The following is a 288358-nucleotide window of genomic DNA, read 5'->3' as shown; positions in this document are numbered from 1 at the left end:
GGCATCACCAAGTCGATGGACATGAGTTTGAGTGAACTCCGGGAATTGGTGATGGACAGGGAGGCCTGGCGTGCTGTGATTCATGGGGTCACAAAGAGTCGGACACGACTGAGCGACTGAACTGAACTGAACTGATGGCTATTCCAACCAGAGTATTTTGAGGGCATTTTAAAAGATTTTGAAAATACCACAGAGAATATAATGGAACACAAATATTATTGTCTATGGTTTACCACTCCCAAACTGATATCATATATTCAAGTATTATGTCCTCACCTCATTACCAGTTAATTGAATTAAAACTAAATTTGTATTTATGCTGTATAATTAGGAATTACAGGTAAGGGACAGGAACATCCTCATTATTGGCCATCTGTTTATAAGGAAATAGCAGGAGCAAAATTCTCAGGAATGCTTGTGGTAAGTGTATATACACACACATGGAATATGAGTGTTGAAAGGACACCCTTGCTGCTTAGGAAAATAAATGCTGGCTCAGAATTAAAAGGTCACACAACTGTTAATAGTTCATAATAGACCTGGGCTAGAACCCTGGTTTGTCAGCCACCCTACATGCAATTATTTTCTTTCTATAACTATTCATTCTGAAGTATCCAAAGATATCTCTGCTCTCCTGGACATGTGCAGTAAATGACTATCAGGTGAGTAAGCCTCCAGCCTCGTGCGTGGGTGAACCACAAGGAGAAGACTTGTCCACTGTTCTTTCTGGAGGAGAGCATCACTGTAATGAAAAATATTCCCTCTGTTCTGCTCTGAGAGCAAACAATGTTCCTTTTCAATGAAGGTCAAGGTCAATGCCCCTTATTTGTCTTATTTTTCCTTTTAAAAAATTAAAATATTATCTTATTTTTCCTCTCTTGATCTTACCTAGCTTTTTTTAAGGTCATTGGCATACCATTACGGTTGGCATCAATGTGTACCAATTGTTAGGTAAGCCAGTGAGTGATGTCCCTAGCTTCCTGACTGGCAAAAAGGAGTTAAGGGACTTGCCCAAAGCAATAACAAAGCCAGAGTCCAGACAAGGAGTATGGTCAACTAAGCCACTCACTCATCAGCACAAACAAGGCATGCAAACAGTGATAAAAAGATGAAAACACTGAGAGGCAAAAGAATCGATGGTTAGTTTTACTGCCCCAGAGGAGAGTGAGTAAAGTTACCACGTAAGTATTCATTCATGCTTGCACTGCGTTCTTATTTATTTCATAACTGTTTTTTTTTGATCACCCACTATGTGCTTGGCTTGGGGAGATCTGATATAATGGCAGCGCAGTCAGTCACACCTTTGGCTCAAGTCCTTGCGATGTGACCTTGAGGAAAACACTCCCCACGTACAGGCTTCATTTTCCTTATCTAGAAAGCAAAACCAAAACCAATGGCTCTTACCTCTTGGAATCCCAGTGATGACTGCAGTGTCACAGATGGTCCATCACCGATGGGGCAAATATTCCACACGGACTCCAGGACAGTACTGTGCTAGAAAGATGAACACAGAACTGCTGCTATCATTAGCACTACACAGAACAGAACACACACTTCTGGTTCTCAAGGTGTTTAGTCTTGTAGAGGGGTTGGATGCCCACGTACTCAAGGAGTAGCATGCTAAATGCCTTGGAGGTGATGGACTAAAGATCATGCAAACATGAGAGAGACTCGCTTCAGTTAGTATGATTTGAGAGGGTGTCAAGACGCTTGAGGTCTCAAGAAAGACCTTGAAGGAGAAGTAGAATGTTCATTGGCAGAGATAAAAAGGCCAGGCAGAGCAGGCAGAAGGAAGGAAATAAATCAAAGCTGAGGAGTGAGAAAAGGGAGCTGGCAAGCTATTGACAAATTGACAAGGCTGCTTCCAATAGAATATGCATCTCACAAGGTTGATGCTACGTCTGATGAGGGAGGTCGGGAGGAGAACATGGATTCTCCAAGTTAGGCAGAGCAAGAAGCCCTGGGCACCAGGCCTGCTCACATTCTTCATTTCTACCTCTCCTCCTCCCTCCCAGCGACGGCAGCTGTCTAGAGGTAAATTGTGTTCGGGGCCCTGTGTCTCGTTCTTGTGATTTATTGATTCAGTCTTCCGGCGGGGTGAGAATACAGAGTGTGCTGGTTGGCACATACGTGGAGAATTTATGTTGCATAGCTAAACATCATGTCTGTCTATCTCTTCCCAGTAATCTCTGATAATACCCAAATGGGCTTTTTATTTTAAACATCTGGACAGCCTTATGGTGGTTGAGAATTAAGGTGCTGAGTGAAGAAAACAGCACAGTCATAAAGTCTGTCGGATAAACAAAGCTTTCTTTGGAACATTAACTTCTTTACTGAGAAATCTTCTCTGTTCCTCAAAACACACTTAGTAACTTTACATCTTCATCTCCAGGTAGCACTTTTCTCCTGCAAATACTCTCATGGCATTTAATGGAGTCATTAAGGTAGAAAACTATGAGATATTAGCATAAAAAGAACATTGACAGAAAAGAGATGCAAAAGGCCCTCTCTCGTATGCGCTCTTTCTCCTCCCGTTTTGGCGTTTGCTTTTGTTTTATAACAGCAGAAATTCCCATCGTGAGTGGTGGTAATTTTCGCTAGATAATAACTCTGTCGACACATCATAAATTGGCAAGAGGTGTGTAACTCGGGGAAGGGGGGGAAGCTGGAATGGAGAATAATCAAGTAGTTCAGTTTGATTTTTAATACACACAGTTGTTCAATAAACAGAGGCTGTGTTTCCTCTTTCTCTGAGATCTCAAGGGTTTCTTCTCGCCTTAAAGTGATGAGAAGATCTGAAGGTATGTGTGATCTTTGACAACTCTGAGCTTTAGTGAATGCCCTGCCATCTGTTCAGTGCCCATAAGGCTGGTCTTGGCATTTCTGGCCAGTGACTGTCTTCTCACTCTCCAAGATTCAGCTCCCCTCTTTTCTAGAGCATGAACTTAGCTGATTCCCACAAGGTAGAGCTGGAAGCTTGCCTCTCTGAATGACCACAAAACCACAGGTACTTCTCAGAGGGTTTGTCATCATGTTTAGAGCATATGTCCCCCACTGGACTGTGACCCACAAGCACAGCTAGGCATGGTTGGTGGGGATTCTTGAATTCTTTATCACTGGTTCAGGTCCCAAGTGCAGGGCTGAGAACAGAGTCTGACATTTAACATATCAACATTTTTGTGGGTTTTGTTTTCTATTGCTCCATAACAGATAGCACAAACTTTACAGCTTAAAATAACATATTAGATCTCAGTGTCTGAGGGTCAAGGGTCTAGGCAGGGAGTTATGTCCTCTGCTTTGAGTCTCCCAAGCTATTATCTAGGGCTGGTGACACATCAGAGGCTCCACTGGAGGGGCACTTACTTCCAATCCCACCGCTCACCCTGGGGTTGTTGGCAGAATTTATTTCCTTATATCTGTAAAACTTATGGATCTTACAGAAGAAAAAATATCACTTTTTTTCCCTCAAAGCCAGCAAGGAAAAAAAGACTCCAGAGAGAATGGGGTAACAAGTCATGGTCTGATTTGGATAACTTTCGTTTCTTTTTCTTATCTGATTGCTATAGCTAAGACTTCCAATACTACGTTGAACAAAAGTGGTGAAGGGACAAACCACAGTCTTACGTAACACAGCATACTCATGAGAGTGGTGCCTTGTCATCTCTGTGCAATCTATTGGTTAGAATCAAGTCACAAGCCCCATTCTGGGATTACACCAAGGTATGACTGCCAGGAAGGGAGATCAGAGGGGTCCCTCCAATGTCTGTCTACCAGTCAATTTGTTTAAGAAATCCCTTACACAAACTACTTTGTTTTTCCCTAATCATAGCATCATTGAACTTGATGTTGCTATATGCCATAACTTTCAGGTATTTAAGGTGATTTGTTCAATACCACCTGGTGTTTCACAGGTCCTTACAGGGCAGAGTTAATGTCTTTCCTATTTAATTGTATATTCATAGTACCTAGCAAGGGCTTAACATATGCTAGGTGTTTGATGTTATGTCTCAAATGAATGAATTCTTTAATTGCAAAGAGAGCATCTGAGAGAGCTCAGTCCTTGCTGTGAGCCACAGGCTGTGAGCCTTATCTTTCTTTATGGAATAGTTCCTTCCCATGTTCTGTAAGTGTTGGCTTAGGAATGAATAAAACATCCACAGTTACATCCCATGCCTGTAACTAATTTCTTTATGTATTCAGACCTCTTCTTTACAGCAGCTCTGCATGGGCAAGTTCCAAAATAGAAGATTCTGGCCTCTGGTCAGAAAGCCTAGAGTTATTCAAACATGAAATAGGCAGAAATAAAAGATAGTTGAAGGCACACTCAACTTCCCTGCAGATTTTCTTTGGGTCCTTGTATCTGCATGCCCTCATGCTTCCATCCCCTCTTCACTTTCCATTTTGATTCCATTCTACCTGGAATGGCACACAGTTCTTGATTTTCCAGAAGCTCTGATTCATTCTTCTCTCTCTTGATTCCCTTCGACCACCGTTCCCCTGATCCTGACATCCAGTCTCTCTAATCTCAGTCAAGTTTGACTTGTTTTCACACCCAGAAATGCCCACAGGTCAGCAATGACCTGACCCAGATTTGGCTGCATTTTGTCTACTGCCATGCTCCCAGCAATGCCTGTGAAAAACAAGCAGTTCTGGTAGCTCCAAATTTGGGGGCTTCTCTGGACTAGCATCACCTCTTTCAAAGACTTTATATGTGAAGACACAATATGCTCCAGTAAACTGGACAGAAAATAAACACCAAGCACAGAGAACATGTGAGCCTGAAGTTGTATATTGATATCAGTGAAATATATTTTAAAATCAGAAGTATTAAGAAATGAAAAATAAAAGCTTTGTGAGTCAGGCAGGGGGTGACATTATCACTCTTCCTATGTGACAGAAGAGAAGACTCAGACTTCTGAGGCTGAGTCTTATTTAAGAATCTTGACTTCGTCATGACAGGAATGAAACTGTGCCATTTGCAGAGACGTGGATGGACTCAGAGACTGAAATACAGAACAAAGAAAGTCAGAGGAAAACAAGTATCATATATTCACACATATATGTGGAATCTAGAAAAACGGTACAGATAAACCTATCTGCAGGGCAGAAATAGAGACACAGATGCAGAGAACAAACCTGAACACCAAGGGGGACAGGTGGGATGGGATGAACTGGGAGACTGGGACTGACATACATACACTGCTAGCTATAAAAGAGACAACCAATAAGAACCTACACTAGAGAGTGTTTGGCTTAGAAGAGTCTCCTGACCAAGTCACAAGCTTCTTAAGGGTAGAGATTCTACTTGTGTGAACATCACTCTGTCGTGTCCGACTCTTTGTGACCCCATGGACTGCACAGTCCATGGAATTCTCCAGGCCAGAATACTGGAGTGGGTAGCTGCTCCCTTCTCCAGGGGACCTTCCCAACCCAGGGATCGAACCCAGTTCTCCTGCATTGCAGGCAGATTCTTCACCAGCTGAGCTACAGGAAAAGCCCAAGAGTCTACTTATAAGCCTTCATATAGTGAAAGAACTCCACAATGACTGTTGAATGGATTATTGGTTTCCAGTGATCAGGGCAGGCATCATAACCCACTGACACATTTTCCCAGTTGCCATTCACAGCATACAGTGTGCATATATCACTTCAGTGGACAGCTAATGTTTCATCTTTCAGAACCTAGACTAGCATCGCCTCTTTCAAAGATTTTATGTGTAAAGACACAATATGCTCCAAGCAATTGGACAGAAAATATACACCAAGCACAGAGAAAGTGTAAGCCTGAAGTCGTATGTTGATATCAGGTGAAATGTATGTTTGTTTTCTTGGAACTCCCTCCACCCACCAGCCACAAGTTTCCTCTAGACACTACTGTCTGTCCAGCATGACACAACGCTGGCCACTCTTGATTTACCAGGGGTGTATATATGACACAGTGAGGCCTCTACTTTTCTTTACCTCGTGATTTTGAAACTAAAGCTAAGCCCGGCTCATTCATCGGCTGCCTGAAGCTGTAATGTGTAAAACTCAGGTACTGCTGACAGCCATGATTACCCAAAATTGACATGGCCCTTGGAGGAAGCTGTTCAAGAGAGAGATACCGAAGAATTCGAAAAGAGAGGAGAAGAGAAGACGACAGAGGATTCGGATAAATTCCAGCCTCTGGTTTCAGTTGATTCCTGAAACTACCTGCATGCCCGTTCTTGGTTCATTAGCAAACCCTGAATACATTACAGATGAGTCTCTTCTGGGTTTAAGCTGGTTTCTGTTGGTTTTTCTACTTTACATGTATGTACATACAAAACAGGGACAGATTCTCAGACTTTGAGAACAAACTTATGGTTACCGGGGGGAAGGATGAGGGAAAGGGGTGGGCAGCTTGGGATGAACATGCACACACTGCTACATTTAAAATGGATAACCAGCAAGGACCTGCTGAATAGCATGAGCAGCTCTGCTCAATGTGATATGGCAGCCTGGATGGGAGGGGAGTTGGAAGGAGAGTGGATACATGTTTACCTATGGCTAAGTCCCTTGGCTGTCCACCTGAAACTATCACAATATTGTTAACTGGCTGTATAAAATAAATAAAACTCCAATATTAAATAAAACTCCAATATTAAATAAAATATTGCATATTTTAAATGAATGAAAACAATGAGTCCTAACAAACATAATCATTTACCCTTTTTAGTTACTTCAAGAAGTCCCCCCCATTTATAATCTTTATAATGCAAAGTAGAAAGATGGGAAGAAAACCTTTTCAAGTAAGAGACTACCGCAGGCATGTGGGGAGAAGGGAAGGTGTTTCCAGGACCCCTGAAACCCCATCCTGCGGCCTGCTCTCTATTCTCTCTACCCGGCGGTACCCTGCGGCAGGCAGGCTTGGCACGGTGCATCGTTGGGCTGCAGCAATAATCCCCAGCAACCAGGACAGTGCATCATCCAATTACACGGTCTGTCGTCTCATTGTTCACCCTACATTGCCTGCACCTGCCACAGCCCTGCTCGCCTCCTCTCTCCACTGGCACGCTTACCCTCCCTCCTAGCACGCTGCAATCACGGCCTGTTCTGAGCCACCTCAGTACCCCATTAGTCTCAGTAAAAAATATGCTTCACTTCAATTATACATTTAGAAACAGCATTCTCAATTCCTAGTGCCCATTTTGGCCAACATTGTACCATGAACCTGGGGGCAGCGAGAGCGAACTACAGAAGCAGAATTGTCGGGGCCCCAAATTAAGGCGGCCACTGCCCTCTGCTCTTTGAGGCACACCTCAATGCAGGTACAGTCATACACACACCACACAGCATGCCCATCACACATACTGTATATACACCACACATGCCCGCCACACACACACACACACACACACACGTGTACCTACACGCACATCAGGAGAGCATGGCACTTGTACAGAACAGTTATTTACGTAATACATCTCTGGAACCATGTCACTTTTGCTTTTTGTTAAATCAATCACACAATATTTGTATGATGCCATGAGACATGGAAGAGAAATGTAAATTCAGTGCCTTCAGGGAAATTGCATCATAGCAGGTGAAGAAAATATACACGTGGAGAACATTTCTGAGCAATCAGTGAGAAAGGACAAAACTAAGATTCAGGTCCTGCTCCAGTATTCTTGCCTGGGAAATTCCACGGACAGAGGAGCCTGATGGGCTATATAGTCCATGGGGTCGCAAAGAGTCAGACATGACTAAGAACTGAACAGGAGGGGACTCAAGGAGCTGAAACTCAGACATTCCAGGAGAGGGCGCTGCTGAGCTGATGCTGGCATCTCTAAACTCACACAAGGGTCTTGATGGAGCTGGGTCCTGGACTTCCAAATCACAGCGGCCAGCTGGTCCAGATGTCTCAGGAAACATGATAAAGTTGGCAGCTGGATACGTATGTGCGTTTGGAATAACAGGCTGCTATGGGGAGGAACTGCCACTGCCTGGATGAACAAGCATTGCTTGGGTTATGTTGCTAGAACAGTAAGCAAAGTCAGAGAGAAAGCAAACGGGGAAAGAAGGTGCCCCTTTTCCCTTTCGTAGGCTTCCTTTGGGCCCCTGTCAAGCTGGATGATGGCAGTGGACATTGGGGGTCTGCTGGAGGACCAGAGACGGACAAGCTCCTGAGTGGTGAGCAGGGTATCTGAGGGGCCATGTGCATAATGCAAAATCCACAAAGAATTAGGACTTATGAGCCAGATGGCTCTAGTGGTAAAAAACCTGCCTGCCAATGCAGGAGACATGAGATTCTGGTTCGATCTCTGGGTTGGGAAGATCCCCTGGAGGAGGGCATGGCAATCCACTCCAGTATTCTCTCCTGGAGAATGCCATGGACAGAGAAGCCTGGCGGGCTACAATCCATGGGGTCACCAAGAGTCAGACACAACTTCAGCACACATGCACCAGCCATAAGTTACTCTGTAAGGAATGAGGGAGGGTCCTGATGGGGCTTGAAAGGAAAAGACATCTATGCCTACAACACAGAAGCTTCTACAAAATTTATTGTGAAATGCACTTCTGTTTGCACCATGCGACTGTGTGTCTTGAGAGGTAAAACGGAGATTCAGACCAATGGTGGGAATATTTTTTTCCCTATGAAGCATCAGATGGCAAATATTTCAGGCACTGTGAGCTCTGAAATCTCTGTAACAACTACTCAAGTCCACCGTGGCAGCCTGGAAGCAGTCACAGACAATACTTAAATGACAGGATGTGGCCACATTCCTGGAGAAGTTTATCAACACTGAAATTTGAATTTTACATAATTTTTACATGTCCTAAAATGCATGATTCTTTTGACTTTATTTTTTTCCCAGTCATTAAAAAATGTGAAATTTCACCTGTGAAGCACACAACAAGCGGTAGGTAGGATTTTCCTGCGGGTGTAGTTTGTCAACTCTGGACTTCAGCTCTGGCTCTACCTGCAAAAAATATATAAAAACCTGCAGATAACAAGACATGCACTTAACGATGTCTAGGTAGAGATGTAAAATATGAACATGGTTTTCGAAAATTGTGCAAAAAGTTCTTGGCAAGTTTGGGGACCCAGGGAGCCTTTGGAAGGAGTAGAAGGTAAGAAAGTACAGTGACTTAGAAACTGCTGACCTAGGCATGGAGAGGAAACAGTGAAGATCCCACCAGCACCGGATCTTCCTGCAGGGACCTGCGGAGGAGGTGTTCCTGTTTGGGTGGAACTGTGTATCATTTCCCACAGCCCCTCCACAGCCTCCCTGTCTGGCTGTTTATCATAAATGGGCCCAAACAGCGGGTAGGAAACCATCATTTTTCTAGAGTTCACACTTTCAAATCTCACCCATCCTTACAGATCAAGGTAACGGTGGATGTGATGGAAATCTGAGACGACAGAAGGGAAATGCCCAGACCCTCATGGACAAAATACTATTTACCGTTGCACAAATGATTTTCCAAAAAACACCAGGAGAACTTAGAAGAAAGACAGGAAAGGAAAATGAACTGTCTGGAAGAAATTAGCTTTTGGTCATTTGCACCCCTCCTGGGCTGCCTGATTGATGTGCTTTGGAATCTGAGTGTACAAAGACTGCATTCTCCATCATTACAGTTCAAATCAACTTGGAGCCGCAGTGACTGCTGCCCATGCTCCTGCTCCCCAAATCAGGGAAAGCAAGAGGAACAATGACATCAGCAAGGAAGAAAGACACATCATTAAGGGCCTACGGGTTTGGAGCCAGACTCCTAGGGTCCAAATCCTGTTTCTGTCATTTAATACAGTGAAACTTTGAATGAGGTAGATTATTTATTATTCTGGGATTCCCTGGTGGCTTAGTGGTAAACAATCTGCCTGCCAGTGCAGGAGACGCAGATTCAATCCCTGGGTCAGAAAGATCCTCTGGAGAAGGAAATGACAACCCCCTCCAGCATTGTTTGCCTGGAGAATGCCATGGACAGAGGAGCCTGGTCGGCTACAGTCCATGGGGTCACAAAAGAGTCGGACACGTAGCAACTAAATGACAGCAAGACTTTAATATTCTGGACATCAGTTTCTTTCACTATAAAGAAGTAGAGATAATAAAAGCATCTCACACTGTGCTGATTAAATGGGTTAGTATATGAAAATTGCTTACAATAGTTCTTGTTGCAAAGTGAGCACTTAATAACTGTGATTGGTTCTAAAGCCTAGTAGAAAAGCCATTGTTAGGTTCTTGCAACTTAGAGGATAAACTTTGGCTCCTTGGTGTGGGGCACCATGAATAATAAGCTGCAACCACAGTGAATTTCTTAATATTCTGTGAAATCTCCACACCACTCTCATTTTATACTTCCGTATTCACTCTTTAACTCAAAAGTCTTTCTCTATCCCTGGCTTTAAGAAAATTAGAGATACCAAGGGAACATTTCAAGCAAAGATGGGCTCAATAAAGGACAGAAATGGTAGGGACCTAATGGAAGCAAAAGATATTAAGAAGAGGTGGCAAGAATACACAGAAGAACTGTCCAAAAAAGATCTTCACGACTCAGATAATCACGATGGTTTGATCACTCACCTGGAGCCACACATCCTGGAGTGAAGTCATGTGGGCCTTAGGAAGCATCACTACAAACAAAGCTAGTGGAGGGGATGAAATTCCAGGTGAGCCATTTCAAATCCTGACAGATGATGCTGTGAAAGTGCTGCACTCAATATGCCAGCAAATTTGGAAAACTCAGCAGTGGCCACAGGGCTGGAAAAGGTAAGTTTTTCTTCCAATCCCAAAGAAAGGCAATGCCAAAGGATGCTCAAACTACCACACAATTACACTCATCTCACACACTAGTAAAGTAACGCTCAAAATTCTCCAAGCCAGGCTTCAATGATACATGAACTGTGAACTTCCAGATGTTCAAGCTGCTTTGAGAAAAAGCAGAGGAACCAGAAATCAAATTGCTAACATCTGCCAGATCATCAAAAAAGCAAGAGAATTCCAGAAAAACATCTATTTTTCCTTTATTGACTATGCCAAAGCCTTCAACTGTCTGGATCGCAGTAAACTGTGGAAAATTCTGAAAGAGATGGGAATACCGGATCACCTGACCTGCCTCTTGAGAAACCTGTATGCAGGTCAGGAAGCAACAGTTACAACTGGACATGGAACAATAGACTGGTTCCAAATAGGAAAAGGAGTACATCAAGGCTGTATATTGACACCCTGCTTATTTAACTTATATGCAGAGTACATCATGAGGAACGAAGAAGCACAAGCTGGAATCAAGATTGCCAGGAGAAATAGCAATAATCTTAGATGTGCAGTAGACACCATCCTTATGGCAGAAAGTGAAGAAGAACTAAAGACCCTCTTGATGAAAGTGAAAGAGGAGAGTGAAAAAGTTGGCTTAAAGCTCAACATTCAGAAAACTAAGATCATATCATCTGGTCCCATCACTTCATGGCAAATAAATGGGGAAACAGTGGAAACAGAGACAGACTTTATTTTCTTAGGCTTCAAAATCACTGCTGATGGTGACTGCAGCCATGAAATTGAAAGATGTTTACTCCTTGGAAGGAAAGTTATGACCAACCTAGACAGCTTATTAAAAAGCAGAGACATTACTTTGCCAATGAAGGTCCGTCTAGTCAAGGCTATGTTTTTTTTCCCCAGTAGTCATGTATGGATGTGAGAGTTGGACTATACAGAAAGCTGAGCGCTAAAGAATTGATGCTTTTGAACTGTGGTGTTGGAGAAGACTCTTGAGAGTCCCTTGGACTGCAAGGAGATCCAACCAGTCCATCTTAAAGGAGATCAGTCCTGGGTGTTCATTGGAAGGACTGATGTTGAAGCTGAAACTCCAATACTTTGGCCACCTGATGCAAAGAATTAACTCATTCCAAAAGACCCTGATGCTGGGAAAGATGAAGGGCAGGAGGAGAAGGGGACGACAGAGAATGAGATGGCTGGATGGCATCACCGACTCGATGGACATGAGTCTGAGTGAACTCCGGGAGTCGGTGATGGACAGGGAGGCCTGGCTTGCTGCAGTTCATGGGTCACAAAGAATCGAACACGACTGAGTGACTAAACTGAATGGATCCGTCTTAAAATCCCCACTCATCCTTTAAGATCCAGTACAAAAGTTTCTTGATTTTGTACACTTTGCTCTACCACTCTCCCGAAAAAATATTTAATTCCTTCTACTATAAGGTTTTTACTCAGTAAACTTTTCTCAACCTGCACAACATCTGAGAGTCTAAATGGGTCTTAAAGAACTCTATCTCTCTGGCACTTCTATCATAAAAGATGTGGAAGGCCATTTGTATCTCTCTGACAGGGGACAAATTTTTCTGCACATATTTTAAAACATCAGTTAATCTTTGCTTCATATGCTAAATAAGAGTTACAAGGGGGTTGCATTTATTAATACTATAGACGATCCTCCACAGGTTGATTAAAAAGAAATTCTTATCTTTTGGTTCAACTTGGTACTGCTAAGAAAGTCTGGACTTAAAAGAAAGAAAGAAAGCAAAGAAAAAGTAATAATCACATGAAAACCAAAAGGGAATTAAGCAGAGGGAACACATATGCAGGAATTATAGAAGGAAATGGCAACCCACTCCAGTGTTCTTGCCTGGAGAATCCCAGGGACAGGGGAGCCTGGTGGGCTTCCGTCTATGGGGTCACACAGAGTCGTACACAACTGAAGTGACTTAGCAGCAGCAGCAACAGTTCTGGTATGGAATAGAGCTTCTAGACTCTTCCTGCTCAGAGACAGAAGGTATTAGGAGGTCATGCTTTCAACCTAGAAATGCTTGGGACTCGTGGCTGGTCTCCGCCTGCCAATGAAAGGGACATGGGTTTGGTCTTTGGTCCAGGAAGATCCCACATGTTGTGGAGCAACTCAGCCCATGTTCCACAACCACTGAGCCCACACTCTAGAGCTTGTGCTTGCAATAAGAGAAGCCACCACAATGAGAAACCCATGCACTTCAAGAGTAGTCTCTACTCAGCACAACTAGAGAAAGCCCGGCAGAGCAACAAAGACCCAGTGCATCCAAAAATAAATAAAATTTTTTAAAAAATTCCTTGGGTTCAAATCCCAACCCCAGGACTGTTGGTACACGAACCTGGGCAAGTGTATTCACAATTGAGACTCTTCAGTCATCAACTGAGCTAACGTCAGAAAACAAGAATACAAGCAATAATTAGGTAGACGTTACTGACAAGGTTTTGCACCAGGCCTGACTCAATATTGCTAAGTCACTTAAGTCGTGTCCGACTCTGTGTGACCCCACAGACGGAAGCCCACCAGGCTCCCCCGTCCCTGGGATTCTCCAGGCAAGAACACTGGAGTGGGTTGCCATTTCCTTCTCCAATGTGTGAAAGTGAAAAAGTGAAGTCGCTCAGTCGTGTCCGACCCTTAGCGACCCCATGGACTGCAGCCTACCAGGCGCCTCCATCCATGGGATTTTCTAGGCAAGAGTACTGGAGTGGCTTGCCATTGCCTTCTCCGTGACTCAATATAGATGTGCATTAACCAAAATTAACTACCTTGACCATTTTAGTGGAAAGGTGGGCATTTCAGTATTCCCTAACCTAAAGAATGGTTGGTTAGCATCACCAACTCAATGGATATGAGTTTGAGCAAACTCCAGGAGATAGTGAAGGACAGGGAAGCCTGGTGTGCTGCAGTTCATGGGGTCACAAAGAGTCAGACACAAGTTAGGGACTAAACAACAACAATGACCTGAGGAAACCACTTCCCAATTGTAAAGAAATGGTAAAGCTTCCTAGGGGGTTTCCTGTGATTCACTTTTAGGTCAAAGACCATTTCATACTCTCTATAATCCACTTTGCTCCTATTTTTTGATTCAGCTACACTTTGCTCAGTCTCCCCAGTCATTTCTGACTCTGTGTGACCGATTAGACTGTAGCCGACAAGGCTCCTCTGTCTATGGGATTCTCCAGGCAAGAATACTGGAGTGGGTTGCCAGGCCCTCCTCCAGGGGATCTTCTCAACCCAGGGATCGAATCGGCGATTCTGATTCCTGGGTCTCCTGCATTGCAGGCAAGTTCTTCACCATTAAGTCACCAAGGAATCCACAAGTAACCAAGTAGCTGATAATTCTAAAAATATCTAAAAGCCTTGACAGAATTTAAAGCACAGATCAAGAGTGCATGCAAATCCTGGAACCCACCCACCTCTGAGTTCTAAGTACCATCCTCCTCCTTGAAGCCTGGGATGGGTATTGACAATACCAATACTTTAGGTTGCAAAAATCCTCCACAAATAAATTAAAAGTTAGGTAGATTGGCAAATGAGAGAGATAACTGATGACAGAGAGAGAGATACACAGAGGGATCATAGATAGCTGGTCAGCTGGCTTCATCCTACAGTAACTACAGTATCCAGTTCACCAGGGATTATAAGTATAATCACAAACTAGGTGGTGGTTTAGTTGCTAAGCCATGTCCAACTCTTTGTGACCCCATGGACTGTAGCTTACCTAGGCTCCTCTATCCATGGGATTTCCCAGGCAAGAATGCTGGAGTGGGTTGCCATTTCCTTCTTCAGGGAACCTTCCAGAACCAGGGATTGAACTTGCATCTCCTGTATTGCAGGTGAATTCTTTACTGACAGAGCCACTAGAGACCCTCACAAAGCTTTCAGGCCTGTCTTCAAAGAAAACAGGGCCAGAACCACTCATGTCTCCCCTCAGTGTAGAACATGGTAATGAATGTGCACAAATAGGAAATTAAAGAAAAAAATAAAACAAAACAGCGACCATAACCCTGCAACGACTGGAGGATTGGGAATCTAAATCATTAGCAGACATGTGAACATCTATCAGTTTTCAAGCCTACTCTGTGGTATACAAGAATCACCCAAACAGTGGTGAAGGATCCTTGATAGTTCTCCATTTTGACCAAATTGTTATGTTAAAACATCTCCTTTCAGGCCCATTCACATTTGCCCAATCCAATTTCATGTGAGATTAAAAACCAGGAGGCAAGTTTGGTTTAATCCAGACCTGTCTTTATGCACCTTGAAATATTTGGGTGCTCTGCCTCAGTTGTTAAACTTCTATGGATATAGAGGGAAAAACCATGCATTGGTGATCTAATCGCAGTTCAGTCACTCAGTCATGTTCGACTCTTTACAACCCCAGGGACTACAGCAGTCAGGCTTCCCTGTCCATCACCAACTCCTGGAGCTTACTCAAACTCATGTCCATTAAGTCAGTAATGCTATCCAACCATCTCATACTCTGTCATCCTCTTCTCCTCCTGCCTTCAATCTTTCCCAGCATCAGACTCTTTTCCAGTGAGTCAGTTCTTCCCATCTGGTGGCCAAAGGATTGGAGTTTCAGCTTCAGCATCAGTCCTTCTAATGACTATTCAGGACTGATTTCCTTTAGGATGGACTGGTTAGATCTCCTTGCTATCTAAGGGACTCTCAAGAGTCTTCTTCAACACCACACTTCAAAAGCATCAATTCTGAGTGCTGAAGCACTCAGCTTTCTTTATAATCCAACTCTCACATCCATACATGATTACTGAAAAAAAGCAAAGCTTTGACTAGACAGTCAAATACATACACATAAATAACACATGTTTAAAGCTTACTACTTGTAGCCTAATTAAACATCTTATAAGAGTATTTTATAAACAGATAACTGTAGAGGGTGTCAAAATTTAGCATTTTCTAGTGAATTCTGATGTCTCTTTAAAAAATGAAATTGTGAAGAAGATCCTTCTTTAAGTAACAGAGACTATTGCAATATAAAACAGATAACATATCTTTTCCATAGAAAAGAATTTAATATGACAAAGCAAGTAACAGATATTCCAAGGAAGGTATTGGGGGAAATATTTAGCTATTTAGGAGATCAATCCTGGGTGTTCATTGGAAGGACTGATGCTAAAGCTGAAACTGCAATACTTTGGCCACCTCATGCAAAGAGTTGACTCACTGGAAAAGACTCTGATGCTGGGAAGGATTGGGGGTGGGAGGAGAAGGGGATGACAGAGAATGAGGTGGCTGGATGGCATCACCGACTCAATGGACATGAGTTTGAGTGAACTCCAGGAGTTGGTGATGGAGAGGGAGGCCTGGCGTGCTGTGATTCATGGGGTCGCGAAGAGTTGGACACAACTGAGCGACTTAACTGAACTGAACTGAGAGGAAGTACTCTGGGTGTCACCTCCCCACTTGCATGACAATAAATCCCTCAACAATCAGAGTTAAAAATTTAAATAGTCCTCATAGAAAAACAAATAAAATAGCATTGAAAATTTACTAAATCTCTGGGGAAAGGTTTGGCTTTTTAAATTCTAAAAGAAAGAAAAATCAAAAAGGAAAAATGGACAGACTTGAATACATAAAACTTTAAATGCATTTTAGAAAAAGGAGTAATTTAAATTAAAAAGGCAAATATGTCCTGGTATTTTCAGTAAATAATTTCCCAATGGTTGTGAGCTTTAATATACAGAAAGCTAAAGCTTTCACATCCAAAATAATACAGAGTCTCCAGGGGACAAGTGTACAAGGGCATGAATAGAAAATTTACAAAATAAAGCAATGCACATTTATCAAACGTTGAAATATTCAACTTTAATAATAGCACAAATTATTATACCTAGATGTGAGGAGAAATGGTTTCCATGCCTTAAAAACTAAACTTAAGCTTGCATGAAAGGTTTTCTACTGCATAAATGCTTCCCAGGTGGTGCTAGGGGTAAAAGAACTCACCTGCAAATGCAGGAGACATAAGAGGCATGGGTTCAATCCCTGGATTGGGAAGATCCCCTGGAGAAAGCAATGGCAACCCACTCCAATATTTCTACCTGGAAAATACCATGCACAGAGGAGTCTAGCAGGCTACAGTCCATAGGGTCACAAATAGTCAGACACAACTGAAGCCACTTAGCATGCACGCAGCATTTAAATATGGAGTGGGAAATGGCAGACCACTCCAGTATTCTTTCCTGGAAAATTCCATGGTCAGAGGGAACTGGAAGGCTACACTCTATGGGAATGCAAAGAGTCAGCACCACTGAGGGACTGAACATGTACCCATATAACGTGGAATGAAGAAGAAATTCAGACAACTCATAAACCATTAGATGTGAATGACCAGTGAGTAGTATGTAAAACAGAACCTGGGAGATGTGGCCAGGGCAATATTAAAGAAAACTTATCCTCAGACATGGTGGTGGGAAGAACAAAAGTTGAACATGTAATCCATTATTTTTCATTTTTACATAAAACTAAAAAGGGAAAGTTTCTTTGATTTTCCAGGTGATATCTGAAAGACATATAGAAGTCACCTAAATATAAAAAGAGAAGGACATTCCAAGCTAAGAATTTGGAGAGATAAAGGAGAATCAAACTAGATCCTGGCCAGACAGTCTCCAAGGTTGATAGACCCGAAGTCCACTGAGAAACTAGAGGAAGTTCAATAAAGAGGAAAATATATGACCTAATCTAAGGTGTGCTCAAACTACCGCACAATTGCACTCATCTCACACGCTAGTAAAGTCATGCTCAAAATTCTCCAAGCCAGGCTTCAGCAATATGTGAACCGTGAACTTCCAGATCTTCAAGCGGGCTTTAGAAAAGGCAGAGGCACCAGAGATCAAATTGCCAACATCCGCTGGATCAGGGAGAAAGCAAGAGAGTTCCAAAAAACTATCTATTTCTGCTTCATTGACTATGCCAAAGCCTTTGACTGTGTCGATCACAATAAACTGTGGAAAATTCTGAAAGAGATGGGAATACCAGACCACCTGACCTGCCTCTTGAGAAACCTGTATGCAGGTCAGGAAGCTCCAGTTAGAACTGGACATGGAACAACAGACTGGTTCCAAATAGGAAAAGGAGTACATCAAAGTTGTATATTGTCACCTTGCTTATTTAACTTCTATGCAGGGTACATCATGAGGAATGCTGGGCTGGAAGAAGCACAAGCTGGAATCAAGATTTCTGGGAGAAATATCAATAACCTCACATATGCAGATGACACCACCCTTATGGCAGAAAGTGAAGAGGAACTAAAAAGTGTCTTGATGAAAATGAAAGAGAAGAGTGAAAAGGTTGGCTTGAAGCTCAACATTCAGAAAACGAAGATCATGGCATCTGGTCCCATCATTTCATGGGAAATAGATGGGGAAACAGTGTCAGACTTTGTTTTTTGGGACTCCAAAATCACTGTAGATGCTGATTACAGCCATGAAATTAAAAGACGCTTACTCCTTGGAAGGAAAGTTATGAACAACCTTGATAGTATATTAGAAAGCAGAGACAATACTTTGCCAACAAAGGTCCGTCTAGTCAAGGCTATGCTTTTTCCAGTGGTCATGTATGGATGTGAGAGTTGGACTGTGAAGAAAGCTGATCACCGAAGAATTGATGCTTTTGAACTGTGGTGCTGGAGAAGACTCTTGAGAGTCACTTGGACTGCAAGGAGATCCAACCAGTCCATTCTAAAGGAGATCAATCCTGGGTGTTCATTGGAAGGACTGATGCTAAAACTGAAACTCCAATACTTTGGCCACCTCATGCGAAGAGTTGACTCACTGGAAAAGAGTCGGATGCTGGGAAGGATTTGGGGCAGGAGGAGAAGGGGACGACAGAGAATGAGATGGCTGGATGGTATCACCGACTTGATGGACATGAGTTTGAGTGAACTCCGGGAGTTGGTGATGGACAGGAGGCCTGGCTTGCTGTGACTCACGGGGTTGCAAAGAGTCAGTCATGACTGAGCGACTGAACTGAACTGAAGGTGTTTCACTTATTGTTCTCTTATGCCCACCCCCTACCTGTCCTGTAGGATCTATCCTGGCAATAAGACTGGAGAAAAAAATAAAGGACATCCAGCTAGAAAAAGGACATGAACATTGAATATAAAATCTGGTCAAATGTACAAACTTGAGAACTATGAATTAATTTATCAATTATTTTATAAATTATAATTTAATCAATAACTTATCAGTTATAATTATTATTGCCATTGCTGTTGTTCAGTCACTATCATGTCTCACTCTTTTCGGCCCCTGAACTGTAGCCCACTAGGTGTCTCTAAGAGATTTTCCAAGCAAGAATACTGGAGTGAGTTGCCATTTCCTTTTCCAGGGGATCTTCCTGACCCAGGGATTGAAGCCACATCTCCTGCACCGGCAGTCGGATTCTTTACCACTGAGCCACTGGGGAAGCCCCCCTGACCTAATATTTCAAAGCAAAGAAGAAAATGTATTGAAAGACAACAAAGGACACAAGTCTATTAGATTCATGGGAAGCAGAAGAAGGTGGTAACTAAGGCTGGGGCATTGGCAGGGTAAGAGAAATAAATGAATTTAAGAGATGTGTTCAGAAGGTAAAGCATACAGGACTTGGTGATGGATTTCATGGAGAGGGTACAGGAGAATGACACGCCAGTCACGACTTCAGTGTTGTCATTTACAAAAAGGAGAAAAACTAGAAGAGGAAATTAGTTCAGTTGACCAGATTTACTAATGTGCCAATTGCTCTGCTTGTTTGTTTTTAGTAATCGATTCTCAACATAATGGTTAATGATGGACTGGCTGTTTTCCTTCTAAGTTTAGAAAAAAGACAAGGATGTTTATTCTCACAGCTTCCATTCAGCACTGTACTGTAGGATCTAGCATGACAATAAGACAATGGAAAGAAATAAAGGACATCTAGCCAGAAAAATAAAATATAAAACTCTTTTATAGAGGACATGAACATTATGTATAAAATCTGATCGAATGTACAAACTTGAGAACCATAAATTAATTTATCAATTTTTCAGCATAGGAGAACCATATAGGAAAATTAATTGTATTTGTACATGCTGCCAATGAACAATTAGAAATTTATATTAAAATACTAGTGACTACATAAAAATATGAAATACATAAGGGTGAATCTGATCAATATGTGAAAAACTAGTATACTGAAAAGAACAAAGCGTTGTTGAGAAACCAAAGAAAATCTGAACAAGTGAGACCTACCATATAAATGAATCTGAGGTTTCAATATGATTAATACTAATTTTATTCTTCCTAAACTGATCTATAGATTAAATACTGTTGCAATCAAAACATGATTCTAGAATGCATTTGGAAAACCAAAAAAGTTACCGAATAACCAAAATAACACAGAAGTGACTCAAAGGTTATCCTAAGTGCCCAGAAACCACTTGATATCATCAGGTAGGTAGCATACAGCATCACAACTTGTGGCGTGTAGGCATAGTCCTACCTTGTGTTTAGAAGAGTGAACAATTTGAAGGAGACTTATCAAGCCTGGATTCATTTTCAAAGAGATAGACATCAAAATGCCTCCTTCGAACTGAAAAACATGGATACTACTTCTTTCACACTCTGTCTGAGCATTTTGCTGCGTTGTGAGCTACTCTTTCAACCCAGCATCCTTCAGTGATGGAAAGCACTGTCCTTCCCGAGCTGGGAGCACCTGGTCCTTTTGTAGCTTAACAGTCCATCAGTTCTGGGAGCGAAGGTGGAGCTGTCCCTGCTCACCATCTGGATGCATTGCGTTGGTTCCTCTCGACATGGTCCCGTCACGTTAACCTTGTCATCCTACACAGCTCTGTACCACTGGGCGCTCCCAGGTTTCTTCCAGGGCCGCCTTGGACCCTGCAAGACAGATGGATCTGGAGAGTGACCTTGAAGTAAAACGTCTCCAAATCACCAATATGCAGCATCCCACAGGGCCTCAGATAAAAGAAATTGTACTCTCTGTGCTGGAAGAGCCTTTCAGAATCCTACAAGCACCCTGTAATTAATTTGAAACAACTCACAAAAAGTGCTGATCCAAAGATGACTTGGATACATGGTATATCTTTAGGAGACCCATTGTAACAGTTCCATTTAGAGAGTTCCAATCTCCTTCCTGGAGAGAGTCAATATTTTTTGTGCCTTTCCAATCTGCTTCTGGACCTTCCTTCATTCTGAAGTCCACTTTCCCTGCCCTCATCCTTAAGTGCTTTCAATCTGCTCCAGATTCTCATCAAAACACCATGTATTTTGCACTTGCTCTTCTTGCACCATCTGCAATTTTTTCAATCGGGGCCTGATACAGGGGAAAATGCAATGGATGTTTTTCCATTCTAAAGAGAAGCGGTCTTCATGCTTTTAGATAGGAAATGAAACCACCATGTTTCTGCTCTGAATCTTCCCCTGATTTTCCTTTAACTGCAACTTCAGTCCCTTACAGCAATGAACCTCATCAAGCTGCTCTCCCAGTCTGACGTTTCCTAAAGGATCACGTATCCTGTATGTGGACGGTTTGTATATCATGCCCAGTTTTCGTGCCTATGAACCAGTTACCCAACGTAAACTGAGGTTCCCTTTAACACGCATCTTGTTCATTATGTAGTGATAACTTTGAGCCCTGATGCCCTGTGGTCCAACACCAGGTAGAGAAAGATCTTCCTTTTTGTTTTCAATAAGATTCTTCAGTTCAGTTCAGTTCAGTTCAGTTGCTCAGTCGTGTCCGACTCTCCGCGACCCCATGAATCACAGCACGCCAGGCCTCCCTGTCCATCACCAACTCCTGGAGTTCACTCAAACTCATGTCCACAGAGTCGGTGATGCCATCCAGCCATCTCATTCTCCGTCGTCCCCTTCTCCTCCCGCCCCCAACCTTTCCCAGCATCAGAGTCTTTTCCAGTGAGACAACTCGTCGCATGAGGTGGCCAAAGTATTGCAGTTTCAGCTTTAGCATCAGTCCCTCCAATGAACATCCAGGATTGATCTCCTCCAGAATGGACTGGTTGGATCTCCTTGCAGTATAAGGGACTCTCAAGAGTCTTCTCCAACACCACAGTTCAAAAGCATCGATTCTTCGGTGGTCAGCCTTCTTCACAGTCCAACTCTCACATCCATACATGACCACGGGAAAAACCATTGCCTTGACTAGACGGACCTTGGTTGGCAAAGTAATGTCTCTGCTTTTTAATATACTATCAAGGTTGGTCATAACTTTCCTTCCAAGGAGCAAGCGTCTTTTAATTTCATGGCTGCAATCAGCAACTTCCTCCTATTTAACTTTAACAACATTACCTATTTTAAGGAAAACAATTATAAACATCTCTAAGAATTAAAAGAAGTTTACATTTTGCATATGTCTTACTTCAATCCCAAAACTTTACAGCTTTCATCATTCCCATCTTACAGATTAAAGGCTAAGTTCCCAAAAGACATTATAAATTGTGAACTATATGTCATGAATTATATGACACAGAGATTAAAGATAAATATATAAATGTATATAAATACCACCATTATGAAGCAATGTCGGAACTAAACCTGAATATACTGACTGTAGTTATTTTTAATAGGCATCATACCAGCAACCTATGCATATTTATAAATAAATATACTTATTCATATATTAATAGCTAAGCATCAATAGGCCATTGTCCAAGATTTGATCCATGGAAGAATCTTCCTATGTGTTTGCTATTCTTACTCTAGCATAGAGTAAGGACTTCCCAGGTGGCTCAGCGGTAAAGAATCTGCCTGCCAATGAAGGAGACACAAGTTCAATCCCTGGGTCTGGAAGATCCCCCGAGAAGAAAATGGAATCCACTCCAGTATGCTTGCTTGGAAAATCCCATGGACAAAGGAGCCTGGTGGGTACAGTCCATGGGGTCACAAAAGACTCCAACATGACTTAGCAACTAAACAACAGCATAGAAAAATATTATCGTTAATAAAATTGTATCATGTATTATTGAACTTATGAGGAGAAAGTGTAAAAGAAATGATCAGAAGTTCAGTATTACAAATTTAATGTTGGGGGATCCCCTGGTGGTTTAGTGGGTAGGACTCCACACTTTCATCCATGGTTTGGGAACTAAGGTCTTGCATGCCACTCAGCATGACTGGAAAAAGAAAAAGAATTTAATGTTACCTGAAAAAATTTCTTGGAGCAGAATATTAATTTTTAGAGAACAAAAGTGGGACAGGGAGTGGTAGAAAAAAGATGAGTGGTGCCAACAGCAAATACGCGTAGCTGAACAAGAGATTAACAGCTGGTGGAATGGGAAGTCATCCGACCATTTAGGAAATTGATCCCCTCAGTCAAACTCATTTTGGGCCTGAAAGAAACATTGAGTGTGATCCCAGGTCTGGGGAGAAGTTGTGTACAGGAAGCCGTGAGCTGTAACGATGTCTGGACTTGGAGTCAGGGACCGCTGGGCAAGTAATTTAACTTCCATAAACCTCAGCTAGCAAACCTGCAAAATGGAGATAGCTTTTAGCTAATTATTATGGCTGTGTCAAGAATCAAATGACAAATGTACCAGGATAACGCCTTGCGGAGCTGTTCAGTGAATTCACTTTTTTCCCTTTTGGTCTGGACACAGAATGGAAGATTACTGAAAAAAAAGAAAATCATATTTATTTAGCTGAAGTGATAATACACCTATTGAATTAACAAGTAATATTAATAATTACATATCCCCTAGTCTTTAAAGGAGTAATTCAAGGAATCTTTTAGCAACTCTTGCTTTTTGATATTGGGGTTGGATTAGAGTCTTATATGTGGATTAGCTTGTTAGAGCCTCCATAGTAAAATACCCTAGATTGGGTGGCTTAAACAACAGACACTTGCTCACAGTGCCAGAGGCCAGAATTTTATGATCAAGGTGCCAATAGAGTTGGTTTCTGGTAAAGCCCCATTTCCTGACCTGTCTTTTTACTGTGTGCTCACGTGGACTTTTTCTCCGTTGTGTCAAGGGTACTAGTCCTGTTAGAATAAGGTTAAACATGACCTCATTTAACCTTAACTATCTCCTTGAAAGTTCTATCTCCAAATATAACCACACTGGAGGTTAGAGCTCCAATGAGCTCCTCTGAACTCAGGGGTAGACACAAGCCAGTCCAGAACTGAATGTATGAGATATATATAGCACAAGGAGAGTGGTTTGAGCATTCTTTGGCATTGCCTTTCTTTGGGATTGGAATGAAGACTGACCTTTTCCAGTCCTGTGGCCACTGCTGAGTTTTCCAAATTTGCTGGCATATTGAGTGCAGCACTTTCACAGCAAAATCTTTCAAGATTTGAAATAGCTCAACTGGAATTCCATCACCTCCACTAGCTTTGTTCGTAGTGATGATTTCTAAGGCCCACTTGACTTCACATTACAAGATGTCTGGCTCTAGGTCAGTGATCACATTATCGTGACTATCCTGGTCATGAAGATTTTTTGTACATTTCTTCTGTGTATTCTTGCCACCTCTTCTTAATAGCTTCTGCTTCTGTTAGGTCCATACCATTTCTGTCCTTTATCGAGGCCATCTTTGCATGAAATGTTCCCTTGGAATCTCTAATTTTCTTGAAGAGATCTCTTGTTTTTCCTATTCTGTTGTTTTCCTCCATTTCTTTGCATTGATCACTGAGGAAGGCTTTCCTATCTCTCATTGCTATTCTTTGGAACTCTGCATTCAGATGCTTATATCTTTCCTTTTCTCCTTTGCTTTTCGCTTCTCTTCTTTTCACAGCTATTTGTAAGGCCTCCTCAGACAGCCATTTTGCTTTTTTGAATTTCTTTTCCATGGGGATGGTCTTGGTCCCTACTCCTGTACAATGTCACGAACTTCCGTCCAGAGTTCATCAGGCACTCTATCTATCAGATCTACTCCCTTAAATCTATTTCTCACTTCCACTGTATAATCATAAAGGATTTGATTTAGGTCATATCTGAATGGTCTAGTGGAAAGAAAGGCAATGCCAAAGAATGCTCAAACTACCGCACAATTGCACTCATCTCACACGCTAGTAAAGTCATGCTCAAAATTCTCCAGGCCAGGCTTCACCAATATGTTAACCGTGAACTCCCAGATGTTCAAGCAGGTTTTAGAAAAGGCAGAGGCACCAGAGATCAAATTGCCAACATCCGCTGGATCATGGAGAAAGCAAGAGAGTTCCAGAAAAATATCTATTTCGGCTTCATTGACTATGCCAAAGCCTTTCACTGTGTGGATCACAATAAACTATGGAAAATTCTGAAAGAGATGGGAATACCAGACCACCTGACCTGCCTCTTGAGAAACCTGTATGCAGGTCAGGAAGCAACAGTCAGAACTGGACATGGAACAACAGACTGGTTCCAAATAGGAAAAGGAGTACGTCAAGGCTGTATATTGTCACCTTGCTTATTTAATTTATATGAAGAGTACATCATGAGAAACGCTGGGCTGGAAGAAGCATAAGCTGGAATCAAGATTGCTTGGAGAAATATCAATAACCTCAGATATGCAGATGACACTACCCTTATGGCAGAAAGTGAAGAGGAATTCAAAAGCCTCTTGATGAAAGTGAAAGAGGAGAGTGAAAAGGTTGGCTTGAAGCTCAACATTTAGAAAACAAAGATCATGGCATGTGGTCCCATCACTTCATGGGAAAAAGATGGAAAAACAGTGGAAACAGTGTCAGACTTTATTTTTGGGGGCTCCAAAATCACTGCGGATGCTGATTGCAGGCATGAAATTAAAAGACGCTTACTCCTTGGAAGGAAAGTTATGACCAACCTTGATAGTATATTAAAAAGCAGAGACATTACTTTGCCAACAAAGGTCTGTCTAGTCAAGGCTATGGTTTTTCCCCTGGTCATGTATGGATGTGAGAGTTGGACTGTGAAGAAAGCTGATCGCCGAAGAATCGATGCTTTTGAACTGTGGTGTTGGAGAAGACTCTTGAGAGTCCCTTGTACTGCAAGGAGATCCAACCAGTCCATTCTAAAGGAGATCAATCCTGGGTTTTCATTGGAAGGACTGATGCTAAAGCTGAAACTGCAATACTTTGGCCACCTCATGCAATGAGTTGACTCACTGGAAAAGACTCTGATGCTAGGAAAGGTTGGGGGCGGGAGGAGAAGGGGACGACCAAGAATGAGATGGCTGGATGGCATCACCGACTCTGTGGACATGAGTTTGAGTGAACTCCGGGAGTTGGTGATGGACAGGGAGGCCTGGCGTGCTGTGATTCATGGGGTCGCGGAGAGTCGGACACGACTGAGCGACTGAACTGAACTGAACTGAACTGAAGGAGAGTGGTAAGATGCCTTAGTAGGACTTCAGAGTCCTGGGATTTTCCCAGACCAAGCTCTCACTGCTATTATTTATTCTCAGTGAGACAGCGAAGACCAGTTTGCTCCTCTGAGTCTCCTCCTGCACAGTTGTAACACTGGCATTGTGAGGATTGTTTCATAATTTTGTCAAAATTAAATGATAAATGTAATGATAATTATTTTCCAAAGAGCTGGTATTCAGTCACTACTAATTCTCTTCTGAGACACACCTCTAAAGAACAGGGCCACCTTTGAAATTGCCTTTTCTCTGTCATCTTCATTAGATTTCACACATCACTTTCACATTACATCACTTGATTTTATTTTATTCAACTAGAATAAAGAAGAGTTGGATTTCCCTCGGAGCTCTGGATAAAGAATCTTCCTGCCCATGAAGGAGACACAAGTTCGATCCCTGGGTTGGAAAGATTCCCTTGGGAAGGAAATGGCAACCCATTCCAGTATTCTTGCCTGGGAAATCCCATGGACAGAGTAGCCTGTGGGCTACAGTCCGTGGGTCACAAAGAGTCAGACAGGACTGAGCAACTAAGCAACAACAGCAAAAGAAGAGTTGAGGTTCTTAGCCACAATCAAGAAGCCTGAGAACATACTCTGGGGGTGAAATATTTTTTAAAGAAATAAACTTTACAAGTAATTGGGGAAACTTTTAGTCTCTGGAAATATGCATGAACAACTAAGTTCATTACAACCTGAGATGAAAAAAAAAAAAAAAGTGGAAGTGTTAGCTGCTCAGTTGCATCTGACTCTTTGTGACCCCATGGACTGTGGCCCACCTGGCTCCTCTGTCTTTGGGATTCTCCAGGCAAGAACACTGGAGTGGGTTGCCATTTCCTTCTCCAATGTGTGAAAGTGAAAAGTGAAAGTGAAGTCACTCAGTCATGTCCGACTCTTAGCGACCCCACGGACTGCAGCCTACCAGGCTCCTCCATCCATGGGATTTTCTAGGCAAGAGTACTGGAGTGGCTTGCCATTGCCTTCTCCACATCAGAGGTTATTGGTGTGTTATTCATAGCACATCATCCCAATATTTTTGGCAAGTAATGTGTGTCAAAAAACAGACGAATTAATTTAGAAAGAGTGTGGACTTCTATCCTACGTTCTAGTTGTATAGTTCTTTGCTCATTTTGATGTCCATGAAATTGACTAAAGTTCCCATAGTCAGAACTGAGTTGTTGCTAATTTAAAAGAAAATAGAACTGTTGAATTAGTCATTGCATGTGCTCTTAAATTTGGATCAGTGATGTGAAAGAAAAATCTATAAATAGTACAGGGACGTATGTGAAGGGTGCGACAGGTGGGTAAAAAGAGGCCCTGACTTAGGTCAAGTTAAAAGTGAACAATAAATACATGAGATATAGAGAAGTCAGAAAGACCCAATGGGAACCACCTGTTTGTTAGACAATTGAGAACATGTATGGTTTTCTCTGCAGGTGAGTCCTGCCCTGGCTTGTGTCAGATTCATCATTGGCTGCTCTGAGTCTACTCTGACAATTTTATTATTGTGTTTATTCTGTTCAACCAAAATACCTCATAGTAAAATTGGCAGCTGTACCATTAACCCATCTACCAGTCAGTCTGAAGCTGGACAAAGACATCTTCTATCCACAAGAGGGGTCAAAACCTACCTGCATTCTAGACCAACACTACTATGTCTGCCTGGGTCACTAAAGTAATATACGCTAACTTCCTGACTTTACTTTTGAAAAGTACCCCCATCCTATTTTCTAAAAAAGTACAGAATATACTTTGAAAAATGTATTGTATTTTAAATTCCAGGAAACACATTTTTTTCATGTTGTGACATCTCTCACATGAGAGGTGTCTTAAATCAGTGGCATACAGAATTGAACCAGCAGAAATAATACATAAAATTATGGATGACTATAAAACCAATGTAACCATATAAGCAGATGAAATCCAGTCAATTAGATTGTGTTTTAATACTTGTCTGCTTAAAATTGTGTTTCAGCAAGAACCAAAGCCAAGTTTTGTACCAGAACCAGAAGGACTCCTGTATTGACTACATTTTCTTATTTTCTGTATTACTGATGCTCTGTCATTTGTCAACATGATCCTGGAGAGACTGCCCCTCCCAGGGTTAGCAAATCCCTAGAGATTGCAAAAGATATCTTGAGAGCATGCCATTGATATAAAAAACATCCAGTTCACAGAACCCACACACCTAACCACCTACTTGTCAAACTGTCACACAGATTCAATATTTCCCCTCCCCTAAATCACCCTAGGGCCAGCTACCGGACAACTGGACCATTCTTATTGCTCAAAGCCCAGCAAAATAATTCAACCACAACAATCGTAAACTTAATCACGGTACATACTCTACTTTGCCCAATTCTTTTCACTAAATCCTAATAAATGGCTTCATCCTCAGACGTTATAGAGCAAAGTTCTTTTTATAAGCAGTTTAATTTCCTGAGCCTTAGCACTAGGATTGCTGGCCAGCCTCTTTACGGAGACCAAATACTGTCTCATTGGCTGTGACAAGTACAGAACCACCCCGCCCCCCGCTACCGCCGCCCCGTGCCTTAGCCAAACAACAGAGTTTTTTTCTTATTTCTGTGGACGCGTGCAGATTCCAAGGATAGATCGCATCTCATGACGGTGTGTGAGCCAAACAAAGGAGGATATAATAGTTTTACTGAGACGCTGGGGAGAGGTGTAAGCCTGGTACAATGGGACTCGTAGAAATCAGCAGAGAGGTTCAAGGTGGGTTGGTAACCATAACCAATTTGGAGCTCACATGGTGAGGTATACAAGGATTTTTTTTTTTTCTCTTACAAATCAGATGGAAAGTGAAAACAAAACCCAATCTTTCTCCTGTACCAGATATAGAAAGAAAGAGCTGCAGCAGCAAATTTGTGCAGGAACACAAAAATTCCCATGTTCTCATGCTTGGTGAGAAAAACACAAATAAACCAATGGTTTGAACCCTCTGATAATATAAATGATTTTTCCAAGGTCTTCACTAGGGTTTGCAGATTCTGCAAAGGAGGAAAGGCGTGTATCTTGTTTATAACCTAAAGAAAACTGCCTGAAACTGACACCCTATGTCAGTCAATGATGCCTTCTTCTCCCAATGTTCTGAACTACAGTCCCCATCAACAATTCATCATTTGAGATGAATGGATCCCACCAGGGAGTCTCTAGATTGGCATCAGGACTTCAGAAATTCTAAAAAATTGTATTTAAAATTACGTGTTTGTGTTAAGATATACATTTTGCAGGTGACATAACTTCAAAGCTTACATGATTTTTTAAAGAAGGCTGTGATCCCAAACAGTGAAGAAACACTGCCATCCTTATAGTAATCAGGCACTAGTGATTTTTTTACTGTGGACAGTGACTGCAGCCATGAAATTAAAGACATTTTTTTTCCCTGGAAGGAAAACTATGACAAACTCAGAGACAATACTTTGCCTACAAATGTCCATCTAGTTAAAGCTATGGTTTCTCCATTAGTCATGTACAGATGTGAGAGTTGGTCCATAAAGAAGGCTGAGCACCAAAGAACTGATATTTTCGAACTGTGGTGTTGAAAAAGACTCTTGAGAGTCACTTGGACTGCAAGGAGAAAAAACCAGTCAATCCTAAAGGAAATCAATCTTGAATATTCATCAGAAGGACTGATGCTGAAGCTAAAACTCCAATCCTTTGGCCACCTGATGCGAAGAGCCAGCTCATTGGAAAAGACCCTGATGCTGGGAAAGTTTGAGGGCCAGAGGAGAAGGGGACGACAGAGGATGAGATGGTTGGATGGCATCACCGATTCAATGGACATGAGTTTGGGTAAACTCCAGGAGTTGATGATGGACAGGGAGGCCTGGTGTGCTGCAGTCCATGGTGTCACAAAGAGTTGGACACAACAAATGAACAGCAATGACAACAAAATGACTTTTAGAGTTTTCTCACCTGGCCCTGATTTGGGTTCTCATCATCTGTCTCAGGTACCTTTGAAACTGACATTCCCATTCTAGCAATCCATCAATTAGGTTAGCGTTCTTTGTACCAGCAGCACTGGAATAACTGGGTGTTTGCTGAGAGGATAGAGGTCCCTGCCCAGACCCATGGGATGTGCAGGGGGTGGCTTTGACTCCTGGTGCTTCGCTCCACTTCCCTTATCTCACTGCACCGTATCCTTTGCCTTGAAATGAAAGGTCTCACTTGAATATTCCCCCTGGAATCTGGTGTCCTTTCAAATTTCAGAGCTAGGCAGGTCTTTACAGAGTGTGATTCCTGACCCCTAGGTTTGATCACATGATTAACTTTGGCCAAAGGGATGTTCTTAGATGTGATACTAGCAAACTCAAGGAAGATGCTTGAATGGGCATGGCCATTTGAGGTCATTGTCATTGCCATGAGGGCATACTGGAGCAGTCTGATGGAGGATGAGCAAGAAGAAAGGCAGATTGAGTCAGAGTTGCTGCCTCAGAAAAGGGCAGCTGAGTTCAGAGGACAGAGGACAGCCAGTCAACCCTGCACAGGTAAGACCCAGGCAAACCCAGACACAAGAGCAAGAAGTGCCCCTCATCGTGTGCCCTGAGGATCTGAAGCTGCTTGTTAAACAGCATTACCCTGGCCATAGATAGCATACACACAGGAAGTCTACATCAGCCCATTAACGTGTCTGGGGAGCGTGACAACATGTGACAGGCCACCAGAAAATTACGTCAACGTGGCCAGAATCGTCTTCAGAATGTTGTATGAACAAAAACCCAGCAAGTGAGGCTCTTCCATGAATTCTAGACCTCCAGGTGTGTAAGCAGACCCTACCTGTGAAACTCCCGGGGCCACCTTAAAGAGGGGTTACTAACCAACTCTGAGTACTTATTGTGTGTCAAGAACTTTTGTAGCCACTTTCATGTGTATTTTCCAATTTCTCTCAAGACAACTTCCTTGAATTTAGTGTCCAAACTGACCACGAGTGGCATTTGACAGGTGATATTCTACCCTCCATCGGCACATGGACTCCTTTCATAATCGCCATCGCCAGTTTGGCCTTCTGACCCTGCCTACCTCCTGGCTGCACCAAATAATCCCAATTTCTATCTTAAAATGGAAACAAGAACTGAGGACTTTGTAAAAATAGCTTTTTAATATATAGGCGTCCTCAGGGGTTCCCGAGCATATTTCAAGATAGGAACTGATAAATGATGCTAACAATGGGCAGAGACTTGGCTCATTCAGTGGAGGAATTGAATTTCCCTTGGTCCTTGCACTGGTCCCCAGCCAGGTGTGGAACAGATGAGGCCAGTGACTGTCTTAGAAATAAGGATCGACCGAAATGTGCAGATAATTTGCCCATCTCTCAAAAGAGAGGTAAACAATTCAAGCCACTACATGGCAATATCCATTTTAAAAACAATCCCTTATTATTTTGAGCAGCCTTGAAAAGTCCCCCAATGCAACCTGGTTTAGCTGAAGAATGACATTTTTCATTTTTCATAGGAATAGATAGTACTTAATACTGGACCCATTACACCTCAGTTAGGTGAGCACAGCCTCCATGTCACTTGTGTAAAGACAGAATGCATATCATCTCTAAATGTTCTGCTAAAACTGTCAACCATGCACTATTTATTTTTTAATGATAAACTTCTACCTGTTTGCATTTGTAGACATATTTGTCCCACAGATAAGACTAGATAAGATAGATCTATCTTTATATCTGTTCTGAGCATGACACAGGAGAGCTCCAGGGGAAATCAGCACACGTCATGATTTCTGTCCCATGAAAGGATTTCAAGGTGCCAGAATCACCTTCTGCTTGCTGAAAGGTGCTCCTGCTGGAACTTGTGGCCTTTTGACCTCAAACTTGGGTACCACTCCCTCTCTTTCACCCTCAGTCTCTGAAGAAGCAGAGAGGGCCTGCAACTCAGGGATGTGTGTATGACAAAGCATCCAAGCTTTCGCACAAAGCTACCTGCCACCCAGGGTGGATGTTGGTGAGGTGAGAAAGAAGGGTAGGTTGGTATTCTCTCTAACATTTTGTTTTTCTGGAGAGCAAATCGCTTTGGCCAGGTTCCGTCCCTGGAATTTCTGAATTTTCCATCTCATCCTAATCAAAAGAATCAGAGTATGATTTATCCTCGAGAAGAGGAGATATTTTTTAATCGGAGGGAGCTTAAAGCAACCACCTTGCTTTCTTTATTTCTGGTGGATCGGTAAAGGAGGAATTAATTTGTCTTTTCCTCAGGGAAGTGCCAGCTGCAGAAAGGTATTTCCTAACTCCAGCTCAGAGGTTTTTTCCCTCTGCTCGCTGGTCTAAAAGAGAAATTCCATTTGTCACTTTTCTCCCTTGACACAGCCAAGCCAAGTCTGTTACGGTGGGCATGAAGCAACTTTCAACAACGGAATAAATAGCGAGCCTCAAAAATGAAGCCATGTGAGCAGTTAAAAACTAGGAGGGAAAGTTGCTGCCAGTGAGAGAATTTGAGACGCATCCTCTCTAGAGCAGGCTGTGTTTTAGCGTCTCCTTTTGAAGCTGAAGTCTGTCATATACATGAAAAAGCAAAGGGTTGGGGTGGGGGAGGAGGGAGTTCTGAATGTGTCACCCGTGGAAAGACCACCTTGCTTGTTCACTTCCGTGCCATTTGGGAAGAGCTATTACAGGCTCTTCTGGAGACGGTTAAAAACTTCTTCACTAATCTTTCTGAAATTTCCAAAATTTGCCCCAATTACACTGTCAGAGGGAAAGACATACCTGACAAATGTCTCTGAGCGGCTGATGCTCTGACAGCCCTGCATTTGGCACCTCCACGTGCCTGTGGCCTCGGGAAGCAGACATAAGGGAAGGCAGGAGAGGATCCTCAGCCTCGACAGCCGATTCTGGAGGCGCATTCTTGGCTAAATGCGGCATTCTTCATCTCATATCCGGCGATGCCTGTGAATATCTCTTTAGTTCTCAACAGACTCCTTATTGACGGTGTCGCAGTAAAGCAAGGGCTCCAGCCTCCCCAGGTTTAGCCACCAAATCCACGTGTGAACTGTAAACTGCAGAGCAGGACAATGGTCTCCACAGAGAGCCCTTGGGAGGGTTTAGTGGGACAGTTTGCACCAGGCACTAGGGGTGGGCCCTGCGCCACGGTTTCCGTGAATCAGAAAGAAAGTACAGCCTTCTATCCTACTTCTGTGGCTTTCTTTTCCTCCAGTGGCCATGCTGTACACAGGTGGCAGCCTGCCCTACTATAGCAAAGGTCCTGAAGATGAACCCAAGTCACTCCAGAAGTGTGATCCAAAGCCGAGGTTCACCTAAGGTCATGGGAGATTTCATTTCAGACTCCAATCCAGATTTAGCCCACTCGATTTCTATTGGGATCTGACTCCTTAGCCAATCCAGGACGAGCTAAGACTTACGGGATTAAGGGGGACTGAATCACTAACCATCACCAAACTCCAACTTATGTAGAAGGAGGAGATAGATAAGACATATAACCCGCCCAAGGGAACCCATTCAGATCCTCAGGGTCCCCTTAGCTTCCCTAATTCAGTAACTCAACCTTTCTTCATCCCTCCTTGTTAACCTCCTCTTTCATTCTGGCTACAGCAAAACATGATGTCTTTTCACCAGACATTTATTTTTGCCCTGACCATGAAGCTACTGTGGTAGATGCAAAGAGGATTAGAAATGCTCTCCGTCCCTAGGAGGCACACTGTAAATGAGAGAGACAGGCTATAAGCAATGAATAAGCTACAATCTATACTAGCAACTACAAGTGTGGTGTGAGCAACTTCCCGGGCAGTCCAGTGGTTAAGACACCGTGCTTCCACTGCAAGGAATAACAGGTTTGAACCCTGGTTGGGAAACTAAGATCCCACATGCTCTACTGCATAGCCAGTAAAGAAAAGAAAAAAACAAAAAACAAACCCAAGTATAACATGAAATGTCCTAGACCCAACTCTCACCAGCAATGTGGCCTTGGGTAATTAACTGCTTTGCGATTCCATGTCATCACCTGATAAATTAATAAGCTAGCCCCCTTTCCTGATAGGATTAGATACTATGGATATCATTCATGATGCTATCAATGCCGCTGTTTTGCAGGACTGAGAGCTTTCTAAAGAAAGGAGATGGGGCCACCGACCCACATGCAGTTCAATCAGCAAGTACTTACACAGAACCAGGCAGGACAGCATAGGTCTGGTATGGTTGATTTCATAAGAGACAAGGGGGCTGATCCTTAAAAGCCTTTAATAAAAGCTACTAAGTGGAGGTTCTTGGAGGAAATGAAATTTGGTTCAGTAAATACAGCAACAACAACAAAAATACCTGGCTTTGAATATTTTGAAAAAGTAGCTGCTATTTGTCAATGTGAGAATAAAGTCAATAGCCAAGAGGGGATGGATACTCACAATCTCCATTGTTGCATAAGATCTAAAATCAAGTCTCAGTGTTATGACTTAATGTTATATTGACATCTAGAGAAACCAAGGGAGCTTCAATGACCTAATTGCAACGGCCCCACCCCCTGCTCCCGTGGATAGTCTCACAGCCAAACAGCCCTCACCTTCAGAGGGACCAGGCACACCTCCTGCTTACTCCTAAGTAAAAGGTCTTGGTTCTCTGCCAGCCCATGGAATTATTCAAACAAGTCAATCACAACCTCCTACGGGAAAAAGAGGACACCTCATCCTCCTGATATTGCAAAGCCTGCCTCCCACACCCTGGGAATGTTTGTTCTGTTCTCAAACATAATCTTCCTGGCATGTGGTATGCCCTGAGCCACACGTGTTTTCTTCTCTTGCGCTGTGAGTACACGTGATTAATAACCTGCTCATGCCGACTCTCACTGACTACATCTCAAACTTCTGCAGCCCAGAGAGGATCACTGCACGTGGGGAAATCCATCAGAGGCAGGCAGGTTCTCCGGAGGAGGCATAGGGATGAACTGCTAGTGAAGACAGCTGCCTCCAGAAGGAGAGAGTAACCAACAACCCCTCCATTTCCATCTTCCCGAAGGTTTTTGGCTCATTCCAGCAAGAACCCTCTCCCCAAATGGCACATGTCTGTCATTTTATAATGGAAACCCCTAGTGAAATCTGACCCGTTTTATAGAAATGTTCTAAGGACCTTTCAAATCCATAAAATAAAGCATAGTATTCTTTTAAATATGTTTCATAAACAGACAATGCATCCTACTAAAAGATATTATTTTCTGTGCATTCTCTATATTTTGGCTCCAATTATATTGTAAACTATTAAAAGCCAGGAAGCTCAACCTTTCATTTTCAGTGCTGTTCTTTGTGGAATCCACTATATTAACTGCATTAACCTGGCCGACCTTTGGTAAATATTGATTGAATCAAATTAAATTGAAGGACAACCTCTCTCCGAGTGCTATTTCAGAATTACAAACTTGGTATCTACACAGTGAACTTGGGGGCAGACTTCCAGGAACTTGAGAGCATGTGAGACCAGTGAATTTTAGTCCCTGAGTAGCTGCTGAAGCTGAAGCTCCAATACTTTGGCTACCTGATGGGAAGAGCTGACTCACTGGAAAAGACCCTGATGCTGGGAAAGATTGAAGGCAGGAGGAAAAGGGGATGACAGAGGGTGAGATGGTTGGATGGCATCACTGACTCAATAGACATGGATTTGAACAAGCTCTGGGAGATAACGAAGGACAGGGAAGCCTGGTGTGCTGCAGTCCATGGGGTCATAAAGAGTCGGACAAAACTTAGCAACTGAACAACAAAACAGCTTTACTCATCCAGTGCAAGTAAGGGATGTGAAACAAAGAAGGCTGTGGTTCCAACATGGAGGTTGGAATCAGTCAGGGTCTGAATTTACTGTCGCTGGTACCTTTATTCCATCGAAGTTTGAATGGGACTTGAGACCTAGACATCTCCATGTGGATATGCTCTGGCCGTGTCCTCCAGGATGTTCAAGGCTAAGCCTGTTGTCTGTCTGCCGAGGGAATATCTTTTTCCCTTTACCCTACATTAGCTTACTCTTGGCTGATATCCACAACAGCCTGTCTCTCTTTCTAACCCATTCTGCTCCATTATTCCATACTCACATCCCAATGCTTAAAAACAAATCAGTAGCTTTTCATGGTCAATAAGAGGCTCAGTATGGTGATTTATGTATTTACACACAAAGATTTGACATTTCTACGAAGGCATAAGATTTCCTGTTTTGCGTATTAGAGTTGACAGACTTACCCAACCTCACAGAAGCCACTGAGAGTTGCAAATGAAACCCAGATCGGTTGGATGCTGGGCTCAGATTGTTCAAAGAAGTCCCTATCAATAATATTCTCATCTATCATCAATTCCTACATTTTCATCTAGCAATTAAATATTATTGGTCATCCATTGGTTTTATTTTGCCACGAGTGCCCTGTTTAAGCAATTAGTGTCATTTAAATCATGATGATCAAACTACTCAACTCAATTAAATATTTATTGAGCACTTAATATGACAAATAAAATCATAAATGAATGTACAAGGACTTCCCTCGTGGTCTAGTGGTTAAGACTTTGCCTTCCGGTGCAGGGGGTATGAGTTAGACCCCTGGTCAGGAAGCGAATTTCCCACATGCCTTGAGGCCAAAAAACCAAAACATTAACAACAGAAGCAATATTGTAACAAAATTCAATCAAGACTTTAAAAATGGTCCACATCAAGAGAATTTTAAAGAGATAAAAACAAATGGATGTAGAAATAAAATGGGAACAGACTGATTCTTCAGGGAAGCAGAAGGCTTGGAGAAGGTGTATGTGTATTAGTTGCTCAGTCGTGCCCGACTCTTTGCAACCCCATGGACCATAGCCTGCCAGGTTCCTCTGTCCATGGAGTTCTCTAGGCAAGAATACTGGAGTGGGTTGCCATTTTGAGATAATTTTCAAATAAATACATCATTTGAGCTGATCCTTGGACATTTCTTAGAATTTTGACTTGCAAAGTTGAAACAAACTGGTATTGAAGACAAAATATCACCCTGAATACAACTCTAATGTCCCCAAAAGGCAAGTTTGACCAGAGACTAGCCCATGCCTTCTGAGGTCCAAGCACAGACATTCTAAGTGTAAAGGCTGGGAATACAACCTGAGACTGAGTTTGAAGAGCCTCTGCTATGCTTGAAGCTTTGATTACAAGGGCCAGCTTCCAAGCGTTATATTTGCATTTTAGAAAGTTTGGTGTGCTGGCAGTGTGGCTGATGGATAGAAGGGAAGGGAGAATGGAGCAGCGAGACCTGTTAGGGGCTGAACCGCCAGTAGGGAACAGGAAAGGGATGAGTAAGGCCTGGTTATGGTGGTGGTAATAGGACTTCCCTGGTGGTTCAGATGGTAAAGAATTCTCCTGCAGTGCAGGAGACCCAAGTTCTATCCCTGGATTGGGAAGATCCCCTGGAGAAGGGAATGGCACCCTACTCCAGTGTTCTTGCCTGGAGAATCCAATGGACAAAGGAGCCCAGTCCATGGGGTTGCAGAGTCAGATACAACTGAGTGACTGACACTTAACAATAGGACTTCAGGGAATAAGATCCATTGAAGAGCTGGTTCAGAAATGGAAAGAGGAGTCTAGGAGGCAATCCCAAAGTCGAGTTTTGGATGATGAATGGATAGTAGTATTGTGGAAAATGTATCATACAAGAGGAGAATATTTAGCAGGGAGATAACTAGTATCTGGGGAACTGTTGGATTCAAAGACTGTGTGTGGGTGTGTGTGTGTCCAGGCATCTGGTCTAAAGAGACCAAAATTCTTCCCACATAGAAGAACGTATGAGAGTTTTTGCATCCCAGGGCTGTCTAAATTTCCCATGTTAAAACCTTATATTTATCTAGCACCTCTGACTCAGACGGTAAGGAATCTGCCTGCAATGCAGGAGACATGGGTTCGATCCCTGGGTTGGAAAGATCCCCTGGTGGTGGGAATGGCAACCCTCTCCAGTACACTTGCCTGGAGAATACCATGGACGGAGGAACCTGGTGGGCTACAGTCTATAGGCTCGTAAAATGTCAGACCCGACTGGGCGACTAATACTTTCACTTGTTTTCTATTATCACTTCCTATATACTATAAAGCTGGATATATAAACTATTTCCAGTGTTCTTGAGGATGTAGGAGCAGAGAGATATTACTTGAAAATCAGAAGCTACCCGAGAAAATAGCTAACCCTCTTGATAACTTTTTTCCAAGTGTGTGTCAAAGGCCTTGACTCCCATCATGTGATTTTTTTCATCTTATCTATGGGAAGAGAGGATATTAAGAAATGAAGATCACTATTCTTAAGCAAGGCAGACCAAATTCACAACCTGCCTCTGATCACCAGGCTTGGACTGAGATGCACTTCACTGAGTCCAGATGCTCCTCTTTAGGCAGAAGGCTGAATGTAGGGTGGGGCTCTCTGATTAAGGAGCACAGAGCAGGAACCCAACTCATCTCTCTCTCCACTCGGTTTATTGCCAAGAGGCACAGAGAAATTCATTTCTCATAAAATACTTGTCTTTCTGAACAAAGGAAATTTGAGTATTATTTTAATTTCTCAACTTGTTTGATGTACACATTTTTATACAGTTTAAGAAGAAATGTGTCCCTTTGATTCCAAATAAGACAGAAATAAGTAGAACATGGATTTTCCCATAAATTCACAATTCCCACCTTGAGATGGTATAGCAGGTAGACTTTTGGTGGCCCAGAGATATCTTGGCTCTAATCCCCAGAACCTATGAAGATGTTATTTTGCAGGACAAGAGGCACTTTGCAGGTGTGATTAAGGAACATTAAAATGGAAAGATTATCCTTGATTCTCCAGATGGGCTGATGTCCTCATGATCTTCCTTTAAGTGCTGAGAATCTTTTCTGGATGTGGTCAGAGAGAAATATGACTGCAATGTGACACTAGTGGTGAAGAGTCTGCCTGCAATGCAGGAGACACAAGTTCAATCCCTGGGTTGGGAAGATCCCCTGGAGGAGAAAATGGCAACCACTCCAGTATTCTTGCCTGGGAAATCTCATGGACAGTGGAGCTTGGTGGGCTACAGTTCCATGGGGTGCCAAAGAGTCAGATATGACTGAGCAACTGAACACACACACACACACACACACACACACACACACACACACACCCCAGTGAGAGATGAGGCATGCTGAAGATGGAGAAAGGCAACATGAATGATGGAATGCAGGTGGCCCCTAAAAGATCCAAAAGACAAAGAAATATGTCTTCCTCTAGAGCCTCTAGCAAGAAGCACGGTCCAGCTGATTCCGTGTCACAGTGAGACCCATGACAGAATCCTGAACAACTGTCAGATCGGTGCCATTTCAAACTACTGAGTTCACAGGAATTTGCTACAGCAGAATACTGAAAACAACGTAGAAGAGTAATAAAAAGAGACCAGGAAGTCCCTCTCTGTGCTGCAAGTAGCCGGGTTGGAGGTGTGGTTTCTGGGCTGTTTGGCTGAGGACAATCCCCGGTTGGTCAATTGCCTCTGATCACCAGGCTTGGGCTGAGATGCACTTCACTGAGTCCAGATGCTCCTCTTTAGGCAGAAGGCTGAATGTAGGGTGGGGCTCTCTGATTAAGGAGCACAGAGCAGGAACCCAACTCATCTCTCTCTCCACTCGGTTTATTGCCAAGAGGCACAGAGAAATGTTTTTCAAAGGATAAAAGCTATTTGGGCAGTTGACCTGTAATAAGAGGAGCATAAAACTCTTGGACTGATCTCTGTCATCTCATGTCCTGAAATTTGGTCTATTATTTTAAGAAAAAAAAAAATCAAAGCATGGTTACAGCCATGAGAAGAGAAGCTTTCTCACCAACCTAACTGATCTCAGAGGTCTACAAATTCAGATTCTGAGATAGTAACTGATTTCCCCGGGGTCATCTAGTAAATTAGGGAGATAAAAGACCAGGGACATAATCCCGTGCCCGTCTACTATCTGCATTTTCCCAGCCTGCAGTGAAAACTGGAAAATCTATTAAAGAGACAGACCCACTATGATACATAGCACAGGAGATCATTTAGAGCCTAAACTAATAATTTCAACACAGCAAGCTATGTAATAAAAGTTGTGTGTGATGACTTCTTGTGGAACTTTTAGACAAGGTCATGGGTGGCCAATTCATCCCCCAGTCCCCATAGGAGCAGGATCCATTTCTACAGAGAGGACAAATACACCCATGAATGGTACCCATCAAAGTTCATGCCATCACTCTCTGAAACTGTAGGGCACCGGAGCCGGAAAAAATGCAGGCTCGCAATCTGTAAGGAGTAAGAATCAGATCTTGACTTGGCAGCCGATGAGTGTTGTAAGGGAGCCTGGCCCAGGAACTCGACCTCTGGAATGCTCAGTGTGCTCATTGCAATAGCGCAGGCTCTGCGAAGTGATTGCAAGGATCTATTCCTTCAGTGACCATGAGATGAAATCACATCAATGCACAAATGTCATGCAGTCGTTCAGTAAAAAGAGTTTCTCACCCGGCTCTTTTTGAATTTTTCCCTAACATCTGAAAAGAAGGCTTGATAGAACACACACTATAGGCTTACATGCTGTGTGCCAAGTCACGTCAGTTGTGTTTGACTCTTTAAGAGCCTATGGACAGTAGAGCCCGCCAGGCTCCTTTGTCCATGGGATTCTGCAGGCAAGAATACTGGAGTGGGTTGCCATGCCCTCTTGCAGGGGATCGTCCCGACCCAAGGGTCGAACCCACATCTCTTACATCTCCTACATTGGCAGGCAGATTCTTTACCACTAGTATCACCTGGGAAACCCCCCAGCCCCCAGGAGACAGGCTTGGTGACCGTTTGTATGGGGTCTTCGTCTGGCTCTTCTTTTCTTGGAATCCCTGTTCATTGCGATTGTGGACTCACAGCTCCATCTCCTGGGCATCTGTGGACTTTCCCTTTCTTTCTCCAGACTAGAAAGTCTATAAGGTAAAGGTTTCCTCTCTGCAGACACGAAGGATACAGACCAAAAAACAGCCCCTGACCTCAAGAAGTAAAATCCTTCCTGGTGAGATGTCCAGGTCCGTGGCTTGCTAATAGAGACGGAGAAGCCCAGAAGCCAGGAAAGCTTCAAGAAAAGTATTTCCAACTCACTGGGGAAAAAGTGTTTAGAGCAGTGATTGAGGCTACCTGGAGGAGGTGGCAGATCACAATAACACAGATGACAAGTATTGCAGACTATTCAGGCCTGGCATTCTTCTAAATACTTTGCATGTACCAACCCATTTAATCTTCACAAAAATGCAGTGAGTACCTAGGGAAAGTTAGTCTTCAAATACAGGTGGTCTGACTCCCACATTCAACTTCTAAGCACTCAACAATAAATGCTAGTTCCTACCAACTGCATCAGTTCAGTTCAATTGCTCAGTTGTGTTCGATTCTTTGTGGCCCCGTGGACTACAGCACACCAGGCTTCCCTGTCCATCAACGACTCCTGGAACTTACTCAAATTCATGTCTGTCGAGTCGGTGATGCCATCCCACCCTCTCATCCTCTGTTGTCCCCTTCTGTTCTGCCTTCAATCGTTCCCAGCATCAGGGTCTCTTCAAATGAGTCACTTCTTCGCATCAGGTGGCCAAAGTATTGGAGTTTCAGCTTCAGCATCAGTCCTTCCAATGAATATTCAGGACTGATTTCCCCCAGGATCGACTGGTTTGATCTCCTTGCAGCCCAAGAGACTCTCAAGAGTCTTCTCCAACACCACAGTTCAAAAGCATCAATTCTTCGGCACTCAGCCTTCTTTATGGTCCAACTCTCACATCCATTCATGACTACTAGAAAAACCATGGCTTTGACTAGATGGACCTTTGTTGGCAAAGTAATGTCTTCATTGCATAGTAGTCTGCATTTCATATCAAAGATAGAAATTGAGATAAGCTAACATCCAAGTTCCTTGACTCCAAATTCCATGATTTCATATGAAAGAAACTACATTTGTTCAACCCAGCCATGGCCAATGGACCAGATCTAAAGATATAATTGTGAGCAGATGAGATGGTGAGATTGGTTTGGAAGTGAAGTTACATTCCATGGGGAGGAAGGAAGTGATCTGGGTAAAATATGGCTGTAGAAGTAAAGAGTGATTGCGGGAAAGGGTGGCTGCTGATGAAGGGTGACTGGGTCACTAGGTCCCATGAGGACTGATGCAGCAGGAAGGATGGGAGGCATATCTTTAGAGTCTTGATGGTCAGGCTCTGCGGGGAGGGGAGGGGTACTGGAGACTGAGGAGTGGATTCAAGGTTGCATATCGGCTTTTCACGAGCTAGGTTCTAGGATCTCAGATAAAATGGGCATCTATCAACTGGGCATCAGAACCCCAAACTCAGACAGTGGCTTCTGACATGGGAAACATCCTGGTGAATTCCAGGGACAGCAGCAAGGAGGAGGTACAAGATAAAGAAGCAGGGCCAGGTGGGAAAGGAATGGGAGATGGAACAAATGGACTTCTGTGCCTCAATGTAAGGTTTTCATTCTGAATGTGACAGAAAAGCATCCAAAGTTTTGGGGTAGGAGAGTGGTGTGGTATGATCTATGTTTTTAAAAGGTTTCACTTACAACACTGTGTCTGAATCTGGCAAATACATTGTACAGGGAAGAAAATCATGGTGGCAAAGGATAAATGCTGAATTTCTTCATTCAAAGTGGGCACAACTCTTCTCTGCTCTCAGAAGTCAGGATGCTGGTTGCTGTGGAGAATAACTGGTGTCTGGCGGGAGCAGGAGAAAGCTTGAGGACCGAGAAGCAGGTTCTCCCTCTTCATCTGGAAGCCAATTGTAAGAGGTGTTCAATTTGTAGAAATTCATCAAACTGGGGGGCTTGTTGTATGTGTATTCTTTTTGTATTATATGTTAATACCAAGTTCAAAAGGAGATATTCCTCTGGGTCTTATGTGGGTACGAGATGGCAGAGCAATCAGACAGGAGGTCCATTAAGAGGCTAACTTGGTCAACTTGGTGATAGATGGTGGGGGATGGGACTAGTTTTTCTGGCTGCAAGTGGTAAAAGAAAAGTGAAAGTGAAGTCATTCAGTCGTGTCCGACTCTTTGCTACCCCATGGACTGTAGATGACCAGGCTCCTCCATCCATGGAATTTTCTAGGCAAGAGTAACGGAGTGGGTTGCCGTTTCCTTCTCCAGGGGATCTTCCCAAACCAGGGATCGAACTCAGGTCTCCGGAATTGCAAGCAGATGCTTTACCATCTGAGCCACCAGGAAATCACTAGGATAAGAAGCTGTCAAAGTCATTCTCCCCACCTCCATCCCCTTCATCACCTATTCCAAGCCACCATCATCAGCCACATACCCTACACACAGCCTTATTGTCAGGAAATTGGAGAAAATCTGAAAATTGCTTCTCTAACCTATATATACCATTTCTGAGTATTTTTAACTGTGAAACCAAGACCACTGGAAAGGAGACATTACTTTTCACAAATGGGCTGGAACTTAAAGAGATGAGAATTTGTCCTAGATGTTAGTGTCCTTACAAACCATATCAATGACTCAGAGCTGCAGGCTATAACTATTAGTGTGAATGAATATATCATACTTTTGTACATGTGAAAGCTCCTAATTAGTTCCCAGAATATAGGGAGCAAAACTTCTGGTTCTGAGGATGGAAAGAAAGCCAGTGGACTGTAATGATTCAGCAAATTCTTGCATTGAGTACTTTTACTCACACTCTCTTATGAACAGAGAGCTCGAACATAGTAGGTACACAGAGCAGGTTCTCATTAATTAAAGCAAAAGGAAGCTTGTCCTAATGAGGATCTCACAAACAGCTCCTAATGAATGATCATCCGTTATACAAATCACAGCCTCTCTCCTCTTGGTAAATGAAACAGGCAAACATGAAATAGCCATCTAAGCACAGGCCCTTTTATTTCCACCTAATAAAGTAAGCTCTATGATACATCTTGTCTTATGATGCATAAAATTTAAGCAGTTGTAAGTCTGGGTCCCTACAATCAAGCTGAATAAATCTAATCTAAGTTTTCCCAAAGTAGCTTAAAAGGGTGTGTTTTGAAAATGGACTCATTTGGAAAAATGCTAGATGAGCATAAATTAAAGAGGATTATTATTCCCAGGGTGCTGTGGATTAAGGCACATTTGACTCTCCTGATAGCTCAGCTGGTAAAGAATCTGCCTGCAATGCAGGAGACCTGAGTTCGATCCCTGGGTTGGGAAGATCCTTTGGAGAAGGGAAAGGCTACCCACTCCAGTATTCTGGTCTGGAGAATTCCATGGACTGTATAGTCCATGGGGTCGCAAAGGGTCAGACACAACTGAGCGGCTTTCACTTTCACTGGCTCTCCAAAGGGGAATGTGTTTTCTTCCCATCACACTGACTACAGGACTTCCAATCCTGTGTGCATCATATTTTAGGGTTAATGTTTCCTGAAACCCACTAACACTTGGCCCTTTGGACTAGATTTTGTCAGTGACACAAATATCTCTATCTCATATTAAAACTAAAATAGTCATTACTAAATGTACTGATCAGCATTTAGTTCATAGGGCCTGAGATGCAAAGTATGGTAGAAATCACTGCATGTAAACCTTTGCTCTTGCAGATAAGGTATGAGCTCCAGGTTAATGCAAGGACTTGCCCACATTCAGTGCTGCTGTGACAGAGTCAGGCTGGATCCCAAGTCTCCTGTCTGTGGCCAGTAGAATTTCCAACTCCCCAGTTTTGGTGGTATCTTTCATAGTTTATATTGAAAAGGAAAATAATGCAGAATTAAGGTTCTATAATTTAAACCTGTAAGGCACCTGAATGACAAACTGACCCAATCATTCAACAGTGTTAACTTTAGATAAAATATATAGTCTCTAAATCAGTTTCTGCATTTGTAAAAATGTTGAAAATAATGCTAACAGTCATCCACAAAAGTGTGACCAACACTTTTATGAAATGTATATAAGAATATTTGAGTGAAGCATGTAGCACTATCTGACACATAATATGTACAAAAATATTCTTTAAATGTCATAGAGGAAATATTTAAGAGAATGATAACATCAAATCTAGTGGATAAAGCTGCTTAAGTGGTTGATAAAATCTACACACTGACCACATGCAGAAGAGTGGCCGAGAGAGGAGCCACATCCGAGGCCAGGGGTGGCATCTGAGAGGAGCCACCCCAAGTCCAAGTGGCAGTGGCTGCAATGGTGCAGGAGGGCCAAGAGGAGCTACTCTACGTTCAAGGTCAGGAGGGGCAGCCATGAGGAGATACCTCTTGTCCAAGGTAAGGTGCAGCAGCTGTACTTTGCTGGAGCAGCCGTGAAGAGATACCCCACGACCAAGGTAAGAGAAACCCAAATAAGATGGTAGGTATTGCGAGGGGGCATCAGAGGGCAGACACACTGAAATCATAATCACAGAAAACTAGTCGATCTGATCACACGGACCACAGCTTTGTCTAACTCAATGAAACTAAGACATGCCATGTGGGGCCACCCAAGATGGTAGGGTCATGGTGGAGAGGTCTGACAGAATGTGGTCCATTGGAGAAGGGAATGGCAAACCACTTCAGTGTACTTGCCTTGAGAACCCCATGAACAGTATGAAAAAGCAAAATGACAGGATACTGAATGAGGAATTCCCCAGGTCGGTAGTTGCCCAGTATGCTACTGGAGATCAGTGGAGAAATAACTCCAGAAAGAATGAAGGGATGGAGCCAAAGCAAAACCAATACCCAGTTGTGGATGTGACCGGTGATAGAAGCAAGGTACATTGCTGTAAAGAGCAATATTGCATAGGAACCTGGAATGTTAGGTCCATGAATCAAGGTAATTGGAATTGGTCAAACAGGAGATGGCAAGAGTGAACGCAGACGTTCTAGGAATCAGTGAACTAAAAGGGACTGGAATGGGTGAATTTAACCCAGATGACCAGTATATCTACTCCTGTGGGCAGGAATCCCTTAGAAGAAATGGAGTAGCCATCATGGTCAACAAAAGAGTCCAAAATGCAGTACTTGGATGCAATCTCAAAAATGACAGAATGATCTCTGTTCATTTCCAAGGCAAACCATTCAATATTACAGTCATCCAAGCCTATGCCCTAACCAGTAACACTGAAGAAGCTGAAGTTGAATGGTTCTATGAAGAACTATAAGACCTTTTAGAACTAACACCCCAAAAAGATGTCCTTTTCATTATAGGGGACTGGAATACAAAGTAGGAAGTCAAGAAACACCTGGAGTAACAGGCAAATTTGGCCTTGGAGCACGGAATGAAGCAGGGCAAAGGCTCATAGAGTTTTGCCAAGAGAACGTACTGGTCATAGCAAACACCCTCTTTCAACAAAACAAGAGAAGACTCTACACATGGACATCACCAGATGGTCAACACCGAAATCAGACTGATTATATTCTTTGCAGCTAAAGATGGAGAAGCTGTATACAGTTAGCAAAAACAAGACCAGGAGCTGACTGTGGCTCAGATCATGAACTCCTTATGGCAAAATTCAGACTGAAATTGAAGAAAGTACGGAAAACCACTAGACCATTCAGATATGACCTAAATCAAATCCCTTATGATTATACAGTGGAAGTAAGAAATAGATTTAAGGGACTAGATCTGATAGATAGAGTGCCTGATGAACTATGGACGGAGGTTCGTGACATTGTACAGGAAACAGGGATCAAGACCATCCTCAAGGAAAAGAAATGCAAAAAGCAAAATGGCTGTCTGAGGAGGCCTTCCAAATAGCTGTGAAACAAAGAGAAGTGAAAAGCAAAGGAGAAAAGGAAAGATATAAGCATCTGAATGCAGAGTTCCAAAGAATAGCAAGGAGAGATAAGAAAGACTTCCTCAGCGATCAATTCAAAGAAATAGAGGAAAACAACCAAAAGGAAAGACAAGAGATCTCTTCAAGAAAATTAGAGATTCCAAGGGAACATTTCATGCAAAGATGGACTCGATAAAGGACAGAAATGGTATGGACCTAATAGAAGCAGAAGCTATTAAGAAGAGGTGGCAAGAATACACAGAAGAAATGTACATAAAAGATCTTCACGACCAAGATAATCACGATGGCGAGATCACTGACCTAGAGCCAGACATCTTGGAATGTGAAGTCAAGTGGGCCTTAGAAATCATCACTACAAACAAAGCTAGTGGAGGTGATCGAATTCCAGTTGAGCTATTTCAAATCCTGAAAGATGATGATGTGAAAGTGCTGCACTCAATATGCCAGCAAATTTGGAAAACTCAGCAGTGGCACAGGACTGGAAAAGGTCAGTTTTCATTCCAGTCCCAAAGAAAGACAATGCCAAAGAATGCTCAAACTACCGCACAATTGCACTCATCTCACACGCTAGTAAAGTCATGCTCAAAATTCTCCAAGCCAGGCTTCAGCAATACGTGAACCATGAACCTCCAGATGTTCAAGCTAGTTTTAGAAAAGGCAGAGGAACCATAGATCAAATTGCCAACATCCGCTAGATCATAGAAAAAGCAAGAGAGTTCCAGAAAAACATCTATTTCTGATTCATTGACTATGCCAAAGCCTTTGATTGTGTGGATCACAATAAACTGTGGAAAATTCTGAAAGAGATGGGAATACCAGACCACCTGACCTGCCTCTTGAGAAACCTGTATGCAGGTCAGGAAGCAACAGTTAGAACTGGACATGGAACAACAGACTGGTTCCAAATAGGGAAAGGAGTACGTCAAGGCTGTATATTGTCACCTTGCTTATTTAACTTATATGCAGAGTACATCATGAGGAATGCTGGTCTGGAAGAAGCACAAGCTGGAATCAAGATTGCGGGGAGAAATATCAATAACCTCAGATATGCAGATGACACCACCCTTATGGCAGAAAGTGAAGAGGAACTAAAAAGCCTCTTGATGAAAGTGAAAGAGGAGAGTGAAAAGGTTGGCTTGAAGCTCAACATTCAGAAAACGAAGATCATGGTATCTGGTCCCATCTATTCATGGGAAATAGATGGGGAAGCAGTGGAAACAGTGTCTGACTTTAATTTTGGGGGGCTCCAAAATCACTGCAGATGCTGATTGCAGCCATGAAATTAAAAGACGCTTACTCCTTGGAAGGAAAGTTATGACCAAACTTGATAGTATATTAAAAAGCAGAGACATACTTTGCCAACCAAGGTCCATCTAGTCATGGCTATGGTTTTTCCAGTAGTCATGTATGGATGTGAGAGTTGGACTGTGAAGAAAGCTGAGCACTGAAGAATTGATGATTTTGAACTGTGGTGCTGTAAAAGACTCTTGAGAGTTCCTTGGACTGCAAGGGGATCCAACCAGTCTATTCTAAAGGAGATCAGTCCTGGGTGTTCATTGGAAGGACTGATGCTAAAGCTGAAATTCCAATACTTTGGCCACCTCATGCGATGAGTAGACTCACTGGAAAAGGCTCTGATGCTGGGAAGGATTGGGGGCGGGAGGAGAAGGGGACGACAGAGAATGAGATGGCTGGATGGCATCACTGAGTCAATGGACATGAGTTTGAGTGAACTCCGGGAGTTGGTGACGGACAGGGAGGCCTGGCGTGCTGTGATTCATGGGGTCGCAAAGAGTCAGACACTACTGAGCCAATGAACTGAACTGAACTGATACATACCATTTGGAATGAATTTAAGGACAGATCAGTATAAATCAATTTGAAATATAGAGAGAAAATACACTGGAAAAATAAATGAACAAAATTTCATGGACCTTTGAAATAATAACAAAGGGGCCTAACATTCATATTACTGGAGTGTTGTCAGGATAGAGGAGAAAGAGAGAGAGAATGATTAAAATGTATATAAATAATATCTGCACCCTTTCCAAATTTGGCAAAAGATACCTGCAGATTCAAGAATCTAAGAAAATCCTAAATCAGACAAACACAAAGAAACCCATGCCAACATATATCATAATTAAACTTCTGGAAATTAAAGACAAAAAGAAAATTTGAAAGCAGTCAGGGAGAAGTGATAAATTATATCCAGCAGATCCCTCATATGAACCTATGGAGACAAGAAAGGAAGAATAAAAAAATATATATGAACATTTTTAATGAAGGCAAACTACGAGAATTATTTGTTAACAAGCATGAGATTGAACCAGTCCATTCTAAAGGAGATCAGTCCTGGGTGTTCATTGGAAGGACTGATGCTAAAGCTGAAACTGCAATACTTTGGCCACCTCATGTGACGAGTTGACTCACTGGAAAAGACTCTGATGTTGGGAAAGGTTGGGGGACGGAGGAGAAGGGGACGATAGAGAATGAGATGGCTGGATGGCATCACCGACTCTGTGGACATGAGTTTGAGTGAGCTCCGGGAGTTGGTGATGGACAGGGAGGCCTGGCGTGCTGTGATTCATGGGGTCGCAAAGAGTTGGACACGACTGAGTGACTGAACTGAACTGAACTGATACCTTAAAGAATATTCTCTGAACAGGAAGGAATGTTAAGAGAAGTTTGGAACTAAAGAAAGGGAAAAATATTCAGAGCGAGTAAATGTAATTGGCCATCTTCCTGTGAGCTTCTAAAATCTTATTCGATAGTTGAAGCAAAAGATACAACACCATTGGACATGGTGTTCAACGTATCTCTAGGAAATACTTAACGTGACTGTATTTTAAGGTTCAGAGAGCAAAAGATCCTAAGTGAGAGTGAGTTTTTCAAGTGGTAAAATATAAACACATCAGCAGACCTGGGCATGTGATTACAATAACCAGAACACACTAATAAAAACATACCAATTAATATGTTAAAACACTATAAATAGATGTGATTCTTAAAAAAAATATGACCCCTAGAAAGGCAAAAAAGGAGAAAGAAATGAGAAACAAAGACTACAAACAGATAATAAAGTGGCAAGCTCACACCCTGCCTCTCAATAATCACCTTGAAATTAAAAGATCTCAATATAAAAGTTGAAAGACAGGGACTGACAGAATTAAATGGAAGAGAAATTTTAGAGTCAAAGAAAATCATAGAACAGTTGATGACATGTAAGATGCACATAAGGTTGAAAGAGCAGGGAGATAGTGGAAATAAATGAACCCAAATCGGAGGCAGAAGCCAGGGATTTTGTGTTAGCTTATGTATTTTGAACTTTATTCTAAAGGTGATGAGTAGCTCATCAAGATGTGTCTGCTTGTGTTATGTGTCTATGTGTGTGAGAGAGAGAGACTGGGGAGAGAAGAGATGTTACCATATTTATATTTTTAAAGTTAATTGGAGAAGAATTGAAAGATGCAAGAACAGAAGAAGAAAGATCAGTTAGGTAGTTAGCACGATATTTCATTCTAAACAATTACAATGCTTACAATAGGAGATGGCTAAGACTAGGGGAGGAATGGCAGAAACTGCTTAGTAATTGGATCTGAGATCCTGCAGCAAACACTGACAGGCTCTTGAATTTGGATTTCTTTAATCTTTTTATCTCTTCCATCTTCTAAGTCATGGTTGAAAGCATCTGTCTATATTCCTATTTTTCAAAGGTATTAGTCATGGCTCTTTGTAAGAATATTGTAAATCAGTACGATACAGTCCAAAACTCTCTGAGTTTATGCATGTGTGCACACACAGAGAGAGAGAAAGGGAGAGAGAGGTATGGCATGCCCACACAGATTTGAACAAAGGCAGGAAACAATGTTTAACCTTCTTAACTGGGATGTACATGCAGATTGTTTATTCTCACTTCAATCCATTTCATTCCATTTCTATCTCATAGCATTCCAGTATGTCAAATTCACAGTAGTGTTTCAAACCTAAGCACGCTTCACTGTATCCTAAACACTAGTGACTCTCTACTCATTGTTTGAAAAAATCCTGCCAAAGGTCATGCCCTTATATTTTATGCACCTCCATCAGCATGAGAGAAAGTCCAATACTTTGGCCACCTCATGCGACGAGTTGACTCACTGGAAAAGGTTCTGATGCTGGGAAGGATTGGGGGCAGGAGGAGAAGGGGACGACAGAGAATGAGATGGCTGGATGGCATCACCGAGTCGATGGACATGAGTTTGAGTGAACTCAGGGAGTTGGTGATGGACAGGGAGGCCTGGCGTGCTGTGATTCATGGGGTCACAGAGAGTCGGACACGACTGAGCGACTGAACTGAAAACTGAACTGATCAGCATGAGAGATTGAACACAACGGCCAAGGGCTCCGTTCTAACTCCAACCCCATGTTCAGCCCTTAAGAGTTGTCAATTGCCTCAGCCCTTAAGAGTTGTGACATATTTATTAGGTAGCGGACAAAAACCGACCATGGAGCCTAAGTCGGAGTTAAACGTAGTTACCTCCAAAATGAGGATCACTACTTTCAGCGTGATGAGCACAGTGAGGACACAAATGGGTCCAGCGCCGATTCTGCAGCGTCACGGCTCTGGGGGAACGAGGACAGTTTTCGTCTTCTTTCTTAATTCAGCAGTGAATTTTCAAGACATATAATTATTCGGTCTCTGCCCTGTGCTTTCTGCCAGCAACTCTCAAAACGTGTTTTGTGGGACACTAGTTCCCTGGTGCATATATATGTGTCATAAGGCAGAAAGGTTTCTCAGCCAAACTGCCTTGAGAAAGTCTGGATCAAATAATGATAAAGCAGCTTGCTACTGCAGAACTCCTTAGAGCTTTTAATAAACTAAATAGTGTATATGTAGAACTTTTAATAAGCTATATATATAGTTTATTATATATAGATTATATAATAAATTATATTATAAATAATATATTATAAATATATAATATTATATATACCATAAATTATATATAGTTTTCAATTTATTATATATGTAGAGATTTTAATAAACTACATATGTAATTTACTCTAGCATTTTATCATATATATAATATATATATATCTTGCTATAAATTCTTGATTCTGTATCTAACTTGAAATATCTATCTGAATACATAAGAAGCATCTTCAACTTTTACATGGACAAAACATACATTTTGAATCTTCCTTCCGCAATACTCAATATTCTTCTTGAATTCTTCCTTACTGGCAATACCATTTTCCAGGTGCTTATGTTAAAATCTTTAGTACTATCTTTGATGAACCTCTTTATGAGATATAAACTCAAACAGTTAAATTTCTGCCATTTCATACATTCAAAATAAACCCCAAATCCACCCCATCTGAACTAGACTATATTACCATCATTTCTAGCCTGTGTTAGTAAAATAACTTCTAAATGGTCCCCCTACTTCTAGAATTGATCTTCTTTTTTCAATTAATTTTTACTGGAATATGGCTGGTTTTTTATTGGAGTATAGAGAAGGGGACAACAGAAGACAAGATGGTTGGATGGCTTCACCAACCCTATGGACATGAGTTTGAGCAACCTCCAGGAGATAGTGGAGGACAGGGAAGCCTGGCACACTGCCACCCATAGGGTCTCAGAGTCGGACACTACCGAGTGATTGAACAGCAGCAACAAGTTGCTTTGCAATGTTCTGTCAATTTCTGCTGTACGATGAAGTGAATCGGCTGTATGTTTACATATATCCCCTCTGTTTTGGGGCTTTCCTTCCCATTTAGGTCACCGCAGAGCATTGAGTAGGGATTGATACATATGCATTGCTTATACTGTGTATAACATGGAACTGATTCACTTCCCTGAGTGCTCTCTATGGGCCTCGGAGGGGAGTCCTTTCACAACGTAAGTCAGCCCATGTCTACTCTTGTAATCATAAGCTTCCATGTTTTTTTTTTTTTTCATATTTGAGATAAAATTCAAAACTGTGGCTGTAGATTTCAGGGACCAATATCATGTGGCCGCTAGCTGCCTCTCTCACCTGATTTTTTTCCTTCAGTTGTTCCTCTCTTTTTCACATGTGCCAAGGGCTCTCCTATACCAAGGATTTTGTACCTGCTGTATTCTGGGCCTGTGATGTACTTTTCCTTTCTATTTTTGTGTTTCACTCCCCTTCTTTATTCAAGCTTGCTTATTTACCAGTTTTCCCACCAAGCCTGTCTAGAATCACATCTTTCCTTACTCTTTACCCCCTTCTACTATTTTAATTTTTCTTTCCTTGGGATTAACTCCTACCACCATTGTTTTTTTATTTATTTTTTTTAATTTATTTTATTGGAGGCAAATTACCTTACATTAATATATTGGTTGGTTTTGCCATACATTGACAAGAATCCACCCCGGGTGTACATGGGTTCCCTTTCTTGAACCCCCCTCCCACCTCCCTCTTCCCCATATCCTCCCTCCAGGTCATCCCCGTGCACCAGCCCCAAGCATCCTGTATCATGAGTCAAACCTGGACTGGTGATTCACTTCACATATGATAATATACATGCTACAATGCTGTTCTCCGCAGTCATCCCACCTTCACCCTCTCCCACAGAGTCCCAAAGACTGTTCTATATACCTATGTCTCTTTTGCAGTCTCGTATACAGGGTTACCGGAGAAGGCAATGGCAAGCCACTCCAGTACTCTTGCCTAGAAAATCCCATAGATGAAGGAGCCTGGTAGGTTGCAGTCCATGGGGTCGCTAAGGGTCAGACATGACTGAGCAACTTCACTTTCACACATTGGAGAAGGAAATGGCAACCCACTCCAGTGTTCTTGCCTGGAGAATCCCAGGGACGGGGGAGCCTGGTGGGCTGCCGTCTATGGGGTCACACAGAGTCGGACACGACTGAAGTGACTTAGCAGCAGCAGCAGTGTACAGGGTTACGGAGAAGGCAATAGCAAGCCACTCCAGTGCTCTTGCCTAGAAAATCCCATGGATGGAGGAGCCTGGTAGGCTGCAGTCCGTGGGGTCTCTAACGGTCGGACACGACTGAGCAACTTCACTTTCACTTTTCACTTTCACACATTGGAGAAGGAAATGGCAACACACTCCAGTGTTCTTGCCTGGAGAATCCCAGGGACGGGGGAGCCTGGTGGGCTTCCGTCTATGGGGTCACACAGAGTCAGACACGACTGAAGTGACTTAGCAGCAGCAGCAGCATATAGGGTTAAGGTTACCATCTTTCTAAATTCCATATATATGCATTAGTATACTGTATTGATGTTCTTCTTTCTGGCTTACTTCACTCTGTATAATTGGCTCCAATTTCATCCACCTCATTAAAACTGATTCAAATGCATTCTTTTTGATGGCTGAAAAACACTCCATTGTGTATATGTACCAAAGCTTTCTTATCCATTCATCTGCAGATGGACATCTAGGTTGATTCCATGTCTTGGCTATTATAAACAGTGCTGCAATGAACAGTGGAGTACATGTGTCTCTTTCAATTCTGGTTTCCTCGGTGTGTATGCCCAGGAGTGCGATTGCTGGATCATATGGCAGTTCTATTTCCAGCTTTTTGAGGAATCTCCACACTGTTCTCCATGGTGGCTGTACTAGTTTGCATTCCCACCAACAGTGTAAGAGGGTTCCCTTTTCTCCACACCCTCTCCAGCATTTATTGCATGTAGACTTTTGGATAGCAGCCATTCTGACTGGTGTGAAATGGTATCTCGTTGTGGTTTTGATTTGCATTTCTCTGATGATGAGGGATGTTGAGCATTTTTTCATGTGTTTGTTAGCCATCTGTATCTCTTCTTTGGAGAAATGTCTGTTTAGTTCTTTGGCCCATTTTTTGATTGGGTCACTTATTTTTCTGGAATTGAGCTGTAGGAGCTGCTTGTATATTTTGGAGATTAATCCTTTATCAGTTGCTTCATTTGCTATTATTTTCTCCCATTCTAAAGGCTGTCTTTTCACCTTGCTTATAGTTTATTTCTTATACTTATGCCCAATTTTTGTTTGCTGTATCTTCCCAACTAGAATGTAAGCTCCATGAGAACAAGGACTTTGTATTAACAGCCACATTCCAAGCTCCTAGAAGTACACCAGAGACATAGTAGGCATTTAATAAATAAGTGCTGAAAAATAAACAAGCCCCATGTGATAATTTGAATTCTTTAACACAACATTTTCTCAGCAAGTTTGAAAGTAATGCCTGCCCTACCCCAGAAGATCTCTCCCGCCTCCCACAGAGATCCTTCTTTTTAATTATTCTCTAAGTCATCAGCCTCTGCTTCAAATAAAATTATAGGACGCGTGCTTTGCAGGGAAGCCAACTTTATTACTTTTTCTAGAGTGACTGCCTCGGTCCAGCTTTATCTGTCCTACACTGACTTATACCACACGTTTTAGGCCTATGTCATCGCCAAATGAAGCATAGAATCTTGCTAAGAACAGTCACAGTCCATTTGTTTTTGATGGTCCTTCGTAAGAATGTGATGAAAATAAACCTTGAAGAAGGCTGTTGGATGTACCTTCTTTCTTCTCAGGGAACACTTTAGGTTTTTTTTTTTTTTTTTTTATCCCTTTTGGAATAAAGCATCTGGAAATAAATCGATACCGATAGTTCTGCTCTCTCTCAGATGATGGCGACGATCACAGGAAGCAGTAATGTGTTAGAGGCTGAGGCTTGGGAGGAGTGGAAAAGCAAGAGGCGGGGAAGGAAAAGGAGCAGAAGCAGGAAGGAAGAAGCAAAGGAGAGGGAGAGAGAAGGAAGGGGAAGGACGAGAGTAAGCGAGCAGAAGAGGAGAACAGGAGGAAACCTTGAAGGAAATGTGAAGAGTGCTGATGAAAGAATAATTCTCTAACAATGACAAAAGGAGGAAGAAAGGAGTAAACTACCTTGAGAGAGGAGATGATAAGACAGAAAACGGAGATGTAGAGTCTCTTCTTATTCTACAAGATCCAGCTTCCTACAAAATCATTACCACGGTCGTAACAGACTCTCAGCAGTCTCTGAGGAGGAAAACGAAGAGCAGGAGAAGGACAGTTTCATGGAGGAGAAAGCTAGACTCAGAGATGCTCCTCCCACAGCCTGTTGCAGCAGAAAGTGGTCCGAGACAGAGTTTGAAGGCAGGTGTCCCCATTTACAAAGCTCCTGCTTTCAGTGCTCTATCTTCCAGCTTCCTCTCATTTCATGCACAACGTATTCACTTGAGTCTCCAGAAGCTGAATCTGTTATATAATTAATAGGAAAACAAACAAAAAACAGCCACCTTCCAGGGAAAAACAGAAAGCATTCATGGCTGATTTGTCAGAAGGAGGAGACAAAGGAGCCAACAAATCCAGAACCACCAGAGGAAGAAAACAGACAAAAGAGAGGAACCCCAGAGACCACACTGGCAGATGGGTTCATTAAGCAGCCCTGCACTGTATGAAAAGATGCTAATCATTGCAGTATTTCCACTCCAAACGAGGAGAGTGAGCTGCATACTGAGTCCTCTCCACGTGAGCTTTGAGAAAAGGCCGATTCTTTTTAAACATCATCAGAGCTTCCAGCGCTCACCCTTGGGAAGGCACGGTCTTCTGCGAGGCGGCCCAAGTCCCGGCTCTGGTGCCAGCTGTCACACCAGCGAGTCTGCTTCCTTTCTGGGAAGCTCAGAAAATGCTGGCTGTGCATCCTGGAGGTGGAGGTGAGAAGAGGAATTTTTCTGCGTGGTCACAGCGGGAAATTGGAAGAGGAAGAAGACAAGGGTGGGAGGGAACCTTGTATCAAGTACCACACATCGTACTGTTTCCAAGTTGACATTTGTCTATTGCGTAGGTAATAGACAATGCAAATTTTGCTTGTTGAAAAATTTGTTCAAACTGAATGTACACTCAGAAACTGTGCAAGAGCTGCCTTTACACATCTTCCCTTTGCTTCTGTTTTTCAAATGGCTCTAAGACTCATCACAGATTACAATGGACGAGAGTTCAGTTGTGTTCCGAATTAAGATCGCATCTGTGGGCAAGCTTGGGAGCTGGCCTACTCTTACTTTATTTTGATTGGATGTTTACTTGAAGTATCAGTTTAAAAATCCATGAAAGACAAGTTAGTCTTCAACAAACACTGCATATCTCTGGGTCCATTTTTTTTTTTTAATATTCTTAGGCATTTACGGGGTTTTTTTGTTTGTTTTATTTTTTACTATTCTTAAGTGTATACTTTTTTTTTTTTCTCCTGTTCTTAAGCATATACTTCAGCAATACTTTGGCCACCTGATGCAACAAGCCGAGTCATTGGAAAAGACCCTCATGCTGGAAAAGATTAAGGGCAGAAGGAGAAGGGGGCTACAGATGAGACTGGCATCATTGACATAATGGACATGAGTTTGAGCAAACTATGGGAGACAGCGAAGGACAGAGAAGCCTGGCCTGCTGCAGTTCATGGGGTGGCAAAAAGTTGGACACAACTGAGTGACTGAACAGCAAGCGTATATATTGAATGCTATACTGATCAGGGGTCATTGACAGAGAACAGAATCTCCTCTGGCTAGTTTCAGGGGATTTATTACAGAGTATTAAGGAGGTAATAGAACTGCTGGGAGAGCCAAAGAAACAATCTACTAGACTGGACTTTAGGAACTCACTGTGGAGTTGCACTCTTTGGTGCTGCTGTGACTTGCAGGACCTGAAGGTTTGGGGATGAGAGCCTTGCCTGCCGATCAGGGAAACTCCTGATTTATCCCTACCTTCCACATTTCCCCTTTGGTAGCCATAGTTAGTTTTCTATAGCCATAAGACTCTTTCTGGTTTTGCAAATAAATCATTTGTATCATTTTAAAAAATTAGATTCCATATATGAGTGATAAAGGTAATTTTAAATGTAGCCACATTAAACAAAAAAAGGAAACAAATAACATTAATTTCAACAATACATTTTATTTAACTCAGCATGTCCAAACTTTAACATGTACTCAATATCAAAACCATTAAGTTGATGTTCTTCAACTTTTTTGTGCTACAATTTTGAAATCCATTTACAGAGCGGCTCAGTGAGAACAAGCTACATTTCAATTGCTTGACCATCACATGTTGCTACTGTGTTTGATTGTGCAGGTTTAGAGCAAAGAAATAGTGATCACACTCTCTTTTTATACCAATTTCCACATTGGATTTCCCCAACTTAATATAACAAATTAGCATGGAGTACTTTACATGTTGACTGACTTGCTTAAAAATAGAGGGATCAGGAGTCTAAATTAGGTCTTTTGAATCCAAATATAAATTTAAGTCAAATGAGAAATACATGTTCCAGAAAAACACGGTCAAGTGAACCATTCACCTGCCTGCTTTTTATTTTATTGACTCAGCAGAAGCATCTTGTGTCAGACTGAATACCTGGCTCACAGCTTCCACCAAACTGGGATCTGTCCAACTTATACTAAGAGAATTCTCATCAGATTTGCTTTGCTTTTTGTTCCCAAAATTTTGGCCTCCTGTACCCTTGGCTGTTCCTCTAGTCTGGAGCTTGTGCTTTGGTCCCAATCTTTGGTATGTTTACAGACTTTAGTAAGCCTTTCAGGCATCATGCTGAACACACTGCCTTCTTGATTTCATTCAGTTCTCACAAACAAAAACACCTGAAATTGGAATTATGACGGTTGTTTTCAAGATAAGGAAATTGGGGCTCCAAAAGTCTAATAAAATTGACAGAAGTCTCAAACTCCTAGCTGGGGGACAGTAGATCAAAACTCAGATCGGTGTAAAGAGAGCCACTTGTCACTTGATCACACAGTTCCTCTAAGCAACCATTTTTTTTTTCCGCCCCATGGAACTATTTTGCTTATTTGTGATTTTTTATTTATTTATTTTTATTTTACAATATTATATTGGTTGGTTTTGCCATACATTGACATGAATTCGCCCCAGGTGAAAAATTCAAGGCAACTTGTATTGGACCAATTCCATCTTTTTTTTTTTTTTTAAAGTTTTAGGTTTTGATAGGTCTTAATAGAACTTTTTTTTAATTTTATTTATTTTAATTGGAGGCTAATTACTTTACAATATTGTATTGGTTTTGCCATACATCCATCTTTCAACAGTCTTATTTACATTCTGAGAGGGAGAATGAATAGATTCAGGTAAAGAATTATGTTCCTTTTAAAAATTTTAATTGCTGAACTTTGAGTCTCCTCTCACTAATTCATTTGGGTGTTTATATTGAGAACTATGCTGCTGCTGCTAAGTCGCTTCAGTCGTGTCCGACTCTGTGTGACCCCGTAGACGGCAGCCCACCAGGCTCCCCCGTCCCCAGGATTCTCCAGGCAAGAACACTGGAGTGGGTTGCCATGTCCTTCTCAAATGCATGAAAGTGAAAAGTGAAAGTGAGGTCGCTCAGTCGTGTCTGACTCTTCACAACCCCATGGACTGCAGCCTACCAGGCTCCTCCATCCATGGGATTTTCCAGGCAAGAGTACTGGAGTGGGTTGCCATTGCCTTCTCCGAGAACTATGCTATCTCTACCTATTTAATCATTCATTACCACAATGCTATAATACTTGATGGCCCAAAGCAGAGTTTCTCTCCTTGGCCCTATAATTCATACAAAATCCAGACACATTCCTTTTTATATATCAAAATAACAGAGAGCATCTGAACAGAAATCCTTTAGAAACCAAGAACTAGATTTTTTTTTCTGCATCTTGAAGTCCATTGTTTGGTATTTTTTTCCAAGAATTTGGAGTCTTTTTAATAGATAGAATACTCAATTATTTAGGGGAGCAGTAACGTCTGCTGTATGACAGCCCCTTCCTACTACAGCATTCAACAAAACAAAATAATCTTGATAGTGAAGATTACTGTTTCTAATCTCCAGGACCATTATGATCTGCAACTATAAAGGATGCAATGAGTTACCTGTAAAAGTTCCCAGCTCTTGTTAGGTACCAGATGGAGGCTAAGCTGCTTCCCTGCTATTAACACTTACAAGATAGGATTCAGGCTTCTATTTTGCCAGAAAATGACTTTCATGTTTTGGTCACATTATCTCAAGTATCTCCATACATTATAGAATCTTGCAGAGTGTTTGTTGCTGTTTGCCAAATGCATTAATGTCCAGCATCAAGCCAGCTGCTCATTTTTGGGGGCTTTATCCATTGTCTTAGTCCATTTGAGCTGTTACAACAAAAAAATTACAAAGTGGGCAGCTATAAAAACAGCAGGAATTTCCCTCTCCCAATTCCGGGACCTGGAAGTCTGAGATCAGGGTGCCAGCACAGTCAGGTGAGGGCCCTCTTCCAGGAGGTATACCTCTCATTGTGTCCTCACATGGTGGAAAGGGATGAGGGAACCCACAGAGCCTCTTTAATAAAGGCATCGATCCCATTTGTGAAGGCTCCACCTTCATGCCCTAAACATCATTCAAAGTCCCAACTCCTAACACTATCACTTGAATCATTTGGCTTTCACCATAGGAATTTTGGGGAGACACAAACATTGAGGCCATGGCATCATTTTTCAGGGGGACAGGTTGTGACTCTTACAGGCGGATGCTCTAAAGAGTAGCAGGAGCCAGGTCAGGCACGACTGCAGAAATGAAGTGCAGAGAGGACTTGGTACTCTCTTGTAGGTTTCCACGGCGCTTATGGCGCTTCTAGTAAAGATAATAAAACACACTAGGAGAAATTTATTTTGGACATTTTTCTCCATGAGATCAAATCAGAACATTCTTTCACATGAGAGCTGTTCAAAAAATTGAAAATGAGCTATTTTGCTATTAAGAATTGTCTTTTTTCTTCTGAAGGTTGTACAACTCCTTTAGGAGTCTCCTAAGTGGCAGCGTTATCCAGAAACCCATAATTTCTTACTCGCTGAATGTTTTCCATTTATAATTTTCTCTAAAAATGGATTATGTGACTTTTTCTAAGCCAAATTATCACATGCCTCTTTATCATCCTCCAGTAGGAAGAATTTCAACCTTGTTTTAAACAATATGACTTCAATGTAAGCATACCCTGTTCTGTTCCTCACACTCTCCAGCACTGCCTGGTTCCTGAAATTTTTCTTAGTCTCCAGTTCCAAGGATATATTTATTCTTAAAGACAGGCAACCATTTGGTTTATCTGGGCGCTGAAATTTTACCTTAATCTACATAGTGCCATTTCTTGCAGGGCTGGTGGAAAAGGCAGGATAACATATCGGGAACATTTAACATATCCTTTGACAAAGAAACTACTAGCTCTTCATCTAAGACCCTGTCCTTTTCTTTCTGGACACCCAGTTGTATTTCATTCCTCAGGCTCCCTCATAGGTAGGTATCACCAAGAATCTGAGTTCTAGCCAAGGGAGGATTGGAAGAAGTAGCACTGTGTGCTACTTTCAGGCCTTGCTTGTTAAAAAAAAAAAAAAACAGAAGAAGAAAAAGAGGATGATTTAACTGGCATTACTGTAAGGCCAGCGGGCTTCCCTGGTGGCTCAGATGGTAAAGAATCTGCCTGCAATGCAAGAGACCTGAGTTCAATCTCTGAGTCGAGATGAACCCCTGGAGGAGTGCATGGCAACCCAGTCCAGTATTCTTGCCTGGAGAATCCCCATAGACAAAGGAACCTGGTGACTACAGTTCATGGGGTGGCAAAGAATTGGGCACAGCTGAGCAACTAAACAGCAACCATAATTGTGAGGCTATGAAATTATAAAACTTTACAAGTGCATATTGTTATTTAAACATGGGCAGTGATGAAGTAAAGGTGTATGTTGAACCCAAAGAAGGCATACGAAGCCTAGAAAGAGGTATGGAATATACAAACAGTGGGCACAAAATAAAACATAAAGATATCCAATTAATCCAAAACAGTCAAAAAAGGAAAGAAAGAAAAAAAAAAACACAGGACAGATGAAGCAAATGGGAAACAACTAACAAGTTGGCGTGTTCAAACCCCAGAGTATAAATAATTATATTAAAAACGAGTACTCCCAACACAATTAAAAGGCGATGTCTCAGTTTGGAAAGCAAAAAGAAAGGACAAACTACATATTGTCTACAAAAAGAACACATTTTGTATATACATACACACACACACACACATAGATTACAAGTAAGGCATGCGTGTGCACGTGCTAAGTTACATCAGTCCTGTTCAACTCTTTGTGACCCTAAGTACTATAGCCCGCCAGGCTCCTTAATCCATAAGACTCTCCAGCGTGGAAGAGGACAAACATTTCAAGACTCATTAAAAGAAGCAATCTAGTGCAGCAGCATTAATATCATACATAAAAGACTCGAGAACAGGGCATTTTACTGAAAATACAGAGGAGCAATACAAAATGATAAAGGAGATATTTTCCAAGAGGACATAACAAATCTAATTTTATAACCATCTACCAATACAACTTCAAATAATTGAAGCAAAATCAGTAGCTCTAAAATTAAAAATAAGCAAATGCAATATTAACATTAGAGATTTCAATATTCCTCTCTTAGTAATCAGAACAAGCAAAGGAAATTAGTAAGGATGTAGAAGAACTTAACACATTGTTGAACCATTTATCTATTTGAGATTTATAGAACATCTCATGCCAACAGAATCTTTTTTCCTCATGCTCAGGGGATCATTCTCCAACATAGACCATATTCTCAGGGGAATAGGAACCTAGGGTAGGATAAACTGTATATTCTTTGGTCACATGACTTTTAATAAGAAACTGATAACAGAAAAGTATCTGGGAGAAAAACCATCAAATACTTGGAAATTGAAGAATATACATAAATAATTGAAGAGTCAAATGGAGAATCAGAAGAAAGATTATAAGATATTTTAAGTTGAGTGGAAACAAAAATATGACATAGTAAAACATGTGCAAATAGCTACAGCAGGACTTGAGGCATTTGTAACATTAAATGTTTATGTTAGAATGAAAGTCTCATACCAATGATCTGAGCTTCTACCTTAAGAAACTGAGGGCTGGAAGCAAATGAACCAAATCAAGTGAAAGAAAGAAAAAATAAAGAGCAAAAAAAAAAAAATGTAATTGCAAAGAGGAAAAAAATAGAAAATCAATGAAAGAAAGAAAAGGTTCTTTGAAACGATCAATAAAAATGATAAACCACTAGTCAGATTGAATAATGAATGACATAGAAGAGACACAAATTGCTAAAGTCAGAACTGAAACAGGGACTTATCCATAGATCAGACACTGTCAGGATAAGAAAAAATATACGTAAGGTTGTTGTTGTTGTTCAATCTCTAAATCATGTCTGACTTTTTGTGATCCCACGGATTGTAATCAGCCAGATTCCTCTGTCCTTGAAATTGTCCACAAAGAAAACTGGAGTGGGTTTCCATTTCCTTCTCCAGGGGGTCTTCCCAACCCAGGGATTGAACCTGTGTTTCCTGCATTCCCTGTGTTTCTTACATTGCAGGTGAATTCTTTACCACTGAGCCACCAGGGAAGCCTATGTAAGGTTATATACATGTGCATGAGTGAATCAACAAAATACACAGCTGGTTCTTTGAAGAGACCAATAGAATTGAAAAGCCCTAGCAAAAATTTTGTGAGACAGAGACAATATAAGGAAATATCCTGAACGATCAAAGGGCACAGTATTCTAAATCTTAAAGACATTAAAATATATAGCAAATAAATTTACTAACATCTGCATTTGAAAAAGATAAAGACAAATTCCTATGGGAAAAAAAAAATGTTTCCACAAACTGAAACAAAGTGTAACATCAACAAAATCTGAATAATCATATTAAATACTTCAAAGATGTACATAAAAATATCCTCAGGAGAAGGTGGTTAGACCAACAAACTTTTCCAGGCATTTGAAAAATAAATATATATATATATACTAATAGCTTGCTTCTTTTTCCCCCTCAGAAAGTGGGAAAATAGAGAAATTCTCTAATTTGCTTTATGAAGCCTAGACATAACTTTAGTATGGAAACTAGAAAGGGGGATAACAAAACTGAAGAATACCAACCAATCTCTCTCACAGATAGAAAGGGAAAAAAAAATCAGTAAAATATTAATAGATATGTAATACACATCAAATACCTTTCAACAAAGTTGGGTTTCTTTCAGAAATTCAAAGGTGGCTTAATAATTGCAAATTAATCAATGTAAGTTTTAATAAACAGAATAAAGGAGAGCCATCATATTGTCATCACAGTAGATGGAAGAAAATCATTTTATCAAAGTCATCATTGCTTCATAATAGAAAAGAAACACTCTAAGCAAAGAATAGAGGCAAACTTTCTTAATAGATAGTATTAAGAAATAATTCTGTAGCCAGTACAAAGAAATGAAATAAGATATATGGCTCAGAAAGGAAGAAAAGAACAATATTATTTACAATTAGCATAATTGCAGAAGTAAAATAAGTAACAAAGTTGACTAATCACCATTTAGAATCAAAGAATGAATTTAGATAATTGTTGGATGCAGATCAATATACAAAACTCAGTTACATGCCTATATTCCATCAAAAAAATTAAACATGCATTTTTAAATGCCACTTAAATTTCATTAAAATGTCAGATGATTAACAGTAAATCTAGTAAGTGACATGCTTTGCATGTGACCCTAGGGGTAAAGAACCCGCCTGCCAAGAGACACAGGAGATGCAGGTAAAACCCCTGGGTCAGGAAGATCCCCTGATGGAGGGCACAGCAACCCACTCCTGTATTCTTGCCTGGAGAATCCCATGGACAGAGGAACCTGGCGGGCTACAGTCCATGGGGTCACAAAGAGTTGGACACGACGGAAGCAAATTAGCACAGCACAGAGCATAATAAATGATATGTAAGACCTGTATTCACAGTACTGCAAAATACAAAAGAGAACAATTAAATGAAACCTAAATATAAGGAGAGATACATCCTGATAATCTGTTGAAAGAACCACTATTAGAAATATTTCAGTTTTCCTCAAACTGAACCATAAAGTGATTGTAACAAAATACCACATATTTTTAAAGTGTGTATTGATAGCTCAGTTCAGTTCAGTCATATTGATAAGGTGATTCTAAATGTATGTGGAGTTTCAAAGTGATAGTCACTGCAAGGACAAACCTAGGAAAAGGTTGTATCATTTATTAGTAGACAATAAGAGTTTCCTGGTGGCTCAGCTGGTGAAGAATCCACCTGCAATGTGGGAGACCCAGGTTTGATCCTGGGTTGGGAAGATCCCCTGGAGAAGGGAAAGGCTAGGCCTGGAGAATTCCATGGACTGTATACTCCATGGGGTCACAAAGAGTCAGATATGACTGAGCAACTTTCACTTTCACTTTCAAGACTTATTATAAAGCTACAGTAGTAGCCTTCATGACACTGTGGTGTTGGTACAAACATAAACTAGACACAGAGTCTCCCTCAAGCAGCTTTCCAGGATTGGCTAGGCAGAGTTTGGAGTCAAATGACTTGGACCTAGAATTTCTAATTCTTCCAGTGGTTGTCACTTTCAGTTCAGTTCAGTTTCTCAGTCGTGTCCGACCCCTTGCAACCCCATGGACCACAGCACACCAGGCCTCCCTGTCCATCACCAACTCCTGGAGCTTACTCAAACTCATGTCCATTGAGTCGGTGATGCCATCCAACCGTCTCACCCTCTGTCATCCCCTTCAATCTGTCCCCTCCTCCTGCCTTCAATCTTTCCCAGCATCAGGGTCTTTTCCAATGAGTCAGTTCTTTGAATCAGGTGGCCAAAGTACTGGAGTTTCAATTGTTGTGGCTTTGGGGCAATCATTTAATATCTCCAATCTTGTATTTCATTTGTATACAGGGTTTGACAATGATTCAAATATCATTATAAAAATTAAGTAATATATTTAAGGTGCATAGCATTTAACACAATGTCTGACACCCAACAAACCCCAGAAATTTTAATGTAAACTGTCAATGCATGTTAAACAGTTAGGAGAATATCTAGCCTGCGGTAACAATCAATATTAACAGCAATTGTTATATTAATATTAACAAGGCCAACATGGAAATAATGTTTCCCCAATGCTAAGCACTTATTATTCACTCTCTAAATATTCAGAATATTCAGGAGTGACACTAAAATTCTAGAGACAGGCAGATTTGTTTGTCCTCGTTCCTGAAGTGAGTAATTGCTCCAAATCCAGATTTTCTAAAAGACCTGGAGAGTGTAGAGGGGAAAAAAAAAAAAAACATACCTCTTTGGTAGTTATTCCTGAAGTATGGGGACCATGTTGATAATAACTAAAAATTGCAATTAGAGGAATCTCTTCACAGCACCTCTGGGTCCCATCACCCCCGTTTCACTACAAGAGTGTTTAGCCATTTTCAATCTGTGCCTCGTTAGACAGTCAGCAGCAGGTGCTTCCTACAGAGACGTTTGGCAAGCAAGCTTTGTGAGGAGGCAGGGGTGGGGTCCTCTCTCACCCTCCCGACCTCGTCCACTCTGTTCTGCAGAGGCTGGGAGACGCCGGAGAGTGCTTTGGGAGAGGGGCATCTCGCCACTGAGCCACCCCATACACCTTCCCTCTCTCAGTTTACACGTGGGCACAAAGCACGGGCAGGGGCGGTTTAGTCAGTCGTGTCCAACTCTTTGCAACTCCAAGAACGGCACCCCGCCAGGTTCCTCTGTCCTTGGGATTTCCCAGGCAAGAACACTGGAGTGGGGTGCCATTTCCTTCTCCAGGGGATCTTCCCAACCCTGGAATCAAACCCGGGACTCCTGCACTGCAGGTGTATTCTTTACCAACTGAGCCACCAGGGAAGCCCCAAAGCATGGGAGACATTGCCATTTGGTCTCATCATGGAATCCTTAGCTCTTGTGGAGTCCTTCCCTTTCCTGTAACCTGACTGGACATCCACGTGGTCTAAGAGGTCAAATGCTCCAGCCAAATGCAGCCACTTTATTCCCAGACAGAAAAGACCTAGGAGGGACCCACAACTACCCACATGGCCCTGGCACAACCCCTTCACCTCTGCATACCTGGTGTGCCTTCCTGGGAAATGCGAGGGAGGGAGGCTCAACAGGGAGGGGATATCTATACCTGTGGCTGATTCAAGTTGGTATACGGCAGAAACCAACACAGTATTGTAAAGCAATTATCCTTCCATTAAAAATAAATAAATCTAATTAAAATATCATTATCAGGCTAGAGCTGAGGATTGAATACAATCTAGAGTGACCAGCTTTGCTTGTCTATCTCTTCCTACTTAACTTTGAAGAATTCCCTCAGCTAAAGGTCTACCCTCATCCATGCACTCCAGACTCTGGGATATTTCCCAATAGAAACCTTCCAGCCTCTCCTCAGGGTCTTTGCTCAGCAAATGAAAATCCCTCCAAGACGCGCCCTTCCCTTCCAGATGTGCCTGTGGAAATAAAACACTGCTTTCTAGGGAGAATATAGCTCTGTCTTTTGACCTGTTTAGAATGATCCTCATCGGATTCTAGGGTCTCTCAGTACGCAGTGGTTCCCCCCTGCTGCTCCTGTCCCGCAACATCAGTGGACAATTTTGATTGTCAGATTGATTTCACAGTGGTGAAATGCTACCATCCTGCAGTTCGCAAATGAGCCCTCACAATGAAGAACTCCCCGGCCAAACATGCCACCAGCCCTGAAGTTGGAAACCCCACCACTTACACAGCGCGCTGGCCAAATCCGCAGCTGTCCGTCAGACCCTCTGTGACCCGGCTCTGGATACACCCCCCGTTTTATACCTTGGCCCTTTCATACGTCATTTTTCCATCTTCTGAGTCTAAAGCCTGAAACATTAGGAATGTGTGAATTCCATGAAGACAGGGGTGTTTTTTCCCCCACTTTATTCACAGCTGTATCCCCAGGTGCTCGACAAGCAATTGCTGAATGAGTCGGTGAACAAAAAGGCAGCACCTGCCCCCAGGGTTTGCACAGACTCGCTTCTCTTCACGCAATGTCTTCTCTTCTTGTTGAGCTAACAAATCCCTAGTCATCATTCAGCATCTAGCAGGCCCTCTTCGAGATGTCCCTCCTTGCCCCAGACCCAGTGTCCCACCTCCTCCTCCGCTGGGCTGTTTGTACCTTTGACATCTGTCTGGCTTGTCTCGTCACATTGTTCTGTAATTTATCTTCCTCCTCATCCCTCTTCTCTGCATTATTACAAGAGCTTTCAAGGCAAGGCTCCTGTCTTAATTATTTGAATATTTCCATCAGTGTTCGCAGCACCTGATACTGAAGAGGTCCTTAGTAAAGATATTTTGAATGAATGAGTGAGCAGGCAATGGCTAGAGGTGTGACAGGCATGGTGCTAAGTGTGAAGCTGCAATGTGGGCGTCAGTTCCTCTAGGAGCAGCAGAGGGTGCCACGAAACATCCCTTCTCCACGTGACTTAATGATTCTGCTCATCACCGCGAAGGATGCAGGGCCCTTGTGCAGGGTACCAACTGTTTCCTAGAAGCTATCGTGGACATAAGCTGGGATTTGGGAGAATAGAGACCGCATGTTGCATAGATTCACAAGAATAGGAGAAATTGAGAGCATGTATTAAGACGGATGCAAAGTGTAACTTGCACCACTCTGGGTAATTTCTTCACTTTTTATGGAGGAAATACCAGACTTGCATGGAGGCAATGGGGGAGAATTGATGTTTTTAGGGTTAAGGCAGACACTCAGAGGGCTGATGGAGTAGACAAGGGGTCAGGCAGTCACACCGCCTCCCTGCAATTGGTTACTATAAAGGTGAAACTCCACACAGGGCCAGATGAGCTGAATGTCAAGGTGGCAGGGAAGGTGGAAGAGGAGAAAGACGCCAGGGCAGGGAATCAGCCCAGGGGGAGGGTACACATTTACCCCTGGAAAATTCTCCCAGGGTTGAGTCTGGTGGGCATAGCAACTGTGCTAATCCCTCAAAATTTAAGGTGACTTTGCAGGAAAATGGAGTAAAATGTGTTTTCCCGAACAGTTGATTTTGGCCTGTTCACTGATGCTCAGAGTAAGGAAGAACTAATCTAGCACTGGTACAGGTCTAGAGAAAAAGGGAAAAAAAGGGACCCAAGAAAGTTATTACAGAAAACTTCTGACTAAATTGCTAAACAAAGTTGGCCGTCTAAGTCATCTTATTGAATAATTCCATAAAGACAGCTTGTGAAACTGTTCAAGAAAATATGGCAGGCAGAGAAAAAAATTCACCCCGTAATAGAGAACGATTGTCTAAAATAAAATGCAGAGAGTGCTGAACTTATGATGTGGAGCCACCATATGTAAAGAGACTTCTGTCCATGGGATTGTCCAGGCAAGAATTTTGGAGTGGGTTGCCATTTCCTTCTCCAGGGGATCTTCCCAATCGAAGGATCGAAGCTGGGTCTCCTGCATTGCAGGCAGATTCTTTATGGTCTGAGACACGAGTGAAGCCCCCTTAATTCTCTAAGGGAAGAGGTTTTGGGGGCAGTCAGACAGCTGCTCAAACAATTCCATGAACCAATGAGGAGAAAGACGCTTCTCTTAGAATTCTATGCAACTGTCATATTGTTCTCAGAGCACTCTCCTTTGAGCTTAAGAAGCTCAACAAGGACAGTATTTTAAGACAAACCAAACACTTTTGGAAATTTTTATAGAGATAAATGTTGGGATTTTGGCTCATTTAGCGGCAATGTTTATTCGAACTTTTCAATTAGCAAAGTCCTTGATAGAATTACCTTCCCATTTTACATCCACTGGTCTTAATTGCCCAAAGCATTTTTGCCATGGTATATTTAAGTTTGGGACTACTTTGGTGGCTCAGACAGTAAAGAATCTGTCTATAATGCAGGAGACCCAAGTTCTATCCCTGGGTCGCAAAGATCCCCTGGAGAAGGGAATGGCTACCCACTCCAATATTCTTGCCTGGAGAATTCCATGGACAGAGGAGACCAGCAGGCTTAAAACCTGTATCAACATTTGAGAAATGAAAGATTTCACATAAAAATCCGTATTTATCCTTTAAATAAAAAAATTCCTGACGATCTGGTCACTCTGAACCTTCTTTTCCTCATAGTGTCTTTGGATAGATCTGCCCCCTGCCAGTCCCCTTGTTGGCTTCCGTCATGATTTAAGAACATTTATAAATGTTTCTATTGAAACATAGTGGAGCTACAATATTGTGCTTATTTCAGGTATTTAGAATCTTCTCCATTATGAATTCTTGGAAGGTCTTGAGGATTCTGGCTCACTCCCCACCCCCCGTGGCCTTTTCCCTATCTTTGCCCAGTTGTCTGATGGATATTTTGTTTCCCCAAGTCACACTGTTCCAATAGTCTCTTGGTCCAGTGAAGCCCAAATATGGTCCCCACTCACAGACCCTGCACATCAGCTCCTGCCCTTCCAGAAGGAATCTCCAGACACCAATTGGTTTGATCGTTACCTTGGTCCTTAGTTAATAGGACCATCAGAGAGTTTGAATAGAGCGCTCTTTATCAGCTGTACCTTTCAATATTTCGTGGGGTACTTCGATGCTTACAATTGCAGGATGCCAGAAAGGGCACAGATACCATCCCTGTGTGTGTCAGGGTGGCCATAACCACAGAGGCTAGCACAGTGCTGACAACATGTTTTGTAAAATGATTGAATGACTTAATAGCTGTTTATGGAATCCATACTATTTACCAGCTACTCTTCATGTATTTTCTCAACCAACTGTCACAGAAGTCTAGTGATGTGGGTGGGCGTCTCGGTCTCCACAGTCGACCTGGGACCAATGAAGCTTAGAGAAGTGAATCGTTTATTTGAGATCTCACAGTGGAATTTCAAAAACTGGCTCCCGAGCACTTTAGATGAGTGGCTAATCGAACGAATGAAGGTATCAGTGATGGAAGGAATAAGTCCATGAAAACCCTAGTTGTCAGGCTTGAGTCTCGTATCAGAATCTGACAGAGTGATTCTCAATCCTGCTTGCCCACTGGATCACCGCGGAGATTTAAAACCACTGATGACCTGGGCTCCACCCCCGGAGACTCTGGTTGAACTGGGAACAAGGCTGGGCATTAGGATTTTTTTTTTAAAGCTCTGAGATGATATTTACATATACTCAGATCTGAGAACCACTTGGTTAGGGAAAAGGACATTATTTACCGACCGGGCCTGGTTACATGATGAAGGAGATAAAGCTCATATTGGATATTTCTGGAGGTCAAGTATGTGTATTTTAAAGATTCACACAGAATGATTCTTATCATCCAGCAAGTTTGAGCACCGCTGTAGTAACGCTGAGGCAGCCTATTACGCATCTCCTGTCCAAGGATAAGATCATGCCTGGATGCAGCAATTGGCCTGATTTTGCAAGAGGATCAAGGCAATAAAAGCCCATTGGCCCCACCTAGTGATGGACAAGAGAGACCCACCGGACAGAGTGAAGTAGATGGCCAATAATTTGGGGCTCTTCAAACTGACCATCTTTAAGTGTTCTTTCACATTTATTTCATAGGGGCTTGGAGAGATTGATTTGCTACTAATGCAGATGTAGGTACATGAATGTGTTTCCTTTGTTTTTATTTTATTATTTTAAATAACATTTTATTGCTGTGACAGCATTTTGTAAGAAGAAAATCATTTAATAGAGAAATGTTAAGTTTTTGTTTTGAAATTAATTTGTATTACTTTCTAACTTTGGCAGAACAATAAAGTCAAATTATATTAGGCAATTTTATTTTGTGGGTACTGAGAACTACTTACGTGATATCCCTTAACAGAAACCAAAAAGCTGACCATATACTGTTAGAGGCATTGTGCTAGGCCGTTTGAAGGACCAAAAAAAAAAAAAAATGAAAAAGCAGTGAACTCTGCCCTCTAGTGGGGAAAATTGTACATGCAGGGACTCAGAAACCGCATTGTAAAATCTCAGGACTAAGATGGTTTAGGCAATGGCCCCCCACTCCAGTACTCTTGCCTGGAAAATCCCATGGGCGGAGGAGCCTGGTAGGCTGCAGTCCGTGGGGCTGCTAAGAGTTGGCATGACTGAGCAGCTTCACTTTCACTTTTCACTTTCCTACACTGGAGAAGGAAAAGGCAACCCACTCCAGTGTTCTTGTCTGGAGAATCCCAGGGACGGGGGAGCCTGGTGGGCTTCCGTCTATGGGGTCGCACAGAGTCAGACAGGACTGAAGCGACTTAGCGGCAGCAGCAGCAGGGCCACCATGGGGCTTCCCTGGTAGCTCAGCTGGTAAAGAATCCACCTGCAATGCAGGAGACCTAGGTTCAATCCCTGGGTCAGGAAGATCTCCTGGAGGAGGGCATGGCATCCCACTCCAGTATTCTTGCCTGGAGAATCCCGAAAACAGAGAAGCCTGGTGGGCTACCGTCCTTAGAGTCGCAGAATCAGACATGGCTAAAGCAACTTAGCACGCCACAGCACAGGGCCACCACATTCAGCACGAAAGCAAGGAGAGGGCCTAGCCTCACCTCAGGCGTCGCAGAGGGACTAGAGTGGGTCGGCGCTGTGCTGCGTATGGACCTAAATGTCTTGGATAGGGATGAGCAAAATAGACAAGAAAGATCCTGGCTTTCATAAAAGGTATATTCTAGCTGAGTTTTAAACTATCCATATTAAAAAATCGGTGAAGAGCTGAATAGACATCCTTCCATAGAAGGCATAGGCCCACAGAGGCATGAAAAGGTGTTCAAATCACTACACATCAGGGGAATGCACGTCGAAACCCCATTCAGCCCCATGGTGGCCCTGTTGCTGCTGCTGCAAAGTCGCTTCAGTCGTGTCCGACTCTGTACGACCCCATAGATGGAAGCCCACCAGGCTCCTCCGTCCCTGGGATTCTCCAGACAAGAACACTGGAGTGGGTTGCCGTTTCCTTCTCCGATGTAGTGAGGGATCCCCTCACATTGTTAGAATTTTTGTTGTCATTCAGTCGCTCAGTCGTATCGGACTCTACAACCCACGGACTGCGGCACGCTGGGCTTCCCTGTCCTTCACCATCTCCCAGAGTTTGCTCAAACTCATGTCTGGCTACTATCAAAATGACAAGAGATAAGTGTTGGTGAGGATGTGGAGAAAAGGGAACCCCTGGGCACTGTTAGGGACATAAACAGGCGGAACCACCCTGTAGAACAGTGTAGAGCTTCCTCAAACATTAAAACTAGAACTGCCATGTGATTCAGCAATTCAAACTTCCGGGTATATATCAAAAAAAAAAAAAAAAAGCTCAAGGAGATATCTGAAGTCCCACATTCATTGCAGCATTGATCACCATAGTCAAGACCTGGAGACAAACTAAGTGCTCCTTAAATGAATGAATGCATAATATATATGCAAAATGGAACATTTTTCACCCTTTAAGAAAAGGGAAATCCTGTCAGCTGAAGCAACATGGATGAAAGTGGAAGGCATTATGCTGAGTGAAATAAACCAGACAGAGAAAAAAGTTTCTTCATGCTGGCACTTACATGTGGAATCTAGAAAAAATGTTGAACCCATAGAAACAGAGAATTCAAAAGTGATCGTAGGGTGTTGGGAGGTGAGGGAACTAGGAAGAGTCTGATAAAAGGATACAAACTTGCAGTTACAGGAATGGCAAGGGTTGAGGATCTAATGTGAAACATGGTTACTACAGTTGATAACACTGTATTGCCTACTTGCAGTTTGCTAAGAGAGTAGAACTTGACAGTTCTCACCCTAAAAAGAAATGACTGTGTGAGGTGATGGATGTGGTCATTAACTAGATGGAGAGGGATCCTTTCAGAGTGCATTTGCACATCACATCGTCATGGTGTCCTCTGTAAATACCACCCTCCCCAACGAGGTACTCCCCGACGAGAGCAGCCACCACAGTGAGAAGCCAGGGCCCCACAACTAGAGAGTAGACTCTACTCACGGCAACTAGAGAAAAGTCTTCAGCAACAAAGACCCAGTGAAGTCAAATAAATAAGATTATTTAAAAATTTGCAGTATCTGATAATTGCATTTGCCAACTGAGTGAATGGATAATGGTGAACAGTTCAAAGCCCCAAGATCAGTGCTCTGCACTAGGTTCTAGGGCTTTAACAATAAGCAAGAGACAGAGCTTATAGACGGCTGCAATGGGTCAGGTTTTATAAGACACTTAGCCTTTGTCCCAAGAACAATGGGACTCACTGTAATGTCACAAACTGAAGGCAACATATCATATTTACATTTTTAAAGATGAATTTGTGAAGTGAGAGTTTTGCAAATGTAAGGGGTGAATTTTTCCCCTTTGAGGTCCCAAGCCCAAAGTCCATGAATTCCACTGCCTCACTTCTGATTATCATCCTTAAGACCAGTGGATCAGCCACCATAAGCCCTGTCTTTGAGGGTGACTGTGGAAAGAACATGAAAAAAAAAAGGAAAAAAAGAAAAAAAAAAAAAACACATGGCCAAAAGCCTTTTCCATTTAATATATTGGAAAATTCAATTTAATTTATTGAAAAATATATTATGGACAGGAGTAATAATGATATGAATTCAAAGGCAAATATTAACACTCAACCTACAAGCCCAGGACTTAATGAGAACTCATCCAACATCTAGTCTCCCATTAAAAGGGCTCAGAGGGCCCCTGTGATTTATATCTGAGTAAAAGTCACTCTCCGTCTCTCGAAAGTTCATTTTTTAAGGGACAGAAAGGAAACTTGGGCAGAAAGTATTACAAAAGCAGCCCCAGACCCGACTGTGGGGTGACCCACTGGTGGAGAAACAGCTGTAAGAGGCCAAACTCCCGGCTCAGAAGGTGTCAGTAAACCCCCACACAGACAGAGGAACACAGTCTGCAGTGGAGCCAGCATGGGGCCAGGTCGCGGCCTAGAGGCCAGCAGGCAAAGACCTGGGCCCTAGAGCAGCTTCGCTGCCTCCTGAGTCTCAGTTTCCTCATTTGTAAAATAGGTGCTTGAACCCATGATTTTTAAGGGACGTCCCCATTCTAAAAATGCTAATGCCTCTCAGTCATAAGGAAAGAAGGGACTGGTTCTAGGGTGGCCAAGAATACTAGGTCCTGGGAAAAGCTTGGCCAGTTCTTTGCATTTTTTGAAAACTCTGGGCAATAGATATTTCGGTCTGTGGCCACTCCATTCTCCTCCCTACACATTGTCTGACAAATGTCAGAGCCTTTCATAAACTCTTAGAATAAACAAATTCACTTAACATACAAACAGGAGGGGCAAGAAAAAGTGCAAAGAGGGAAAATGATGCTAGAAGTATCCTACTGTACGTTTTGAAGAGCAGGAATTCTGGACCCCAACTCCCCAAGTGAATCCCTTGGGCTCTAGTTTCCTTTATGACAGCTGGGGGTTATGGGTACTGTTTGCAAATGAGGAGTGGGAACTCTAGAAAGGTCGATCCATGTTTTATTCTTATTCACATATTCCTCCGAGAAGAACACAATCTGACAGGGAAAAAAATCAAACCCTCAACAATAGGAGAAGGCATCCATAATACTATTAACTATTAGCCATTAGACTCATCAGCGGGGCAGCTCAGCAGGAGCTACACTGACGGGCAGTTTCTACTAGAAGTGGGCAGTGGGCATGAACTCATTGCAAAGGGCCTTTCCATGTAGCAAGAAACAGCGGGTTCTCTTTCCATGGTGTGCTCCTGCTTTTCTTTAAGAAATGGAAAAAAAAAATCTGTTATTTGTCCTTGTGATTCCTAGCAAAAAAAAGAAAATAAACGGCAACAACAAAAAACACCTCTTTTTGGAGAGAAGGACATTATCCACTTAAAATACTTAGAACACTTAATCCCAGTGGTTGACTGGAATATCTTAGTTCTGTTTCTCAGAGCATTGATCATCCAGACACTGTCAGCCAGGCCACCACGCAGGGTCTGCGAACCTCTTCCTCCAGAAGCATCCTGAGTGAGCAGCTCTGATGGCTAAACGGTCCAAGTAATCAGGGCGCACTGAGCACCCGGAGGAAGGCTTGGGTGCCCTCTGCCCATGGAAGGACAGGACCCTCATCCTGACCTGGCCCTCCTCAAGTCTTCAACCACCTTCAACCACCCCAAGACACCCTGGACCCTTTCTGCCATGTGAGCAACAGAAATAACTTCCACATGCCAGACAGCCTCTGACCAAACGTAGAAATAACCCCTTCAGCCCTAAGTGCATTCCTAGAAAGAGGCTAATGTACGTTTCAGAAACACAAAGTCCTGGCCAAAGAAAGTCAAAGGATTGTTTTTATTATGATTGTTGTTATCATTGACACACATCACAAGCTGCACAAAATGCCGACCAAAAAGCAAATGTAGAAAAATAGCAGAATTATATTGGTTCTGATGACTTTGTTATTCCCATCACCGTAATTTTACAATTTCCAAGGATGTTTGGGAGATTATGATTATTGTATACATTGTCACCAGAATAAATATGCATTAGGAATTCACAGTGGCATCAAGCTATACATTCAGGTTCTTTTTTCAGAGAAAGGGACCGTGCTGAAGACCCTGCCTCTATTTACCTTCTACAAGGTAGGAGGTCACATTTGAAAACTAAATTAAAACAGAATAGAACAAAATGAATTCCAGAGCCCTGCGTTGTATGATGGATAAACAAAAAGCCACAGGCTGGTTCTCCTGGTTAAGCTGGAGTGTGATAACGTTTATGGACACAATCAGTGGGCCATCTATTTATTTGATAATCTGTTTCACCTATTAAGGGGCTTCCTTGGTGGCTCAGACATTAAAGAATCTGCCTGTAAGGCAGGACACCTGGGTTTGATCTCTGGATTGGGACGAACCCCTGGCAAAGGGAATGGCAACCCACTCCAGTATTCCTGCCTGGAGAATCCCATGGCAGAGGAGTCCAGCAGGCTGCACTCCATGGGGTCACAAAGAGTCAGACAAAACAGAGTAACTAACACTTTCACTTCTCACACTTTCGCCTATTAACTTGAAAAAAAGTAGAATAAACGTTTAGCCACAGAGTATCCAGAGACTTTGTACTACAGACAGATAACATGCCATTCAGGAGGCAGTGCTTCTAGGCAGGCTGAGCTATAGCCGGCACCACTGAACATCTCCTTTGACAAATTTCCTGACTTGACACTGACCTGGGGATGGTGTCAGTGTCACCAAGGAAGCTTGGAGGTCCTGCGTGAGAGGCACAGCTTATACCACTACGGCATCTCCTCTGAGCTGGTCTCCTCCTTCCAGACCCTGGCAGGATGCTGGCATCCTGATAGCAGCAGTTTGGCTTGTTCTTAGAGATGCTGAGATGGTAATGCTGTGGGTGTTTCTCATCTGCTCTTTTTCCTTGTTACTCTAAGTGAACATTCTTCTGGGTATGGGGTCTCCTCTCCTCCCCCCAGACTGTAAACTTTTGTATGGCAAGGTATTGTCGGATGAACTTCTGTAGCCACCCATAGCTAGCACGGAACTCGGCAGAGACTAAATAAACACTGTTTAAAAAGAAATGCAGTCAAGTGTAAGCTCTGGGAATATTAGGAATGAAGGGAAAATCAGACTTTGATTTTGTTACATACGAGCAAGACAGTGTGTGGGTCAGAATGGGATGTTTCCTTCAAAAAAAAGTTTAAAACAAGCAAAAGGTAGTAATATATGCAAAGGTTATCAAGATTATTATTAAATTCAGTACCTGGATTACTATTAAACTTCCTTGGAGCAAGAAGGATGGAGCAGGATATTTTGCCGTATGTAGTAAGCTTAACCTTGGACTAAAGGACATTCAGCCCAAGTGCTAAAAGTCTTTTATGTTTGATGCAATAAAAAGATTCTGAGTGACATTTACAGAATTAACACTTCTGAACACCTTAAATTTGATGTAATATTGTTCTTAGTTGGGTGTCAGGTTTCAGCCCTTCCTCTCAACTTAATCATGGCTTACATTATACCCTGAGCAGGAAAATAGTTTTACTACATAGATCATCCAGTTATTCACAGAACTGAGCTGGAAAACTCTAGTTTGGAGGCTCTTGGAATCATAACGGAATGTTCTAACTTCTGGAAGTTTGAGTCTTCAAGTTTCAAACAGGGTGATCTCCCTCACACCATCAAGTATGAATGTAAAAAGGTATGGAGTTATTATAAAGAAAATTCCTCAGAGCTAACTTTTCCTATAAAATATTTCTGAGTCATCCCCTCAGCGCTTACTCTGCATGGGCACTGTTCCTCTCTGCTTACCCCCTTCTCATCCAGATGTCCCTCCAACCCCCACAATGACCTTTCAAAGTAGACATGTGGAAGCCCATTTTACAGATGAGGACACTAGCCCCCTGGCTTGAAAGCACGCCCCAGAGATACAGCGGTTCTTCCCATTATGGGAAACTGCCACAGTGAGATCGTCTCTGACAAAACTACTTTCCTCTGGCAAATCCGGAAGCCTAGAGAGTAAACAGGAACCAAGGTCAAACTGATTCTTTATGGGAATCTGTTGCTGTGTGTTGGATGAGGTGCTAGAGAAGAAAACGCAAGCTTTCAAAGAACTGGGCCTGTCCAGAGCTTCCTCACTGAACCCTGACTCTGTAATGGGAAACACTGGCAAATGAGTCATGCCTCCTGCTCTAAGGGGCACGTATGGAGGACCACCAGAACACGGGGAGGAGACAGGAGTGGGCTCATGGAAACATGAGGAAGCTGAGCTCAGATGGAAGGCAGCATGCTGAAGCAGGAGTCTACAAGCCATGAACCACCGGGTGCAGGTTCACAGCCAACGGACAAGGAATTGATTCCCATATGAAAATGAGCAGCCCTTCCAATGTGGGGAAAGCAGAAAGGGACAGGAGGTATAGATGGAAGGGTACGGTCTGGGCAGTTATGGAATGCATTGTGGCCTAGGGGAAAGTGGTTTCAGGCCAGTAGGAGAAAGAAGAACTTGAGACACAGTGATTGGGAAAGACAGATGATTAATCAAGAGCCAACAGGCCAGCCAATCACCCCATTATGCTTATGGACAGTGCTTTATAAAACCACCCTTATCATTGAATTATGTTTTCCTTTTCCATCTCATTTATCAGTTATGTAGGTGCCTTGATCAGCAATATGTTATGAGAGAAAGCTCATAAGATTACAGTTTAGGATTTGAAGAATCATGGCACTGATTTTTAACAGATATATGACTTTTGCAATCTGGTAACGCCTCTGGGTTGGATGCGTTGAATAGCATGAAGGATAACAGGGAAGCTCAGGGCTCGAATCTTGACTCCACCATGGCTAAGTTGTGTGACCTTAGTCAAGTTACCTGACTTCTCCCAATACCATCTGCATGCTGTATGAATTTTCAAGATTAAATGAACTCATAGAAGCACATGGCCTAGCAAACCAGAGTTGAGTGCTGCATGTTATTCCCATTCCTTTGCTCCTTCTCATGTTAAAAATAAGATAAATGAGAGCCCAGATTTGTTTTACCTCTAGAGGTCTCTGAATCCATGTTAAGTCATGAAGTTTCAGGCTAGAGGATCGTGCCTTGCAGTCATACGATCATAACCACATCTATGAAATGAAGACACACACAAGTGGAGACACTCGATAATTTAGTTGTGAAAAGATCAACTGTCGGGATATGACCTGGTTCAGATATAAACAGAGCATGACCCACACGGCCATATGTTTACATCTGTTCTAAGCGTACTAATATACAGTAAGGCCATTTCTTTGTGTCATAGAAGGCACTGGAGCCTTTTTCCCTAAAATTAAAACTGGTTTTTAGAATTCAAGCCACTGAATAGTAAGGTGTGTTATTACCATTCAACATAAAACAAGCACTGGGAGAAGTTCAACTTTTTTCCGAGACCTTCCATAGTGTTTTCTATTGCAATGTCTCTAGCATCATGTGTAATGGTAAAGAGGTGTTTTGGGGATAAAAAGTTTTGGGAAAAAGTCAAAAGAGAAAGGGACATAGAAAGACTTGGGAAGGCACCTTGAAGGTTTAGAAAAGTCTTCGGGCAGTCCTTATCTGAAAGGCGCATGCAGGCAGGCATGCATGTACTGCTGCCTGTGACTTCAAGAGTGCACTTCGACATACATGGATGAAGACTCACACGGTTAGTGAAGGCTAGGAGAACAAAGCTCAGATGCTAAACATCAGGTAGAGTCTGAATGAAACAACCCTTTGGTCCTCTTCCAGTTCTGAGATTTCAAGGTTTTAATTTAAAAACTACCAGCTAAAAATAAAACATGAATTCTGATGGTTGATCCAGATCCTTTTAGTGTTTAGAATTACACGATGTATCTTAATATCTCTACAGCCTAGGATGAGAGCCAATATAGTAAAACATGGAAAGAATAAGTGAATGAAAAAAAATAAAGAAAAAAATGGATCCAGATTTCAGCACATGGTGTTTGGCTCTATAAATTAAAGAATGACATGCATCCTTCCTAAGGATATTGAGACGGACTTCTTGGAAGAATGGCATAAGACAACACCATTCCTCGGTGCCATGACCTCACTTTATTCAACCTGTGCAACTGCACATGGGAGCCTGGTTACTGCCAATGCTTAGCAGTAAATTCTGTGAAATCAAAGCAAGAAAAGTGTTAGTTGCTCAGTTGTGTCCAGCTCCTTGCGAACCCATGGTCTATAGCCCACCAGGTTCCTCTGTCCATGGAATTCTCCAGGCAAGAATACTGGAGTGGGTAGTCATTCTGTTCTCCAGGAGATCTCATCAAAGCAAAGAGCATGGCCAAAAAAAAACAACAAAAATCTGTCAGTTACATTTGAAACTGAAAGTCGCTCGGTTATGTCCGGCTCTTTTCGAACCCATGGACTATACAGTCCCTGGAATTCTCCAGGCCAGAACACTGGAGTAGGTAGCCGTTCCCTTCTCCAGGGGATCTTCCCAACCTGGGGATCAAACCCAGGTCTCCCTCATTCCAGGTGGATTCTTAACCAGCTGAGCCACCAGGGAAGCCCTCAATTGGGGGCTTGTAAATACCTAAGACTGAAATACCTAAGAATAGCCTCCCTGGTGGCTCAATGGTAAAGAATTCACCTACCAATGCAGGAGACACAGGTTCATTACCTGGGAAGGAAAGACCCCTTGGAGAAGGAAATGGTAACCTACTCCAGTTTTCTTGCCTGGGAAATCCCATGGATAGAGGAGCCTGGTGAGCCACAGTTCATGGGGTCACAAAAGAGTTGGACATGACTTAGCAAGTAAACAGCAGCATACAGCAAAATACCTAAGATAATGCTTTAGGTTTAGTAACCCTGGAGAGAGACATGATGACAGGTGTGAACCCTGGTTTCTCATGGGACCCTCCTTACTGAGCAGAAATTTCCCTGCTAGTGTTAATGATGGAAATTTCCTCCTGATATAAGAAGGCAATCCCTCATGGTGGCTAACCTCCTACACGTCCTTTCTTGTACCAAACTGACTCTGTCTGCCTGTGAAGTTTAACAGAGGCTCTCAGTTCTCTCTCATCTGGAGCCTCTTACTTACCCTGTTGCCTCCCTGAGGGTCCCCACAGCCCACCCTCCACCCAGCCAACTCTTCTGCAGCCTAGTGTCTGGGTGTGGACACAGAATCTTCCACGAGGCCCTTCCTGATCACACGCCACCCTACACCCGCAGGGTCCCTCCTCTAAGCCACCATCAGATCCCTGCCACCACCATGGGGCCCGCCTGCTCTAACTTCCCATCTGATTGGCCGTATTCCTCGCTGAACTACGAACTACTGAATCTTACCAATACATTCCCGGCACACAGTAAGCCCTCGAGATGCGTTTGCTGAATGAATGATGGAGTGAGTTACTAAATGAATTGATGAATGCGTGCACTTGGTGGTAGCAGGCTGTGCAAGGTCAGTATCGCCCTTTCCAGGTCTCACTTTGAAAGCTCCGTTCTTATTCTCCAGGCAATGAAGACCAGACTTCTAGAATCCCCTTGATCCTGCCTGTGTCTCATCAAAGCCCTCATCATACCATGCTTTACTAACAAGGCCGGATCTTCCGTGCATTCTCTGAGGACACAGACTCTGCATTTTAGCCCTGTGCTCCCCCCGGCACAGGTGGAAGTGGCTCAGTGAATACCTGTGGACTCCAGAAACCAAGAGGAATCCATTCTCTCCCCACCTGCTCCCCAGGAACACAGCACTCCAGCTGATTTCACCCTGCCATGGAAGGATCACTTCTGCCCCAAGGTGACTTTAGCTTCATGTTTGCTTCTCTGGGTGTATCTGGCTGATGAACAACAAATTCCCATTCATCTCAATATTAGTCATTTTTACTTCTAAACTAGTTCTGAGAAATTTAACAAATCATAAAGACAAAAACAAAAATTCTGCTGAGAATGAAGACATACTATTATTATCTTGGCAGGCATTTTGTTATACTTTTATAGTCAATAATAGAATGTCCCTGTTTTACATTATATGTATATTTATGTGTATATATATATATATATATTATATGTCTATACTTTGATAGAAAGAGACATAAAAACGCCTTTCAAATGAGGCATGACACACAACACTGGACACTCTTATTTACAATATAGAGATGTATACTTTCTACACAATCATAATAGATGCTCAGAGGCCAGAGAGGGTTTACAAAGACAGCAGAGCACCCCTATAAAAAAGAGGTGCACCACACAGCTGGATGTTTATTGCCATTAGTTCTATGTCCAGACAGCATATTGAAGTTAAAAATGGCATCTGGTTATTGGAAAAGACGACGGTCATTGATTCACCCTGGCTTTATAGCCGCTGGCTGCACGGTCTTTCAAATGATCAGGGAATGACAAACTTTGCTGATGGGCACAGAAAAAACAAATGTGAAACGCTCCTCGTTTGGCCAAAAAGGAGAAGGTGCTATAAACCATGGTCCCGCCCTGTACTTGGGCACTTGTAAGGAACTGCAAGTTCATAGGCTGCACTGTGGGAACCACACCCGCTCTGGGTCGTACAGCAGACTGGTCATGTTCATAAGCAACCAGAGTCTACGCCCATCAAGAGCTTGGAAAAATACCCAGTGGGAGAGTGATCCAAGGCATTACTTATCCCACACATGTTAAGACTAAGATACAATGAGATTTCGAAGAAGACCCACAGAGACCCTGAGTCTCTTGCGTGGGAGGTTTTTCCAACTCTCTCTCCAGCTCTCCCGTTTTAGAAATGCCTCAGTCTGCTCTCCTGCAAAGTTGTCTACCTGCACTTGATTGCCATGGTCTACTGTGTTTTCAAAGTCACACTGAGGAACTGAAAGTCTCAGCTGAGTCTAGAATTCCTTGGCTTACTACCATGGCATTGGTGGGCATCGCTAAGGTTATGATCCAGGTGCTGGGACCAGGAGTCTGGTTCCAGAGGCGTTTCCACAGTTTCAGAAGCAACTTTTGCAGAAGTGGGAGGAGCTTCTGTCTGCAGAAGACGTGTCTCCTGTGTCAATGATCCCTACGGTCCTCGTTCATGTGTTTCTTCATTACAACTAAGTGATCCTGCAGGCTTCTGTTAGCCCACAGCCGTGCTCAGTCTTTGGGACCATATTAAACACCCCAGGAATTTTTCAAACGTCCCCTTAAGTCACTTACCGATAACAACTTGAGTCCCCAACCTGGCTGTTGTTCTGTCTGATCTCACATTTGTCCTGTTGTCTCCTGTGTGTGTATGTGTTTTAATCAATGGTAACCTTCCCTAGCCCTTTATTTTCCTAAGGCAAGAAGACATTTCTAGTGAAAGATAACCAGCACCCTTCTCAGAGCCCCCCTGAGGTTTTAAATCCAGCACTCCTCCATTGAGATGTCTTTCCCCTTTCATGGAGAGGAGAAGCAGCTGGCCATGTGGATGGTTTTAAATTTTTTGCGAGGGCATCAAATGCTAACATAGCATTTCTTTGGACGTGTATCAGCAGGAGCTTCACCCAGGTGTGTGTTCATTTAAGGGCCACCTTCTGCTAGGTTTAGTATCAGTCTGTTTTCCCTACTATAGACAGAGATGTCAGCCATCACAGAAAATAATGTGTGAACCAGGGTTATGCATAGAAAAAGTCTGGAGGAGTAGGTGGAGCAGACAGTTCACCAGTTAATTTTTTCTCTGCAACAAACTTGCATTTACCGATAGCATCACTCTATACCTCAAGTCACCCCACCGGCTGCTGTTAATAAAACCAGAGTTTATGAAGCATTCCTTTGTCCCTTGTTGAGAAAATATGAGGAGAGCATAAGAATATGGGTTCACATGGTCTTGAACAAGTGGCACATTTGAATCAATTAAGGATTATATTTACACAAATATGTTCCACTTCTGCACAGAGGTTAACCTGAGTTCTGAAATGCTTGAGTGCATCAAAAATGATAAAGCTATGAACTAGTCACATACCCAACAAACCTAGTTAACTTGGAGCCATCTCTCTGTGAGCCAGTGAGAGTTAAGAAGGTGGGCTCACCAACTCCAAGGATTCTGTTTATTTTCTCAAAATTTTGCTAGAAAGCATCTTGAACGAGACTCCAGGTGGCTAGACAGGTTCGGGCAAAGTCTGTTGTCTTTGACACTATCGATTCAGCTTTCTTAAACTCTCCAAAAATGGAAGCACCTCAAATGTCCGGTCCCACCCCACCCTCCACCCCTCAGCGCCTTCCTCTCTGAGCTCAACCCTGGAATGGCAGAGGTCTGTAAAAGGATGTCTCAGCCAGAGCTCTCACGGATCTTAAACGTTTCTGGTGAGCTCCCCAAGGCCCGCACGCTCAAAGCCACTACTTGAAGTAGTTGAGTCCCGCCACCAAGAAGAACTTCTCCAGGAAGAGCTCGGAGTCCAGCACGGCGATGTGAGCTGCTCGGCCAATCAGGGTGTTGGCAGTGTTGGGCAAGGCGTGGAACACATTGTGTCGGATCAAAGTGCAGTCCTTGGCATCCACCAGAGGGCGGAGAAGGTTGTTGATCATTTCCGCGTAAACAGGGCCTGGGAGGAGGGAAGACGGATGAGAGGTGGGGGCAAAAGTTCAGCAGTGGAATCTATAGAAAAACACCCACCCGGTATGTGTTGGGCTCCTAGTCCTTGACAGAATATCTGATGCGCCCTACTAGGCAGAGTTACCTTCATCATGATTTCCTTTTACTTTTCAAATCAGAAAGTCACGAAATCGAAGAAGAAGGAAGAGGAAAGAAGAAGAAGGAGAAGGGGCGGGGAGAAGAAAAAGAAGAGGGAGATGGAGGAGAAATGGGAAGGGAAGGAGAAAAAGGAGAAGAAAGGGACTGCGGCTTACCTGTGTGTCTGTCTCTGAGGGCGGTTTTACACATCTCGATCCTGGCTGAGTGAAAGGGCACGTAGCGGTCTTGGGGAGAAGCAACCAGCACGACGTTTTTAAAATACTGCAGACCTGCAATAAGCCGGGTGGGTGCTGTTTTGCTCAGGCAGTTTCAACCCGCAGCCTCCGCTTTGCACACATTTCAGAAACGTGCCCAGGAGAAAGGGAAAGCGGGAAGACACCAGACACATTGGTGGAGTCACTGAATGAGGGTCTTCGGGTCTGGGAGGGGGAAAGAGGCTCTGCAAGTTAGAGGGGAGGGGGCCGCCTTGACTTCATCAGCTGCAGAAACTAAGCAGCTCACGGCCCTGAGCAGTGGAAGATACATAACAGGTAAGTGATAAAAACGCCTTTCTGGGCTGCGAACAGTAAGGAGTCCGTAAGGAACTAAATCTAGTATTTTGCCTCTCCTCTTCCCCAATCCCATGGCTCTCTGCGTTCCAGCCCCAGTAGTGTCACCTGCTGGAGGAAAACAGCCTCTGACCTCATCGCTCCACAGGTCACCTCACCTCCCTGAATCAGCCTGCTCTGAGGCAGAGGGATCTCCCAGTTGAAGCATCACAGCCTATTCTTTCAGTCCCCGAGCTCACCAGGGATATCCCAGCATTGTGGTGCTCCATCCAGGTCCCCCATCGGACTGCTTTCAGCCCAGGGACCCTGTGGGGGATGCCTCCAATGAAATGAGCCTTTTCATCCCAGAGAACAGCCCAAGACCACAAGCTGGGGCTGGCCGACTCTCAGTGATCCGCAGGGTGCAGAGACCAGACCTCCTCCCCCTGCAGGATAACTCTGGAGGGGCCATGTTGTGATCCAACTGCTCCTCTGCCCAAGCCTGCTTCCCTCCCTTCCCCATGGGGGTGTAGCTCTCATGGGAGCACACAGAGACAGACATGGGTAAGGAACTTGTCCAAGGTTATCATCAGTCCAGGGCTACGCCAGACTCACATCCAGGGAGGCAGAGATAGCATCGGAGTCAGTGTTCTGACACTGATGGAAGATTGTGGCCCATGAGACAGAACCTGGGCCAGGCCAGCTTGCTGGGCAGGACTCAGTGGGATAACTGGTCAACCTCTCTGCTCCCTTAGTGGATATGAGGTCACTGCTGTGCTCTGCTCACTCCCTTGGCAGGTAGACCTGCACATTCAAAACCTGTATGTGCTTCCTCATTGCAAGTGTGGGTGAAGGTGTGATCTTAGGCACCCCCATGTCCCCCTGCCCTGTCAAAAGAAAGGGACAGTGTCCACCTGCCCTTTGGGTAGGGGAATCTGCACCTGGGTAAAGGAGCTGTTGGTTGGCAAACAGACCTGGGGACATTAAAAGCTTGCTACTCTAGGGTAGAGGACACTGCGCACACCTGCCTCTGGTCCCCAGGCTGCGGGGGAGCTGGTCCAGGGGCAGCTAGTTCTTGGGCACCTGCTGGGCTCTCTGTGAACTGAGGAAGCTAACACTGCAGCTCTTGATGACATCCTTCTGTGAGTGAATTAATGCAACTCTGAATCTAATTTGGGTCTCAAGGTTCGGCTCTCCAGCTCCCACCTTGGGGTGCACCTGGGGGATCCACTCACCTGTCTTTTGGCTTAGTTGGTAGAGGAAACATTTGCGCAGATCAGCGTTATCCCTGAAGGTCAGCTGCAAAAGCGACCCAGATTTCTTCAGTTTTTGCATGAGCCACAAGCCTAGAAAGACGAAAACCAAACCAGACCCACATCAAACACATCCAACCAAAAAAAAAAGCAAAAAAGAATAGGGGAAAGATTAACATTCAACTGTGACTTTTAGTTAACTTAAAAAGGAGAGTGTGCAATTTAGCAAATCCTTGGGAATTTTGAGGTACATTTGTATTGTTATATTCTGGAGGCAGAGATAAAATCTTTTGAGACAGGCTTCAGGAGTCATGAAGTTAACCAAACCCTTTGATTTTATAATCCCCTTCCATAAATCTAGCCTAAGGAAAGAGTCTGAAATACCAAAAAAAAAAAAAATAGTATTTAAAGATGCTCCTTACAGAGTTTTGCCAAGAGAACACACTGGTCATAACAAACACCCTCTTCCAACAACACAAGAGACGACTCTACACATGGGCATCACCACATGGTCAATACCAAAATCAGATTGATTATATTCTTTGCAGCCGAAGATGGAGAAGCCCTATACAGTCAGCAAAAACAAGACCAGGAGCTGACCTGGCTCAGATCATGAACTCCTTATTGCCAAATTCAGACTTAAACTGAAGAAAGGGGAGAAAACCACGAGACCATTCAGGTATGACCTAAATCAAATTCCTTATGATTATACAGTGGAAGTGACAAATATATTCAAAGGATTAGATCTGATAGAGTGCCTGAAGAACTGTGGACAGCGGTCCGTGACACTGTAAGGGAGGCAGGGACCAAGACCATCCCCAAGAACAAGAAAAGAAAAAGAGCAGAGTGGCTGTCTGAGCAGCCCTTACAGATAGTTGAGAAAAGAAGAGAAGTGAAAGTCAAAGAAGAAAAGGAAACATATACCCATCTGAATGCAGAGTTCCAAGGAATAGCAAGGAGAGATAAGAAAGCCTTCCTCAGTGATCAGTGCAAAGAAATAGAGGAAAACAACAGAATGCGAAAGACTAGAGATTTCTTCAAGAAATTTAGAGATACCAAGGGAACATTTCATGCAAAGATGGGCTCGATAAAGGACAGAAATGGTATGGACCTAACAGAAGCAGAAGATGTTAAGAAAAGGTGGCAAGAATACACAGAATAACTATACGAAAAAGATCTTAATGAGAGCCAAACATCCTGGAGTGCAGAGTCAAGTGGGCCTTCAGAAGCAACACTAGGAATAAAGATAGTGGAGGCGATGGAATTCCAGCTGAGCTATTTCAGATCCTAAAAGATGATGCTGTGAAAGTGCTACACTCAGTATGCCAGCAAATTTGGAAAACTCAGCACTGGCCACAGGATTGGAAAAGGTCAGTTTTCATTCCAATCCCAAGGAAGGGCAATGCCAAAGAATGTTCAAACTGCCGCACAACTGTACTCATCTCACACGCTAGCAAAGTAATGCTCAAAATTCTCCAAGCCAGACTTCAACAGCACATGAACTGAGAACTTCTAGATGTTCTAGCTGGATTTAGAAAAGGCAGAGAAACAAGAGATCAAATTGCCAAGATCTGTTGGATCCTAGAAAAAGAAAGAAAGTTCCAGAAAAACATTTACTTCTGTTTTATTGACTATGCCAAAGCCTTTGACTGTGTGCATCACAGCAAACTGTGGAAAATTCTTAAAGAGACGGGAATACCAGACCACCTGACCTGCCTCCTGAGAAACCTGTTTGCGGGACAAGAAGCAACAGTTAGAACTGAACATGGAACAACGGACTGGTTCCAAATTGAGAAAGGAGTATGTCAAGGCTGTATATTGTCACCCTGTTTATTTAACTATATGCAGAGTATATCATGTGAAATGCTGGGCGGGATGAAGCACAAGCTGGAATCAATATTTCTGGGAGAAATATCAATAACCTTAGATACGCAGATGACGCCACCATTATGGCAGAAAGTAAAGAGAAACTAAAGAATCTTTTGATGAAAGAGGAGAGTGAAAAAGCTGGCTTAAAACTCAACATCCAAAACACTAAGATCATGGCATCCAGACCATCACTTCACGGCAAACAGAAGGAGGAACAACGGAAACAGTGTCAGACTTTTTTTCCTTGGGTTCAAAAATCACTGCAGATGGTGATTGCACCCACGAAATTAAAAGACGTTTGCTCCTTGGAAGAAAAGCTATGAGCAACCCAGACAGCATATTAAAAAGCAGAGACATTACTTTGCCAACAAAGGGCCATCTAGTCAAAGCTATGGTTTTTCCAGTAGTCATGTGTGGATGTGAGAGTTGGACTCCAAAGAAAGCTGAGCGCTGAAGAATTGATGCTTTTGAACTGCAATGTTGGAGAAGACTCTTGAGAGCCCCTTGGACTGCAAGGAGATCCAACCAGTCCATTCTAGAAGAAATCAGTTCTGAATATTCATTGGAAGAACTGATGCTGAAGCTCCAATACTTTGGTCATCTGATGCTAAGAACTGACTCACTGGAAAAGACCCTGATGCTGGGAAAGATTGAAGGCAGGGGGAGAAGGGAATGACAAAGGATAGGATGGTTGGATGGCATCACCGACTTGATGCACATGAGTTTGAGCAAGCTCTGAAGTTGGTGATGGACAGGGAAGCCTGGTGTGCTGCAGTCCATGGGGTTGCAAAGAGTCAGACACGAGTGAGTAACTGAACTGAACTGAACTGAACAGATCCATTTAGGATACAGAAAAGTGAAAATCGACCTTTCATTTCGAAGTCCAGCTATTTACTCTGGTTATGCTGACATTATCATGGATGAGTATGTCACACGCACAAATAAATGAATTTGATAAAAATGCAAGGAAATCAGTAAGACACAGGGCGTATATATATATTATGATTGACGTGATGATGTGCATGCTCAGTTGTGTCTGACTCTTTGTGACTCCGTGGACTGTAGCCTGTCAGACTCCTGTCTCTGTGGGATTTTCCAGGCAAGAATACTGAAGTGGTTTGCCATTTCCTACTCCAGGGATCTTTTCAACCCAGGGATCAAACCCATGTCTCCTGCATTGGCAGGCAGTTTCTTTACCACTGAGCCACCTGGGAAGCCTTCAGTTCAGTTCAATTCAGTTCAGTTCAGTCGCTCAGTCATGTCCGACTCTCCCCGACTCCATGAATGACAGCACACCAGGCCTCCCTGTCCATCACCAACTCCTGGAGTTCACTCAAACTCATGTCCACAGAGCCGGTGAGGCCATCCAGCCATCTCATTCTCTGTCGTCCCCTTCTCCTCCTGCCTCCAACCTTTCCCAGCATGAGACTCTTTTCCAGTGAGTCAACTCATCGCATGAAGTGGCCAAAGTATTGCAGTTTCAGCTTTAGCATTAGTCCTTCCAATGAACACCAAGGACTGATCTCCTTTAGAATGGACTGGTTGGATCTCCTTGCAGTACAAGGGACTCTCAAGAGTCTTCTCCAACACCACAGCTCAAAAGCATCGATTCTTCAGCAATCAGCTTTCTTCACAGTCCAACTCTCACATCCATACATGACCACGGGAAAAACCATAGTCTTGACTAGACGGACCATTTTTGGCAAAGTAATGTCTCTGCTTTTTAATATACTATCAAGGTTGGTCATAACTTTCCTTCCAAGGAGCAAGCGTCTTTTAATTTCATGCCTGCAATCAGCATCTGCAGTGATTTTGGAGCCTAAAAAAATAAAGTCTGACACTGTTTCCACTGTTTTTCCATCTATTTCCCATGAAGTGATGGGACCAGATGCCATGATCTATGTTTTCTGAAAGTTGAGCTTCAAGCCAACCTTTTCACTCTCCTCTTTCACTTTCATCAAGAGGCTTTTGAGTTCCTCTTCACTTTCTGCCATAAGGGTAGTGTCATCTGCATATCTGAGATTATTGATATTTCTCCCAGCAATCTTGATTCCAGCGTGTGCTTCTTCCAGCCCAGCGTTCCTCATGATGTACTCTGCATAGAAGTTAAATAAGCAAGGTGACAATATACAGCCTTGACGTACTCCTTTTCTTATTGAAGCCTTCTTCTTCTTCTTCAGTCGCTCAGTCGTGTCCGACTCTCCGCGACCCCATGAATCACAGCACGCCAGGCCTCCCTGTCCATCACCAACTCCCGGAGTTCACTCAAACTCATGTCCACAGAGTCGGTGATGCCATCCAGCCATCTCATTCTCCGTCGTCCCCTTCTCCTCCCTCCCCCAACCTTTCCCAACATCAGAGTCTTTTCCAGTGAGTCAACCCGTCGCATGAGGTGGCCAAAGTATTGTAGTTTCAGCTTCAGCATCAGTCCCTCCAATGAACATCCAGGATTGATACTGCCAGGCAAATGTGTGTGAATGCAAATATAAGGAGAGTGAGCCACACAGACTCACTCTAAATACGCTAGATGGGAAGGACTATTGGTAATGTCTCAATTTTCAGTGAGACATTTCACTAGTGTTGCAAGATTACTATTGGGGAAAATGTGGTCTAAATCATTTGTTTCTGTTCAAAACTGGCTTCCTTGGTTTGTGAGGGAAGACGGTTTGACAAAGGAAAGAACTTCCATTTGTTATATATTGATGTCTCAAGTAACCCATGTTCCCAGTTTATGTTCTGTAATAATGTGAAAGCAAATGGATCTGAGCCACCTCCTGTGAGGACATCAAGTAGCCCAGTCCGCCCCGAGGACAGGCGGGTATGGGTACGGGGACAGTGGCAGACAGCCAGCGCCACCACTTGGAAGAGGCTGGCTCCAAAGCCAGGAGGCTCCATCAGGAAAAGGCTCCGTCTCTGCTTTGCCCTCCCCTGGGCCCTGCATGATGCTGAGGAGTGCCGATGCTGGTGGCATCTTACCTGTGCTGACCAGGGCACTGTTGTTGTACAGGGTCCCCAGGTGGGGCCCAGACAGTGACAGGAAGGTGTGGAGTTTGTTGAGGTAATAGCGGAACCGGGGCCGCGTGAGGACCGATCGGATGATGATGTTGCCGAGAGAATGACCGATGAAGCTGCGGAGAGACGGGAAGGGTCCACGTGAGGGACCGCAGGATGGCAGCAGCCCCGAAGACGCTGCGCCACGAGCACCGAGGGTGAGCCAGCCTCCAGCTTCCTCAGGATTTAGGGGGAAATGCGGGGTGAAGTGGGGGGGGCAATAATTCACCCCATTGGGTTTCCAAATGCTGGATATGTAGAGCCCGGGATGGAGCCGTCGTGATGGAGACCCTGGGCCCAGTGTGATCACAAGTACGGACACCTTCCCACTTTGTGTTATTAGAGCAGCCTCTCCACCCATTTCTGGTCTCTACACCTCCCTTTCCAGAATACACATGGAGCATGAACCCTCCTGGTCATTCATAGGCTCAAGTCCCGGCTTCTCAGCCTGGCCCACTTCCACCTGCCTCTCCAGGGCTACTCCGCCCTCCGTCACCCCGCTCAGACCCCCGCTCATGTCTGCTCCGGCCGCTCCACTGCTCTGAGATCTGTGGATCCCACACATCAGCACTTTCAGCTTAAATAATTATTTATAGAAACCCAACTAGATGAGAGGCAGAGCTCCCTAGCTCTTCTCATGGGTATCCTCTTGAAAAGTGAAAGTAAAAGTGTTAGTTGCTCAGTCCTGTCCAACTCTTTGCAACCCCATGGACTATAGACTGCCGGGCTCCTCTGTCCATGGGATTCTCCAGGCAAGATTACTGAAGTGGGTTGCCATTCCCTTCCACGGGGATCTTCCCAACTGAGGGATCAAACCTGGGACTCCTGCATTGCAGGCAGATTCTTTACCATCTGAACTACCAGGGAAGCCCTAGTATCCTCTTACTTTTTAGTATTATCACTATTAATTTTGTCCTCACTGTGGGGATTGCAGGATCTTAGTAACCCAACCAGGGATTGAACCCAGGTCTTTGGCAGTGAAAGCACCGAGTGCTAACAACTGGACCACCAGGGAATTGCCATGAATTTTTCAGTTTGTTGGTAGTCTGTTTGTTTGTCTGACTATGCTGTGCAGCATGTGAGATTTTAGTTCCCTGACTAGAGATTGAATCCAGGCCCTGGCAGTGAGTATGGAGCCCTAACCACTGGACCACCAGGGAATTCCCACATCCTTCTATTTTTACCTAACTCTGTAGGCCTCTGAATCCTCATTTGTGAAATAAAGAAGTGATAGTTCTTCCCCAAGGCCTAAATGGGATCGTGAATTTCGAGGACTCATTTCCAGATGTGTCCACGTCAGCAAATGCCTGAATAACACGCTATGGACTATCCTCTTAATCCTTTCAACACTGACAGCCAGTTGCCCGTTACAGTGTAAGGTCACAGTTAGTGCTGAATGAAGCCCTTTTATGCAGCAGCTAATGAATCCCCTCAGGCTGGTCCCACTTAATAGATGGGGAAACAGAGGATGTAGAAAGCTTGTTCAAGGTTATATGGTAGAATGCGGACACAAACTTGTACCCGTCAAAAGAACAAGGATTTAAAACCTAGAGTATTTATTTAAGGCCTTCCCCGATGGCTCAGCAGGTAAAGAATCTTCCTGCAATGCAGGAAATGCAGGGACGCAGGTTTGATGTCTGGGTTGGGAAGATCCCCTGGAGAAGAGAATGGCTACCCACTCCAGTATTCTTGCCTGAAAAAATCCTGTGGACAGAAGAGTCTGGCAAGCTACAGTCCAAAGGGTCACAAAGAGTTAGACACGACTGAGCACACAGAACACACGTATTTAAGTCCAGTTCTGTTTTTACTGAGCTGCACAAACTGTAGGCTCCTACATAACGGCTATGCCAGACATGGGCGTGTCAAGCAGCCCTGGGACCCACGGCTGCTCTGATAGTAATCTAGTCCCTTGAAAGCTCCAAGTTAACTAATCCCAGCCTGGTATTCAGATGGCATCGTGCTGCACTCATACACAGCAAACACTTAAAAATGGCACTGCTCCCCCCAGCATTAACTACCTGTGGTTTCCTTTTACCTAATTCTCGATATGGAGAGGTTGTACAACTGGATGTGCTGAATGATTTCATCCAGTAACCGATCGGTCATGGTATCAAAATCCGCAAACGTGTCCATCTGGAAGGAGAGAGAGGAAACAGGTATTGAGGGGGCAGTTGCACAAGGCCAGGCTCTGTGCACAAGCCCATTTTCCTCCATCAAGCCTCAAGGTACATCCTGGGGGTGTGCCCATGCCTGACCTTAGGGCTACAAATTAGGATTCAACATCAAGAAAAGGAGCCCCCAACTGGGGCTTTCCAGGTTGGACTGACTATGGGTTCCCTCTTCCCTGGGGAGACAACAGGGTCCACACTTCAAAGAAAGGTTGTGAAGATTAAAAGAGCAAACAGGTGAAAGTGCTCAGCACGTTGAAGATGTTCAAAATGATTCCCTTTCCTCTTCCTCATATGTCTGTCCCCTCACCCTACAGAGTACATGGCCTTGTACAGAGCAGGTGTCAGAGAAAAGGCAAAAGGACTGACCACTTAGAGGGGAGCGATGAGACTAATATCCAGTGTTCACTTGTTGACTGTTCTCTGTGCAGCTCCCTTGTTCCGTGGCCATGAGACCCTTTAGTTACAAGCAGTACTCTGCCTCCAGAGGATACTTAGCCTCATCCATGTTAGATTCCCTGGGCTGGGAATCAAGGACAACACCCAACCCCACCTCTTGGTCATGGACTCTTGCAAGTCTTGTCTACATTGACACCCCATTAAAGCTCCAGCCCTGAAATGGCAAAGGCTCCATAGTTTCCCTCTGGTGATGAAAAGATCATGATCCAGCTCCACCGATACCAAACCTCTTCCCCAGACAGACCCATGGATGCCCCATCATTTATGCTCCAAGCTGTCATCCAACCTACGACCTGTGAGGTCGAGAGGGCCAGTCACCTGACTCAATGTTCCCCCTTCTTACTATTTCCTCCTCCCTAAGGAAAAGGAGCTCTCCAGACCTGAGCACCTGGCCAGGGTCCCCTGGCAAAGCTCGCTCCCACCTGTGTGGCTATAACCATCACGGTGACTTTAGGAGCCTCATCTAAGGTGTGAGTCAGGGATTGTTTCGGTTCAGATGTTTCTGTTGTCATACCTGATTCTTCTCAGACATGAGGAAATCCAGTTTTCCTCCAGGGAGCCCCAGTTCTATGAAAGTCTTTACCAGCCGGAGGTCTGCACTGTTCCCTAAAGAGGACAGATAAGCCCACACAGACCCACATTGAATCATGTGGTATCTGACACACTAAGGATTTATTTCTTACTTCTCTCCTATCCCTCCTATTTCTCATTTTTCATTAAGTCCATAATAAAAGCAACTAACACATGTCCAGACCACCAGTCCCCTGCTGCCCCTCCTCCTGTCCCCACAGGCTCAGGGCTACCCTGACAGCCCTCTCTCACTGGGATTCTTCCCCAATCTATCAGATTCTGGCTTGTGAACATAATGGTCCAGGAACAGTTGAAGATATGCTGCCTCCCCCTTCTTCGACAGTTCTGTTTATTCAGGACATTCTGCAAGTCGATAAGCAGCAAAACCCAGCCTGAGAGCTGCTTTTTTAATTTATGTTTAATTGGATAATTGCTTTACAATGTTGTATTGGTCTCTGCTGTAACAGCACAGATCAGCTGCAAGTAATATTCCCTCCCGCATTCATAGCTATTTTTTTTTTTTGATGTGGACCATTTTTAAAGTCTTTATTGAATTTGCTACAGTTTGTTAAATGTGTTTCTGTTTTCAGTTTTGGATTTTTGGCCATGAGGCAGGTGGGATTTAGTTCCCTGACCAGGGATTGAATGTCCAGCTCCTGCACTGGGAGGCGGAGTCTCAACCACTGGATCACCACGGAGAGCCAACTGCAGTAGCTGTGGGACCTTACACAGGTTACTTAGCTGTCCCCTTACTCAGGCCGCCCCTTTATAAATGGGGCGGATAACAGTAGCTACCCTGCTGGGATCCTGTCAGGATGAACCACATTAATATATATTAAGCATCTAGGAAGGCTCTGGGGCTATGGTAAGTGATGTGTACAACCTGGTCTTCATCACCACCACCACCACCACCACCATCATCATCATCTGGAATGGGTGATCTGCCACTGGATTCTTGGGCACTTCACCAGATAGACCTCTTGACTCAGTGTCTGCTAAGTGATGCATATAGGCAGGACTGGATATAGACAATTAAATGCATTAGCCCCAAGAGTGAGAAAAATTAAGGCTATTAACAAGAGTGTGTCACGGAAGTGAAGTCATCACCATTTCCTATTTGATTATCATAAGAAGTATGCGACCACAGGTTTTGCTGCTCAGCAACAGTGAAGCCCTAGAGAGGCCTTTTCATTTCTCTGACCCTTAGTTATTTGTTAGATCCAATATAAAGTGGATATGACTTATTTATCCCTCCATTGCATTAATTCATTCGTTTGGGTATTTCATTAACTCAAACATATTTTCGGCCAAACCGATCTTTCCTTTGGGAGCAAGGCCATGCCATTTTCCTAGATCACTATACTTACTATCATTCCACAGTTGGCTACTGAACATTTGTTGAATAGGTCCCTGATCTAGAATCAGTCATAAATGTGAAAATGTGTCTATACCACATTTCGAGGAGGAAACCTTTTAGAACTCACCATCCAGGCCATGGACACAGACGACCAGGTGAATCCCCTCTTCCAAATTTTCTTCCTCTTCCTCTGGTGGGAAATATGGTATGTCAGAAGCTAGTACAGATAAGTCACTGTACAGAAATCCATCAATCTTCAGCTCTTTTTTAAATTTCTCTTTGGCCTGATAAAAACTGGAGAATACACTAATTAATCACAAGCCGAGCTGTGTGCTCCACATTGAACAGGAGATGAGTTGAGCTGAGATGCAGGAATGATGAACATTTATAAGGAAATCTCTACCAAGCGGCAAAGGCTGAATATGGTACCTCATGGGAGAGGCTAGTGAGGGAGGCTCGGTTCTGAAGGAGGCAAGAAAGCGATCCAGGAAAAACAAAGGCTAGATTGAGTTGGTTTCTGCAGATGTGGTTCCTGCAATGAACAGAACCTCAGAGATTCTATCCAGCTTCAAGGACTCACACAATCTTTAAGCAGTGTCCCAGGAATGAAAGTTTATTACCCTGGCCTCCACCCACTTCTCCAGCATCATTCCCTAGCCCCCGGAAAGACCAGTTGGAGAAGATATTTTATTCCCTGCATGAATTATGTCTCTTATCTTTACTTCCATGTGTTTGTGCATTCAGGTCTATCTGTCTGAAATGCCTTTTCCACCTGGTTATCATCTTCTTTACCTGGCTACCTGACCAGGTGGTGATTAAAAGCATGAACACAGGAGTCAGAAGCCCAAGGTCACAATCTCAGCTTTGAGACTTACTACCTGGGGGTTTCCCTAGTGGCTCAGTAGTAAAGAATCTGCCTGTCAATGCTGGAGACGTGGGTTCCATCCCTGGGTTGGGAAGAGCCCCTGGAGAAGGAAACAGCAACCCACTCCAGTATTCTTGCCTGGGAAATCTCATGGATGGAAGATCCTGGTGGCCTACCGTCCATGGGGTGGCAAAGAATTAGACACAACTTAGTGACTAAACATCTATTTCTGCTTCATTGACTATGCCAAAGCCTTTGACTGTGTGGATCACAATAAACTGTGGAACATTCTGAAAGAGATGGGAATCCCAGACCACCTGACCTGCCTCTTGAGAAACCTGTATGCAGGTCAGGAAGCAACAGTTAGAACCGGTCATGGAACAACAGACTGGTTCCAAATAGGAAAAGGTGTACGTCAAGGTTGTATATTGTCACCTTGCTTATTTAACTTATATGCAGAGTACATCATGAGGAACGCTGGGCTGGAAGAAGCACAAGCTGGAATCAAGATTGCTGGGAGAAATATCAATAACCTTAGATATGCAGATGACACTACCCTTATGGCAGAAAGTGAAGAGGAACTCAAAAGCCTCTTGATGAAAGTGAAAGAGGAGAGTGAAAAGGTTGGCTTGAAGCTCAACATTCAGAAAACAAAGATCATGGCATCTGGTCCCATCACTTCATGGGAAATAGATGGAAAAACAATGGAAACAGTGTCAGACTTTGTTTTTTTGGGCTCCAAAATCACTGCAGATGCTGATTGCAGCCATGAAATTAAAAGACGCTTGCTCCTTGGCAGGAAAGTTATGACCAACCTTGATAGTATATTAAAAAGCAGAGACATTACTTTGCCGACCAAGGTCCGTCTAGTCAAGGCAATGGTTTTTCCCGTGGTCATGTATGGATGTGAGAGTTGGACTGTGAAGAAAGCTGATCGCCGAAGAATCGATGCTTTTGAACTGTGGTGTTGGAGAAGACTCTTGAGAGTCCCTTATACTGCAAGGAGATCCAACCAGTCCATTCTAAAGGAGATCAATCCTGGATGTTCATTGGAGGGACTGATGCTAAAGCTGAAACTCCAATACTTTGGCCACCTCATGAGACGAGTTGACTCACTGGAAAAGACTCTGATGCTGGGAAAGGTTGGGGGCGGGAGGAGAAGGGGACGACGGAGAATGAGATGGCTGGATGGCATCACCGACTCTGTGGACATGAGTTTGAGTGTACTCCGGGAGTTGGTGATGGACAGGGAGGCCTGGCGTGCTGTGATTCATGGGGTCGCGGAGAGTCGGACACGACTGAGCGACTGAACTGAACTGAACTAGTGACTAAACAGCAACAACAACAACCTGTGGGCCAACTATTAACCTCCCTGCATTGTTTCCTCATTTGTAAAAAATGAGGGGAATCACACCCTCATTGAACTCATAAAGTTGTCTTTGTTTTGTGTATGAAGCCATATAATCAATGCAAAATGCTTAAAATAGTACTTGAAACAGATTAAATAGTGAAATAAAAAGATGAAATCTATTACCAGCCTTATCATCATCACCATCATTGTCATCAACGTGATGTCTCATAGTTTCTCCTCCACTTGGGTGTCATCTCTAAAAAGCTTCTCCTGCCCACCATCCATTTCCATGCACACTGATTGCTCCACAGAAAAATTAGGTCCTTCTTTTTCTGGCTCAGTTGTGCACACATGAACCAAGCCATGTACTCAACTGCCTTCATCTGCTTCTGTCATCTCCCCACCTCCTTCTTAGACTGAGAGCCCAGAACACTAGTCAGTACTGCACAGTGCCTGCCATGTGTTAAACTGATGACATGGACATACAATAGGTATTCAATAATCTTCATAAAACATGGGGTCCAAAGTTCACCTGTCTGTGCAATTTCTTTTGGAGATATTATTAACGTGTAACTGTTCAACACTTTTTTGAACAAGTGAGTGAAATGGGATATTTTGGTTAAATGATTCAATACTATATTTTATCAAATGCACAGTTTATAGGGGAAGGACTACTATGAGTACAAACCCAAGACAAGGATAAAGGGATGGATTCTGGTATTTCAAAAGGAATGATAAACTTAATAATCACACAAGAGGTATTTAGGAAGAAAATCTGACAAATTAGTCCTATTCTCAAATGGCTCTTAAAGGAATTGTGCAAAGACAGAGGTCGTTCATCATAAGAAAAACTGAAAAAACATTTAGAGTTTATCTCTAAAGGATTTTGTTAATAATTCATGGTATATTTATACAATGGAATGTTATTTAAACACTAAAATGGTAATGCAAAATAGATTTATAAACACAGAAAGATGCTTCCAATATATGAAGCTGGACAAAACTTGGAGTGTATAAAATTATCTTACTTTTGCAAATTAATAATATATACATTGAAGAAGGAAATGGCAACCCACTCCAATGTTCTTGCCTGGAAAGTCCCATGGACAGAGGAGCCTGGACGGCTTCAGTCCACGGAGTCGCAAAGAGTCAGACACGACTTAGAGAGTAAAGGACAACACAATATATACATAAAAATGCACATAGGAAAAAATATAGAAGAACTTACACATGGGCTATATTTGAGAGATGAGGGTACTGATCAGTTTTGTTTCCTTTTACTATTCTTCATTCCTGACTTGTACAACAGGAGTATATTACTTTAATTAAATCAGAAAATACCTGATACGCAGTCCTGAAACAGTATGCATGAAACTGAGAAATACGTGCGAAAGTCTGAAAGATGAGGCTGGGATAGGGTAGCCATCAGCAAACCTACCTGAACATCCTCTCGCTGACTTCCTCCTCCAGTTTTCTGGAATGTTTAGGAACGACTCCAAAGGAACCCAGCGGTTGATGAGTGATGGGGAATGGGGTCTGCTTGGAAGAGAATCCAGCCCTGGCAGGGGTCTCCTTGGGCACAGATGAGAAAGGGAGACAGGTGGCAGTGCAAGACACAGACAGGTTGACGACCTCGACAGCTCTCAGGCTGTCCAGAGAGAAGGTCTCTGCAGAGGTCACATGGGACAGCGTGAGGGAGGCGCCTGCCCTGGGCTCTTGGCTTCCCGCAGCCTGGGAGGGAAGGGAGTGAGTCACAGTGGAGCCCACAGTGCCTGCTTCACGGTCATCCTCTGGGAAGGTGTCAGCTCCCCTGCTCGGTGACGTATCCTCCACGACGCCAGGGGAGCTGCTTTGCTCACCTGCAGAATCCACATCAATAGTTTTGGCGGCTGGTGTATAGCTCACTTCAGGTACCTTGGGGTGGGTGAAACTCTCAATGTCCAACATGCTGCTGTCGAGAGGAGCTCCTGTCCCTGCATCAGAGTCTCCAGGAACGCCTTTCGGGGTCTCCACAAGTTCTCTGGGCAAAGCTCTGTGCCCAGGTGATTCAAGTCTGAGGAGGCGTGGTATTTTGAAACCCAGACCTTTGGTTTCAACACCTGGAGGGTTGTCAGTCCTGCCATCCAGACAACAGGGGCTTTGGGGGTCAAACCGATCCTCTTGACCTTTGGGGATATCTATGTAACCAGGGCCCTGCAGGTTGTCAGCATCTGAGACTTCCCCCGCAAGGGAATGGTCGACCCTGGCTTCCTGGATTGCGGGGCCATCGCTGGGTTGAAGGTGGCGTCCTGAGGGGTTGGTGTTCTCGGTGGGCATGGCTGAAGTTTCAGAGGGACCTCCCCCATGCCGTGCGGAGTCCGCATCTTCAGCAGACTCCTCTGGGCTACTGATCTGGGGTGCAGACACTGACTTGGTCAGTTTTGTAAGTGCCAGCTCCCGCTCCTCCTCCTCGAAAGGCAAAGAGCTAATGGACGTGAGAGAGGCCTGGATCCCGCTCGGCAAGCTCGTGTTGCTCTCAGTGTGTCCCCCCTCCAGGGAGTTTCTGTGCAGGGCGTGTCTTCGGACCAGCTGGTGCAAGAAGTCCCTGTCACTGGGAAGCTCCAGGGTTCTGCTGCGAGCCTCGGACCAGGCCACGGAGCTTGGCTCGCTTTCAATGCCTGAGTCGGAGATGATGGAAGCCGATCTCTTGATGACCCCAGAGAGGACAGACACTTCCTCCTTCTCTGCATGAGGGTCCTTTGGCGAACCCTTGACATCCAAGGGGTCCCTCAAAGAAGAGTTCAGGGGCTCGCAGGGCTCCGAGGGGGTGACCTTCAGACTCAGCAGCACCATCTTGCTCCCTTGGTCTACTCCCTTTCCTAGACTACTTAACTCATGCAGGGTGGTTTTCTCTGAAGAGACGGCACTGTGATGACTCCCACCTGCTACCCCTTTGCTTTGCTCAGTTCTGGCTAATTCGTGCTTGTCTCTGGAGCACCCACTCTCGTGCTGGGCACCAGTGAGCACTGGGGGTTCTGCTCTGAAGGGGTTCTTATTGCTAGATTTCACATCAATGTAGGTCAGCGCTGAGGCCTGGCCATCCTCTGGACCAGGGCTCCTCCTGGGCAGGTCCTCATCTGCCAGCGGATGCCCCCCAACATCAGACCTTGGGCCAGTCTGATGGTCAACTTCAGGCACACCTGCCTTGCTCTGGAATTCACCAACTGTCAGATACACCTGAGATTCAGAGCACACATCCGTATGACTGGGTGTGGCAACATTCTTACTGGGCCCTGAACACCTAATAACCTCAGAGTCCGTCGGGGGTGGTTTCACGGAGGTCAAGACTAGGTTTTCCCTCAGAGGTGATTTTCTATTTACAAGGTTCTCCTCTCTGTTGTTTAGGTTCATTATTGCTGGACTTGTTGCTGGAACATCAAAATTAGGGTAAATACTCAAATTACATCCTACAGAAAGAAAAAAAAGAAAGAAAAATGTGTTATACTCTGAACTGAACTCTTCAGAATCTGCATTCACAAATGATCCACCTGATTGTATAATAAAGAGGTTGTCTGCACTCTATTCCTTGATCCTGAGAGGCAACCTCTAAATTCTTGAAATTTCACAGGTAAGAAGGGCTTCCCTGGTGGCTCAGTGGTAAAGAATCCACCTGCCAATGCAGGAGATTCAGGTTCATTTCATGGGTTGGGAAGATCCCCTGGAGGAGGAAATGGCAACCCACTCCAGTATTCTTGCCTGAGAAATCCCATGGACAGAGGAGCCTGACAGGATACAGTCCGTGGGGCTGCAAAGAGTCGGACATGACTTAACGACCAAACAATAAGAATGGATGTCAGTTATGTTGGATTCTGATAGACAGTGGTACTTATTTTAAATAGCTTTTCCAACTGTTCAAATTTTCTGTAGTTCAACCATATAAACATAATGAAGATTAACATACATCTAACATATATTAGCATATATATACACGTACATATGCAAGTGTGCATGCACGCGTGCTCACACACGTGCGTGCACACACACACAGACACAAGCCAATGTTTTGCGCTTGTTTTGAGCAGCTGGGTTGGCTGCTATCTCTGGAGCTTATACACATTCAAGCTGTCACGCACAGTGTAGACACTAGATGTCAGGGTACAACTAACTGAAAACCGAATAACAAGCTTTGTTTGAAACACTGCACGGTCTTCAGAAGTCACCCAGACGTTTATGTTTTAATTGATGGATAATTGCCTTACAATAGTGTGTTGGTTTCTGCCATACATCAACATGAATCAACCATAGCTATACACAACGTCCCCTCCCTCTTGAATCTTCCTCCCACATCCCACCCCAGGAGTCCAGAAGTGGGTCTTTCCTGTAACTGTCCTTGAGTTCCATGAGTTTGTCCATTCACCGTGATGAAGTCACTTCCAATAACAAGCTTAATCTGAGTTCCTGCTTCTCTATGAACTGACAAAACACCTCACTGATCTGTTCCCATGGTTGTTGGGATGTGAGCAGAGTAGCCGATGGGAACCCAATGGTAATTCCAACTCTTGGGTTTTTCCAGAACTAAAAAGACATACCTGTGGCTGGGCAGTCCACATATCTGTCCTCGAAGATAACGGGCAGGGTGTTCCAGTCTCCATCAATGTCCAAGCACTCTGCAGGCAGCGGGGGCATGGTGGTGAGGTACTCCGAATTCCGGATGTCCAGGGACAGCTGGCTGTGGGTCTGGATCCTGGGGAACATGGACCCGGTGAGCATCCAGGGGAGATTGAAAGGTTTTATTCTTGCTGCCCCTTCCCTTTCCTCCCAAGACAGAATTTAGAAGATGTCCAGTAGACTCTAACAATTGCCATCTGTCTATCCACCCTTCCTTTCTTCCCAGCTACCTATCCAGCCCCCAAAGCCCTGGCTACAGGTCTTCATACTATCAACATTTGCACATTCATTCATTCAACAAACTGTCATTGAACACTTACTTCCTGTGTGAAAAGAACTGGCTGGCAGTGGTCAAACAGGAAGAGGGGCAATAAAACATAACCCTTGCTACTAACCAGTTCTATGTCACTTTTAAACACTTTTTAAACAGTGCAACCCATGGCTAGAAAGGCCCTTCATTTTTCATGGCCACCCAGTAAAATCACACACACTCCCAGAAACACACACGCTGAAACAAAAGCTTCAGAAATACTTCTTCTTATTACTACCTATCCTATTTCATTTAAAAAGCGTTGTTCCAAAGCCATGAAGACAATTTCTCAGTCCACTAAATGGCTGTAACCTATTACTTGAGAAATACACTCTAGTCTGTGCTTGAACAAGACAGGTCTTGACAGCTGTTTCACTTGTCCACCCTGATTTGGGAGGATGGTTCTGTCTCTGATGCACGCACTATGCCTCCCTCCCCTCCGTCTCTGACTCGAGATGAGAATGCCTGTGTGCATGCTTAGTCGCCAGCATCACAGAGCACATGTTCAGTATCTCAATCTAAGGTTTAATTCTGTTCACAGCACCTAGGACCCGTCCTCTGGTAATTTTCTCAATCTGAAATAAAATTTCCCTCTCAGTTTTATAGTTCTTACCCTTTTATTTTTTAAAATTTGCTTTTAGTTGGAGGATAACAGCATTATAATGTTGTGTTGGTCTCTGCTGTACAACAGTGTACAGTGTAAGTATACATATATCCCCTACCTCGTGAACCTCCCTCCCACCCCTCAATCCCACCCCTTTAGGATATAGTTCTTATTCTTAATGACCCAATTAAAAGTTCTGTTGCTGTTGTTCAGTCCCTAAGTCATGTCTGACTCTTTGTGACCCCATGGACTGCAGCACGCCAGGCTCCCCTGTCCTTCACTATCTCTCAGAGTTTGCTCAAATTCATGTCCATTGAGTCAATGATGCCATCCAATCATCTCATCCTCTGTTGGCCCCTTCTCCTCCTGTCCTCAAACCTTCCCAGCATCAGGGTCTTTTCCAGTGAGTAAGCTCTTTGCACCAGGTGGCCAAAATATTGGAGCTTCAGCTTCAACATCTGTCCTTCTGATGAATATTCAGGGTTGATTTCCCTTAGGATTAACTGGTTTGATGTCCCTGCTGTCCACGGGACTCTCAAGAGTCTTCTAAGTTTACCTCTTCCTACACAGCACCATTGCTACCCTAGTGTAAGCTCTTTATTACAGGTTAATATCTCCTACTAACTGAATGGTGATCAATTTCTCTAATACCTGAAGTTACACTATGGGACAAACGATATAATCACTTAGGCATCTGCAGGGCTCAGACCCTCACCTGCTTTAGGGCTCTGCTCAAATGTCTCCTCAGGGAGCCCATCTGTGATCTATCTACGAAATAACACCTGCTATAGCCTGTCACATTGATATATTTCTCCATAGCATTTACTGCATTTAGCATATCGTATTTATATATTTATGCTTAAATATGTTTCCATTACTAAAATATGAGCTCCACGAGAATGTGTCTGTTTGGTTCACTGCTGGATATCCAATGCCCCAAATAGTGTCTGGCACACAGTCATCACTAAATAGGCACTTGTTGAATGAAGGAATCTCCCTTTTACACCTAAGCACAAGCGAAGAGAGGTTCATTAACTAGTCAGAAGTCACAAGTAGTATAAGTTCCAGGATCAACATTGCAAAACATGTATATGGGATTTGAAATCCAAGGTCTTTCCACCATAGTCACTTGCCAGGTTTTAAGATGTTAGTTATAATTATCATAGCACGAAGTCTGAATTCTTTATCCTGGCCCAGAAGATCCCACATAGGCTGGGTCCCACCCCACCCCCTTCTCCTACTTGCTCACTCCAGTGTAGCTACACTTGCTTCTTGATGCTTTCAAACACCTTATGTTCCCATATAAGAAATCTTTACACCAGCTATCCCCTCTGACTCAACAGTCGTCTCTCATATCAGTATATGACTTATTATAACCCCAGTTCAGTTCAGTTGCTCAGTCATGTCCGACTCTTTGTGACCCCATGAACTGCAGCACACCAGGCTTCCCTGTCCATCACCAACTCCTAGTCCTAGAGTTCTAGTATAACCCCAGTCTTTGCTCAAATGCTACACCCTCAGAAAAGCGGCATTTTATCACTTTGGCCAAAACATTCCTAACCTCTAAGTAATGCTTTAGCCAAATTATATTGACATGCAGGTTGTTCTTCAGTTGCTAAGTTGTGTCTGAATCTTTGTGACCCCGTGACTGCAGCACACCAGGCCTTCCTGTCCATCACTGTCTCCCAGAGCTTGCTCAAACTCATGCCCATCGAGTCGGTGATGCCATCCAACCATCTCATCCTCTGTCGTCTCCTTCTCCTCCTGCCTTCAATATTTCCCAGCATCAGGGTCTTTTCCAATGAGTTGGTTCTTCGCATCAGGTGACCAAAGTATTGGAGCTTCAGCTTCAGCATCAGTCCTTCCAATGAACATGCAGGGTTGATTTCCTTTAGGATGGACTGGTTTGATCTCACTGCAGTCCAAGAGACTCACAAGAATATTCTCCAACACCATAGTTTGAAAGCATCAATTCTTTGGCACTCAGACTTCTTTATGGTCCAATTCTCACATCCACACATGACTACATACAGGTTTTACAGGTGCAAAAAAGATGAACGTGAAAAGATCTTCAGGTCTGTTCTAAGTGATAGATGAATTTCAGTGTTTCTCCTGCTGGATTTACTGGGGCATCTCAAACATTATTCCATCCAAATTTATTTTGGAGGCAAACATACTATTCAGAAACAGAAAGAAACCTATAAACTTGCTTAGCCAAGACCAAACATCTTGGAGGAAGCAGGAAGCACTGACTCTGCCCACCAAGGAAATCTACAATGAGAGACAATGACCTCCTCTTCTTTTTTGACTTTTCTGAGTATTTTTACATTTTCACCATCTATCCTCCTAATTAGGTAGTTCAGTATTAATTCTTATGCTCAATGCATTTCAAAGCTGCTGCAAAGTCTCAGGTGAATTCTGTGTTGTTGTTTTATCCCTGACATAGCTTGTGGCCATACCACCTGCTCCTAACTCATTTTGCAAAGAAGATTCAGCACAGATGTCTTCCGGGACCTAGAAAGTCTCGAATCTGTCTACAGAACCATCACGATACTCAACAACAGCAAAACCTCTGGCTGTTGACCTTTTCTGCCACCTGCCAGCTCTGGCCTCTGCAATCTGTCTGGCTCTTGCCTTCAGAGAAAATGCACCTGAATGTAAAGAGATGGGCAGACCCTCTCCTTCACGATCAGGGATGAAGGGAAGAGCTAACTTTGAACAAGAATGCCCTTGGCGCTCAGGGTGTGATGTGGACATGCCATCGGTTACTTACAGGTTTTCCTGAAAAGTCAGGACTGCAAGTTTTTGGTGCTCCATATAAAAGAAGGCCTCGGAAAACCTTCGGACCTGGAGAATAAAACAGTACAAACAACGTGACTCACTGGGTGGGTTTGGCCTTCACTTTTTAAAAGGAAATTAAGGCTCAGTGAGGGAAGTAACATCTAATAATAAGAGAGCTGAGCCCACAACCCAGAGGTTCTGAAATACCTTTCTATCTTCCACAGCTGCCCTCTCTCATTTCAAGTTCTTAACACAAACCTGATTTATGGACACAATTGAACACATGTTTATTGATCTGCTCTTGTTTTGCATTCTGTAGTTTTTTTTTTTTTTTTAATTTAGGTCTTATTTCTTCTACTAGAATAAGACACTTGAAAACAGAGGCCATAAATAAATACAGATGAATTAGAATGTGCAAAATCAGTCATGTAAGTGTGTCCACTATGCATTTTGTAGACTCAGCTATTTGGCCTCTTGCTGGAAATGAGAAGACCAACATCTTCTATTATGCATAAGTCCCCACCCAATGTGCACTTCCACCTGGTGGCAAAAAAAGAAAAAGGCCTTAAGAACAATGGAAGACACTTCTTCAAAATACTTTCAAAGAACTTCATCATATCCTTTAAGATTGGCTTGCCATCACTTGGTAGCCAAGGCTGGTACTTTATGAACAGCAGAGCAAAGAACTTCCCTAGAGCAAATGGGCTTCCCTTGTGGCTCAGTTGGTAAAGAATCTGCTGCAATGCAAAAGACTTGAGTTGGGAAGATCCCCTGGAGTAGGGAAAGACTACTCACACTCCAGTGTTCTGGCCTGGGAGAATTCCAGGGACTGAAGAGTCCATGGGGTCGCAAAGAGTCGGACACGACTGAGCAACTTTCAGAGCAAAGCACTGAGAACCAAAGGAAGTTCACAAACCTCTGCAAGTTCACGGTGGGTCAGGACTAGCACTTGGGTTGACAGAGGCCAATCCTGAGTCTTATTCTGCCCAATGAACCAACTGTTGCAAAGCTTCCTTGCGATATCTCTGCCATGTGACTACAGAACTTACACTGTTTGACCCCTTACCCGCAAGGTGTGATGCTCCTGCGTGAGATAAGTGGTCACTTGGGAGTGCAGCGTCACTGTGTCCAGGAACTGGGTCCACAGGGCCATCAGGTGGGAGGCCAGCCAGGCGAGATCCTTACTTATCTGCTCAGCTATCTTCTCTGGATTATTCAACATCTGGGGAGGCAGAAGGGTTTCAGGGAAGGACCTTTGCTCCAAGCAGCTACCGCCATCGTCCTCTGAAGCCTTTACTGGCTTCTCTGCTTGTAATGAATCCCTCTCTTTCTCCAGAATCTCCTCTATAGCCCATTATGCTCTGAACTCAGCATCTGGCCATCATGATAGCTTCCACTTATTAATAGCGACTACTTTGAGAGTCCCTTGGACTGCAAGGAGATCCAACCAGTCCATTCTAAAGGAGATCAATCCTGGGTGTTCATTGGAAGGACTGACACTAAAGCTGAAACTGCAGTACTTTGGCCATCTCATGCGACAAGTTGACTCACTGGGAAAAACTCTGATTCTGGGAAAGGTTGGGGGCAGGAGGAGAAGGGGACGAAAGAGAATGAGATGGCTGGATGGCATCACTGACTCTGTGGACATTAGTTTGAGTGAATTCTGGGAGTTGGGGATGGACAGGGAGGCCTGGCGTGCTGTGATTCATGGGGTTGCAGAGAGTCGGACATGACTGAGCGACTGAACTGAACTGAACTTGGTAAGTAAAACACGAAACATTTTTTTAAATATATATATGAACCACTTAATCTTCATAAGGAATCTGTGTTAGAATTATTGCAACCATCATTTTACACAAAAATAAAATGAGAGAATTAAATAGAGCATACCCAAAGTCACACAAAGCTGGGATTAAGCTGTAAGATCATCCCCCCACAAAGCCAGGGCACCATGCTGCCTTTCCAAAGTAGGTGCTGGAAAACATCTCCTGAGAAACGATAAAGTCTCTATAACCTCACAGACAGCATTGAACTCGCTAGGTGATTTCAACGTGGCTGGGCTCCACAGACCCAGCACCTTCTTGCTGCCATGACTTCACATTTCCTAAGGAGAATCCCAGGCTGCCTTAACGAAAGCTTGAAGGACAGCCTAGAAAGGGCCTGGAGCTCTTGGAGGAACCTGGGACTAGCTTCAGTTTAAAGCTAGGAGAGCCACCTGCTTGGGGGTGACTTTTATTCTGGAGAGGTGAGAAGAGAGATTGCATTTCTGAGGACAGCCAGAGAACCAGTGGTCCAAGCCTAACACTGAATCCTAGGCTTCATCATTTATCTACCAATAATTTAAAGTGCATCTCCATGACCCAGGCACATGCTTAGAATACATGGGGACACAAAGATGAATAAGAGAGTGTCTCTGCCTACAGAGAGCCTCATCCAGTGCAGAAGATAGGAAGGTGAGTTTACCATGAAGAGTATAGCCAATATTTTAGAATAACTTTAAATTTAGTATAATCTATAAAATATCAAAAATTATGTTGTACACCCGAAACCAATGTAATATTATAATTCAATAATATTTCAGTACAAATGTGTATAGTATCCTCATCCTTAAGATATGCTTAAACATGAACTCAAGAACATTGGAAAAATAAAAAAGAGTGTAGGGATCTATCTGCCCTGGAAGATGATGCAAAGATACATAACCATGGCCATTTCAAACTCCTCTCTGAGCCCCTCCTTTGCTGAGTGCCTCAGTTTCTCATCTGCAAAATGAAGGTGCAAAGCAAATAACTGTTTATTGGATGTAATGATGTCCAAAGCCTAGCTTGAAACACTGAAAGTTCTCTTCACTCTTCTTGGACTAACAGCTGACACTAGCACAATGCACATAGGGTGGAGTGAGGCACCTGAGAGAAAGAAAACAGAGAAGAAGAAATCTGACACCCAGGGAGGCTCTTTAATTGTTGGGTGTTGCAGCTTTGTAATTAATGACTAGCTTCCAGATGAAAGGCATCAAACTGTAGTGTCTCTAAGCTACTTCTTCCAAGGGGAAAGATATGTCTTTGATGAAGAAACAAGGTACGAAACTCCAAAATGAAAGAATGACCCTTTCTTTCTTCTCATGGAAGCACTGCTTTCATCACTGGTTCTGTTGGGAGTCAGGGAGAAAACAGGATGTTCAGTCTTGATTCAGGCCCATCATCCATGGCCCAAAGTGTAAAGGGTCATTAAAGGAAGGACTGGAGGGTGGGGGACACGGTCAGCCACTGGAAAACCTCCAGGCTGGAGAATAAGGCTTTTAGATGGACTGCTGCTGCTGCTGCTAAGTCACTTCAGTCATGTCCGACTCTGTGTGACCCCATAGACGGAAGCCCACCAGGCTCTCCCGCCCCTGGGATTCTCCAGGCAAGAACACTGGAGTGCGTTGCCATTTCCTTCTCCAATGTGTGAAAGTGAAAAGTGAAAGTGAAGTCGCTCAGTTGTCTCCGACCCTTAGCGACCCCACGGACTGCAGCCTACCAGGCTCCTCCATCCATGGGATTTTCCAGGCAAGAGTACTGGAGTGGCTTGCACTTGCCTTCTCTGTTAGATGGACTACTAGTGGCTTATCTTTAAATTCTCCAACCAGTTACCCTCACTAATGGACACCAAGCTCCTGTATCAGCACAGGACTCCTTTTTGCCCTGATCATGTTCCCAGCTGTACCTCTGGCCTGGGGCTTCCCATGAATCCAGCCACATCACCCTGAACACACAGCTCTTTGAAAGCACCAGACCCTTGATCGGCTTGCACTTTTCCTTGGAAGGTCTCCTCCCATCTTCCAATCTCCTCTCCTCTTCTCTCCACGACTCTGGACTTGTCTGCTCTCCACCAGGGAACTGTTTCCAGAGCCAATGCAGTTCAAATTAACTTTTGTTAGACTGCTTTATAATGTTGTGTTAGTTTCAACTGTATGGCAAAATGCATCAGCCATACACACACGTCAGTCTGCCTTGTATCTGATGGCTCTTTTGAAACTTCTACTGTGTGTCAAGTATAAGACTAGCCCTCCTCTCCTTGAAGTCTACTTGACCTTGCACAGACCACTCTCAGGGCACCACTTGCCAGATATGGCTCAGGGCCCTTCTGGGCCTGAGCGCTGAGGTTTATCCTTTTCAATATTCCCAGTACCTTCTCCACGGCTGAAGAATGATGAAAACTCAGCAGTTCTTTTCTGAATAAACTGGTGATTCTGCATCTGTTGAGAGGCACCTGGGCCTCAGCAACTGGACTTCCCTCACTGGGCTTCTTATCCCAGCACCCCAGCCCTCCCCACTCTCCACTTCAGCAATACTGGCAAACGCAGCATGAATTGTGAGCTCAGCCACCAGAGAGGTAAGGCAAAGCCATTCATTAAATGTGTCTTTGGGAGAATTATTTTTTCCCCTAGTTGATGACAGAAATGGCTCCAGATAAGATTAAGAAAGCTTCTAATTAAGCCACAAGAGGACTTTCCTACCCTCACGGAGGCCTGTGCCTGTTCAATTACAGATGATGGGCATGGAAGGGTCTCTCTGGCGAGAAAAAGAGAAGCCCTTCCTGCTAACAAGGAGGCATCTTGGACCCAGTGACATTTCAGGGGGAAGGTGCCTGCAAAACACACAGCTGCTCCACCTTGGGACTGCCCTCACACTTTTCACTTGGGCCCAGCCAAGCTCCTTTGCTCAATCGCCCCCCCACCCCCACCCCCTTATGTGGTTTACTGATGTGTGTCGTGAGCTTGGAGGATGTTGAGCTCTGAGAAGCCAAAGATACATACTTCTAGTCCTGGAAGAGGCATGTGATAGCTATCTCCATAGTTAAACCTACAAAGCGCTGTGAAAGAAATGGATCCTGAGTACTGTAAAAAAGTCATGGAAGGCTTCCTGGAGGAGATGATGGTAGTAGCATTGTGTCTTCAAGGTAAGCCGGGGTCAGGTGGAGAAAGCCTGCTTTATCTCCCCTGAGTTAGCCGTGTTCTCTCATCATGGGCCTCAGTCCTGGCTCCTAACTGAATCATCTGCTAAGTCACTTCAGTCGTGTCTGATTCTTTGCGACCCTATGGACCATAGCCTACCAGGCTCCTCTGTCCATGGGATTCACCAGGCAAGAATACTGGAGTCAGTTGCCATGCCCTCCTCCAAGGGATCTTCCCAACCCAAGTATCGAACCCACATCTCCTAAGTCTCTTGCACTGGCAGGCAGGTTCTTTACCACTAGCGCCACCTGAAGCCCCAAACTGAATCACAGGGTTTGGCTTATCTCTGAAGGTAGGACCCAAACATCAGGAATTTTCAGCTGCTGTCTGGTGGACACTGCGTGATCTGACCCTGTCTGCTGTACTGAAGCACGTGGTTGAGTTTCACTAGAACCTTTCCATCGGTTACAGAGAGCACAACCCGTCCTTTCTTAAAGCACACTGCACAGCAGGGACCCTGACCAGCTTCTCCAATTCACCTTTCCAGCCCAGCCTCCCACAGCCGGCTTCAAATGTGCCCCCTGCAGCCGTGCCAGGTCCCAAGCACCTGTGGCACCCCATCAGATTCAGTCTCGCTCTGGTTTTGCACGGTGGGCCCTCCCTGCATCTCTCCTGACCTCACTGAGAGCTGCCTGTGCTCCTACAGCCCTGGCCCCATCTTATGCTCCTGGTCCAGCGACCAACAGCTCCTGCCTCACGTGGGCTGTTAGTCCTGGGACGCTCTCTGCCATCTTCGTGCTTGTTGTATTCCCAACAGAGTAGCTGGCACATAGTAGGTGCTTAAGAAATGTGAGAAAGATTCACATAGAGTAAACGTGCAGGGACGCCCCTGGCAGTCCGGTGGTTAAGAACCCCTGGATCCACTGCAGGGGCAACAGGTTCGATCCGTGGTTGGGGAACTAAGATCCTACATGCTGCATGGCACAGTCAAAATATAAAAATAAATTTTAAAAAAAGTGCAGGTGAATTACTCCTTGACTGTAGAGTTCTATGTTTTCAAATTGTCTTCAGTTCAGTTCAGTTCAGTCGCTCAGTCGTGTCCGACTCTCCGCGACCCCATGAACCACAGCACGCCAGGCCTCCCTGTCCATCACCAACTCCCGGAGTACACCCAAACCCATGTCCACAGAGTCGGTGATGCCATCCAGCCATCTCATTCTCCGTCGTCCCCTTCTCCTCCCGCCCCCAATCCTTCCCAGCATCAGAGTCTTTTCCAGTGAGTCAACTCGTCGCATGAGGTGGCCAAAGTATTGCAGTTTCAGCTTCAGCATCAGTCCTTCCAATGAACATCCAGGATTGATCTCCTTTAGAATGGACTGGTTGGATCTCCTTGCAGTATAAGGGACTCTCAAGAGTCTTCTCCAGCACCACAGTTCAAAAGCATCGATTCTTCGGCGATCAGCTTTCTTCACAGTCCAACTCTCACATCCATACATGACCACGGGAAAAACCATTGCCTTGACTAGACGGACCTTGGTTGGCAAAGTAATGTCTCTGCTTTTTAATATACTATCACGGTTGGTCATAACTTTCCTTCCAAGGAGCAAGCGTCTTTTAATTTCATGCCTGCAATCAGCATCTGCAGTGATTTTGGAGCCCCCAAAAAGAAAGTCTGACACTGTTTCCACTGTTTTTCCATCTATTTCCCATGAAGTGATGGGACCAGATGCCATGATCTTTGTTTTCTGAATGTTGAGCTTCAAGCCAACCTTTTCACTCTCCTCTTTCACTTTCATCAAGAGGCTTTTGAGTTCCTCTTCACTTTCTGCCATAAGGGTAGTGTCATCTGCATATCTGAGGTTATTGATATTTCTCCCAGCAATCTTGATTCCAGCTTGTGCTTCTTCCAGCCCAGCGTTCCTCATGATGTACTCTGTATATAAGTTAAATAAGCAAGGTGACAATATACAACCTTGACGTACACCTTTTCCTATTTGGAACCAGTCTGTTGTTCCATGTCCAGTTCTAACTGTTGCTTCCTGACCTGCATACAGGTTTCTCAAGAGGCAGGTCAGGTGGTCTGGGATTCCCATCTCTTTCAGAATGTTCCAGAATGTTTATTGTGATCGACACAGTCAAAGGCTTTGGCATAGTCAATGAAGCAGAAATAGATGTTTTTCTGAAACTCTCTTGCTTTCCCCATGATCCAGCGGATGTTGGCAATTTGATCTCTGGTGCCTCTGCCTTTTCTACAACCAGCTTTGAACATCTGTAAGTTCACGGTTTACATACTGCTGAAGCCTGGCTTGGAGAATCTTGAGCATGACTTTACTAGCGTGTGAGATGAGTGCAATTGTGTGGTAGTTTGAGCATTCTTTGGCATTGCCTTTCTTTGGGACTGGAATGAAGACTGACCTCTTGCAGTCCTGTGGCCACTGCTGAGTTTTCCAAATCTGCTGGCATATTGAGTGCAGCACTTTCACAGCATCATCTTTCAAGACCTGAAATAGCTCAACTGGAATTCCATCACCTCCACTAGCTTTGTTCGTAGTGATGCTTTCTAAGGCCCACTTGACTTCACATTCCAAGATGTCTGGCTCTAGGTCAGTGATCACGTTATCGTGACTATCTTGGTAGTGAAGATTTTTTTGTACAGTTCTTCTGTGTATTCCTGCCACATCTTCTTAATATCTTCTGCTTCTGTTAGGTCCATACCATTTCTGTCCTTTATCGAGCCCATCTTTGCATCAAATTGTCTTAAATCACCCGAAACAGTTTCCACTTCGGAGTCCACCCTTGAGCTGATGCTTTTGTGACCATGTGCTTGGTTGACCACTTGGTGGCGCTGCCCTGCCTCTAAACACCCTGTGGGCAGTGATGTGCCTTTTAGGAAGGTTCTAGGGAGGCAGCTCTGTTTCTTTCACTCCTAGTGGTGGACCAGCCCTTTAGCAAACCACAGAGCAGGCCGGTGCACACCTCAACTCCTCCTTTCCCTCCCTGACACCCAGCTGCCTCCCTCCCTGCAGCTAATCTGGTTACTCTGAACCAGGTTAAAGTCTGCGGCAACACCGTCACTCAAAACCAGGGGCCATTTCCCTGCAGTTTGTGGGCTCCATGCCAAAGCAGGCAGGCAACCCACTGGCTTTTCATGAAATATGTCTAGCAGCCTGACTTGTCACCTGAACCACTGCAAGGACCAGATGCATCAATACTGCAGTGGCTCCCAGATGGCCTTGGGTTCAGGCCCCAGGTCCACCCCTTAGTGGTTCAAGGACCAGCATGCTCCTCTGTGCAAAATGAATGGGGACACACCTGTGTCCACCCGACCCTAGGCACTCGCGGGGCTGCCATGGGGGCAGCACCTGGGGCACGTGTGCATTTCAGGCACACAGCATGATGACGCATGCATAGCCTGTGACCCCGACACAGGCTGGGACCTGGGACCCTCTGCAGCAGTGCTGTAGTGCCTGCATCTGGACTCCCCTCTCCTCCAGCGATAAACACAAAGAAACTGTGTGAGACGACAAACAACTGGGTGCATGGGCACTTGAAACAAATTCTGGGCAGAAGATACAAACAGACCAAAACCCAACTGCCAGTTTTGAAGAGCCCGGAGAGAAAGCATGCACCCTGCACAAGACATCTCCTAAGGGGTGGACACAACACCTAAGCCCTGCCCCTGGCCCTGGACACAGTCTACCCTCACCCCATATAAAGAACCAGCTCTCCCCCACCTTGGGGAGTGAGCAAGCAAGGGAACCTGTTATTTGTTCTCACTCCCTCCTACTGCAGCAGGGACCCCAATGAAGCCTTGCCTGAATTCCCTGTCTGGCCTCTGATCAATTTCTATTGATTAAGAAGGCCAAGAACCCTGGTTGGTAAAAACATGACTGCCACAATAAAGTTATTTAATACACCTATCACCTCATAGAGCTAAAATATTTTTTCTTGTGATGAGCACTTCTAAGATCTACTCTCCTGGTAAATTTGAATATATAATACAGAAGTGTTAGCTATAATCACATACTGTATATTACATCCCCAGAACTTACGTATAATGGAAGGTTTATACCTTTTGACCACCTTCACTTGCTTCCCTCACCTCCACGCACCCCTGACCCTGGCAACCACCAATGTGGTCTCTTTTCCTATGAGGTATTTTTTAATGATTCCACATATAAATGAGATAATACAGCATTTGTCTTTTACTAGATGACTTATTTCACCCAGCATCATGCCATCAAGTTTCATCCATGTTGTCACAAATATAACGATTTCCTTCTTTTTATGGCTGTATAATATTCCACTGCACATAGACACAGAGCATCTTCTCTATGCATTCAGGTAAACACTCAGGGTATTCCCATGCCTTGGGAATATAACGTTATGATGAACATGGGGGTGCAGATACCTCTTTGTGATTTCATTTCCTTTGAATAAATATCCAGAAGTTGGAATTGCTAGATTATATGGTAGTTGGGACGCAAAGAGTCGGGCACAGCTGAGCGACCTCACTTTCACTTTTCACTTCCATGCATTGGAGAAGGAAATGGCAACCCACTCCAATGTTCTTGACTGGAGAATCCCAGGGATGCTGGAGCCTGGTGAGCTGCCGTCTATGGGGTCTCAGAGTAGGACACGACTGCAGCGACTTAGCAGCAGCAGCATGGTAGTTCTATTCTTAATTTTTTTGAGGAACCTCCATACTGTCTTCCATAGTGCCTGCACCAGTTGACATTCCCACCAACAGGGCACAAGAGTCCTCTTTCCTCCATATTCTTGCTGGCACATATTTCTTGTCTTTTTGATGAGAGCTACTCTAACAGGTGGGCTTCCTTGGTGGCTCGGACGATAAAGAATGTGGGAGATCTGGGTTCAATCCCTGGGATGGGAAAATCTTCTGGAGGAGTGCATGGCAACTTACTCCAATATTCTTGCCTGGAGAATTCCCACAGACAGAGGTGTCTGGAGGGCTACAGTCTATAGGGTCACAAAGAATCAGACATGACTGAGTGACACAGCACATTCTAACAGGTATGAGATGATACCTCATTGCAGTTTATCTGGGGAGCTTTTAATGAAAACTGCAAACCCATGAGCTCCACTCCCATCTCCTCTGTTTCAACCAGTTTAGCTGGTACCCACGTCAAGATGTTTCTTTAAAGTCCAAGTGTATTTCTACTGAAAAGCCAGGGATAAGAAACACTGGTTTAAGAGACAGAAATGCTAGTTTGCAATGAGACCATCTCAAGACCTGCCCAGACATGGATTAGCCATGTCACCAACCCTGAAGTACATGCTCCCTTCCACCTTGTGTGCCTCTCATTACATGAGGATAACTGTGCTCACCCAGACCTTCCAACACCATGGGATGTGACAGTGCTCCAGAGACCGTAAACAACTGCTTGCATCAGCCGAGTACTTATTAAGCACAAACTCTTGGTACATGCTTGATGAACTTTTGGTGAACACACATCACTGTTTCAACATCATCATTATCATTGAAGCTAGTCTCAAGCCATGTGTGAGCCATCCGAGCCGAGGTGCAAGATTTCTGTCACGCTCCAGCACATAACCCAAAGTCAAAAAACATTTGTTAGGTGGATGGGAAATGGACAATAAAAAGTATGAGTGCTAGGTTGCTTCAGTCATGTCCGACTTTGAGACCCTCTGGACCATAGCCCACCAGGCTCCTCTGTCCATGGGATTCTCCAGGCAAGGATACTGGAGTGGGTTGCCATGCCCTCCTCCAGGGGATCTTCCCAACCCAGGGATGGAACTCACGTCTCCTGTGGCTCCTGCACTGCAGGCAGATTCTTTACTGCTGAGCCACTGGGGAAGCCCAATAAATAGTGCAAATATCAGGGAAACCAAGACCTATTAAACTGTTCGGTGTTTTTCAAAATATCTAGCATGTGGCCAGGCAAACAATAGATGTCTAAGAGATCCAGAGATTTAGGGCAGTGGGTTGGGAGAGTGTTTCTTCAGCTGAATGTAACATGAGGTTACCAGTCGTGTATTTTCAACTATGATCTCTACACCAAGCAAGCAATTCTGCCCCATATAACTACTGCTGTTCAGAACCAAAGAGTTGGCTCCCTGATTACCTGTAGCTCTGAGCACAGCTGAGAGAGTGTTTCTTCAACAGCAAGTGACTCTAGAAAGAAAAAAAAAAAAACACACAATGAAACAGACACATAATGAACTGTGGAATTGCTAATGGAAGGAAAGAAGCACAGATTTCAAGTCGGCATTGACGTCACAGAAAAAAATACAGGCTCTGTGAACTCCTGTCATCTTTTGTGTCTAAAAGATCCTGTTTATAAAAAGCATGATTTGAAGCCATGTGATGTCACCTGAGTTAAAGTCAACATGTTCCATGGATGCATTTCTGAGAAACATAAGATCTCCAGGTTCACTTTGTGTGGTCCAAAGCAATCCCACATTCTGCTGTGCTTTTGTGGGTATGCACATGCGTGCACACACACACACACACACACACACACACATCTGGGTCCTGACATCTGGGACCTAGATCTAGATCTCCTTCATACAGGTGGATGTTCAGAAGTCCAGGAACATGGGATGGCAGAGCCTACCCTGCTTCTCAGCACCACCACCTCATCACGACCTTCCACGCAGGCAGTAGAGGAGCCTGCAACCGTACCATCTTCTCAGTTGGAACTGGGTGGACTCTGGTCATTTGTGGCTTCACAATTTTGCCTGTGTTCGAACTCTCCCTAGTTCCATGTGGCTGTGACCAGACCTTGTAGGTGGCTGCTGCATGAGTTTTACTTAAAGCATCGTTGAAAAGGTGAGTGTGAGGAAACCTTCAACTCCAACGGCCCTCATGGGTGGGCACACACCTCCCCACCTGGCAGCTGCCCTCAGTCCCCCATGAAGTGGAACAGACTTTGGTCAGTGTCCATGGCTGTGCACTCGGGGTCTGGCACAATGCCTGGTACACAGTAAACATTCAATAAGAATATGGTGAGTGAGTGAATGAACAAATAAATTCAGTTCTTTTGGGTAAAAAAAAAAAAAAAAAGTGGAAGCAAGAAGGCAACTACAAGGACACTGGCTTCACTTTCTGTCTACGCTAAACGGGCTCCGAGCTCTGCGGGTCTCCTTTGAGTGCATCTGACCTGAGAAATTTCAACTCCAAGATCATGTGCTTCAGAGAGGGCATCAGAGGGACTTCCTTGGCAGTCCAGTGGTTAAGAAGACTCTGCTCCCAGTGCAGGGAAGACAGGTTCAATCCCTGGTCAAGGAACAAAGATCCCTCATCCTACGTGGTGTCGCCAAATACATTTTTTTTTTCAAAAGAGGGCCTTAAAGCTGACAAAACCCAGATGGTAAGAGGGCGCCAGAGTTCAAGGCAACAACAGCAGTGCCGCATCTGCCCCTGCCTTCTGCACGCCAAGCACTGGGTGTGAGGGATCTGGGCTCAGACCTGGCTTCCGCCCGTAAAGACCCCCAGGCTGGTTGGGAAGAGAAATACACAAATACAGGATTGTTGCATGGCGTGTTCAGTGTAATAACAGACACACACAAGGCCACCGATCCCACCAAATCTACGACTCGCTCCACACGTGAGATCTCAGGGCTCAGGGAGCGACGCTGAAGTTCCCCACAGCAGGACTGTCACTAACCACGAATACCAGGCTGAGCTGGAGAAGGAAATGGCAACCCACTCCAGTGTTCTTGCCTGGAGAATCCCATGGGCAGAGAAGCCTGGCAGGCCATGGTCCATGGGGTCGTAGAGAGTCAGACACGACTGAAGTGACTAAGCACGCACCAGGTTGAGGGCCTGGCTTCCGTTCTAAGGACAAAGGGCCTCTTTAGGGGACTCTGAGCAGAACTATAACCCAGTACCTGCTGTGAATGAGTGTGACCTGATATAAAAGGCTGCCCCAAGCACAGAAACTCTGTGCTCCTGCCTTGTCCTGCCATACATGGCTGTGTGACCCTGAGTGGTCTTTCACCTCTCTGAACTGCAATCCCACCATCTGTCATTCAAGAGGGAGGGGGCCCAATGATCATGCTGTCTGGTGATGTACAGGAGGCAATTCATCCCTGGAAAACCAAAGATGATGACTACTGAGAGCTTTCTCTAATCACCCATTAAACACATACATGTAGGTATTTCTTGGACTGTTTTACACTCTTGTAAGTTGCAATCCCATAGCTATAGCCTCATTAAGAAAAAGGCTGTAGACAGGCATTTTCCCTTAGAAAGCAACTTCACATTATGTACCCAGAGGAGATGTTTAATACATGCTTAATAAATTTAATAACTTGGTGGATGAATGAATGAATGAGTAAGTGAACATGATGACTAGAGGCACGTGTGCCTTTTCTTCCTGCATTGGCATGCCCAAGATGTCCGCCTGCTAGAATGATGTAAAATCCAAAACATCAAAACAAAACCCAAACCAAGCCTACCTGAAACAGTGCTTGCTATTGTGACACTTACAAGAGCAAGCTGACTCCCGAGAGTGGAGGGTCGGCTGCTGGGGTGAGTCTCCCCCGTTCCTAGTCCCCAGCCCCTTACCCAGCTCCATGCGTGGCAGCTCGGGGATGTCCCTCAGGATGGTCAGGAAGTAGGCACGCAGTCCCCGGTAGGCGTGCAAGAGCAGGAAGCACAGCTCCCGGTGCCACTTGTAAGCGTGCTGCATACAGTTCTCGGAGGGCACGTAGAAGCTCCCCTGTCGGGGAAAACAGAAGCAGAAGCTGAGGACCATCCCTATGGCCTGGTCCTGAGAAAGCTGGGGAAGACGGTCAAGACTCCAGCAGGAGAGCTGGAATCTCCTCCCTACCCTTCTGCATGCAAAACCCACTGAAATTGGCCAAGCCTCTGTCTTATAATTTTCAAATTAAAACAATAATAATAGTAATAACATTAGATGATGATGATGACCATGATGAGGGCATGGGCCTCACAGGTTTGGGGCAAGTGAATGTGGCCCCCTCTTGTAAGACTCTTTCTTTTGCTGCTGTAAGAAGCCATGTGACCATTCAGAAAACAAAGATGATGGCATTTGGTCCCATCACTTCATGGGAAATAGATGGGGAAACAGTGTCAGACTTTATTTTTGGGGGCTCCAAAATCACTGCAGATGTTGATTGCAGCCATGAAATTAAAAGACACTTACTCCTTGGAAAGAAAGTTATGACCAACCTAGATAGTATATTAAAAAGCAGAGACATTACTTTGCCAACAAAGGTCCGTCTAGTCAAGGCTATGGTTTTTCCTGTGTTCATGTATGGATATGAGAGTTGGACTGTGAAGAAAGCTGAGCACCAAAGAATTGATGCTTTTGAACTGTGGTCCTGGAGAAGACTCTTGAGAGTCCCTTGGACTGCAAGGAGATCCAACCAGTCCATTTTAAAGGAGATCAATCCTGGGTGTTCATTGGAAGGACTGATGCTAAAGCTGAAACTCCAATACTTTGGCCACCTCATGCGACGAGTTGACTCACTGGAAAAGACTCTGATGCTGGGAAGGATTGGGGGCGGGAGGAGAAGGGGACGACGGAGAATGAGATGGCTGGATGGCATCACCGACTCGATGAACATGAGTTTGAGTGAACTCCAGGAGTTGGGAATGGACAGGGAGGCCTGGCGTGCTGTGATTAATGGGGTCGCAAAGAATCGGTCACGACTGAGCGACTGAACTGAACTGAATGCATTTAGAAAGACCTCTGTGTTGATGGATGAGGAGCTGAGAAGGAGAAAACGCTTTGCTGTAAAATAGGATGAAGTCGGTGAGTTTCAGCTCTCATTGTTGAAAGTGTCAGAGGCTGTGGGTGTGACCATGGAGTTTGAGAATGCTCCATACTGTGTTTGTAGGTGTAAGACACATTGCACCCATAATTACACATTACAAGCCATTTAGCTGAAGAGGAAAAGATGCCGGAGTCCACAAGTTACTTGTAGGCCGAAACATGATGAGGAAGACCAGGACAGTTCTGAATTTCTTGCAACCTCGCCAGAGAAGGATGACTTCAGGTGAATTTCAGAAAGGACTTAAAAATGAGAGAAAGGATTCTCAGAGATGGGTTTGGACAGAAAAAGAGAGGTACTGAATACTGTGGGCTTCCCAGGTGGCACCAGTGGTAAAGAATCCATGTGACAATGCAAGAGACATAAGAGACATGGGTTTGATCCCGAGGTCAGGAAGATCTCCTGGAGGAAGAAATGGCAACCTACTCCAGCATTCTTGCCTGGAGAGTCCCATGGACAGAGGAGCCTGGCAGGCTACAGTCCACGGGGTCACGAAGAGTTGGACGTGACTTAGCACACACCCACACACACCAAGTACTGAGTTGGAGAATTCCACAGGTGTAGGAATCTATGGCCTGTGTGGCTGTGAGCGGAGCAAGTAAATGTCTCTTCACCGTCTCATGCTTCCTGGCCTGTCCTGCTGGGTGAAACTCCAGTTAAAATATTGTCAGACTACATCCTCTTGGCTCCTGTGAGTTGACTTGCGTGCTGTCCACGAGGCAGCCTCCTGCCCTCTTTGTCTCCTTCTCCTTTGCCTCCTTCTAAGAGGGCTGAGTTGGTGCAGTGGAGGCAGGACAGGTCTGATAGGGGTCAACAGCCATGTGAACTTCCTCTACGCCCAATGGTGTCACGAAAGTGGGCGCAATTGTATGAACTCTCATCCCTACATCATGATGGCTGGGCCATGGAATGCAAAGTGGCACAGTTTGGAAACCTGGGTGGAAGTTTCAGCCAGGTCTGCCATCACCTCTCTCTGAGACAGTTTTAGGTTAATTCCTTGTTGTTTTTCAGACACTAAGTCGTGTCTGACTCTTTTTGATCCCGTGGACTGCAGCACGCCAGGCTTCCCGGTCCTTCACCATCTCCCGGAGTTTGCTCATATTCATGTCCACTGAGTTGGTGATGCCATCCAAACATCTCATCCTCTGCCACCCCCGTTTCTTGCCCTCAATCTTGTCCAGCGTCAGGGTCTTTTCCAATAAGTCAGCTCTTTGCGTCAGGTGGCCAAGGTATTAGAGCTTCAGTTTCAGCATCAGTCCTTCGAGTGAAAATTCAGGATTGGTTTTCTTTATAATTGACTGGTTTGCTCTCCTTGCAGTCCAAGGGATTCTCAAGAGTCTTCTCCAGCGCCATAATTCAAAAACTTTCAAATTGCTTTTTGAATTCCCTGGTAAAAGACTGCATGACAGACATTAGCCTGCAGGGAGATCGTGGTGTGTGCTCTGGAGAGCAACGTCCATGGGAAGGAGGTGGGGCAGAGGGAGGAGCCCACTGCACAGAGACCTCAGTCAATCCCAGGGGAAGCTGTGGACCTGCAGAGCTCTCTGGCCAGGCTTTTGTACTCATGCATTGACTGTTACTGGTCTCCCAGGGAGAATGTGTGACCTCGGTCAGCAGTTCTCTCAGACAGAGCAGCCTTCAGAGAGGGACTTGGCCACCCACTGTTGGCCACCATTGTCCTTGGCAGAGCAGGAAGGAGCAATTCAGGTCTAAAGGTGGAAACTGGGCATCGCAGAATTCCCTTTGGAAAGTTCCAGCAGCATCCTTCACTCCCCAGCACCTCAAATTAACCCTGGCTTTGCCTAACGAGGTCCCTACTGATTTGAACTGAAGAGAGACATTCAACAAGATTTGGCATTGAAAGACTTCTCCATTTCATCAAGCAGAAAATCCAGGCAGGATACCTGTAGTCACCAGGGGCCCAGGGTAATCTGTATATTCCTAATTCTCATCTCTGCTATTATACTACAATCAGAGCAGTACAGCTGTGGGAAGACAAGCAAAGCTTGTGCATAGCAGGGAGTGTGCGTCCTGGACTCCCCAGGTCTATGGAGCAAGAAATAATTCACTATTCATGAACCATCTAGACGTTCCCATCACACTGTATCCTTAACAAGCACCTTATAAGGCAAATATTCTCACTTTGATTTTCAAAATATAATACAGATATGGTAAAAAAAAAAAATATCAGTATTACCAAGTGAAACCCAATATAAAGTTCCCTTTTCCCCAGAGTCCAATAATTTTCCTGTACATCCTTCTATGAAGCTTCCATATGCATACATACCGATGTATATTTATGTGCGCTTACATGCATGTACGTTCTAAAACAGACTCATGTTGGAAGATGTTCTGGGACATTTCTCTGTTACTTATTTTAATCACTTATGCCTTGAAGTTCTTTCTTCTCAGACCAAATAAGTGATAGAAATCCAATTCCCATTTCTCAGGTTGAAGGCTGTGGCTCAAAGAATACAGTGAGCTACACAAGGTCACTCTGCACCTCGGCCTGCAGCAGGAAGGATTCTCAGGTTCAGGGGCTCAGCGAAGGCAGCCTTGCTCACCTGCCACGTGTGTCTCTGGGAACCACGCTGGCAGAGAAGAGCTGCTCTGCTTAACTGTGACAGAGGCCTGAATACAAGCCCTGCAGTGCCTCCCTCAGCCATGACTAAGCAGAAATAAAAGCCACAGAGGATTAACAAAGGCATCGAATCTCGTGGCTCTGAGTTCCCAGCTTGTTTGCTTCTGACACCCCCAAAACCATCCATTTTCCAGTCCTGCTCACAACTGCATTTTCTTATCACCAAGGCCTCCTTTTGACAGTGCTCCAGGACCCAAGGATGAGGCAAAGGATCTATAAAGTCCATTATTAAGTTCCACTTTTCAGACTAGACACGAATCTTATGCAGATGTTCTTATACAGAGAGACATACAGAGAATGTTGGAGAATCTTCAGAAGGCTGATTCAATGTGATTACTGAGATAATATGAAGTCAGAATGCTAATCCAAAGAGAAATCCTAATAAAATATGCCTGGATATTATATGCCTAATATTATAAACAAAATAAATGGTATTTCCATAAGTACTCAACCGCACATTTGGAAAGTTAGCCACAAAAAATCCCATTCGCTGCCCCTCCAGGCCTGCAGAGCCAGCATGGATGAACCTATGCCCCTAATAGAACTGCAAGAAGTGGAATGAAAAACCTTTCCCAATCTCCCCAACACAAAGGAAGAACTTTTTAGCCACCTTCTGATCAACAATCTGGAATGGAAACCCTAAATAATACAGGATTCATGCAGGGTGAGCCAAATATAAGACTGTCTGCAGACTCACAATGGAAGGTGCTCCTGGCCAGGGGCCACCCCCATGGGATCATCTGTACAACATGTACATAAAGGGGGTGATCAGGGTCTATATGGAGAAGTCAATGGCAAGCCACTCCAGTACTCTTGCCTAGAAAATCCCATGGATGGAGGAGCCTGGTAGGCTGCAGTCCATGGGGTTGCTAAGGGTCAGACACGACTGAGCGACTTCACTTTCACACATTGGAAAAGGAAATGGCAACTCACTCCAGTGTTCTTTCCTGGAGAATCCCAGGGACAGGGGAGTATGGTGGGCTGCCGTCAGTGGGGTCACACAGAATCGGACACGACTGAAGTGACTTAGCAGCAGCAGCAGGGTCTATTAGGGTATGGTCTATTAGGGTTAAGGATTAAACAAAACCATTTGGGTAAAACACAGACTTATATGATGGCTCATTGCAATGTCAGGGTACACAAAGAGGAAATTTTAAAATTAGGACACACCCATTGATGGCCTCTGAAAACACGTCTATCAAATATTCAGCTCACACCTCCATGGTCAACCAGGAGGTTGAAGCTGACAAGTGGACTTTAACTTAATGGAAGTCTTCGGGGAGCTGTGCAGGGATAGAGTTTGGTTGGAACACAGAATCCAAAGTCAAATAGGGTCTATTCCTTGCTTGCATACTATCCATGTGACTAAGTTAGTCCTTCAACGTCTGAAATGTCAGCTTCCAAACATGGAAAGTGGGAATAACAAAGTTCAATTGTTTAGAACAGTGTCTGGTTTATATTAGGTGTCTGTTTAATGTTAGTTAGGAAGTTTCTTCTTTCTCCTTCATTTATTACCTAATGAAGATAGCTAAGATTTCCATCAAATCAGACCTTTATATGCATGCCTCTCAAACCTACATTTCTGCATCTAATCCCTGCCCTGTTGTCACTAAGGCATCTTAAAATACCTGTTATACAGAGTGAAGTAAGTCATAAAGAGAAAAACAAATATCATGTATTAATGTACATAGATTGAAGGGACTGATGCTGAAGCTGAAGCTCCAGGACTTTAGACACCTGATGCAAAGAACTGACTCATTAGAAAAGACTCTGATGCTGGGAAAGATTGAAGGCAGGAGGAGGGGACGACAGAGGATGAGATGGTTGGATGGCATCATTGATTCAATGGACATGAGTTTAAACAAGCTCCGGGAGATGGTGAAGGACAGGAAAGCCTGGCGTGCTGCAGTCCATGGAATTGCAAAAAGATGCGGCTGAGCAACTGAATAGCAACAACAAATGGAGTCTAGAAAAATGGTGCTGATGAGCCTATTTGCAGGGCAGGAATAGGGACGTAGATGTAGAGAGCAGATTGGTGGACACAGTGGGGCAAGGAGAGGGCGGGATGAACAGAGACAGTAGCACTGACGTATATACACTGCCACGTGCACAGCAGAGAGCTAGTGGGAGCTGCTGCGCAGCACAGGAGCTCAGCCTTGCGCTCTGCGATGACCTAGAGGGCTAGGGCGGGGGGAGGTGAGAGGGTGCCTCAAGCCAGAGAGGATATAGGTATCCTTAAAGCTGATTCACATCATTCTACAGCAGAAACCAACACACTGTAAAGCAATTGTCCTCCAATTAAAAAAATTTTTAAAGGAGCTTATTACTGTCCCTCTTAACCTGATCCTTCTCTTCCCTCTGGTCTTTGTAAATGGGCCCACCTTGCCCAACATTCAAGGAAGCCAAGGAGTTCCGCTAGCCTCCAGACCTCTCTCATCTCAAGAATCTAAGTCTTGAAAGTTTGAAAACACTCTTGCCTCTGCCCTGCCTTGAGTCTTCCCTATAGCTTACTTTAACTGCTACCACATCCTTCTAATCATTCTCACTGCTCAGGCACTACCTTTCATCTGTGGCACTACTGTGTGCAAGTTGGTTTAGAGCATCCCCACTGACTTCCCCGGTGGCGCTAGTGGTAAAGAACCCACCTGCCAATGCAGGAGACAAAAGAGACACAGGTTCCATCCCTGGATTAAGAAGATCCCCTGGAGAAGTAAATGGCAACCCACTCCAGTATTCTTGCCTGAAAAAATTCCATGGGCAGAGAAGCCTGGCAGGCTACACTCCATGGGGTTGCAAAGAATCAGACATGACTGAGCGAGTGAGCATGCAGACACTGTCTACAAGATTGAGTTCAAATTCCTTCGAATGGCATCCAAGGCCTCGAGCCCCAGTCACAACACCAGGGTTAGCGGCTGCCTCTTGTTTCACTCCAGAACCTGCTAGTTGCCATTCTTTCTTTTAAGAACCTGTCCCCTTGCAGCTTGAAACTCACCACAGAGTCAGATCAATGTCCTGTCCCTTGTGAAGCTTCTCCAACTACTCCCTCCTCTCAGGTCCCTTACACATACCTCATTAGACCACAGTTACTTCTGTAAAGTTCTCTCTCCAAAACTCCATGCACACTTTGAGGTTAGATGGTGTGCTACATCTTTGAACATGAAACACTTATCTAAAGAACTGATGCTTTCAAACTGTGGTGCTAGAGAAGACTCTTGAGAGTTCCTTGGATTGCAAGGAGATCAAACCAGTCAATCCTAAAGGAAATTAGCCCTGAATGTTCACTGGAAGGACTGATGCTGAAGCTGAAGCTCCAATACTCTGGCCACCTGATGAGAAAAGCTGACCCACTGGAAAAGACTCTGATGCTAGATAAGATTGAGGGCAGGAGGAGAAGAGGGTGACAGAAGATGAGATGGTTAGATAATGTCACCAACTCAATAGACATGAGTTTGAGCATGCTCCAGGAGATAGTGAAGGACAGGGAAGCCTGGTGTGCTACAGTCCATGGTGTCTCAAAGAGTCAGACATGACTTAGCTACTGAACAACAACAACTGTTCATTGTATGCCTGCTGTGTGCCTGGTACTATTTTCTGGTCCCTGAATTCTTCTTCTTGGTGATTTAGCCAGTTTTTCACCACTATCTTTGTTTTAACCAATAATATAATAAACTGTGGAAAATTGTGAAAGAGGTGGGAATACCAGACCACCTGACCTGTCTACTGAGAAACCTGTATGCGGGTCAGGAAGCAACAGTTAGAACTGGACATGGAACAACAGACTGGTTCCAAATAGGAAAAGGATTGTGTCAAGGTTGTATATTGTCACCCTGCTTATTTAACTTATACGCAGAGTACATCATGAGGCATGCTAAGCTGGAAGAAGCACAAACTAGAATCAAGATTGCCGGGACAAATATCAATAACATCAGATATGCAGATGACACCACCCATATGGCAGAAAGTGAAGAGGAACTAAAAAGCCTCTTGATGAAAGTGAAAGAGGAGAGTGAAAAAGTTGGCTTGAAGCTCAACATTCAGAAAACAAAGATCATGGCATCTGGTCCCATCACTTCATGGGAAATAGATGGGGAAACAGTGGAAACAGTGTCAGACTTTATTTTTTTAGGCTCCAAAATCACTGTGGATGGTGATTGCAGCCATGAAATTAAAAGACGCTTACTCCTTGGAAGGAAAGTTATGACCAACCTAGATAGCATATTAAAAAGCAGAGACATTACTTTGCCAACCAAGGTACGTCTAGTCAAGGCTATGGTTTTTCCTGTAGTCATGTATGGATGTGAGAGTTGGACTGTGAAGAAAGCTGATCGCCGAAGAATTGATGCTTTTGAACTGTGGTGCTGGAGAAGACTCATGAGAGTCCCTTGGACTGCAAGGGGATCCAGCCAGTCCATTCTAAAGGAGATCAGTCCTGAGTGTTCATTGGAAGGACTGATGCTAAAACTGAAACTCCAATACTTTGGACACCTCATGCAATGAGTTGACTCACTGGAAAAGACTCTGATGCTTGGAGGGATTGGGGGCAGGAGGAGACAGGGACGACAGAGAATGAGAAGGATGGATGGCATCACTAACTCAATGGACATGAGTTTGAGTGAACTCCGGGAGCTGGTGATGGACAGGGAGGCCTGGCGTGCTGTGATTCATGGGGCCGCAAAGAGTCGGACACGACTGAGTGACTGAACTGAACTGAAATGAATATCTATTATTTAACTCTGTTAAATGTCAGGCAATAAGTGTTCTATATGTATCAATTATTTAATTCATATGCCAACCCAATGAAATAAGCACAATTATTTATCCCCATTTTATAGATTGGGAAAATGAACTCCAGTATGGTAAACACCGAATAACTTGTTTGCACGTCTCATGGCATACAAAAGGTACACCAGCAATGCAGACACAGTCTGACAATGGAAACCACACATTCCTAATCTTAACGCTGAATTTAATCTTCGATTTGAGCTTCAGGGAGTTGAAAGAGTCTGTGTTCACACATCCAGGAGGCAGAAGAGTTAAGCTTCTAATTCCAGTTAAAGCCTCAATTTTCAAAGGAAACTAGCTCTACAGATTTCAAGAGGAATTAAAACCACCTTGTGCTAGCCTTCACTTTGTAACTAACTAGCAGTAATTCCAGGAAAACAGTTTTAACTTTCTACCCTTTTAATTTTCAGCAGCACATTGATGCTGGGCTTCCCAAGTGGTAAAGAATCTGCCTGCCAATGCAGGAGACACAGAAGACCCGGGTTTGATCCCTGGGTCAGAAAGATCCTCTAGAGGAGGAAATGGCAAGTCACTCCAGCATTCTTGCCTGGGAAACCCCATGGACAGAGAAGCCTGGTGGACTATGGTCCATGGGGCCGCAGAGAGTCGGACATGACTGAGTGGCAGAGCACACACACAACACATTGCTGCTTCCTCAGTTAACAGTTCCCAAGTTTTGTGTCCCAGCACACTGGATCATGGTGACTAGCTGTGACTTGAGTTACAAGTATTTCTTACCAAAAATGGTTAACATATAGAAATCACAAATTCAAAGTCGTTCCTATCACCCTCTTACTGGTAATCCACAGAATTTCCTTTAGCAGGAGCAAAGGGGAAGGAGAGTTGCCAGGCTTGGACAGATGAGCAGACATGATGTGGGGAAAGCAATTCACGGTCTCAAGCCTAGGCCATATTCCCACCTAGGCATCTGCTCCAGTTTGCATGTATGTACTTGCTGCCCTCCAGCATCACACGGCTCCAGGGCTGTTGAACAATCCCAGGGAGATCTATGTGGCTCCAACCATAAAATGAATAAATTTGGTTTTGTGTTTCTCTCCTTCTTCAAGTTGGTTGTACCCCTGCCTCCCCTCCTGGAAATCAGGAACAGAATATTATTCATCTTCTAATCCCAGCTACGTTTGCATACTTTCCATCCATGTGGCTGACTGAAGGGAAATTTAGAGAAAATGAAAGGCAGTAGGGAAAACGAAGAGATGTGCTATAAAGGAGTATCACAGCGGTGGAAGGGGCAGTTATGGCACAACATCCCACTGAGGGTAGCTAGAGTCAATGGATCAAAGTCCTAAAGGCACGCACTGTGGATGAGAACACTCTTCATCTACTCTTGATGTGTTTTCAATGTGGAGGGACATCCACTAGCTTCACACTTCCAGATCTTCTCCACCCACTTATTAAAGGTGAGTTCTGGATAAGAAACGAGGTTCTTCCTTGGATTCTCCCTCTCTCGGTAGCAAGTCCACTCTCAGCCCTGGGGGAAGCCTGGTAGATGAGAGGGTCTTCAAGGGGGGCCTGCATTTATCTAGCATGGCTGTATCTGATTAAGTAAGCAGTTGATTCTGGAGTTCAAGATCTGGGAACCTCCTTGATCAGATATATAAACCAAGTAATCTCACATCTTCATTTTAATTCTAATCTGTCTTATTATTTTGACTTATTTTCCAATTGGCACAGCACTCAGTTGGGGGGAATAAGATACTGTGTAGCAGTTTCCCTTCACACCTAGCAGATCTGATCTCCTTTGATGACACTAATTCTTCCCTGTGTCATACTACCTGGGGTGCTCAGGAACAGAGGGAGCAAACAGAAGAGCTGGTCAGTGTTGGCTGGAGGGATTGATCAGTGGATTTCAATCGTTATTTTGAGAAGTCATGGGGCTACCACAGCAGCAGCAAAGGGGCAGGGTGGGTGAGGCCCCGACTTCATCAGAGCTTTTCTGTTCACAGCAGTTTTATGTTGGACTCTGCCTAGGCATTCATTTGAAAAAGAAGTCCTTAGTTAAAAAATAAATAAATAAAATTTGAAAATCACTGCACAAAGCTAATGCCCCTGAGTGCTCAACTGTTCTATTGTGGTCCAGAGGACAAGCCTAAATTGTGTGGCTGAAAATCAGACCTCAACTGTCTTTGTTGTTTATTGTTTTCCTTCCTGATTCTCAATTACTGTTTTCTTTCTTCTTTACTCACACTGCCTGTCTTAAACAGCAGTTTTTAAAAGACTTTAAAAAGTTTTTTTAAAGGAAAGAAATGACCCTAGGTCATTTCTGTAATAACAAGTTCAAAGAATTTTTATAGAACTCTGTTGCTTTACCCCACAAAAATTAAGGAAACACTGAAGGGTTACAATTTTTTGCTGCTCACCAACTTCAGCACCTCGGACAGTAGTTGATTGGCCTCATTGGACAAGAGTGGGGATGAAGGAAAAATGCTCTTTGTCTTCTTTCGTAAAGCACAAACACCAGCCCATTAGTCTTCTAATCATTATTAGTAAGAATTCCATATGAATTCTCCCACTGATGCACTGAAGGGATGGTATTTTCTTTAATAATTTTTTTCAATCTCTACATCACCAAGAGATTGTGACTTATTTAAAAGTTTAAAAAGTAATAACTCATTGGTTATTAGATAAGATGACATCTTGACTCTGAATAATTCATAACTATCTTCAAAGTTTTCTTAATGCCTATTAAGTAATTTGGGAAAATGCATATACTGTTGTTTTGGATCCACTTGACTTCAGAGAACTGTATCCTTATATTAGAAGTACTGTGATTGGAAGCCCCATTGGGTGTCTTCAGCACATCAATAGGGTCAGTTCAATCTGGGTTATCATCATGATCCTAATTACTCTATGTTCAGTGCTTCCTGTGTGCCTGTCATTGTGCTAAACACTTGAGCTCCAGACATTAGCATACACTGCCCTCCTCCCCCTGGAAGAAAATAGTCTCAAGTTGGAGGAACCAGGGACATGAATGCAAAATTGTTGTGCAATATGGCAAGCATACTAGACAAAACCTTAGGATGCTATGAGTGTGTGGAAAGGAGCAGCTAGGGAAAGCTTCTTGGAAGAAGCAGTGCTACAGTTGAATCTCCAAATGCTAGGTGGGTAGACCACGGATGAGGGAGGCCACCAGAACAGTCATAAACAAAGGCAGTGAGGGAACAAATTAATAAAGTACAGGGAAATATAATCAGTACTTCACTGCTAAGGTAAATGAACCAGGAGAAACAAACAGATGATTTGGGACAAACAGTCTGGAGTTTGATCATGGAGGGTCAGACATATCATGTGTGTGCGTGCTAAGTTGCTTCAGTCATGTCCAACTCTTTGTGACCCTATGGACTGTAGCCCCACAGGGCTCCTCTGTCCACAGGATTCTCCAGGCAAGAATTGGAGTGGGTTGCCTTGCCCTCCTGTAAGGGATCAAAAAACAATTCCCTGGCACAAAGAAACATGTAAGAAACAGACAATACATGGCCGGTATGCCCATCAGTGGAGGATGGGAAGACACATGTTTAGCCCTCTTCTATGACTGGCTTCTCATTAGTCATTGTATCTGGCCCTCCAAACATTCAGGGAAGTTGAAATCATGATGTAAATATGCAAAAATGGAACAGTCCCAGAGATGTTAAGTAGATAGCCTGAGGTTCCATAATTACTAATAGACAAGTCCAGGATTCCAAAGCAGCACAGCCTTGCTCTGTTCTTCCACTGGGTCCTATTCTAAAATCACCAGAAATAATAACTTCTCAACTGAGGATAAGACAACAAGAATAGGGACAATAAAAATGGCAGAAGTAAGGTGAAATGGCCATCAGATACACTGGGTTAATTATGTAGCATGTTAAGGGTCAAGCAATTAATACTTCCATCCCAAGGGACTAGTTTCAAGATCATAAACCCAGACATATCTGCAGAATAAGTGAGCGGTCAGTCTCAGCGCCTTGGGATATGGTGACCATGGTAAGTGTTTCTACTTGGAATGCTAGAGGGGTTCACTACAGTCTCTTAAAGATGTAAAATTCTATGCCTTTGTGACTGTAATTATCAAAGGTATTAAATTCCTTTAGCTGGCACTGGAATTAAGTCAGCATATAGTCAGAATCAATAATTACTCTCCTATTTTAGAGTTCTGAAGTCTCCTATGTGAACTGGATCCTTATCTTTCTCCCTAGTACTTCGGGTGGACTTTCTATAATACACAGCTCATTCTATGGGGAACCAGAAAAGAAGACCAGAAAAGGGCAACACTGAAAGAAAGATTCTATGTTCTGATAGCAAACATATAAACACCACCCATGTGGCTCCTCATAAACCTTATCTGAAACACACAGCACTCAGAGTCATTTCTAAGTGAGGTGGGGGATGACTGGCTCAATGTCACATGGAGGGTACAGGTCATGGCTATGGCTGGAATGACGTGTGACTAATCCCAGAGCCCACTTTCCTAACCACCACCAATTCCAGCCTCTCTGGAGCAAACACTGGTTCTCTCTTGGCCTCTGCAGAAAACAGATCATGCTGTTCTGAAAGATTATTAAGGCAAATGGGAGGCCACTGCACCAATACTGTCATTTTAGAATGTTTACTTCTATAAGAAACCAGCTCAGAATACTTCTGGCTTTTATTGGAATGATCATAGCTATTGCAGAAACTAAAATAAGAGTGTTTGCATAAGAAGTCATAGTATAGCTAGAGCCTTTAACTCAATCCTATAAAGGATGTGTTATTATTATCCTCACTTTATAGATAAAGAGACAAAGTTTCATGAATTGAAGAAGAGTTTTCTATAAAATACTATCAACATTTATAGACCAATAATAATCTTAACACATGTTAAGTAAAATCTGGATTGTGTCCACGGCCACGTTGCATTCAAATATTGCTGTGCAGTTTACGTAGGTGCATTTTCCTTAGCGTTCAAGACCAAACTGTTAGCTGTAAGGCCACTAAAGTGACAACATTAATATTGCAACACTTCTTAACTGAGGCTAGGGCAGTTGACTTATTTTTATGCTGGTCTATACTCATCATTGTTTAGTTGCTAAGTCATGTCCAACCCTTTGCGACCCCACAGACTGCAGCACACCAGGCCTCCCTGTCTCTTACTATCTCCCGGAATTTGCCCAATTTCATGTCCACTGAGTTGGTAATGCTATCCAACCATCTGTACTTATTGACTACTTATTATGTGCTATTACTCTGTTGAATACGGTGAGCACCTTCTGTACGACATATAGCCCAGTCTGAATGTGTGATTAATACCTCACCTACAAAACAAGAATAGTAAGAACAATTACCACCAAGAAATATAGTGAGGAACAGCCGAGATAGGAAATGGAAGCTGAGTACTTAGAAGAATATCTGGCAAAGAATGAATATCTCACAAATAACAAGGGCTTGTATTACGGCAATACAGAAAAGCAAGGGCAGAAGACAGAGTTCCAACTCGCACAGAGAGGACAGGTCAGACAGCCCAGAAGCTAGCACGATGCTGGTGGCCATCGTACTGGTAGCCACACTGTACAGACACTGTCACCCTTTTCTCTGTGCTAAAGAGATCAAGGCATAGAAATGGGAGGTGAACCAGAATCCCATGTCCCTGCTCTCTTCCAAATACAGGTGATTTTTTTTTAATTTTAAAGTTTATTACAGATTTCGTTTGAGGGGATGAGTAATACTGGTTTTGTTCTTAATTGGTTTTTGTTTTTTTGGCTACATTGTGTGGCATGTAGGATCCTAGTCTCCTGACCAGGGATTGAACCCATGCTCCTAGCACTGAAATCGTGGAGTCTTAACCACTGCACCACCAAGGAAGTCCCTAAATATGGGTGATTTTGATTTTCAGTATTATAGACAGAGCCTTCAAATGATATGAATAGGCCACCTGAAAACTGTGTGACAGTAGATTCTTTAATTAAGGTAACTGGAGTTAATACACATCATTACAATGCAGAATATCCTGAAATATCCAACATTTAAAAATGCTGAATCTCTCCATTAAAACATTTATAGCTTTGACACTTTCATTTTCTAGTATTTTACTTCCATTTGTTCTTCATTAAAAACAGTTCCCCAAACTGTGTGTAACGTTCAGCAATTTTGCCAGCAGTTGGCAAACTGGATGCTTAATATTTAATCTAATTGAGAGCAACATTACACAACTCAAACTGAACAAGCAATTTAGTTGTCAGATCATCATAAAAACCCCAAACACCTTTCTGATGAATGTCTTTATTTTTAAAGTCTAGTTTGAAGGAAGGCTCTGACTTAACTAAATAACTATCCATCAATGCAATTGGATTCATATTAAAGCTCTTTAAAAATTCCCAAACAGTTGCTATGTGTGATATTTTAAAAACATGAGAGACCACGCGTTGAGTGAAATGAGCATGCCCTCCATTGTCAGGGTCAATCTGAATCGACATGTTGGCGCAGCAGATTTTAACCTCATCAGGGTTCCACTCCGCATATGAAATCGCTGAATCTATCTGTTAAAAAATTTTGCAATGAGATGCCATCCATAATACAAGATTGATGACAGATTTTTGTTATGTAATAAATCAAGAGCCTGGTAGATATTAAGTACAACAGATGGCCACTCCATAAATAGTAGGTACAATGAATAAATAATAATAATGACTGTTATCAGTATCACAACTAATTCTATTATTTTTATTAATAATGTTTTAGTGTTAATATAATGTCATCTCGTTTCTCTTCATAATCAGATCACACTCAAGAGTTATAGGCGGCAGGCAGTGGAAGCAATGGGAGAGGTTATTTCCACTCTGGGCATTATTTCTGATTTCATGTAATTCCTTTTTGTTTCACTTGATGCCTTTGATTCTTAAAGACTTGACTCCCTGCTCTGGCACGAACATCTTTGGGGAATCGGATTTTAGTTTGTTCAGGATCAAATACTGAGGAGGTTTACCTCCCTGATAATTGCTATTTGTGGATTTCAGCAAAAGAAGGGTAGAGCAAAAGGTGAGAGGAAACGGAGTGCAAAGGAGGGAAGGTTTGCTGAGCTCGATGAGCAGCAGAGAGAAAGCCACCAGCTCCACTGGGCTGGAACCCATGCACAGGTTGGCACCAAGTAAGCACCATACAGAACAGAAGGGGTGATGTGTGTGAATCCCTCATCAGCCCTGGAGGCCAGTGGCTGTATGCCAGGCTCTCAAGCTCACTCACTGTAACTTGACAAGTGGGCCCCCTGGGTTTGTTACGAAAGCCACTCTACTCCAGAGACCAAAGCCTGGGCCCTCTGCCCATGGTTTCCCCTTGCTCTGAGCTCAATTGTCCAGACACCAGCCTGTTGTGACCCTGAATCCAGTCTCCCATCCCCACCTGCCAGCATCTATATATTTTCACCTTACCAACCCAAGTCACAGATGCCCTAGGGCTGGCCACTTGCTGCTTCTCAACAGAAAGAAAGAAAGTGAAGTCGCTCAGTCATGTCCAACTCTGCGGCCCACAGGACTGTAGCTTACCAGGCTCCTCCACTCATGGGATTTTCCAGGCAAGAGTACTGGAGTGGGTTGCCATTTGATCCTAGTAAATGAGAGCTGTTCTCTTTTTACAAACTACTCCACCATTTCCCTTATGCAAATATTACTTTTAGTAATACATCTACACCCAGCCAAGAGAAACTTTCGAGAAGAGTTTTGGGTGGTCTTAACCCTGCAGATGCTGATTGCAGCCATGAAACTAAAAGACGCTTGCTCCTTGGAAGGAAAGTTATGACCAACCTTGATAGTATATTAAAAAGCAGAGACATTACTTTGCCAACCAAGGTCCGTCTAGTCAAGGCAATGGTTTTTCCCGTGGTCATGTATGGATGTGAGAGTTGGACTGTGAAGAAGGCTGATCGCCGAAGAATCGATGCTTTTGAACTGTGGTGTTGGAGAAGACTCATGAGAGTCCCTTATACTGCAAGGAGATCCAACCAGTCCATTCTAAAGGAGATCAATCCTGGATGTTCATTGGAGGGACTGATGCTAAAGCTGAAACTGCAATACTTTGGCCACCTCATGCGACGAGTTGACTCACTGGAAAAGACTGTGATGCTGGGAAAGGTTGGGGGTGGGAAGAGAAGGGGACGACGGAGAATGAGATGGCTGGATGGCATCACCGACTCTGTGGACATGAATTTGAGTGTACTCCGGGGGATGGTGATGGACAGGGAGGCCTGGCGTGCTGTGATTCATGGGGTCGCGGAGAGTCGGACACGACTGAGCGACTGAACTGAACTGAACTGAACTGAACCCTAATTGTGGTTGATATTATTTAAAAAAGCCATTATCTTAGAATGAAGAAGAATACATCTGGTCTTTGTTGCCAAATCATGTCCAACTCATTGTGACCTCAGGGACTGTAGCCTCTGTCCACAGAGTTTTCCAGGTGAGAACACTGGAGTGGGTTGCCATTTCCTTCTCCAGGGAATCTTCCTGACCCAGGGATCAAACCCAGGTCTCCTGCATTTCAGGCAGTCTATTTACCAACTAGGCCACCAGGGAAACCCGAAGTAGAATATACATACATAAAATATTCAGCGTGGTGCCCAAATCAATCATGTATTTAGTTTCTTCAAGAATCATTTATTGGGTGTTGTTTCTGGGCTAAGCACTAAGCAGAATGTTATTAGAAAATTTAAAAAGATTATTGGTACATAATATCTGGATGCAGGTCCCTTGTAGTTGAGTGTGTGAGGCAGCACACAGATGAATGGCTTGGGCGCAGCTTGGTAAACGCTGTGATAAAGTTATACATAATTGCCACAGCAACACGCGCACACACGCACACACACAGGGTATCTGTCCCGTTCTTGGGCAAGTCAAGAAAAAATGCCATGTAAGAAGTGGCCTTATAATTTAAAAGACATACTCATATATTTTTCTTTAAAGGAGGATGAAAATTCCAGGCATGCATGTGAAAGCTCAAGTAAAGGAAAACCTTTGGCAGAAGTGAGAAAAGAAAACACGACTTTAGCACAGTGCACGTGTGGGAAGAAAGCTGAAGACGAGCGTAGATTTAAAGACGTAAAATGAGCAACTGTGACGTCCTCTCTTGATTGTCATGATGACACAGTTACGGTTCATCATCACAAATCAGCCTGGGTGAGATGAGTAGAGGCAAGAGGAGCAGAAGATGAGTGGCCAGTGGGGAGGCTGTGTATTTTCCAGTGAAAAGGGCATCTGCTCAGGTGGTAGAAGAGGGATAAGGGAGTGAGCAGTACAAACCAAGACTCCTGGAGTTTGAAGCAATCAGTCACCGATGAGGACGGAAGGGAGAAGGAATCAGAGGTGATTTTGAGGTTGCCAGTGACTCACTCAGATAAGCAACACAGAAAATGTGTTTGGGTCCCCGGAAGATGACCCCAGCTGAACAGATGTAATGGCCAAGAGCAAATCTCTAGAGTGCACCAGCGTGGGCTGAAAATTCCAGCACTGTCATTCACAGTCTACCTGGACTTGGGCTGGTTGCTTATCTCTGTATGCTTCAGTTGCCCTGTCTGTAAAACGAGGGAAATAACAGGCAGCTTCTTCATAGGGTGCAAGCAAAGAGCACATCAGAGAGTGTATGCAAAAGCTTAAGATGGTGCCTGGAAAAGATATTTTAGTTAATATTAGTATATTTAAGCTGTATGCAGGTCAGGAAGCAAGTTAGAACTGGACATGGAACAACAGACTGGTTCCAAATAGGAAAAGGATTGCGTCAAGGTTGTATATTGTCACCCTGCTTATTTAACGTATATGCAGAGTACATCATGAGGAACGCTGGGCTGGAAGAAGCACAAGCTGGAATCAAGATTGCTGGGAGAAATATCAATAACCTCAGATATGCAGATGACACCACCCTTATGGCAGAAAGTGGAGAGGAACTAAAAAGCCTCTTGATGAAAGTGAAAGAGGAGAGTGAAAAGGGTGGCTTGAAGCTCAACATTCAGAAGACAAAGATCATGGCATCTGGTCCCATCACTTCATGGGAAATAGATGGGGAAACAGTGGAAGCAGTGTCAGACTTTATATTTTTGGACTCCAAAATCACTGCGGATGCTGACTGCAGCCATGAAATTAAAAGACGCTTACTCCTTGGAAGGAAAGTTATGACCAACCTAGATAGTATATTAAAAAGCAGAGACATTACTTTGCCTACCAAGGTCTGTCTAGTCAAGGCTATAGTTTTTCCCGTGGTCATGTATGGATGTGAGAGTTGGACTGCGAAGAAAGCTGATCGTCGAAGAATTGATGCTTTTGAACTGTGGTGCTGGAGAAGACTCTTGAGAGTCCCTTGGACTGCAAGGAGACCCAATCAGTCCATTCTAAAGGAGATAAGCCCTGGGTGTTCATTGGAAGGACTGATGCTAAAACTGAAACTCCAATACTTTGGCCACCTCGTGCGACAAGTTGACTCTCTGGAAAAGACTCTGATGCTGGGAGGGATTGGGGGCGGGAAGAGACGGGGACATCAGAGAATGAGATGGTTGGATGGCATCACCGACTCGATGGACATGAGTTTGAGTGAACTCCAGGAGTTGGTGTTGGACAGGTAGGTCTGGCGTGCTGTGATTCATGGGGTCGCAAAGAGTCGGACACGACTGAGCAACTGAACTGAACTGAACTGAAGCTAATATTATTCTATTAATTCACAGAAAGTACAGAGTCTGATCTGAATCTTAGTCACGGAACAAAACTCCTTACATCTCTATGAATTCCCTGCCATGATCACCAAGACAACTTACGTAGCAGACAGAACACTGAATGCAGTCTTAAATTCAACATCTAAAGTTTACCAGATGGACAATCCTAGGCAAGTCACTTCCCCTCTCAGGACTTCAGGGTCCCTGTCTATGAAAGGGGTTCAGGAATCTAAGGGGTGTGATTGACCGTTAAGTAAAACAGGATGAAAGGGCTTTGGGACAGAGGGCTCACTATGGTACTCAGGGATCACGGTGCCAAGAATCAAAGCATTAATGATAAGTCTCAGGAAGTGTAGCTAAGGCACCGTGGGAAGTTCTCAGGGGCTCTCCACCCTCCAGCCCTCCCTCCCTCCCTCCCATGAATGGATCAGAGCCTACAGGCAGGGCTGAGCCAAGGTTGGAGTGCTCCCTGAAGCCTCCAACTGACATCCCAGCAGCCACAAGCAGGCATCATTTTCACTGAAAGTTCTCTTGGGAAAGACAATGAGATCAATACAGAGCAGGACTCTGTGCTACCCAGAGGCAGCAGCCAATGAGGCAGAGAGGATAGCAGAAGTCAGTGAGGAATGCGATTCAGTTCCAGCAGTTATTAGTGGAGCAGACTCTGTTAAAGCGAGAGGTACGGTCTCGCTCCCCAGGCTTGGCCAACCCAATACCATCCCCTCAACAGTGGCCATGTGCCCATCACTTTAAATACATTAACCATGAGAACAACCCACAGGGGCCAGCATTATGCTCAGAAACACAATTTAGTTTAGTGCAAAACACAAAGAAGAGCAGTCACTTCAGAATTGCATACAGGTGGTTTAGAATTATGTTTCAAATAAGTGCCCTTAAGAAAAAGGCTTGGCCTCTCAGATCCTAGGTGTCTTCATCTATAGAATGGGATTCATAATGTGAAATGTTCATGGATCTTACAAGGCTCAGAAGAGATCCTGTTTGCAAAAATTGAACATTCTGTACACCATATAGTACTTGCTCAATAAAAATCCCTCTCCAGTTTTATTGGATTTCCTGCTTCCGAGTTGACTCACTGGAAAAGACTCTGATGCTGGGAAAGGTTGGGGGCGGGAGGAGAAGGGACGACGGAGAATGAGATGGCTGGATGGCATCACCGACTCTGTGGACATGAGTTTGAGTGTACTCCGGGAGTTGGTGATGGACAGGGAGGCCTGGCGTGCTGTGATTCATGGGGTCGTGGAGAGTCGGACACAACTGAGCGACTGAACTGAACTGAACTGAACTGATACTGTGCTATAGCTGTTGAGTCTATACTCCAGAAATCCTGTTCAATGACGTGCCTCCCCCAAACAAACACATACACACACACACACACAAATAAAATGTTTCTCATAAGACTAAGCAACATCGCCAAGAAATATCTCACCAAATAATGACAACATGCCCTTCAAAAAATTAAACGGAACCCAAACTAGAAAATAAAACCATTTATAAGATCCCAATGACAAACATAAGTTGAAATGAGTTGAACACATTGCAGGCGATGATAAATATCATTTGCTTACTTACCAAGCTCACTCAGTGTGCCTTATATGAGCAGATGCCATTAATAATCACACAGCTGAACACTGGTGATTTGGTCTCCATGGGAACAGAAGGTAATATCACACTACTGTTCTTTGATGGATCTTTTATTATTTCAATATTTGAAAAGTGATTTTTCAAGATGATAGAAACTATTAAATATATTCAATTATGCATAACACTGGAGATAGAAAGTATGGAGTTTTGGAATATTCCATTGGTCCTGCTCATTTTTCAGGGAGAAAAAAGGGACACTGATTAGAACAGGCTGATATGTGGGGGGAAACCATCACAATATCCAGTTTTCCTGTAATTTCTAGAACTCAACAGCTATAGCACACTATAGGAAGCAAGAAATCCAATAAAACTGGAGAGGGATTTTTATTGAGCCTGGAACCTGACCTAGGCAGCTTTCATCATGGGCTTGAACTCCTGCCTTCAGTCATGTTGCAAAAAGCCACCAGGTACCAATGAACGTTCAGAGCCCTGTAAACTCAGGGAAAGCACTCAGCAATCATATGGTAAAAAGCATCAGATCTGGTTAAACACTGGAGATGAAGATTGAGAAAATACCAAAGAAGACTGAGAAAATACCAAGATAGAGTTTAAGGGAATAAATGGGAAAAGCTATATATACCATTCCCAATTAGCCAAAAACAAAACCAGAATTGTCTTTGAATTTTTTTCTCCCTCCAAAATTCCTCTCACCCTTTACACTCCTCCTCCCATTTCCTGGGGCAAGTTCTTTCCTGGATTATTGCAGGAAATAATAATTTATTATTTATTATAATAATAATCTCTGCTTGTTCACCTGTTTCACTCTTTCCCTCTAAGAGCCACCAGGTGACAGGCACACAGGTATGCATGTGCTCGTGATAAGTTGTTAGTAGGAACTAGCACATGTATTGGAGAAGGAAACGGCAACCCACTCCAGTTTTCTTGCCTGGACAATCCCAGGGACGGGGGAGCCTGGTGGGCTACCGTCTATGGGGTTGCACAGAGTCTGACACGACTGAAGCGACTTAGCAGCAGCAACAGCAGCAGCACATGTACAGAGACTTATGGAAGATTGATCTTGTACCTTGTGCTATGTCATAGGCTTTAATATATTAACACATTGATTTCTCATCCCAAACCTATAAATTTTCCATATTAATATTATTTATATTTTACAGATGAGTTTAACTCAGGTATAGAGAGAATAGGTGACCTGTCTAAAATTGCACAAACACACACACACACATTCACGCAGAGAGTCAAGAATGCAACATTAGCAACCTGGATCCAGAGTCCAGAATTCATGGCAGATACTGTAGACACTTAAACAGGTATATATTTTGAAATGCTAGGGTTTCCCAAAAATGATCATATATAACAAGAGTTCTCTGGCACATAGTTGAATCATCCTAAACAGGACATAAACATGCCACAGAGAGAGCAGAAGAGCAATCACTCGCTCTACTCATTTTTAACTCTCATCACAATTATAATGTATGATTTGATAATATAATGGACTCTTCCCTGGCAGCTCAAGTGATAAAGAAACTGCCTGTAATGCAGGAGACCTGGGTTAAATCCCTGGGTCAGGAAGATCCCCTGGAGAAGGAAATGACAACCCACTCCAGTATTCTTGCCTGGAGAATTCCATGGACAGAGGAGCCTGGTGAGCTGCAGTCCATGTGGTCGCAAAGAGTCGGACGTGACTGAGCAACTAACACACTTAACAGTTAATGATATAATTATTTATTTAAAATATATACCCTCCACTGGTATCCTGCTTGTCCATGACAGAAGGAGAACACATGGTTAACTACAGTCTCACTAAAAATGACCAGATACAGGAATATGCTGAGATGGCCAAGTTACTGATTATGTTAAAGAAAAAAGGAACAAGTATTACTGTTACTTTCCTGACCAGGGCTCTGAATCTCAGAAGGTTCACTGACTTACTCAAGAACAAAAGCTAATAAAGGTCAGAGTCCAATTTAATTATGGATTTCTTAACTCCCAAGACCAGGGCATGCCTAAGAGTCAGAACATAAAATGATTCTTTTTAGTAACTCTTGCCAAGTCTTTAACTCCTCAATGAGTAGTTATGCTCAAATTATGGTTTTTATTTTCTCAGATGGAGCAATTATGAATACAGAGAGGTTTGGGGAGCACTACTGCTATATTTAGGAGGAAGAAACATTCTATAAAGCTGCAGGTGAGGGTGAAGCAATGGGATGGGCAAGGTGTGGCAGGGTGGTCGGCTGTTGCCATGAACATGAGGTTCTTACGCACTGTGGACCAGGTCCCTACATGGGCAGTTTCCAAGGCCAGGCACACAGGTGTTAGACACTCTCTGCCACACTGGGTTCTCCTCTGAAGCTCTGCACTTGTGTGACCTGAGTCTCAGATTCCTCGTGTCCAAAGTAAAAGTGATGATTTAGCTCAGAGGGTTATCATGGGCATTCAATAGGATAAAGCATAGAAAGCATCAAAAGCCATGTGACCGGGACTTCCTGGTGGTTCAGCGGTAAAGAATCTGCCTGCCAATGCAGGAGACACAGGTTCAATCCCTGGTCTGGGAAGATTCCATGTGCCCCGGAGCAACTAAACCTGTTTGCCACAGCTACCAGCCTGTGCTCTAGAGCCGGGAGTTGCCACTGTTGAATGTGCATGCTGCAGCCACTGAAGACTGTGAGCCCCAGACCCTTTGCTCTGCAACCAGAGGAGCCGCCACAGCGAGGAGCCTGCATACCACAGCTGACACCACAGCTGGAGGGCAGCCCCTGCTTGCAGCAACTACAGAAAAGCCCGCACAGCAACAAAGACCAGGCACAGCCAAAAATCAACTGATTAATTAAAAGAGTCATGTGACACTGGCTGTTCACACAGGGTCCTTTCTGGGGGCGGGGCACCTGTTAGTTTGAAATGACACAGTGAATAGTAACTGCCCCCCAATACTTGCAATCTAGAAAGTTGAAGTCTCATGACAGACTGGATAGACAATGAGCAATGACAATCAACTACAAAGTCTGTGATGATAAGAATGAGCAAGAAGATATTGGGGTCCAGGAAGGGCCTCCTAATGCAATCTGGGGTCAGAGGAAAGAGCGGGAATTGGAGGGAAAAAATGCTACAATCAACAAAGCCTAATTAGAATATGCAGAATCACAGATGTTAAAGCATGGACTGCCTTCTTCATGGACTGGACCAAATCTCCATTGAACAGGGAGGTCATCGAGCTTTGCCTCCAAATTGAGCACTTGTGTGTGTACATTATCCCAAGCTCAGAGAGGTGATGAACTCAAAGACTAGAGTGACCCACCCTGGGTTTGTACCCAAGTGAGCCCAACTCCAAAGTCTGTACCTTTTGGTTCATTCCAGGAGACCTCCACTCAAGCATACACCAGAATCAGGGGAGATTTTTTAAATACTGCTCTCTAAGCCTCACTCTGGTTGAGCTGAATCACAATCTCAGGAAATATGACTCAGAAAACATCATCTTAAAAAGAAGTGCTCCCCAGGAGGTTCTGATGTGCATTCTTGGTTAATATAATAACTATCCCCAACAATAGGCCCCAGGGAGAGGCACACTCTGCCTGTGACCTGGTACCACATTCAAGGTTGTTCACTGCCAATAAGCTACTAAGAAGTGTGGATAGGACTTCCCTGGTGGTACAGAGGTTAAGAATACACCTTCTAACACAGGGGACATGGGTTCGCTCTCTGGTCTGGAAAGATTCCATATGCCAAGGAGCAATGAAGCCCTTGCCCCACAACTACTGAGCCCACACTCTGCAATAAGAGAGGCTGGAGCATTGCACCTGGAGAGTGGACCACACTTGCCACAACTAGAAAAAGTTGCACGCACGGCAACAAAGACCCAGCACAACCAAAAATACAAGTAAATAAATGCATTTTTTAAAGGGCAAATATCCTGAACCTCCGATGTCTATCCTACGGCAACAAGTATAACTGAGAGCTGAGAAGCCATGGAGCTTGACGGGCACGAGTCAGCAGTGGACAGACCTGCATTCGACAAGCTGGGTTTGACAGGCTGAGCTGAACTGGACACTCTTGTCATTTTATTGGGGGCAAGTGCCACGTATGTCAGCTCTCGGGTTGCCCATCCCAATTTCACTAGCTTCCTTTTCAATGCAAGAGCACCTTCAGTCCAGGGCGAGCCTTGGGGAAAGGAGGAAGGAGCAAAGAGGCTAGCTGGGCTTGCAAGTTCTGCCTGCATTGCAGAAGAGGCCCTTGATCACTCTCCAGTTACCAGGACTCTCTCCAGCCATCTGCCTGCAGCACCTGCTCCTCCTCGGCCAGCACGAATCTCAGACCAAATACAGAAGCCAGGGCCTCGGGAAAATAAGTGTGCATTGCCCTGATTGTTGGCTGATTGTGTTCAAACCAGAACACAGTGACTTTGGGGGGACTGCTTCATCTTTCCTGCAAATATAACCACACGTGGCTGTGCAAGCACGTGTGTGTGTGTGTGTGCGCGCGCACGCGCACGTGCATGCACACACCACACTCACCTGGGCAACAGTGTCACCAGTCAATCAGCCATCTGCTGTGTATTTTCATTACTGGATAAAATCGCTTAAAGGAGGGTCACTGGGTTCACGCCGCCGCGCGCTCTCGGCATCACAGCTTAGGGTTAGGGCATCTGCTTCTAGTCTCTTCCATGTGCTCTTAAATCCGCTTCATTTCTTTGATTTTCTGCCTCTGGGATTCTCTTAGGAACTAAATGGAAGTTGACTTGAAGGTTTCTGGGTCGATATGTAGGAGATTTGGAGCATTAATCTGATTTCTGCCCCAGTCACTGTCACTTTACTTATATATTTATTTATTTGGCTGTGCTGGGTCTTCGTGGTTTGGCAGGCTTTTCTCTAGCTGCAGAGAGTGTGGGCTGCTCTTCACTGCGGTGCGCGGGTTTCTCATTGCGGTGGCTTGCCTTACCGTGGCACACGTGGGCTTCAGTCATGTGCCACGTGGGCTCATGAATTGAAGTTCCTGGGCTCCAGAGCACGGGCTTAGTTGCTCCGAGGCATGCAGGATCTTCCAGGACCCGGAATCAAACCCTTGTCTCTTGCACTGGCAGGCGAAGTCTTTACCACTGAGCCAACAGGAAAGCCCACTGTCATTTTATTTAAATGAGAAGTTTTCCTGTCACACACAGTTTTTGTTTGCTTTTTAAAATAATCATCTTAATGTTTGTGTTCAAAGAGAAAGATTTTCCAGCTTTGCCATTCCCCAGACTTCTGCACAGACTCTCTCTTCCTTTCCATGTATGTTTGGAAGACAGTTACTTCCCTCCTGAGCTCACCAATTTCCTGTAACATCTCCCCAAGCAGAGCCACACGCAGTACAGACACGCTGTTGCTAACTTTCTGTTTTCCAACCTCTTTCCCCAGAGCAGAGGTTCTCAACCAGGGAAAAGTTGGCCTCCTGGGGGACATCTGTCAATGCCTGGGGATATATTTGGTTGTCACAACTGAGTAGGAGGTGCTGGGGCATCTAATGGGCAGAGACGAGGGGTATTATAAAAAACCCTGCGACACACAGGACGGCGAAGAATTACCCACCTTCCAGTGTTCCCAAAGGTCCCAAAATATCAAACGTGCTGAGTCTGAGAAACCTCCCTTCAGAGAGACATTTCAGCAAGTTTGTGGTCTGCCTTCCAGTTCTCAGAGGTGACAGCTTACCAGATGTCCTGCCACCTGGATCATGGGTCCTCACGGGTCTATCTTCTGATATCAAAGTCTCCATTTCTATATTATGGATTGCTAAGGTCAGTGCCATGCATTTTCGGTTTTCACTGTGTCTGACACATAGAAAGGAAGAAATTTTTCTTAATACTAACTATATAATAAGCAACCGCTACATCTCAGTTTCTTAACACTCTATTTTTTTTTTCTTTCTGTTTTCCCAAAGTCTGATAGAGGTCAGAGAATCTCCCGTGTGGCTCTCCTCCTAAGGGTGTCTCTAGATCCAAATTCTTCTGTTTGGTGCCACTGCCCTCTTGAACACATGACCACTGAGGTCATCATGGAGAGGAAGGAAAGACCAGACCATCAAGCAAGATATTTTAAGAGTGGGGAAAGAGGCCTGTATCACTTCTGTTCCCATTTAACCAGAATCTAGTCTTAAGGCTTAAACCTAACTCCAAGTGTGCCTGGGAAATGCAGTCCTTAGAGATGCCTAAAAGAATGCAGTAAAAAGGAATGAAATTGTGCCATCTGCAAAACATGGATGGACCTAGAGACTGTCACACAGAATGACGTAAGTCAGAAAGAGAAAAACAAATATTGCGTATTAACACATACATGTGGAATCTAGAAAAGTGGTATAAATGATCTTACTTGGAGAGCAGAAATAGAGACCCAGACGCAGAGAACAGATGTAAGGAAAGGGAGGGGTGAGCTGAATTGGGAGACTGAGGTCAACAAATACACACTATCAGTACTATGTATCAAATAGGTAACTAATGAGCGTCTACTCTACTCAGGGGTCTGTAATGACGTGGATGTTCAGAAAAGAAGAAAGCTGATCGCCGAAGAATTGATCCTTTTGAACTGTGGTGCTGGAGAAGACTCTTGAGAGTCCCTTGGACTGCAAGGAGATCCAACCAGTCCATTCTACAGGAGATCAATCCTGGGTGTTCATTGGAAGGACTGATGCTAAAGCTGAAACTCCAATACTTTGGCCACCTTATGCGACGAGTTGACTCACTGGAAAAGAGTCTGATGCTGGGAGGGTTTGGGGGTGGGAGGAGACGGGGACGACAGAGAATGAGATGGCTGGATGGCATCACCGACTCGATGGACATGAGTTTGAGTGAACTCCGGGAGTTGGTGATGGACAGGGAGGCCTGGCGTGCTGCGGTTCATGGGGTTGCAAAGAGTCGGACACGACTGAGCGACTGAACTGAACTGAACTTCTGTAGAACATAAGGCTGATGCATTTTGCTACACAGTAGAAATAAACCCAACATTTTGCTACGATATTCCAATTAAAAATTAATCTACAAAAGGAATGAAGGGCGTGTGGGAGCAGTCTCTTCCATACACCCACCCCACCCATTTCCTGATTTAGCTCATCTGCATGGGTGGGCTCTGCTGGGGTCTCACAGCATAGACACTGGGGAAATCAGTTCTAGAATTTCCAGTTTCTGGCTCCTGTATCAGTGTCCCTTCCACTAAGACCACAGTAAATAGAGAGGGCCTTCTCTCTGACACCAAGGCTTCCACTGGAAGATGTCTGCCCAGCTAGACATCATGAGAGGACCAAATGAGTAAGCACTGCGCTCAGCAACGCCAGTCACCGGCCCTTGCCCTCCATCAAGAGCCAGCTGAGAGAGGTGGGTCCCACAAAGCCACTAGCGGCGAAATGCTTCATGTCCAGACCTTGTTTTCACATTCACACAATGATAAATATATCCTGGAAGAATGAGAGCCAATACCCAGCCAGTTGCCTCCGTGGCCGGAACTGTGCCCTCCTCTCTAATTCGGTCATTAGTATTTGCAGTGGTCAAGCGTTTGGGCTCCATTTCTTTTGGCCCCCAGTTTCCTTGATTAGACACCCCCCACCATGACCTGTCATTATATCCACAAAGAGGACAAAGGCAAGGAACTATGGACACTGTCAGCTCACTCCTAGGGTCCTTAATTCCTTTTCTGCTTAAAATTCTGGTTATTGACCAAGTGTGTCATCTGTTTCCTCAAACGGCGACCTGGTTTCACCCTGAGAAAGGAGGGTAAAATGTCCTTGGAGTGATTTAATTTTGAGTATTGAGATGAATGACTATGCCCTCACAAATGCTTTCAAATGATGGAACAAAAGAGACTCATTAAACAATTATTACTTTTAGACAAAATGAGAGAAGTATGCTTAAAGTGCAAATGTAGGACAGACAAATCAGCAGCTTAGGGTTATCTGGGGTAGTCAAAGCTTCACATAAAAGGGTTTTGAAGGCTGACTAGGAGTTCTCTGGATGGAGGGAGTTATGGGAGGGGTCAGAGGAGGATATGGGCACAGAGAATAGCATATATCCTCTTTTGTGAGATAAACATTCATCTTTTTAAATGTAATTCCTAAATTCAGGTGATTAAACCTTCCCCTTTCTCCTTTGCCTTTTGCTTCTCTTCTTTTCCCAGCTATTTGTATGGTCTCCTCAGACAACCACTTTGCCTTCTTGCATTTCTTTTTCTTTGGGATGGTTTTGGTCACCGCCTCTTCTACAATGTTATGAACCTCCATCCACAGCTCTTCAGGCACTCTATCAGATCTAATCTCTTGAATCTATTCATCACCTCTACTGTATAATCATAAGAGATTTGATTTAGGTCATACCTGAATGGGCTAGTGGTTTTCCCTACTTTCTTCAACTGAAGCCTGAACTTTGCAATGAGGAGCTCATGATCTGAATTACAGTCAATTCCCAGTCTTGTTTTTTGCTGACTGTATAGAACTTCTCCACCTTCAGCTGCAAAGAATATAACCAATCTGATTTCAGTATTGACCATCTAGGTATGCCCATGTGTAGAGTCAACTCTTGCATTGTCAGAAGAGGGTGTTGCTATGACCAGTGTGTTGTCTTGGCAAAATTCTGGTGGCCATTGCCCTGTTTCATTTATCCAAGGCCAAACTTGCCTGTTACTCTAGGTATCTTTTGGCTTCCTACTTTTGCACTCCAATCCCCTATGTTGAGGCTTTCCTGTTAGTTTAAATAATAAAGAATCCACCTGCAATACGGGAGACCTGGGTTCGGTCCCTGGATTGGGAAGATTCTCTGGAGGAGGGCATGGCAACCCACTCCAGTATTCTTGCCTGGAGAATCCCCATGGACAGAGGAGCCTGGCGAGCTACAGTCCATGGGGTCGCAAAGAGTCAGACATGACTGAGCAACTAGACTTGGATTACTGTGATATTGAATAGTTTGCCTTGGAAACAATCCTAAGATCATTCTGTCATTTTTGAGACTGCACCCAATAACTACATTTCAGAATCTTTTGCTGATTATTAGTATTCTGCTGACTACCATTTCTTCTAAAGGATTATTGCCCACAGTAGTATATATAATGGTCATCTAAATTAAATTTGCCCATTACCATCCATTTTAGTTCACTGATTCCTAAAATGTCAATTAGGGTCACCTAAAATGGATTATTCCAGCCATTCACACTTGAGTGTGAATCAAGTTTACTAACTCTATTAGGAACCGAGCTAACAACAAAGTTGTAGTGATCCCTGACCAACAATTATTTTGTTGATTATTTGTAGTGATCCCTGACAATCAACTTATTTTGCAAGCCTCCCCATTCTACTATAATTGCAATTCTGACATCCGTTTATCTTTCTTCTCTGCTCAACTCACCTCTTCATTGCCCAGGTAATTGTTCTGTTCTTTCCTGGACCACTGCGCTAGCCTCCAGCCTGGCCTCTCTGGCCTCAGCTCTAAACTCTCCTTCAATCAGTCCTCTACATAACAGCAAGGATGACAACCCATCCTGTCATTCCAATCCCCTACTTGCCATATTTTTGTGGCTAATCTAGCTTCCAGGGTTCCTAATGATCAGACCGCTGTGACCTTCCCAGCCCCAGGTCTGTCCACACTGGCCTCCCTGGAGCCCCAGACGGACCTGCCCTCTCACTCCCTGCCATGGCCCTGCTGTCACTACTCCCCAACCCTCCTCTCCCGGCTACAATTGTCAATCCACTCATTTTGGCTCAGATTAGAGACGCTTCACTCTGAGAAGTGTTTTGTGACTGTTTCTGAGTTCAGGAAGCCTGACCCTCCTTTGTGCCTCCCTATCAGACCCTCAGCCAAAGACTGACCCCTTGTGATGTGGGGTCCTCATCTTTCCTTTGGCTGTGCTTGTCTAATCCATCAGGAGGGCAATGAAAACAGGTATTCTATAGAAACATGCTAAATAAAGTAATACATAAAAACCCCAAGCAAAGGATATTCTCTCAAAAAAAGAAAGATGGACCACATGCTTTTGGAGGCCCCTAGTAATGCCTAGCTTTGGAAGATGGAGGACTTGGGGAGCCACTAGTCATGGCAAAAGATGGATCTAAATTCAGTCTTGCATCCTGAGTACCTTCTAGCTGAACAAGCAGATTCAATTTCCTCCTGCAAAGAAGCCTGCCCTCAATCACTCTGATATGTTTTTTAATAGGGTATGACTATTCTGAATATTTACTTGTTCTTAGTTTTGGCATGTAGGATCTAACTGCCTGACCAGGGATTGAAATCAGTCCTCCTGCATTGGAAGCATGGAGTCTTAGCCAGTGGGCCACAGGGGAAGTCCCACCCCAGTATCCTTGGGACCTCCCATTACATGTTTCAGCAGAGCTACAGCACTGCAGATGACCCTTTCTATTTTTTGTTGTTGTTGTTCTTAATTTAGTTTACTGGTTTCAGTCATATAAACTACATTGCTAGATATTTTTGGTTGCTTTTTGTTTAAAAAGGTATTATTAGAAAAGATGGGAAGTTTCAATTGAAACGTACTGGAAGAAAATAACCACAAACCGGGGAAGGGAGGCATATAGCAAACATGTAGCTACACTACTTAAGTGACAATTACAAACTAAACTATGTCATATGTAAAATTTTAAATTCTTTTTTCTTCATTTTCTTAGTTTTCCGCTTTCAGTACCCAGGTATTTCTAAACTTTAATGTTCTTTGAAAGGGAAGAATAGTGTATAGCTTATTGATTGAATCTTCATATGAGTCACTGGCACATACTTCATGTTGACTTAGAATTTAAAATAGGTTAATAAAACTAAGCATTTTTTGGCTACTGGTTGGCCATAGTATTATTTTGAGAAGGTATATTTTTATTTAGTTCTTTTTCAATAGTTTTTACCCAAAATTAATATTGAAGTTTTAACAAATGCTTTTTTGGCATCTGTGAAGGTGATCATACTTTTTCCCCTGAAATATTTATGGAATTAATTGATGTATTAATAGTCTTCCTAGTAATAAACCATAATGTATTTCTAGAATGTACCTTCCTTGGTCATGATGCATTGTTCTTTTATTTTTTTATTTTTATTTTTTATTTTATTGGAGGCAAATTACCTTACATTAATATATTGGTTGGTTTTGCCATACATTGACACAAATCCGCCCCGGGTATACATGTGTTCCCTTTATTGAAGAATCCTTGCATTCCTGGGATAAAGTCCACCTGGTCATGATGTATGATCTTCTTAATGTGTTGTTGGATTCTGATTGCTAGAATTTTGTTAAGGATTTTTGTATCTATTTTCATCAGTGATATTGGCCTGTAGTTTTCTTTTTTTGTGGGATCGTTACCAGGTTTTGGGATTAGGGTGATGGTGGCCTCACAGAATGAGTTTGGAAGTTTCCCTTCCTCAGCAATTTTCTGGAAGAGTTTGAGTAGAATAGGTGTTAGCTCTTCTCTAAATTTTTGGTAGAATTCAGCTGTGAAGCCATCTGGACCTGGGCTTTTGCTTGCTGTAAGATTTCTGATTACATCCTCTAGTTCTGTGCTTGTGATTGGTCTGTTCAGGTTTTCTATTTCTTCTTGGTTCAGTTTTGGCAAGGTGTACTTCTCTAGGAATTTGTCCATTTCTTCCAGGTTATTCATTTTATTGCCATATAATTGCTGATAGTATTCTCTAATAATCCTTTGTATTTCTGTGTTGTCGGTTGTGATCTCTCCATTTTCATTTCTAATTTTATTGATTTGGTTCTTCTCCCTTTGTTTCTTGATGAGTCTGGTTAGTGGCTTGTCAATTTTATTTACCTTCTCAAAGAACCAGCTTTTGGCTTTGTTGATTTTTGCTATGGTATTTTTTGTTTCTTTTGCATTGATCTCTGCCTTAATTTTTACGATTTCTTTCCTTCTGCTAACCCTGGGGTTCTTCATTTCTTCCTTTTCTAGTTGCTTTAGATGAAGAGTTAGGTTATTTAGTTGACTTTTTTCTTGTTTCCTGAGGTGTGCCTGTATTGCTATGAACTTCCCCCTTAGCACTGCTTTTACAGTGTCCCAGAGGTTTGGGGTTGTTGTGTTTTCATTTTCATTCATTTCTATGCATATTTTGTTTTCTCTTTTGATTTCTTCTATGATTTGTTCATTATTCAGCAGCGTGTTGTTCAGCCTCCATATGTTGGCATTTTTAATAGTTTTTCTCCTGTAATTGAGATCTAATCTTACTGCATTGTGGTCAGAAAAGATGCTTGGAATGATTTCAATTTTTTTGAATTTACCAAGGCTAGATTTATGGCCCAGGATGTGATCTATCCTGGAAAACATTCCGTGTGCACTTGAGAAAAAGGTGAAATTCATTGTTTTGGGGTGAAATGTCCTATAGAGATCTTAGGTCTAACTGGTCTATTGTATCATTTATTTATTGTTTGTTTGTTTGTTTTATTTTTTTTTATTTTTTTAAAGTAATTAATTTATTTTTTATTGGAGGCAAATTATTTTACAATATTATATTGGTTGGTTTTGCCATATATTGACATGAATTTGCCCCGGGTTTACATAAGTTCCCCCTCCTGATCCCCTCACCCACCTCCCTCCTCCCTTTATCCTCCCTCTGGGTCATCCCCGCACGCCAGCCCCGAGCATCCTATAACATGCATCGACCCTGAACTAGTGATTCATTTCACATATGACAACATACGTGTTTCAATGCCATTCTCCCAAATCATCCCACCCTCACCCTCTCCCACAGAGTCCTAAAGACTGTTCTATACATCTGTGTCTCTTTTGCTGTCTTGTATACAGGGTTATTGTATCATTTAAAGTTTATGTTTCCTTGTTAATTTTCTGTTTAGTTGATCTATCCATAGGTGTGAGTGGGGTATTAAAGTCTCCCACTATTATTGTGTTATTGTTAATTTCCCCTTTCATACTTGTTAGTAATTGTCTTACATATTGTGGTGCTCCTATGTTGGGTGCATAAATATTTATAATTGTTATATCTTCTTCTTGGATTGATCCTTTGATCATTATGTAGTTTCCTTCTTTGTCTCTTTTCACAGCCTTTGTTTTAAAATCTATTTTATCTGATATGAGTATTGCTACTCCTGCTTTCTTTTGGTCTCTATTTGCGTGGAATGTCTTTTTCCAGCCCTTCACTTTCAGTCTGTATGTGTCCCTCGTTTTGAGGTGGGTCTCTTGTAGACAACATATATGGGGGTCTTGTTTTTGTATCCATTCATCCAGCCTTTGTCTTTTGGTTGGGGCATTCAACCCATTTACGTTTAAGGTGATTATTGATAAGTATGATCCCGTTGCTATTTTCTTTATTGTTTTGGGTTCAAGTTTATATACCCTTACAAGCTTAGGGAAGCTTGTGTCGATGTTCTGGTCAGCGGAGCTAGATTTCTTCTCTCTGGAGTGCAATGAAGTGTCCAGTAATGAGTTTGAGATGTCAGTGGGTTTGGAGTGGCTTTGGGCAGTCTGTATATTGAAGCTCAGTGCTATTCTCCTGTGTTGCTGGATAGTTTGTGTAGTATGTCTTTCACTGAAACTTGTTGACCCTTGTGTGGTGCCTGGTTTCAGTGTATGTATGGAGGCATTTGATGAGTACCTATCAATTAATGTTCTCTGAAACAGGAGATCTCTGGTGTTCTCAGGATTTGGCCTTAAGCCTCTGCCTCTGGTTTTCAGTCTTATTCTTGCATTAGGCTCAAGGCTTCTCCCTCTGTTACTTCCAAGGCAGTTCCTTCTGTTGAAAAAACTCTTCTGTTTTCTGGTCTCCTCAGTGTCTAGCTCCCGTCCTGACACCAGGATGCGGTGGTGGACACTTTTTTTTTTTTTCTGGCTCACCTGTTCAGTCCTGCTGTAGGCAGGGAGGAACACAGCTAACAAATATCCCTGGCGTCTGTGGGGAGTGCTCGCAGTGTCTCGGCTACACTGGGAATGCTCCCGCTCGAGGCGTGTGTGCTTTCCCTGTTTATGCTGCTTAGGCTCTAGGTTGCTCTGCCAGGAACTGTCCACGGCCAGCGCTGGGTTGCATGCACTTCCCAGGTCTGAATGGCTCAGGTTCAGGTCCTCGGGTACTCCACAAAGGCGCAGACTTGGCTGAGCCTGAGTTTTGTGCCTTCCCCGGTCCGAGCAGCTCAGGTGACCAGGCGTTTGGCGAGCGAGGTCGCTGCAACTTATCACCTTCCCGGTCCCTGCCGCTCAGTTTTCTGGGAGTACAACCAGCACAGTTTCTCAGGAGGATATCAACCGGCCCGAACCCAAGAAGTCTTGGTTAGCAAGGAAGCCTGCCTGCAGCTTGGTATGGGAAGCCTCTCTGGGGCCGCAGCTGCCCCTTCTGGCAGTGGCCGCCCTCCCTGCCTGTGTCGGCGGGGGCTGGGGGATGGGCCGCCCGCAGCCAGTTCGCTCTGCTCAGTGCTTTGTTCTGTGAGCGGGGCTGGCGGAGTCTTGGGTTGGGCCTTTTTGCAGACTTTTCACAGCCTTTTCGCCTTTTAGCTGTAGCGTCTGCTTCGCTATCTTGAGTTGGCGCCCTCAGTTTACCCTGGGGCGTTCAAGCCCTGTTCTCCCTCTAAGCGCCGCCACCCGCACCTCCCTGCCCGGACCCCACCTGCTAGTGAGGGGCGCGGCATCTGCGCCGCTTCTCCACTGAGAGTTTCCTCTGGGCACTTAGTCTGTGAGTTTTAATTATTTATGTCTTTTGTCTCCCAGTTATGTGGCCCTCTGAGGTTCCACTCGCCAGTGTTTCCAGGTGTTTGGAAACTTCTTTTTTTTTAAGCCTCCCTTCCCGGGATGGAGCTCCGTTCCTCCCTCTTTTGTCTCTCTTTTTATCTTTTATACTATTTCCTACCTCCTTTCGAAGACTATGGGCTGCTTTTCTGGGTGCCTGATGTCCTCTGCTGGTATTCAGAAGTTGTTTTGTGGATTTACTCAGCGTTCAAATGTTCTTTTGCTGATTTTGTGGGGGAGAAAGTGGTCACCCCGTCCTATTCCTCCACCATCTTCCCGTGCTCTGCCAACCCTTTCTTAATGTTTACCTTGCATGAAATTACTTTTTCAGTATTTTTTTTCTGGTCAGATTATAAATCCCATGAGACTAGAGATGGGGCTAATTTGTTCATGGTGACATCACTCAACCTCACACTTGAGCATTAACTAAAAACATTGTCTGAAAACGTACACATGGAATGGCTTCAACTTGGGTTCTTCAAAAAATATTATTTGCATAGAAGGAGCAAACATTAATATAACTATTGATTCAAGAGATAACTGTGTTGAATGCTTGATGCCAAGAGTGGCAGATGTGGTCCCTGCACTTACTGGAAGATTAAAGGAGACAAGCAGGTGACTAATGATTCCAAGTGGACAGAAGGCAAGGATCAGATGCAGTTATTCCTGGGCTCACATACCAGGCCTATCAGGACCTTCAGCCTGATGCTGAGCTATTTGCTGAAGTTGTTAGAGCTTTAGTTTCCTCAACTATAGCATGTGAACCTATGTAGGGAGCTGAGAGACAGCATATTAAAAGTATCCAACAAGAGCCTAACACGGGGAAGTGTTTGATATATTTAGCTGGTACAATTACGTGAGAAGGCAAATATGCTTCGTGGGGTCATCATTTCATCATCCCTGGAGAACAGGCCGGGAGAGAAGATGGTAGAGAGAGAGGGGTATGCCGAGGGGGGCCCCTCTCCCATCTGAACCCCAGGCAGAATTTACCAAGTGAGCAGGTTTCTTCTCTTGAGAGTCCCTTGGACTGCCAAGAGGTCAAACCAGTCAATCCTAAAGGAAATCAACCCTGAATATTCATTGAAAGGGCTGATGCTGAAGCCGAAGCTCCAATATTTTGGCCTCCCAACGCAAAGAACCAACACATTAGAAAAGACCCTGATGCTGGGAAAGATTGAAGGCAGGAGGAGGAGGGGATGACAGAGGGTGAGATGGTTGGATGGCATCACCGACTCGATGGACATGAGTTTGAGCAAAGCTCAGGAGCCAGTGAAAGCCCGGGAAGCCTGGTGTGCTGCAGTTCACAGGGTCACAAAGAGTCGAACATGACTTAGCGACCGAACAACAGCAAAAGACAAGAGGAAACAGGCTCAGAGAGGTGACCTGACTCGCCCAAGCTCTCCCAGCTCACCCATGGAAGAGCCTGGCCTTAGCCCTACCAGGCTTTCTTCCTCCAAATCTGCTGATGTTGCCTGTGTGTCCTGCTGTGTCCGCATCCTGTATTCACTCGGTACATGTTTATTTTCTTAATATTTATTTATTTGGCTTCATTGCCTCTCAGTCGTGGCACTTGGACTCCAGCTGTGGCTGGTGGGCTCAGAAGTCACAGCACGTGGGCTCAGGTGCTCTGTGGGTTGTGGGATCCTAGGTCACCGACCCGAGACCAAACCCACATCTCCAGAACTGCAAGGCAGACTCTTAACCACTGGACCGCCAGGGAGGTCCCTCTGTATGTGTCTATTGAGTGTCTGCTGCACTGGAGCCTGATGACACAGTGAGGAAACGCAGGGCGGTCTGGGAAGGAGGGTACCATCCTCTCCTTTCCTAGCTGACAGCCCTCATCATGCCTTGACTCTCTGGAGAGAAGCAAGGCATCTAAAAGCAGGCAGTGTGGAATAAAGCAGCTCTTCACTAATGAAAAGGGTGGTGCATAAATAATCAATACTGTAGACTTTTGCACGAAAAGCCCATTTCCACTTATTTATATCCTCTTTTAGAAATAACCTGTACAATTATATTGCATCCATAAGCAGACTGATGTAACGGAAAGCCCATCATAGCCCGGGCACCATTTAGCAACCTACTATTTATTCCACAGGATTTTAAGAAAATTAGATAATCATTTAAATGAGAATGCTGAAACTGTTTGGCAGAGAGGGAGAGGGAGAACATAACAGCATTTGCCAACTTAATTCTCAAAATAGTAGAAGGTGGACTTCCCTGATGGAGCGGTGGATAAGAAACTGCCCACCAATGAAGGGGACACGGGTTTGATCCCCGGCCCAGGAAGATCCCACATGCCTGCGGGGTAGCTTGGTTCATGCACCACAACTGCTAAGCCCTCCAGAGCCCGCAGGTGGGCAATAAGCACGGAGCCCATTCTCCACAATTACTGAGGCCTGCACACTCTAGGGCCCATGAGCCACAGCTAATGAGCCCCTGTGCTGCAACTACTGAAGCCCACACATCCTAGCCTGTGCCCCACAGCAAGAGAAGCCACTGCAGTGCGAAGCCTGCATGCCACAACTGGAAGAGTGGCCCCCACTGGCAACAGCTAGAGAGAACCAAGGATCCAGTGAGGGGGACTTCCCTGGTGGTCCAGTGGTTAAGACTCTGCTTCAGTCCCTGGTCGGGGAACTAAATCCACCTGCCATGGAACAACTAACTCCACACATGACAACTAGAAAGCGTGAGCGCCTCAATGAAAGATCCTGCATGAGACAACAGAGATACCGGCCAAGACCCAATGCAGCCAAATGAACACGGAAATAAACATTAACAAAATAATCCAGTGAGGTCTCATCTCACCTTGACTGTGCCTCCAACATTAACGGACCACCGATGATGTGCCAGCAGCTCAGATGGACACCGAGGGCAACAGAAAGGACAGCATCCCACATGGTGGGAGTTGAGGCTGCCATTTTTGTTCACCCTCCATCACCATCCTTGTGCAGAGCCTGAGACATGGGAGGTGCCTGATGATGATCTGATTAGTGAGCAAACCAACAGCAGATGCCTTATGGCATCCTAATGAGGTGTTAACAGTAATAGCAAACATCCATGTCATACCCCCATAATTCTGGATCTCCACGAGAGGGACCTGAAGATGCTGACAACAAGGAGCAAGGGTGTATTTAGAGCAAAGAGTACAGAGCAAAGAACCCAACAGAAATGGAGCAAAAAGGAAGAAAATAGAAGCGCACAGTGCGCCTGGGAGACGGGAGATTTCCACCTGGAAGTCAAGCCTGGGCCTCCCGTTTCCCTCCGTGCCCACCCCAGACAGGCACACGCCTCCATCAGTGAGGGGGGGCTGCCAGGCCACAAAGCTCAGCGCAGAAGGACTTGCAAAGCCACGCCTGTGTGTGCACGGGCCGGGTGAGCACCACACCCTTCGAGGAAGATGCTGCTCTTCACTTGTCAGTGATCCAAACAAAAGGGAGCCGGCATTTCCTCTCAAGGACACACGTTCCTCCCTCTGGGGAAGCACCTTCTAAGGGAAGCGGAGGAAGGCTTTCACAATGGCGGCTGGCGTGTTCCTCTCAGGCACAGTCGTCCACTCGGGCAGCACCTCTTCTGTGATCTCCGCCAGTAAGTACAGGACCGGCAAGCCTCAGAGCACTGGCATGAAACAGACCTGCGGGAAAGTTAGAGGCCTGACCACCTCCCGGCTCAGGCTTTTGATCTCTTTCATCCTGATGTTCTCAGATTCCAGGATCTCAGCCACTCATCCACACAACAAAGCCTTCCTGAGCATGCGCCCTGTGCAAGGCGCACCCATGGGAACCAATCAAACATTCACCTGCCTGCGCAGAGCAGAGGAGACCAAGCCCTTTCTCTGGCTAACATCACCCAAGTGGCTGATTAACCAAGGGGCTTCCCTGGAGGCTCAGTCGGTAAAGAATCTGCCTGCAATGCAGGAGGCCCAGGTTCAATCCCTGGGTCAGGAAGATCCCCTGGAGAAGGGCATGGCAATCTACTGCAGTATTTTTGCCTGGAGAATTCCATGGACAGAGGGGCCTGGTGGGCTATAGTCCATGGGTTCACAAAGAGACACAACTGAGCAAATAATACTTTTTTTTCAGCAGCTGAAAACAGGTGGGGAGTTGGCATCAGGCTGAGTTAAAATGCCAGCTTGGCCCCTGCCCAGCTGTGTGACTTTACAGATATGGCTTCACCTCTTCTCTACGTTTCTTCAGCTGTCAAAGGAAATAGGAAACTGTTTTGTGGAAACGGATGGAATCCACATGCATCAGTGGCTTAATACAGTATCTTGGTGTAAAGCAGGCATTCAGAAATGTGACTTCAGGGACTTTCCTGGTGGTCCAGTGGTTAAGACTGTGCTTCCACTGCAGGGGCTGTGGGTTTGACCCCTGGTCTGGGAAGTAAGATCCCACGTGCTGCACAGTGAGGACAACAAATAACAACAAAATCTTAAAAAGCATGATTTCAGATGATGAGTAACGCACTGTTCACTTGGAAAAATGAAAAAAAAAGTGCTCCTTGGAAGAAAGATTATGACCAACATAGACAGCATACTAAAAAGCAGAGACATTACTTTGCCAACAAAGGTCTATCTAGTCAAGGCTATGGTTTTTCCAGTGGTCATGTATGGATGTGAGAGTTGGACCATCAAGAAAGCTGAGCACCGAAGAATTGATGCTTTTAAACTGTGGTGTTGGAGAAGACTCTTGAGAGTCCCTTGGACTGCAAGGAGATCCAACCAGTCAATCCTAAAGGAAATCAGTCCTGAATATTCATTGGAAGGACTGATGCTGAAGCTGAAACTCCAATACTTTGGCCACCTGATGGGAAGGACTGATTCATTGGCAAAGACCCTGATGCTGGGAAAGATTGAAGGTGGGAGGAGAAGGGGACAACAGAGGATGAGATGGTTGGATGGCATCACTGACACGATGGACATGAGTTTGAGTCAACTCTGGAAGTTGGCGATGGACAGGGAGGCCTGTCGTGCTGCAATCCATGGGATCTCAGAGTCAGACATGACTGAGCAACTGAACTGACTGACACTTTTCACACAATCATGGAATTTAAACATTTTAATTACTCCTTTGCCTCACACACTAGATCCCCTGACCTACTGAGGGTAAGGACTGAGTTTTGTTCATTTTTGTCCCTGCGGCACACAGAGGTCAGCAGAGTGGAGGGCTGAATAAGGGACTAGCAGATAAGTGAACAGACACCCAGATTCCACTGCCCAAGGAGGCGGAGCTCTGAGAACGAGGGGAGTCCTAACGTCTGCGTCTCTCCACCACGGGACTCTTCCTCCCCTGGGCAGTGGAGTGACCCCACTTCTTTAAGCGAGAAGAAAGGGAGTGTACCCCAGCTCCTGAGGAAGAAAGGCTTTCTGACTTTGAGTCACTGGATCACCTTCCGGGAGAGTCTGTCAGACCCTGAGCACTGATGTTCAATTTTACGTGTTCATAGGGCCCATCCGTGGTACCCAGACAGGCAGGCAAGCATTATTCTAGACGTTTCTGTGAAAGTATGCTTCAGAGGAAATTCACATTTAAATCATGATTTGAATCACAAGTAAAGGTTATTCACCACAGCATGGGTGGGCCTCACCCAATCAGTTGAAGATGTTAAAAGAAAAAGACTGACACATATATTAGTCATCCTCCCCACTCTAAAGAATAAAGAATTTGATCATTTGGTCAGCAGATGACCTCTGGACTCAAATTGTAACTCTCCCCTGGGTCTCCAGCCTACTAGCCTGATCTGCAGATTTTGGACTTGCTGGCCTCCATATTCAGAGAAGGCAATGGCAACCCACTCCGGTACTCTTGCCTGGCAAATCCCATGGATGGAGGAGCCTGGTAGGCTGCAGTCCATGGGATTGCTAAGAGTTGGACACAACTGAACGACTTCACTTTCACTTGTCACTTTCATGCATTGGAGAAGGAAATGGCAACCCACTCCAATGTTCTTGCCTGGAGAATCCCAGGGACAGGGGAGCCTGGTGGGCTTCCGTCTATGGGGTCACACAGAGTCAGATACGACTGGAGCGACTTAGCAGCAGCAGCAGCAGGCCTCCATATTCACATGAGACAATTCCTTAAAATAAGTCTGTCTATCTCTCTGTCTCTTTACACACGTGTGTGTGTGTGCGTGTATGTACAAACATGATCTTATCATCCTATTGATTCTGCTTCTGTGGAGAATCTGAACTAATACACCAAGAACACATCAAGTGTCCCCAGTTGTACCAGGAAATGTCAGCATATTACAGTATAAGACAGCATAGCAAGGACTGAAGGAGGCCTCCAGTGTGATCTCATCCAATCTTCTTTCTAGACATTGAGAAACTGAGGCCCAGAGAGGGCAATTATCTGGCTTAGGGTCACACAGCAGGGTGGAGCAGAAGTCAAGAACAGGGAACATCTAAGACCCTCCACATCCCTCCCACACGACAACACAAGGCTCTTGGAGTAACGTTCAATTTAATTATGTGGATAAACTCAAAGAAAAATAAGACCAGCAGAGGATTTTATTGAGCACTTTTGTGCCAAGCTCTCGCTGCAGGATTTTATATGCTTATTTCATTTAATCTTCTCAGCAACCCTTCAAGGCAGGCATTAGCATCCTATTTGACAGATAAGCCATGAGTGGGAGAGGGAAAACAGTTCCCCTGGGGCAAAGCTGCTGGCGTTTCTGGAGGTAGGAGGGGAAGGGGATGCAAGCTCCAGCTTCAGCCCTAAATTTGAAGCCCTCCCTGCTTAAGATGCTGCAGGAAAGAGCAAGGCTGCAGGACCAGAGACACCTGGGCTCCTGGGGAAGGGGGCGTGTCACACCAGGCAACCCTAACCCCCCAAGGATTTTTCATGCCAATGACCTTACTTTGCTGTGAATCTCTAGTTCCTGCACATGTCTCTGCACACGAAGACTTGTTTTGAAGAGAACACCTGTTCCCTAATCGCTCCAGCTGATGCTGCAATCTGCACGGATTGTGATCTTATTTGCTAATGCGCTGGGCTTCTAGGGGACTTGAAGGCTCAGCCTGCGAGGGAGGCGGGGGAGTGGATTTTATTCCTTGCTTGGCAGCCCTTGCCTTGCGGGGAGTGGGGGGAAGGCACAGAATGGGCATGGGGCTCTGAGCCCACATAATCAGACGGGACCCAAATGGAAAATGCACAGGAAAAGAACATGGTCCTGAAAATAGCCCATTGAGCTGTGAGCAAGTTCACTGCTGAGCACCCACCAATAAGCTATTTTATCTGACTCTTGTGAAAGACAGAGATGTCTTCTTTGACACACATCCCCAAAAATAGCCAAGAAAAGAATGGAGGGGGAAAAAAAGATACTGTAACTTGCGCCCGCTGTGAGCCTATTTCTGTACTAAATTCCTTTCTAAGATATAGGTATTGTCCCATTTTAGACTGGAGGAGCCTGAATTTTTACAGGGTGAATAGAGTCCGCCACATCACAAAGTATTGAGCAGAGCAGATATTTGAAAGCATAGCCTTCTCTCTGCCTCATCACTGCAGTGATGCTCAGCCTCTCCAGGTGCAGCAGAATCAGACAGGCTGAGATGATCTACACTGTTCCTCACCCCACCCCACACCAGGCCCAGGGTTTCTGAAAAGTCCCCGCTTGGCATCCAGGTGTCCATGGAGATGCCTCGCTCTCCCCCTGCTCTCTGTCTGCCGTCATATAAGGCAAGGAACCCCTCTGTGACTCAGCTCTCTCACTGCTCAGAGCTCTACATGAACACGACCAGGTACTTGGATCAGTCATCCATCCAACACACATTTCCTGAGCGTTAACCACATGTGCCAGACACGGTGCCAGGCCCTAAGGATGTGGAGTTGAAGGCACTGGGCTCTGTCCCCAGCTATCTGGAGCCCAGTGGGGGAAAGACAGAGATGCCTAGAGTTGACTGTATAGGAAGCATTGGGAGGGAGAATTTCTTGCTAGAAGATCAGAGAGCGCTTCTCAGAGTGGGGTGGCATCTTAATGAGGCATTCGAAGATGTGCAGACAGGCACCCGGGAGTTCCTTCAGGGCAGACACCCGATCACCATCATACCCTGTGCTCCTGTGGTCCCAGCAAAGGCCCCTGACTGGGGATGGAAGTGTCATCAAAGATGCATTGAATTGATCTACAACTCCTGATATGCCCTGATGTTCCAAACCATGTTCCCGGAAAACAGAGTCTAAGCTGGAGATTTTCAGGTGGGCCTCCTGGGGAGGACTCAGAGGCAGAGCATATGCAGGAGTGAGAAGCAGCATGGGACAGAGGGAGAGGCTGGGCTGTGCTGTGGTCATGATAAAGCCTCTGGTCAAGCCTTGGGGGGTCTGGAGCAGGGATGGAACATTTTACCTATTACAGCAATGAACACACATACTCACCTGTGAGGTTATTAAGTATCAGCAACCCCACTCTACAGGTGGGAAAACTGAGGCTCAGAGAAGTGAGCAAATGAAGGATGGAGCCAGGTTTTGAAATTAGCTTATGGCCAAAGGGCTTTTGAGGTTCCACATGGTCCAGGGGAAGCCCCTTACAACATGTTCATGACCTCCAAGGAACCATATTTTTCAAGGGGCCATATGACAGGAGTACCATGTGAAGACCCTCCTCTCTGCAATGACCCCAGGGCCTGGCATTAGGAATATGTTTGATGAACGTAGCAGCCAGCCAAAGAAGGAATGGATGGGTTGATAGGAGACAAGTATGCGGGGAGCAAAGAAACTCTGTAAGCATCTGAAATGAACAGAAGCCTCACGGAACAGACGCAGCCTGCCAGGTGAGGTCTGCAGTCTCGGGGCCGCTGCCCCCATGCAGATGTTACCTCTGAGGAGGTCGGCTTGCAGTATCCAGCTCCGAAGACCAGGTTTTCCAGGGAAAGGCTAGACTGCTCTGGTCCTGCGTCTGGGCCGCCTTTCCCAAGCCAGGAGCCTCTTCCTGGGCGAGCAAAACTGTAAAGAAGGGAATTGAAAGAATTGAAAATGTGTCTAATTTTTGTCAAAGGATGTAAAGGATAAGATGGTGCCATTAATTCAGCCTCTTTGACACTGCTGGGGAGCCTATGAGATAAGCCATTTAGAAGAGCTAGCAGGTGGTCCTAGAGGTAAAGCACCGGCCTGTCAATGCAGGAGACACAAGAGATGTGGGTTCAATCCCTGGGTCAGGAAAATCCCCTGGAGGAAGGCATGGCAATCCAACTCCAATATTCTTGCCCAGAGAACCCCATGGACAGAGGAGCCTGGAGGGCTACACGGAGTAGCACAAAGTCGGACACAACTGCAGCGACTGAGCACACACAGCTCACCCCGAGGGATGCTTGGGTGGGACATCTATGGGAGCTGCCAGGACAAGTGGGTGTAACTGGCACACTGGCTTTGGGGTCAAGCATGACACACATCCCACTATGTCTGTAAATGCCCACAACCTGCCTGATGAGACGCACGGAGGCAGAGGTGACTTAACCGCAGGGGAAGGCAGCATGGGATCTTGATCAGAAAGACAAGGGGAGGCTCCATCCGATGTGGTCTGAGTCCTACAACTACTCCTGTCACTGGTATAAACTGGAGCGAAGTCCTCCAACCCCCAGGCCCCTCCTGAACCTCTGTTCTTCTGTGGGAGAAGGGAAAACAATATCCACCTCCACGACATGACCACACAGAAGTTTCAGAGGATCTTGGATGTCAAAGATTTTCACTGTGTCGACACTAGTTAGAAACTCTGTACCTATTCCACAGACAAAAATACAGACCCTGTTCAGCTCTGCAAGTCATCACAAGATCAACGAGCAGAGTGATGGCAACCATCCACTTTAGGATCAAGGGAGATCAGAAAAGCCCATATGAGTTGGTGGTGGTTTAGTTGCTAAGTCATGTCCGACTCTTGTGATCCCATGGACTGCAGCCCGCCAGGTTCTTCTGTTCATGGGATTCTCTAGGCAAGAATACTGGAGTGGGTTGCCATGCCCTCCTCCAGGGGATCTTCCTGACCCAAGGACTGAACCCCTGTCTCTTGCATCTTCTGCAACTGCAGGTGGATTCTTTACCCACTGAGGACTACCAGGGTTTAAATTCCAGCAGCAGCATTTTCCAGCTCTATGGGGAAAGTTTTAAACCTCCCTGTACCCTCATAAGTCAAAAAGGTTGATACCAGCACCTTAACAGTGGGGTTGTCTGAGGATTCCAAGAGTTTAGCCAAGTGCAAATACAATGTCTGGCAAAGAGCAATGATTCAATAAATGCTAGAAGTTCTTGTCAATAATACCACAAAATCATAAAATCTAACATAACCATTATTCTATTTATATAGCCATTGTTGATAATACCACAAATACAATCCACTCTAATAGAATCATGTCTTGGAATTGTTTAGAACTGAGATTTGTAGCAACTCTACAGTTTAGCTAGAATGTGGATAAATGGAACACTGCAGTAGAAATGGGGGATTTGTGTATGAGCCATGATGCTCATGGCACATTCAGAGGACTGACTGCAAATTAGTCACTAGAAAAACTCATCGTTGACTTCAGTGTGACCTTGAGCTGCCGAGTCCCTCAGGTGAACTCCAGTTGTACCCAGTTGAGGGTTAAACACTGAGGGTTAAACAGACCTGAGTCTGTTTCAGGGAAAGATCTTTTAAGGTTAAATTTTCATTCCATACCTGCTTCTTCCTGGCTGGATTTAACAACTGATGCTAAAACTGCTTTTCTGGAAAAACTGGAGCTTGCCCTACTTGACAGGTATTTCCCATAACCTTAAAGGGTTCCCAACCACTGTGAGTGAACTCATAGGAGTCCTTCCTGCAGAACCCAGAGAACAGAAGGCAGCTCTATTTTTATCCCCATCCCTGGAGGAGCCTCAACTCTGCTGGTGAATTTTTATCTGCGCCGCTCTCTGGCAAGGCGGCTGCAGACAAACTTGCAAAGAATTATTTCTGTTAGGAGGTTAAACTTTCTACGCAGAGGAGCTGAAATAGCCCCATTAGCAAGAAGAGCCCAGGATGGAGCTCAGCAAGCAGATGGGCACGGTGACTGGGGAAGCACAGTGTGGTCATATCACCCCGCCAAGATCTCATTTCCTAAGTGCTGACCCCAGCAGGGGATCAGGACACTGACCCCTACCCAGTCATGAGTGGGGACTGGAGTCTCCCTCAACTGCATGTCAACCCCCAGCACTGAGAAGTCTCCTGAAAAGGGACATCAGGAAAGTTCCCTTCCAGAAACTGCATAATACAAGATTCCATCCCCAAATCTCTCTCTGCTCACGTGTGTAATCCACACCCTCAGGCATGGGGGAGGTCTGAAGCGAGCTGATGTCACCTCTGGTCCTGCCAGGCATTTGGATGAAGATGCCCAGGTACCATAGGACATGTTCGTTGTTGTCAGTTCGGTCCCTCCATCATGGCATTCATAAAACCTCAGTGCACCTTGAGGCCATGGAGATGCTGGGACAATTCCCTGAGAGAAAGCATGGGGCCACTCAGGTGGTCCCACCCTTGAACAAACAGCCACCGGAGGAGGGGGCAGAAAACTGCATGCCGGGCACTGTCCTCATGTGAGACCCACTAAAACCTTATGTGGACAAGCCCCATGAGTGTCCCTGGCTCAGAGATGGAGACCAGAGTGTGTCTCAGAGATGTCAGGGGACTTTTCAAATGAGACATGGTTAGAAAGAAGCCAGGTCAGCTGAAGGCAGCAGATCGAAACCATTCAGCTCCGAGACTCCCCACCCATGTCCTCCCCAGGCCCCTGCCCACCTCTCCCCTGACCTTCAGGGAGGCTCAGAGCTGAAATTTGCAGGCTGGGGGTGCTTCTCTGGTCTGGGCTGATGTCCCCTGGGCAGCTCTCAGCATCCCGGCTACATGGGAGACTCAAGCGTAACAAGGAACCCGAAGAAGCCACCCTCCCCCTGGTACCACAGGACATCATACCTGATCAGCGGCTGCTGCAGGGCAACCAGGGTGGCGTGGATAGTCACCGAGATCACCGACAGGTGGAAATAGTCGAACATGACGGGCACCTGGTGATGCAGGCCTCTCCGGGGGTGGAAATGCAGGCCCAGCACACGGCTGCTGATCACAGGGACCCCGGCCATGTCCCTCAGCCTGGAAGGCAGGCGAGTGATTTACGTGAGTGGTGGGGGCATGTCCCTGCTGCCCTCCAGGGGAGTCCACGAGGCAACCTTGCCCACACACAAACACTCTGCGCCCATCAGCTTATCCAATCCCTCCCTGCAAATAACTCTGCTAGGTAAAAACTTTTCTGCCATGGTGGGAAAATGAAGCAAGCGAGGCTCAGAGATGGAAAGCAATGCCCGGGACCTCACACCGCTGCTGCGCAGCAGAGCTGGGCTCACACTCTGCTGTCACAGATGCTGAGCTCGCCTTGCAGTGATGGAAAGACGCCCAGATGCTTTTCCAGGCTCAGCAATGAAGCCCTCCTGGGCTCCCACATCCCAGCTTGCTCCTCGATTTCCCCCATGGGCCACCAGCACAGCACTTCCTCGAACCACGGTGTTTTCTACAAGAGTCCTACCTCTTAAAGGCAAGACCTCTGACTAATTCTGCTGAGTCCCTAACACCAAGCACAGAATTGGGCACACAGCAGAAATCAGTCAGATATTTGTTTATCAAAAGGGATATGTGACTGAATGAATAAATGACCCCCAAAGAGCAACGGAGTCTGATCAGTTTCATCCAGGATCCCCCTACCTTCTCTCTAGCGTTTTGTAACTGATGGAGACAGAATTCAGTTATTTGCGGGGGAGGGGGGGTCTCCATATAGGAAAGGACTGAACTGCCTTCAAACTTTCCTACCCTGAGGCTGGGAAAGATTGAGGGCAAGAGGCGAAGGGGGGTGACAGAGGGTAAGACGGTCGGATGGCATCACTGATTCAACGGACAGGAGTCTGAGCAAACTTCAGGAGACAGTGAAGGACAGGGAAGCCTGGTGTGCTGCAGCCCACGGGGCTGCAAAGAGTCAGACACGAACGAGCGAATGAACAGCAGCAAAACAAGGTGGGAGAAAACAGAGAGGCACTGGATCGCACTGAGAAGCAAACGCTTAGGTTCTTATAAGGGAACTCAAAGCCAACCCAAAAAGTCAAGCAAACACAGAACACAGAGAAACAGCCCTGGTGTTTAACTGGAGGGAAGAGAAGGCGTGAAGAGTCTGTGTGTCCAGCTGAGAACTGTCATGTGTAGCTTCAAGGACTGAACCTGAGCGCATCTAAGGGAAGGCACACAGGGTGACCTGCCCCTTGGAGCAGAGAGGAGTGCCCTGATAGGCAGGACTGTCCAGGACAGGGTGGGGTCTGCCGGGGAGAAGTGAGCCCCGATCCCTGGGCAAATACGTGCTCGTGGCTCTTTGTAGAGCAGCAGCTTCAAATGCGAGGTCAGGCTAGAGCAGGTTTCCCAGCCTCAGTGATACAGACCCTTGGGAACTGAACAATGCTCTGCTGGGGAGAGAGGTGCAGTCTTGTGCATCATGGGATGTTTAGGACTATCCCTGGACCCCACCCACTAGAAGCCAGGAGCACCCAGTCCCTGCCCAGAGTGACAATAAAAAATGTCCCCAGAGGGACCTCCTGACCATCCAGTGGTTAAGACTCTTCACTCCCAATTCAGAGGACATAGGTTTGGGTTCAATCCTTGCTCAGGGAACTAAGGTCCTGCATGCACGCTGTATGGCACAGCCAAAAAATTAAAATATGAAAAAAAAAGTTTTTAATCATGAGAAAATGTCTCCAGATTTGGCCAAATTCCCCTGGGGGACACAATCATCCCACCCACACTGAGAACCACTAACAGGGTGGGCATTCAGAGCCCTTGCACCCCTGACATCACCTGGAGTGCTCTTCTGTTTTGATCTTGCTCAGGCCTAAATGGCTCCAAAAGAAGCTGACTTCCTGGGTCATGTTTCAAAGCCTGAAGTCTACCCTCAGGATGTAATAGAGATGCTTTGTCATCCCTAAACCCAATTTATGAAAATTAAAAAATATGGCATTTTCAATTCCTGCCCGGCCTCTGGCTTCCTGTTCCTCTTAGCTAATCTTATACTCCAAGAAAACACTCTGCTCGGATGGTTATTAAGTGTTTTGTGCTATAGGGAGGAAGTGACACACGGAAACTTGCCCCACACGCATCTAGGAAGCCACAGAGGGGAAGACGACGCTGATCCCTGGGCCACGCGCTTGGCCTGGCTTAGATACTCCCTCTCCTAATCCTCGTAACAGACCTATGAAGTACAGAACCTGTAATGAAGCCTGTTTTATAAATGAGACTACCGAGATTTAGAAAACTGCAAGAATGCCCTCAGTGTCTCATAGTCAACGAGTTCAGAGCCTATCGCTGAATTACATATGCTTTGGGCCAATCCCTGGCACACAGCCTCTCTGTTAACTACTATTTTGATGTCAACAAGGTCACATTTATTGTATCTCCCATCCACCCTGGAGGGCTGGGTAGGGGATGACTTCTAGGCTGAGTTTAGGATCAATGACAAGGTTCTGTGATCCAATGGAAATGTGTGCCAGTGAGCTATGGATGAACACCTCGGAAGGAAGAGGCGTAAGAATATAGATCGGGGGTCTTAATAAAATTAATAAAATGAGTGAATGATAGAAATCCTAGATAGCTGAGAGGGAACATGAGACAACGGAGACAAGGACTTCACTTCTGAGTTTACAGCTTAGAAAGAAGGCCAGCTTCATATGGGGCTTCTGAGTTCCACATGGTGCCAGAACAATAAGTCCTGGGGATGGGGTGAGAAAGATAAGATTTCTCAAGCATCCACGATCCCTCCAAAAGGTCAGCAGAAATGATGAGAGAAGCAGGTGGCCAGTAGGACTTGGGGTGCAGATAAAGACAAGCATGAGGAATCTGTGATGCTGAGCACAGATCCAGCGGCAGGCCCATGGACTGGTCCTCCTGCCAGTCAAGCCGTGAGGCATTACCATCTACATACACATCATCGAGTGTCTATTCTCAAAGCAGAGACACAGTCAGGTTTCTAACATTTTAGTCACGGTCCCTCTGATTCAATGCCCCACATTATGAAAACTCCCTTAACAATCAGACACATCTCGGGGATGGGACAGTCCTTAAGAAGGGAAGCAAAGCTCTAACAGGTATTCTGAAATTTGAAGGGTTTGGGAATCATTCTACCAGCATCAGCCCCTTGGCCACCTGATCTCTTATTCCCCACTGGAGAAGGTGAAGCATTTGCTGAAGAGCTTGTGGAGTTCAGAAGTGAGGATTAATTTGCAGAAAGTGGAGAGATTGTGCTGAGATTGTGCTAATAAAACCGATGGAAAAGAAGCACCTCCATCTTCCCCTTAAGCCTAATCAGGGGAGAATTCAAGGGGGCATGCCCTGTGTCCCCTAGAATCGAGGGAACACAGGTCCTGGTGCCTGACATATCCTGCCAAGGTACTCAGGAAAGAAGCTGAGGGTATCTGGGATGGCCAAAGAAGAGTGAACCGCAATGGGGTGGGAGCCCCCACCAGCGTGAGATGAGGATGAAAGTGTTGTGATCATTATCCAAGAGCCAGATGTGCAGTCCCCAGAGAAGAATCTGCCAAAAGAGCTTCCAGCAAGGAGTGAATGACCCAAGCATAAGAGGCATCATTATTTCAAAGAACTGCAGGGGTTGGAGGAGAGGGGAACCATCTAAAGGGCATAGCTCCAAGGAGTCACAAGCATATCCCAAGAGTAGATAAACTAGTGATCCAGCATCCACCCTGTGAAGTGTCCTGCCTGCAACTGAACCCATGAAGCATGACTCCAGCACCATCTACGATCTCCTCCCTCCTCTTTGTGCCCGACCCTGAGAGGCCCACACAACCCGGGGGAAGGAAACAGGAAGCTGTAAAAGACGCTACACAGACCCTTTTGCTACAGTGGGAGTTTCCCACCCTGAGATATCTCGGAGCTGGGGTGCAGTGGAGCCAAGAGGCAGTGCCGATGAAAAGAAATTACATGTTGAATGATCAAGTTTGGGGAATACATTCTGCTGGACTTTTTCATACCTGAAAAAAGAACTATTTATGACATGAAAGAACAGGCTGTGACATGACTGTTTCATCTCTAGGGTAGAAGGAAGAGGCCACAGAACAAGCTTAAAGGAAGCAGTTATTAGAAAAAGGAGAGTTGCTTCCTTACTGAATCAGTAGGTTATACATCAGTGGATATTCAGAGAGTTGAAACATAATAGCAAAAATTCAGTGTAAAGATGAGGATCCTGGCAGAATCTCCTCTGATTCAGAAGGGACCTTGAGGTTTGTAGGCTTAAAGGGTCATTAATCTAAAGACCTAATTAATATTGCATTGGAAGTATATGGGAGTGAGTACTGGAGATAAGAAGGTGCTAGTGAATGTGAATAAAGCTGGGAAGTCAGGAGTTGTCTGAGCCTGCAGCCGCTGAGCAAGCTGCCTAAAAGGCACACAGCTTGAAATGACCACATAGATATTCCCTGTCCACGTTTCTTCAGCTGATTAGGAACCAGGTTACTAAGCGAGGTTCTGAGGTTCTTGGCTATCAAGGTACCCTAGAGATGGAGAAGGCTGAGCAGAGGAAATTGTACCATCATGCTTGAAGGATTCCAAGGACACTCACTGTTGTTCACTGTCCGTAAAGTGCAAATCCACCTTGAGCTGGAAATCAACTTCACTTACTGCTTCTTCTACCTGGAAGAGAAACATCATTTAAGGATTGCAGGAGTCAGATCTGGTCGAGAGGAAACACTGAGCAGGTCAATTTCCCAAAGTTAAAAAAAAAGTAAATAAATAAGCTCATTGCAAAATAAATATCATTAATGTGTAAAGCGGAATTTCCATGTTCTATGGAATTCTGGTGGCACAGGGCGTCTGTATTCCATGGAAAACAGAAGGGATTTATGTAATCAGATTTTGGGAAAAGTCAATTTACAGGAAAATAAATGTTAAGTCAGTTTTCTAGCTTGCAGGACAGTTGAGAAACTTATTTCCCAAAGAGATTTGATCTGGAATCTTCAGAAGAAGAGGTGAAGGGTTCTCTGGCACCTGCTCTGGAAAGGTGAAAGCAGGGAATTTCCACAGAGGAAACCCCACTTGGCTAGAGATGGAAAAATGATGGAGGTGGCATTACTTGTGGCCCCTTCAAGGGGCTGGCGCTATCCTTCAGGTTCAGAGGAGGAAATAAAGTTACTTCCCAAGGCAACTCAGCTTCACAAGAAAGCGGACCCTGCATTTTTGTCTTGCAATCCATTACATTTAACCTTTTATGCTTTCAGACACTTTAGCATTTCACATCCTACCCATGAGTGTTTCCATTCTCAGCTTTTAAAAAACCGTATTCATTAACTAGCACGGGAACCTATTTGTTCTACTTGCCAACTTCTCACATACATCTAAAAGATGGTGACCCCAGGAGTCCCTTGCTAGATCTCATTGATGCCCCCACTCAGGAAACCCAGGTAAGTACCACACACCTGAGACAAGCGTCGTCTCCTCGTCACCCTCAGGCTGGACGGGACCATTCTCCTCTGTGAACCCCGTTGTTGATTTTTTCTATCTTAGCAGTCAATGCTTCCGATAAAATCGTCTCAGCTTTATAACTTTGGGGTACAAGCCCATGAGACAAATACTAGGTTGGCCAAGAAGTTCATAACATGGTACATAAAAACCCAAACGAACTCTTTAGCCAACCCAATATTAACTTCTCAATGGACATGAATTTGAGCAAACTCCAGGAATAGGGGAGGACGGAGGAGCCTGGCTTGCTGCAGTCTGTGGGTCTGCCAAGAGTCAGACGTGACTTAGCAACTGAACAACAACAACAATATTAGCTGCGGACACATTCTGTTTAGTCCTCGTCAGATTTCTTACTGTGTTTGGAACAAGCCGAAAACACTTAGAAATCAGGCAGTTTTCACATTTCCATCGCAGGTTTCCAGCTTCTGAAAAAACAATCCCCGGATCTGGCCACGCTGAGCTGGCATTCAGAAGCTCCACTTGGCTCAGGGCACTCACTGAGAAACTCCATCTGCCTGTGGCTAACCCCCTCTGGCCATTTTCTTGCCTAGTGTCTCCTATAATCTGGTATCATTAAGGGACAGGCTAGGCTTAATCCCTTCTGGATCCACAGTCCAGGAACAATGCCCCCCACATAGAGAGCATTCATGAGTAAAGGCAGCTCCTCTCCACCCCCACCTCTGGGTTCTGTTTCTTTACAAGAATGCCCTCATTCTGCAGGGATGGAAGTCCCCTACCCCAAAGCCTCTTTGGAAGCATGTTCCTGGTTAAGCATAACTCAGGCAGAGACATATGGATGGAATTTATCTTTAGCTTCCCAGGGTTTTAAAATTTGTGAAAAAAAAAATTTAAGCATTTCAAAGTTCACATTTTGCTGAATCCGAGTGCTATGAATAACTTGCTCTCCTAGCTTTGTTTTGCATAATCATGCACCTCGCTTTATACACACAACCCAAGCAACTCAGCCTCTTGTCACCAGCTCCTGGGGAGTGAGACTGGCAAAACCAGCCCTCTTAACCACCTCCGAGCATGTATTTGCCTACTGAACAAAAATTCACTGTAGGCTCCAGTTTTAAACTTGCAGCAAGGCTCTTTGCAGCAAAGAGAGAAATTCAGGAGCAGAATGAGCTGTCGCTAGATGGAGCCTGGCTATGACTTCCCTGAGGTCCCAATACATCTCGAATTGCAAGATGCTCCAGAAGGCAGTCACTGGTTTCTTGACCCATTCACTTCTCTCATTTCTTCATTGCCTGCCTCTCTCTTTAAACACACACACTCACGTGCGCATGTGCGCGCGCGCGCACACACACACACACACACACACACACACACACACACACAAACTTGCCCTTCCATTGCCCTGCTTTATTCTGGTTAAAGAGATCACTTCCTTTCAAGGGTGTTTTTTTGTTTAATTGAAGAAGAGCTGACTTACAATGTTGTGTTAATTTCTGCTACTAAGCAAAGTGATTCAGTTATGTGTGTGTGTGTGTATATATATATATATAGTATGTGTGTGTATATACACATAAATATATAAAGAACATAAAAACATTTTTAAAAGAATGTAAGAGTACATACATATATGTGTAAAGAATATATAAGTACAATATAAGTAAAAAATATAAAAAGAATGTGTATACGTATGCATTCATTTTTTACATTTTTTTCATTACAGTTTATCATAGCTTAGTGAAATATTTCTCTGTGCTATACAGCAGGACCTTGTTGTTTATCCATCCTATATATAGTAGCTTACATCTGTTAACCCCAGCCTCCCAGGTGGGTGACTTAGGACACATGGCACTGCCATACACCATCTTATTTAATATGGAAATAACTGAAATAAGACATATTGTCCCCACTTACAAAGGAAGAAATTGAAACTCAGTGCAGGAAAGTCGCTTCCAAGGCTTAACTAGTTAGTGAGTCCAAAGCCCAGATTTAGTCAAGGGTTCCTCACTTCTTCACTCTTCTCCCACAGTCTAACTTGTGCTATGGGTTGTACAGTCTAAGGTAATTGATTTCAACTCTACTTATAATAGTTACTCTTATATCTTCTCTTCCCTTTTGAACCTCTTTTCTGAGCTGAGGGGATAAGAAAGCAGCTTTGGAAGCCAAGTTACATGGGTGCAGATCTTGCTCTGTCTTTTAGCATCTGTGTGACCGTGGGGCAACCACCTAAGTTTGTTTTTCATCTGTAAATTGGGGGTAAAATGAGTACGATTACTCCTTGCCTGCATGCTGAGTGGCTAAGTCATGTCTGATTCTTTTGCAACCACATGGACTGTAGCCCACCAGGTGCCTCTGTCCGTGGGATTCTGCAAGCAAGAATACTGGAGTGGGTTCCCATATCTTCCTCCAGGGTATCTTCCCAACCCAAAAGTTGAACCCGAGTCTCCAGTGGCTCCTGCACTGCAGGCAGATTCTTTACCACTGTGCCCACTCAGCGGGGAAGCCCACACTTAATCCATAGACCACTGCTTTTGTGTAACTACGCAAGGAAATGCACATAAAAGTGTGCAAAGAAAGGCCATTCTGCTCTTACTGTAGCACATGAAATTGTGTGCTGACTGTGTCAGCATTGTAAACGCCTACTGCTCACACTCAGGGCCGTGTGCATGTATGACCATGAACTCTGGCCGCCTGGCCATACGCAATACTTTGGCTACCATAAACAGACATTCCCTAGAGCTAATACATCCATACCAGAGATATAGCTTTTATGAACATATCCAATTAACTCTAATTGTCACTCATCCAGATGCAATGATTAATGATAACACTCTTTGCTGCCATAACGATTAACCCCAACACAATAATAAATTATTAGCTTGTAAAGATAAGTGATTTTCCATGCAGAAGAAAACACAGTGTTCCACAGGAACAACATTTTGTACAAAATGAACACGGGACTAAGTGCTGGCAAACATGCCCTGTTCATGCACAGAACTTGGCTTGTGGCAACCTCATGTGATCTCAACTTGAGTGTTGAGTGCAAACCCTGAAAAGATTTGAACTCATAGGGGCAGGAAAGAGAGTATGATGGAATTCAGACGGAATAATGACTGAGAGACCTGAGTCATGTCCAAAATCCAGCCTCCAATCATAACCATTCCGTCCAGGAAGCTCTCTGAGATCAACGTGCCAAAGGACAATGGCCCATGAGTAGTCAAGTGTCATCTTAGTAGAATTTGCGGAAGCTGAGCTTGGGCATGCAGCCTAACCAAGAGTCCCTGAACCCCCAAAACCATCTCCAGTATCTTTTCCTAAATGGCCTGTACCCACCAGAGTCCAGGAAAGAAGTAGACGATGGATTCAGTTCATTAAACAGAGTTGATTTACAAAGGTGTGGGGAGAACTTAGGGAAAGCAACCAGTGATGATGGCTGGGTACCTTGGGGCTCAGTAAGCGTAGGATTCCTCACCACCTCCTCATCCCTACCTCAGGGCCTCTGTTCTAGCTGCACCCTCCTCCAGGGATGCCCGGTTCCAAGGCCTCTGGGCTTTGACTCATACTGTTCCCCCTGTACGGGATGCCCTTCATCTTTCTTTCAGTCTGATGAAGTCTTAGTCCCGGCATCTCCAAGCCAGCTTCTTTGTGAAAGCACTGATGTCTTCCTGAAGAGTTCATCTCCATCCTCAGTGCCCTGTGTTTATCTGCAGATGCAGCTGGCACAGTGCATTTCAGCTACTAGTTGCTGTCCGTTCAGTCGCTAAGTCATGTCTGACTCCGCAACCCCATGGACTGCAGCACGCTAGGCTCCTCTGTCCTTCACTGTCACTTGGAGATTGCTCAAATCCATGTCCACTGAGTCAGTGATGCTATCTGACCATCTCATCCTCTGCCACCCCCTTCTCCTTTTGCCTTCAATCTTTCGCAACATCAGGGGTTTTTCCAATAAGTCAGCTCTTCACATTAGGTGGCCAAAGCATTGGAGCTTCATCTTCAGTCCTTCCCATGAATATTCAGGGTTGATTCCCCTTAGGACTGACTGGTTTGATCTCCTTGCAGTCTAAGGGACTCTCGAGAGTCTTCTCCAGCTACCAGGGCCTGTCTGTATGTCTTTTTCTGATGAAGCATCCATCCTTTGGGGCATATCCTGGTGCCTTCTTCAGCCTTACCCATCATCTGAGGGCCTCCCCACATCCCTTCACAAAGCAGGCACTCAGCAAATACTTGCTGACTGACCCACTGACAGAGGCCCAGCAAGTTAGTCAATAGGATCCTCTTGGTACGTGAAACAAGCAAGTAAGTGAACAAAAGCATGAGTACAAAACGGACTAAATCAGGAAGGGCAGGAATGCTCTAAAATCCCGAGTCCTGATCTGTCAGATTTCAGAACAAACCTAGAGCATCTTCTTTGTGCCTGTTCTCCTAGCAGTGGGGGTTCCCAGGTGGCACAGTAGTAAATAAATCACCTGCCAATAAAGGAGACATAAGAGACATGGGCTTGATCCCTGGGTCAGGAAGATTCCCCTGGAGGAGGGCATGGCAACCCACTCCAGTATTCTTGCCTGGAGAATCCCATGGACCAAGGAGCCTGGCAGGCTACAGTCCATACGGTTGCAAAGAGTCAACATAACTAAAGTGACTTGGCATGCTCCTAGCAACGGATACAAAAGGCATAGGAGGGCTCAGCATTTGTGGCTGGCGGTAGGTTCGGGACTTACCCTTTCACCATCTAAGAGTAAATGAGCTCGGAAGATCACGGCATCATTGATGGGCACCTCCTCATTCCTGTATAAGATCTGGAAGACCCGGCTGCGCACAGTGCTGTCGTGGACGCAGGCTGAGTGTGGGCTGCTGCTGTCTGCAAAACAAGAACCGGTAGATGCCCATGAACCCCCGTCCAGCCCTGGATCCTCAGCCTCCTGGGCTGTCAGTCCAGCTCAAGGAAAGCCATGGCCCCAAACTGCATTCAATTCCCAAAGACCACGGTCTATAGATGAACATGACTTCATCGTGGAAGATTTATGGTCACCAAATCTCAGAAAGAACATTGTTCAATCCTTTATAAGTCATAAGATCACGAAATCACTTGCCATCACATGGGCAGTGCTCCTTGACTGGACAGTGAAAGTGAGAAGTGTTAGTGGCTCAGTTGTGTCCAACTCTGTGCAACCCTATGGACAGCAGCCCACCAGGCTCCTCTGCCCAAGGAATTCTCCAGGCAAGAATACTGGAGTGGGCCGCCATTCCCTTCTCCAGGGGATCTTCTCAATGCTGGGATCGAACCTGGGTCTCTCACATTGCAGGCAAATTCTCTACCATCTGAGTCACCAGGGAAGCCCCTGGCTAGAAATTAGTACCTGCGAAATTCTTCTCCTGCTTACATACACCTTCCTCCATAATGTCTTCCTTAATCCCCCTTCCTGAGAAATAACAACACAGAGATAAAGACAGAAATTGCCCTTTCTTCTCCAGAGACACTCTAGTGCCCACAGAATCTCTCTCTCCTGAAAGTGTGGCTTTCATACCACATAGGATATAAGGATAATCTGTCTTGCATTTTAGATATATGTGTTAATTCTCATTATATTAGATATCCAGCTTATTAAGGAACCCGTTCAACTCCATGTCCTCCAATACATTCTGTGCATGTGTGCTCAGTCGTGTCTGCCTCTTGGCGATCCTGTACAAGCTCCTCTGTCCATGACCCTATACAGGCTACTCTGTTCATGGGATTCCCCAGGCAAGAATACTGGAATGGGTTCTAAATGTACCCTAATCCCTAAACACTGACTCAGAGTTAAGTTGAATTTCAGGATCTTCCCGTGTCCACTGATCAGGATTACTATGGAGAGAAAAATGGGTGAATTCCTCCAAATCACTTAAACTGCACAGTTAGAAAAATACAGAAATCTTCTAAAATAACGAATGTTAATATTTATATAAAGCAATCATTATGCATTCATAATAACGGCCAAACAAGTGGTATTTCACAGCTTCCAACATATTTTTCAAATGTGTTTCTTCCCTTAGTCCTTAGAGAAAATTGCTGGGGTAAGTCCTCATCACAGATGAAAAGATCAAGGCGCAAAGAGGAGGAGGCAGGAGTCCCGTCAGTTGCTACAAGAGGAAAGACTGTGGGGACCCATCCTCAGATCATCTGTATAACATCCAGGAAGAGAGGTCCCCGGTGAATGAGCAAAATGCACTTCAGACTTCCCTGGTGGCACAGTGGATGGGAGTCTCCCTGCCAATGCAGGGGGTACGGGCTCAACCCCTGGTCCGGGAGTGTTCCACACGCCGTGGAGCAACGGGGCCTGCGTGCCACAGCTACTAAGCCCACGCTGTAGAGCCTGAGAGCCGCAGTTACTGAGCCTGCCGCGACTGCTGGAGCCAGCACACCTAGAGCCTGAGCTCTGCACCACGAGAAGCCACCCCAGTGAGAAGCCTGCACACCGCAATGCAGAGGCGCCTCCGCTCACCGCAACTGAAGCCCGTGCAGCATCAAAGACTCAGTGCAACCCCAAATGAATAAATACCTGATTTTTAAACGCACCCATTTCCTAGCAAAAGGCAAGTTTTCTGTAACACTCTTTTGAGAAACTGAACTAATGTGACTGCCAAAGGCAGCAAGAAAATGTTTTAAAAATGAGCTCAACCAGCAAAGGGAAACAGCTTGAGTGCCTTGTGCAATGTCCCCAGCTGGCTCAAACTGTCCCTCAGAGACAGGGACAAAGGGTCACTGCCACCACCCCATGCACAGTGACGCTGCACACCTGCCTTGTAGCTTCAGAGGAGGAAAAAAAAAGAAATGTAAAATCCCAGGTTGCTTCCCCGGCCGCTTAGATTGGCACTTCATCATGAAGGAAATAAAATTACTGGTTCAATGCAGCCCTATTTAGACCTGTTGGATTCAAACTGATGTGGTTTTTAAACAGAAACGATCCTTGTGTGCAAGTGCCTTTCTGTTTTTATTTGCTGCACCAGCCCTTTCTCTATCACTGTCAAGGCCAGGTTGATCTATAAGTCAGACTGACATCGTGCCCAAGGATGGATGGAGTAAATACTCTGAAGGTCAGAGCAACGCAGAGCTGTCTAGTACCTGGGGGGACAGCCAGCAAAACAGTTCAATCACTTGCCTTCTTGGGCGAGTGACATCATCCCTTGTAAGAGCAGCTTTCCATGTGAAAAATGGGTATCTCCACACACTGACCTTCTGTGATCAGTGTAGACCAAAGAGGATAAAATAAATCAAGATCTGAAGACCAGGCACGTGGCTGACATGCAAAATACAGTAGGATGATTTTTTAATTGTGTTTCGAGAAAGGTCGCAGCATTTTTCTGTTGAATGCATTTCCAATGGCTACCTACGTGAAACTGAGCTCCTCTGATTTTTCAGCAGATTGACCAACAGGACTTAGCAGTATTTACAGGAGACCCTCACATCCCAAGATGCCCCATTAAGCCCAGGACGAGGCATTTCTGATGCCCTCTGGGACCTGTGGCATTTTCTCATCACTAGGGCATAAATAAGTGCCTCCTTGCCAAGGAAGGTTCACTGATCACAAGGCACCCTCAGGGCTTGTGGGCATCACTGCAACAGTGCCTGCCAGCTTTGTTCCCACCAGGATTCTCCCTTCTTCGACAATGACAACCCACACTTGGACAACTTGCTCATTATACTGGCTCCCTCTTCCTGACTTTCTGCAAGGCCACTTCCTGAATTTTCTATGATTGACTCTCTTGCTAGTTCACAGAGGGTTCCTTGGCAAACAGAGGGTGCTCATTCACCCCCGGTGCCCCGCACCCTCTCATGCACCAGGCACTGGGCACCCAGAGGTGAAGGTGGTGGGAGCGCTCTCTGCACTAAAAGACCTTGCTCAGACTTCGGGAGGCTGCCCCTTCCTAGCTGTGGGGTAGAAAGTCACTTTTCTCTTTCAACTGTTTTTTGTTGTTTTTGAAATGACACTCATTTCCTTTTTCTACGCTTTAATATTTTTACATTAGTGAAAAGAACATGTCTTGACATATCCCAAGTGTTATTTCAAATATTCTGACTCACTTTTTTCTCAGTTTTGTTGGAATATAGTTGATTTATAATGCTGTATTAGTTTCAGATGTACAGTAAAGTGATTCTGTTATCAGTTCAGTTCAGTCGCTCAGTCCTGTCCAACTCTCCGCAACCCCATGAATCACAGCACGCCAGCATATACATATATTCATCTTTTTCAGATTCTTTTCCCATAAAGATTAGTATAGAATATTGAGTTCCTCCTGCTATAAAAGTAGGTCTCACTGGTTATCCATTCTATATATAGTAGTGTGTATAAATTAATCCCAGGCTCCTAATTTATCCCTCCCAGCCATATTTCGCCTTTGTTAACCATAAGTTTGTTTTCAAATTTTGTGTTTATGTTTTATAAACAAGTGCATTTACCTCACTGTAATTTGATTCTATATATAAATAATATATATAAATGATACTATATTATATTTGCCTTTCTCTGACTTTCTTCACTATTGCCAAGTCACAGAAGCAGCCTAAACGGCCATCAACAGAGGAATGGATAAGGAAGATGTGGTACAAATATACAGTGGAATATTTCACGCATGCTCAGACATGTTCAACTCTCTGCAACTCCGTGGACTGTGCCTACCAGGTTCCTCTGTCCATGGGATTTTCCCACCAACAATATTAGATGAGGTTGCCATTTCCTCCTCCAGGTAATCTCCCTGAGCCAGGGATCAAACCCAGCATTGCAGGTGGATTCTCTGCCTCTGAACCACCAGAGGAGCCACAATGGAATATTTCTCAGCCATAAAAAAGAATGAAATGATGCCTTTGCAGCAACATGGATAGACCTAGAGATTATCTTTAGACTGCTTTTTGCATATTTGGTGACCAGACCACTGATCCAATGAGAAGATGTAGCTTAGAGTCTTCCCAAATATGCGTCTTATTTTTTACATGTCAGGATCGATATCATGGATGAGGATATAAAAGGAGACTTAGAACTTTGAGAGGAAACAAGACTGATGGAAAGAAGGTGGGTGGATCAAGAGAAGGGAACAGAAGGAAGGGGAGACGAGTAGAAACAAGAGAGCAGGTAGATGAAGGAGAGGAGCTTTCCAGTGACTCCCACTGTCCAAAGAATGCATTTCAAATAGTTCAATCTGGAACTTCAAACCAGAAAGAAAGAGTAAAACACTTCTGGGTTCTGCTGTTTCTTTTCCCCCAAAATGAGTGATATCAATACTTTGTATATTTTTGTGCCTCTAAATGCCTACAACTCAAACAACCACCTTCCCTCTGCAGACATCTCCCTCCAGCCCCACATGACTCCGAGAGCACAGATTACAAAGCACAGGTGCTGCTGATCTGGCATAGACCCTCTGTCCCAGAGTCCAAGCCAGGATGCTCTCAAGGGCATTGACTTGTGGCCTGAACTCCCTCTCCCATTCAAAGCAGACGGCCACGACTCTGCCTGCACATAGGAGCCACTCAGAGAATCAGGTCTGTGCTAAGCAGTCAAAACTCTGGGGGAAACCCTTCCAACCTTCCAGGCCTGAAGATGTCTGGGTGAGGTCTAGGCTATTTGAAAACAAAGATGCTAAGAAGTTATCATAATATTTCTTGTAACCCAGGACACACTCACGTGGGAAAACTTTCCAGAACATTAGAATTCAGGGAAGTCATAAAAGCCAAGTCAGATTATGAACAACTCAAGGTCATGACCTTGAATTTTGTATGGTTTAGAGCAGGCTCTCCTTCAGCAAAGCAAACAGAGATGTTCTAGACTCTCCCCTGCTACTTTCTCGCTGTGTGGCCTCAGGCAGGAGAGTAAACAGGAGCTTAAATGTGGCAAAAGTCATGCCCTGCTTATTTGACAGTGTCAGGTCCAGATGAGATGAGGATTAAAGAAGGGTGTGTTTAACTGTGAAATTCTCAAAACCCAACAGATTTCCTGGTATTATGAAGCTAACGAGGATGATGACTCTTTATATTAGATTATTTGCTGGCCATTTCTAGGAACAGGAAGGACAGAAAGTCACCTTGAAGTCAAGCTTCATTATTGTATCTAACTGTTTCAAAGAATAGGTAGAAGAAAAAAGCCACCTGAAGCAAATGGTCACTATTTCTCCAGAGAATAAGAAATATTCTCACTTGACCTTGAGGATAAGAGTTCTTCACTTCCTTTGTGAGGGAACTCAGGATCATAGGGTTATGTTAAACTGTTGCTGTTGTTCAGTCACTAAGTGTGTCCAACTCTGCAGCACGCCAGGCTTCCCTATCCTTCACTATTTCCCAGTTTTTTTTCCCCACTATTTCCCTCGTAGCTCAGAAGGTAAAGAATCTGCTTTCATTGCAGGTGACTTGGGTTTGATCCCTGGGTCAGGAAGATACCCTGGAGAAGGAAATGGCAACACAGTTCAGTAATTTTGCTTAGAAAATCCCATGGACAGAGGAGCCTGGTGGGCTATACAGTCCACAGGTTCGCAAAGAGTCAGACACGACTGAGCAACTAACACACACAGAGTTTGCTCAAACTCATGTCCATTGAGGCGATGATGCCATCCAACCGTCTCATCCTCTGTCAGCCCCTTCTCCTCCTGCCCTCACATCCTCAGCAGCAAATGCCATGGCGATTCCAAATTGTGTGCTTCTTTTCATTCTTTCATTTCTGAGCTTGTTTACTCATTAACTAGGTAACTAAATGACCCGACAGGCAATGCTAGACATAACGCCAGTCACTGGTCATGGCACACCAACAATAAGGAGTGGTCTGCGATGTCTAATGCAATATTTTCCAACTTCTTTTTTCTCTCATCGCACTTGTGTTACTCCATCACAAAATTCCATCACATTACTCACTTCTGTTTTGCAGAAAAAGAACTGAAGTCCTAGCATGAAGGAACAGCAGGGCTTGAGTATTATACCCAAACAAATATTCACCAAATCCATCAATCAATTAGTTATTAATGAGGGCAGGGATGAATAGGGATGGCTTTCGGAAGGTTCCCTACGTTGAGGGTAGCTCAGTTCCCAGGACACTTGACTCCTATCTTAGTCTGCAAGAAAACTCAAGTTTCAAAGCAGAGATCGTGGCCTGACAGAAATCCATCCCTGCAGAAGAAGAGCAACCAAACTAAAGAATGCAGGGAAAAAAAAAAATACCCTTAAATTCCTGAAAATGAAAAAGGGCTGCTGATGTAATTTAGCCATGAGCATCCTCCCATCAACACTGAGTGGGCTTAATGACTTAATTATAAACCCTTGTCACCTACCTATTAGAATGAGCCCAGAAAGGCCAGCACTTGATAACACTTTATTAGCCAATAACGTGTGTTGCTATGTAATTTCAGAAGTAAAAGACCAGCGGGTCACCTCTAACACACTCCAATCACCCAGTGGTTTCCCTGCTGGGCTTCCTTCTGATCCATCCTAACCCTCTGCCGTCTCAGGTGTTTCCATTTGTGTTCTAATTAGAGCCCAGTCCACGGCCTTTTCCCTCTCGCTTTTGTAAAGACAAGAAATGGAAAGAGTTCCAAGATGCGGATTTTCTCGGGCCTCTGTCATGTGAAGCTCACACATCTGTTAACAGGAATGTACCTGGTCTGCAACTGGGTTTCCTCACCCTGTGATGGGGGATGGGCGCTCAAGGGTAGGGAGGGTTGAATACCCAGGTTACTGTGCATACAGTCATGTTAACAGTACTCAGAGAGAAGGCAGGGCTTTGCTGGTAACTCAGTCGGTAAAGATTCTGCAGTGCAGGAGACCTGGGTTTGATCCCTGGGTTGGGAAGATCCCCTGGAGAAGGAAATGGCAACCCCCTCCAGTATTCTTGCCTGGAGAAGCCTAAGGACAGAGGAGCCTTGTGGACCACAGTCCATGGGGTCTCAAGGGTGGGACATGACTGAGCAACTAACCACCCTGGGAGAAATGGCAGTGAATACACCACTGGATGGGGGAGGAGGGTGTTGCTGATACGACGATGAAACATTATCCAGAAGGGAATTCCAGCAGCTTCTAGCAGAACTCTTGGGGTAGTGGAAGGTAAATCCTTAATTGTTTCTTTTTCGTTTGGATCTTTATTAAAATCAGATGGACAAATGTCTCATTGCATTTCATAATATCTGAACTGTTCTTGGCTTTTTTTGGCTGTGAGGCTCATGAGATCTTAGCTCCCTGACCAGGGATCAAACCCACGTCCCCTGCATTGGAGATGTGGAGTCTTAACCACTGGACCATCAGGGAAGTCCCCTCAACTGTTTCCTGATGCTGGGAAGGGAGTGGGCTTGGACCAGGGCAGTGGGTGTTGCCTGGAAAGACAGACTTGCTGGGAGTCCTTCAGTGAGATGTTAGCTCTCCCAGCCTTAGTTCCTTCACAAAGATGACAATAAAGATCTGACTCAACAGGGAGGACAGACATAGACTCCTTTTTTCACCCCCTTGCCTGTTGACTTAAAGTAGCTAAGTTCATGCTTTCCCTCTCATCTCCCAACTCCCCCTAGGAGTCTCCTTCTTCTCCTGCCCCTCCTGTCTCTGGGTTGTAAACCTCCCTCCAGGTCTTACTGTTTTCAAGATTTTATATGCCACTCATTGGAAAAGACCCTGACGCTGGGAAAGACTGAAGGCAAAAGAAGTGGATGGCAGAGGATGAGATGGTAAGATAGCATCACCAACCCAATGGACTTAGTTTGAGACAACTCCAGGAGATGGTGGAGGACAGAGGAGCTGGTGTGCTGCAGTCCATGGGTCCCCAAAGAGTCAGACACGACTTAGCGATTAAACAGTACAAGACAACACAATATGCCACCTACAAGCTCAGGGCCCTCAAATGTCTGACTCCAGCTCCATCGCTCTCTTGAGCAGACCTGAGCCCTTGCTCACTTGACATTACTCCTCCAATGCCAAATCCACACCGTAAACTCACATAATCCAATACAGAGCCTTCGGTTGGTTGTGTTTCCCGCATGTGTCCCTTACCCAAAAACTTAACCACAAAGAGCAAAACACTTCCTACTAACTCTTCATCGATTCCTCTTCCTCCCTCAGCCTCGTATCCAATCTTGCACAGATCCTGTGGGTGTGCATTCAGAATGTGGTTCTGGTGAACCCATTCTGGGTCACTTCATAATTTGCTCTCAACAGACAACATGGAAAACTTTATTTCGACTTCCACTATTACTACTCTTTTGTTGATTAATGTAAAATCTCAACCAGACTTCATCAACCCCCACTGCACTTGAAATAAAATCTAAATTATTTACTATGCCGGAACTGGCCTTAAATGACCACTTTGGAGGCTTGCAGTCCAGGTAAGGGTTTATTCAGCACAGGGGCAACTCTTTTCCTGATGTCCAGGTTGGGCAAATATTTATAAAACGCATGACTGACCAAGGCTGAGGCATCCGATTCCTGAGAACTTGGCAGCCGTGTTTCATAAACATTTGTGGGCATGAACTGGATCTGGGCTCCAGCAGCTGGGTCCCGGAAGCTGGCTCTGTGTCCTGCTCTGTCCTCATGATGACCTGTCACCCACACCTACCCTGCTCCCTTACAAACAGCCGGCACTAAGTCTGTCGGAAACATACAGCCTGGGGTTTTCTGAGAAGAGTAGAAGCAAAGCTCCCTCTTCTAACTCTGAATCCCATTCCGGTAAAAAGTCATCAGGAGATCCAGCAAATGGGAGGCAAAGAGCCCCGTTTATGTGCTTCAGTCTTGACCGAGCCATCTGTCTCAGCCATATGCTTCACAAGGAGAACTAAGTATAGCACAATTGCAGCTAATCAAATATTTGTAAGAGCTGCAGCGTCCCCGCCCAGCCATGGTCCTGGCGTGTTCCAAGGAGCGCAGAGCCCTTTGCCAGCCCAAGGTGACCTGGTCCTTGATGGGAGACCATGGATGGAGGGGGCAGGTGAGACTTACTAGGAAAATATCAGGGCGTCCCTGGAGGCACTACTCAGTAGATAAGAATGGGTGGTCACTCTGCCTTTCTCTTCCATAGACATTGAAGTTCTCTCCAAAAGACCAGCTCCAGGGCTCGGCGGGGCCAAGATTGACCAGTCCAGAAAGCTCTCTGAAGCCTCGGGCCCCAACTCTTTCCAAGGGTTGAACCCACCACTGTGCCCCGCCTAAGCTGTGAATGAGTGGAGCTACCCCCAAGTCATGTATGGATGTGAGAGTTGTACTATAAAGAAACTGATCACCAAAGAATTGATGCTTTTGAACTGTGGTGCTGGAGAAGACTCCTGACAGTCCCTTGAACTGCAAGGAGATCCAACCAGTCCATCCTAAAGGAGATCAGTCCTGAATATTCTTTGGAAGGACAGATGCTGAAGCTGAAACTCTAACACTTTGGCCACCTCATACGAAGAACTGATTCACTGGGAAAAGACCCTGATGCTGGGAAAGATTGAAGGCAGGAGAAGAAAGGGATGACAGAAGATGAGGTGGTTGGATGGCATCACCGACTCGATGGACATGAGTTTGAGCAAGCTCCGGGAGCTGGTGATGGACAGGGAAGCCTGATGTGCTGCAGTCCCTGGGGTCGCAAAGAGACAGACATGACTGAGAGATGGAACTGAACTGAACCGCCCAGTCAAGGCCATTCTCACCTGGACTCTCCTCCAGGGCCTCATCCTCCGTGCTTAGACCCCTGCCTCCCATGTGTTAGGGCAATGGACCCTGTCCATTGGACAGGCACCAACTGATCACAATGCACTCCAGGCACGGTGGTGAGCAGTGTCCTGCAGGCCATCTGCTGTGCCAGACACAAAGCCTTTATTCATGGGCTACGGGCTACAGGGATGCAAGGGTCTGGGCGAGGGGCCAGGCTAACCGGCCAGGGAAGGGGCAGCTTAGAAACTGGAGGGCAGTGGCTGCTCTGACAACTGCTCCTACCAGATGCATTGCTGAACACAGCCCCTGGTTAACATGAGCACAGCATCCCCATACCGTGTGGGGGTCAGCCCAGCCTCCCTGTTGAGACCAGGTCCTACAGCTAGAGGCATTTTCCTTCTCGATTTCTCAGGCTGTTGCCTCACTCCTTTTCCTTCTAAACTCAGTGTCAGCCCAGAGACACCTGAGAGCCTGTCCTCCAGGACACAGATGGTCTTGCAGCTTCTGTTCATCAGCATCTTTTCTTTCAGCTGTGCATTGGCACCAAGAGCCCCCGTCTGTGCGAGAAAACAGAAGCAGACTCTATGTGTGACTGGAGATGACCCCAGGGCTAGCTCTCCTCTCTCCAGCTCAAAGCTTCTCCATCACTAGATACCCCAGGCGCTAGGCCTCTAGGAAGGAGCATGGCATAAAAGGCACAAAACTACTCTCTTTCAAATGAATTGATAGCCTGGATCTCATCTCAAAACCCTGTGTCTCTTCGCAAATGTCATCTCTTCGTGGAGATTTTCACTTTCTGTGTAGTTACAAGCAGCCCAGGCTCTGAAATCAGATCTGCATTCAAGTTCATACTCTCCATTCACTTGCCTTTTTTTAAAAAAAAAAAATTTCTTTAAAAAATGTATTGAACTATAGCATATACCTGTTGTTTGTTTTGCTATTAAGTTGTGTCCAACTCTTTGCGGCCCCATGGACTATAGCTTGCCAGGCTCCTCTGTCCATGGGATTTCCCAGGCAAGAATACTGGAGTGGGTTGCTACTCCCTCCTCCAGTAGTATATAGTATATACTCCATTACAGGTTATTATAAGATCATGGGTATAATTCCTTGTGCTATGGTATATGTTATTTATTTTATACATAGTAGTTTACATATGTTAATTGGACACCGTATCTTGCCCCTCCTCCCTTCCCACTTCCCTTCCTTCTTCTATATGTGAGTCACTTTCTGTTTTGCTATATACATTTGTGTGTATCATTATTTTAGACTCCACATAAGCGATATCATAGAGTATTTGTTTTCTTCTGTCTGACAAATTTCACTGAGCATAATATTCCCTAGGTCCATCCACATTGCTGCTAACGGCAGAATTTCATTCTTTTATATGACTGAATAATATTCCATTCTATATATATATATTTTTTTCCTTCATCCATTCATTTGTGGAGGAACACAGGTTGCTTCCGTATCTTGGCTGTCGTAAATAGTACTGCTATGAACACAGATGTGCATGCATCTTTCCAAATTAGCATTTTTCAGTTTTTCCAATTATACACCCACCTGCAAATTATTTTTGTTTTTTAAGCCTAATGTTCGTCATGTGTAAACTAATCATGAAAATCTCTTCTTCTAAAGTGTTATGGTGAAAGTTAAATAAGACGGTGACTGGTGTCATTATTTGTATTAACAATATACTTTACCCTTCCACATTCACACCTTTGCTGTGCATATCCCACCTTCTATTTCATTCAACTTGGCATCACCTCATTCTCACCCACATTCAGGTAGAGCATTTGCCTGGCTACCCCCAAAGGTAGACTGAATCCTCATTGAGGAAGGCGAAGTTTCCTTTTTTCATCCTGAGTCACTATGCTAAGTCCGAGAATCCACACGTCAACGTGGGGACTAATAGCTAAAAGGAAAGCATATAGTTCTACAAACCCATTTCACAGACGAGAATCTACACATAAATATGGGGACTAAGAGCAAAGAGAAAATAACATAGTTCTGTAAATCCATTTCAGAAAGGAACTGGGAGGCTCAAGAAGATGGCAGACCCAGCCCAATGGCAGAACTAGTATCAGGACCCAGAATTCAACCTCCAAGTCCAGGGCCTTCCTCCCGTCCCACAGTGCCCTCCCTCGATGCTCAGTGGGGCACCAAAGGACTATTTCCAAGGATGCTTTAGTGCCTTTGTGTCTGAGCAAATTCTATAAACAGCATCCAAAACAGCATCCAAAATTCTATAAACAGCATCCAGGTGACCAGCAGCACCTGGCTGGGTGTCAGCCAACGCTTAGCCAGTTGGCTCCAAAATCAATGCACGCCTAGGCCTAGAGCCTCGGAATTAATTATTGAAGCTTTAGATTCAATTACCAGATGGCCTCTTTTCTCAGGCTCATTTTTCTCAACATCTCCACCCTGGCGCAGAGGGGATAGTGCAAACCCGCTGATGTGTGCCATGACCACAATCACCTAGCTGGCATGACCTGGGGTCAGGGTGTGGTGGGGGAAGCTCACTGCTGGACGTCCTCCCCCAAGGCTGGGCCACCATAGCAGCACATGCCCAATGATCACACATGCTCAGGTACATCAGTCCTGTCCAACTCTTTTGGACCCTGTGGACTGTAGCCCACCAGGCTCCTCTGTCCATGGGTTTTCTCCAGGCAAGAATACTGGAGCATGTTGCCATGACCTCCTCCAGGGGATCTTCCCAACCCAGGGATCAAACCTGCATTTCTTATGTCTCCTGCATTGACAGGTGGGTTCTTTACCACTAGTGCCACCTGAGAAGCCCCATGATCACACATTAGCTCCTAACTGTTTATTTACACGTCTGCATGCATTTCTTGGGATTCAGTCATCCTGCAGTTCATCTCAGCAGCCATTGGACTGGGACTAAGAAAAGTAAACCTTTAATGACTAGAGAGTTTCAATGACCTTCCCTACTTTATTTTACGGATTTAACTTCTCCCAGACTAGATCCTTCCCAATGATTTTCAAGTGAAGTCAACTTTCTCTCACTAGAAATAAAATACAAACAATAGCAAAAACTCACAGCCCTTCTGGCAACCTCTCTGTCTGCCTCCATGCCTTGGCAGTGACACTTACTCAAAGAATGCCCCAACTGGCTGTCTCCATTTCTTCATCATTTTACTCACACTTCAGTGCCTCCCCCTGTCCCGAATATAGTTTCTGGACCCTTCTCACTGCCCAAAGAACTCCTATCAAGGTGATGAATGCTCTACCTGCCTGCAAGATTTTCAGGAAACTTCTATTGCACATCGTTCTTCAATCCTCAGAAGCATTCTGCAAAGTCGGTCAACTCTTCCTCCTTAAAATACTCTCTTCCCATTGTCTCGGTGAGATCAAGTCCCACCAGTCTCCTCCTGATGCTTGGGTCACTTTCCTCTGCCTCATCACGGCCGCTTCTCTGCCATCCTCAGCATCAGTTCCCTACCTCCCTTATGGTAGTTGGTGTTACCCCATAGCTTACAGTACCATTGGAGGCATATTGACTGTCTTCTCTTCCAACAGAAGATAAGCCCTGTGACTGAACTACATTTACCTGTTTCACGCGTTGTCTAAGTCCTATACATAAAATGTAGCACATAGCCAGCCGATGAAATCTATGCATCTATTAATCACCCAGACTTCTCAACATTCAAGACCTCTAAGGCCAGTTGCCTAGTTGTGATCTTCTGTTTGTATTTTCAAAGGCACCACATACTTAACATGTTCCCAAGTAGATTCTGCAAACCCCAACTAGAGGGGGGAGAAAAAATAAGGTTAAACTACCTGTTGCTCATCGGCATTCCTTATTTTAGTAAATGGCTCTATGAGCCAACTTGTCGTGTGAATGAGAAATCTGAGAGTCACCATCTCCCTGGCCTTCCCAGTGTGATCCTCATTGAATGCTCACTTCTCTCTATCCTAACCACCAACGAACCTGCCCACTCTTAGCTGGCCTCTCACCTGGACAGTTCAATTACCTTCAGTCTGCTCAACTTGTCTCTGGTTCCAAAGCTTCATAATGTTTCCAAAGAAGTGTATTTTCGATATGCAAATAGAACCAAACTGCTCCTCTGCTTCAAACCTTTCGGTATCTTTCCATTCCTTTTACGATAAAGGGAAAGATTTTTCCCCCTAATATAGTCCTCAAAGCCCACCTGCCTCTGTTTAGCCTCATCACCTTCCAGGCTCCCTAGTTCATTTTCCTGCAGCCACGGTTGAATGCCACCCTCCTTGTCACCACATCACCTTTGCCCCTGCCATTCCTTCCCCTTGGTGTGGCACTTCCCTTCCCTGGAGACCACACCCACTTCCCTGGAGACCACGCCCACTTCTGACACCATCTCCTTCCCCAGAAAATGTTCCTTAATCGCCCTAAACATTGTCAAACCTGTGATTACAAGCTCACATAACACAGGCCATTTCTCTGAATATTGTGATATTACCTGATGTAGAACTGCCTAATTTAATAATCTCATACATTAAATCTTCTGCAAAAAATAGGTTCTTTTTGCTCAAATAGACCTAGGAAATCTATCTTCTTTTGATGACTTTTATTGAATGTGAAATTTTAAAAATATACATTTTTGGCTTGAAAAAATGTATAAATACTTACACCTATTTGCTTTTTAATATTTTTTTTAAAAATTTCCTTCTCATTTTACCATTAATAAAAATAATAAAAATAGAAGTCAAGTTATCCACTTCAAAGAAAATTAACACTCCAACTGTGGCAATGATTCAGAAATGCCCTACTCCTTGATTCTACTGATTTATAAAATCTTTGAGATGTTTCCTCCTTTGAAAATGGAAACAGAGATAACTTCTCTCCAAAGATTGTTATGAGGATTGATAAAATCATATTTATGAAACACCTAGCACAGTGCCTGCTATATTCAGTTGCAAAATCAATAGAAATTCATTACTGTCATTGCTACCAATCCATGAAAATATGGGTCATCCATTGGCACATATTTCAGAAGGCTGAGGCAAAGTACATTTACTTCAATGAAGATAAACAAGAACATTCATTTTCAGGAGTCATGACTTTTACCATGTTTTAAACTTTAATAATATCGACCTGAACTGCTCTAAACCAAGGCAATCAATACTGGAGAACGTGCTCAGGTGAAGCTTTCAAAGAGGATTTAGATGAAAGGGAAAGCATCTTTCAATGAGGTCTGGAAGTGATGTGAATTCTTGGCATTCATCTACTTATCCTTTCATCCATCCATCAGTCCACTGACTCAACATATCCGCACTGAGTCACAAAGGTGTGATAGCAGGTGTGTGAGTGGTGTCAGCAAGCGAGTCTCTGTCCGCCTAAGACTTATACTAGGGTAAAGGGGGAAAAGAACTGCTCAAGCGACTATTCAGTTATAATGTCATAAATACTGAAAAAACAGAAGTTGAAAGGAATATGGCACACTTAATTTGGAGTGGGGAAAGTGTACCACCCTAAAGGTAAAAAGAGACATCTTATGGGTTATTAAAATTAAATTTTGACAGCGACCACAACACACCCTGCAAACCAATGTCAAAGGCTAGACTCAAAAGCACAGCTCACAAACAGAGTGGGTGAGAACCACCGATCTAAATTCCTCAGACTAGAGGAATAATATGGCATCAGGTGGAGAGGGAAGAAAGGGTTTTGGAGAGCGCGCCCATACAGTTGTTTGGAGAAAGCTATGTCTGTGAAGTCAGTCTCTATTTACACTACTTCCAGTGGAAGAGAGAAAAGAGGAGTCACTTCCTTCAGCCAAAAATAGAGCACGTATTCAAACAGCGTGATGCAGATTCCCCGTCTGGGGACCGGAGGACCAGGGCATGTTTGCCTCCTCAGGAAGTTAAGGCCACCCCGCTTCCCTGGTGGCTCAGCTGGTAAAGAGCCTGCAATGGAGGAGACCCCGGTTTGATTCTTGGATCAGGAAGATCCACTGGAGAAGGGATAGGCTACCCACTCCAGTATTCTTAGGCTTCCCTGGTAGCTCAGCTGGTAAAGAATCCACCTGCAATGCGGGAGACCTGGGATTTATCCCTGGGTTGGGAAGATCCCCTGGAGAAGGGAAAGGCTACCCACTCCAGTATTCTGGCCTGGAGAATTCTATGGACTGTATAGAGAATTCCAGGGACCATAGGGTTGCAAAGAGTAGGACACGACCGAGTGACTTTCACTTTCATGCAGATACACTGAATCACTTTGCCCCTCGCAACGATGCTACGAGGAGGAGCCTGTGGGCATGGTGTCACATGTCAGATCTGTGCATACCGGGCCAGATGAAAGATGGATGTCCCTGCCAAGTCAGTTCTGCAGGGGCGCACAGCTGAAATATGGGAGAGAGAACAGGAGGAGGAACGGAGCTGACACCTGAACACTGCGCTGCTTGGAGGGGATGAGCATCCCCTAACCGAACCTTCAAGGGGAGCCTATGAGAGACGTTCTGGTTTGCTGTTGGCTTCATATGTGGAAACGAGGCACCAGGCACTTGCTTCACTCTTTCAAAGACGGGGAACCAGGATTTGAGCCCAAATAGACTGTAACCACTATTTTGTGCTCTTCAATAGGTCTTCCAGGCATAAATACTCATTAAAATAATGACGAACATTTGGCTCATTGCGTCTTTTTAAAAAACGCTGAAAATATCTAAACAGTAAAATTGGGATAACATGCTCAGTATTCTGGGTGGTGCTTCTCAGGTGGCGCTAGTGGTAAAGAACCGCCTGTCTCATTCAAGCGACATAAGAGAAGCGAATTCAATCCCTGGGTCAGGAAGATCCCCTGGAGAAGGGCGTGGCAACCCACTCCAGTATTCTTGCCTGGGGAACCCCATGGACAGAGGAGCCTGGTAGGCTTCAGTCCTTAGCACCACAAAGAGTCGGACAGGACTGAAGCGATGTAGTGTGCACGCACATACAGCATCCTAAGAGCACACCCATGCGGCAATGGCAGGGCAGTCCCTGAAGGTCTGACTTTGCTACTGAAGGATCTATGGGAGTAATGAGGGCTGAAGTATGAAGGGAGCGAAGCTGGGAGAAGCCTGAGATGAGGAAAAAAAACTGGGCATGACCAGAATGGGGTCTGTGAGCTTGGAAGGGACCCAAGAGACACGGGAAAGAAGAGAAAATCTCAAGGGGCAGGACTTGAAATTTGATGCCATGTGGAGGTGGGCATGGAAACGTGGTCCAAGGAGTAGTTCTGCTTCATCCTTCTGGACCAGCTGGGTAGCAAGACCACACATCAGCACAGCTGACATCTTCCTCCAGGGGATGCTCAGCACAAGTCTTGCCATCAGCACTGAGGGTGGAGCAGGCAACACACAGGACCCGCCAGGCTCTGGAGTCTGACTCACTGGGATTGAATCCCGGCTGCACGAACCACTACCTGGGGGACCTTGAGCCAGTCCTTAAGCGCCCCACATCCAAATTTCCTCTTTCATAAAACAGGGCCTATTCATGTAACTTATCACTTAGGAAAAGTGTGATTATAAAGTACATCCATACCCATAAATACTAAATACATTTGAAGCATTCTATTTCCTGGCACATAGAAAACACTCCATGATGATTTACTGAAAAGTAGCATTATTATTAAATTGTAGAGGAGACACAGACAATAAATATGTAATAAAACTAGTTGAAGTAGTCTGAAGAAAAATAAAGCACAATAAGAAATTAAGTTACAACAGTTAATCTACTAAAAAAAAAAATGAGCAAGAAGCCTCTCTGAGGAGGTGACATTTGAGCAGAGACCTGACCTGAATGCACTGAGAAAGCAAACCAGGGTAAGACTGGGAAAGGAAAGACCAACTTCCAGGGGGAGGGACCCCCCAAAGCTCAGAGCTCTGAGTTGGGAATGAGCTTGATATTTAAGGAAGACTGGCCTGGCGTGCTGTGATTCATGGGGTCGCAAATCGGACATGACTGAGTGACTGAACTGAACTGAACTGAACTGAAGCATGATGGAAAGAGAGCAAAAGATGAGTTTAAGGGCAAAGTCGAGGACCAGACCATATGGGGCCACCAGGACCTGCTGCTGCTGCTGCTGCTAAGTCACTTCAGTCGTGTCCGACTCTGTGTGACCCCATAGACGGCAGCCCACCAGGCTCCCCCTTCCCTGGGATTCTCCAGGCAAGAACACTGGAGTGGGTTGCCATTTCCTTCTCCAATGTGTGAAAGTGAAAAGTGAAAGTGAAGTCGCTCAGTCATGTCAGACACATAGAGACCCCATGGACTGCAGCCTACCAGGCTCCTCCGTCCATGGGATTTTCTAGGTAAGAGTACTGGAGTGGCTTGCCATTGCCTTCTTAGGACTTTGTATTTTGTTCCCAGGTCTGCAGGAAGCAGTGTGATGCGGTAGTTAAGATCCAGACTTCTTGGATGGGATCCTGAACCCACCTCTTCCCAGCTGTTCCCATGAGTATCTTCATCTGTAAAGTGGCGATAAGAATAACACCTACCCGGTAGAGTTGTGAGAAGTGAGAAAATGCAATACATGCAAAGAACAGAACAGTGTCCAGCACACCGTAAGCATTCTGGGTCATAATCATCATCATCACCATCATTAGCAGACTTTGAGTAGAGGCCTGATGTAATCTGAATTGTCTGTAAAATACATTACCCTGGCTTCTACGTGAAGGTGATGCAGGCCAACCTTTGGCAATGGTTGTAAGTGAGGTGAGTCTGAGAGGGATGGAGAGAAATCGCTGCAATGGACTTGGATGGAAAAATTCTCGGGCTGATTTGCAGCAGTATGGATGGACTTAGAGATTATCACTACTTTACTTGCTAAGTGAAAACAGTCAGAAGGAGAGAGACAGACACCATGTGATACCACTTACATGTGGGATCTAAAATGTGATACAAACGAACGTACCTCCTAAACAGAAACGGACCCCAGACCCAGAGAACAGACTTGTGGGCACCCAGGGGGAGGGGTGATGGGGAGTCTGAGATGAGCAGATGCAAACCACGATCTACAGGATGCATAAATAGCAAGGTCCCAGCACACAGCAGGGGAACTATGTTCTGTATCCTGCGATAGGCCAGACTGGAAAACAGCGTGGGAAAAGAATGCCTGTACTGCATATGTCTAACTGAACCATTTGGCTGAACAGCAGAAATTAACAACTGCAAGTTAGCTGTTCTGTTCTGTTCTGTTTAATCGCTCAGTCGTGTCCGACTCTTTGCGACCCCGTGGACTGTAGCCTACCAGGCTTCTCCATCCATGGGATTCTCCAGGCAAGAATACTGGAGTGGGTTACCATTTCCTTCTCCAGGGGATCTTCCTGACCCAGGGATCGAACCTGGGTCTCCCGCATTGGCTATACATCAGTATTTTTTTTTTTAATTCTAGGCTGGACGGCTTTGTGCATTTAGATTTCCAAGTTTCCCTGAGAATCTGTCTAGAGTCAAGCCAAGTAGTCTTTTAGAAAATCACCATCTACTTAAAGTGGATGTATTATTACAGAAAAAAAAAATTATGGAGTAAAGAAAAACAAGCTTTTCCTTCAGGAACATTCTGAGTAAAAGGCTATGCCCTTTAGAGGTCACGTGTTCCTCACAGCCTTTCCTATGATCGTCACAAGTAGCTACCAAGACAAAACAGGAAACCCTGTTTCTGTAACTGTCCAAATATCCTACAGATATGAAAAGGTAAGACAGGCATTTTCTGTTCATTTTCCTGCCTAAGCAGTTCTAACATCAATCCATCCTCTTATCTTGGGTTGTCATGAAATAAAGGCTTATTAGACAGAAGCATGGAGAGCCCATGTGTGGGAAAGCCTGATCCAGTAACCCCCTCTCCAGGACAACCTCACTCTGCTTTCAAATGGATCTTATTCAAATCGCCAGGCACCTGTCGAGGAATTTTGCTCTGCGTGGAGCCTCAAGGAACATTTTCCTGATATATATATATATATATATTTTTTTTTTTTTTACTGGGTGCACAGAAATAGCACCATGAATCAAAGGCACACTATAAAAGGCTAGAGTGAGCCTGGATGGGGATTTCAAAATGGCTCTGGGGCTCCGCGTGGAGAGTGCCAAAACTCCAGCAGAGGAGCTGTACCATTAAGTATGTTCCTCCTCCTTCTACTCCAGAGGTTCCGATGCATCTGACCCTTCCTCTGTGTGCTCCCTTGAATTAAAAAGAAATCCACATGTAAACGGGGCTACAGATTCCCTCGTTCTACACGTGAGAATATTGACGAGACATGTATGTGTGCTCAGGGGCGTCCTTCTCTTTGCAACCCTATGGACTGTAGCCCACCAGGCTCCTCTGCCCATGGGATTCTCCAAGCAAGAATACTGGAGTGGTTGCCATGTCCCTCCTCCAGGGAATCTTCCCGACTCAGGGATCGAACCCTCATCTCTTGCATCTCTAGCATCAGCAGGCATATTCCTTACCACTGTGTCATCTCGGAAGCCCATTTACAGGATCGACTTAATCATTCATCATGGTAAAAAGAGAGCTTATGCCCGAGTCAGGGTAGACATTTAGGAGAGTTTGGACCGAAGAGAAGCAGGCTTTCTGCAGTGTATGGCAGTTACTATTCCACTTGTGTATCAGCCTCAGCCAGCTCAGCAGAAAATATTCCTTTTCATTTCATGATCGCATTATTCTCCAGAGGAAATGGATTAAAGCACACCTGTCAGCAGATGGGAAATAAAGACCCTCTGCGGCTTGGGCCCATCCTCAGGGACCTGTCTTTTACATTAAGGTGTTAAGACTTCAGCATCTCTTCTTGTAACTGTAAGTCACCAAAGGGAGAAGACTAAATCATCCAATTATCCATCGTTAGCGTCAACTCCTTAGCTGCAATTATGGAATTCTAAGGTTCTGCTCTTGTGTGTCCCCCTGTGAATTTCCTCTTCAGCATTTTACCCACGTATCAGCTCGTCTCACTCTGACAGTCTGACTTAGGAGGCGGGGCAGGATGGATCAAGAAGCTGACTGCTCGCGAGTCCCTAGGGGATCCTGTGAGAGGAGGTCCCTGGGCCGCACTGGGAGAGACTGCAGTGGTTCGAGAGGTCCTGTGCCACCCCACCCCCGCCGCCCCCTCCTGGACACCCCCTCGTCCTTACTCCGAATTCCACATCCCTGGTCCATTCTCAGACCCTCGGGCATCACTTGGCTGAGTCAGAAAGAAGTTATCCAGCCTCTGCTGCATACTTTGGGGCTTTCTAAATAATCATTGGCTTTTTTTTTTTAAACTGCTTGACCATCGAGAACTCGAAACAGCATCCTTTCCACTGAAATGCTTCCTTTCAAAACAACCTGTTCACTGAGGCTTCAAAAACTTATTATTACTTTTTTAATTGCATGGAATTCAGCCTCCCTGTTCCCTTCATTAAAACCCAAGCTCTGCTCTCTGGTCTTTATTCACTAGCACAATAAGCATACCTGTTACGCCAACTGTGTCCCAGGCACTCCAGCAGGCACCAGGGAGCCAGAACTGAATAAAGAAGCAACATGGTACCAGGACTGTGGTGTGTAAACATAAGCATCAACTTCCACACTGAGGATTAATTTATTTCTATAAGTACATAATGATAATAATAATAATGCCCCTTTATTTTAGAAAAGACTGGGGGCTTTCTTGGTGGCCCAGTGGCTAACACTCTGAGCTCCTGATGCAGGGGAATGGGGTTCTATCCCTTGTCAGGGAACTAGATCCCACATGCTGCAACTAAGACTGGCACAGCCAAATAAATAAATATTTTAAAAATAAATAAATAAAAATAAAAAAGACTGGAATGACTCTGCATATATATATGTACACTATCAAGCAATGTTCTTTTCTTTAGTCACTGTCTCCTGCCATGTGAAAACTTTTGCATGAAGCCTCCAGAGATGAGACGTTCACTGCTTCTGCAGATAATAGCATCAGGAGCTGAGCATCTGGAGGCACAAGAGCTCTAGAAACAGTCCTTGACACATAGGAGGCCGCAGAGAAACAGGCACTGAATAAACCGCAAAATCCATCAGGACTAACATTTCAGTCCGTGTAAATTTCACCCAAGTCTGCTGATTCCTGCTTTTGTAATAAAACTAAAAATAGCCAGCATTTACTGAGGGTTTAGGACAGCAGGATCCCCTCGAAGTACTTACATGTATTACTATTTTAAATGCTCACAACCCCGTGAAGAAGTTACTGTTATTAATATTATTACTGTTGCCATTTTATAGAGAAGGAAAATGAGGCACAGGGAGGTTAGAACCGAATCCAAGGTCACACAGGGTGCGTGGGATGCAGCCACCTGCATCTCTAGCCTGTGTGCGGGGTCTAGAGATAAAGACTGCTCTCTCTTCCATCAGCAACAGGCCTGTGTATCTGATGCATGTGAATCTTCTCTGGCTTACGCTTCAGGGGCCCTGCCCTCTCCCTCGCCTTTCTCTCCAGGTGTGTTTCCCTGAAACATGGTTCCCAGGTGCAAGGTGTCCCTATGCAGATGCAGGGTCACCCTGGTCGTGCTGCTGCCTGAGCAGGGGGCGGGGGTGGGTGGGCAGGGGGCCCTGGAGCCTTGTTCAGCAGGGAGGGAGGCACCCGGGCAGCTGAGGCTGTGCAGACCTGGTGGCAGGACTCTGCTCACTTTCTGCACACAGAGAGCTTTGCACTGAGGACCTGGACCTGGAATCAGGTGTGCTCAGAGCAGACAGGCTCAGGAAGATAGCAATCAAGAATTCACAGGGAGGCTGCCTTGAGGTCAAAGCCCCCCCCCCCCGTCACTCTGGTGGCTGTCACTCGCCCCTCGGTTCCCCGCCCCAGTCCTAGAGCGCCAGGAAAGCAGCCTCAGCCACCCAGCTCCATGTTAACTGTGCCACACACAGCCGGCTCTGGGAGCCGGGGTCTCATGCTGTGTAAATATCTCCGCTGGAAGCTCATTAAATGTGGGGCAGATAGATTACGGGACTCCTCCTGATAAGTGTGGTACAAAGGTGACCGAGGACGTCATGTTCTGATGTGTGGGTGTACACGCAGGCTCCCAGGCGACAGGAAGTCCATTAAATACCCACACAGTTCTTTCACCGATGCCCCAAATGGTCCTCCAGGGCCATTTCTACAGCGGCTGCTGGCACAAGGTCACCGGGAACGCAGGGGAACGCGGGTTTGGCTGACTCCACACCCTGCCTCCCATATGATAAGGCACGGCTGTACCACTTCTAGTGGTTTCAGGGGACAGATGATAAAGAGCAGATGCAGACAAGGACCTGTGTGCAGGTGGTTTAGCACACATGTGTCCCATGAGATTGGGGAAGCAGGGACCCAGGGTAGGGAAAGCGGGAGGCAGGCAGAAGCGCATCTCAACAAATGTCCCCGAGAAGGGAGTGCCAGCCTGCTCCTGCAGGGGACTCTGGAGGGGGGGCTGCATCTCATCCTGTCCCATCCCCCAACAGGAGCGCGCCTCCACACGCGTGTGCCGATAATCACAGGCTCGCAGCAAGGGCTGGGGGTGGGGATGGGGGACGTTGGGCTTCAAACTCCCAGGCAAGTTCAGATCTCGGACAGCGTGCTCCTGGTAGCCTGGGGCTGGTCCTCCAACGCAGAGTCCCAAATGCAGGTCCCAAGAGCAAAGGGGCGGGAGAATCGCACGAGACGGGGAGGGACACACGCCGCGTGTGTACAGGCAGTGAGGACGCTCAGACAGGGACTGAGTGATTCTCTCAGGGACAGGGGTCACCGCAGAGAAGCAGCGCAAACCCTTTCTGCAGCCGAGTGGGCTAGAGGGGTGGAAGGTGAGGGAGAAAGGGACAGGCATTACAAGCAGTGTGTGTGTGTGTGTGTGTGTTCGGTCGCTCAGTTGTGTCCAACTTTGCAACCCCGGTAGACTGCAGCCCAAGCTCCTCAGTGCATTAAATTTTCCAGGCAAGAATAATGGAGGGGTTTGCCATTTCCTCCTCCAGGGGATCTCCCTGACCCAGGGATTGAACCTGTACCTCCTACACTGACAGGCAGATTCCTTATCACTTACTGAGCCACCTGGGAAGCCCATTAAGTCGAAGCAGAGAGGGATGAACCAGGATACAAGAGACTGAAGGAAGCTTCCCAAAGAGGGACCTTGGAGGTTAAGCAGACTTTAAGATTTGATCTCAAGGACAAAGACGGACAATTCTGGCTTGGAACCCCAGGGAGCTGATCACTGAACCAGCTGGCTGAGCAGATTCATGGTCTACACTGGGAGCCCAAGGTGAGGGGGCCTGGCTTCAGGGTTTCCGAGATGACTTTTGTGAGGAGCAGAGGTGACAACATCCTTCAGGTCTAGACTCCTCCAGACATGTCCTTCTTGACAGCCTTCTTGAGCAGCGTTCTCCTCTGACCCGAGGAGGGCACTCAGAGCCTAGGAGCTGGGGCGTTTTTACCTGATTAATACTCTCTATGAAAACAGGCATATTTGATATTTAGCTGCACTTTAATGGGCCCTGAAAAGAAATTAGTTTGATTCATTTGAAGAATAAATGTCTCTCCCCATCCCTTACATGGTGAAACTCTTAAAAGCTTTCACTTAATGAAAATGTAAATTACCTCTCAAAACATTACTAAAACTAATCATGGCAATTTTTTCACGCTTCTACAATTTACTGCTCATCCTTTCTCTTGCTTTGATAAGCAGTGACTAGCAGATGTCTGTTTGTGCCGAACCACTTAACACAGCCTCGGTAAGTTTAAGCAGTGTCCCTCCTCCGTATATGACTTAATTGATCATCTCCCTAAGAGAAAGTAATATTTTTTGACATCTCCAGGTAGGAAGGGTTGCAAAACGTATTAAATAGCATCGCTTGGGTGAAAGGAAACAGCCAAGGGTAAGTATACATAACATTCATTCACAGATGCAGACAATTACCTGTAACCTTGAACTCAGAAAACAAATCTGTGAAACCCACAAAATGCAAGCCTTCAAATCAAGCAGAATCACACTAGAAAAAAAAAAAAATCTTACTTCTGGTTTCTCTTCCTGGAATACTGTAACCCTCATGTTTTTATTCGGCATCATTCATCTCGGTATCTCTCAACGCTTAGGAGTTTGGCTTATAGGAGGAATCTGGAAAGGTTTGGAAGAGCCAGAGCTATCCTGACTTCAGTGAAGCATTAGAGGATCACCTGCAGTTTATACTTTTATATTTTTGGTGATGACCAAGATCCAGTGGCCTTTAGAATCGTACTGACCACTAAACCCAAACCATCCACACATCCACATACACAGAAAACAAGCTCCCTTGCTGCCCTGCACCCAGTGCCATGAACAGAGAAACGCACTGTCTCCGCTGGGGTGTGTTCACCTCTTCACACACGTGTCCCTGCTGTAATGTGGGGGTCTTTCCAGAAGGCCTGGGGAGGATAACTCTTACCTGGTGCAAGCTCAGAGACTGTCCTGAGTCTATTCCACAAGATATGCTGCTAACTCAGACAAGAAGGAGCCATCCATTTACCTGAGCAACTTTTCCCAAGTCACCTTTTTAGAAAGTATTGAAAAAAGAAACATTGTAGTGTATCAGTTATGACTACATTTCCCAGGGGAAGTTACTATTTTTTATTATTCACAAAATGAAATCATAAACACCGACCTTGGAAAACCCAATGAGAAAGGAAGTCCCATCCAGAGGAGCAGAATCTAAATCACCTGCATAATTAAAGCACATTTCCATATCACATGGCTACCAGAGAAGGAACATATTTTCAAAGAGAACAAGCATGTATAATTCTGCCCCTTACTTTCTGAGGCAGCGTCTTCCGTGTGAACAGCATCGGGTTCACGGCTTCCTGGCGCTTTTGTGTCATCTGGCTGGGCCTTGGGAGGCAAAACTCCCATCTCAGCCTCCACCTCTACTGTATTAATTACAGACACTTCTGTCTCCCCCTGAAGACTGGGTGGCTCCAGAGCAGGAAAGCATCTTCTCACCCCCAGGGATGCGCTCCACCAACACCAGTGTGCGGCAGATGCAGTAAGTAAACCACCACTGACCGTGTGATAGCGCCACTTACTGCTGCTGGTGGTTACTGTGAGCTTGCTATGGGCCAAGACCATTCTAGCCATTTCCCTGCATGATTCATTCAAACCTTAACACAAACCTATGAGCTAGGGACCTCCTACCAGCCCAACTTTATAGGTGAAGACTCCAAGAAACCAAATAGGTGAAATAACGTTGCTAGATCATGGCATCTGGTTCCATCACTTCATGGGAAATAGATGGGGAAACAGTGGAAACAGTGTCAGACTTTGTTTTCTTGGGCTCCAAAATCACTGCAGATGCTGACTGCAGCCATGAAATTAAAAGACGCTTACTCCTTGGAAGGAAAGTTATGACCAACCTAGATAGCATATTAAAAAGCAGAGACATTACTTTGCCAACAAAGGTCCATCTAGTCAAGGCTATGGTTTTTTCCGTGGTCATGTATGGATATGAGAGTTGGACTGTGAAAAAAGCTGAGTGCCGAAGAATTGATGCTTTTGAACTGTGGTGTTGGAGAAGAGTCTTGAGAGTCCCTTGGACTGCAAGGAGATCCAACCAGTCCATTTTAAAGGAAATCAGTCCTGGGTGTTCACAGAAGGGAGAAGGCAATGGCAAGCCACTCCAGTACTCTTGCCTAGAAAATCCCATGGACGGAGGAGCCTGGTAGGCTGCAGTCCGTGGGGTTGCTAAGGGTTAGACACGACTGAGCGACTTCACTTTCACTTTTCACTTTCACACATTGGAGAAGGAAATGGCAACACACTCCAGTGTTCTTGCCTGGAGAATCCCAGGGACGGGGGAGCCTGGTGGGCTTCCGTCTATGGGGTCACACAGAGTCGGACACGACTGAAGTGACTTAGCAGCAGCAGCAGCAGCAGTTCATAGAAGGACTGATGTTCAAGCTGAAACTCCAATACTTTAGCCACCTCATGCAAAGAGTTGACTCACTGTAAAAGACTCTGATGTTGGGAGGGATTGGGGGTGGGAGGAGACGGGGACAACAGAGCATGAGATGGCTGGATGGCATCACCAACTCGATGGACATGAGTTTGAGTGAACTCCGGGAGTTGGTGATGGACAGGGAGGCCTGGCATGCTGTGATTCTGGGGTTGCAAAGAGTCAGACACGACTGAGCGACTGAACTGAACTGAACTGAACTGAAATCCAGAAGGCTGAGAAGTGTCAGAAGCAGGAATTGAACCTGGAAATTTTGGAATGTGCAGCTTATACCACTCCCGAATTCTGCCTCGCTAGACACAATGAGTTTTTCCTATTTCTATTTTAAAGCAATTATCCTGTAATTAATAATAATTTTTGAAAAAGGTTTTGTTTCTAACCTGGGACATTTCCTTTAATAACCTCTATAACATGTAAAATGCCCTTTACATTTATAATCTCTAAGATTCACAACCATACAAAATCAATGGGATACAGCAAAAGCAGCTCTTAGAGGGACATTCACAGCAATATAGGCCTTACTTAAGAAAGAAGAAAGATCTCAAACAACCTAACCCACCACCTAAAAGAATTAGAAAAAGAAGAACAAAGAGAACCAAAAGTTAGCAGAAGAAAGTAGATAATAAAACTCAGAGAGGAAATAAATAAAATAGAGATTTTTAAAAAATCAGTAAGACCAAGATCTGGTTCTTTGAAAGGGTAAACAAAATGCGCAAACCTCTGGCCAGGCTCACCGAGAAGAAAAGACAGGGCTCAAACAAACAAAAAAAGACATATAATGTGTAAGACAAAGCCCTGCAGAGGGCAGATATTCATCCTCATGTTTCAGTTGAGGAAATGAAGCTCAAGTTGTCAAGGCCTGGGATCACATGACTAGTTCATGCAACATCAGCGTTCAAACGGTTCTAATTCCTCAGTCAACTCCATGAACCTTCTTCTGGCAGAAGCTGGGGGCGGGGGGAGGCACGACACTGTGGGAGCCTGCCGGCATGCTGAATGAGCAACAGGACACAGGAGATGGGGTGGCCTCCAGGCTCAGACGCCTGACTTATTCCCTGGAGAAAGGAGGAGTGAAAAGTGGAGAAGGACCTCCTTGGAAATGTGGGGGCTTGACTACTACTTACTGCTTAGCTCTATGCAGTCAGGAGAGAAGCCAGCGGTCTCCAGGGTCTTTCTCTTTCTGGATCACAGGCCCCAGCCAGCCTGTTGCCCATAAACCATCAGCCTCCCTGGCTTGTCCCTTGCATGGTCCATGTAAGCTCCCTCTACCCTGCACCTCCCACACCTCCCCCAAGGAGGAGCTAAACAGACCACCACATCTGCACTAACTTTGCAGTCATTCAACTGTATAGAATTCTACTCTCCATAACATCACTGTCAACAATGGGGTAATATAATTGCCAGGGCAACCCAAAATGAATTTTTGGAAATGTAGCTGTGAATGACCAGAACTTCTGACCTTACTGAATTTGATTTCTACAATATTCTTGGCTACCTTGTAGAGTGAAAGTTAAGCAGCTTTTACACGGTTCTTTTTGTCTCCTTACCTTCTCTGTCTTCCATTCCAAAGTATGTCTCCTTCTTCTTAAGGTCTGGTTCATCTGTACACTCTCCCAAACTTACTAATGCAGATCCTTCTGCCAGAATATGATCTTGATGTCTAGCTTTACTTTTTATGTAATAAGCTTTGTATCCCTGACTCGATGCTGTCACACTGAACCTGCTGCTAGCCTGGGATGCCTTACTAACGCCCCAAGGTTAGGACCTGGGTTGTCCTTGGCAACCCTTCTTCCCAAGGAGGATTGCATTTGACTCCTTACTGTGCACAGAAAATGCTAGCACACCTGCCTACCGACTCAGTCCTGTACACTGAGCTGAGTTTTAACTCCTCTTTGACCACAGGCTCCTTTCCTACCAGCTAGATGCCGTTTCCCATCCTCTTCCTCCCTGACTTGATTTTAGCCAACCTCTACAGCCAGGTTTGGGGCTTAACAGGTGTCTCAGTGGTAAAGAGTCCACCTGCCAATGCAGGAGACCCAAGAGACTCGGGTTCGATCCCCGGGTCAGGAAGATCCCCTAGAGGAGGAAATGGTAACCCACTCCAGTATTCTTGCTCAGAACATTCCACGGACAGAGGAGCCTGGCAGGCTGCGGTCCATGGAGTCACAGAGTCAGACACACCTGAGCAACTGAGCATGCACTCACAGACAGGATTATCCTGATACCAGCTGCTCCTAGGAGAGTGTTTTGTTTTCTTTTAGCCAGGTCCCCTTGCAACAACACAGGGCCAAAGCAGCACGGGGTCTACATTTCCAAAATCCACTTACTCACCAATCAAGTGGCTCACTGAGTGCCTCTACGCACCCTGCTAAGCCCTGGTTTACAGTGATTAACGAAGGCTCACCAGGGGGCAGCAAGTGCCCACTGTTACCCTCCTGCTCACCTGTCTGCCCAACGATGGAGGCGCTCAGTCTGTGGGGGATCCTTGAGGACACCTTCAAGGTCACTCGGATCTGATAATACCTAAGAAAAGAACAGAGGACAGGCTGCTGAATATCGGACTTCTTATTATTGCCTGCTTCTAAAAACACCTAGACTTAATCCTGAAGACTGTAGGCAACAGGCTAGTTTCTGGATGGCATGCATGATCGTCTAGCATCAGACAGAGATTTATTTTGCCAGCACTGTCAGGGAGGGATGAGATAGGCCAAGATGGAGACAGGAGGTTGAGTACATCTGAGGATCCATGAGACACAGAAAAGGCTGGTGGTAACAGAAATGGAAAGAAGGCAGCGATAAGTCATATGCCACAGGTACGTTATGAGAGATGGCTTTTCTTTAGGTGAAAAAGTCCATTTTACACAAAATAGGATTTGCATGCATGATGGACAATCCATACACGAACTGAACTGCTATCACATTGCAACACAAATATTTCCTTTAGAAACACAGCAGCTGAGCTGCTAATCCTGGGGGTATTGGCAAACAATGTCACCAATGTATTTCTGTGCTTTGGGTTTTATCACGTCACCCCCATTTCTAGATTCGGTCATTGCAGAATGTCCAGCAGGTTCCCATGCTGTCAGGAGACTCTTATTTGTCCTCTTCTGCCACATGTGCAGAAGCACGTTTTGAAGTTCTGTGCCTCACAATTAATGATCCTTTCATTTGCAAGAACATGTCTGGCCTCATCATTGGCCTCCCCTTCCACTATTTTCAAACCCATTGGGTAAAAGACTGAATAAAACAAACTGAAATAGAAGTAAAATAGACCATTAACACACATCAGTTTCTCATGGCTCACTGAACTCACAGGTGGGAGCTATTCTGCTACTGAGTCTGTTGCACTGTGAATACAGTCAGAGAAGGTCCCTGTTGACGCGTTCACGTGTACACGGTGATCCAAGGAGACTGAGAGCAGATAGCACAGGCACTGCACTCGTGCAGCTTGGGTGACACCATGTGAGAGCTGTGTGACTCTGAGGACATCACACACCTTCTCTGAGCTTGTTTTGTATCTGTAAAATGGGGTCTCCTGCATTGCAGGCAGATTCTTTACCCTCTGAGCCACCAGGGAAGCCCCAAAAGAAAGAAAAAGATCTGTCATAACTTTTGCCTCCAGGAAATATGGAGTAGACATATTTTTCCCTATTCTCACTAACCATAGCCAAAAGTTCTAGACAGTGTGCAGAAAAACAAACAAAAGGAGATTCTCAAAGGTGAAGAAGAAAGCAAACAGTCTAGGAATCTCGAGGTCCAAGGAAAGTCATGTGGTGGGTTTTCTGTATTTTCTTTTGCCTCACAAACCTCTCACTGTAATTCATCTGTCATTCCTCTCTATAGCACATTTAAAGGACAAAGGTTTTTAATCTCGAGGAAGCTGAATTCACCATTTTTTATGGGTAATGTGTTTTGTGTCAAGTTTAAAAACTCTCTGCTTAGTTTTAGATCCCAAAACTTTCCTCTATTTTGTTTTCCTAAAAGCTTTCTATTTTTCAATGAGGTCTATGAACCACTTTGAGGTCATTTTTACTTGACGAATGAGATAAGCTAAGTTTCTGTTTTGTCTTATTGGGGCCTATGGGTGTCCAGTTGCTTCAGGACCGTTTATTGGAAAGGTCTTATAGAATTACTTTTGAAACTTTGTCAAGGATCTCCTGGGTGATCTCTGACTGCTGTGTGGGGCTACAGGTCCAGGCTCCCCATATGGTCTCTGTTTAAACCAGGCCAGGTGGAGTTCTAGTTCTCATCGCTGCCTGCTGGCAGGGAAAACCTAGCTCCCTACTTGAGACCTTCTCTGGCTGGGGGAGATGGGGGAAGGTGCTTGTTACAGCCTGGCAATGGTGGACATCTAGGATCCCACTTGGCCTTTGCTGCTGTGGGTGGAGGTCAAGCCACAGTTTTTCCTGTGCTGCTTGGCTAGTACAGAACTACTATTGTCAAAATTTTTCTGTCCTGCTAGGCTGCTTCTTATTAAAAAGCAGAGACATTACTTTGTCAACAAAGGTCTATCTAGTCAAGGCTGTGGTTTTTCCAGGAGTCATGTATGAATGTGACAGTTGGACTATAAAGAAAGCTGAGCACTGAAGAATTAATGCTTTTGAACTGTGGTGTTGGAGAAGACTCTTGAGAGTCCCTTGGACTGCAAGGAGATCCAACCAGTCCATACTAAAGGAAATCAGTCCTGAATATTCATTGGAAGGACTGATGCTGAAGCCAAAACTCGAATACTTTGGCCACCTGATGTGAAGAACTGAGTCTAATACTGGGAAAGATTAAAGGCAGGAAGAGAAGGGGACAACAGAGGATGAGATGATTGGATGGCATCACCGACTCAATGGACATGAGTTTGAGTAAACTCCAGGAGTTGGTGATAGACAGGGCATGCTGCAGTCCACGGGGTCACAAAGAGTTGGACATGACTGAGCGACTGAATTGAACTAAGGTTGCTTCCTTCCTGGTCCTGTGTCTTGAGAAAGCAGACATTTTTGGTTGGAGCTTTTATTTTGATATTTAAAATGGCCTCTGAGTGTAGAGCTAAAGTGCTGTCTAGTGTCCCTTAAAGCAAGAAGACTGTGATGTGCCTTACACAGAAACTAGGGTGCTTAGGTAGGCTTCATTCAGGAATGAGTTACACTGCTGTCAGCCGTGAGTTCAATGTTAATGAGTCAGATGAATATATTTCTATAGACAGACACCTATATGTGAATATATGCATATATGCCACACTATGCTTAGCCGCTGTCATGTCCGACTCTGCAAACCCATGGACTGAAGCCCGCCAGGCTCCTCTGTCCACAGTGATTCTCCAGGCAATAATATTGAAGTGGGTTGTCATGCCCTCCTCCAGGCAATCTTCCCAACCCAGGGATCGAACCCAGGTCTCCTGCATTGCAAGTGAATTCTTTACCTTCAGTGAAATCCAGAGAGGAAGCATCTGAGTCAGAGTCAGGAAGACAGAGGCAGAGTGGAAGGTTCCTGCACTGCCTATAGCAGACAGTTGCTACTTAGCAGGAGTTAATGACCACTGTGCAGAGATGCTGACTGTGTAATGCTAGATCATTTTATTTTTCCAGGAAAGACAGTAATTCAGATTTTTAATAAACCATTTAAAAGTTTTTGAATGTTGGTTCATAAATCAATGACAACGCCAAGAGCAACAGCAAAAACAATTAGCAGCAGCAACCACGGCCACAGTGTTAACAATAAAGCCATGTGCTGACAAGATAAAATACCCTTGCAGGCTGAATCTCCATGGGCCAGCAATTGGCAAACTCTGATTTATACAAATACAAGATGTCACTTTTAGTGTTTCTATAATAAAAGACCAATGTATTTTAATAATTTCATCATCAAAGGAAGAGGCACAAATCCTACCACCACCAGCAGCAGCAGTTGTAATATTCAAATGGTTTCCTCTCCAAACATAAAATAGGTCAATTACTGCCAGAGGCTATGCATTGCTTTTCTGTCGGATTATGCTAAGAGCAGATACAGTTATGCTCAAGCTTTATTAAGCATCTCTGTGCTAGGACTTGTCCTAGGAACTCTCATGTATGCAATCTTGTTTGGTCCTCCACAAAGTCTTCATATGGCTTCCTTGGTGGCTCAGTGGTAAATAATCTGCCTGCCAATTCTGGAGATGTGAGTTTGATCCCTGGGTTGGGAAGATCCCCTGGAGAAGGAAATGGCACCCCACTCCAGTATTCTTGCCTGGAGAATCCCACGGACGGAGGAGCCTGGTGGGCTGCAGTCCATGGGGTCACAGAGAGTCGGACACAACTGAGCGACTTCACTTTCACTATCTACTGTATCTGATAGGAGCCACACTTTGTTGCACAGATTAAAATTCTTTTGTTATCAACTTTGGAGCACTATCGGAATTGTTGCTCCTTAAAAGCAACAGCTAGAACTGGACATGGAACAGCAGACTGGTTCCAAATAGGAAAAGGAGTATGTCAAGGATGTATATTGTCACCCTGCTTATTTAACTTATACACAGAGTACATCATGAGGAACGCTGGGCTGGAAGAAGCACAAGCTGGAATCAAGATTGTCGGGAGAAATATCAGTAACCTCAGATATGCAGATGACACCACCCTTATGGCAGAAAGTGAAGAGGAACTAAAAAGGCTCTTGATGAAAGTGAAAGAGGAGAGTGAAAAAGTTGGCCTGAAGCTCAACATTCAGAAAACAAAGATCATGGCATCTGGTCCCATCACTTCATGGCAAATAGATGGAGAAACAGTGGAAACAGTGTCAGACTTTATTTTGGGGGGCTCCAAAATCACTGCGGATGGTGACTGTAGCCATGAAATTAAAAGACCCTTACTCCTTGGAAGGAAAGTTATGACCAACCTAGACAGCATATTAAAAAGCAGAGACATTACTCTGTCAACAATGTCCGTCTAGTCAAGGCTATGGTTTTTCCCGTATGTATGGATGTGAGAGTTGGACTGTGAAGAAAGCTGAGCACCGAAGAATTGATGGTTTTAAACTGTGGTGTTGGAGAAGACTCTTGAGAGTCCCTTGGACTGCAAGGAAGTCCAGCCAGTCCATCCTAAAGGAGATTAGTCCTGGGTGTTCATTGGAAGGACTGATGCTGAAGCTGAAGCTCCAATACTTTGGCCACCTCATGCAAAGAGTTGACTCATTGGAAAAAACCCTGATGCTGGGAGGGATTGGGGGCAGGAGGAGACAGGGACAACAGAGAATGAGATGGCTGGGTGGCATCACTGACTCGTTGGCCATGAGTATGGGTAAACTCCAGGAGTTGGTGATGGACAGGGAGGCCTCACGTGCTGCAGTTCATGGGGTCACAAAGAGTCAGACACGACTGAGCAACTGAACTGAACTGAACTGAAAAGCATTGATGGTACTGAACCTTAATTCAAGGAACTAGTCATCTTGAACTTCAGATGATGCTTTATACGCATACACTGAAAGAAACAGCTTTCAATTAGGTTGGCCCATTGGCTTCTGTCTTGATTACACAGAATGTTTCAATCCCTTTAGCAATTATCTTTTGTCTGAAATAGTTTCTGCTAGGCCATAAACTCATAAACCATGTCACCTATGACATAGATGGTTTTGTTAAATTCTTTCAGGAAATCTTTGATGCACTTACTGTGACTTCCATCTTAAAAATTAGAAAACTAAAGTTAGAGATGAAGGAATCTGTCCAAGTTCACATATTCAGTAAATAATGTTAGTGCATCTCCTAGAATGACCTTATTGCTGTGGTACATATACACAATGGAGTATTACTCAGCAATTAAAAAGAATACATTTGAACCAGTTCTAATCAGGTGGATGAAACTGGAGCCTATTATACATAGTGAAGTAAGCCAGAAAGAAAAACTTCAATACAGTATACTAACGCATATATACGGAATTTAGAAAGATGATAACGATAACCCTGTATACGAGACAGCAAAAGAGACACAGATGTATAGAACAGTCTTTTGGACTCTGTGGGAGAGGGCGAGGGTGGGATGATTTGGGAGAATGGCATTGAAACGTGTATATTATCATATGTGAAACGAATCACCAGTCCAGGTTCGATGCATGATACAGGATGCTCGGGTCTGGTGCACGGGGATGACCCAGAGGGAGGATAAGGGGAGGAGGGAGGTGGGAGGGGGGTTCAAGATGGGGAACACATTACACCCGGGGTGGATTCATGTCAATGTATGGCAAAACCAATACAATATTGTAAAGTAATTAGCCTCCAATTAAAATTTTTTTAAAAAGTCACCTTCTTCCAGTTGTGGTGACTCAAGGAAGACCCCATAAGAAGGGAGCAGTCAGCACCAATCCTTGGGGAATGAACAAGCAGTAGGAGAAGTTGGGGTAAGTACCAGTTAGAAGGAATGGAGACGCTAGGACCAGGAAGTGAAAACCTCAGACTACATACGTGCTGGTGTATTTGAATAGTCTAGGTTTGTAAAGAGCCCTTTGGGGAAATAAGAGGAAAACAGGCATCCTTTATTGGCTTCCACCTGTAAAAGTGACACTGAACTATGCCCCTTACATAATGTGTCAGGTAGAATAATGTCCCTTCCAAAGATAGCTACATCCTGATCTTCAGAACCTTCAAAAAAGAATTAAGGTTGCAGGTGGAATTACAGTTGCTAATCAAAGAAAAAAAAAGTATTTTAAGTATAACGAGAGCTGTACTTTTGTACACTGTTGGTAGAATGGAAAAATCATGATAGCTTTTCTGGAAAGCAATGTGGCAAGAATATCAAACATTTTCATTTTCCTTGACTCAATAGTTCAGTAGGAATCTAAATTTATTTTTATTTTTTGGCTGCACTGCACAGCATGCAGGATCTTATCTCCCTATCAGAGATCAAACCTGTGACCCCTGCAGTGGAAGCATGGAGTCCTAACCACTAGATCACCAGGGAAGTCCCTAGGAATCTAGCTTTAAAAGTGTGTGTGTGATTTTTATAATAATGAAAAATCAGAATAACAAAGAAATGGTTAAATAAAATCCTATAATGACACATTATATAGCCTATAAAAACTATGATTTTGATGACTACTTAACAAAGGAAAAACGTACAACACAACATTTTTAATGGGAGTATCCTCATTATTTTTTTTCCAATATGGTTTTTAAAAGTTAAAATAATGCCAGTAAGTGAATCAAAAATGTTTAATATGTTTTAAAAAAAAAACAGATTATTTTGGATTACCTGGGTGTTTGCAATGCATTCACCAAGCTTCTTCTCAGTGAAAGAGAAGCAAATGACAGAAGAATGCAACCTGAGAAAGGTTATCACCCATGCTGGCTGCAAAGAGTAAGGAGCCACCAGCCAAGGAATGTGGACAGTCTATAGGAGCTGGAAAAGATAGGTTCATAGAACCTCCCCTAGAGACTCCACAAAGGATCACAGTCCTGCCAACATTCTTATTTTAGCCCAGAGAGACTCATTTCAGACTTCTGTCCCCCAGAATTGTTAGATAATAAGTTTACACTGTGTTAAGCCACCAAGTTTGTGGTGATGTATTACAGCAATAATAAGTTAATGTGTACAGGCTTTCAAATCCCGTCCTCATGACAAAACTAATAGACAGGAAAGGTTATCTCTATGTTAGCAATATACAAACTGTAACTCAGAAAGATTACATAATTCTCCTACAGGCACACAGCTAGTTAATGGCAAGATTTCAGTTCAGTTCAGTTCAGTTCAGTCGCTCAGTCATGTCCAACTCTTTGTGACCCCATGAATCACAGCACGCCAGGCAACTCCCGGAGTTCACTCAAACTCATGTCCACAGAGTCGGTGATGCCATCCACCCATCTCATTCTCTGTCATCCCCTTCTCCTCCTGCCCCCAATCCCTCCCAGGATCAGAGTCTTTTCCAGTGAGTCAACTCGTCGCATGAGGTGGCCAAAGTATTGCAGTTTCAGCTTTAGCATCAATCCTTCCAATGAAGACCCAGGACTGATCTCCTTTAGAATGGACTGGCTGGATCTCCTTGCAGTATAAGGGACTCTCAAGAGTCTTCTCCAAAACCACAGTTCAAAAGCATCAATTCTTCAGCGATCAGCTTTCTTCGTAGTCCAGCTCTCACATCCAAACATGACCACGGGAAAAACCATAGCCTTGACTAGACGGACCTTGGTTGGCAAAGTAATGTCTCTGCTTTTTAATATATTATCAAGGTTGGTCATAACTTTCCTTCCAAGGAGTAAGCATCTTTTAATTTCATGGCTGCAATCAGCATCTGCAGTGATTTTGGAGCCCAAAAAAATAAAGTCTGACACTGTTTCCACTGTTTTTCCATCTATTTCCCATGAAGTGATGGGACCAGATGCCATGATCTTTGTTTTCTGAATGTTGAGCTTCAAGCCAACCTTTTCACTCTCCTCTTTCACTTTCATCAAGAGGCTTTTGAGTTCCTCTTCGCTTTCTGCCATAAGGTAGTGTCATCTGCATATCTGAGATTATTGATATTTCTCCCAGCAATCTTGATTCCAGCTTGTGCTTCTTCCAGCCCAGCGTTCCTCATGATGTACTCTGCATATAAGTTAAATAAGCAAGGTGACAATATACATCCTTGACGTACTCCTTTTCCTGTTTGGAACCAGTCTGTTGTTCCATGTCCAGTTCTGACTGTTGCTTCTTGACCTGCATACAGGTTTCTCAAGAGGCAGGTCAGGTGGTCTGGGATTCCCATCTCTTTCAGAATTTTCCACAGTTTCTTGTGATCCACACAGTCAAAGGCTTTGGCATTGTCAATGAAGCAGAAATAGATGTTTTTCTGGAACTCTCTTGCTTTCTCCATGATCCAGTGGATGTTGGCAATTTGATCTCTGGTGCCTCTGCCTTTTCTAAAACCTGCTTGAACATCTGGGAGTTCACGGTTCACATATTGCTGAAGCCTGGCTTGGAGAATTTTGAGCATGACTTTACTAGCATGTGAGATGAGTGCAATTGTGCGGTAGTTTGAGCATTCTTTGGCATTGCCTTTCTTTGGGATTGGAATGAAGACTGACCTTTTCCAGTCCTGTGGCCCCTGCTGAGTTTTCCAAATTTGGTGGCAAGATTTAGTGGGGATTAAAACGCAGGGGGTCAGTGTTCAGTCGCTCAGCCGTGTCCTACTCTTTGCGACCCCATGGACTGCAGCACACCAGGCTTCTCTGTCCTTCACTATCTCCCGGAGTTTGCTGTAACTCATGTCCATTGAGTCCATGTTGCCATCCAACCATTTCATATCACCCCCTTCTCCTCCTGCCCTCAATGTTTCCCAGCATCAGGGTCTTTTCCAATGTGTCACCTCTTCCCATGAGGTGGCCAAAGTATTGGAGTTTCAGCATCAGTCCTTCCAAGGAATATTCAGGGTTGATTTCATTTAGGATGCACTGGTTTGATCTCCTTGAAGTCCAAGGGACTCTCAAGAATCTTCTCTAGCACCACAGTTCAAAAGCATCAATTCTTCAGTGCTCAGCCTTCTTTATGATCCAACTCTCACATCCATACATGACTACTAGAAAGACCATAGCTTTGACTATATGAACCTTTGACCATTTGACTAAAATGTAAGTTCTTATTTGTGGTGGAGGCAAAGCGTGGTGCTTTGATGTTCATAAGCTCACTTAAATTTCCCCATTGTCCATTCTTCCCCAGAAGCCTAACCCCACTTGTTCTGATCACTAACGTAGTTCGTCCATTTTCTCAAAAATGCAGTCAGAATACGAATGCTGCTTCTTACTCCTGTGTCTCTTAGAGCTCTCACTAAGAGCTCTGTACAAAGGGAAGAAGAACATCTCATAAATATCAGTTATTAGTTGATGAGAAATATCCAGCTTCTGGGGGAGACAAGCCACACCCTACTCTTCTATTTCCAGCAGCTAACAGGGTGTTGGCAGAGAGCTGACATTCGTTCAGTGCCAGAGGAGTGCACTAAAGAATGAATGAATGCATGAAGACTCCCTCAATAAACGCAAGGACACACAGTCCAACCCCAACATCTGCCGCTGGGTGAGTGGCGCAGACCCACGTGTGATTCTGCTAATATTATCAGAGCTAGAATAGGGACTTTCCTGCCAGTCAGTGATTGAGATTTCATTTTCCAATGCAGGGGGTGCAGGTTCAGTCCCTGGTCAGGGAGCTAAGCTCCAATGCTTCGTGGCCAAAAACACCAAAGCACAAAACAGAAGCAATACCGAACCAAATTTAATAATGGCTTTAAAAATGGTCCACATCAAAAATAAATACAAAGTAGAAATACTATTCTATAATGGGAATACAGAGGTCTGTGGCATTTTGTCATAACCACTTGCATACCAGACATTATGAAACCACCTCTCTGGCCCAGGGACATCTGACATGACTTAAAATACAAATCACTGTGCTTGCGGAAAGATCAACACCAAGACTCTGGAGCCAGAATGTTCCAGAGCCAAGCGGGCAAACTCAAGATAATAACTTTCCTTCTCCGAGCCTCTTTCCTCGTGGGTAATGGCAGCGCTAATGACACAGAACTGTCAGGAGATGTGAACAGGGCAGTGCCTGTAAAGCCCTGGGTGATCCCCAACCCTATATCCCATTAAAGCCAGAATACTAGTGTTACTGCTACCTGAAACGGTTGTGAGACACACATCCTCCCCACACACGATCCCACTCTATCCTCCAACCTCCCAGCTGGGGCGAAGCTGGGGAAAGGTGAGGGCCTGGGGGGACAAGGCTCACAGATGCCTGTGGCACAGAGTACTTCATAATACAAATGCCGGACACACGATGGAACTCTCTATTCTGATATAGCTTTGTTCATATGGCTGGAAAAAAGAAACATCTTCCTTTGAGTCTTCAGAGTCAATATAGCACAGTGGTTAAGAGCGTGAACTCTGAAACTCTGCCTGTTACTGGTCATGGAAGAGCCTCAAAGTGGAGGGCCTGACCATCAGACATAATGAAAAGCTGTGAGACTGAAGGAAAACAGACTGACTCCAACTCAGAAAAGGAGGACGTCAAGGCTGTATGTTGTCACCCTGCTTATTTAAATTACATGCAGAGTACATCATGCGAAATGCTGGGCTGGATGAAGCACAAGCTGGATTCAAGACTGCTGGGAGAAATATCAATAACCTCAGATATGCAGATGACACCACCCTTATGGCAGAAAGGGAAGAACTAAAGAGCCTCTTGATGAAAGTCAAAGAGGAGAGTGAAAAAGCTGGCTTAAAACTCAATATTCAAAAAGGATTATGGCATCTGGTCCCATCACTTCATGGCAAATAGATGGGGAAACAATGGAAACAGTGAGAGACTTTATTTTCTTGGGCTTCAAAATCACTGCAGACGGTGACTGCAGCCATGAAATTAAAAGATGCCTGCTGCTGCTGCTGCTGCTGCTGCTGCTGCGTCACTTCAGTCGTGTCTGACTCTGTGTGACCCCTTAGACAGAAGCCCACCAGGCTCCCCCGTCCCTGGGATTCTCCAGGCAAGAACACTGGAGTGGGTTGCCATTTCCTTCTCCAATGTGTGAAAGTCAAAAGTGAAAGTGAAGTCGCTCAGTCGTGTCCGACCCTTAGCGATCCCACGGACTGCAGCCTACCAGGCTCCTCCATCCATGGGATTTTCTAGGCAAGAGTACTGGAGTGGCTTGCCATTGCCTTCTCCGTAAAAGATGCCTACTCTTTGGGAAAAAAAGCTATGACCAACCTAGAAAGCATATTGAAAAGCAGAGACATTACTTTGCTGACAAAGGTCCCTCTAGTGAAAGCTATAGTTTTTCCAGTAGTCATGTATGGATGGGAGAGTTGGACTATAAAGAAAGCTGAGTGCCGAAGAATTGATGCTTTTGAACTGTGGTGTTGAAGAAGATTTTTGAGAGCCCCTTGGATCTCTGCAAGGAGATCCAACCAGTCCATCCTAAAGGAAATCAGCCCTCAATATTCATTGGAAGGACTGATGCTGAAGCTGAAGCTTCAATACTTTGGCCACCTGATGTGAGTAGCTGGCTCACTGGCAAAGATCCTGACGCTAGGAAAGATTGAAGGCAGGAGAAAGGGATGACAGAGGATGAGATCGTTGGATGGAATCACTGACTCTGTGGACATGAGTTTGAGCAAGCTCCGGGAGTTGGTGATGGACAGGGAAGCCTGGCGTGCTGCAGTCCATGGGGCCAGAAAGAGTCGGACACGATTCAGCAACTGAACTGAACTGAAGGACACTGTTTTTGACTGTCTTTTCAACTTTTATGCTTTTATATGCAACTATTAAAATTTCTTTATAAGTCAAAAAATAAAATAACTAAAATAAAATTCCATTTATGGCAAATTAAAAGCAAAGTGGAAGACCTGCTGGCTTTAGGGTGAAACTCTCTGGCCTAGCAGGGAAACCAGCGAAGGCCTGTCAGTAAATAGAGGCTCATTGTTCTGAAAAATTAACAACAAAGACCCAGGAGAATGACCGATATCGTTTCACTACACACTCATAGACTGATATATCTGTTCTGACAGTATCCACCCACCATGACAGGACGACAAGCCATTTGGCCCCAGTAACAAATGATAAGATACTTCTTGAAGAAATGTTCACTTTACTATTTCAGCAAAACTTATCTGGATACTTGTACATGGTCAAACAATGATTATAACAATTCAGTCAGATTCCACTAATGTTTGAACTGAGGACCCTCCTCACTCCTTTATCCCTATCCTCCTTGTTGATCCAGAGGGTCTGTGTATGGTACTCACACTGTGAACTGTCTCAGAATCCATAATCCCAATGTAAGGGGTGTGGGTTCAATCCCCGGTTGGGGAACTAAGATCCCACACGTCTCACGGCATCGCCAAAAAACAAAACAAAAAACCAAAACTACAACAGCAGTAACAACGGCCATGATGATTCTGGTGACTTAAGACAATTTAAACTCTCTGAAGTCCAGTTTTCTCATTTACAAAGGGATGTATCAGTTCCCTTCTGGAATTGACATTGATAGAAATAAAAACCAAGAGCACCCTGGGCTGTAAAAAAAGATGGATATTATTTTTGCTATCATTCCTTTTACATATCAACCACAACAGGTTCACAAACAAATGCCTGTGTTCATAAAGGCAGGCCACTTAAAGGAACGCAAGGCCGCCACACCAGCAGCCTCACTGGAGATGCTATCTGTAAAAACGAGGCTGTGAGGCTGCTGAAACTGAGACGCGCCTTCCCACCCTGGCATCTCCCTCCGCTGGCTTTGCTCACACTGGCTGCTGGCCCTGTTGTTCCCACCTAATGAGTCAGCCCAGATGGGGTTTCTAATTTGCATGAGTGGCCATGTGGCAGTGTTGTCGATGCCAGTCTTTATGTCACCCAGAAAAGCACCTTTTGCAGGTAAAATGCAGGCTCCTTCTCAAGAGCCAGTACAGGATGGGATGCCATCAAAGACGCCTGACACCTAGTGCACAACCAACAGGTGCAGGCTCTCCTCCTTTCTGACTGGAGGCAGCGTTTGATTTTCTTCACATTTGTGTTGCTTGGTTAAGTGACATTGGGTGGAAGCAGGCTTGCAAGCTTCTCCTGCAGCTTGAAATGACAGGGATAATTTAAAACCTCAGACCAGAAAATCTGCTGTGCAGTATCACACTGGGGTGAGGGTCTCTGCAGAAAGAATTTTTCTGATGGGTGAGACCCAACCCAACTACGAGTTCCAAGCTGTCTGTGGAACAGACAGCTGTTCCACAGGGTTGGAGAGCAAACACAACTCACAGGTCTTTTGTGTAGACAGGTCAGAGGCGTGGGATGGAATCCCAGCCTGGACCTCACAGGGCCCGGTGTTAAACTCTGGCTCGTCTCTCATGAGTGGCCTTCAGCAATTCATCTGACCTCTCTGAGCACTGATTTCCTCATCTTAAAAATTAATGGTTGTGAAGAATAAATGGGGCCCTATAGGGAGAGCGTGTGGCACAGTGCACACGACATGGGAAGCACCAACTCCTTTTTATTTGTTTTTTTTTCACTTGCACAAAAACATAAATATTTTCTTTTTTTTAACTTTTTTTTGTTATTTATTTTAATTGGAGGCTAATTACTTTACATTATTGTACTGGTTTTGGTGAGGGTGGGATGCTTTGGGAGAATGGCATTGAAACATGTATATTATATGTGAAACGAATCGCCAGTCCAAGTTCAATGCACCAACTCCTTTTAAAATTATAATTGTAATTATTAAAAGAATTGCGACTTATCTAGATGCTGCCATTGACAAGTAGATACATCAAAATGGAAGACAATCCCCAAGACCACCAAGCTGGTTTGCAGAGACCATGCTGACACCGTGCTAGAACAAGAGGCTACTCACTCTGGCCCACTGTCCAACCCATCCTACCAATATACTGCATACAATTTACTTCTAGGATATATATTCATAGGAACTGATAAGGCCCTCTATACACAGATGACTAAATTATCTTACTATTGCTTTGGATACTCCACACACACTAACAACAACCACCACACATCATGATAAGAATAAAGGAAGCATGCTTCGTACAAGCCAGCCTGAGTCAGGCACCATACCAGATGTTTCATATGCAATGTCACATTCCACGTGAATCATACTCATAAAAGTTGGTCACTATCTCCTCCACTATGCCTTTGAGGAAACTGAAGCACACACACACCCACCCACACACACACAAAAAAAACCTAAATAGTCTCAGACTTATAGCTTGTAACTAGAACTTAAATACAAACTCATCGCTACGTAACTCCAAAGATTAAAAATATATTTATGTATTTCAAATTAAGGTCAACTCAAAACAAAATGACACATGTACCCCAATGCTCACTGCAGCACTATTTACAGCAGCCAGGACACGGAAGCACCAAAATGTCTATCAAGAGACAAAGAGATGTGACACATATATACAAAGGAGTATTACACAGCCATAAAAAGGAATGGAACTGAATCGCTTGCAGAGATGTAGGTGGACCTAGAGAGTGTCATGCACAGTGAAATAAGTCAGAAAGAGGAAGACAAATATCATAAACTAATGCATATATGTGGAATCTAGAAAAATAGCATCGATCACTTTATTTTCAAAACATAAGGAAACACAGAGGCAGAGAACAAACGCATGGACACCACAGAGTGACAGAGGGGGTCAGGGTTCACACTGACGGGTACCGTTGATGTACACTGCCTGACACTATGGACACCACAGAGTGACAGAGGGGGTCTGGGTGCACACTGACGGGTACTGTCGATGTACACTGCCTGACACTATGGACACCACAGAGTGACAGAGGGGGTCTGGGTGCACACTGACGGGTACTGTCGATGTACACTGCCTGACACTATGGACACCACGGGGTGACAGAGGGGGTCAGGGTGCACACTGACGGGTACTGTCGATGTACACTGCCTCACACTATGGACACCACGGGGTGACAGAGGGGGTCAGGGTGCACACTGACGGGTAGTGTCGATGTACACTGCCTGACACTATTGATACTGTGTACAAAATAGAGAACTAATGAGAACCTGCTGTACAGCACAGGGAACTCTACTCAATGCTCTGTGGTGACCTAAACGGGAAGGAAACCCAAAACAGAGGACAAATGTGTATACACATGGCTGATTCACTTTGCCATACAGTAGAAACTAACCCAACATTTCAAAGCAGCTATACTTCAATAAAAATTAACTTAAAGAAAACAAATCAAGGTCATTTCAAATATATACTGGTCACCTGCAAATGTAAGTGATGTGCAGTGATGGCTCATAATAACAGGAAGAATCCAAACATTCAATCATGCCAGTGATAGGAATGGTGAAAAAATCTGCAACCTTTGTGTCCATCCACGTTATCTACATTCTTGCTACTCACTTATGGTCAACTGGAAATTAACCTATGCCAAGTACAAGGCATCAAGACAGGGGCTGAGGGCCCAGAGACAAACAAGAAAACAGTCCCTGCCCTTAAGGAGCTTACAGTCTAGCAGATATGAAAATTGATTTCATAAATTATTCTAATCATAGGGAGGCTCTCAGTTTTCAAGAGGATGAGCAAAGGGTAAGGTTAGCTCAGAGTGGGAGATGTCCCCTTCAGTACAAAGCAGGGGTCCATCCAAGGCAGAAATGAATTAAAACTCATCCTTAAAAATAGCACAGCATACTGGAGAGACCTCATATGTCAAGAGACAGGAGTGCAAGCCAGGTGTTCAAGCCCAATAAAGACATCAGAGTAGCTGGAGCAGAGAGGGGTAACTCAAATGTCACCCATTTTCAGCATGCCCGCATTATAATGCTGGTCTCCAGGAAACAAGGTTAGACCTTCATTCAGTACAACCACAATGTGCTTCTTAGGTTTTAGAGTGTAGGCTTTGCCCCAGAGCCTGACTGAGATCCTGGCAGACAGGGGTGCTCTGGAACAGAAATGTGTTCATATTGCACATAGCTGATGCAGCTGTGTATGGGTTCACCTAACTTCTCTGAGGGTTTGACCCATCTCACAGGTGTAGATTAGAACTGATGAAGCTCAGTGCCATTTTGGCTCACCCTTGAAGAATGGGTAGATCTTGGCGATGCTGGGAAGATGGAATGATATTTTAAAGTGGAAAAACAACTTGGAGACCTTGCAGAGGGGTGGTTTCTGGAGCGCATGAGTAAGAACAGTAGGGAACTAAGTTTGGTGGACTGCAGGATGGGGAAGGAGGAACTATGAATACACATTTCCCAAATATTTACTCTAATGTGCGTGCTCACTCAGTCGTGTCCAACTCTGCGAACCCACGGACTGTAGCCCGCCAGGCTCCGCTTCCATGGGACTCTCCAGGCAAGAATACTGGAGTGGGTTGCCATTTCTTCCTCCAGGGGATCTTCCCGAACCAGGAATCTAACTCTTGCCTCTTAGGTCTCCTTCATTGGCAGGTGGATTCTTTACCACTAGTACCACCATTTGCTATTATAAACAGCAAGATACCCAAGACAACCTCCCCCACCAGAGGATGTAAGTGTCATGGCTAAAGATACCAACTGGGAAATCAAAGGAGTTTGGTCCCACATTCATCATGTCCCAGCTGTTTGACCTTAAGAAAGTTATTCAATATCTCTGAGCTACCATTTCCTCCCTTGCAACATGCAGATAAACAATTAGACCAAACTGACAGTGTTTCCCAAGGCTGGCATACGATAGTTTAGCACAACACAGCAGTCCTCAGTAATCGTTAGCTGAATTAATTATTATTCTAATAAAGGTAGCTTTGTGGAAGGCATTGTGCAACACCAGGGAAGACCGAGCTCGAGTTAAACCTGAATTCGCATCCTGGCTCTGCCACCTGCCAGGAGTGTGACATTGGGAAAATCACTGCACCGCTCTGAGCCTCAGTTTTTTCATTTGTCAAAGAGGGGTAGCAACACCCCTTTGGTAGGTCTGTTGGAAGAATAAGTGGGATAACGTATGAAAAGTGCCTCCACTCTACGTCGACTCAGAAAATACAAGATGCTTCAGACATCATTTTGGATGATATTACCTTCTACTCTGCTTTCTTCCTGAAGAAAACACAAGGAATCTGGTGTGAGTCATATATCATGCTTGGGCTATGATGACGAGTAAGTGGGTACTAAACCTGTGTTAAAAACAGCTTGAAAGATGATGAGTGTACAGACAGAGACGCATAAACACACTCGCCAACTGTTCTCTCGGAGGAACTCCTGACCGATTTCCAGCCCTTTCCAAGGAGAACATGTCTCTTCTGAGAAGAAAGTGTCACTACCCTGCTTAATTTTCTTCCCTTGGCTGCTATGTCTCTTGATTGCCTTTTGCTATAAAAACTAACAGGAGTTTGAAGGCATCCTGGAGACTTCAAGGAATTTCCTTGCCTGCATAAAAACGTCCACTTCTTCACCCATCAGATCTTTATTACTGCAAAACCGTCCAGACAGAACCACCACAAAGAAGTCCCTGGGCTCTATCTGACTGAGAGATGTGCTCTGTGATTACCGTGGGGGAGGCATTTTGAAACCAAAATATCCTTCTATGAGGCCAATGGTCTCCACGGCGGAGGAGTGGGGAAGAAAGCAAGGACTCGAGGTGAGAAGGAAGCGGTGCGAGGCTCAGAGGAAGCGGTGGGCGTTTGTAAGGCAGCACGATGCCCAGCCAGGCCTCCGCTCTCTGGTCACAGCTGTGAATGCCAACACAAGCGTGACCAGCATGTGTGGACAAGCCCTGGGCTCAACGCAAGTGAGGCCCGGGTCTGGAAGCTAAGAGACAGACGACACCATCTAAACGTTAACTGAATTGAACAGATAGGAAAAGAGTCCCGAATGTTTAAGAGCAGAATTCAGGGGCAGCTTAAGGAAGCTGCGGCAAACCGAACCCAGGAATGCCAGCTTAAATCTGGGGTGCCTCTCACCCCGGTGGGCAAATAGACTGCTCCTTGATGGGCTAGGTTTGCTCAGTCTCTCCCTAAGCAAGCTCTCCAGACATTCCCTCTCTCCTGCCCCACCATCTACCACCCTCAACCTCATCACCGACACCTTCTTCTCTGATGATAAAGCTGAGGCATCTGCTTGTATTTCTGCAGCCAGGCACCAGCTGCTCGATTTTACTATCAGTTGCCTTTTCTTACATTTCTCCCTTAATCTACAATTAAGGGGCCTTGAGCTCAAAACTCCGGCTGCTGGGAGAGGCCCTTCAGGGCCATGTCAGTCGTCTTTATGGTTAGCAATCCACCACTTTCAGTGTCCTTCCTTCCCTTGAGGACTGGGCAAGACCAACAGCCAACCAGCACCTGCAAGGGCGGGGCCTGCAGGGAGGCCCCAGGCAGTCTGGGTCCACAGAGGACACCGGAGAGAGTCCCCTGCACGGTCGCAATGCAACGCTGTCCGACCAGAAGGCGCTGCCCTGTCCAGTGAAATGAGCACAACTTCCACGACCAAGCCCTGACCCCACAGCGAGTGCAGCTCAGTCCAGGAGGACACCTTCTGTCCAGGGTCAGTGCACCACCTAAGTGCAGTCATCTTCATTTTACCCAATGAAGCAAGCAAGTTCTCAGAGGTTGAGGGGCTTTCCCAAGGCTCTGCTGCTCATAATCAGCCGAGTGGGAACTGAGAGAGACCCCGCTGCTGCTGCTGCTAAGTCACTTCAGTGGTGTCCGGCTTTGTGTGACCTCATAGACGAGAGACCCTATCCAACCTCAGAGCCCGAGTCCTCTTCCCACCCCACTTTTCCTTAGTGAGACGTGAATCCCAGAGGCGATTGATCACCTCCAGAGTGAGCTGTCAGCCCTTCTCAATAAAGCTGTCATTTTCATCCCCAGGTCCTTGGCACGTCACACACAGTGGATGCCAGGGAATGTTTGCTGACTTAACACAGAGTCCCCCAAGCGCGAAGAGCTGAGTACTGAATGGCACAGCTCACAGACGCAGTAAATATATCTCACAGGCTTCCTTCAACGTGCATTTTGTCACTTGACCCAGGCATACAAGGTACAAATCGAGCGTCTCTGGTTGGTTTTAACCAATGATGTGCCCAACTCCAAGTAGCTGACTTTATGACTTAGTTCTCAAGAAATAAAATGGCCCTACCATCTTCAGGATGACAGAAAATAGCTTCACTTCTTTCCAAAAGTGGGTCTAATAGTCATCACTATCTTGAGATTACAGGTGAGGAAAATGGCTCAGACAGGTTGACTGGCTTCCCCAAGGCCACGCAGCCAAGAAGCAGTGGAGATGGGATTGAAACCAAGGTTGTCAGACTCGTCAAACCACATAACCCCACACTAGCGAGAGATCTTCCGAAGCTGAGCATAACACAGTCAAACCTCAACAACCTCACACTGAAGACAAATGAGTGAAAACGTGAAAGCAAAATATATATATATCTTTACACTTGAGTGGCCTGCTGGGTTCCCAAAGCATTGGGTTCTGTTTGTTTGGTTTGGTTTGGCTTCTACTTTTATAGCAGGTTGAGTTGAAGCTGGGATAAAGAAATGTAACAGAATGGGGTGACCCCTGAGAACCCTGAGATGGATTGTTTTTGTTGCTGTGCATGCATGCTCAGTCATGTCCGACTCTGTGCGACTCCATGGACTGCAGCCTGCCAGGCTCCTCTGTCCGTAGGATTCTCCAGGGAAGTTCACTGGAGTGGGCAGCCAGGCCCTCCTCCAGGGGATCTTCCCGACCCAGGGACTGAGCCCATATCTCCTCAGTGATGCCCCGAACTCAACTTTAAGGGGAAGCAGGAGTTCAGAGACAAACCTGTATATGACAAAAGGAGGTGACCTACCACTCATCCCAGGTGAAGAGATAGGCAAAGGTGTGTAGGTAGACGAGCTTGGCCAGGTCAGACTTTGCTGTTACATGTGCTTCAAGAGGGGCAGCGAGGGTGTGTGTTGGGGCAGAATCCAAGGTTAATGGAGAAGAGTCAGAGAGCATCTACTAGGCACCGGGCACCAGGATGGATGCTGTCACATAAGTGACAGCATCCAACCCTGGCAGGCATGCTACTGAGGTGCCACATCCCAATTCACAGGAGATGAACCTGAAAGTCAAGGTCAAACCAGAACATCTGTTGAGGCGGTAGAACTGGGATTGGGACCCAGACCTGGTTGCAAAGAGCACACTCATCCTCTGTACCACTCTGCCCTCCCTGAGTTCAGGCAGCAGATGCATTATGATGCCATTAACCCTGACAAGTGAAGACCCAGGTTAAGGTGTGTGTGGTCTGTTACGGGGTTGGGAAGAGACCGGAGTGGACACAATGCACAGTCAACCCAGGAAGGAGTCAGGGGGAGCCCACTGAACTCCAAACCAATTCAACTGGACTCAGAATACACCAGAGGAAAAACGACCTCTAAATGAATGCAGCCAGCTGCAGGGTCACAAAAGGCACCGCCTCCTTCCAGATATGAGGCAGGGGAAGGCGCTTGAAACTGTGCTTGTGACAAAGAGTCCTCCAGGTGACTTTAAAGGGCCGGTGCTAATCACACGGCTCTTAGAACGCAGCCACACAGACCCCTGGGAGAGAAGAGGACGTCCTAGAGGGCGGCTGAGCAGGAGACTGTGACATCCAGCGGAGACTTCACTTTTAGCACAATGAGGTGGATAATTAAAGACTGACTCCAGGGAAGGACACAAGAAACGACAGAACCAAGGTCCCTCCTCGAAGTCCAGAGCCCCCAGTTCTGCATGACAGAGTTCAGATACATTTGCTAGTGCAATTATCTAAACAAGTATACATGTGTGCCCACAACTATGCATATCAGAGACATGTGTGTGCGCCCATGCATGCCCACAAATGTAAGCACACATGACCACAGGCATGGGCACATGGAAACAAGCATGACCACAACCATACATGCCCACAAACATGGGTGCACACACCATGCACTGCCGCAAACATGCATGCACGAGATTCAGAACCAACTGCACTGAAGTTTTATGTCCACAGACCAGCAATCTTTCTTCCTTAAGTTCCATGCTGCAATGACCTGCACTGATTCTTAAGATACGCCTGCAATTTTTTTTTCTTTAAAAGTTTGGACCATGAAGAATAGTGGAAGAATGTACTCACTGGGAGGGAGCATCCTTTTTTTAACTGGAGCATAACTGCTTCGCAATGTTGTGCTAGTTTCTGCTGTACAACAATGTGAATCAGCCACATGTAGACATAATCCCTCCCCCCGATTCTACCCCTTGAGGTCATCACAGAGCACCAAATGTTAGGGAGGATCTTAAGCACTGAGATTCATCAGTGAAAGGGACAGATAAAAATCACAGCATCTGTGCAGCTTACATTTTAGCTGGAGGATCAAATAAAGAAAGATGTGACGAATGAGCTATGTCTACGGTATGTGGGAAGGTGATGCGGAGAAGCTGCAGGGTTAAAGTGTGATTAGAGAAGGTGACAAGAACAAACTTAATGGAAGTGAGAAGTTGCGCTTTGCAGACATACTAGGGAAGAATGTTCCAGATAGAGGAAGATACCCCAAAGGCCCCTGGTTGGTGACCAGAGCAGGAGTAGGGGATGGAGGGCAGTGCTGGAGGAACAGGCAGGTGTCCAGAGTGGCCAGGGCATCAGGAAGGGGCTCAGAGGCCATCACAGGGACTCGGCATGCCATCCTGAGTGAAACGGGGAGTCGGGTCACTGGGAAGTTTTGAGCAGAGAAGTGGCACTCCCTGACTTAGGTCCTAAAAGGACCCTCTGGCTGCTGTGCTGACAACAGAGGGAAGAGGGAACCAGGAGGAAGCAGAGCCTGGGAGAGCAGTGGAAGGTATCCAGAGAGAACAGAGCCTTGCCGAGGGTCTGGGGTACCTGGTGAGTGTAAGTCCAAGGTGCTGCCCAAGGCATAAGAAGCACCAGGAATAACTCTGAGGTGCCTCTGTGTGTGGCTGCCTGTGATTCTCCATGACAGGATGCCTGAGAAGCTACAATGGAAGACCTTCAATGGCACTCCGAGGCCATGTGGAACCAGGTAGTCTTTTTAAAAATATAATTCACATGGATATTTTAAAATCAAACACAAATAGAACATGGTTTAAGTACAGGAATACTTGGCTTTGGAAGAAAAACAGAGGTGGTAGATAGTAACAGGAGTGTATACACAGCCCTGTAGCTTCTTCTGTTGATGAAACAGTGTTACCTCTACAGAATCAAATACTGCAGGGGAAAAATTCTCTATTCACTCAAGACTTTTTCCAGAACAGAGGTGACTATTACACACAGAGAGAGCCAGACAAGCACACACACATTTGAAGGGCTTCCTAGGCACAATGATAAAGAATCCGCCTGCCAGTACAGGAGATGAAAGAGACTCGGGTTCAATCCTTGAGTCAGGAAGGTCCTCTGGAGTAGGAAATGGCAACCCTCCTCCAGTCTTCTTGCCTGGGAAATCCCATGGACAGAGGAGCCTGGTGGGCTACAGTCCCTGGGGTTGCAAAGAGGCAGACAGGCCTGAGCACACACACCATACACACACATGCCTGAAAATCCGAGCACAAGTAGTAACACCTAAGAGAGTCTGGCCCTAGCTCAGCTTCCCAGCAGTCACAGCGGCCTTATTTCAGCTTCTGGATGAAGCTGCTCCTTCCAGGGCCTCATACCTGTCCTCTCTTCCTGCTCTCTTTCCTCCCACTCGTACTTGGCTATTATTTTTCAAGTAACTTTCAAGTCTCCTTTTAAATGATCCTTCCTCCACAAGATCCCTCCTGAGCCCTCATCTAAATAAATGAAGCATCTCCTGTCATACTTCTTACGGCCACCTGCACTTTACACAGCAGCACACGTTTTATGCCAGACTGGCTCCTTTAGAAAAGGGAGCTCAGAGTCAATGACTGTCTTGACCACTGGACAAACGTTCTGTGAGAACAGGGATTGTTTGGCTTGGGTCATCACCCTGGAAACGGCACCCAGAACTGTGCCAAATACACAACTGACCCTCAATGAATACTGTTGTACTGTTCAATACAGAGAAGAGGAGGGTCAAAATATTTCAACCCAAATCATCCATTTGTTAACAAGCTTTTATTGGGCTTCACTGTGTGCCAGCCCTGAGTGGTGAGCCTGGGAACCAGGAGTGGATGGAACCTGGATGCCAAGACTTAGCACGTAATGAGGAGGTGGTTGGCACCAGTGGTAGGACAAAGGGAGACCTGAAGGATGCTCCTGATCAGGCTGAACTGTAATGTAGTCTCCTGAGACAGGTGATATCTAAGAAAAGACAAAGATAACCTGAGCGGGAGTTAGCATAGAGAACACTACAGAAAGAAAACTGCAGCCACTGTGGGGCAGGCACAAGGCTTGGATGCAACAGAACGTGCAAAACCCTGGCTAATTCCAAATGCACAGGTTGGGTGGGAGGCAAGTAAGCTGCCAGAATCATGAGAGGACTTCCCTGGTGGTCCAGTGGTTGAGAGTCCACTTGCCGATGCAGGGAACATGAGTCTGATCCTTGGGCCTGGGAAGATTTCACATGCTATTAGTACTGTCCTCACAGAGAGGGACAACCTGCCTCTCCTCCAGCGATCAGCCCTCTTGCAGTCTCCTGAGATTTTTGAGTTGCTTTTCAGATAATCCAGGTAGCAGCCCTCGGTCACCCACCGTCCACTCTGCTTACACATCTACAGGGGCTGCTGGCTAGTCAGGACTGGACTCAGACACACCAGTTCTGGGAAAATCAGAGACTGGTAAAGAATTGGCACAACCTTAGCAACCCTGTGATCCTGAGCCCAGCTGTGCCAACTCAAATGTGTCCCATCACCTGTGTGACCCTCTGTTCTTTCACCTGCATAAAGTCCGCACAATCAAAGCCCTAACTTCATTAGATTGTTTGAAGAACTGAAAGAGATTATACATATGAAGCCTAAAAGAATTTCAGGCTCAGCATTCAAAAATTTTAGCCAATATGGTGTTTACACATTTACTGGTGATTTCCCAGTGGTTTTCAAACAGATGCAATGATACCCCTGTGTCCTGATGAACAGCCTAGGAGGGCACACCTTGAGAAATGTTGACCAAACCAACTCTACTTTTCCCTTTTATATTTCAGGTTTCCTTGAAGATTCATTCTTAGGAAAGGCAGTCAAAAGCTTTTCACAAATGTTTGAAGATTTATGATCGAATATATCATCACCTTTTCATCAAATATGTAGTTTTCCAAGATTCTCAACCATCTGAAGCCCATCTTCTTCAGAAGGAGAACATTCGTGATGGTCAAAGCAGCCTGGCCCACTGAAGACTGGTCCACTAGAAAACATTTCCTGACATCAAGCACTTAAAATATATTTTCCTTTCACTCCCACGGTCTTAGTTCTGGTCTCAGTTGAAGAAACCATTGATGAATCTCTTTCATTTTCCTGGAGGACTATTAGTGATCCTGAAATGGTGATCACAATACTGAATCCTCTCCAGTTCATTTAATTACTCCTTGTTGGGCACAGCTGGGGCATCATTTGTAAGCTTAGAGAACTCAGGCTTGTCAACACGCTGCCAGGTGTCCTGGATGTGAGACAGTGAGCAGCGTTCAAAGTCCCTGAGATGTGACCACAGCCTAGAGGAGGCAGTGATGCCCAGCCTCCCTCTGGCATCAGGACTGGAAAACGCAAGCCAAGACGTCTGAGTTGGGCAAGTCCTTCCCAAGCTCATTCTGGACTAATGCCACTTGTGAAGTTACCGCCAACAAAATAAATGGTGTCTGTGAGTTTCCTCAATTCTTCAGTCCCTGGGAAGATGTGTGGACGTAGAGGTCCAGGATATGGGTTCTGGAAGGGAAGCCGTGTGGCTTCTGAGAAAGCGTGTGGGGTTGGAAGTGAGACAGACTTGGAAAGGAAGCTGTAGTAGTCTACATGGCTTCAGTCATTTTGTTTTACTGTTTGTCAAAGGCGGTTTGCTCATGTGTAAAATGGGAAAGATAATATCTGCTTCTCCAGGATAATTAAATGAAATGATGGAGAGAAAATGCCTAGCTCAGTTCCCAGGATACTGCAAGGACTAAGCTCAGGCCAATTCATTTGTTTCTTTTCCTGTTTGCTTACTTCCCCATTATTTGCATAGGTCGGGCCACACATTGCCTATTTGATATCTGCATGATGAGAGGAAGCATAAGTGGGGGGATTGAAGGGATGGATATGTGGAGAGATGAACAGTCAAATGCTCAAGAGACGTGATTCTGTGGCCCCTTCTGCAGGCTGAGATACGGAGTGTGGAGTCAGCAATGCAAAGCACGCACAAGAATATATGAGCTCCGCAGGAAGCCAGAGGCGGGCTTAAATCCTGGGCTGACACCAGCAGTCGGGCTCCTTCAGGCAAACTATGTAATAACCATAATGATGATAAGGATACACAATAATTAGATAGCTCAAAATCATCGAGCACAACACACACACATGTAATTTTTTGTTCACAAAAACCACAGGAGGTAGATACTACCATTATCTGGCTTTCAGATGTGGAGAGATGAAGTCATGTGTCCAGGACCATACTGCTCTGGGGTTTGGGATCAGGACCCAGAATCAGATGCTCTGACACCAGAGCCCAAACATCAGCCACTGAACAAACCCCTTTGAATTTCCCTTGTGTGCTCATCTAAGAAGTTTCCTCAGTCACACGGGATCTCAAAAATGTAAACTAAAAATCCAATTCTACTTTCTTAATACAAATAGAGGGCAATAAATGTCACCCTGGATCCTTCACCGACATCAACATTCATATTGCCTTATTCTTCAAAAGAAGGCTTCAGGACAAAATGGAAAAAAAGTAATGTACCATCCTCCCCCCCGCCTCCAGTTAATTCCAACTTCGGACAGTTTTGCAAATCTACCTTTGTGATGGATGGACAACAGCATGAGAGGAAAAGCAAACTCCAAGAGATGTTCTTTGGAACATTAGCATCACACAGCCCACTCCACATGTGCACACACACACAAATACACACGTGTGTACACACACACAAATACACACGTGTGTGTGCACACATCTGTGATATCATGAGCAGAGAAATACTGTCGCAAGGAAAATCCCAAGAGAGGACTCTGGCAGGAGACCACGGAGGGATTAATGTTCCATAGAAGTCACTGGGGTTTTTTGGTTATGAGAGAAGAGTTATTGATTAGGAATCAGGAAATCTGAGATCCTGAGATTTTTCCACTCCACAGTTGTCTAACAAGGCAAAGCATCCTTTCTCTGCACCCAGTTTCCTTATTCATATATTAGGCAAACTTGAAAGAGCTGATGGGAGAGCATTCCAGGCGATAGGAACAGATAGCACAAAGGCTCTAAGGCAGGGCCATGTCCAGTATAATCAAGAATATAACTGTAGAGAGACTATTGTGGCCAGAAGTAAGCAAAAGAGAGAGAGTAAACCAGCCATATGGACTTTGGCTTCATTCACAGCAAACTGAAGAACAGCGAGTTGGAACAGAGGAGCGTCACTATCTGACTTGGGCTTTGCAAGGACCATCTGGCTTCTGTGTTGTGAGGAAACTAGACATGGGCATGGATCAGTAGGATCAGCTAGGGGAGATTATGGTGCAAATCAAGGTGGAACTTGATGGTGGCTGGAACCAGAGAGCATTAGCAGGAGAGATGAGAAATGTTATATTCTGCATAAACTTGGACGATAAAGCCAGTAGGATTTCTGGATAAAGTGGACAAGAGGTGTGCGGTAGAGAGAACTCACGAGTTGCTCGAAGATGTTGACTTCAACAAGAAGAAGGATGCAGGTGCCATGAACTGAGATGGGGTTGTTTCTGGAAGAGGTTTGGGAGGGCAGGAGATCAGGTTTGCTGTTTGGATAAATCAAGTTTAAGATGCCTTAAGACAGCAAGACGATGATGGAGGGAGAACACCTGTTGGGAAAGTGTGAAGTTGAGAAGAGAGGAGAAGCTGATGACCTAATAGGGAAGTCAGTAGCTTATAGGTGGGCCTTCTAGGTGTCCCTAGTGGTATAACCTACTTGCCAATGCAGGAGACGTAAGAGTTGCGGGTTTGATCCTTAGGTCCGGAAGATCCCCTGGAGGAGGGCATGGCAACCCACTCCAGTATTCCTGCCTGGAGAATTCCATGAGGGGCCTGGAGGGCTACTGCAGAGTGGGACACAACTGAAGTGACTTAGCACAACATAGCTGATGAGTGGTATTTAAATCCACTGGACTAGGTGGCCCAGGGAGTGAATGTAGGAAGGCACTGCCAAATTGATTGGTTAAAACCTGGGCTACTGAAAGAGATGTATTTTGATAATAGATAATAAGAGATGTATTTTAATAATAGATAATAAATATCAAGCACCGTGCACGGGCTTCTTCCATTTATTCCTTGTATTCTGTAAGTACAGCCCAGCCTATGAACACGGGGCCCCTCTTGGGCCCGAGGTGTCCATTCATCTTCTCTCCTTCCCTCTTCCTCCCCTGTCTCTAAACACTGGAGTCTAAAGATTTATTTCACGTGGGGTAGACAGAGACAGGAAGAAATCCCATTTTGGCATGCAAGCCTATGCTTAATCCTTATTGCTCAATCTATTTTCTCAATGTCCTGCCCTGAGAGAGTATTAGGAACTCTCCCAGTTGTAAATAAAGGACACTGGTTCCATTTCATTACTGTTTCTTATGGGTCTAGAGCTCACTAAGTCATCCGAAGACAGAAATCAGTGGTGGGATTTGAGCTTTATACAAACCTCAGAAACTACCCATCAACAGGATTTGGAGTACAAAGAGAAACTTCTTTGTCACAAGGCTCAGTAAACATCCCCTTCATCATCATGACTGGAGTCAGGTAAGTAACCTCACCCAATGACTAGGAGTCAACTATCTGTCAGGCAGTGCCTGCATTCTCCATGCTTCAGCCAAAGGATGTTCTAACCCACAATTTGATACTCTCTTAAAACATGGTGTACTCTCCCCTCCTATACCATCCTTGGGGCTTCCCTGGTGGCTCAGATGGTAAAGATTCCACCTACAATGTAAGAGACCCATATTAGCTCCCTGGGTTGGGAAGATACCCTGGAGAAGGGAATGGCAACCCACTCTAGTATTCCTGCCCTGACAATTTCACAGACGGAGCAGCCTGGCGAGCTGCAGTCCATGGGGTTGCAGAGTCAGACACGACTGAGCGACTATCTCTTACACTTTTTTTTTTTTCATGTTATCCCTAGAGGAGAAAGTTAAAACACCTTGGTCTGTATTTCCAGACCTGCGCCTCCAGCCAGGAGCCTTCTCTGTGTATCTTCCCCAACCTCAGCAACATCAGCTCAGACAGGCCAACAAGTGATGGGTGACTGCTCATCAGCCCATCAGCCGGATTTTGGCTTGATTACATTGAACAGCAAACCCGCTTTACCATGTCAGCTTTAGGTGGTAGCTCTCCCCAGCACCTGGTACAGTTTCCCTCTACAGGACCAGTTCACATCCAGATTCGCAGACCATGCACCCACCACACACACACAGAAGCAGCTCCAACAAAGGTTCTGTCTGTTTCACCAGGGGCAATCTGCACCACAGATGCATGGGAGGGATGCCACACATTTCTTCTTGAGAAGGATGACAACAGAGAAAACTTTAATGGGTAGAAAAGGGGCATGGCGTCACGCACCTGGTAATGTATGTATGACTGATGCAGGGCACCCAAAACTGGCACTCTGTGACAACCTGGACGGGGGTGGGGAGGGCAGTGGGAGGGGGCTCAGGATGGAGGTGATGCCTGTATGCCTATGGCCGGTTTATGCTAACATATGGTAAAAACCATCACAATATCATAAAGCAATCATCCTCCTATTTGAATAAATAAATAAATAAACTGGAAATAGAACTGCCATATGATCCAGCAATTGCACTCCTGGGCATACACACCGAGGAAACCAGAATTGAAAGAGACACATGTACTCCAATGTTCATTGCAGCACTGTTTATAATAGCCAGGACATGGAAGCAACCTAGATGTCCATCTGCAGACGAATGGATAAGAAAGCTTTGGTACATATACACAATGGAGTATTATTCAGCCATTAAAATGAATACATTTGAATCAGTTCTAATGAGGTGGATGAAACTGGAGCCTATTATACAGAGTGAAGTAAGCCAGAAAGAAAAACACCAATACAGCATACTAACGCATATATATGGAATTTAGAAAGATGGAAATGATAACCCTGTATACGAGACAGCAAAAGAGACACAGATGTATAGATCAGTCTTTGGGACTCTGTGGGAGAGGGTGAGGGTGGGATGATTTGGGAGAATGGCACTGAAACACGTATGTTGTCATATGTGAAATGAATCACTAGTTCAGGGTCAATGCATGTTAATAGGTTGCTCGGGGCTGGCATGCGGGGATGACTCAGAGGGAGGATAAAGGGAGGAGGGAGGTGAGAGGTGGGTTCAGGAGGGGGAACTTATGTAAACCCGGGGCGAATTCATGTCAATGTATGGCAAAACCAACCAATATAATATTGTAAAATAATTTGCCTCCAATAAAAAATAAATTAATTACAAAAAAAAAAAGAACAACTAGCACATTTTTCAACTGAGGTTCAGCCCAATAAATATTAATCGTATAAAACTCAAAAAGAAAAGAGAAAAGGAGGAGGGAAGGAGATCATCTCTGAGGATTCCATTCACTGAAAGATCTTTTGTCAAGGAAGTGTGAATAGATTTGGGTAGGAAAATGCCTCTGGGGCCTGCCAGTCATTGGCCAAGAGGATCTAATTCCCAGTATATCATCCTCTGATTATTCAAGGTAAACAGACAGACAGTGCCGGGCAGCCAGGAAAGGAAGTGTGAGTGACAGTCCCCCAAAAGCTGTGCTCTGAGCAGAAGTGGGAGTATTTAAAGAAGTGGAAGTGGGGAGTGTCCGTCATAACATCTGATCACCTCTGTCTGCTCCAAGTGGAACAAAACAAGCCCAGCGGGGCAGAAAGCACATGTGTGGACTCTGGGGTGCAGGCAACCTCAGGAGAAGCCCTTCACCTGGCCACTTGCACAAAGTGCAAAACGGGACCAGACTCGGGATTCATGTCAGTCTGTGCTTCCTCTGTGACTTGTGGATAACACTGCATTCTTGCAGAACTGAGGGCTTATGTGAGGCTCTTCAATCTACCCTCAACGCAGGAGACCCAGGGTCAATCCCTGGGTTGGATTTTACAGTTTTTCAACCCCAAATACATTGTTGTTGACTCTAGTGGGTTGAGACATAAAAGTTTCACTCAGTGGAACTAAAGAGACTTCTTTCAAAGAGAACAGAGAATTTCCCCCTTTCTTGGAACACACAGCATGCTGATGAAAGTTAAGTTCTATCTACATTTAGAAGGAGCTGCAAAGGACCAGCCTTGCAGGGGTGTCTTTTCGTTTTCCCAAAGTTCCCAAACAGTAACTGCAAGGACCTGAGTGTGAGTCCCTAGGACCTGTGGAACCACCCAGACACCAGCGACATGGGAGATTGTTACATCCTTCAGTCCAGTTCAGTTCAGTCGCTCAGTCGTGTCCGACTCTTTGCGACCCCATGAATCACAGCACGCCAGGCCTCCCTGTCCATCACCAACTCCTGGAGTTCACTCAAGCTCACGTCCATCAAGTCAGTGATGCCATCCAGCCATCTCATCCTCTGTCGTCCCCTTCTCCTCCCGCCCCCAACCTTTCCCAGCATCAGAGTCTTTTCCAGTGAGTCAACTTGTTGCATGAGGTGGCCAAAATATTGGAGTTTCAGCTTTAGCATCAGTCCTTCCAATGAACACCCAGGACTGAGCTCCTTTAGAATGGACTGGTTGGATCTCCTTGTAGTCCAAGGGACTCTCAAGAGTCTTCTACAGCACCACAGTTCAAAAGCATCAATTCTTCAGTGCTCAGCTTTCTTCACAGTCCAACTCTCACATCCATACATGACCAATGGAAAAACCATAGCCTTGACTAGATGGACCTTTGTTAGCAAAGTAATGTCTCTGCTTTTTAATATGCTGTCTAGGTTGGTCATAACTTTCCTTCCAAGGAGTAAGCATCTTTTAATTTCATGGCTGCAATCAGCACCTGCAGTGAATTTGGAGCCCAAAAAAATTAAGTCTGACACTGTTTCCCCATCTATTTCCCATGAAGTGATGGGATCAGATGCCATGATCTTAGTTTTCTGAATGTTGAGCTTTAAGCCAACTTTTTCACTCTCCTCTTTCACTTTCATCAAGAGGCTCTTTAGTTCTTCTTCACTTTCTGCCATAAGGGTGGTGTCATCTGCATATCTGAGGTTCTTGATATTTCTCCCAGCAATCTTGATTCCAGTTTGTGCTTCTTCTAGCCCAGCGTTCCTCATGATGTACTCTGCATACAAGTTAAATAAGCAGGATGACAATATACAGCCTTGACACACTCTTTTTCCTATTTGGAACCAGTCTGTTGTTCCATGTCCAGGTCTAACTGTTGCTTCCTGACCTGCATATGGGTTTCTCAAGAGGCAGGTCAGGTGGTCTGGTAGTCCCATCTCTTTCAGAATTTTCCACAGTTTATTGTGATCCCTAATGTTCACAAATGCTCCTTAACAGAAGGTAGAGATTTGCCTAATGCCATGAAGTCTCTTAATTGGTGTTTAATTCCTCTAAGCTTTGTAAATGCCTTCTGCAGAAGTCTAAGAGGAGATGAAACGGTGATCTGGGAGTAAGTTTGGACGGTTAGGCTGAAGATCATGCCCTCCCTCATCTCACTGGATGATAAAAGTGCTTGGTCAATTTACATTCCCACCAACAGAGAGAGTGAAAGTTGCTCAGTCATGTCCGACTCTTTGCGACCCCATGGACTATACAATCCACAGAATTCTCCAGGCCAGAATACTGGAGTGGGTAGCCTTTCCCTTCTCCAGGGGCTCTTCCCAACCCAGAAATTAAACCCAGGTTTCCTGCACTGCAGGCGGATTCTTTACCAGCTGAGCCACAAGGGAATTTCAAGAATACTGGAGAGGGTAGACTATCCCTTCTCCAGTGGATCTTCCCGACCCAGGAATTGAACTGGGGTCTCCTGCATTTCAGGTGGATTTTTTACCAACCAAGCTATCAGGGAAGCCAACAGTGCAAGAGGGATCCCTTTTTGCCACCCCCTGTCCGGTGGAATCTAGAAAAATTGTAGAGATAAACCTATTTGCAGGGCAGGAACAGAGATGCAGACACAGAGAACGGGACAGGGAAGTAGAGGACGGTGGGATGAATCGGGAGGATAAGGCTGGCCTATATACACTACCATACATGAAACTGATAGCTAGTGGGAAGCTGCTGTATAAAACAGGGAGCTCGGCTCGCTGCTCTGTGATGACCCAGGTGAGTGGGGAAGGGGGTTGGGGGTGGGAGGCTCAAGAGGGAGGGGATATATGTATACACACAGCTGACTCACTTACTAGTACAGCAGAAACCAACACAACATTGTAAAGCAATTGTACTCTAATTTTTTTTAAAAGGAGCTTGGTCAAAGAGTACTCATCTTCATCAACATTACAACAGACTTAGAACCAAGACGGACTTCCCTTGTGGCTCAGCTGGTAAAGAATCCGCCTTCGATGTGGGAGACCTGGGTTCAGTCCCTTGGTTGGGAAGATCCCCTGGAGAAGGAAAAGGTTACCCACTCCAGTATTCTGGCCTGGAGAATTCCATGGACTGTATAGTCCATGGGGTCGCAAAGAGTCAGACAGGATTGAGCGACTTTCACTTCACTTTCACTGGAACCAAGACACGTGGGGAAAGTTCTTCAGTTTCAGGGTGTACTGTTTATATTATTAAGAGTAATATTCAAGAACAAGAATCTCATGGTAACTTCTGAATAATGAAATGCATTTTAATATGTAAAAAAGAAGCAAAATGTCCAAAAATAGAGCACTGGTTAAATAAATTATGATGGAGTCATATGACGGATTTCTTTGCAGCTGCTAATCGTGTTGTAAAGGGACATACAGGTGATGAAAAATGGCCACCATGTGGAAAGAGAGAAAATAGAGAACAAATTAAAATCGCACATTTTTGTTTATGGCCGAGCTGCACAGCATGTGGGACTCTAGTCCCCTGACAAGGGATGGAACATGTACCTCCTGCACTAGAAGCATGGAGTCCTAACCACTGGACCACCAGGGAAGCCCAATATTTTACAATTTTGTAAAGGAAAACACATGTGAATATGAAATGTTTGCCCAGTGAAAAAGGAGAGGAAGAGGGATGGAATTCTGACCACAAAAGTGATGATGTGTGATACAGGATGCTCGGGCCTGGTGCACTGGGATGACCCAGAGGGATGATATGGGGAGGAGGGAGGTGGGAGGGGGGTTCAAGATGAGGAACACATGTACACCCAGGGCGGATTCATATCAATGTATGGCAAAACCACTACAATATTGTAAAGTAATTAGCCTCCACTTAAAATAAATTTTAAAAAATAATTTAAAAAATACAAGTAAGAAAAAGTACATGGATGAAAATGTCACAATTCTTTCAATAGGCAAAACTGATTTATATGCGTGTGCCATTAAAAGTTTAAAATGAGAAAATGATGAAATACATTTAAAATTGCTTTTGAGCAACATTTGACAACTGATGGGAATAAAAACAGAGCAGCTAAGGAGCTCACTGTCTTACATCTACTCCTCTGACCCGAGATGCACTCAAAGACCCTTCCAGGAAAGAAACATGCTGTAGTTCAGTGGATCTCTAGTGACGACAGTATTTCACTAGCTGCCCGACCAGGTCAGCTCCAGCCCTGGCACTAACCAGCTGAGGACCATCTGGTACAGATTTCAGTTGTGACCAATGAAAAGAAAGGCTAGGATGGGCTTAGCCCACCTTGACAGCACTGCCAAGCCTGTTTCTCTTTAGCTAGATGCTTTACAAATGTCACTCACGACTTCTTGCGTATGTGTGTATGGTTATTTATTTTTAATTGAAGGATAACTGCTTTATAGTATTGCCTTGGTTTCTGCCATACATCAACATGAATCAGCCATAGGCATACATAAGATACTGCCAAACAAGAACCTGAGGCCAGAGTCAGTGATGTGCCCACAGGTGCCTGGCTCATAACAGAAGATGTGGAAGCAGACCTGAGATCTCTGACGCTGAGACCAGACCTGTGTCTCTGCTTTTTCCTCCACACCACGTTCATGACCACACGCCCTTTTGTTCCCCTTGAGAGGCCTGAGCAAGCATTGCAATGAGCACAGAACTGAAGGGGACTGCACTACCCACTGGCTTTCTGGTCCACCTTTACTCCACCAGGAGGTTGTCAGGCCCTGTGGGTGGCTCTGAGCTCACAGAGACATTTCAATCTCTGCAGGCCAACTCTCAGCCCCCTGGAAGGGTCTTTTCTCTACAGATCTGCTGAGTGTGTCCTCAGCCAGCAGTTAAGAGGATAAAAGGCTTAGAGCCGTAGGCTTACGAACTCACAGATTCAAAGCGGAAAAAAACGGGGGAAAAAATGGGACAGGGTAATTGTTAACAGGAATGTGGATTTGCTAGAAAAGTAATCCGGACAGTCTATCTACATAAGCCCGTGGGTATCTGACGTCTGTTCCCTCTCCATAGGAATAATTTTTTTTAATGCTATTTCATGGGGAAAGAGAGATCAAATTTTTATTAAAATAATATCATGGAATTACACAGAAAGAAAGACTACTTAAAGATCACTGAGTCTATCTACTCTCCTTGTGCTAGATGGAACCCTTGGCGGCAAGTGATAGAAGTCCCAAATCAAACCGTGTGTAATCCCTCCTCCCTTTCTAAGGGTGGGAAGGACTGAAAAGGACGGCAACAAACTTTAATAAGAGAAGTGAAGAGAAGGATTGTTTCTGACAGAATCAGACAAATCAATTAATTGAGCTCTGGCAAGCAAAGATAATTGTATTTCTGAGTCTATTATGGCACATCAGGGCTAGTTAGCTAATTTCACAGGGAGCTTAGCTGTCACTGGGCATCAGGGCACAATGGGAAGTGCCAGGACATCAGCACAAGATGGCATTTTCTTTCAGGAGCCACTTGACTTAGGAGCGAACCATTTTCACTTCAGCAGAGAGGAGGCAAATGAGTCTTTTCAGAGGGGGTTTCAATCCTAAGATTTATTCAATATTTGGCCTTACATGTCAGGTCTTGATTATAGGTCCTTTCTGTGCAACTCTTCTGTGGGCAGGAGAAAATTTACACGTAAAATCATCTAAAACTTCTGGGCAGAAAAATCTTCTAAATGACATTGTAAAGAAGGAATGGAGGAAAGACAGGAAATGAAGCTTACTATCAAGCAGATTATAGTCATGTGTGAGGGAGTGGATGACAGAATAAAACACAAAAGATACTCTTTAGAAGCAGGGGGAAGAGGATTCACAAAAACTGGGCTGAACAGAGAAAGTGAATAGCAATCAACATACAGAAATAGTTTGGAGAGGAGGCTATATTTGAGCTGGAGCTTGCAGAGGGTAGAACTGTCAAGGCAGATATTAATATTAGGGGGAGTAGGGTCTGAGCACAGATAATAATACAGAAGAAGTTTAAGATCAAACCACTGAGTCTGAGCACTGGGCTGAGAGTCAGGGAAGGAAGCTGGGGGATTTTTAAACAGGGAAGCAAGATGGTAACATCAACCCTTTGGGGTAATAACTCCACTAACAGTGTGAAGGACAGCCTGGAAGCCAGGATTCACAGGTAGAAGGGACTGTTTAGATAGCCTCTACTCAATACTCCGTGTTAGCTGCTTGCTCTGCATGCATTAACTAATGCAATTAGTGCCCTACCTGATCAGGTTACCCCACAAGATGGACTTTGTCATCACCATTTTAGAACGATAGCTGGTTCATGTTGTCAGAGCCTATATGTGGCAGAGGCTGACTTCAAAGCCAGGTCTGACCCACAGCCAGGCTCCCCAGTGCCTCCCAGCTCTGCATTTTTATCAGAATGAGCCTCACCACCAAGTACAGAGGTGACCATTCATGAAGCTTTTGACTGGTCTGAGGAGATGCTTTTCCTTTGAGAATGCACCTTAGCCCTTAGCCCTAAATCCTTGAGCTCACCTCAGTAGAGACTTGAGATAAATTCAAGTTGATTGTTTGTTCAGCATCACCAAAAAGCAGTATACATTCTGGAACTAGAAAAAACTAATGATAAAACATAAAAGTGCTGTAAGCAAGTAACTCCCTGATCAGGACAAATCCCCACTCAGTATTCTCAGTTCCGTATCCACGTGATTTCAACACAGCATCTCATACAACACAGCATCTCACAGCAAATCAAGAGTGGGGGAGGTGGCTGGGACCTCCCTAGCTTCAGTGGCTAAGACTCCATGCTCCCAATGCAGGGGGCCTGGGTCTGATCCCTGGTCAGGGAACTAGATCCCACATGCCTCAACTAAAGATCCTACTTGTTCTAAGACCTAGTGCAACCAAATAAATAATTTTTTTTAAAGAGGGTTGTCCATCTTGGCAGACAGGGTAAATGAACTGGCATATCTGGACAGAGGCTCAAGAAGCCTCTCATTAACTGGAGAAACCAAGTGGAACACAGATGACCACAGTCAAACACAGTTCAAAGAAGGACACGCTCCTTCTTCTCCAAGCCCCAGCTCTCTTCTCTGCCATCCAAGGACAGCATGGCGCACACATCCCCCAAGACCACTTTCTCTCTCTCTCTGACGACATCAGCAGATCATCCGCCATCTCTCACCCAGGCCCCCACTGCGCCCACGAGGTCTGGATGGCAGGCATCACACCCCATGGACTGCCTGCTAGGAAAGTAATTACATTTCACATACACAGGGTGCCTGAGAAGTTCAGAGCAGAAAAACACTTAGCCCTTGAGCTCCAGGGGTCATGCCTGTCAGGAACTCCCCTGGCAGAGGCAAAATCCTGACTAGCATCAGGCCCAGCCTGTCCACAGCTCCCTGCTCGCAGAATCCAGGAGGCTGGGGACCATCTACATCAAGGTCTTCCTAGAGATGGGACCTTAGGGATCTTAGAACTCCTGACATCCACCCCTGAGAAGTCTAACGGACTTCATCCAAAAGTTGCCCTGGCCTGTTCCTGAACGAAGCTAAACTGAAACCCACTCTCAAGCAACTCTGATCATACAATTATGCCCCCATCCACACTGAAGTGTGCCTAGATTTCCACACACCTTGACTCCATGAAATTTCTTTCAGCATTAAGAGCTGAAAAAAAGCTGCGAGAGTCTTCCTTGCTCTGGGAGATGAGACAGACCAGTGGTCTCCAAGCATTCAGGATTTGCATATTTACCTATAAAAATATTTTCAGGCATGCAGCCCCAATATATGTGTGTTTATTTATAAATCATATGCATGCACAGTTCTACTCATAAATGGTATGTGTGTTATAAATGTAAGAAAGGCATTTTAAAGTTAAGGAATATGATAATTCATGGTTTAAAAATAATTATTTTATGTATTAATGGAACACATAACTTTTTATAACATACACAGTAATCAAAACATAAATAACATAGATAACAGAGATATACAGTGGTAAGTATGCGTACGGTGATAAACAATAATAAAAATTACATGTATTATACATTAAAATATACATATAAAAAAACATAGAATAGTGATTCACAGTTCTGGTTTTAACTCTGCCCAATTCAATATTAGACTTTATCAGTGAACAGGGCTAAACAGGACACCTCCCCAAACCATGTAGCTATGCGAAGCAGAGTGGCACAGACTTACTGGGTGACTCATGACTTCCATATCCATTGTCAACCAGTCTTACCACCGCACAGAGCTCTCTTTGTGCCCTGGATGTGCCATTTTGAAACGTCTTGCTAACAATAATGGTTTCACACAAGCTTCGGTCAATATCTGAAGGTCTATATACAGCTCAGATGAGGTGCATTATTAATAATTAGAGTTACAAATCCATATGTAAGTTCACATTTCTCAGTCTAAGTGTTGGCTTTGATGAACTGGTCATTCTTTGTCAGTGTGGGACTCAAATGCCGAAGTCAGAGTACATCCTCAAAAAGTGAACCCAGCTGTATTTTAATTGTGTATTTTTAAAAGACATTGTAAATTCTCAGTTTCTGAGCGATCTGGGTACAGGTGTATGATATGTGGTTTGGTGAGCTGGCCTCTACAAATATTGATCCTGCAGACACCTTTTTTATCAGAGTTACCCAGGCAAGCTTCATTTCCAATAAATCCACCTTCCTTGAATGCTGACTGACAGAGTTAATGGGAAGAGCAAGTAGGGAGAGGTGCAGGAGGAAGAGAGAAATTAGCATTTTCTGGTCTTTGTCAACTTATGGCTCATTTTCAAATGCACTAAAAGTCTGGGTTTTCTACTTGGCGGGAAAAAAAATCACACAAATTCTTTCCTCATGAATCCAAAATTCCCTCTGAATTCTCCTCACCACCACCACCTCCTGCCAGAGGAAAAACAAAACAAGAGAAAGAAACAAACAATGGTATAAAGGAGCGCAATTAGTGGGAGTGTACTCACCCTCTCTGAAACAGATCCACATTATAAAATCTATGGAGCTCTACAGAAAACTCAACCGTTCCTTGTACTTCAGACATGATCTTCTTGGTTCATTACCTAGAAAAACAAGAGGGAAATGAAGAGCTTGAGGTCTCATCAGCCAAACACAGACAGCCCGGGCTTCTACAACTGGACCCCAAGCAGCGCTGATGCAGACGGACAAGAGCGTCTGGCCAATGCACCATAATGTGTCCACTGGATGTCATCACTCAGGGGGGGTTCCTTTCAGAAGAAAGACATAGAGAGATGAGATGATTTACATGATGCCTAACAGCTCACACTTCTAAGAACTAGGACTCAGACCCAGATACCCTAGGTTCCAAAACCGGGCTAGTCCCCTGCCCTTCCTTACCTGACAGTGCCTGAGGGCACTGACATCTGGGTACGAGCACATGCATAACGACCAACCATGCAACAATCCCTGCTCTACTGTGTGGCCTTGAGCAGGTCACAGAACTTCGCCCAACCTCAGTTTCCTCATCTGTGATGGAAGGACTGGTAACAGCACAGAAGTCTCATAGATGAGGGGGAGGTTCAATAAATCTGCCACAGAGAGCACTTGGCACAGTCCCTGCTGTTGCTGTTCAGTGCCTAAGTCACGTCTCACTCTCTGCCACCCCAGGGACTGCAGCACACACCAGGCTCCCCAGTCCTTCACTCTCCCCCGGAGTTTGCTCAAACTCATGTCCATTGAGTCGGTGATGTCATCTAACCCTCCCATCCTCTGCCACCCCCTTCTCCTCCTGCCCTGAATCCTTCCCGGCCTCAGGGTCTTTTCCAATGAGTTGCCTCTTCCCATCCAAAGTATTAGAGCTTCAGCTTCAGCATCAGTCCTTCCAAGGAATACTCAGAGTTTATTTCCTTTAGGATTGACTGGTTTGATCTCCTTGCAGTCCAAGGGAGAGTCCCAGAAGAACACTGCCCCATATGGCAGATAAGGAAAGAGATCAAGAAGTCTCTAACCTGAAGTCCCTCTGAGACTTTAGAATGTTCTAATGGTGTGTGCTTTCATCAACAGCCTCTGTTTACTACCATGTGTAATGGGACAATCAAGCTACCTAGGAGGAAGCTAAAAGGTAATTACTTCAAATTCCTTGCAATTGAGCAGGTTCCGGGGGACTGTTGCTGCTGCTGCTATTTAGTCGTTCAGTCGTGTCAGACTCTTTGTGACCCCATAGACTGTAGCCCACTAGGCTCCTCTGTCCAGGGGATTCTCCCGGCAAGAATACTGGAGTGGGTTGCCATGCCTTTCTCCAGGGGATCTCCAAGGATCAAACCTGCGTATCCTACATTGGCAGGCAGATTCTTTACCACTGAGCCACCTGGGAAGCCTCAAAGAACTTGATGTTTCTAAATAGGTCATAATAGTACCTGGCATGATCTTGGAAGGGGGAGAGAATAAGGAGGGAGTAAGAAGAGATATAGTCTCTCTTGTCTGGCGAAGGATTGGCACCCCAGTTTCCATTCAAAGGCCCCCCTCTTTCTGCCCCCAAGTTGCCTGGAGGACCAGACCACCATTGCTGGGGCTCAGAATCCAACCTCACTGCAGGTAACGGGGTCATGCTATGCCAGACCCAAAAATAAGAGCGTAAGGGATTAACTAGGCTTTTAGACTTAGTAACTAAACAACAACAACAGCTTTGTCTCAGCTCCAGCCAGAGTGCCATCTGGGGCACTGTGTCTGAAGACGCAGGATTCCACATACCATGTTAAAATGCAGCGGATATTAGGACCCAAACTCTATAAATTCTGCAGGATGGAATTTCAAGCTGATGAGCCTGAAAGGCCAAACTCAGAAAATGTGTTAAAAACCTATTTCCTTAATGGATGAGCCATTGAGGCATGCCCCAGTCCTACCAAAGGCATCAGAGCCAGTCAAGGTCAGAACCAACTGCTCAGTTTCAAGGCATTTCTAGTAAAAGCTCAGTGGAGGGACTGACGAATAAAGCCATTCTGAGCTTCATTTTGTTATCTCGTTAAACAGGAACCATGCAACTTCCCCTCTTTCTCATCACCCCTCTCGGTCTCAATTCTCGAAATACTGCAGAGCTGGCAAAGGTGTCTGATACCCTTGCTTGTAGATATCAGTTCCAATAATGCCTGAACCCTCTGTGATCTCTGCTCCTAGGGGAAAGGATCAGGGGGAGGGCAGGAACAGGACACCCCAACACCCATAGGATCAGGGATTTCCATTCATTATTTCATACCCTCTTCACATCCTTTCTGAGGCAGGTAGTACTGACCCCGATGCACACAGGTGATTATCCATGCCACGCAAGGGAAGAACACTGACCCAGGGGCCCACAGCTCCAGTTTCACAGCACCATGCCTCACCTGCAGAATAGCCAGTGTCTTGTTTTAGAGTGGGAAATTAACATTTAGAAGAAAAAAAATTAATAACACATAGAAAATATCATACAGAATATTTTCTCCTGGGAAGTCACACCCTACCCTCCTACAGTTCAGGACTAATAGGATGCAATCCTGGAAGGTGTAGATGCAAATACAGCTTCTTGTTGAGAAGCTGCCTTTTCCTTTTTAACACGACGTGGTTCACTATAAGCCAACACCCAGTAAGTCAATGAGGGTGATGAGCTCACATTCAAAATATCAGTTTTAAAACTCCACATTGATTCTGCTGGTAACCACTAGGTCCACTTTGAAGGAGGTGCAGGAATCTGCAGGAATCCAAAATCACTGGCTCTGTTTCCAGTCCTCTCTCTGGTCTTTCTGAGGCCTGGGGAGAGCTCAGTGACAGCAGTGGTTTACCGGTCTGACTCCCCAGGCCCGTGGCACCTGGTTGACCACATCACCATCCTCTTGCGGGACTATTTCCACACTCAAGTGAAACAGAGCAGGACTCTGTGGTCCTTGCCCCTCCCCAATCCACCCCCATGCCCTCTGCCTGCCTTTCGTCTGTGGAAAATTTTAGTCAAAGTTTAAATTTAATCAGAGAAGTGGGAAATGGGGAAACCAAGGAAATCAGTCAAAGGAGCCTAAATAATAATAACGCAGTCATTAAGCAGAGTTAGGGCCTTTAGTTCTTTCTCAAGGGCTGTAGAGAATAGCCTGGGCCATATCCTATGAGCTGTCTTATAGATACTGAAACACCAGCTGGAGAGGTTACCTACATGATGACCAGGACATTGCTGCCACAGTTCTGAGAACTGGCCACAAAGAAACAGAAATAAACGTTAGGACTATTAACTGTACCAATTAAATATTAATTAGGGAGACTGCACCTGAAACAACCAAGATGATGCTGGTCAGACCACTGATGACCAGTTTGAAGGTGACTGTTAGAGATGACTATGCTGCTTCTGCACTTTGTCTGTAGAATTCTCACCCCCTGCTTTTGGCCAGAGGTGGGGGGGAGTCAGAGTTTGGACAGATGTCTGCCACCCTCCTCCCGCCCCCCACCTCCAGTTGCCAACATCTGAAATGAAGCAAACTTTCCTTTCCACCCACCTGGCCTGTTTATTGGCTTTTGAGCGGCCAGCAGCCAGACTCCACACACACTCTTTTGGTAACACGGGCACAAAACTCTCCTCCCCCTGCACGTCAGAGCTGAGTCTGAATCCCCTCCCCTTAGTTCTTCCTCCCTGTGATCTTGCCAGGCCCCATCTCTCCACGGGTATGGTGAAAGAAAGTCAGCGCATTAAGGAGGTTCAGCGGATTGAAGATTATCAGGTATATAAAGAACTTCCGTCATTTTCTGACAAATCGTCAATCATTCATCAGTGGAAGCAGCAACTATTTTTATTTCTGCCTTCAACACCACTGGCAGAAATTCAAAAGCCCCCTCATGCAATGCAGACCCAATGAAGACTCAGTCTCTCCTTTATATTAGAGGTTCTGCGGTCCCTGGAGGCCTGGCCTCCATGTCAATTAAGGTGGAAAAATTGTTTGCACTTTTCATTGCAATGTTTCTTAAATGTTTCATTAGTGACTTACATTTTCAGAAAATGTTTCAGAACATCCTCAAGAGCCTCTGAGGAAATTTGTTAAAAATATTAAGGCTATTTTGGAGAAATACAACGATGCCAAAACCTCATTAGATACTGCTTGGAAACAAATCCCTTTACAAACATGTCTTCCTTTAAAATGCAATCTTTCCCTTAAAACATCAATCTTCAAAGTGTGTGGCCTTTGAAAGATTAAATGAAAAAAGGCGTGTTGATCTTAATGGGCATCAGCATTGACTTTATGAAAAGGGCAGGCGAAGTTACTGTGCTCAAAAGATTACCCGCCGTAGAATTACAACATGGCAAGTGGAGAAGGTTCAGGAAAGGACCGTCCGATGCTACAGAGCAGAAAGTAAAGACAGAGAAGGCACTCCAGAGCACAGCCCAGCAAGTTCCAGGGGGACCTGAACACTCCATCAGATCCTGCTGCTTCCTCTGGTCTGAGAGAAGCAGCAGGAATGGTCCTGTGACCTCCCATAACCACATTTAACTGCATTCACAAGTGCCCTTCTCCCCAGGGCAGTTTTCTCCAGGCAGTCATTCTAAGGAGGTAGAGAGCTCCACTTTTCTGCCCGGTCACTGCAATGGGCATCAGCTCTGCATTCAAAGAAAACGATCTCATTGGGAATGAAGGCCGGCATCTCTTCATTGGGAAGAGAGCACCACCTCCAAGGAAGGCTTGTGTCCTGCTTCGGGAGTACCCCAGCTGCATTAGATGCCAACCCCGGGCCTCGCCTCTGAACGGGACCTTGGACCAACCAAGCTGCATCTCTGAGCCTCCGTATTCACACCTGGAATGTGGACCAACACCCCGTTTTCAGGCAGGATTGCTTAGGATCCAAATTGGAGCATCTCCTGGAGGTGTTCAATCCTTTCAGACACCAGGAGCAGAATCGAGCACAGGGACCCGCCCAGAGCACCAGGGACAGACAGCTGCGCCATCAGAGGAAGCAGGCTAGAGAGGAGAGAGCCGGGTCACAGCTGTGGCCCGCGGGAATAGGCACCCTGACATAAAGGTGTACAGAGAAGACCCAGCAGGGCAGCCTGCAGGAGGCTGGCCGGTCTCTCAGGCACCAAGATCAGCCCCTCAGAGCCACAGGACCTCAGGGAAGACCTTAGGCACTCTGTGCCTTGGTTTTCCCAACTGGAAACTGCTTTGCAACCAGCCTATGATACATGCTTAATAAGTACAAGCCATTCTGATATGGAAGAAAACCTAAAAACAATATGATGAGCATGGCAGGAAAGAAATGATAACTGCCTTCCTCCTATGAGTTACTGGACCCCCTGGCAGATTATGAGCTTCCCTGGGGTCTCCCAGCTGGCAGGAGGCCGAGGGGAGGTTGGAATTCATGTCTCTGATTCCCACACATCACAGCAAATGCAACCTCAGCCACTTGGCCCCCCTGATGTTAAAAAAAAAAGTATTTTCTTTCCTTCAGTGTAGAAATTAAAATGGGCTGTATATGTGTCTATTAGTTTTCATGTCTGAAGACAATGCCAACCGAAGCATCCCACACTGCACTGAGGTCTTATTTCCCATGGGACGCTGAGCTCGCCTTAGGCAGCATCTGAAAACCCAGGCATGAAGGCACAGAAGGTTCACAACCTCGGAAAAGGATGACAGAATTGTAAATTCAGATAGAGTCTAAAAGCACCAAAAGCAAGGGAGCAAACACCATTGCTGTTGGCAGCTCCCAGCGCAGAGCCGGTCCCTGCCCACCAGTGATGGTGGCGCTCACCCAGAGGTTAGGCATGCAGCCAGAGTGGGCAGCAATGCACCTCTCCTTCTACCTCCTGAAATGCACGCACATGAAGGGACACCTGAGTGTGTGTGTACACACACACACATCCTTAAAATGCATACTGGGAGTGACCTCTTGGAAAGACGACACAGAAGCCTACAAAAAGCAGCAGCTCTGATCCTGCCAAACACAGGTCACGTGCAGACCATTTTAAGTACTAGCAGGAAATGGCAACCCACTCCAGTATTCTTGCCTGAAGAATCCCACAGACAAAGAAGCCTGGCGGGCTACAGTCCACAGGGTCGCAGAGAGTCGGACACAACTGAAGCGACTTAGCAGCAGCAAGGGCATGTTAAACAAGGTTGTGTCCTCCCAGCTTCCACATCTGCAACCCTAAAAAGTAGTGTCTATTTTGCAGTGACTATTTTTTCAAATGGACACTAATATATTTCCAGCAACATGATGGATGCTCAATAAGTAGTGGACAAGGCTAATGTTAGAATAGTTAATAATAACAATAGGAGTTTATACAGAGCAAAGACAAGCTTGAGCACCCAAAGAAGTTCACCCTGGAGGGTGGGGGAACCACCAGGAGAACCCAGGCTGAGCCCAGAAGACAGACATGCCCTTCAAACTCCGGGGCACTCTGCCCTGCCAACCTGTCTTCTCCCACTCTGTCACCCCCCTCCACCAGAAGCTCTGAGGGCAGCCTCATCGAAGCACTCCACCTCCTCTGAACAAGGCTTACCTTTGTGTGACTGTGATCCGCTCTGCCCACCAGGTGGCTCACATATCTCCTCCCTCCCTGACCTGCTCCCAGCGCTTAAATGTCCAACCCACCTCCCCTGGGACCATTCCTCAACAGTTATGCCTCCAACATGCTGTGCCACCACTGCCCTGACCAGCCTGTGTTCTGGAAGTACATCTATCTTTCAGGTTATGTATGTAAGTTCCAGGTGCTTCCCTGGGGGTCCAGTGGGAAGGAATCCACTTTGCAATGCAGGGGACACTGGCTCAAACCCAGGTCTGGGAATATTCCACACGTCACAGGTCAACCAAGCCTGCAAGCCACAACTACTAATCCTCTGCTCTAGAGCCTGCGAGCCACAACTACTGAAGCGCAGATGCCCCAGAGCCCGTGCTCTGCAACAAGAGAAGCCACCGCAAGGAAGCCCAAGCCCCCCAACCATAGAGCAGCCCCTGCTCTCTGCAACTAGAGAAAAGCTGGAGCAGCAAGGAAAACCCAGCACAGATGGGGGAGAAAATGCGAGCTCTTTAAAGGAAGGGCATGCAGTGAGTTTAGCAGAAAACATGGTAGAGAAGAGCATGAAGTAGCATTTCTGGGATGAACCAGAGAAGGGATAAAACAAAATAAATGCAAGGGAAGTTTACACACACACTGATAAGCAAACGAATCAATGAGCTGATTCTCTTATTTCCAACCAAATATAAACTTTCTCTGAGCACCTGGCGCCAGCCCCTACTTAGGACCTAGGAGTCTGAAATGATTCATGGCTCTAAGTGCCAATGCAAGCCTGACTTCCTTCTGTGCTCAGAGCAGGAAACACAAGGCAGTTCAATCCATCATGTTTAAGAAACTTCCAGAGAGGAGCCAACATCCGAGAGGGAGGCAGTCCCTGATGGTGGCTACACGGCAGAGGACACTCTGTTTATCCTTCCAGAAGCCACAGTGTAAACAGCAGAGGCGGTGAACACCAGCCGCGAGGCTCCCACCCAACGCGTCAAGCCTGGCATTTCAGACGTGCTATGTGTTTCTGCCCCGTCCGTCCGCGGAGCTCAGGGATCAGATTCTCCTGACATCTGTCACTAGCTTCACAAAGACAGCAATGACTCAGCCTGAGGCGCTGTTCCCATGTGGACCACCCACGAGATCTGGAAGCCCCCACTATCAACCTTCTCACACCCGGATGGCCGCCCTCCTCCCAGCCACCCTTTCAGCCAAAAATAGAGAGGAAGGGACTTAAACACGATGTGAAATGATGTTTTGTGGAGCCTCCTGGGAGCCAAGAGGAAGGGGAGAACCCCTGCTTCAGCACTTCTTTCTTTTTTTTTTTTTTGCCACATGGCATGTGGGATCTTAGTTCCCCAGCCAGGGATTGAACCTGTGTCCCAGCATTGGAAGCACAGAGTCTTAAACACTGGACCAACAGGGAAGTCTCAGTGTTGGCTCTTTAGAACTGATGCTGCAGGCGCCTCCTCCTCTGGGACCACAGGTACCTCCAGGGGTCAGCACGTCCCACCAGGAGTGGTCTCTGTTGAGGCTTGGGCTGTTGGCTGCACAGCTGTGTGACCCACAGAGCTGCACAGGCCTTGGCACTTAGAAAGTCTGACCCCCCGAAACACAAAAGAGAAACTGAGACCTGCCTGCACTGACAGGCAGGAGCGAAGACATCAAGGCCATGAACGGCCACAGCCACAGATCCTGGCCTTGATTCGTTCCCTGCTTTTGTGCAGGTGCCTTTTTCTCTGGTCCTCAGTGTTACCATCTGTGGATAGGGCTCCTGACCTTCCCAGCAGGGCTAGTGTGAGGAATGGAAGAATTTATATGTAAAGTATACTAAGTACGTACTGCGAGAGCCAGTCCTCAGGAAACACTCCAAGCAGCTGCTACTGTTATTGACATGATTTCGACAGTGACCACAAATATTCAATGAGCAATAACTGAAGGAAACAATAAGCCTTTCACTCAAGGTCAGCAATTCCCGTTGTTGTGCACTTGCCAAGTTCTGTCCGACTCTTCATGACCCCACGGACTGCAGCACGCCAGGCTTCCCTGGCCTTCACCATCCCCCAGAGTTTGCTCAAACTCATGTTTACTGAGTCGGTGACGCCACCCAACCATCTCATCCTCTGCCGTCCCCTTCTCCTCCTGCCTTCAATCTTTCCCAGCATCAGGGTCTTTTCCAATGAGTCAACTCTTCCCATAAAGTCACAAAAGTATTGGGGTTTCAGCTTCAATATCAGTCCTTCCAATGAACATTCAGAGTTGATTTCCTTTAGGACTGATCTCCTTGTTATACTCCAATAAAAAGAAATGGCCAGATTTTTGTGGGCTAATAAATGTCATGATGGTTCTACAACAGCACAGCTTCGGCTGTGAGTCCCTGGCCAACGAGAAGGGGACGATAAGCATCCTGGAAAATGGAAACCAGGGCTGTGCTATGGACATGGGGTCACAGGGTGTAAGGATGGACAGTAAGACCCCAAAGGAATGAACACACTGCAGTGTGAAGGATTAGGGTGGCTACCTGCAGGCGTGATATAGAACAAACCTGAAATAGCAACCTCCACACTGCCGTGAATATTAATCTTCATAAAAGGACGGCAACAATGTGTTTTGGGGCATGAATTAATCATGAGCTTACACTTTTTAATTTTTAAAAACAAGCTTCCCTTTATAAACATCTCAGCAACACCTGCTCAGACTCCCTTTGTGGCCATGATGAGACCACTGGTTCAATCATTCTGAAAATGCTGATGCTAACTAAAGGCTTCGCATGTGTCAGCATTGGTACCAGGTTCCAGGGAGACGTGCATATGTAAGTCAGGAGTTGAGGAAAGGGAGAAAAGACAACATATGATTAGGCTGTGCTACAGTGAGTGCTCCAGGGGGATCGTACAGGATGTCTGTCCCAGGGCCATGGAGCTGGCCCATCATTGTCTCACCTGCGTAAGAGGTGAGGAGGATGGAGATGTAACAGGACGCACACCTGTGAGGGCTGAGCACACTTGAAGTGCAACTGCCAAAGGTGAACATCTCCCACCTAACGTGACATGCTTAACCACATACGAGGTGCCAGTTGATATTTAAGGATGGGGGGATTCTCTGGTGGCCCAGTGACTGAGAATGCGCCTGTCAATGCAGGAGACAACAGTTTCAACCCCTGGAATGAAAGGATCCCACACACCACAGGGCAACTAAGCCCGTGTACCATAACGACTGAAGCTCTCACGCCCTAGAGCCTGGGATCCAGAGCAGGAGAAGCCCACACATCATAGCTACAGAGTCACCCCACTCACGTCTAGAGAACGTCCGTGCAGTAACAAAGGCCCAGCACAGCAGAAAATAAACAAATAAGATGATATGAGAAAGGAGGAGGACAAATAATAGACAGTTCACACAAATAGCGTGTGCTTGATCAGACAGAGGAGCGTGACAGAGCTGTCCCTGCAAGGAATGCAGGGGTGGCACCAGAGCCAGGCTCTCTAAGTCCTGCCTCTAAAGGGCCACACCCAGCTGAGCCCAGGACTCACCCCATCCACCTCTCCCGACCTGCCAGCAGCACACAGATCCCACAGATTTCCAGAATATTTGAGACAGTTCATCATTCTCACCCCCAGGTAGGGGAGAATGGATACATGTACATGCATGGCTAAGTCCCTTTGCTGTCCACCAAAGCTACCACAACATTGTTAACTGGCTATACTCCAATAGAAAACAAAAAAGCTCAAAAATAATTAATTTATTAACTAAGAAAATAATCATCACCTCCCTAGCTCTGCACAGACTATTCTGCTGCCCTGACCTACCTCAGAGAATTTTGAGCATTACTTTGCTAGCGTGTGAGATGAGTGCAATTCTGCGGTAGTTTGAACACTTTTTGGCATTGTCCTTATTTGTGATTGGAATGAAAACTGACCTTTTCCAGTCCTGTGGCCACTGCTGAGTTTTCCAAATTTGCTGGCATATTGAGCGCAGCACTTTAACAGCATCAAATTGCCAACATCCATCGGATCATAGAAAAAGCAAAAAAAATTACAGAAAAACATCTACTTCTGCTTTACTGATTATGCCAAAGCCCTTGACAGTGTGGATCACAACAAACTGGAAAATCCTACAAGAGGTGGGAATACCGGACCACCTTACCTGCCTCCTGAGAAATCTGTATGCAGGTCAAGAAGAAATAGTTAGAACTGGACATGGAAAAACAGACTGGTTACAAATTGGGAAAGGAGTACGTCAAGGTTGTATATTGTCACCCTGCTTATTTAACTTCTATGCAGAGTACATCATGAGGAACGCTGGGCTGGTTAAGCACAAGCTGGAATCAAGATTGCCAGGAGAAATATCAATAACTTGAGATACGCAGATGACACCACCCTTATGGCAGAAAGCAAAGAGGAACTAACAAGTTTCTTGATGAAAGTGAAAGAGGAGAGCGATAAAGCTGGCTTAAAACCCAACATTCAAAAAACTAAGATCATGGTATTCTATCCCATCACTCCATGGTAAATAGATGGAGAAACAATGGAAACAGTGAGAGACTTTATTTTGGGGGGCTCCAAAATCATTGCAGATGGTGACTGCAGCCATGAAATTAAAAGACACCTGCTTCTTGGAAGAAAAGCTGTGACCGACCTAGACAGTGTATGAAAAAGCAGAGACATTACTTTGCCAATAAAGGTCTGTCTAGTCAAAGCTATGGTTTTTCCAATGGTCATGTATGGATGTGAGAGTTGGACAATAAAGAAAGCTGAGCGCTAAAGAATTGATGCATGTGAACTGCAGTGTTGGAGATGGGTCTTGAGAGTCTCTTGGACTGCGAGAAGATCCAAACAGGCAATCCTAAAGGAAATCAGCCCTGAATATTCATTGTAAGAACTGATGCTAAAACTGAAACTCCAATACTTTGGTCACATGATGTGAAGAACTGACTCATCATAAAAGACCCTGATGCTGAGAAAGATTGAAGGCAGGAAGAGAAGGGGACAACAGAGAATGAGATGGTTGGATGGCATCACTGACTCAATGGACATGAGTTTGAGCAAGCTTGGGGAGTTGGTGATGGACAGGGAAGCCTGGCGTTCTGCAGTCCAAGGGGTCGTAAAGAGCTGGACATGACTGAGCGACTCTCACTCACTCACTTCACTCAAGAAGAACTTACGTGCCAGCTGCCCTCTGACATCAAAGCGCCGAGCTGCTCGGCCCTCAGTCCCAACCCTGCTTCCCTCTTACTCACTACAGTCATCCTCTAATGATTAGAGCAGCTAATATTTACTGGGTGCTCCCTGGGTGTCAGGCCCAATTCTAAGATTTCTTGTATAATTAATTTAATCCTCCCAACAATCCCACTGGTAAATACTGCTATGGTCATTCTTGTTTTATGGATCATTCACAGATAGGTTAAGCAACCTGCCTGAGGTCACACAGCTAAATAGAAAGCAAAACTTAGGTTAGAATCAAGGCAGTGTGGTGGTGGTCCTGGCTTCTTGCTGCAGTGCCTCCTGCAGGCACCACACAGGAAGGAAGGATGCTCACTGGTCCAACCCAGAACCAAGTCCAGGAGGCAGCACAGGGTGCTCAGTGAGTAGAACAGGAGGTTGTTGTTTACTCACTAAGCCACGTCCGACACTTTTGGGACCCCATGGACTCTAGCCCACCAGGCTCCTCTGTCCATGGGGATTCCCAGGCAAGAATACTAGAGTGGACTACCATTTCCTCCTCCAAGGGATCTTTTGGACCCAGGGATAGAACCCGTGTCTCCTGCATTGGCAGATGGATTCTTTACCACTGAGCCACCAGGGAAGCCTGAATAGGACTATGTATTAATTCATTAATTGAAAGGAGTTGGATCACATATGGAAACCACCTTTCGTAGTCAAACATTCAAATATAGTTTGGAATGTAAACCTCTCATTTGAATAAATATTTGCCTTTCCTGTCTCTGCAACAGTCTTTGCAAACTGCTCTTTCATCTCTTGGCCCCCAGCCCAGGAAGCCCTCCCACCCATTTGAGCTTCTACTCCCAACTTGCATGCACCTCCAGGCCTGCTTCAGAGAACTCTCTAGGCCAGAAGCCTAAGCAGCAGTTTGCTATGTGTGAAGACATTAGCTAAATGGGGTAATTCACACTCAAGTGTGAATGAAGCCAACAGTGGGAGGGGAGCACCGAGGAGAAGGCATTTTAAGGTGGGAGCTGAGTAAATCCTCTATTTGTTACAAGCACCTCAACTTTCTGGAACTCAGGGTCACCGCGGACACTCCTCATCAGCCTGCCTACCTTGATCCTCCCCCTCAAAGTCACAAAGCCAAGTTACTCAGTTGTCCACTGGCATCACATTTTTGAGCCAAATGGGTAAAGAACAGTGTTCTAGAATTAGACCTGAGTTTGAATCCTCCACTTTTGAACTTTGCGACCTTAGACAAGTAACCTAACATCTTCTGAGCCTCTAGTTTCTTATCTGTAAAATGGGTCTGGAGAGAATTAGATCAGCCCAAGGCAGTCCCTGCACATGAAGGGACAGTGCACTGAGCATTGCTTTCTCTTCCCTGCGCCAGCCTCACTCCCCCCTTTTCCCCTTCTCCAGGTCTCTGGAAAGGACTTTGAAATTACACCAAGTCACCTACATACGAACGCTCAGGTTGTGAGCTCTCAAAGATCTGAACGCGTATCTAGTCGCGTAAGTTAGGTCACAAGTTGGCAAACATTGTCACAGGTGTGCATCCTCTACAAGTGGTTGACTTTTGTGAACTTTACTGTACAGTATGTACAGAGAACAGCAGAACAGTATCTGTATCTCCATCCCAGGATGTCCAGTAGCAAGCGCAAAAGGAGCGGCATATAGACAATTGTGTTACCTGGGTACCCAGACTAACTTTGTTGGATTTAGAAACAAATTGGGCTTAAGAATGTGCTCTCAGAATAGAACTTGTTCACATGTAGGGAACTTACTGTACCTCCTGGACTATGTTCTGAAGATATTCTTACCAGATGTTTCTTCCCAAAAGAATCTCTTGGTTCAGTAAGCTTGGGAATCACCAGACTATGCAAGGTTAATTCTTGAGCCTGAAGAACGTCTCACAACCTTTAACACAATGCTATTTGCAGCAACTCTTCAAGGCAAGGACTATGATGCTGATTTGTCTCCAAAATTACATTTTAAGACTACACTATGTGCCATGAACATTGCTATCTACCAACAATGAACTTACTTCCTGAAATTTCACTTACAGGCTGGAGGGGTAGATGCATTAGCAGAAAATCCCCTTTTGCCTGAAAGGATAATTATGATTTCAGTGTGGGGACCTCTGCATGGGAGTGAAGGCTCAGTGGGTATCCAGGGGCTGGAACCTTCAGGTGGTTTACTTTCCAGTTCCCACTGAGCACATGCCAGGCATCTGCCCTCCTCCATGCCCACCCTTTGTTCCTTTGCATTATCTCTGTGTGTGCCTTGAAGAGTCTCTGATGTCCTGGGAAGCAGAGCAGAGTGTGAGACAAAATAAGTATCCACAATAATGATGGTAGAAAGGAAGGATGGAGGAATGGATGGATGGATAGATGGATGGATGGACAGATGGGTAGATGGATGGATGGGTAGATGAATGGATGGATGGATGGGTGGGTGGATGGATGGATGGATGATGGATAGATGGATGGATGGACAGATGGGTAGGGGGATGGATGGGTAGATGAATGGATGGACAGATGGGTGGTTGGAAAGATGGATGAATGGACGGACAGATGAGTAGACGGATGGATGGATGATGGAGGAATGGATGGATGGGTGGGTGGGTGGATGGATGGATGGATGGTGAAGAGACAGAATGATATGAGAGTCAAAGTGCTAATCGAGGATTCATACCACCCATATTGAAACCCAGGTCTTCCATGAGCACATATATGCCTGTGACTCCATCTCTCTGTTTATGAAACAAGTGACCTGCATGAGTCAGTAGAGACCACGGTTTATGTGATGGGCCAGAGAACAGCACCCCGAGCCCCAGTGATGGTGGCTTTTGAGCTAAGTAGACCTGGAGCTGCCAATCTATTTTCCAACAGAAAAGACAGACATCTTCCTTACTAGGTGAAATCACCTGACATCAGTTTTTGGAAATGAATTTAATAATTTTCAAAACTCTCCGTAGTCCAAACTAATTCCATCTGTGGAATGTTTTTGTCCCAAGGGTCACCAGCTCATGAGATGTGGACCAGATAGTCATGAGCCATTGTTTATTCAGTGGCCGCCAGGGGCCAGGAGTCTATGTGCTTTATCAAAACATCACCTTCAACCTTCCACCAATTCTGGGAGGAGTTAATGATCATTATCCCCACTTGACAGATGAGAAGATAGAGGCTCAGGGAGGCTAAGTAAGTAACTTCCCTGTCGTCAGAGAACAGGGTCAGAGATGGGTGACCTGGGAGAGCCTCCTCCTGCGAATGGTACAGAGGTTCATGTTCCCTGTCCTTGGCATCAACTCTCATTCAACCCCACAGCAGCCCTGAGAGGTTCCAATTTTCCTGGTGAGTCCACTGAGGCTCAGAGAGGTCCCAACTGAGGTCTGTGCGACTGAAAACAGCAGTGCCACAGTTAGATGCTGGCTGTGCATGTACAGAGCTTCCCTGGTGGCTCGCTGGTAAAGAATCCGCGGAGATCCCGGTTCGATTCCTGGGTTGGGAAGATCCCCTGGAGAAGGGATAAGCTACCCACTCCAGTATTCTTGGGCTCCCCTAGTGGCTCAGCTTGTAAAGAATCTGCCTGCAATGCGGGAGATCTGGGTTCGATATCTGGGTAGGGAAGATCCCTTGGAGAAAGGAATGGTTACGCACTCCAGTATTCTGGCCTGGAGAATTCCGGAGACTGTATAGTCCATGAGGGTAGCAAAGAGCCAGACACAACTGTATGGCTTTCACTGTGCACATACAAAGAAGCTGGAACTTCATGCAGTTTCCTGAAAGATGGGGGAAGGAAGTACTAACCATTTCAGGAAAAGAATTTAACAGCGTGGTAAAATTAGGTCACCGTGTCCCTTCTCAAAACTTTCATTTTCCCCTATTTCTCTGCCTTTCTCCACCCTACTCTTTTTAAACTATCCCCACTGGCCCAGCAGGGCATTCCTGATGTAGTAAGCTAACACCTTTGCCTTTCTCTGTGGGCCCACATCTGCAAGGGAAACATGCCCCGAATCCCAAGTGCTATTTGTCTAATGAGACTGCAGTTACCTTAATTATATCTCAATGTCTCCACTTGTCCAAGAAATTTGCCTGCACTGCCCTGCCACATCTTGGCTTCTCTAGCCGCCTCATGGTCTCTGGGTCCTCTAGGGAATTCCCCACAGAACTGCCAGCCCCCAAAACAGAAGGAGCCTGGAGGGGAGACAGCACAGCTGCCGGGTTAGCATGGAAGATCTCCTCCTGCTTTGCACTGCAGATGTGTTCCACACCAAGCCAGACAGAGCTCAGAAGCCAAAGGAGTGCTAAGGTGGGGGCGGGGGCGGGGGCAGGTGAGACTCAGACACACCTGAGCTTCTGCATCTCGTCTCTGCCACTTACCACCTGGATGGCCTTGGTGTCATCACCTGGCCTCGCTGAGATTCAGTGCTGTTAGATTTCAGGGTTTGGATCTGTGCAGGTATAATGATGAATGTCATCCTCCCAGGTCCCAGGTGGGTCTCCTTGGGATCAGGTTTCATTTACTCAACAAACATTTACAGAGTGCACATTCAGTGCCAGATAGTACACTTGGCACTGGGCACTTGAACACGAAAGTGGATTGTTGGTCCCCGCACTTTGTGGGAAGAAAGCAGGAAAATCCTGACTCACAAAGACTTGTGTGACCTTAACCCCTCTGTTGCTTAACAAAAAGACAAGTTTAGGCAGATGATTTAACTCTGCAGCACCTCATTTTCATTATTTGCACAAATGGAATAGTTACCTTTTCCCATATGCCTGTGATGACTAAAATAATACAGGTTAAATCCCTACCACAGTTTTTGGATCACAGCCAGTACTTCACAAATCAAGGCAGTTATTCAACTGATAACCCGAGAACAGGATGCAGGGTATCAGGGCTTCAATGTCAGTATCCCTGGCAAAAATTCATGTCATCTATTTTTCTATTTAAGGACCTCAGTTTTCCCATCTGTGCAATGTACGTGCTGCCTCCTGAAAAGAACCCAGGCTTTGGGGGCAGACTTGCACCAGAAGGCTAGCTCTGCCCCTTACTGAGCAGTGTGACCTTGGGCTCTGGGACCACTGAGGGCTCCTTTCACAGGCCTCTGAATCCTGTGTGTACCCTTGACCTTGTGTTCATAAGGGAAGAATGGTGGCCAGCATGTGGCAGGCTCCTTTATCACTGAGAGTGAATAAAGGAGAGAAAGTGATAAAATTAAAGACAGCCACTTTACAGCTCTGCTATAAAAGACCATGTGAACTAGTGAACACTCATTCTTGATTCTTTGCGGTCAAGTCCCCAGCACACGGCGATGGGATAGGGAGGATGAAAAGGGGACTAAAGCCTGAGCACATTCAACTTGCCCTTCCTCTCCAGCATCCAACAAAAGTCCTTAGATACTGTTAGTGCTGCTTCTGCTGTTTAGTTGCTAAGTCGTGTCTGACTCTTTGCAACCCCATGGACTGTAGCCCGCCAGGCTACTCTGTCCATGGAATTTCCCAGGCAAGAATACTGGAGTAGGTTGCCATTTTCTTCTCCAGGGGATCTTCCCAACCCAGGGATCCAACCTGCATCTCTCTCTTAGGTAGACTGTTTACCACTGAGCCACCTGGGATTCCCAGATACTGTTAGTGAGGGCTCCGTAAATATTCTGTGGATGCACTCAGTCATTTATTCAAACCTCACAGCAACTTTCTGGATAACAACTATTGCACTGGGGAAGTTGAGGTACATGGCAGAAGTGCATATTCAAACACAGATTTTCCTCCACAAGCTTCCACTCTGTCTACCTTGGCACACACAGGAGAACCTCACCCAGAGCTGAAGGTGCTCTGACTTGGCTCGCCTGGTCTCCCCACCCAGACAGCATCAGCAGGAGCCCGTCTGGTTCCCTGGCCATGGACCTACTGCCAGCCAGCACCTGCCTCTTCCCCAAAGGACATGCACGCCCCTCCCTCACATGCATCTGTAGAGGGAACGTGGCTCATTCAGTCACGTAACCAGAGCATCCGTGGAAACACACCAAACAGGTATCCAAGAAGATGTCCTTGGCTGACCTGCCCCAGATCCCAGCTACCTTGTGCCTAAGCCAGGGTGTACAGTCCACACTCAGGTTTGGAGAGCAAGGTCGTTAATCACCCCCGATCTTAAGCTGCCCAAGAATCGGCGAGTTATTCCAGTAGACTGAGATCACAGGTGTGCATCTGTGATCCTATGGAGGGCCCAGCTCTGTGACAGGCGAAATGTTTCCGGGAAATCTGGAGCCAGAGAGCCAGAGTGCCAAGCCCCACAGTGGGGATGGATCTTGAAAACAGTAAAGCCAGACACAAAAAGGTCACATATTGAATGATTCCATTCATAGGAAATGTTCAGGACAGGCATATGCACAGAGAAGGCAGTGTGGGATTTCCAAACACTGGGGAGGGACGTGGCGGTGAGTAATGCTAACAGAGCAGAGGCTGTCCCTTTAGGGCAGTGACGGTGTTTTGGCACTAAAGGGGATGCTTGCATGACCCTGAATGTGCTCAGGGCCACTGAATTGTATACTTCATGTTGTAACGTTCATGTTTTGTGAATTCTATCTCAGTTGAAAAGATATCATCTCCAATAGCACACACGCTTGTACTAGGCAACTCACCTATCCAACAACTCAGTAAACACTACTTCATTCTGACAATAACTCATAATTTCCTTATGTCTTAGCACTGATGTCAAGGCTGCCTGCCCCTCCTGGATTCCACTTGCTGTGGTTTAGAATCCACAGATTAAGCCTCCTTCTCCCATAGGACAGGGCGTTAAGAGTCTGACACCAGAGCTCCTGTCCCAAGAGCGTTTTCCTTGGAAGATGGCACATGCTGGGATCGTTCAGCCCCAGACAAGAGAGAGGTACTGTCAACAACCCTTGCTCACCGCACCCCCAAGGTGTCTTCTGGACCAGCCGGGGCAGTCCCTCCCTCCCCTGGACACGGCATCTGAGTGCACCGCAGCCCCGGGTGCCTGTGCCCATCCTGGGCTCAGCGTGGGGTTCTCCTGGACCTCAGCCTGCTCATCTTCGTCAGCTCCAGACAACACAGCCTGGGAGCGAGGTTCTGCACCTCTGCTCTTCAAGGACTGTGTGATGCTGGGTCCGCTACTTGACATCTTCTGTAAAACAGGGAAAGACTGCCATCCTGCACCCACCAGGGCGGTGAGGAGCAACAACAGACACTCCAGCGTATAAGTGCAGAGGCGCCGACTGGCTGTTCAAGGGTATAAGGGACATCCATAGCCAAAAGGATGCTGCTGAAAATATTAATAGCAGTTCTCCTATGGGTTCTCCCATTAAATCTGCTCAACTTAACCTCGTTACCTTCCTTCCCCATGCCTGCAGGACTCAGGGAGAGAGGAACAGATGCTCTCAGGGCACAGAAGAGTCAGTTATGGGTTTTACTAGAAATCAGTCAAGTTCAGAGACTCCAGAGGGAGGGGTCCAGCTTATCAACCTGCAGACCCAAACTCAGGGTGCGGACTGAAGGCTTGACTGGGGGACAGGGCAAATGTGAAAGGGTCCTGCAGGTAGGGTGGGGGAGAGGGTGGTGCAGGGAGCAAAGAATGGGTGGACCACATCCCCCCAAGTGCGGGGGCGGGGCTTTCATAAGGCAGCATGTTAATGTGATTATTTTAAATGTGTAGTGAAAGGCTTTGTGGAGCAGCCATGGAAAATATGCTATTGAGACGTCCGCACTCAGACCCCAAGAGAAAGCGCTAAACATGCTCTGTGCTCAGTGTCCACCCCCACCTCGCCCTGTTTCCAGCCTCTGCTTTCCTCAATTCATCATCCAGTCAATTCCTTGGGGTACTCTTGTTCAAACACAGACTAGGAGCACACTATGCACTTTCTTACTAGAACTTGAACCTGGTTCCTCCAGACTGTGGAACAGTTCGTTCTACCATACCCCCTTGCTGTGGATATTTGGTCTCAAACTCCCTATTGATAGAAGAATAATAGGAACAACTGATGCCAACTAAATAATAGAATTGATGCTCTTGAACTGTGGTGCTGGAGAAGACTCTTGAGAGTCCCTTGGACTGCAAGATCAAACCACTCAATCCTAAAGGAAACCAACCCTGAATATTCATTGGAAGGACTGATGCTGAAGCTAAAGCTCCAATACTTTGGCGACCTGATGCAAAGAGCCAACTCATTAGAAAAGACCCTGATGCTGGGAAAGATTGAGGGTAGGAGGAGAAGGGGACGACAGAGGATGAGATGGTTGGATGGCATCACTGACTCAATGGACATATACCTGAGCAAAGTCCAGGAGATAGTGAAGGACAGGGAAGGCTGGTGTGCTCCAGTCCACAGGGATCCCAAAGAGTCAGACAGAACTTAGTGATTGAAAAACAACAACAAATAGAAGCAATAATCATATGTTTAAAGAAACACCCATTTAGGACCTATCACATATCGTCATCTTAAGGAACCTGCATGTCTTTATTTTCTAGGGAACGTGCCAGTTAACATCTACTGTCCTGGCAGAATTGTTAACAGGTCCTCACTCAGCCTCAGAAGTGACCAGATATGAACAAGACATTCTCTGGTCCATGGAAACCCCCTAAGAGATACCTCATGATCACATGATCACTGCCCATTTACAAAGAATGCAATGGAGGCTCAGACAGATGAATTATTTCAGTCAAGTGTCAGAGAAGGATTCAATCTGCTGCTGCTGCTGCTGCTGAGTCACTTCAGTTGTGTCCGACTCTGTGTGACCCCATAGACGGAAGCCCACCAGGTTCCCCCGTCCCTGGGATTCTCCAGGCAAGAACACTGGAGTGGGTTGCCATTTCCTTCTCCAATGTGTGAAAGGGAAAAGTGAAAGTGAAGTCGTTCAGTCGTGTCTGACCCCTAGCGACCCCACGGACTGCAGCCCACCAGGCTCCTCCATCCATGGGATTTTCTAGGCAAGAGTACTGCAGTGGCTTGCCATTGCCTTCTCCGAGGATTCAATCTAGCTGGTCTGAAATAGAGGCTGAGTGCTAATCTCTCCCCCAATCCATTTCTCTCAACATGAGTGGTTTTCAGATAGTACGCCTAAAACCCCAGGGCAGGGGAGAACCCATTCTTAGAACTCATCAAGGGAATTCAGAGTAACCAAGTAGGTTGAACTCAAAGATTCTCCCACTCCTACTACTATCAGCAGATCAAGTCTCTTCTCTCTATTTTACAAAGGGGGAGGGAGGGCTTTTGTAGGAGTTCCTTGGGGGAAAATCTATTATTTAAAAAACTGAACAAACTCCCCTCCCATCCAGGCTGCCACATAATATTGAGCAGAGTTCCCTGTGCTATACAGTAGGGAGGGGAGTTTGGGGTTTTCCCAGTAGTCATGTATGGAAGTAAGAGTTGGACTATAAAGAAAGCTGAGTGCCGAAGAATTGATGCTTTTGAACTGTGGTGTGGGAGAAGACTCTTGAGAGTCCCTTGGGCTGCAAGGAGATCCAACTAGTCCCTCCTAAAGGAAATCAGTCCTGAATATTCATTGGAAGGACTGATGCTAAAGCTGAAACTTCAATCCTTTGGCCACCTGATGCAAAGAACCAACTCATTGGAATAGACCCTGATGCTGGGAAAGATTGAAGGTGGGAGGAGAAGGGGATGACAGAGGATGAGATGGCTGGATGGCATCACTGACTCAATGGACATGAGTTTGAGTGAACTCCGGGAGTTGGTGATGGACAGGGAGGCCTGACGTGCTGTGGTCCATGGGGTCACGGAGAGTCAGACACGACTAAATGACTGAACTGAACTGAACTGGGGAGTTTGGGCAAGAATGGATACATGTATATGTATGGCTGAGTCCCTTTGCTGCCCACCTGAAACTATCATATTATTAATCAGCTATACTCCAATACAAAGTAAAAGGCTTAATAAGATAAATCAATAAAAAATAAACAGAATTTCAGTTTTGCTTACTGAGGGTCTAGAACAATGCTGGGCACACTGGGTCCCCAATAAAAGCTCACCAAACAAACAGATGAACTATAGTCAATATGGAATATCTTCCCAGGCTGATGGCTACTTTGAACAGGACTGACACAGACTTCACATTCATAGCAAAATTCACTAGGAAAATATTCAAGTCAGAATCATCCAACTCCAACTGCAGAGGGTATCACATGGAAAAACAATAGAAGCCCTAATTTCAAAGGAATCCTTGAGGTCACCTGACCTTGCAGGTAAAAAGTATGCCCTTGGCAAGGTTATAAAGGAAAGCAAAGCCATAAATACATATCATTATCTGCTGAAACTGCCTAGCAAACCACACACTTTTTATTTTCTCCTGAAAACCGGCCTTTAATCAGTATCCATCCTCTCTGACCCCCCAGTGCCTGGAAGCACAACATTATATTTATCCAGGGCATAGATAATTCCTCCTTTGCTTGTCTTCCCCATCAGGCCAGAAGCCTCAGGGACTTGGTTTTTTCATATCTAATTCCTCAGGGGCTCTGAAGAGTACTTAGCACTGTGTAAAGATTCAAAAAATATCACATGGGTGGATGGAGGTTTGGGGCTTCCCAGGTGGCACGAGAGGTCAAGAACCTGCCTGCCAGTGCAGGAGATTTGAGACGAGGGTTCAATCCCTGTGCTGGGAAGATCCCCTGGAGGAGGGCAGGGCAACCCACTCCAGCATTCGTTCCTGGAGAATCCCATGGACAGAGGAGTCTGGTGGGATTCGGTTCTTAGGGTTGCATGGAGTCAGACACAACTGAGGCAATTTAGCCCGCGCGCACGGATGGATGTTTGGGATGAAAGATTTCCCCTGTGCTGGCTCTGTTTGGAATGTGGGTTCAGGTGTTCTGGATGCATCACAAGACTTGGAGGGGATTCTGCGTGCTGTGCTGTGCTTAGTAACTCAGTCATGTCCAACTCTTTGTGACCCCATGACTGTGGCCCGCCAGGCTCCTCTGCCCATGGGATTCTCCAGGTAAGAATACTGGAGTGGGTTGCCATGTCCTCCTCCAGGAGATCTTCCCAAACCAGGGATCGAACTCAGGTCTCCCACATTGCAGGCAGATTCTTTACCATCTGAGCCACCAGGGAAGCCCAGGAATACTGGAGTGGGTAGCCTATCCCTTCTCCAGGGCATACTCCCGATCCAGGAATCGAACTGGGGTCTCCTGCATTGCAGGTGGATTCTTTACCAAATTAGCTACCAGGGAAGCCCAGGCTGGCATTCTGCTCGAGGTCAAAAGGAAGGCTGGCTAATGCTGAAGCCAGAGATTTTACAGGTAGGATGGACTTGTAATGCTGAAGCCAGAGATATCACAGCTAGGCTGGGCCTCAAGGAGAACATGAGTGTCCCGGACCAGGAGACCATGGGGCCATTTACCCAGAGCCCGTCTGGAACGGCATGCTGCCTGTTACCAGTTCTGGAATGGCTGGGGAGCAGGACACAGTTCCGAGGACCAGAGAGCAGGGGGCAGATCTGAAACCCAGTCATTCCCACAAGGCTGATGCGTATCCCTGGTTTATCCCAGGCTCACCTGCCACCTACCACCTCTGGATGGAAGTAGGAGGAAGGGAAGAAAGAGAGGAGGAGGACGCGGAGAGATGCATCAGGGAAAGTAGGTCAGACACCTACTCTTCCAGCAGAACCCCAAACGGGGAGACAGTGCTTCCAACCCGAGGAATCCCCTCTGATTCCTTAGCATGCCACTGCTCACCCCGTGTTTAAACCCCCCAGAGACAGGGGACTTCTGCCTTACAGGGCCGCCACGGCCATTCCCCCACCGAGGCCACTCAGTCTCGCTCCACACTTACAGGCAGGGACTCTTTCCCCTGACTTTAGGCACCTCCCTATCCCACATTCTAAGTTGCCCTGGACGTGGGTCCCTGTTCTAAGAAGGTTTGAGAAATGCTGTCTAAGATGAAGAATTGAAACATTGGCGGACTACGTGCAGTTTGCTGTCAAACGTCTGGCGAGTTTGCAGAAACTAAGCCATCAGCCGTGTCAAGACCTCTGATGACATTTCACAGTGCTAAGTGGGCAAGCCGGCAATTTAGGAAACTCACAAAATGTTTGAGGTCCAAAGAAAGACCTCTTGGTCCTCTAAGATTATCTAACTGAGCATATTTTTATAAAATTTTGAGCCTGGATACTCTTTTATATATGAAACATTTGTTGGTGTTATATCAAAGGAGGTTTCCATACTCACCCAAGTTTAGGAGAAACTGGGTTAGGCAGCTGTCAAGACTGCAGGACTTCTCAGAGCCTTTAATAAGACAATTTCCTCTGTGACAGTCCAAGCAAATCTAGTACAAGTTATCTCTCTACCTTCCTTGATTGTGATAATCCTATTTTGTAGGTTATCACCTGGACTAATAGATTACAGTTCACTTCTTGAGAAAAGCTATTAAATAATATGATCGAATTCCTATTAAAGATAAGGAAATTCTCATTTACCAGCTCTGCAACCCGAGCACATCACAGAAACTTTCAGAGCCATGGCTGCCTCCTTTGAATTCCCACCTCCAGCTCCAGACAAAAGAGAAATAACTATAAAATCAGGAGCAAGCACACGGGAGCCCTATGGCACTCACATCACCCTTCTTCCCTGAGTGATAGCCACACACTTGCAAGGAACCCATCTGTTTACCAGCCCAGGCTCTGAGCCAAATGTTGGTCCCAGAGACATCTTCACATCTATTTTCCCAGCCTTCAGCAGAAAGAAAGAAAAATGGACTTTTAACCCCAGCTAACACAGTGCTGGGACCTGGAAAGTCTAAGGAGGCCAGTCTTTCTAGTGAATGCAGTGTTTTTTTTCCTGCAGAGGTCATGATCAATTGCATTTCGTTTCTCAGAACCTGGGTGATGAATGTGGCCGATGGACAAGAAGTATCAACTCTGGGTGACACATTTTAGGGGAAAGCCTTGAAAGTGAACTCACCTCATCACTTTTGAGCACCGCCTGGCTTAGGTGGATCTTCACAGGAAGTAGAGCTCTGGGAAGCTAGGCTTGGTTTTCCTGGGTGAGCTGTCTTTCACAGATATTTATATTGTTCACAGGCCAGTCAAGAGGCTTATAAGCAGTCATTGAGTGCTCACTATGTGTGTGTCCCTAGCATGAGTGTGTGTGTGTGTGTGTGTGTGTGTGTTAGGGAGAATTGGCAGAAGCTCTCCAAACAAAAGGGCTCTCATGCAGAGAGAAAAAGAAAGAACAGTCAAGGGTAAACTAATTCATGCGGGTCTTAGGAGCCCATAGACTCAGAATTACCTGGAACATTTCCTTTCAGACACAAACAACCCTTCCTGTGGGTGTGACACATACAGGATATTTCTGGTACTGTTCTAGGTCCTATAAAGCCTGGACACTTACAGATCAGGGATCTATTATTTTATTTGGGAAACAGAATTCACATTCAAGAAGCAAACATGGTGGGAATGTAAACAGGTGCAGCCATTATGGAAAACAGTATGGAGGTCCCTCAAAAATTAAATCCAGAGCTAATACATTATCTAGCAATCCCACTTCGGAGTATTCCTTATGGAAATGATTCTGTTATGAAAAATAAACTTTCCTCACAGTGTTACATAGAGATTATTTGATTTAATCCTTACAACAATCAAAAAAAGAACAGGACTTTTTATAACAATCCAAACAAGAATGGGTTTTTACCCTGTTCTGCCGATGACAAAACTGGACACCAAAGAGCAGAAGAGGCTTCCCAATGCCAGTGAAGACCCAGGCTGGAATCTGTGCTCAAGACACAGTGACCCTGAAACACTTCTCCCTTCAACACATTCTACACGCTCTTCTGCGGCTCTCTCTACCCATTCCTTTCCCGGAAGATATACAACCCTCTACATCCATCCAGCCATTCATTTTTTAAAAGTCCTGAGTTTTGATTAGCACAGGGCAGAAGTCCTCAACTGGAGGGAAAGGCCATTTTTTCTGGCAATATCTGGAGGCATTTAGGGCTCTTACAACCAGAGAGAGTCACTGGCATGTAGTGAGCCTGAGATGCAGCCAACTTCAATAAGGTAGTGTCAGGGTTGAGAAATTCAGGGTAGAGTGTATACAGTGAAAATTACAGGGAGTTCCCTGCTGGTCCAGTAGCTAAGACTCCAGGCTCCCAATGCAGGGGGCTCGAAATGGACCCCACATGCCTCAAGTAAGAGTTCACATGCTGCAACTAAAGATCCCATGTGCTGCAACTAAGACAGACAAGCCAAATAAAACAATACATATTTTTTTAAAAAAAAGAAAATTGTATGCCAAGAAAATTCTGCATTGTTTCATGCTTTTATATATTAAACTAACCAGTCCTCAAAATGGCATTATGGGATGAGTAAAAACACAGTTCTGTTTAAGTGGAGGAAACTGAAAGCTGAGAGTTGACTGCAGTTGCTCTGGATCGTAGAACAGAGGTTTACACCCTAAAGTCTGGCCTCAGGGGCGCACACACTCTAAACTGCCCTTCACAGGAGAGGAAGACGCTGCCTGCATTTTACTGTGGTGGTGGAACGGGAGATTCCACAGCAGACACAGCAGAACCAAGGCCAGGATGACTGGGGTGTCACGTGGTACAGCTACAGTGCCCACAGCATAGCTGGAGAAAGCAGAGCGCAATGGGGCTGAAGTTATCGGGATGGGGTCCAGGCCCAGGAAGGGTTGAAAGGCCTCTGGGCTGATGTCCTCAGTGGCATAAGAGGATCATGTCCCCGGTATGACTGTAAATATTGAACGCAAGAGTCTGTGTGGCAGGCAGCCTCTAAGATGGCCCCAGGAACCTCATCTCCCGGGATCCACGCCCTTGTGGATCCCCTTCCAAGACTACAAACATCCTGGTTCCACTCTGCTTGTCCTCTCCTGTTCTGTCAGATAAACCCACTGCAGGGTCGTAAGCTTCCCTATGGCAGCCATAAAGGGACTGAGGGACATCCCCAGCCAACAGTCTGTGGGACCCAAATCCTGCCAATGACCCTTTGAGTGAGCCGGGCAGGGGACCATCCTTAAAAGGACCACAGCCCCAGACAGCACCTTAGTGGCACCCGGGTGAGAGACCTGGGCTAGACTACCCGCTGAGCCGTAACCACCCACCTGACCCACGGGCAGTGTGAGATAATACACACTTGCTCTTTCAAGCTGATAACCTTTGTGCTAATTTATTTCACAGCATAGAAAACCAGTACAGCGTGCCTATCAGATGCTTTCTGTGGGCTGTTTCAGACCCTCTTGGCCTCACCAAGCTCTGATTCCAACCATCTCAAGGCGGACTGAACTGTTTGGGCTCCAATCACATTCATGCATGTAGGTGGAATCTGATCTCACCTTGCCTGATTCTTTAAAAAAAAAAACAAAAAAACTTTAATTTAATAAAGGACATGGAAAACCCATAGCTGTAATCAAACTCAGTAAGTAAACCCTGATGGAGAAGGAAATGGCAATCCACTCCAGTATTCTTGCCTGGAGAATCCCAGGGACGGTGGAGCCTGGTGGGCTGCCGTCTATGGGGTCGCACAGAGTTGGACACGAGTGAAGCGACTTAGCAGCAGCAGCAGCAAGTAAACCCTGAAAACCTTCTCTACACAGACATGAACAAAAGAAGGATGCCTGCTTTCGCCACTTCCATTCAGCATAGCATAGCAATTCCTAGGCAGAGCGATTAGGCAAGAAAAAGAGATATAAAAGCATCCACACAGGGCAGGACAGAGTAATATTTCCTCTGCTCACAGATGTCATTACCTTGTATGTAGAAACCACTACAGTTCATCACCCATATAAACACACACACAGACACAAACAGCAGGATACACACACGTTTTCAGAGCAATTAAATGAATATAGCAAGGTTGCAGATACAAATCAACACACAAAACCATTTCTGTTTTTATACACTAACAATGAACAATGCAAAAAGGAATAAAATTCATAGGAGTAAACAGAACCAATGAGGCAAAACACTTGTATATACACACACATATATGCACATACTATAAAGATACATACATACACACATGCTCATATATACACACATACGCACGCACATATATACACATACAAATAACGATACATGTATACACACATACGCATATATACACATACACATATACACACATACACACACATATATATACACATATACATATACATACATACGCACACATATATATACACACACATATATACACATACTATAAAGATACATATATACACACATACACACATATACACACATACACATATATACACACACACATATATACACATACAAATAAAGATTGGACTTCCCTGGTGGCTCAGATGGTAAAGCGTCTGTCTACAATGTGGGAGACCTGGGTTCGATCCCTGGGTCGGGAAGATTCCCTGGAGAAGAAAATGGCAACCCACTCCAGTACTCTTGCCTAGAAAATCCCATTGATTATACACACATACACATATACACACACATATATACACCCATGCTCATATATACACACATACACACACACATACCAAGGCACATATATATACACATACAAATAAAGATACATATATACATATGCACACATATATACACACACATATATACATGCATGATGAGATAGATCTTTGTTCACCTTGCTGATTCTTACCACACCCCTCCCTCCTCCCACCGACTTGACCTCATGCATGTCCAGTCTGGAAGTTCAGGGGAGTTACTTTGCTGGGGAACAAACTTTGACCATAGGCAGGCAGGAACAATGGATAAACAGTCTCCTCTCTCCTGCCGCCCAGGATGGGCATCAGAGATGCAATGTAAGCTGGCTCTCAGGTGAAGCTCTATGGTGCTGTGGGAGTGTGGAATCACTGGGGGTAGAGCTGGTTCCAGGTATCCCCTGCACGGGCTGGCCCTCCTTCCTTGGAACCACTCTCCCCAGAACTATGGGCACACAGGCCTTTGTCTCTAGTTCTGCTTTCTGGACCAGCTGGGCTGAGACAGACAATATCTAGCACAGAGGGAGGTATAGTCAATGGGAACTATTGAGCCTTCTCTCTCTATGGCTGGGTGACCCCAACTGTGTTCCTTTGACTTTGAAAGTTTTACAAGTCCATAGCTTTTTATTTCGTTCTCACAGCCTCTCGCCTTCCTGGGGCACAAAGCTCTTGGGCAATGAACAGGTTTTGAAATCACATTAATGAAGAGCTTTCTTCTTAACTCTCTCCTTGCTGCATCTCCGCCTTCTTTCCACACCACCACCACCCTTGTCCTTCCTGCCTTGTTGATACTTCCCAGCTTAGGTTTCCTCCATCTCACCATCTGTTCATACTTCCAAGTCTTTGCTCATCTGTTCCCTCTGCTTCCCTCCCACCTTATGCTTAATTCTTTTAAGAGGTTTTTTTTTTTTTTTTTGATGGAAAAGCCACTACTGAATTTATTAAGACATTGCTTCTGTTTTGTGTTTTGGTCTATTTTGGTTCAAGGCATGTGGGATTTTAGCTCTCTGACCAGGGATCAAATTGGCACCCCCTGCATTGGAAAGTGGATTCTTAACCACTGGAACTCCAGGGAAGTTGCCAGTTAATTCTTTTCTTAAATTTAATTTTTAATTTCAGGACAAGTAGTTTACAATATCGTGATGGTTTCTGCCATACCTCAATATGAATCAGCCCTAGTATACATGTGTTCCCTCCCTCTGCAGCCTCCCTCAGCCCCCCTCCCAACCCCACCCTTCTAGGCTGTCTCAGAGCACCAGCCCTGGGCTCCCTGCGCCGCACAGCATGCCCCCACTGGCTGCTGTCTCATATGGCAATGTGTCTGTTTCACTGCTGCCCTCTCCCACCATCCCACCTTCCCCCTCCCCACTGCGTCCAAACATCTGATCTGTTTCCGTGGCTGCCCTTAGGTAGGTCCCTCAGTACCATCTCTCTAGATTCCATATATATGTATTAATACATAATATTTGTCTTTCTGACTCACTTCATTCTGTATAACAGGCTCTAGGTTCATTCATCTCATTAGAACCAACTCAAAGGCATCCCTTTTTATAGCTGAGTAATATCTCATTGTGCATACGTACCACAACTTCTTTATCCATTCATCTGTCAATGGACATCTAGGTTGCTCCCAAGTCCTAGCTATTGTAAACAGTGCTGCAGTGAACACCGGGGTACATGTGTCTTTTTCAATTATGGCTTCCTCAGGGTATATACCCAGAAGTGGAATCACTGGGTCAAATCGTAGTTTTATTCCTAGTTTTTTCTGTATTCACTTTTTAAATATTCCTAGTTTTTAAAGGCATCTCCACACTGTTCTCCACAGTGCCTGCATCATTCTCTCCACATCCTCTGCAGTATTTATTGTCTGCACACCTTTTGATAATATCCATGCTGATCAGTGTGAGATGATGCCTCACTGTAGTTTTGATTTGCATTTCTCTAGTAATGAGCGACATTGAGCATCTTTTCATGTGTTGATTAGCCATCTGTATGTCTTCTTTGGAGTAATATCTGTTTAAGGCTTCTGCCCACTTTTTGATTGGGTTGTTTGCTTTTCTAGTACTGAGCTTCATGAGCTGCTTATATATTTTGGAGATTAGTCCTTTGACATTTGTCTCATTTGCTATTATTTTCTCTCATTCTGAGGGTTGTCTTGACACCTTGCTTATAGTTTCCTCTAGCTAAATAAGCATTCTTTTTAAAAATATTTTGTTTTATATTGGAGTACCACTGATTAACAATGTTGTGTTCAGGTGAACAACAAAGGTTATGCATATGTATGTATGTATTCTTTTTCAAGTGTTTCCCCCAATTAAGTTGTTACAGAATGTTGAGCAGAGTTCCCTGTGCTGTACACTTGCTCCTTATTTTTAACAACCAGTGTGAAAGGGCATCCTATCCTGTAATCTAGGACATCTGCCCCAAAGACCCCTGTTCAGTCTAGACATCCCTTCTTCTAGATCTTGGAAGAACCCTCAGCATTTGTCTGCCTTAAATTATTCATTTTTCTCCAAAAATGCCACAAACTCAACTGGGAGAAGGATGAAATCTTCTCTTGTCTAGCTTTTGAATATGTCGTGCATGCGTGCTAAGCCACTTCAGTCATGTCCTACTCTGTGCGACCCTAGGGATTATAGCTCCCCAGGCTCCTCTGTCCATGGGGATTCTCCAGGCAAGAATACCGGAGTGGGTTGCCATGGCCTCCTCCAGGAGATCTTCCCAACGCAGGGATTAAACCTGTGCCTCTTATGTCTCCTGCATTGGCAGGCGTGTTCTTTACCACTAGCACCACCTGGGGAGCCCTCGACTATGTCACTACTCTTTATTAAATAAATGATAAATAGGATAAAGAAAGAATGGCAAAAGACACTTTTCTCTTGAACACTGCTGACAGTAAATCTGTCTTTCCAAAGTAAATCTGCAAGCTGCTCATTTCTGTGTTCAAAGAGAAGGGTTCGAATAAAAGCACATATTCTTTCAACAATTCTCTGCTTTGAGCCCACAGTTTGACAGGCCCCATTGGCACTTTCCAGCAAGGCCAACAACGTGGCCCTCCTCATGCATTTGAGACCTTGTGAGATGACATGACAAAACACACAGCAATTCAGGGAAGAAGGCAGCGAGTGCTTTCCACCTCCATGTTTCCCTTGGCTAAGCCAGCAACCCTTACCTCTCAACACCGCACCCCCTACGCTGACTGTATTTCCCAAAGTGAGAACAGGAAGAATCCAAACTTCAACAGCCTGAGAAATGTGTCTATAAATCAGTGGCTTTAAATCAAGATCCCAAGGAACTGCTGGGATAACTTAATATTTCAAGCCACTTAAAACTGCTTGGTGGGACAGAGAACAGGATGGTGGAGGAATAGGACGGCGAGACCACTCTCTCCCCCACAAATTCATCAAAAGAACATTTGAACACGGAGTAAAGTCCACAAAACAACTTATGAATACTGGCAGAGGACGTCAGGCACCCAGAAAAGCAGCCCATTGTCTTCGAAAGGAGGTAGGAAAAAACATAAAAGATAAAAAGAGAGACAAAAGAAGTAAGGACGGAGCTCCGTCCCAGGAAGGGAGGCTTTAAAAAGAGAGAAGTTTCCAAACACCAGGAAACACTCTCACTGGCGAATCTGTGGCGAGCCTTGGAATCTCAGAGGGCCACATAACCCTCTTTTTTTTTTTTTTTTTAAGATTTTTTTAAAACCCACAGATTACCCACCAAACAGTAACTCCCAGCGGAGAAGCAGTGCAGACGCCTGCATACACCATTAGCAAGCGGGGGCTGGGCAGGGAGGAGCCGGCTGAACTGCTTAGAGAGAGGACTGGGCTTGAATGCCGCAAGAACAATTTGAGAGAACTGGGGAGAGCAAAGCAGACTGTGGGATAGCTTCCCCACGAAAAGGCGGAAAGCTCTAACCTACGACTCGGCCAGCCCCGCTCACAGAATAAAGGACTGAGCAGAGCGAGCCGGCTGCAGTCGGCCCATCCCCCATCCCCCACCGAGACAGGCAGGGAGGGCAGCCAGAGCCGGAGCGGGCAACCACGGCCCCAGAAAGGCATCTGATACAAACTGCAGACAGGCTTGTTGCTATTCAGGACTTCTTGGGCTCGGGCCGGTCGATATCCGCCTGAGAAGGTGCGCTGGTTGTACACCCAGAAAACTGAGTGGCGGGGACTGGGGAGGCGATAAGTTGCAGATACCGTGCTCGCCAAACACCTGGTCCCCTGAGCTGCTCGGACCGGGGAAGGCACAAAATGCAGGCCCAACCAAGTCTGCGCCTTTGTGGAGTACCTGAGAACCTGAACTTGAGCCGCTCAGACCTGGGAAGTGCATACAACCCTGCGTCGGCCTCAGACAGTTCCCGGCAGAGCAACCTAGAGCCTGTGCAGTATAGACTGGGACAACACACGCGCTGTGAGCGGTGGCAAACCCAGTGTGACCGAGACGCTGCGAGCACTCCCCACAGACGCCAGAGATATTCGTCTGCAGCGTTCCTCCCTTCCCAGAACAGGACTGAACAACTGAGCCTTAAAAAGTGTCCACCCACCCCCTAGTATCAGGACAGAAATTAGACACTGAAGAGACCAGCAAACAGAAGCTAAAACAGAGGGAACCACCTTGGAAACGACAGATAGAGACGTCTAGAGGCTACTCTAAGAATAAGACCAAAAACCAGAGGCAAGAGGCTTAAGCCCGAATCCTGAGAACACCAGAGAACTCCTGACTCCAGGGAACATTAATCGATAGGAGCTCATCAAACGTCTCCATACCTACACTAAAACCAAGCACCACCCAAGGGTCAACAAGTTCCAGAGCAAGACACACCACGCAAATTCTCCAGTAACACAGGAAACTAGCCCTGAGCTTCAAAATACAGGCTGCCCAAAGTCACTCCAAACCCACTGACATCTCATAACTCATTACTGGACACTTCATTGCACTCCAGAGAGAAGAAATCCAGCTCCACCCACCAGAACACCGACACAAGCTTCCATAACCAGGGAACCTTGACAAGTCACCTGTTCAACCCCACACACAGCGAGGAAACTACATAATAAAGAGAACTCCACAAACGGCCAGAAGAGGGAAACGCCACCCCAAGCAAAGCAATATAAGCAAGATGAAGAGGCAGAGAAATACCCAGCAAGTAAAGGGACAAGATAAATGCCCACCAACACAAACAAAAGAGGAAGATATAGGGAATCTACCTGATAAAGAATTTCGAATTTTGGTGGTGAAAATGATTCAAAATCTTGAAAGCAAAATGGAGTTACAGATATATAACCTGGAGAAAAGGATTGAGAAGATGGAAGAAAGGTTTAAGAAGGACTTAGAGGAAATAAAAAAGAGTCAATATACAATGAATAATGTAATAGATGAGATCAGAAACACTCTGGAGGGAACAAACAGTAGAATAACAGAGGCAGAAGACAGGATAAGCGAGCTAGAAGATAGAATTGTAGAAATAAATGAAACAGAGAGGAAAAAAGAAAAACAAATTAAAAGAAATGAGAACAATATTAGAGACCTCTGGGACAATGTTAAATGCTCCAACATTCGAATCATAGGAATCCCAGCAGAAGAAGACAAAAAGAAAGACTATGAGAGAATACTTGAGGAGATAATAGTTGAAAACTTCCCTAAAATAGGGAAAGAAATAATCACCCAAGTCCAAGAAACCCAGAGAGTCCACAACAGGATAAACCCAAGGCGAAATACTCCAAGACACATATTAATCAAATTAACAAAGATCAAACACAAAGAACAAATATTAAAAGCAGGAAGGGAAAAACAGCAAATAACACACAAGGGGATTCCCATAAGGATAACAGCCGATCTTTCAACAGAAACTCTTCAGGCCAGGAGGGAATGGCAAGACATACTTAAAGTGATGAAAGAAAATAACTTACAGCCCGGACTACTGTACCCAGCAAGGATCTCATTCCAATATGAAGGAGAAATCAAAAGCTTTACAGACAAGCAAAAGCTGAGAGAATTCAGCATTACCAAACCAGCTCTCCAACAAATGTTAAAGGATCTTTTCTAGACAGGAAACACAGAAAGGATGTATAAACTTGAACCCAAAGCAATAAATAAAATGGCTACGGGATCGTACTTATCAATAACTACCTTAAACGTAAATGGGTTGAATGCCCCAACCAAAAGACAAAGCCTGGCTGAATGGATACAAAAACAAGACCCCCATATATGCAAGACCCCCATGTCTGCAAGAGACCCACCTCAAAACGAGGGACACATACAGACTGAAAGTGAAGGGATGGAAAAAGATATTCAATGCAAATAGAGACCAAAAGAAAGCAGGAGTAGCAATACTCATATCAGATAAAATAGATCTTAAAACAAAGGCTGTGAAAAGAGACAAAGAAGGAAACTACATAATGATCAAAGGATCAATCCAAGATGAAGATATAACAATTATAAATATTCATGCACCCAACATAGGAGCACCGCAAAATGTAAGACAATTACTAACAAGTATGAAAGGGGAAATTAACAACAATGCAATAATAGTGGGAGATTTTAATACCCCACTTACATCTACGGATAGATCAACTAAACAGAAAATTAACAAGGAAACACAAACTTTAAATGATACAATAGACCAGTTAGATCTAATTGATATCTATAGGACATTTCACCCCAAAACAATGAATTTCACCTTTTTCTCAAGCGCACACGGAACCTTTTCCAGGATAGATCACATCCTGGGCCATAAATCTAGCCTTGGTAAATTCAAAAAAATTGAAATCATTCCAAGCATCTTTTCTGACCACAATGCAGTAAGATTAGATCTCAATTACGGGAGAAAAACTATTAAAAATGCCAACATATAGAGGCTGAACAACACGCTGCTGAATAATGAACAAATCATAAGAGAAATCAAAATATGCACAGAAATGAATGAAAATGAAAACACAACAACCCAAAACCTCTGGGACACTGTGAAAGCAGTGCTAAGGGGGAAGTTGACAGCAATACAGGCACACCTCAAGAAACAAGAAAAAAGTCAACTAAATAACCTAACTCTACATCTCAAGCAACTAGAAAAGGAAGAAATGAAGAACCCCAGGGTTAGCAGAAGGAAAGAAATAGTAAAAATTAGGGCAGAGATCAATGCAAAAGAAACAAAAGAGACCATAGCAAAAATCAACAAAGCCAAAAGCTGGTTCTTTGAGAAGGTAAATAAAATTGACAAACCACTAGCCAGACTTATCAAGAAACAAAGGGAGAAGAACCAAATCAATAAAATTAGAAATGAAAATGGAGAGATCACAAATGACAACACAGAAATACAAAGGATTATTAGAGAATACTATCAGCAATTATATGGCAATAAAATGAATAACCTGGAAGAAATGGACAAATTCCTAGAAAAGTACAACTTTCCAAAACTGAACCAGGAAGAAATAGAAAATCTGAACAGACCCATCACAACCACGGAACTAGAGGCTGTAATCAGGAATCTTCCAGCAAACAAAAGCCCAGGTCCAGACGGCTTCACAGCCGAATTCTACTAAAAATTTAGAGAAGAGCTAACACCTATTCTACTCAAACTCTTCCAGAAAATTGCTGAGGAAGGGAAACTTCCAAACTCATTTTATGAGGCCACCATCACCCTAATCCCAAAACTTGGTAAAGACCCCACAAAAAAAGAAAACTACAGGCCAATATCACTGATGAACATAGATGCAAAAATCCTTAACAAAATTCTAGCAATCAGAATCCAACAATACATTAAGAAGATCATACATCATGACCAAGTGGGCTTTATCCCAGGAATGCAAGGATTCTTCAATATCCGCAAATCAATCAACGTAATACACCACATTAACAAACTGAAAAATAAAAATCATATGATTATCTCAATAGATGCAGAGAAAGCCTTCGACAAAATTCAACATCCATTTATGATAAAAACCCTCCAGAAAGTGGGAATAGAAGGGACATGCCTCAACATAATAAAAGCTATATATGACAAACCCACAGCAAACATTATCCTCAATGGTGAAAACCTGAAAGCATTTCCCCTAAAGTCAGGAACAAGACAAGGGTGCCCACTCTCCCCACTACTATTCAACATAGTTCTGGAAGTTTTGGCCACAGCAATCAGAGCAGAAAAAGACATAAAAGGAATACAAATTGGAAAAGAAGAAGTAAAACTTTCACTGTTCGCTGATGACATGATCCTCTACACAGAAAACCCTAGAGACTCTACCAGAAAACTACTAGAGCTAATCAATGAATACAGTAAAGTTGCAGGATATAAAATCAACACACAGAAATCCCTTGCATTTCCATACACTAATAATGAAAAAATAGAAAGAGAAATTAAGGAAACTATTCCATTCACTGTTGCAACGAAAAGAATTAAATACTTAGGAATATATCTACCTAAGGAAACAAAAGACTTGTACGTAGAAAACTATAAAACACTACTGAAAGTAATCAAAGAGGACACTAATAGATGGAGAAATATACCATGTTCATGGATTGGAAGAATAAATATTGTAAAAATGAGTATATTACCCAAAGTAATTTATACATTCAATGCAATCCCTATCAAGCTACCAACGATATTTTTCACAGAACTAGAACAAATAATCTCACAATTTGTATGGAAATACAAAAAACCTCGAATAGCCAAAGAAATCTTGAGGAAGAAGAATGGAACTGGGGGAATTAACCTGCCGGACTTCAGGCTCTACTACAAAGCCACAGTCATCAAGACAGTATGGTACTGGCATAAAGACAGAAATATAGATCAATGGAACAAAATAGAAAGCCCAGAGATAAATCCACGCACCTACGGACACCTTGTCTTTGACAAAGGAGGCAAGAATATAAAATGGAGAAAAGACACTCTTTAACAAGTGGTGCTGGGAAAACTGGTCAGCCACTTGTAAAAGAATGAAACTAGAACACTTCCTAACACCATACACCAAAATAAACTAAAAATGGATTAGAGAGCTAAATGTAAGACCAGATTCTATAAAACTCCTAGAGGAGAACGTAGGCAAAACACTCTCCGACATAAATCACAGCAGGATCCTCCAAGACCCACCTCCCAGAATATAGGAAATAAAAGCAAAAAATAAACAAATGGGACCTAATTAAAATCAAAAGCTTCTGCACAGCAAAGGAAACTATAAGTAAGGTGAAAAGACAGCCTTCAGAATGGGAGAAAATAATAGCAAATGAAGCAACTGATAAAGGATTAATCTCCAAAATATACAAGCAGCTCCTGCAGCTCAATTCCAGAAAAATAAATGACCCAATCAAAAAATGGGCCAAAGAACTAAACAGACATTTCTCCAAAGAAGACATAAAGATGGCTAACAAACACATGAAAAAATGCTCAACATCCCTCATAATCAGAGAGATGCAAATCAAAACCACAATGAGATACCATTTCACACCAGTCAGAATGGCTGCTATCCAAAAGTCTACATGCAATAAATGCTGGAGAGGATGTGGAGAGAAGGGAACCCTCTTACTCTGTTGGTGGGAATTCAAACTAGTACAGCCACTATGGAGAACAGTGTGGAGATTCCTCAAAAAACTGGAAATAGAACTGCCATATGATCCAGCAATCACACTCCTGGGCATACACACCGAGGAAACCAGAATTGAAAGAGACACATGTACCCCAATGTTCATCGCAGCACTGTTTACAATAGCCAGGACATGGAAGCAACCTAGATGTCCATCTGCAGACGAATGGATAAGAAAGCTTTGGTACATATACACAATGGAGTATTATACAGCTATTAAAAAGAATACATTTGAATCAGTTCTAATGAGGTGGATGAAACTGGAGCCTATTATACAGAGTGAAGTAAGCCAGAAAGAAAAACACCAATACAATATACTAATGCATATATATGGAATTTAGAAAGATGCAAATGATAACCCTGTATACGAGACAGCAAAAGAGACACAGATGTATAGAACAGTCTTTGGGACTCTGTGGGAGAGGGTGAGGGTGGGATGATTTGGGATAATGGCATTGAAACACGTATGTTGTCATATGTGAAACGAATCACTAGTTCAGGGCCAATGCATGTTATAGGATACTCGGGGCTGGCGTGCGGGGATGACCCAGAGGGAGGATAAAGGGAGGAGGGAGGTGAGAGGGGGGTTCAGAAGGGGAAACTTATGTAAACCCGGGGCAAATTCATGTCAATGTATGGCAAAACCAACCAATATAATATTGTAAAATAATTTGCCTCCAATAAAAAAATTAATTACTTAAAAAATTAAAAAAAAAATTCTTTGGTGGTGGTGGGAGGTGGGGGGACTTTCCTGGTGGTCCAGTGGTTTAGACTCTACCCTCCCAATGCAAGGGGAGCCCGGGTTCAATCCATGGTTGGGGAACCCAATCCCACCTGCTGCAACTGAGATCCCACGTGTGGCAACACAGATCCTCTGAGCTGCCACTAAGTCCTGGAGCAGCAATTTTTTTTTAATCCCTTGGGTCACACGCACACGCACATGCACACACATACACACACACATGCACCAAAAATGGGAAGCTCATTAACACCTGGGGCAGCTCATTCAGTTTCCACATAAATAATGAACACACAGGATTTTCTATTTGTCTTTGTAAGTATGTGACCTGTGACAAGTCACCTGTCCACTAACCCTCAGTTTCTTCATCTATAAAATCAAAACCATAATTGGTCAGCATGGCTCCCCCGCAAGGGGTGGAAGTGATGATTACCGGAAATAATACGAATGGAGTAAAACTCTGAAATGTAAAGAGCTTCCCTCTTCCGTGCAGATGACTGTCCCAGCACTGTCTTTCATTTAGGGCCACTGGGCATCCAGCCTTCCCCAGTCCCAGAAGAGAGATGGTGCATTTAAATTGCAGACACAGAAAGAGAAAATTGGGCCCCTGATTTTAAGTTTCAAAACAAACCTTTGAATGTAATGAGAAAGACCAAAATTTGATAGCAAACATTATGGAGTTTCAAAAGTCTAGGAATTCTAGCCTGAATAGTAGCTTTAGAACATTACAGTGTAATCTATTCTTCCCCCTCTTCAAACTACAAACTACCTAACATTTGACTGAAACAGGGCAATTTGAGAGAGAGTTGAAAGAAGATGGCACATTCCCTGTAAGAGGCTCCATGCTCTTCCCCACCTGCAAACTCGGCAGGTGTCCCTACTTACAGAGACAATGAGTCTCTCCTGATGACCTGGAAGAATCTCTGTGCAGACTGCTCATCCTGGGTCACACTGGGGGACACAGCAAGTCCTCAGTGTTTTCCAGGCACTGACTGGTGTTCTAGAAAAAGTACCTTAAAGTCTTCATGGAGCCAGACATGGAAGGAAGCCCTGGGCTAAGAGCTGAGAGGTTAAAACTAAGGCTCCTGCAAGAAGATATAAAATTCAAATGATGCTGATGAGGGCAGATAATAGCCAAGGATTAAACAATTCCATCTTCCAACCTCCACTCTCATCTCCAATACTGTGACTTTCTGCAAGCCCAAGAACTTGGCTTCAACCTCACAGAAGAGTAAGGAGAGATTCTGGACTCTATGGCTGTTATCTATAACCTGGAGATTAGAGTAGAAATGAAGTTCAACGTCAGAAAAAGAGTTACATCCCTTGTAAATCTGGGTTGGTGAGCTATGTCACTGTGAGCTAAGGGCCTCGCACAGTGTCTGATTGGTGAGCTATGTCACCCTGAGCTAAGGGCCTCGCACAGGGTCTGATCTGGAGCAGCTGTAAACTAAGTAGCAGTTTCCTCCCCAGGCTGTTGAACTGACCCTGACCTTCCTGTGAAGCTCTATAGGTTAGCTAACTGTGGTGACAATGACAAAGGATTTAATCATAGAATTTTTGCCTGGTGGGGAAATTGCTGGGATGCCTCCCACAGTATAGAATTTGGCACTGAAACCATGGCAGGTTAAGAGACACCCCAGGACACAGCAAAGGAGCAGCAGAAATCGGGTTGGGACGGGTCTCTGATTCATGACAGAGTCCTTCCAGTTTCCATGAAGCTTCCCAAAGAGCAAAGCTGAATAGGCCTCTTCAGGATATCATCAATGATTTAAGTGGCTGAAGATAGAAGGTCAAGAGGCAGTTAATTAGTATAAAAAGCCAATTAAGAGGACATTGTCTCAAGGGGAATCCTTTACTCTCTGGAGTCGAAGAATGAAAGGCAGTGATATAGTAACTTACTCTAATAATCCCTCAGCTCCCTTTAGGCCCATCCCCTGAAAATTAGCTTTATCTACTTCCTCTATGAAACATCTCCACTGGCTTCCCAATGTCTGGAGACTAAAGTCCATCCCTTTGGCATAGCACACAAGGCCTTCCTTGATCTGGCTTGAAGGTACTTTCTTAGCTTCATTTCTCACCCTAGCCTTCCAGACAACCTCCTCTCCAACCCTTTGACATTTCCAGAGCCATACATCATATTGCATTTTACAAATATTATTTCTTAGGTAGATCTTCAAAGTATCCTTATGCACAGATAATATATAACCTTGGTGGCTCAGATGGTAAAGCGCCTGTCTATAATGTAGGAGACCCGGGTTTGATCCCTGGGTTGGGAAGATTCCCTGGAGAAGAAAATTGCAACCCACTCCAGTATTCTTGCCTGGAAAATCCCATGGATGGAGGAGCCTACAGTCCATGGGGTCACAAAGAGTCGGACACAACTGAGCAACTCCACTTCACAAGGCTCAGTTAGCTGTAGTTTGTTTACTCTGCTGATTTGCCTCTTACTTTACAACAAGCCCATCACAAATGCATCCCAAAGCTATGTAGAGCCAAACACGTGGTCATCACTATCTTTTACTAAATCTCAAAATTACACACTCCAAGTATCACCATTAATAACAAGATCTGTCACTGAGTGAGTGATCAGTCTTTGCCAGGAGTTCTCCCAAATATTTCATGTTCATGGACTATTTGACCCTTACAATGACCTTGGCGGTGGGGGAGATTAACCTAAAGTTAAGCTGGAAAAGACTCACAGAGGGCAAGTCACTTGACCAAAGCTCAAATGGAGTAAATGAAAAATGGAACTGGATCCCAAAGCACGTACTTTTAGGCCCTGTATTTCAGCCATAAGCACTTACTTGGAAGCATTGAGTATAACTTGGAGATCAAGGATCACTCTGAGTAAGCTCCACGTAAATGAGATGTGACTATGGAGGGAGATGAGACAGAGCCCACTCCTGTATCCATAAAACTGTTGAGAGGGAAGGCAGGTGTTCTCCTGACAGAGGCCGTATTAGAATGTCCATTGTTCAGAAGGACTCTACTCATTGGCTTCATTGAGCATTACATTTGGAATGGCTCTAGTGCAATGGAGATGAAAGGGGCAGCTAAGCCTTCTTCATTCTCTTTAGAGCACAGGATTAGCATCCTCCAGGCTTGGCTTTCCATCCTGGTTTCACCTCTTTGAATAAGAACCTTATCTGAACCCTGAGCTTACACATGAGCTTTGGTGAACAAACGATCTGGTAGGCACTGTCCTTGGTGCTGAAGCCACACAAAGGAAGGAGGCTTAGTTCATGACATCCAACAGTTTACAGAAACTGGAGAATTTTAGTATAATTTTGTAAGCACAGCACAAAAGGAACATATGCCTTGAACTATACATCAATACACTGCACCAAATGGACTAGTCATCAAATGTAAAGGTAATCACTTATAATCTTACAAACACGAATTAAAAATTGTAATGTGATATTAGTTCACACTGACCAGATGGCCAAAATGAAAAAGGCAGATGAAGCCAAGTGTAAGAGGATGTGAAAGTGTCAGTCACTCAGTCGTGTCTGAATCTTTGGGACCCCATGGACTGCAGCCCACCAGGCTCCTCTGTCCATTGAATTTCCCAGGCAAGAATACTGGAATGAGTTGCCATTCCCTTCTCCGGGGGATCTTCCTCACCCAAGGATCCAACCTGGGTCTCCTGTATTACAGGCAGACTCTTTATCATCTGAGCCACTAGGAAAGCCCAATAATCAAATGTAAAGATGCTTAACTTCATTTACAATCTTATAAACACAAATTAAAAATTGTAATATGATATTAGTTCACACTGACCAGATGGCCAAAATGAAAAAGGCAGACGATGCCAAGTGTAAAACGATGTGAAATAAATGAAATTTCTTTGTACAGATGGGGTTAGTATAAATTGATATGACCACTTCAAAAAACTATGTAGCAGTATTTACAAAAACTAAATATGCACATACCCTATAATATAGCTATGCCAGTCTTAGCAATATATTCAACAGAAATGCATACACATATACATTAAAAAGCATGGATACAAATATTATCATTACCTATAATACTTCAATACTGGAAATTATACAAATCTTAGTAGAATGAGTAAATTAAATGAAGTATATTTTTACTTTAGACACTAAATGGTAAAATACCACTATAAGCAGGAATATGGATGGATTACATAGTCATGTTCGAACAAAAGAAGCCAAATGAAAAAGAATGCATACTGTATGATCCTATTTCTATAGAGTTCAAAATAGTCAAAACTAATAACCTGTGGTGTCAGAAGTCAGGACAGTATGTTCTTAGCAGTGGTTTTCAGTACCCAAAGGGAATCAGGCAGAGTGTATATGATGCCTGTTTGTTTGACATAGATGCTGGTTAAACTGAATTTCTGAGTTTTGGAAAATCCACTGAGATTATACAAATATGCATTATTTCAACCATTATTTTTACATTTTCTTCCA

General features: G+C 44.8%; 1 protein-coding gene across 2 annotated transcripts; it reads right to left on the bottom strand.

Annotated features, from left to right (window-relative positions):
- Nucleotides 1–84367: 84367 nt before the first annotated feature.
- FAM135B (family with sequence similarity 135 member B) lies at nucleotides 84368–245586 on the bottom strand. 2 transcript variants are annotated; one of them, XM_088844612.1, is made up of 19 exons: nucleotides 245510–245586; nucleotides 207059–207138; nucleotides 177796–177935; nucleotides 172227–172297; nucleotides 167543–167716; nucleotides 164442–164568; nucleotides 120025–120178; nucleotides 117578–117627; nucleotides 107601–107756; nucleotides 106527–106600; nucleotides 102761–102915; nucleotides 99631–101638; nucleotides 96104–96282; nucleotides 94564–94655; nucleotides 93458–93555; nucleotides 91348–91499; nucleotides 86485–86595; nucleotides 84878–84991; nucleotides 84368–84573 (listed from the first exon to the last, which is right to left on the bottom strand). In XM_088844612.1, the coding sequence occupies exons 1-19, from the start codon at nucleotides 245584–245586 to the stop codon at nucleotides 84368–84370; spliced, it is 4218 nt and encodes a 1405-aa protein (XP_088700738.1). The 2 variants fall into 2 exon arrangements, with proteins under 2 accessions (XP_088700738.1, XP_055287999.2); XM_055432024.2 differs by having other exon boundaries at nucleotides 96104–96270.
- Nucleotides 245587–288358: the final 42772 nt, after the last annotated feature.

Source organism: Moschus berezovskii, chromosome 16, assembly GCF_049115385.1.
Source record: "Moschus berezovskii isolate FMDL1 chromosome 16, NW_MosBer_1.0, whole genome shotgun sequence".
NCBI classification, from domain to species: Eukaryota; Metazoa; Chordata; class Mammalia; order Artiodactyla; family Moschidae; genus Moschus; species Moschus berezovskii.
The sequence above is the reverse complement of the archived record's forward strand: the minus strand, read 5'-3'. Positions and strand labels throughout refer to the sequence as shown.

Coding starts and splice junctions, on each gene's coding strand:
- FAM135B (XM_088844612.1), bottom strand. CDS start 245,586: ATGTCTGAAGTACAAGGAACGGTTGAGTTTTCTGTAGAGCTCCATAGA. Junction 164,569..167,542: donor CTGCAGCAGCCGCTGATCAG/GTATGATGTCCT, acceptor CCTTCTTTACAG/TTTTGCTCGCCCAGGAAGAG. Junction 94,656..96,103: donor CTGTGTCCATGGCCTGGATG/GTGAGTTCTAAA, acceptor TGTCCTCTTTAG/GGAACAGTGCAGACCTCCGG.